Source organism: Chelmon rostratus, chromosome 10, assembly GCF_017976325.1.
Source record: "Chelmon rostratus isolate fCheRos1 chromosome 10, fCheRos1.pri, whole genome shotgun sequence".
Classification (NCBI taxonomy): domain Eukaryota; kingdom Metazoa; phylum Chordata; class Actinopteri; order Chaetodontiformes; family Chaetodontidae; genus Chelmon; species Chelmon rostratus.
Window position 1 is genome coordinate 9,583,155 of NC_055667.1, and position 249,576 is coordinate 9,832,730.

General features: G+C 43.1%; 19 protein-coding genes and 1 long non-coding RNA gene across 33 annotated transcripts; 9 read left to right on the top strand and 11 right to left on the bottom strand.

Annotated features, from left to right (window-relative positions):
• The first annotated feature begins 5,820 nt into the window (after positions 1-5,820).
• On the top strand, positions 5,821-10,212 carry mmp9 (matrix metallopeptidase 9). Its single transcript, XM_041945137.1, has 13 exons — positions 5,821-6,154; positions 6,402-6,640; positions 6,799-6,947; positions 7,071-7,199; positions 7,316-7,489; positions 7,621-7,794; positions 7,892-8,065; positions 8,167-8,322; positions 8,419-8,641; positions 8,732-8,871; positions 8,962-9,112; positions 9,267-9,370; positions 9,483-10,212. Exons 1-13 carry the CDS (start codon positions 6,017-6,019, stop codon positions 9,605-9,607), a joined length of 2,076 nt encoding a protein of 691 aa, XP_041801071.1. The 5' UTR covers positions 5,821-6,016; the 3' UTR covers positions 9,608-10,212.
• Positions 10,213-10,676: 464 nt separating this feature from the next.
• On the top strand, positions 10,677-22,683 carry znf335 (zinc finger protein 335). Of its 4 annotated transcripts, none has more exons than XM_041945133.1 (28): positions 10,677-10,780; positions 12,665-12,858; positions 13,009-13,285; positions 13,399-13,476; positions 13,781-14,905; positions 15,017-15,199; positions 15,298-15,462; positions 15,582-15,840; positions 15,923-16,100; positions 16,197-16,309; positions 16,411-16,432; positions 16,598-16,714; positions 17,140-17,216; positions 17,346-17,506; positions 17,616-17,836; positions 17,935-18,034; positions 18,133-18,221; positions 18,318-18,574; positions 18,710-18,824; positions 18,917-19,114; positions 19,902-20,044; positions 20,188-20,327; positions 20,452-20,549; positions 20,635-20,721; positions 20,857-20,940; positions 21,039-21,098; positions 21,223-21,328; positions 21,944-22,683. In XM_041945133.1, the coding sequence occupies exons 2-28, from the start codon at positions 12,667-12,669 to the stop codon at positions 22,063-22,065; spliced, it is 4,767 nt and encodes a 1,588-aa protein (XP_041801067.1). In that variant the 5' UTR covers positions 10,677-10,780; positions 12,665-12,666; the 3' UTR covers positions 22,066-22,683. The 4 variants fall into 4 exon arrangements, with proteins under 4 accessions (XP_041801067.1, XP_041801069.1, XP_041801070.1 ...); XM_041945135.1 differs by having other exon boundaries at positions 16,414-16,432; XM_041945136.1 differs by having other exon boundaries at positions 15,585-15,840.
• Positions 22,684-23,215: 532 nt separating this feature from the next.
• On the top strand, positions 23,216-24,850 carry LOC121613303. The gene is made up of 6 exons (XM_041946642.1): positions 23,216-23,344; positions 23,423-23,734; positions 23,972-24,098; positions 24,203-24,321; positions 24,392-24,438; positions 24,566-24,850. The coding sequence occupies exons 1-6, from the start codon at positions 23,293-23,295 to the stop codon at positions 24,734-24,736; spliced, it is 828 nt and encodes a 275-aa protein (XP_041802576.1). The 5' UTR covers positions 23,216-23,292; the 3' UTR covers positions 24,737-24,850.
• Positions 24,851-25,748: 898 nt separating this feature from the next.
• LOC121612294 (pepsin A-like) lies at positions 25,749-28,754 on the bottom strand. The gene is made up of 9 exons (XM_041945088.1): positions 28,635-28,754; positions 28,231-28,369; positions 27,851-27,968; positions 27,149-27,267; positions 26,848-27,044; positions 26,643-26,759; positions 26,406-26,550; positions 26,090-26,188; positions 25,749-25,992 (listed from the first exon to the last, which is right to left on the bottom strand). Exons 1-9 carry the CDS (start codon positions 28,688-28,690, stop codon positions 25,855-25,857), a joined length of 1,128 nt encoding a protein of 375 aa, XP_041801022.1. The 5' UTR covers positions 28,691-28,754; the 3' UTR covers positions 25,749-25,854.
• Positions 28,755-30,532: 1,778 nt separating this feature from the next.
• prok1 (prokineticin 1) lies at positions 30,533-32,875 on the bottom strand. Its single transcript, XM_041946613.1, is given in 4 exon segments — positions 30,533-30,652; positions 31,546-31,671; positions 32,701-32,788; positions 32,790-32,875. Coding segments are annotated over 4 exon segments (420 nt in total).
• Positions 32,876-35,429: 2,554 nt separating this feature from the next.
• Positions 35,430-38,165, top strand: lamtor5 (late endosomal/lysosomal adaptor, MAPK and MTOR activator 5). Its single transcript, XM_041945811.1, has 4 exons — positions 35,430-35,561; positions 35,656-35,717; positions 36,727-36,844; positions 37,740-38,165. Exons 1-4 carry the CDS (start codon positions 35,527-35,529, stop codon positions 37,798-37,800), a joined length of 276 nt encoding a protein of 91 aa, XP_041801745.1. The 5' UTR covers positions 35,430-35,526; the 3' UTR covers positions 37,801-38,165.
• On the bottom strand, positions 37,432-42,327 carry LOC121612741. Its single transcript, XR_006007162.1, has 3 exons — positions 42,213-42,327; positions 40,266-40,315; positions 37,432-39,463 (listed from the first exon to the last, which is right to left on the bottom strand). It is a non-coding gene; the product is annotated as an uncharacterized LOC121612741 (long non-coding RNA).
• Positions 42,328-47,963: 5,636 nt separating this feature from the next.
• slc16a4 (solute carrier family 16 member 4) lies at positions 47,964-61,477 on the top strand. Its single transcript, XM_041946535.1, has 8 exons — positions 47,964-48,091; positions 48,365-48,497; positions 48,720-48,863; positions 49,467-49,628; positions 49,750-50,403; positions 55,252-55,463; positions 59,501-59,594; positions 61,269-61,477. Exons 1-8 carry the CDS (start codon positions 47,975-47,977, stop codon positions 61,475-61,477), a joined length of 1,725 nt encoding a protein of 574 aa, XP_041802469.1. The 5' UTR covers positions 47,964-47,974.
• Positions 61,478-69,162: 7,685 nt separating this feature from the next.
• On the bottom strand, positions 69,163-72,952 carry rbm15 (RNA binding motif protein 15). The gene has a single exon (XM_041946428.1). The coding sequence runs from the start codon at positions 72,823-72,825 to the stop codon at positions 70,276-70,278; it is 2,550 nt and encodes an 849-aa protein (XP_041802362.1). The 5' UTR covers positions 72,826-72,952; the 3' UTR covers positions 69,163-70,275.
• Positions 72,953-76,308: 3,356 nt separating this feature from the next.
• alx3 (ALX homeobox 3) lies at positions 76,309-81,369 on the bottom strand. The gene is made up of 4 exons (XM_041946621.1): positions 81,204-81,369; positions 77,090-77,364; positions 76,832-76,954; positions 76,309-76,656 (listed from the first exon to the last, which is right to left on the bottom strand). Exons 1-4 carry the CDS (start codon positions 81,367-81,369, stop codon positions 76,309-76,311), a joined length of 912 nt encoding a protein of 303 aa, XP_041802555.1.
• A 25,536-nt stretch (positions 81,370-106,905) lies between these two features.
• Positions 106,906-120,641, top strand: slc6a17 (solute carrier family 6 member 17). Its single transcript, XM_041945709.1, has 11 exons — positions 106,906-107,206; positions 111,490-111,647; positions 113,111-113,237; positions 114,770-114,951; positions 115,736-115,846; positions 116,792-117,033; positions 117,142-117,334; positions 118,256-118,448; positions 118,556-118,715; positions 119,807-119,969; positions 120,144-120,641. Exons 1-11 carry the CDS (start codon positions 106,906-106,908, stop codon positions 120,504-120,506), a joined length of 2,193 nt encoding a protein of 730 aa, XP_041801643.1. The 3' UTR covers positions 120,507-120,641.
• Positions 120,642-143,211: 22,570 nt separating this feature from the next.
• kcnc4 (potassium voltage-gated channel, Shaw-related subfamily, member 4) lies at positions 143,212-171,000 on the bottom strand. The gene is made up of 4 exons (XM_041946110.1): positions 170,386-171,000; positions 150,783-151,719; positions 149,953-150,129; positions 143,212-146,286 (listed from the first exon to the last, which is right to left on the bottom strand). Exons 1-4 carry the CDS (start codon positions 170,998-171,000, stop codon positions 146,219-146,221), a joined length of 1,797 nt encoding a protein of 598 aa, XP_041802044.1. The 3' UTR covers positions 143,212-146,218.
• Positions 171,001-173,473: 2,473 nt separating this feature from the next.
• Positions 173,474-176,390, bottom strand: hspa1b (heat shock protein family A (Hsp70) member 1B). The gene is made up of 2 exons (XM_041945331.1): positions 176,247-176,390; positions 173,474-175,610 (listed from the first exon to the last, which is right to left on the bottom strand). The coding sequence occupies exon 2, from the start codon at positions 175,586-175,588 to the stop codon at positions 173,669-173,671; it is 1,920 nt and encodes a 639-aa protein (XP_041801265.1). The 5' UTR covers positions 175,589-175,610; positions 176,247-176,390; the 3' UTR covers positions 173,474-173,668.
• Positions 176,391-176,727: 337 nt separating this feature from the next.
• On the bottom strand, positions 176,728-192,831 carry ahcyl1 (adenosylhomocysteinase-like 1). Of its 3 annotated transcripts, none has more exons than XM_041945332.1 (17): positions 192,418-192,831; positions 184,907-185,021; positions 183,807-183,950; positions 182,903-183,003; positions 182,699-182,801; positions 182,079-182,173; positions 181,852-181,958; positions 180,795-180,911; positions 180,594-180,657; positions 180,399-180,487; positions 180,148-180,218; positions 179,786-179,880; positions 179,067-179,165; positions 178,703-178,771; positions 178,486-178,564; positions 178,153-178,273; positions 176,728-178,040 (listed from the first exon to the last, which is right to left on the bottom strand). In XM_041945332.1, exons 1-17 carry the CDS (start codon positions 192,607-192,609, stop codon positions 178,034-178,036), a joined length of 1,668 nt encoding a protein of 555 aa, XP_041801266.1. In that variant the 5' UTR covers positions 192,610-192,831; the 3' UTR covers positions 176,728-178,033. The 3 variants fall into 3 exon arrangements, with proteins under 3 accessions (XP_041801266.1, XP_041801268.1, XP_041801267.1); XM_041945334.1 differs by lacking the exon at positions 192,418-192,831 and adding an exon at positions 187,958-188,053; XM_041945333.1 differs by lacking the exon at positions 176,728-178,040 and having other exon boundaries at positions 178,149-178,273.
• A 904-nt stretch (positions 192,832-193,735) lies between these two features.
• Positions 193,736-200,746, bottom strand: nfyal (nuclear transcription factor Y, alpha, like). 8 transcript variants are annotated; one of them, XM_041945520.1, is made up of 10 exons: positions 200,620-200,746; positions 199,707-199,807; positions 199,424-199,510; positions 198,341-198,487; positions 197,807-197,938; positions 197,593-197,695; positions 197,307-197,476; positions 196,020-196,193; positions 194,983-195,093; positions 193,736-194,754 (listed from the first exon to the last, which is right to left on the bottom strand). In XM_041945520.1, the coding sequence occupies exons 2-10, from the start codon at positions 199,785-199,787 to the stop codon at positions 194,692-194,694; spliced, it is 1,068 nt and encodes a 355-aa protein (XP_041801454.1). In that variant the 5' UTR covers positions 199,788-199,807; positions 200,620-200,746; the 3' UTR covers positions 193,736-194,691. The 8 variants fall into 8 exon arrangements, with proteins under 8 accessions (XP_041801454.1, XP_041801456.1, XP_041801457.1 ...); XM_041945522.1 differs by having other exon boundaries at positions 199,427-199,510; positions 199,707-199,811; positions 200,620-200,716; XM_041945523.1 differs by having other exon boundaries at positions 197,325-197,476; positions 199,707-199,811; positions 200,620-200,716.
• Positions 200,747-201,073: 327 nt separating this feature from the next.
• ngrn (neugrin, neurite outgrowth associated) lies at positions 201,074-204,090 on the top strand. The gene is made up of 3 exons (XM_041945630.1): positions 201,074-201,504; positions 201,595-201,705; positions 201,809-204,090. Exons 1-3 carry the CDS (start codon positions 201,260-201,262, stop codon positions 202,407-202,409), a joined length of 957 nt encoding a protein of 318 aa, XP_041801564.1. The 5' UTR covers positions 201,074-201,259; the 3' UTR covers positions 202,410-204,090.
• On the bottom strand, positions 203,699-219,140 carry sort1b (sortilin 1b). Its single transcript, XM_041945629.1, has 20 exons — positions 218,532-219,140; positions 216,877-216,936; positions 216,564-216,637; positions 216,373-216,475; positions 216,059-216,220; positions 215,657-215,730; positions 214,299-214,348; positions 213,867-213,994; positions 212,682-212,826; positions 211,835-211,990; positions 211,263-211,369; positions 210,923-211,022; positions 210,650-210,821; positions 209,967-210,157; positions 209,690-209,879; positions 208,666-208,782; positions 207,575-207,683; positions 207,353-207,465; positions 207,057-207,186; positions 203,699-205,949 (listed from the first exon to the last, which is right to left on the bottom strand). The coding sequence occupies exons 1-20, from the start codon at positions 218,802-218,804 to the stop codon at positions 205,935-205,937; spliced, it is 2,469 nt and encodes an 822-aa protein (XP_041801563.1). The 5' UTR covers positions 218,805-219,140; the 3' UTR covers positions 203,699-205,934.
• Positions 219,141-223,088: 3,948 nt separating this feature from the next.
• On the top strand, positions 223,089-226,828 carry sypl2b (synaptophysin-like 2b). Its single transcript, XM_041945801.1, has 6 exons — positions 223,089-223,229; positions 223,372-223,449; positions 224,203-224,321; positions 224,437-224,641; positions 225,134-225,322; positions 225,411-226,828. The coding sequence occupies exons 1-6, from the start codon at positions 223,212-223,214 to the stop codon at positions 225,531-225,533; spliced, it is 732 nt and encodes a 243-aa protein (XP_041801735.1). The 5' UTR covers positions 223,089-223,211; the 3' UTR covers positions 225,534-226,828.
• Positions 226,829-228,128: 1,300 nt separating this feature from the next.
• Positions 228,129-233,584, top strand: atxn7l2b (ataxin 7-like 2b). Of its 2 annotated transcripts, XM_041946283.1 has the most exons (10): positions 228,136-228,249; positions 228,900-228,962; positions 229,062-229,377; positions 229,863-230,104; positions 230,356-230,438; positions 230,615-230,826; positions 231,389-231,566; positions 231,672-231,793; positions 232,404-233,094; positions 233,262-233,584. In XM_041946283.1, the coding sequence occupies exons 1-9, from the start codon at positions 228,153-228,155 to the stop codon at positions 233,089-233,091; spliced, it is 2,001 nt and encodes a 666-aa protein (XP_041802217.1). In that variant the 5' UTR covers positions 228,136-228,152; the 3' UTR covers positions 233,092-233,094; positions 233,262-233,584. The 2 variants fall into 2 exon arrangements, with proteins under 2 accessions (XP_041802218.1, XP_041802217.1); XM_041946284.1 differs by having other exon boundaries at positions 228,129-228,249; positions 232,404-233,584.
• A 5,392-nt stretch (positions 233,585-238,976) lies between these two features.
• On the bottom strand, positions 238,977-240,515 carry amigo1 (adhesion molecule with Ig-like domain 1). Its single transcript, XM_041946563.1, has one exon. The coding sequence runs from the start codon at positions 240,513-240,515 to the stop codon at positions 238,977-238,979; it is 1,539 nt and encodes a 512-aa protein (XP_041802497.1).
• Positions 240,516-249,576: the final 9,061 nt, after the last annotated feature.

The following is a 249,576-nucleotide window of genomic DNA, read 5'->3' on the forward strand; positions in this document are numbered from 1 at the left end:
GAGAGCTCAAACCCCAGCACACACACATCAAAAGCAGGGATAATTGCCTGCCTCGACAAGTCTGAACCAAAGTGCGCAGAGGCAGCTGGAGTGCTGAGACTGACTCACTTCCCGCCTGCTATCAGCTGCATGGCCTTTCTCAGGAAGGGGAAATTCCCATCCCTTTTCCCCATTTTATGAAACAGTGCTTTTAAAAACCTGTTGAATGGACTTTGCAATGCATGACCTCATTATACCAAATTTTGTGGGGGGGGGGGTGACAGCTCACACAATGCCGATCCGTAGCAGAGCGCTTTTTGTTTTGGTCAACAGGCTCTCCGTTCCTTCTGGCAGATTTTGAAAACAACTCTTTAAAAAGTTATGGAGGCGTTTCTCCATGTGCAGTTAAACAAGCAATAATAATATTCGGTGCAATCAGAGCTCCCATCGTGGCCCATGCTGTCACTCCCTGTGGCTGTTCTCTGGATGGCAGAGGATGGAACGCCCATAAAGGCCACTGCTTATGACTTGCAGTAATTAGCTTTTAACGGTGGTGGTGAAAGATGGCTGTCCATAAAGTCAACACAGCTCCGCCTGCCTGGCTATGCTCTGCAGTGGCAGCCCACGCCTCAGCAGACGCAGTCTACCCTCAGGCATGGCTCTCGGCCAGCCCTTTTTAGTGATATTATATAATTACATGAACTCATACAAATTGTCTACAGAATCTCCCTGGGGCGGCCTGGTGGCCTCGGGGTTAAGGCGCCAACCACGAACCACAATGTCCCTGGTTCATTTCCGGCAGGGAACCTCTGTTGAATGTCATCCCCCATCTCATACTCTTCTTCATTTCCTGTCATCTCTCTTCCATCACTATCTAATAAAGCAAAAAGTGCATGTATATACAGTATATATACACATATACATATATGCAACCCTGATTCCAAAAAAGTTGGGATGCCGTGTCAAGCATGAATTAAACAGAATGTTTGTTAATCCTTTTTGACATAAATTCAGTTGAAAACAGCACAAAGACAACATAATCGACCTTTTACCTCATCAGCTTCATTGATTTTTGTAAATATCTGCTTATTCTAAATCTGATACCGGCAACACATTTCAAAGGGGCATCCTCGAAAGGCGCAGTCGTTCACAAGCGAGGATGGAGCGAGGTTCACCACTTTGGATGATGATGAGGATGTTGCTACATGGGCTCGGGAACACTTTGTAAAACCATTGTCAATAAACACAGCTAATTATTGCATTCTGTTTTTATTTAGGTTTTACAGTGTCCCAACTTTGTGTATATATATATATGTATATCCCTCAATTACTTCTGTCGTAATAATTTCCCATTCTCACACAGGTGACCATGCACACAACGAAGATGATATGTTTGCTTCTCATGAGGCCACAAGTTTCTCAACAAAGTGCCGCAAATGTTATAATCACGTATGTATCCCAACGAAATCGTTACACATACATGTCTTTGGTTGGAGGACTCTCTGTCATATCCTGTTTCACTCATCACCATCAAAGTGTCCCAATCCTGTAGAGTACCTGAGTGGAAGCACAGGAAGCGTGCATTGCTGGTCTGCTGTTGCCGCTGCCAGAGCAGTGGGTAAGAAAACAGTGATAAGCAGAAATGGTTTATAAGACATGCATTTTTAACAGCTTTGATCAGCGTGACATGGCGCTGCGCTTTGATCTCCAGCAGTGTGGAACTTCATTTCCCCATATCAGATTGAGAAAAGCTGATAATTCAAGTGCATCGAAATTAAGACGACTATTATGTTTGGATCGTTTATTTAGCTTTGTCACAGTATCAGCAAGTCATCTTGAAATGACCTGCTACTACCTAACCTAGCATTTCACATGAGCTGGACATGGCAGGGATGACACATCACTATATGGATCATTACCATTACTGCCATTTCAGCGTCTGAAGGCACTATACATCTAAAAATGTTAAAAATATTTAGATTTGTATGACTCTTTCATTTTGGCTGCCTGTGAATCATATGCTCATAATCTTTACAGGGAATTATAAGAATGTTACACTCAAATCTTGTATGAGAAAGCAAGAAATATTCCCAAAGGTGACTAATGGTCTAGATTCTGATAAAGTGCTTGGTAAAGCAGAAGTAACACTCCTGTCTGCTGCTCCAGGGAGACATGAGTCAAAGCTGTGGCCTCTTGTGCTCCTACGGTCCCATTCATATGACTGTACACAGCTTTATGGCAACTGTTTAAAGTTTGTTCATGGAATTAGTTCTGTCAAACTTAGCATGCTGACTTATGACTCACTGCAGACAAGCTGCTATATGAGTGACACTTGAGGGATTAGAGGGCACAGCGTGGTTTCCGCCCTTGCGATTGCTTGTTTTGATCAGTATTTGTTTTGGTTGGGTCATTTGTTTTGCTTGTTGTGCTCTTGAGGATCTCTGTGTGCCAATTTCACCCACAAGCATGCATAGTATCTCGACAAATTAAAAAGGATTACAAATATTCAGAGACAATACATTAGACATGCTGCTCATTGCTGTTTTAGTTTCATTGTTGTCGTAATAATGAAGTGAACAAGACAGAATGATCAAAATAGGACGAAGGAAACGCAGAGGCAAACTTCTTGGAGAGCCAAAATAAACTGTTGTGAGAGTTTAGTGGGGTATAAAAACAAAACCATTCCCAGAAAAACTGCAAGGCGCAGCAGACTCAGCAGGGCTGGGTAAAGTACCTGGACGTGGTGATGGGGTAACACTCCCCCCACATCAAACACAGTGACGCTCCTGTGTGTTGCACAGTCGTTGTGTCCCGCCACAAAGTCAACAAACCAGCCATCATAAAACACAACGCAGCTGAACAAGGAAGCTGGCCAAGAAACCACATCAACCGTGGCAGACAGGAAGTGATTTTTGTATTTAGAACTGCCTGCTAGAAACATACCATAAGACATAAACAGTTTGCTTTAACAAGACAGTCGGAAACTAAACAGGGCCTGCGACAATTAAGCTCACAGTTGCAAAACTTGCCGTGAAGCTGAACTGTAAACACTGAAGAATCTGAAGGCGGCTGAAGAAAATCAGGGCATGAAACATGGGAAGTGAGAGCTTCATGTGTTATGAGAGTTTTCACCTTGAGCTGTTCTGATGATGACTGATCTGAAAACAGACCATTTTGTTGTTTTCTGCCTCGCTGTGTTTCAGCAGCCTCAGAGAAGAGAGAATAAGGGGTTACAAATGCTGACTTTTTGATATGACACGGCTCTGACGTTGCATGGTTAACCTAATCATAAAGATGCCGCCCACGTGAGCTGTGAGGGTCTTGCTGCTCTACTATGATATTATCCAGCTCTCTGATGACGCAGTTGGCCAACTCACACAGCTATACGGTGTGTGCCAACAGGCTGCGCTGTGATTGAGGGCAATTTTGGGAAGAATGCCACACAAAAATGTGTATTTTTCGAGGTCCTGTGCCAGACGTCTTTTTAGAAGCAAAGTGGCGAAACCAAATGAAATGTGGCATTTGTTAAAATGCATGGAGCCGTATTCATTAAGCCTTTGACGCCATGTAAAATCAGTGGCAGATGTGTTCAAAGCAGGCCTGAGGAGCCACATATAAACAGAAATAACCTTATGATTGTGTCTGAATGAGCATGAAAAGCTGCATCAAATGAAAGAGGGCTTGTACATTGGAAGCTGGATAGAGCTGCTTTAGTCTGAATGAAATTTAATCCATGTGACCAAAAATAGGTGTACAACATGAATGTGTGTAATGTAACCACTGTAGCTGTAAATGTCTGTTTTAAATGGGAAAACGAAGGACATTTTTCAGTTCATGCAGAGCTACATTTACTCCTCCAGCAATAACGTATTGCATATGCATATAAAGTCAGCAAAGGGCAACAAGCATCATAAAATAAAGGAAATTAACACTTTTGAATGCTCCTAATGAACAAATGTGTCAGTATCAGAGCTATGTGTATTATCAGGACAACAGAGTTCAACTTCATGGCATCTGTGTGCATGTACTGATCCAACTATGCAAACTATTATCATGGATTTTGCTTTTTGTGGTGGAAAATCACAACAAAAAAACAGAAGTAACATTCGAACAAAGAGGAAGTATGAGGTATGACATATACGACATTTCTTAGACAAGTCAATAATAAGTTAGAAGTCGGGGGATGAATAATGTAAAATATGAACATCAACCACATCAGGAAACCATAGATTCAGTCATTAGGAAGGATATCTTCCTCATCAAACCACAGGTCAGAAACTTCACACCTCCTCCTCATTACGACATTGGAAGGCACAAAATTTACCATAAAGGGCAAATTACAAGAGAATCTGTGAAAGCGGATGTGCACTTTATTCTTCCTGCGAATTAATAAAAGTCTGTCTCTGTTGCAGCAAATGTTTTCGTATCCATTATTCTACCAGGGCTTAGGCAGGAACTACCCCCTCTCCTTTACATGAAGTATTTACACTTGGCACATCAGTTAAAGAGAGTTGTTTATTTTCCTGCATCTGAAAATGCAGCAGAGCAACTAAGTAAACATGTTTGCACGGGAAGAAAGTATGTCAGCAGTGCACTCACTGCAAAAAGCCCCTCATCTGCAGCTTTGGCCATTCATGTGGGAAGGCAGTGAGTCATGATATGCTGGCTGAGACACATCCTTGCCCACAACACCTTGATATCCACATACCCAAAATATCAACACATACCCAGCACACACACACTCCTGCATATAGCCGGCGCTCTCAAGATCGCAGATTAGCCAAGGCACAATTGTTCTTTAGAATGCAAAATATTGTGTTTTTGATACATGGCTCAAACTGTTATGTAATAGAGGTGTATGGGAGATAGAGAAGTGGCATTGTTCTGAGGAAAAATACAGAGTCATTTGGTGCAACAATCATTGCCAAATGAGGCGTATAAATCATTGCTAATGAATTGGCTCATTTTGGGGATGTTGCATCAGCAACAGAGCAGAGTGATGATGATGAAGTAGTTAGTTCCCAAAACTCCGGCCATCAAAGAGAAACATTTAGGTACACACAGCTTTCCTAATCATCAAAATCTTTCGTCATAGAAAATTACATTTAATGCAAGAAATACAGACAATAAAAGGTTTGCCGTCTTGGGACATAACAGACAGCTGATTTTTTTCGATTTATCCTTAAGAAATCTCCTTTTAGCTTCACCTACTTTTATCCAACTATAGATTGAGAGGAAACAAATGTCTATTTATGAAAAAAAAGTGGAAGCAACTTTTTTTACATCATTACTTTAAGCACTGAAATAACAGAAGTGTCTGGCTGGATCCCATGATGAGGGTGTTGTGTCAGGTAAAAATAAAAGGATGACAATGTACAATGAGCATCTAAACATTGTGCCTGTGCTCTCTGAAGGTTTTGGGGGTTTTTTTAAACCAGTTTTTATGATGCAAGTTCTTAAGATAACAGCTACTTTAAGAGCTTTCAAAGTCATCTGTCTTTTGGTTAATAATCTGTGTGGGTTTTCAGGCAGCATTTATTACTTTATTAACAATAATATGAACACAATCATGATAATTTGGCACCATCATTTCTGCAACACTGCCATTGTTCAACGAATACCACGCACTTCCCGCCTGAAATATCTCCAAAAATGAACAATTAGTTAACCACTCATTAGCTGTTAGGTAAAGCTAAATGTGGATATTTTGGAAATTCCCTGTGTCCATTCAACCAGTACAGTCTGTCAAGATGTAAGTGGGAGGGTTGAGGTTAGTAGTAGGCGGGAGCGAGGTTAAGTGACTAAGACGTTACATTGCATAAAAACAAGGTCCGCAAGCCCAACCAAGAGCACAAGGCAGAGACGACAACAAGAACCACCAGTCAAAACAAAGAGGGCAGCCAACACTGACGGAGAAACACTGTTGATCTTCAGCAGAGAAGCCTTTTCATCTTTTTGTCACGCCGAGCACTTGTTCATTGCAAGGCTCTCTATTTTTTTTTGTCACTTCTTGCAGCAGTCTCCAGAAGATCTCATCATGAGATACTGCACTTTAGCCTTGTGTTTAGTTTTGGGGATAAGCCTGCAGGACGGATGGAGCCTTCCCCTCAAGTCCGTCTTTGTCACCTTCCCAGGAGACGTCATCAAAAACATGACTGATACGGAGCTGGCAGAAGTGAGTAGCAGATGGTTCATTTTGTCTTGATGGAGTGAAATTCCCAAAACCGAGTGCAATCAAGCTGTGCAGGGAAGTAATTACCTGAGCAGAAGTCCCAATCATAATGTTAATGAAAAGGAAAATGGTTTCTTTTAAATTCAAGAGGGACAAAAATGCTAGGACAGATTTTTTTTTGTTGTTGTGAGCTGAAGTTTACTTCATAAGGACCCAGTCATTAATGTTGTTTCTCGTGCTCCCCTGTCAGAGTTACCTGAAGAGGTTTGGCTACATAGACACACTGCACCGCAGTGGCTTCCAGTCTATGGTATCCACCTCCAAGGCTTTGAAGAGGATGCAGAGGCAGATGGGGCTGGAGGAGACCGGAGAGCTGGACAAGTCGACCCTGGAGGCCATGAAACAGCCTCGCTGCGGGGTTCCCGATGTGGCCAACTACAAAACATTTGACGGAGACCTCAAATGGGACCATAACGATGTCACTTACAGGTGAGTAGGGCGAAAGAGTCGATAACTAGAGCTGAGGACATTATAGTGCTTTGTAATACTATGCACCAGATACAAAGTCTGTGATGGAGCTATTTCACCGAGCATCTTCACTTACATTGTCGATTATAATGACAGTGTCATTCTGTTCTCATCCACAGGATCCTTAACTATTCTCCAGACATGGAGATCTCTCTGATTGATGACGCCTTTGCCAGAGCCTTCAAGGTGTGGAGTGACGTGACCCCTCTGACTTTTACCCGCCTCTTTGATGGCACAGCTGACATCATGATATCGTTTGGAAAAGCCAGTACGTGTTTGCACAGCGGTCATTTCGTCAGTGTTGTTTGTGTTGATGTCACAAAGCTGAATTGTAATTTTGTACTAAACACAAGTCTAAAATTAAAGACTGATGATTTAATTTTCTGTTCAGACCACGGAGACCCGTACCCCTTTGATGGTAAGGATGGCCTCCTGGCCCATGCTTATCCCCCTGGCGAGGGTATGCAGGGAGATGCCCACTTTGATGATGATGAGTACTGGACTTTGGGAGCAGGACCAGGTAATCACACACGCCAAGAGATATAGCTTCACCTTCAGCAATAATTGGGATGGTGTCTCCCCCTAGTGTTCACTTTAAGCATTGCATTAACTGTGTAAATTCCACCGTCACCTCAGCTGTGAAGACTAGCTATGGGAATGCAGATGGTGCCATGTGCCACTTCCCCTTCACTTTTGAGGGCAAAACCTACACCACCTGTACCACTGATGGCCGTTCGGACAACCTGCCATGGTGCGCCACCACAGCTGACTACAGCAGAGACAAGAAATACGGCTTCTGCCCAAGTGAACGTAAGCTTGACAGTTTATTCTACAAGGGAATTCACAGGCTAGAGGTCAGCCAGATGAGGGCATTTGTTTTTTTTTTGGAATGCTGACACGCTTCACCCGCTCATCCTTGCCCCCAACTCTCGTCCTGACAGTTCTCTACACATTTGGAGGAAACGCAGACGGAGCTCAGTGTGTCTTCCCCTTCATCTTTCTGGGGGAAGAATATGACAGCTGTACCACAGAGGGCCGCAGCGACGGCTACCGCTGGTGTGCCACCACAGACAACTTTGACAAGGACAAGAAATATGGATTCTGCCCCAGTCGTGGTGAGTAACAGGAACCACAATGCATAAATACTGTGGAGTGCTGCCACAATGTCTTGGGGTTGTTTTTTTTACTGTTGTTGTGACTTTGTTTGGCCAGACACCACTACAATCGGTGGAAATTCTGAGGGAGAGCCCTGCCACTTCCCCTTTGTGTTCCTGGGTAAAGAGTACAACTCCTGCACTAGTGAGGGACGAGGCGATGGCAAGTTGTGGTGCGGAACTACTGACAGCTATGATGAAGACAAGAAATGGGGATTCTGTCCTGACCAGGGTGAGCAACAAATATAAGAGAGGAAGTAGAGCCTGTAAAATAAATCAGTATTTACCCTTGTCACTCACTAATATTCCTAACCACATGTGTGTGTGTTCCAGGTTACAGTCTGTTCCTGGTAGCAGCCCATGAGTTTGGACACGCCCTTGGCCTGGATCACTCCAGCATAAGAGAGGCTCTCATGTACCCCATGTACAGCTATGTGGAAGACTTCTCCCTGCATGAAGACGACATTGAAGGCATTCAATATCTCTATGGTAAGGCCATGACAGACTGCTTTATCCTTCAAAATCTCATCAAATTGTTTACATTTCCAGCTTCTGCACAACCTCTCAACCGACTCTTTTTTTCAGGAAGCAAAACGGGCCCTAATCCCACACCCCCTCAGCCCGACACGCCCACCACTGACGCCTACCCAGACCCTGATGACACAGACGCTACAGAAGAACCCGAACCCACTGAACCCACCACCACCACCACCACACGACCTGTGGATCCAACCAAAGACGCCTGCAAGATCACCAAATTTGACACCATCACTGTGATTGAGGGAGAACTACATTTCTTCAAGGACGGGTGAGCAGATATATTCTTCTTTGTGAAAGAAGTAAAAGCAGCAACATCAACAAAAACAAAGTGTTGTTAACTTTGTGTCTTGATCAACAGAAATTACTGGAAGATGTCCAGCAGGAGCGATGCAGAGCCCAAGGGACCGTTTGCTCTTTCTGAGAAGTGGCCAGCTCTGCCAGCTGTCATTGACTCTGCCTTTGAGGACCTTCTGACCAGGAAATTGTACTTCTTCTCAGGTAATAAAGCTTCATACGATGTATAAGGGACCACTAACAATTGACCCAAAAGTGCAGACAATTTTCATCATGATCGTTTTATTTCCACAGGGACCAGATTCTGGGTGTACACAGGGCAGAGTGTTCTGGGTCCCCGCAGCATAGAGAAGCTCGGCCTCCCCAGCAGCGTTCAGAAGGTGGAGGGAGCCCTGCAGAGGGGAAAAGGCAAGGTGCTGCTCTTCAGTGGGGAGAACTTCTGGAGGTGAGTTAAAATTGTGCCTTCAGCATATTTAAATCTACAAATCACGTTGGTTTTTTTTTTTTTTTTTTTTTTTTTACAACGTAATCAAAGCCTGCTATTTAAGATGACTCTTTCTTGCCATTTTTAATGACATTCTCTGGTATGGTGAACACAGGCTTGATGTGAAGGCCCAGAAAATCGATAGAGGATACCCCAGATACACAGATGCCGTCTTTGGTGGTGTGCCCAATGATGCTCATGATGTATTCCAGTACAAAGGTAAATTAACCTGCTAATTTTACAAGAAAAATAGCAACTAAGAGTAGATAATTGCATGTTTAGAATCCTCATTTTGCATTCTAGTGATTTAATCTAAATATTTCTGCTTTAGGTCACTTCTACTTCTGCCGGGACCGCTTCTACTGGCGCATGAATTCCCGCAGGCAGGTGGATCGTGTTGGCTATGTGAAATATGACCTCCTCAGGTGCTCAGATTCTTCAGGCACTCGCTACTAAGATGAACACACAGGGATGAGCTGGAAATCGTCTGTAATGTGGTAGCACCTATTTATCTCCTCTGTGCAGGTGCCTGAGAGGATGAGATGCAGTATTTGTGTATAGCACCTGTTCTATGATGTGTGTGCTTTCTGGGATGTGAATAATTGGCCATCACTGATGTTGGCTAATTCTAAAACATACAGCATTGGCCTAAAATAAGCCAAAGGCCCAAAGGAAAGCAAGGCAAATTGCATTCTTTGGCACCCTGCCCCCAGTCCGATCATCTGTGAACTGATGGTGGTCTAAAGACCAATAAACATTTTAAATATTATCAAAAGCTATCTGGTTCAGATTCCGGATTTGCTAAATAATTGTATTGCGTCTGACAGGTTCAGACTCTTAACAGTATTGGATTATTTTGGTATTTATAGCAATATCTAATATTATTTTTGTGTCCTAAAGCTTGTCTGTTTTGTATAATTCTGTGTATTTCTAAAAATGGCTTCAAAGCCAATTACTTGCACTGGAAGACAAAGCATGTCTCCTTCACTGAAAGTATTTATGATTTGTTTTGTATTAAAAATTTTAACTTTCAATGCAATAAACATTCCGTGAGAACTACATACCACTGTCCTCTGACTCAAACTTTAAAGCACTTGATAAACTGACATCCACATAAATTGTCTGACAACACTATTGTGCCCACACCCTGTATTATACGATACTTGAATCCAGGTGCCCATAACAGCATATAGGTAAATGTATACAGCACAGTCTGGGCTATAAATGCCCTCTATTTACTTTCTGTTGTATCGATTACCAACAGTCTCTTGATACAACGGCCCTAAGTGGCTACATATTACTCCGCATCGAATTGCGTAGTGCGCCTTCCTCTAAAAACAATAGTCCAATAAGTGATTACAAACACACTGACCGAATCTGAAGCAACATATAACGGCCAGTCTAACAGAAACACAAATAATTTAAATTGGTAAATTAATCAATGCGTGATTAAACAACGAGCTGTTTTTAAACAAAAATAATAAATAAGATCCGGTTGCACGGACAGGAAGCAAGGAGAGTCTCATGGCGCCCGACTAGAATGAAGCAACAATTATCGGTTACTATTTTTGGTGGATTTTGCGCATCTAACGTTACACTACAGGATACCTTTCTACACGAAAATATACGGTAAGAAAAAAGCGTGGACATTCTAGTGCCGGAGAGGGTAAATATTTTAATTTTCTTCAGGGGGAGCATTTGGGCGGTCTGCCGCAGCTGAGGCCCTCGAGGTCCCTAGTAGAGCTTTTAGAATGCCTGAGTGTAAAAGCGGGCTGCCTGGTGTAAAATGGCGACGCGGAGCAGGCAGGATGAAGGGCAGCTAGGCCTGTTTTTAAACGGCTAACACACGTTGTGTTCGACGCTGTTACACCCGATCAGACGAGTTGGTTGGATCAGTGACATGTTCTTCATTCAATAGCATTGTCCCGTTCAACCATTCTAACGATAATTGTCAAAGTACGAGACACTTATTTGTGATTTGTGCCTTTGCCAAACAAGATACTGAGCAACAACGACAACAATGCTAGTTAGCCAACTAAAAGCTAACGTTAGCTGCTCTGGTTCCCCGTGAGCTAACATTACTTTCGACTGACTTCAAGTTCTTAAATAACTGCTCACTTGAGCCGACGTCTTTTTATAAGCATAGTCGTATTTGCCAACCTAAACATAGGCTTCATCCTCAGAGTAAGCACCATTCAGTCAAACCAATTTTGCTGTCCTTGGTGAAAACATTAGATGAAGCTAACGTAGACAGACATGACAGGAATTCGCTCGGGTCAATGCTATAATACCCAGAAACTCCAGAAGCAAAATTTTCGGTATTAAACACGGGTCTGTACAGATCACTCAGCACTACTTGATGCATTAACACCAGTAAACTCAACTTCCTTTGCTGAAATTAATGTAGGAAAATGGTCACGTATGGAATATTCTGGACAAGAAGACATTCAAGGACTTACGACATGTTAATAAATTGTTCATTGTATCACAAGTCAAGTCACTTTTGTTTGGACAGCCCATAATCGCAAAACAAGATTCCCCATTATAGAGCCCTAATGATTAATCAGTAAGCTGTCAATTATTCAGTTAATCACCAACTGTTATGATGATTGATTACATGATTTGAGGAATTTAAACAAAAGTCTAAATTCTCTGATTCCAGCATATTAAATTAGAATATTTTCTCGTTTCTTCGCTTCTCTGTGACGGGAAACTGAATATCTTTGGCCTGTGGACAAAACAAGACTTTTCAGGATGTCATCTTGTTCTATGGGGAACACCGATCAACATTTTTCACCATTTTCTGACATTTTATAGACTAAACAAGTAACCAATTAATCATGGAAATAACTATCAGATTATTCAGCAATGAAAATATGCAGCCCTAGAGCTGTAAATTCTGTCCTTAGACCCTCGATTCGGATAACAAAAAATTCCCCCCAAAATAAACTTACAGCCCTACAATGTAGTGCGGTAAAAATATAAAGTGTCAGGACATCACAACCATGTTCCTGATTGATGTACTTTGTTAAGTTGCACCTCTGGGTCGTGAGTTTGCTCTGTTTGCTTTTTCAAACTGTGTTTCCATGTGCACTGTTTCTTAAGTTACCTTTTCCAAAGTTACACATCCTTGCTTCCTCAGAGTTGAGAAAGTTTGACAAAGTGCTTCTGTTTTTCCATCCAGGATGTATAGAGAGATAGACAGATAGATATACTTTATTTATCCCAAGCTTGGAAATTGCAGTCATGTCTGCAGGTCTTCAAGCTCTTGCTATTTCCATACTGTACTCTTTATCTAGTGTCAAATCAGCTGGGACTATAGAATATCTTTATTAGTGCAAACACTCTTAACATTAATGACCTACAAAGCTGTCCTGTGAGAAGTAAACAAGCATCTATGAATGACTTGAATTGATCTTAACACAATGAGCTTGATGGTAACTTAGGGCATGCTTTAAAGATGACTCAAAATTCAAGTCTGATACTGAATTTATGTTCAATTATGTTGTGTAGTTATGGATTCGGAGGAGAATGAGGTGGAGAGCAGCAGTGATGCAGGTCCCTCAGGGATGGAGGAGCCGTCTGAAAGCGGCATGGGCATGGAGTCATCTGAGGCCATGTCTGCAGACAGCAGTGATGCAGCTGCCTCTCATGCACAAGCACCAGAGTCTGACTGCCATGTGGGACAGAGCTCAGAGGGACTTGTGGTAAGCTTTTTTAATTTAAAAAAATAAAGATTTTGTGTTCAAATGTGGGTGAAAAACCAGAGACGAAACCAGATTTAGCGATTAGGCTTTTTGACTTCATGAAAAGTTTCTTGATATGTTCTTGACATGTTCTTGTCCCTCCCTGTCAAGGTGTTTATCCCAGAAACCAGCTCCAGTACAGACGTCAGAGTGTCATCAGTCCACCTCCCTGACTCCTCCTCAGTGGCCCAGTCCACCAGCGTGTCCAGCGTCTCCACAGTGACTCAGTCCGTGTTGGTGTCTGAGTCAGCCCATATGCTGGTCCACTCCAGTGCTGTATCTGAAGGAGCCATGATGGTTTCTGACTCAACTGCTTCTACCTCATCAGATCTGGGGTCTGCCATTGACAAGATCATAGAGTCCACCATCGGCCCTGACATCATGAATGGTATCTCCACTGACACTCCACTTTAAATCATAGACTGAGCAGCTTTACTGCTGTGTCAGTTTGATTAGTTTACCATAAAGAAGCAGATATCTGATGCTGTCTTCTTTTCAAAGGATGCATAGCGGTGACCAGTGCAGAAGATGGAGGTGCAGAAACAACCCAGTATCTGATATTACAAGGACCAGATGACGGTGTGTATGCTATTGTTACTGCAAAGTCATTAATTCTTCAACCCATGTCAAAACTTTGTTAAACTGGATGGGAAAATTATCCCCATGTTTCTACACAGTTGAAACAACATTCTTAATATTCTAGTGAAAAGTTACTCATACAGTATTTATTTAGATAGTGGAGTAATTATTTCATCTTTCTATGTCAACTTGTGATAAACTTTATTTTAGTTCTCCAACAAGCAAATTTTAAATAACAATTAAAATTTACTTATATGACAATACACTATTGTACAATTAATCTATATCTATTTGTCTTCTATAGGTGCTCCTATGGTAGCCCACATGTCATCTTCAGCCCTCTCTGATCGTATAGCCATAGAAGCTCTTGTAGAAGGTCCTACGTCTACCTGTCTGGACCAGGGAGACCTGCAAGGCAACCTTGAACCTGACCAGCCTGACGATCAGCCCGGTCACTCGGGTTACCCAGAGGACAGTCAGCCTGACCAGCCCCAGCACTCCCACCCCTCCCAGTACATGGACTGTAGTGCAGATGCTCCAGACCAGACAGGGGAATCTTCATCTTCCTATGTGGAGTGTTCTGTCGAGGAACCAGATCAGACTCGCTCCCAGTCAGGTTTCCCTGACTATAGCGGAGATAACAGTGACCAGGACCTGCCTGGATATGTTGAATGCAGTGGGGCTGACTCAAACCCAACCAGCCAAGGTCACTATGTGGTGGAGTGCAGCGCTGGGTATCTGGAGTGTGCGGTGGATGATGGCGAGCGACCACACCATTCACGCAGTTACATTGACAGTAGCGCAGACCACCGAACCCAGACTAGTCGGCAGTATGGGGCTGAGTATGGAGGGGAGTGTGTTGCAGCTGCAGACTCGGAGCAACCAGGTTGTTCTAGGTACCAAGCCAGGGACGATGATGAAGATGATGAGCAGAACCAGGATCCAGATCAGCCGCAGCACTCCCAGCAGCAGCCCCAGCACTCCTGTTACATGGAAAGCAGCAATGGCACAGAGGCCTCTCTCTATGCCGATGACAGCTCCTCGTCAGACCACCCTCTGGCAGACACGGCAGGTTCAGGCGGGCTTCCTGAAGCATTGGAGTGCAGCGAGAGCCAGCCTGGGCCCTACATCAGCAGCAGTGGGACGTACACCTCCAATCCGGAGCCTGAGCTGGCTCAACAAAGCTCACCCAGCCAAGAGGAGCCCCAAGGCTCCCAGGGGCCCCAGGATGAAGCTAGCCTGGTCAGGGAGATGGAGACATCAACAGTGGCAGAAGGCTCTGGAGACAGACCACCAAACCTGGCTGAGCTGGAGGAGATGATGGAAGTAGTGATTGTACAGCAGTTCAAGTGTAAAATGTGTCCATACAAGAGTGCCTCCAAAGACACACTCATTAACCACATGAGAGACAAACACTTCAAACCCGCAGGTAAGCTACAGTAGTATGGTTCATTATGTATCAGAAAGACATGGACTTTAATTGGCAATTTGTGTTTTTTTTTTATTGAAATCTGTTTGTGGTAAAATTGCCGGATTTCAGGGGACATGCCAAAGAAGCGTAAACGTGGACGCCCTCCTAAAAGTGAGACGCTGGCCCGTCGCCAGGCAGAGAGGGAGGAAGCTGAAGAGAGGAAGGCAGCAAAGGTGAAGGCTGCTGAGCCCCAACAAGCAGAAGAAGAGGAGGATGATATTGTGGACGCTGGTGCTATTGATGATCCCGAAGGTCAGCGAGGAAGATTCATAATCATACATACTTTGCTGAGTTAGTGAATCAGTAAGAGGTTTCACGTATCCCCCTCCCACTCCTTTGTTTATCCCCAGAGGACAGTGACTACAACCCAGCAGATGAGGACTGCAATGGAAAACCACCTGCCATTGTCAGGAAGCCCGCTCCTCCCATCTCTTCCTCCTCTCAAGGGCGTCCTCGACGTAAAGTTGGCCGTCCGAGAAAGTACAGCTTTTTAGAAGAAGGCTACAGTGGCAAAGGTGGGTTTTCAGGCTTGACAGGGCAAAGCAAAAAAATAAAACAGCATATCACTGCGCAGGAGAGCCTACACCACAAAACTCACGCATGTCTTTATTCTTCTTTCTCACATTTGTTACAGAAGCAGAGAGCATTGCAAAGAAGCCCAGGGTTAGCGGGGATGCTAGTGCACCGGAAGAGGCTAGCTCTTCTGGGTTAAACAATGGTCCTGCTATGGTGAGCGATGGAGACACAGCTGAGGCAGCAATAAGCCAGTCAGACTCTGAGAACAAAGACCCTTCATCCAACACACAGCCAGAGGAGGAGTTCTTCCAGAGGAAGCGCGGCCGACCCTCCAAGCATTTTCTTCGCAAGAAATATAAGAAGTATATAAATCGAAAGTAAGCGTCAAATAATTGAAGTTGTGTTGCAAATAGCACTACATAACCTTCACAACAAGCTAATTCCTTCATTGTGTTCCAGTCGGTACTATAAATCCCTGAAACCGCTCCTGAGACCTCACAACTGCTGGATCTGTGGCTCACGCTTCCTCACTCAGGAAGATTTGCGCTTCCATGTAGACTCTCATGAAGGCAACGACCCAGAGCTCTTCAAGTGCCTCCAGTGCAACTATCGCTGCAAGCGCTGGTCCTCGCTCAAGGTCAGCTGCAGTAAAACGGGCCGCGACATTCAGGTTGACCTCCATTCACGGAGACGTTTGCACAGCATCATTAATGTCTTGCCGGCTGTTTTGCAGGAACACATGTTCAATCACGAGGGCACCAAGCCGTTCAAGTGCGAAGAGTGTGATTACACAAGTGTCTACAGGAAAGATGTCATTCGCCATTCAGCAGTCCACAACAAAGACAAGTCAGTAACTCACACAGTAACAATGTAGCACATACATAATAAGTGATTCCTAATGCAGAAGTTTCACAGGTTACTGTTAATGTTTTTGTTTTTCCATCCAGCAGGAAAAGAAAGACAGAGTTGGTGAGACATTTCTCATATTTAAATATTGTTAAATGCTGATCAGCATGCTATAATATTATAAATTCTTGATGTTGTAGCAAAATTAGTGCACTTTGTTTCTGTTTTGGCTGGTTGTTGACGTCTTTTGCGCCACTGAACTAGTCAACGTTGCGCTCGTCCTTGCAGGCGCCCAAGGTGTCCGAGTTTGTCTGCCCTGTGTGTCACAGGATCTACCCCATGCAAAAGAGACTGACCCAGCACATGAAGACCCACAGCTCAGAGAAACCACACATGTGTGACAAGGTAACAAAGATTGTACAAGTCAAGAACACTTTCCGAACACAAATGTCACAGAATATCTCAGACACAGTGATCTGTCACTGTGTCTGAGAAGTGACAACTAGAGGAGGGATGTTATCACCTGTTCTTCCCTGACAGTTTGATGACTTTCCTCTCTCTCTTAAGCTTTCAATATGTACTTATATTATTATTAGGCAGATTTGTTACTCCTGTGAGATGCTGGTTTTACCACCTTTCCCTCTTTGAATGCATGATTTACCTGCCCAATAGAAGACAGATATTTTATTAATCTCCAAAGAGAAATTTGCACAGATCAATGTTATTGCGCGACAATGTTGTGCATCACTTTGACAATCCAAGTGAGTGCGCACATTTTATGGACTTTTTTTATCTACTCTCCTGTTGAAGATGCCTTTTTGTCTTTGCAGTGTGGCAAATCCTTCAAGAAACGGTACACGTTCAAAATGCACCTGCTGACCCACATCCAGAGTCTTGGAGAAAACAAGTTAGTATTGAAAGCTTGTAAAAGAATTGAGCTAGACCCAGCCCTCGTGAATCAGCATTGCTCATTTTGTTTGATGTTGGTAATGGTGACATCATCACAGTGACTAACTCGTGGATGTGCATGTGCCAGGTTCAAGTGTGAGTTTTGCGATTACACCTGTGACAACAAGAAGCTGTTGCTCAACCATCAGCTGTCACACACCAATGACCGGCCCTTCAAGTGTGACTACTGTAAATACTCCACTTCTAAAGAGGAGTTCCTGGTGTCCCATCTGGCTATCAAACACACAGGTCAGTGTGGCAAACAGGCTTTCATAGCGTTTATTTAACCCTGAGCATGTTTCACCTCGTGAACGTAACACGGTAGAAACACTGTGTTATAAGAATGCGTTCTCTACAGGAGAGAAGCCTTTCTCCTGCGAAATGTGCCACTTCATGACCAAGCACAGGAAGAACTTGCGTCTACATGTGCAGTGTCGCCACCCTGAGGCGTTCGAGGAGTGGTCTGTGGCTCACCCCGAGGAGCCTGTGAGGAGGCGACGCAGACCCTTCTTCACCCTGCAGCAGATAGAGGAGCTCAAACAACAACATGACGACACCCAGGGCTTGCAGAACACTATTGTGAGTCTCTTAGAGGTGTTTTGGTGTTTATCTCAGGACCAATTTTTGATTTTACCACGTCATATTTTGTGACTGTTTTCTTCGCTCTCCTTCACTAGGTTGCAGTGGATTCTGCGACACTGCAAGCCATGCAGGGTATGGAAAATGCCTCAGTGTCCCAGGACGCGTTGGGAAACACTACTATCATCTACGAACAAGGTCAGCCCTCTTGTCATTCAAGAGACATTTTGAGTATTTATGGTGATGCATCTCACCTTAAAGACAAATGCTGAAGTTTTCCTCCATTTGCTCCTCAGCTGAATCCAGTGATCTATCCGCCCAGAATGCCCTTGACCTGCTGCTGAATATGAGCAATGCCCGGGAATTGGTTGGAAACGCCTTGCAGGTTGGTTCTGTGGCTCATCAAAAGAAGGCACTTTACATAAGTAACTTCACATTTATGTGGAAATGAGCAAAGTGGTGTAAAAAATCGACTCCTCAGGTGGCAGTGCTGAAGTCGGACGGCAAAGCTTTGGAAAAGGGCACGTGGAGTACGGTGACCGCAGGCCCGGGCCAGGCCCAGAAGGTCGTGACCTTCCATGTGTCTGAGAATGGTGAGACGGTCCTGCAAGAGGCCTACGAGGCAGCCACCTCTGAAACAGGAGAGCTCACCCAGATCGCCATTGAAGCCTACGAGGGCGGAGCAGACTTCAGCGTGGTGGAACAGGCCGCTGAAGAGACCCACAGCCCTGAATACAGGTAACACCACACACTGTCTGATTTTCTCTGATAAGGCGGAACAGGAACAGTTATTAGACTGGAAAGCACAGTCGTTTTGATGACCTTTATGTTGTCACAGCAGTCAAAAATAATATAAAACTGCTGTCTTTGCAGTAATGGTGAGAGCAGTCCTTCTCAGGCTGTAGAAGTCTCTGGGTCCGAGAGCCTGAAAAGTGACAAGTACTACCTCACTTCAGCGCTGCCTGATGGTGTTTTGCAGCAGGTGGAGGTAACTGCGAGAGATCGGTTGTTTTGGCATGTAAAGATCTGTGTACACTGAGTGTCTCCCCCTCTCTGACTGTGTTTTTTGTTTTCTGTCAGCTGAGCAGTGAAGCTCCAGCCTCTCCCTCCGCTGTGAGCTCTCCCAGCCTGAGCACCAAGAGGTTTTCCTGTCGAATATGCATGGAGTCTTTCCACGGACGTTCTGACATGGAGAACCACAAGAGGGCGCACTTGGATCCCAGCACCTTCAAGTGTCCTGATTGTGACTTTACCTCCACCTCCTGGCCCGAGGTCAAAGTGAGTCTCTCTGAATTGTGCAGCACTGTCTACCACTCACAGTGCACACAAACAAACAATAACCACCAGCTAAAGTCATGGGCTGCCACAAATGAACCCATTTTCCACAGGGGCCAGTAATCCCACTCATATGAATGTTCAACAGCTTTTAAGCTTTTAAGTTATAACAAAGTGAATGGAAACATGGAAACATTTTCAGCCTCATGTAATTTCACAGGCATTTGTATACATTTAAGGTCGGGGTTGGTGATGTGACCAAATATTTATATCACAGTATTATTTATTTATTTATTTACTGGCAACGGTAATATGGAATAAAAGGGATACGCCACTCAAAACATGTTTCTACCTCATTTCACTCTATTAGCAATGTAAGGAAACATGCCTTAAGACAGAAAAAAAAATATTAACAAGCAGATGTGTTGAATGGCTCCAAATAGAAATTAAATAGTATTAATGCTATTTATTATTATTAATATGAAGGCAGCATACATTTTTTTCCACAGTTATTGCAGCAATGCATATTTTTTATATATATTTTTTTCTACATATTTTTTTCTTTTATATAGCCAAAATTAATTTTGCTTGTATAATATGTGCATATATATAGTCAACTTTTTATTTTGTTTTGTTGACTTTTTCTGTTGTTGCTATTCTTCTTTCCAACTGCTATTACATGCTGCTATAATGCCCAAATTTCCCTGGCTGGGGATAATAAAGTTTTATCCTATCTTATCTTAAAACCCGGAAAACCTCTTTTCTGACCTTGGCCTGTTTTATTTTTTAGGCTCACATGGAGCAACATTCCTATCTACGCCCTCACAAGTGTCCAAACTGTAGCTTTGCCTCAAAGAACAAGAAAGACCTGCGTCGACACATGATGACACACACCAATGAGAAACCATTTTCTTGCAAACTCTGTGGCCAAAGGTGGGAGCATAAATCCTTTGAATCATCAGAAAACTTCTGTTTAGTTAACATTAAGAACACTTATGCAGCATATCTCTATGCGTTAGACTGCATTGTGGTAATGAACAGCTGTTGGTGTTGATGTTTTTTATCCAATATCTCAGGTTTAACCGCAACGGCCATCTGAAGTTTCACATGGAGCGTCTCCACAATCAGGATCATCCCACTCGCAAGAACCGTACTGCCACATCTCAGCAAACCATCATCGTCAACAATGATGAGGAGGCCCTTGCCACGCTTCAGTGTAAGAAACACAACACAATGCAAGGCTGAAAAAATAAAAATGAATGAATGATACCAGCTACTAAGTTCAAAACAGGTTTATAGGTTATAAATAGAGGCTAACTTTGTATGTGTGTGTCTAACAGCCCTGCAGGCACATCAGACTGTGATCACTCCAGAGCGGCTGCAGGCCCTGGGACAGGAGCACATCATTGTAGCACAAGAACAGGCACTATCAGACCAGGTATAGACCAGGACTGTTCTCTCATACAGGTTCTTTTTGTACACTCTATATAGCCACTCGTTTTCTAACTATATGCATTAATCAGGAGGAGGGCACATACATCCAGCAGATCACCACCATAGATGGACAGACAGTTCAACACCTGATGACAGGAGACAACCAGGTGACTGAGGTAATAGCTGTCTTCTAGATTCTACCACTTCCTGTTTTAATGTGCATGGCAATAAGGGAATATCAGAAATAAATATAGATTTATGACAAAGCCTGTATTATTCTCTGATCTGAACTAATTTGTCGCCTGTTTCAGGTTCAGTATATCATCTCACAGGATGGAGTGCAGCACTTGATCCCTCAGGAATATGTCGTAGTAGCTGATGGCAACCACATACAGGTCAGTGTTTTACCTCATGAGAATTCACCTTCACTGATGAATAAATGCAGTGTTTTAAGGTGATCGTGTCTTTCTCTTACTGCTCCTCTGTTCCTCAGATGCCAGACGGACAGATCATCCAGTATGAGCATGATGCAGCCTTTCTGCAGGAGCAACAGGTGAGATGGATATTGATAATCTACAACAATCTTACAGTTGGCAGATAACCTGAAATGCTCTCCAACGAGTCTTTTTTTTTTTTTTTGACGAAAGCTTATTGCTCCATGTTCTTTGTTCGTTCAGATCGCTGTGAGTCATGACGGTCAGATCCAGTACCTACCTGTGAGCTCGGAGCAACAGGTAGTGAATCCTGATGATCTGGAGGCTGCTGCCCACTCTGCTGTGACAGGTTGGCTCTTCACTTGTTTTATAGTCAGTCCTCCACTTCACTGTTAGGTTGTTTATATTTAACAAATTCATTAAAGACTGCCTGTAATTTTGCATCTAGAGTTTTAGGTTGATAAATCTTTACTATTAAAATCTATCAGATAAAAATAAGCTTGTGGAGAGTAATCCGCTGAACTGATAATTTGTGACACTTGCATTGTTATAGTGTGCTATTACGGGTAAGAACAGGGACCATTTTGAATGCTCCCTGTTGGTGTGATAATGCATATTTGAGAGTCAGTTAAAAAGCATTTAACTCATATCCAGTTTTACTGTGAATTTGGCTCATTCTTGGAATAAAAAAAGTTGCTCTTTGGCAGCTTGCTCTGAAAACACTGCTGACGGTGCACCCTTGAACGCACCGTCAAGGAGGCAACAGCAGCTAAGGTCTCAGCAGGTTGACTTTAATGAAATGAGTGGAAACGTATTGCTTCCTGAAATGTAGATGCTTTGGAAAATGTGAACACACATCATCTGTAGACTATATATCAAACCGCCTGTGTGGTCCATTGGCTGAGTAGTTCATGGTCTTATGACAGCAAATCACACTAAGTGTGCACAAACTTTGTTCTTGTAGCCGTAGCAGATGCAGCCATGGCGCAGACGCAGACAGTCTACACTGAAGCTACACCCGAACAGCTGGAGCAGCTGCAGCAGCAGGGCATCCACTATGATGTCATTACCTTCACAGACGAATAGACGGCTTTTTAAACCTATTGGGGTACAAACCTGCGCAGAGCAGGGCCAACACCAACCACTATGAGCTGACAAGTCCAGTGACCTCAACTTATTTATGCATTCAGCTGGCTGTGAGCTAAAGCCCCATCTCCTCCACAGAGTCATCTCCCCGGAGCGGTCGCACTGTTTGATAAGATGAAAAGCTTTTTGTATATTCAAATTATTGCACTCACTGCTTCTAACTTAATCATAGGGGCTGTGCATTCAAGAGTTAATTTAAGTAAGGTTGGTCTGTTCTGTAATTATTGAAAATGAGTCGTGTTTACGTGCCTCAACTGCTTCCATTTGCAAGACAATGTTGTCAGAGAAAATCAAATGACTTATATCATGTTTCAGAAAATATACCAAGCGTCCAAAATGAACATTTACATTTTTGAATGGAGTAGTGAGAAGGAAGTGTTTATTTTAAGATTTAAGATTCGTTGATTGTTAGAACGCCACAACATTGTGTTTACCGAATAATAATATGTACATACCTTTTGCATTTTTTGTTCTGTGATGGAAGATATGTGTTGATTTGGTGAATATGAAGTGTTTAATAAGCTGAAAGCTGACACCAAATAAATCACTTTGTGTACACTTTTGTATATTCTTTAATATGTCTGCATATGTCCACATTTTGGCCTTAAAGGTATTCATATCTGTTGTAAAGCATCATTATATTATAATACAGTGGGCACAATAAAAGCCATTGCAGAAGAATCTCTCTGTTTGCACACTTTGTCAGAGATGACTTGATGAGATTTGTTGTGAGGCTGTAATTTGTGGTGCTATATTGCATCATAATGTACTAATGGCAGTTCCATTATGTGTCAACGTATTTGCAACAGGGAAGGATGCGACAGGAACTCTTGAGCAATGCAATGCAATCCAATGCAAAACACACCGCAAACTACAGTTGTACAACCACAGAAATGACTTAAACACTGTTGTTGTTTTAGGTTGTGTCACACTGTGCAGGTGGTCCTGTTCTTCTGTCTGCTCCCTGTATAGCTGCATCATGGAAATGTAGAAGTTAAAAATGAAATATATTGGAAGTGTGCCACAACAATACAGAAAGAGCCAACAGCCTCTAGGGGACACATCTGTCTGCTCCCTCCAGCTGATGAACTTCCTCTTTTCTTTGGCGAGGAGGGGCGTAAGATCCTCTGAAAACAGTGGAAAACTGTCGGAAAGTGTGGAGTGCCAATGAGCATTACGCTGAAGATGAAGTTTTCATTTGTCCTGTTTCTTTTACTAGGTATGTTTTGGGGGAAAAATCTAATCATTTTCTGTTCTCCAGTGCCTCTAATGACATATTAACATGCTTGTTTTCCAGATGTCCCTTATCTAAAAGGGCAGCAGAAGATTGAGGAGTTTGAACAAATTCTGCTGAGGCTCACCTTTCCTTCATTTTACAATAGTTACAACAAGTCCTGCTGTAAACTCTATCCAGGAGGATGTTACAAGCTGCTGGACAGTACAGGATACACCTGTGACTTACTGAGAGGAAGAGTTGCGAAAACCGAAAAAGACGGCTGGATAGAATTTAAAATATCGAATGTGCGGTTTGATGATGGAGGCTATTACAGATGTTCTGTGCTGGGAACTCAAAACCGCATCTACAGTGATTACTATGTCGAGGTGTACGGTAAGCAGTCTTATAATCTTCATTAATGTGATGTTATAAATGTATATTATGCAATAGCCTCTAGTGTGTACAATAATTGTTTGGCCAAAACTGCATTTTTGCAGTTTCATAAGATAAATGTTTGCTTGCAAAATAATATGTTAGTGTAGTTTTGTTCTCCAGGGCAGTACGGAAACAATAAAGGCTCATTATAGCCTGAAACTGTGGAAGTTTATTGGATATTCCTGCATTATACAGAGGCTTCACATCACCACAGCCAGTCTCAGCCTTCACTGACAACAACCATCAAAGCCCCCAACTCCACCACAACACTCCCAGACTCCACTGGGGCTGTTCTGGCAGAGGACCACAGTGACTCTCCCAGGTATTCACTCTGCACATCATCCTCTGTTGCCCACTGGCCTAATCATGCTGTCTGATAGGAGACGAGCAAAGGTAAATCTGAATGCAGTGCGTTCTTCTTTCCAGAGTTCCCTGGAGTTTTGGCCTGCCTCTTGTTGTCATCGTGTCAATCACAGTGATGATATTGATCACTTCAGTTATTGGTGTGGTTTACTGCAGAGCCGTGGCAAGACGTACACAGTCGGGTAAGCAGTTTCCTTGAATTTATGATCACAAAGCCACTGTTTCTGAAGAAAATATTGCGTTTCTTTGCAGACAAATATGGAGAAACGCCACGTGAGTCACTGAAACAAGAGGCTCTAGTAAGTGCAAAACAGGGAACATGCAGCGTCTATGATTCATCATCACTTGTTTTTAAAAGCATGTTGAATGTTTGTGCTTCAGACTTCCTCTGCGACAGCGTCTCTTGACAAAGTTTGTCTCCCCCAGGAAACCAGTGGCATAGTCTACACAACAGTGGACTTCAGAGCTCACCAGAAGCCGACAGAGGTGTATGCAAACCTGAGGATGCACAAAACACAAGCGGGAGCTCTGGACTCCACCTGTGGCGCAGAGCATGATGGGATGGTGGAGTACTCCACGCTGGCAATCCACCAGTGAATTCAGAAGAAAGTTTAGGTTCTGGGACTGATTTTAATTGTTATTACACTGTGTTTTTAAGGGGAACACAGTCCCTTTACTAGTTGTGGTTGGTACTAATCAGCCTGTGTAGAGTTCAAGAGACATTTATCAGCAGGGGTGTAGGACCTGGGGGGGAAGGGGGACTGAGGATTCATGTGAGGGGGGCCACAAAATTACAAGAATGAAGAGCTGCAGTTGTTGAGAGGGGCCCATAGAGAAGGCCTTTGTTCAGGGTCCAGAATTTTATGCTACGCCCCTGTTTACCAGTCAGGGAGGATCTAACCAAAAGATACATTTGGTTGCATTGTGGGAAATGTAGGAGCCAGCATTTTTGGAGCTTGACCCATATTATGGACTAAAAATCATGATATCTTGGCCTCTGCTGGATTTAACCATTCTTTTGTCTGTCGTGGGTCACCCAACCTTATGGAAATATTAAATCACTGAATACCCCTTAAAGTGTCTATAGCATATGTTGTTTGTGAGAATGATAATTTACAGAAGTGAATTCAAGAAATTAACACTGCTGCGATAATGCACACGATCTGGTAGAATCTGGATAAAACAGGTTTCCATGTAGTTTTCTCTTAACACTGTGGACCTTTTCACAGGTTGAGATAGCAGCACAGTTGTCAGATCACGTCATCAGGTTATCTTTTGTAATATCAATGTTTATCCTTATCAATTTCCTCTCTATTACAGCCCCAGAGGAAACCTGGCCCTATTCTGAGAGCCGCTCGATACTCTATTCTTGGCCTATTGTTCCTCCGCACAAAAAAGCTGTTGGGGATCCTTTTTGTATCCTCGATAAAAGGTTGAGTTTCTCTTGAGAGCAGATGAATGAACAGACTGGAGACTCTTATTCCTGTGACATTTCAGTGCAGCGCTGTAACACAAAACTGAGGCGACATTTCCGAAGACGTTTGCGCTGTACTGATATATGATCTCCACCACTGTCAGACTGACACACGCACGAAAAATACACAGACGGTTTTTAGTTGCTGTAATTTATTGGATGTAAATGCAGCTACATCACTTTCACATGCATTCTTTCCACAATACACAGTTATATATTATCCATCAGGTGTCTTATTTGATTACACATTCTTGGCCAGGCCAATGTACTGAGTTGAGGCATCAAAGACAGTGTAGTACTCCCTGATGAAGACATCTCCCAGGATCCAGAGCTGCATAGAGCCACCCTGGCCAAAGCCAGTGCTGCAGCCATCAGAGCTCTGTGGAGAGACAAGACAAACCGATTTACTTCCTCTAAATCTTCGTTATACTGTTAAAAATGTTCCTGTTGCGGAGGTCGGCAGGGGTCTAACTGACCTCAGAGACGTAGGCAGATGAAGGGACGGTGAAGGCGTGTCCGTTGAGAGTGAAGGTGACCTCAGGCATACTCTGGATGTTCTGGCAGTTCACTATGGCCTGTGAGAAGAACATCACGCACACGGCTGAATAGCGTATAGCAGCAGAAGTTGTATTTATTGGGATTTTACAGGTTTCCAGCTGGTGCAAGTAACCAAGTCCTGCTTAATTATTTTCATTTGAGTTTTGACGTCAGAGCTTAAAAGGTCTGTTTACTCTAGGTTCAGAAAATGGGGAAAATTTACTTCAAATGGTACGGTGTGATGGTATGACTCACCTCTCCATACTGGTTGGTTGAGGCTCCAACCCAGGAATTGATGTTGTTGATGTCACTGGTTGGGCCAACGATCAGGGAGGTACCAGTGTCAATGATGGCCTGGCAGCCGCCAGAGCAGGCCACAGTCTGTCCATTGATGGTAACGCTGTGAAGAGGAGCAGCAGAAGGTGGATTACAGCCAAGCTGGGATGCTTTGTGCAACTTATGTTTTGTTGTTAATATGTGTCTTCTTTATACCTGTCCATGCTGATCTGCCAGTAGGTGGCGGAGGACAGAGGGATCCAGGTGATTTGTCCGGTGTAGTGGCTGCTGTCAGTACCACCGAAGACCACCTCGCTGCCCTGCTGACTGTTGCTGTAAGAGAGTGAAACAATACAAATTAAACATAAATGTAAAGTCAAATGAGATGCTCCCAAAAAACAGATTTCCATCCTGTCAGTACCCGCTCAGGTAGACAGAGAACAAGGGCTGGGACACCAAGTTCTGCTTGATCATGTTGTCGAAGACAGGCACAACATTGTCAGAGGCAATGGACTGGAAGGCCAGGCCCAGGATGCCATCAGCCGCCATGCTAGCCATGAAGGAAGCCTCAGACTGGCTAAGTCCAAAGACCTGGTTGGCCACAGAGATGCCGCCCACCTGGATACACAAGACAGCAGTCAGTCACAGTTCAACAGAGCACAGAGATATGCCTGTTTGAAGTCTAAACAGACTACGCATTTTTTTCCAGGGCTTTTGGTTACCTCAACAGTGTCACTGCCCAGATATCCAGTCATGCTGCCAGTGCCGTACTGGATGGACAGACTCTGGTCGCCCCATTTGAAGGTGGAGGACTGCTGTGGGTTGAATTTCTTGTGGTTTTCTGCAGAGGAATGGTACCTTTATCAAATGTGCATTTTAGGAATAAGCCAAAAAACCTGGAGTAACTGCACACACATAACAGTGTTATGCCACCGCCTATACTTAATAAACTAGATTTGTTTAGAACTTCTACTTGCAAAATTAGCATACAGCAAACTAAAAATGCTGCATTACAACTTATTTTCCTAAAATCAAAGTCTTACCTAGTAGAGGTGCAGACTTATTAGAAGCAAAACAATATAATCATACTGCTGAGTCATTATTACAGATGCGTCACTATGTATGAAGCCTCTGACTGCTTAGTTTATACATGATTTGGTATAACAGTCCATGCATTATATGTCATCTATGTAGCATATTTCATTTTATAATTGAATGTTTTGTATGTGAAATGATTCATCTGCAAAAAAGCAAGTAACAAGAGTTGTCAAATAACTGTTGCGGAGTAAAAAAATTATACTGATACACAGTATTTGTGTAAATATAGTTAGTTACTTCTTACGACTGTGTTAAACACTATCCAAATGTTTGAAGCTTTTTAACCCTGACAGGCTGTGGTAGTCTCAGCACTCCGTGGTACTCACGACAGGCCTGGTCATTGCAGTAGACTGAAGGGACCCACAGGTTGGAGGAGCCGGTGTCAAAGATGACGGTGAAAGACTGAGGTGGGTTACCGATGGAGATCACTCCATAGTAGGACAACTAGAGGGACACAAGAAGACAAATTAACAAGTGACAGATTAACAGCTTGATTCAAAGCATAAAATATGAGTCTCTTTGTGTTTTTAAGTGTTGCAGGAGCAGCAGAGGATGTGACTACATTTTTCCTCCTGCGTAGCTTTGTATACCTGCTCTTTGTGCATTCAGAGGCATACAGGTCTCTATACAATGTCCTTAAAGCCAAGGCTACACAGGTCAAACAATAAGATGAATTAAGTCTAAATCATCTCTGCTCTGGACTTACATCAGCATCATTGGTCATTGACTCACTACCAGCCTGGAACTTGGCCATTGGGTTGTATGGATACATCTTCCTGTACTTGTCCCATAATCCTTTCTCCTGCAGGGTTTGCCTGGCAGTCTTTCCCTTGATCAGGGGAATCCTGCGTAACGAAAGGTGGATAAAGAATCAGCAAAATGCAGAGGTGACCAACATATTATAGCTGGAGAAATGAGGGATTACGCTCCATACTTGGAGCTTTGTGCAAGTTCGAAAGCTGTGATAGCTCAGTGCAGGGTGGCCTTTAGATTCCCCCTCAGGAATATTAGATGAGGAGATTGTCTTTCAGCCAGTTCAGCCTACTGAGTTTTAAAATGTCAAAGAAATGAAGGCACAGGTTGCTTTTGAAGCAGCCAGGTCAGACTCACCTATGCAGGCATTCGGAGAAAGCCACGAGAGCAGTCAGGACAATGAGCCACTTCATCTTGTCGGTCACTTTACTGTTAGACTCAGACGAGTGAATTTCCAGTCGCAGAGCCCGGCCCTTATATACAACATATCAAGGTTGTGCCCTTCCACTTATCTAAATATCATACATACCAGCTGGAGATAAGAACTATGCAACATGGTGATAAATTGTCTTTTATCTAGGAGCAAATATTCCAATAAACATGTGAACAATGAAGACATGTGCCTGAATATGAAGATATTTTGTACCAACAGTTTACTGTAAAAAGTTTGCTTTATAATGTGGAACTGATGTTTTGTGCATTTTTTATGCATTATATTGTTAAAATAATCTTAAGAGAAAGTCATTCAAATGTGCAAAAGTCGAGGAAAACACTTCAGCAAAAATAAGTTTTATCATCCATCAGATCATTGAAGTCCACAGCTTCTGTGTAACGTTGATAAGAAAACTTTCCACGTGTTTTCAAGGGTGTGACCTGAGGGTACCTGGGCAGGGTTGTCTGATAAGTGACTGGAATGGTGAACAAAGAGTATCAAAATGAGCGGTGACTTTTAAGATGCTTACTCAAGACTCAGCACACATACAGCAGTCTGACTTTGCTTAGCAGAGCTGACTTCATGTCATACAGAGAAAGCTGTTGTTGCATATTTAATTTTTAAATCCAAATTAAAAATATGTGGTTCAGAATGACTTCCATCACATTCACTTGCATTTGGTTTCAAAACATGTTCTTGCAATTAATTTATCCAATGAAATATTGAAAGTGACCTTCATCAAAGTATTTCAAGTATTTACTTAACTCTTAAAAATACTCCATTACAGGGAAAAGCCCTGCATTCAAAATGTGACTGAGGTGTAGAGACTTATTAACAGCAGAATGTACATAAAATATCAAAAGTGAAAGTTATGCAGAGAAAAGTTCCTGTCAGTGTGACATGTATGTTATTGCATTATTTTTAATAGTTTTGCATTAATATGTTAGCAGCTTTTTGTGTTGCAACCTGTTGAAGTTGAGCAAATTTTGCCTATAGCATTAATTTATAACAAGCCATTTATTTCATAATATCATCACTTGATGTACCAAGCAACTACTGTCTACAGCTTTCACATAAACTACAAATAGCTACAACATGGTACTTGAGTAAATGCACTCCGGTACGTTCCACCACTGTCAGAGCAACTCTAATGAATCACAGCTCATGATGTCTCTGGTGATTTACTGTTTTATGTTTTAGCCCATTAAATCAATTTGTTTTTACTCTAGAATTGCTGGAGCTTGTTATAGTTCCCAATGTTTTTGGAATTGCCCTTAAACTGACATTTGCTGTGTTCAAGTACTCAGTCGTCAGTTTCTTATACAGCAAAGTCATGAGCTTTCCGTGACCTTCATCATAATCAGGCTGATTAAAGCCACTTAACACTTCATGTTTAATCAAGCAAAATAAACTGAACATGGAAAAAAGCTCCACGCGGCACGTACCCAACGACAGTGTTGTTATTATAGATTTTTATTGACAACAATATTTATACATTTCTCTTGATACATTAACATAAAATGAGCATGAAAACAAAACAGACAGAGTTTCTGTTGTTCGTATATGACTTTGTTTTATTAAATAAGAAGTGTCTGATGTCTACTGTGGCTCTTGTTAACAGGTTACACTGTCTTGACATGTCTTTTTTCTGTCCTTGATCAGTGGATTAGTAGAACCCAGCCTATGTATTACAGTGCATAGAGTACACAAATGAAGAACCCAGTCAGTGAAGATTAAATATGTGTTTCTCATCCACAGCCTGTTCTTCACTCTGAAAGGCTGTTCCTGTTGTGCTCTTCTTCGTCTGAATGTTTGGGTGCCTTTAAAAGTCCATGTTTTTGAAGTCGTCGGTACATCTATACTTGCTATCATCGTACCTGGTGCACACCAAATGGGGGAGACAGGGGCAGGTGTGATGCTGCCTTTTGCCTGGATAGGGCACCTGAAAGTGGGAAAAGGAGGGAGGGAGGGGGAGTAATCCGACAGTTTAAATCCTTCATCATCTGACAAGTGGAGCTGCAGGTCTTAAAAAGCTGCTCTTTAAAAGTCTAAATTCCAAGACGAATGTGGTGTTAGCAGAACTAATTGTTGCTATCTCCAGATGGTCAGAGTGATGTATGGCTCTGATCGCCTGCTTCACTGTGGAGAAGATCAATAACTTCTGCAGTTATCAGCAGCTTTTCTAAAGCTTCAGCCAACCTGCCAGCGCTTGATATAATCTGATTTCCACTAACGCAGAAAACAAGTGTGGGCGAGAGAGAATAAGAGAATGACTGTGTGTGTGTGTATGTGTGTGTGTGTGTGTGTGTGCGTGCGTGTCTGTGTGTATTACGTTGTGAGGACATAAACCTGTTTACACAGTCACATTGTGAGGACTTATCTTCCTTAAGGCGATAAAAAGTCCCCATAATATAAATCATTAAAACTTGGGGTGAGGACGTGGGTTAGGGTTCGATAAGTCTTCAGGAAATAAATGTATGTCAATCTAATGTCCTCTGAAGTGATGGAAACACGACATTGTCTTTGTAAAACTTGACCTTGCTACATATTGGAGACCGAAACAAGTTTTTAACGAACAGAATGAGGACGTTTTTGGAAGGGCTGTTTGAGAGTTAAGACTTGGTTTTAAGGGTCAAGTTAGAATTAGGTTTAAGTTGAGGTTTTGCAATAAAATGTGATGATTCAGGTTAGGGTAAGGGTCTAGGAAATGCAACACGTCAATGAGGGTCCTGACAGGCATAGAAGTGTGTGTGTGTGTGTGTGTGTGTGCGTGTGCGTGTGTGTGTAGCAGAGAGCGTGATGCAGGAAGATAAGTGACATCACATTTCAACCCACCTTGTGGCTAAAGGGGTGGCATTCATCCCCTTCCACACCTCTTGGGACGCACATCCTCAGACCCCTCAGCCACAGACTGACGGCGCAGCAAAGACCAAAACCACACTGCAGGTCTCTCTCACAGGCCTGCAGACAGACCGACAGAGAGCCGAGGTGGTGGAGGCACAGACGGGAGAGAATGAAAGAGGCGGAGGGTCAGATGAAGAAGATGAAAAGCTTGCTTAATGCCAGTGAATCAGTTTTTTTTTTTTTATAATAGAGAGTCTTCTCATGTTCGTACAATGAAAGCAGTGTTATCCATTGCCTGTCATTTCCCTAATCCATTTACAAATGAAGATCAATCAGAGATTTCCTCTCATTTTTCCAGTGGACTTGAAGCGGAGGAGGATGTGGTCTCCTGCCAGTCATGTGTAATCACATTTTACAAAATTACCCAGAAAAGTGAACGGTGCTGTTTGCATATATAAAGATTGTTGGACAGGTTTTTTAGTTTGTTTGTTTGTTGTTGTTGTTTTTTGCATATTTATAGTTTGGATATTAGAAAGGAAACCAGAAAGGGAATCCAAAAATCAAAAGCGAAGGACCAGTAGCATTCTAGACAAACTGTATGTGGAGGTTGGAGTGCAGGTGCAGCAGGATTCACAATGCACAGACAGAGTTAAAGACGAAACAAGCAGCCACTGAATTCATCAAAAGAAAATGAATTGCCATTTTTCTTCAACTAAATGAAGTGTTTAAGTCGCAAACATTCGCAGGCTCCTGCTTCTCGAGGTTTTGCTGCTTTTCTCTGTTTTATATGGCTGTAAATTCAGTATTCTTGTCAAACAAGAACAACCTATTTGGTCACCTAACGCTCAGGAAACGTATGACGGATAGTTGTCACAACATGATGCAGAAGTGATTTATTGAGTAATAAAAAAATTATAACTGATAGAATAAGTGATAACAAAAATAATTCCTAGTTGCAGCCACACAATGTAAAGTGCCTCAATATACAATCACAGAAAGAGTCGATAATATTACTGTTATTTTTAATTTGGCACTACTCAAACGAGTAATTCATAATGTAGAGTAACTAGAAACTCCTCTGAAAAACAGATTAAACATAAATCTAATCAACTGCTCCAATAACAGAGCCAGAAACCCCTCACTCACCCCTGTGATGACGGCTCCTCTGGACCAGCTCAGAGACACCAGGAGGAAGGACAGCAGCACCGCCCTGAAGCCCATGACGGCAACTGGACTCTCTCAACACCCTCGACTCTGGACACCAGCTGTTCACGGTCTCTCCGGCTCCTCGCACTGGATCCTCGGCTCTCCAGTCAGTCATGAAGGTTCCCAGAACTCCTCAGAGGGGGGAGCCACACTCCCTCGCTCTCTTTATCCCCCGCTGACCCCCACCCAACCCTCCCTCCCTCTCTCCCTCCCCCCCTCTCTCCCTCCCCATGCCTGAGAACTCCCTCTCTGCCTGTTTCCTCAGATGCGTCGTCATCTTACTCATCCGGATGGCAGCTGACGGAGGCTCGGAGTTGTCCCCTCTACCTGTACGTCTTTGGGGTTTGACCATTCATCTGCTCGAGGCAAAGGCTGACCGAGTTTCCATGACTCAACTGGTTCAAGCTCACACAAAAAATCGGAAAAAGTTAACTCAACAATTGATGTCATTCATATGAACTAAACTGAATCCAACAGCTCCATGAGAGAAAAAGGGCACAGGTGCCGGGAAGTCCAAGCAGCCAGGACAATACAAATCAACATTACGGCCATATAATGAGTTTACTGAAATTACCACAGGCCGACTCATGGACTGGGCTTCACGTAATGCATGTGTGCATGATACCATGTTCTGTGACAACTGTCATAAGATGTAGCAAAACACCAATTATTCCACACCGAGAGAATAAGGCCAATAAGGTTGAAAATGAACAACTCTGTAATCACCGTGATGTGTATTTGTTGTGTATTTAGATACATCCATTTTAACACTAGAATGTGTTCAGCATCTGTCAGCTGTGGTCTATTGCAGGGAATAACTTGATTCAGCTGGTTTCCAGGTCTAAACTGAAGACAGAAAAACTGAAGAGGTTCTTTGATTTGATTCTTTCATTTGTTATCTGCATTTACTTCACTTGAAATTTGAAAGTTGAATTTAACCCCAACGCTTAAAGCTTGCGCAAATTTGGAGAGACTCCTTCTCACTGACATTGCTTATTAAACTACAGTGTCACTTGATTGATTCTGATAACAGAATCTGAAAAAGGCTAACTTACTTTGTGCTATATCACATAAATAATAGTGAAATCCCTGAATTATATTAGCCATTATATGGCATATGGCAGGCTGATGATACACCGACTCTGAGTCAGATCTCTATTTCGGGTTCAGCTCATTTGGAGATTTACTGTGGTTGTAAAGTGGCCATATGTAGCAAATAATGGGATCTAGTTTGTCTGCCAACCTCCCCTCCTTCAAGATTAAAGAATCTTTGTGTGTGTGTGTGTGTGTGTGCGTGCGTGTGTGTGCATGTGTGAGACACAATCATGTGTGTGTGTGTGTGTGTGTGTGCGTGTGATAAGGCAAGAAGACATCACGTTTGTGTGTTATAAATGATTCTGCATTCATAAACTGGTTGGAGTGTTTGCCTACGTGCACGCTCTGGCAGTGATGGGCAGCAGGTTGTCAGCAGAAGCGTCCGGGATCTGATTTAAACTGCGAGGAGAGAAATATGAGTGAGCAAAGAGGAGAGGGAAAGATAGAATTAGAGGAGGAGAGAGGGAACGTACCCCATGGGTTAGTCAGCAGGACATTACCCTGCTGCCGCACAGGTGATGGATTCCTCCAATGCGGTGGCCACATAATTATGTTCACCCATTTCTGCCCTGTCAGCAGCAGCACTGAAGCCTCACTGTCTTGGAACAGGCAGCAGAAATCATACAGGGAGGTGAGCCCAGGCAGCGGCCTCCAGCTACCTTCTGAAGAAAACACATTAACAAAATCCATCAACAAAAAGCCTGCGAGAACAAGGTTCTTGCTTTATACTCTATAATATATATAAGATAATATTAACTCCATATTTTATATTCAACAAAGAGCAGGTGTTGGTAAAGTTCACACTATGTTGGTGAATGTTTTAAGTGTTTATCATGTTGAATAATGTTTGCACCATTTTTTTATGACTAATCTGATGGTAACTGGGACACTCGAGATGATCTTGTTTCTAGATCTGAGTGTCAAACCAAAACCTCATGTTTCTCCAAATATCTGTTGATGACTGACTGAGGAGCATGTGACACTGGAGCTGTTTTAGGCCACCTCAGAATATTTGTGGGAGTCATCTGATTGTGACAGCCTGTGCAATGCGTGAGAACAAACTGGAGACTGGATTCAATTACAGTATACGTTATGTATTCCAGAGGAAAAAAGATAACTCGAGTAATGCAATTTTGTATTTATGCAGCCCTGAAAAATGAATTTCTCACTAGAGCTGGGATAAAGAGAGTGCCATATGCATGATGAAATATAGAGAGGCACAGTTTCATTACATTACTGATCTAGTTTAGAAATGATTTTAGTGTATGAGGACACAGCCACATAGAAGAAGCCAGGAAAAATACTTGCATCTTCAAATGCTGATAGTAAAATATGAAGTCTCTATCTATAGCTAGCTATGCTCACGTAGCCCACTGTATATATGCATGCTATACAGATAAGTACACATCGTACGCTAAATAATATCAATTCACTACATATGTATATTTTTTAATTTTTTACACAGTACTCTTACAGACAGTACTCCGTCACGTGTTTTGGTTGTCATGTTTATTATTTTACCGCGCTTCGTGTAGTTTGTTCCTCACAGGGACCCATAGTGCACGTGACTGTCAGCTGACGCCATCCGGAAGTTTCGAGGAAGCAGACAACCATAACAACTAAACTTCACACTCACAACTTGAATTTTGCGGCTATTTACGTTTGTTAAAAATGGAGTCGACCCTCGAACAGCATCTTGACGACACGTAAGTGAACACCAGGCTGGGCCTTTGTTTGCACTTTAAATTCTGGGGCTTTACAGACGAGTGATGGCTCTTTACTTGTCTGTGTTGTTCGCAGCATGAAAAATCCAGCAGTCGTCGGTGTGCTCTGTACAGATCAACAAGGACACAACCTGGGCTGTAAGAAAACGCCGATTTACTTGTCCTATCAGAGGTTTCTTAGGAACAATGTTTCTCAGAATTAATCAAACATATTGGCCTTTTACTGAGGGCGGGGTTAGGGTATTGGTCAGTGAAGCGGACCTTTAAGTTAGCTGCCATAAAATCACGCTAAAAAACTACAAATGCCTCAGACAGAAAACGCACGTTTCCTCTTGTGAATAATACAAACTGATTACGCGGTCTATGTTTTAACAGATCATGAGCTGTAATTAGTCTAAAATCTAAAAACTTCAAGTTAGCTTGTTTGAACTCACAACTGTCAAAGCATGAACTTCAGTCTCCACATCATTGTTACACTGAGCAGCACAACGCTTCATTTGTCCAGCAGCAAAGGCCGCAACCTCTCCAAACTGGAGCTGAAAGGAAAGGCGATTAATGGATGAGGACAGAAAAATGCTTGGCAGCTATTTTGATAATCTGTTAATTGCTTAAGTAATTTTTCAGGAACATGGCACAAATTCACTTGATCCAGCTTCCCAAGTGTGAATGTTTTCTGGTGTTATTTGCCTTCTAAGACAGTAAACACAGTATCTTTGAGTTCTGGACTGTTGTCAAACAAACATTTCAACATGTCACTGCTGGCTCCAGGAACTTGTAATGAGCACTTTTCATTTTTTATTGACTGACTTTCTATTGACCAAGAGATTCATCGAGAAAATAATTGGTAGAATAATTGGTAGAATATTTGATAATTTGAAATTTATGAAACTTTTTGTTTTGAAAGGGTATGACTTTAGTAAAAAATACTACTTTCGCCTTGATCACTGTGATAAAACCAAAAAACATGTTGATTTCACTCAAATTTGAAATGGAGCTTTCTACTTTGCAGACACAGCCCTTGAAGTTGCAAATACCATAGATGGATGGATGCACTGCAGTTGCTCTCAGAAGCTGATTCATTAGCACTTGTTTTGACATTTTCTTCAATACTGTACTATAACACTCTTTCATATGTACCAATCACCAGGCCGGGGCTCCCTGTCTGATGAACACGGCGGTGTCGTGTCAGTTTTGGCCAAACAAGCTGCAGCTCTCACCAGAGACCCAACAGACTCTCCGACTGTGTGCCTGGAGTCTGAGTCGGGGTGAGCACTGACGCAACCTTTTCGTCTTATTTGCTTGACTGACCCGCATCTCCCCCTTTTTCTTCTCCATCTCAGTGGATTTAAGAGGTGTGACTGTGGTTTTGATCAATGCTTGGAGAGATCAATAGATCTTGCCAAAAAAAAAAAAAAAAAAAAAAAAAAAAACATTTGAAAGAGATCCTCAATCAAAGATTGCACACTGACTGTGCTCCAAGTCTTGGCAAAGGAGTTTGTTTTCATTTGTGTGGCTGTGCTGCCACCTTCTGGACAAAACACCTTCTGGTGCAAGGCTGTCAGTGACCTCAGCTCCCATCAGTAGTTATTATTAGAAAGAAGACATTTCAAATGCAACATCTCATAGTGATTGTATACTTGCTGCAGATGACCCCGCTGCTCGTAGGCTCCTTTCTAAGTTTACAGAATTTGTCAACAAGGTGTAAATCAATGACTTGATGGCTGGCAAGAATGTGCCCGGCCATTCATCCATCCAGTCCATAATCGACTGACAGAGCAAGTTGTTTCAGTTTGGGTTTGTAGATAGAGATTAAAGGCCGACATGTAGATATTTCTTTTTTTTAAAAGGCAATTTTTTGCAAAAAACAACTTTTATTTGTTGCAGGTTGAAAAAGCACAGTATAACCAGCGTCATAATAATGATGAAAAATAATTGTTTGAATCAGAACATCGCCAACAATAGTAATACTTAATACTGTAACATTGATCAGTCATGCACTAACTAGTCCAACTGCATCATGTGCATAAAACTGAATGTGAATGACAGAGAGGTTTATGTAATTATCAAACATGCCATCCAGAGATAACACCAAAGCAACCTACTTCTCAGTTTATATCAGCATTGACTAATATGTTGTTTTGTTGTTCCTTTGTTCTGTAGGAACATTCTAGTGAGGACTCATGGGACCATCACAGTAGCAGTTCACAAGATCGCATCTTGAAGAAAGCACACCTCACAGAGGAGTTTCATGATAAAGAAATGTAAACACACGTCGAACAGTCGAACTCTGAGGAAGATCTTCACTTTGCAAGAGAAATTTGGAGTGTCTACATGTGCCTGCTGTGTTTTCTGTATATTCAGTTCCCGTATTTAAACCAGACCAGGACTGCTAACTTTCTGATGCTTGTAGTGTGAGTCCTTTCTTTTCTATAAGATTTGTGTGTCACCAATCTGTCAGTAGTGCTATTTTATTGATGGCATGTACAAAGTGGGCACATTAATGTGTGCATGTCTCTTTTTGTTCCATATCCTTAAATCTGAGGCAGTCATGCGGACAATAACAACCTTTAATAAACTTTAACTTGACTTTGTGCCTTCTTCTGCATTAAGTATTCATTATTTTCTCCTTTGCTCAGTGTCTAGTGGTTAACCAATTAACTCTCTTTGGCAGCTGGATGAAAGTCATGCCAGAAATGAGGGGCAATCATTGATTTTAGCTGCTGTGAAGAGGTCATCTCACACATATACAGACTGTAGGAACATGAAAGATTTAAGCGTAGAGTGGACCAGGTGGATGCTGGTTCACTCATCTCTGGATAATCAGAGGAATTTTTGCAGGATTGTCAGAAATGCTGCGAAAATTGAGGTGGCGCGTCGTGGTGGCGCACTGCTTCTAACCGGGACCTGGGTAAAGTCTGCGGTGTGTCAGATGTCCTGACCGCAGAGCTTTTTTCCCCTCCCTCTGAGCCCACAGATGAGGTTCATTGCTACGTCTCAGTCACGTGGCACTCCTCAGCGAAGGCTTTGCTCTCTGCGGCTCCTCAGCACTGCCAGCCTGCGATGTTGGGGCTGAAATGTGAGATGCAGCTCGGAGGGACTCGCTCATAGAAGCAAAGTTATGGCACGCTCATCATCGGAGAAAAAGGTCCCGCAGCAATTCCTCTGTGCCAAAAAATCCCTGAGCGGTGACGCGCATGCCTTTCTAGGACGCACAACTCCAGAGCGACAAACGCCCAAATTACGCAAATTAAACTGAATGACAATTAGGACAGAAGCGCGTCGAGGACTGAGGGACATTTCAGGTATGGACTGCGTTTTTTTCTTTTTCCCTTCTTTTTTTTTTTTTTTTTTTTACCTTTACATAAATCAATAATCATTTTAAAAATGAGATGGCTGCAAAAAAGCGGGGTTTTTTTTAAGATTGGAATTCGTTTTCTTAATTGGTGAAATTTTTCTCACTGCAAACTTTTTCAAGTACAAGTTTTCCTCCAAAGTTAAAACTTTTCTTCCACATTGCAGTGCAGATTTGTGCCTCTTTTTGACAGTGGTTACCAGATGACATCTTGAAACGCGCCGCTGAAGTGTCGCCGCTCCTGCACTCTGCCTCTGCTTGAGCGACTGTTTGTCGCCCTCCCAGCAGCGCTGATCTGAGTGAGGGGCACGATGCAACAGGCCTGTGAAGCGAAGATAACAGCTCCTTCGCTGCTGCACACGGTAAGACCTCCCTGTTTTCTCCCCACGGGTAATACGGTTTCTCGCGTATGCCTCCGTGGACTAAGCCAAAAGCTCGCAGCTCAACACTCTGCATTTACTACATAATCCCACAATTCCTCAGGACCGATGACTGGCTCCCCTCATAACTCCAGGCTGTGAATTTGTGTTACCTGATGGATGAAACAATCAGAATTCAGAACGAACAGGAATACATACAAAGAATAGCACAAAAGAGAAAGTTGCTTGAAAAAAAAAATGTTCTAGTAACTGAAGTAACTACATTTCTCTGTCGCACTTCAATTGTTGAGTGTTGTAGAGCCACAGAGAAATGCACGTTCTTGCAAAAGAGTAGTTCAGCTAAGAAACTCAATGCATAATCTGCACAAAAGCAGGTTATTGGCCGTCTTGGAACGTGCCCAAAATCCTGCTAGTTTGACTTGGTGAGTATCTTTTCGGTGAGCCTTTCAGCTCTACCAAATGTGTCCTGGTAGGATTAAAATATACACCTGTTCACTCCTGCTGATCAACCGGAGGGTCCGAGCAGGACTTTTCTTCTCAAGCATGTTCAAAGGGTTTAAAAAACTTTCACAGGCTACATTAGAGGACAGTAATGCTGCAGAGGTATCATTTTACATTTATCATGCTATGTGCTATATATATATATATATATATATATATATATATATATATATATATATATATATATTGTGACGTCAGCAGATGTGATGTGTGTGTTTTCAAACTACCTACTTTTACACAATGCAGACCTGGATGTTTTTTGCAGTGTCAAAGTGAAATTTGTAACTATTCTGCAAGCGGAATCCTTGTTTGACCCAGTTTTTTGTACAATTTGCCTGCTCTACCTTGAGGCTGATTTGCGTTCTTAGCCCAAAGCCCTTGTGGGCGGCCCATTTTAAGTTCAAAGACGCGTGAAACTGTGAATTATCAGCCATTTGGGCTGCGGTTGTTTACCGGAGGACACGTCTGTGTAGATCGCCCAGGTGTCAGCGTTTGTCTGAAAACTGAAAAAAAAAAAAAAGATTTAATGAGCTGTCCATCGTATCTGTGCATCCACTCAGTGCTTTTGTCAATACACAAATTGTTGCTTGCAGGGGTCTCGGCCAAGCTAGACACAAAACTGAAACAGAATGCGTTCTAACGGGACAAAAATGTTGACCTTCTAAACCTGTGGGGGTTTCTCCTTTGCAGGTGTTGATGCATCCTCCTCAGTGAGGATGCGGGGAGAGCTTGGGGTCAGTGACAGGGGGACATCTGGCTAACTTGATTTGTGGAGGAAGCACAATGCAATATTCTTGTCAGGACTACACACGCTGTATGTTAAGCCAGCCTGCTGACTGAAGCACTATCGCTAAACATCTCATCAAATACATATTATGTTACATACACTGTAATGTACTTATATACACTGTTATAAAAAAAAAAAAAAAAAAGCAATGGGGAGCATAGGCATTTGTGATCCCCGGAGGATGAAACTCTACGACTTTTGTGGCCTCCTGCCTTCAGGGCCGTTTACAGTCATCCTGTGAAAAATCTCAGCACCTATGAGATGTATTGGCACAAGGTTTTGTGCAAACGCGAAAGGTTCCCAGGTGATGAGTCTTGATAACCCTGGATTTTCTGCTTGAACCACCATAAAGCTCAACTTTTAGGATAAGACTAAGATAAGACACAATTCCTGGATAGATTTAGAATATTGTCAATGCTGAATGTTCCCGTCTAACATCCACGCTGTCGTCTGCAGACTGCTCCTTATGTCTGCTTTCAGAGAGAGATTGTGCACCTGCATTGATTTTTGCCTTGTTTTTTTCTCTCGTGTGATTGTGTCCCTTGTTACTTCTCATTGTCCACTTCTTGTTGCAGGTGTAACGCTAACCTCGATGCAGCCATAGTTACAAGTGCCCTTCAACCAACCTGAGAATGACACTCAGAGAATAGGACTCCAGAGTTTATTCATCACCTCCAGAGCCTTCTGGCGTACTACCAAACCAGTGTAAGAGGTAACTCAACATGCTGGTTTAATCAGCATATCTCTTATAGTAAACTGCTGATGCTGTCCCTCCTCAGTCCTTGTCACACAGAGATTACCTGTCTGTTTCATTCCTCTCCTGCACCATTAGCTTTTCCAAAAAAGTTTATGTATGAAACATGAATAAAACAGTGATAAAACAATGAATAGTATCATGATTGGGTATGAAAGGAGCTTCCTGGAAAGGATCAGTCGTTCACAAGTGAGGATGGAGCGAGGTTCACTTTGTGAACACGTGATTGTATAAAGGATGTTACTACATGGAGTCAGGAACACTTTGTAAAACCGCTGTCAGTAAACACAGTTCATTCTGCTTTTATTCATGTTTTACACAGCATGCCAATGTTTTAGGATCAGGGTTGTAACTTATTCACCACATTCTATGGCATTATAGTAATCCTTTGTGAAATTGGTAAACTTTAGCGAATAGTTCACCTCAAACATACTTTGCATGCGGCGCTCACACCCAGAGCGTCTCCTTCAAGAAAACTGAATCCCTGCAGTCCAGAGCAGCTGAAGAATACGGTGTAACATAGCAGGACTCCTGGCCAATAAACAAGCCTGTCTGAGTTATGCTGAATAAGTAGTTAGGAGAGGTTTTATCGATGTTGCAGTTTTGCTGTTCTTAACTAAAAGCTGGTTTGTAATGGCCATTACAAACATTATCGTCTGACATTCTGGACTGCAGGGGTGACAAACACAAAGGTTTGCTTTCCTTAAAATATTCTTGAACAAGAGTAATAATGATAAAAATAAAATAATAATAATAATAATAATAATAATAATAATAGTAATAAAGGAAATGAGTGTGTGAAAAGTGAAAAGTACTCACACGAGAAGAAAAGCAATCACAGAGACCAAACAATACTCACTGGTATCGAAAATTATTGTCTTGTTAGTGTGGTATTCCTCTTTGTCCTTGTTTATCGCTCCTCTGACTCAGACTACTGAAACATTAAAAAACAAGTCTCGTTGAAACCAGTTCTCATTCAATCAGTTGGAAACCTGCCACTGCATGTCTTATAGCAGGTTGCGTGATTGGTTTTCGACTTGCTTCTCCAGATTTTCCAGAAATGAGGCAGTCGTCTGATTGCAGGTTACTTGTGTGCACCTGGCGGAGTATAAAGAGTGTAGAGTTTGTAAATCAGAAACATTGCTACCTGATACTTTATGGTGTGAAAGTTAATTCATCTGTGCTGATTTAACTGAACACGATTCAAAGGCAGTGAAATGAGCCGTTGCACTTGTGCCCAGGATGAACTGTAGCAGTAAGACTGTGTGTTCAGGCAGAATCAGAGTAATGGAGAAACATCCGCACCCGTTTTATTCCATTTATGTCGATTGTTTCAGTACTGGTGTCACAGACTGGAGGTGTTCAGTCGAGTGGCTTCTCTTTGACATCGTGTGTTTTTTGATAGTGAAGTTTGGCTGCTCTCTGACCTGCTTGCTGTCCTGTGGCTGTCCTCTGTCTCGCCTCTCCTTTTGTCCAGGTGAACAATGAAATTTCAGAGCAAAGATTAAAAACGGCCATCACTACTAAACTGATTCACTGGTCGAACAGTTACAGACTAACTCAGCACAAGTAGCTAGCCTGAACCTCTGCGCTCCTTGCATCAGGTGAAAGGACGCCACTGTTTCTGTTTTTTAACTCTTTACTGGGGCTGTGTCCCAAATCTGTCATCTCATTCACTGATTCAGTTCTCCCTCCATAGTGGACTGATAGAATAATACTGTAGTTTTCTCCACAGTGAGCAGAAAATTGATATTTTGGATACATATGAATGTTAATCATTTCTGCATCGTGACTGACCGGTGTGGGGTCACACAACTGTAACCTCTGTATCTATTCAGTATTCACATGTCACCGGTTTATGCTCAGACTTCAGATCAAAATGTCAAACAATAAATTTAGCACAGTGTACGGTAAAAGGGGATTTATCGTCCTGACAGCCTGAGTCGGTTCTTTTTCTGCAGACATTGTCTCCTCATAGACAAATTAAGTATCAAAAGATCATCCAAGTCTCCTCTCATTCAAATGTTACAAATCTGATTATTGGGAAAATTGCTTGTTGGGGTACGAACAATTGATTGATCCCGAATTTCCCCAACTGGGGATTAATTTGGCTGTTTTATTAGGCAGCGACAGAACTATACTGAAGACTTTTCTTAAAGGTTTGCTGTGGAGCTTTTGGCCTCTAGTGGTGCTATGGAGCTATTTTTCTATTAGTGAATCCTTGTTTTGTTTTGACACAAATGCACGCCGGTAATCCCATGCACACTCTCCTGCCAATGATTTCACACACTTTCACCGATCAGTGGTTGAGCAAAGGGAGGGAAGACTGCAAGCTAGAAAAACACTAATGTAAACAGTGCTTCATGCAAAATACTTAAATTATTGGCTTTGCAAATGTTTCATGAGGAAGGAACTGCGCTCAGCGCTTTTGTTAGAGCTCAGGGATACACACGATGCATTTTGGCGAGTAACACTGAATATAAACAGAAACTTTTGTTTGTTTACAAAAAAGCACCACAGGGCCCCTTTAAGACTTGTGTTCACTTTGCAACAGTGCAGACTCATAAATCAGGCTCTCACAAGGTGGAAGTGAAAATGTCTGTTAACAGTATCTCATTGACTGCTGTGAGACTTTCCCACAGGAAATACCTTCTAAATGTAGATGTAAAAGTTTGAGAGACAATCTCCCGGTGGAGCCGTGCAGTAACACTGAGTTAATACCACACTACGAAACGCTCAAAGCCCTCAGACCCCCAGCACATTCACAAACATGCACTCAAGCACACTCTGAGGACAACTTGTGAACAGCACATGGGGGGAAATACTTTCCTCGCAGTACACTGGCCCAATTCATTCCCCTTTTAATCCGCTCTGTGCGCTCTGCCTAATTTGGTCTCGGCTTCTTATACATGTCTACGTCAGGCTGAGTTAGTGATGGAGGCTACAAAAGACTGGTGATAAACACAGGTTTACATTACGGCCCTCTACTTTACATTAAGAGGGCCGGTTTTAAAAGACGCTCAGTCAAGATCATTTTGTTCTCCTCTTCTAGTCACTTTAATCACTTGATGACACACCCAGCGTCCTTGAGTACTAAAGCATGACTGGTATTGTTTTCATCTTACGTGTCTGTGTTGGCATGTCTGTGGGAAAACTTGCAGGTGTGTAGTTGACATCAGACTGAAGGCTAAGTTTGAAGGTGGAGGAACCTCAGGCCCACATTCCTTTTTAAATCATAAAAATGATTTATTCAGTTGTATGTCTCAGAGACACTTCATATTAATTATTATTCCCATCCATTCTAAGACATGAGTTACAACCAAGCTTTGAATCATCTTTGGTCAGTGCACCAAAGAAGCAACTCTCATTGATCACGTGTTGGACCTGAAATCCTTCAAAACCGACAGCACCGACTGCTGATCTCACAGCAGTGATAGTTCGTCAGGACACATGAACAGTTTTCAGCTGATGCTCAACAACTGATCATTTATCACTTGCCAATAATGACGCTTTCTACAGTCACCTCTATGTGCTTATGAAGATATTGATGCTGATTCAGCAATAAATGCGAGTTCACTGCTCAGCTCTGACCTGTGAGTCTGTCAGTCGACAGAAGCAATGATGCACCGAATGTGTGGAAATATAGTGTGTCATCACTTTATTTTGTAAAATATTACACAGCATTGCTGTCATGCATTGATTACACAGTTTAGTGGAGATAATATATAATGGAGTAGATAATGGATAATGGATTAATTAGTTTCTCCCCATGCAGGTTTTTTGCAAACTCCCGTTTGATGAAGCAGCTCATTTTCTTGCATGATGCCTCATCCTCATAGATGTACATGTTCCATCTGTGTCTGGAGATCTTAGTCAGTATTTGAGCTGATGGACTTTAATCGCATTGTTTTATCCTACAGCTGCAGCATAATGGTAATAATGACTGTTGAGTCCTTGCATGGAGACAGCACTGTCTGTTGACTTTACTTCACACAAAGATTATTTCAGTTAAATGATGTGTAATCATTGCTGAATTAGCATCAATGTCTTCATTAGCACATAAAGGTTGGTTCAGAGCTGAGCTTCACAGAAGGCAGAAGGCAAGTGTTCTTATAGCCGTGCAACAAAATGTGCCAGGGATTGTGTATTACAAGCAAGTGCTGTAATTAAGGATTCATTAATGTATAGTAATAACAGGTCTGTATTAGTAAAAGTAAAACAACATCAAATGGCAAAGCTCTACTAAGTCTACTGACATACAGTATGTCATACAGCACAAACTGTATGTATGTACAGTGAATAGCTGAGTTTGCTTATTACCATTACCAGTGTGGTTAAAGGCATTATACTCTGTTACTCAGTCTCTGCTGCTGTTTGCCCTACTGATTCACCTCTAACCCCGACACGGTCCTCGCATCCAGCTGTGGACGCTCTCAACAGCTCCCCATGGAGAGCTGCAAAGATTTTCTTTAACGTTGAACTCTAGTTAAAGTCTTAACACTGCGTCATGTTTGTCTGGACGTCGTGTTTCATCAGAAATTATTCCAAAGTGTCCACTCTGACACTGCCGTCGCTCACGATGAATACACAAAGTCTTGTTTCTTTTTACCAAGGCTCATTAGATACAGCATCTGCTGTTAAACGAGCATCCTTTTTGAAGCAAAAAGGGCTCAGCCAATTCACACGTTGCCTGTCGGGGTGCCAAGTCAAGCCGCAGTACAGTTGGCTCACAACAGGCGTGCTGAATCCCCTGACTGCAGGAGCACAGGTTCATTTCACAAAGCTGAGTTCTTACGGCTTAAGTCTTAACTTCATAAGTTACACATATACCGTATGGAATCAACGCACGTGTGGACACACATGCGCACCACAACGTGAAGCACGCCAAACATGACATTTACTTTAAAAAAACATTTAATTATCAATGCACTCAGTAATCCATTATCACCCTCTGTGACCCCCGTCTGCATGTGCCAGTACATGTGCGTTATCTTATATAAACCATTAGTGTGTTAACTTGCACTTAAAAAACCTGATCCTTCTGATTTCTACTGTAGCTTAACTTTGTAAGCAACAGGCTAAAAAATATTGATTTTCTTATTGGAACCCTGTCGAGTTTTTTTTCTTTTGTATTTATTATGCCTGCTCTGACTGTTTCTTACCTAAAGACGAGATGAGATCAAATGGACACATGGGATGTGTTTCCTTCCTCATAAAGCATTTGCAAACCAGACAAGTGGAAGAACTTGAAATCTACAATGTTTATACCCCTGTGTGCTCGCTAACAGTCTTCCTTTCTTGGTTTGCTATATTTCTTGACATGTGACAACCACCAGCTGTGGAACAGGGTGGAACCACCGGCAGGACTGTGTATGAGGTCAGCAACATGCACACCTGCGTGCACTTGCATCCTTGTGCGCTGGCAGGTGGTTCTAACAAAATGGGGATCCACTCTTAAAAACATTCATCTGTTGCACTACAAGGGGTCACAATCTTGACAGGGTACCTTTGCATGCTCACTGGGATTCTGAAGCAGGTTTTTACAAGATCGCATGTGCAAGACAGAGACTTAAGTGAGGGAAAGTGCTTCTGTGACAGCAAAGGATGAAAGGAAACGTTATTGTTGTGGCTTCCAGTCATTGCATCCAAATTAATTAAACTCCAAATTTGATCAAAACATCAGCTTGAGTAAGTCTGAGCAGGTCATGGACTGAATGGTTTCAGGTTGTTCGATAGTCAATTCCAAGAGGCAGGTTTACTGAGGTGTCCCAATAACTTTGCAAAGCCAGAGTCAGAGCTTTTCATGAAGGGCCTCCAGGTTTCACTCTGCAAAGTTAACCAGACAACTCAGCATAACTGCCTCCTGGCATTGGCCTCTGGTTTTGTTGGCTCACGAATTGAAATGTCACAAAGTTAAAAGATCATCATCATTACTACAAACTTTAGCCCATCATGCAGAGGACATGCTGTCACATGCTGACAGGGAGCTTCGAGGAACACATGACTGAATATTTGCACCTGCTGCGGCATAGAAACCCTGATTGTTAATGCTGTTGAGACATTCAGTCCTGTGCCGCAGTTGTAATAAGAGCAAAAGAGGTGGAAAAGTAACCAAGTTTAGTTGGCCTGTAACTGACGTGTTTCACAGCTCAGTGATTTCAGAAGTTCATGCAGCATTACTGTCTACTGTCAGTTATCCTTACAGGATCATTCTGTGCCCGACATAATGATACCGTTGCGCACCGTCTCGCCTGAATGGTTCAAAATGATTTGACGTTTTGATTGTTTTTTTTCTGTAAAGTTGCTTGAATGAAAGAAACTGTAAGAAAGAAGAAAATCACATCGCTGTTGGTTTTATTTAGAAAATAATCCAGCTCTTCTTTCTGAGAAAGAGCCTGTTTGTCTTCTTCCTCACAAACTCTAACATGCTACACACTGCTGTGCTGTTATTATTACATTGAAATAAGGAGACAGAGATTCACTCAGAATACAGATCAATTGAATGTCTTAAAATGCAAGAGAGAAAATTTAACTGTTTATATCCACATAACCTATATGAAAACATGTCGTGCATGCACGATTTTGATTTTTTTTTTCTCTCCAAGTGAAACCAAGGCAGCCATGAATCTGTTCAGGAAAGATGCCATGACCACGAAGAAGGAGAAGGAAAAAGAGATCCAGTATGAGGACCCTCCAGATGGAGGTTGGGGCTGGATGGTGGTGCTGCATTGTTTCCTGGTATGTCCACCTCAGTTGTTCATGATCCCTTATCTCTCAAACACACAGCGGTTCTTCAACTGTGATCAAATGCAGATGTATTGTTTGCAGTGATGTGGCTTCTGGTCTTTTTCAGTAAGTTCTCACTGGAAAGTGGTTAAAGGCAAACCTTTAACCAGCAGTTGCTCCTGAAACAAGGACCCTAATTTACCTGAAACAAGTTTACCTCACATGCAGTCTCTACTGGCGCTGATCTCTTTCCCATTATTTGCGCGTGTGTGTGTGCGCTCGCAGGTAAATGTCCTTGTGATGGGAACACTGAAGAGCTTTGGGATCTTCTTCGTGGCATTTCAAGATGAGTTCGGAGGCTCGGCAGAGAGTATCAGCTGGATCGGTTCCATCATGTCGAGTCTGCGTCTGTCTGGAGGTTTGTATCGTACCTACACAGCTCTGCACAGACCACAGACTGGATGATAATGTCTCAGAGGTTTTTCTTGTGTAGTTGTATCCTCTCTACTTCATGTCTCTGATCAATTTGTTAGAACAATAGTAAAGCTTTTGACCTTTTGGAGCCATGTTTCGTCTACGTGATGTTGATGTTGAACAGTAGGAAATGGAAATTTTTGAGATTCTGTGTCTGCGCCTGTAGCACCCATTGCCTCGGTGGCCTGTGCCAAGCTGGGTACCAGGGTGACCTCCATCGCTGGGGCAGTGCTGGTCAGTGGAGGCTTCCTCATGAGCATTTTCGCTAACAGTGTAGTGTTCCTCTACATCAGCATGGGAGTGATAGTCGGTGAGTAGAAATATGTGGAAAGCCAAAATATATGAATAAGACTCACACCTGCTGTTTCCCTGATGACTCCGAATCTATAACCAACCTAACCTAAACCAAGGTCTTTCTCTGCACGAGGACGTCTGTGTGAGCTGTGTGAGGGATTAATTCTTTGCAGACTCTTTTATGATCCTTTGTACCACAGTTGTTAAATTGTTAGGTGAGGGTCACTAAAGGCCAACTGACAGATAACACCTATAACAACAATAGGGCCATTTGGTTAACACTGAACAATGGTTGACTGAGGAAGTCTTCTAGGAACTGGTCATCTTATCATTTGTATGTTGTCAGTCTTGCAACTAGCCTTCATTTGATCTATCACTATACAAGGTGAATGCTCTGAAAGTCTGGCAGAGAACGCTGCGGACTAGTCTTCTCTCCATGCTGCATGAAGTAAAGAGATCTGATTCATCACACCGTGTTTGTAATTCTTCAGAAAATTAGCACTCTCAAATCTACAAGAAGAATTTCTTCAACAGCCGTGAATTCATTTTGGTTCTTGTCTGCCCACAATCCTCGAACGACACAGCGTTTGATCATGATAACCTTCTCTGATCCTCTTAGGAATGGGTTTTGCACTACTATACCAGTCATTCTCAGTGGTCACAGCCTTGTACTTCCGAAAGAGGCTGGCGACAGCGTATGCAATCGGGCGTTCTGGGATGGGTTTGACCTTTGCCCTCGCTCCCTTCACTCAGCTGCTCCTGGACCAGTATGCTTGGCAAGGTAGGCAGGACAGATCTGTTAATGAGCATGCACATTGCATAAAATATTAAATATAGAAGAAATATGGCGCACACGGTGCAAGGTGACTTTTCGGGTCCTGAGTTCTCTTTGTCCACTGCAGGGGCAATGCTGATTCTTGGTGGCTTCATGCTGAATCTGGTGGCCACGGGGATGCTTCTGCGACCCATCAATGTGAAGCCTCCTGACCCTACCTCTTGTCCCATCCAAAAGAGCCCTGCAGTTTCCCTGAAGAGCTCCTCAGAGAAGGAATACACCAAGAGCTGCTTGAATGGCTCCTCTCACCTATCCAATGGCATCTCCAAATCAGACTCATGCTCTTCCCCTCCCCTTCCTCCCGCCCTTCATGGGGACACTGAGAACCTGGGAGGCCAAGGTACTCAGGGACTCCAGGACCAGTCAGTGAACCCTGAACTGACTAGGCTGGTCCTGAATGGTGTGAATGGCCATGAACCCCACCATGACGTGGGTCAGTGTAAACCCACAACTCCAGACAGCTCCGCGGAGCTCAATGGCAGCATGAATGGGTCCACCATTGTTGGATTTCCCTCACATGCCAGCACTCCGAGTGAGGTGCCCGGCAGAAAAGCCAAAGTACTGGATTTCTCCCTTCTAAAGGACCCATTCTTTTGCATCTACACTTGGTCCTTGGTCTTCAGCCAGCTGGCCTACTTCATCCCCTATTTCCACCTGTCTGCCCGTGCCAGAACCCTGGGCATCGATGCCATGGATGCTTCCTTTATCATCTCTGTGGCAGGTGAGGTACACATTAGTTCCCAATAGTTCCCACTGTGTTTTTAATGATCCACTTTAAAGAAATAGTTTGACATATTGGGAAACACATTGTATTTCCTTTTATAACCAAATTAGATGAGGAGATTGCCACCAATCTTGATCGGACTGTGTCTGAAATTTGAATAAAGCAGCAAGTCAAATAATAAACCTGCCGCTCTTTAGAAATCCAACAGACTCCAGATTGAATACCCAGTCAACTGCTGCTGTTTGTCTTTGAATGTGGCTTCTAACAGGGGTTTCACAGTGACTGAGAGGAGGGAGGTCCTGGTTTCTTTAAGACAGAGTTTAAGAAGCAATGCAAAAAAGTCCCCAGTCAACTTCTAGGCATTAATTATTTGTGAGCTGCTCAGACTCTGCAGTCTTATGTAATGAATGTGCTTACATAAAAGCTGAACTTTGGTCCACTGGCCAGGCCGGGTGGGTTCAGCAGTATGCCACTGATGAGGCTGCTCCATATGAACAGAAAACAGCATTAACATTTTGACCACTGACCACATGTGCATGTGATTCTTTAAGAGTTCTTGCTCAGGCTTTTTGAATAATTAAAGTATTCCAGATGGGGTTGTGCATTTATGAGTTGCATGCTTCTGTTTTGTAATCACTCCCTTGCTAATCAGTCCTCCGCAGATAGATACTGTATCACCTTTGACGAAAGGTGTCTTTCAGATAAGACTAATGACAGTTAAATGGTCTGAAAGACTATTATCTATTATCACTTACACTAGGAGGTAATGAAGGGAGAGGATGTGAGAGAAGCTGCCACCACACGAAAGCGCCGACTTTAAACACATTTCTTACATCACATCTCTTCAATGTGAAATAATTGTTTGAATTATGCATCAGTTCCCTGGCTTTTGAGGAAATGGTTTTAGAAATCCCTAAGGACTATTTCAGTGATGCATTTTGGGAAAAAAATATGTAATTTTGAAATACGGGGTGTGGATAGCCTGGAAAAATTGTGTATTTCCTGTGTCAGCATTGGTGTGCAGCAGCAGCTGGACAGCACCACTGCTGGAGGAAATGGGGAAAGAGGAAAGGGGAAAGAGATTAAAGAAACAGGTCTCAAGAAAACACTATGCACACCTGCATAAGAAACACAACTGGGATGAAACATTTATAGATTGAGCCAAAACTGGGTTTCTTAAAGTCACAGAGGATGTAGTCAAATTAACTGACAAATATGCTTTATGTGTTCTTAAACTAACCTCTCCAATGTTTCTGTGGAGATACAAGTGGAGAACAAAAACCAGAGGATGTAGTGTAGGTGTCTGAATTTTTCCCGATGGTCTGTGAGGTTATTCATGAGCTTCGTGCCAGCGATCAGTGCCAGCAAGCTGCAAGACTGACAGATTCTTTCAACTCAGACACGTTTGCTCTGTCACATTCTGTGGTCATGTGCATGGCATTGAGGGAGAAAGAGACAGAGCTAGAGAGGCAGGGTGCCACCCACACCACAAAGCCACCATGCCAGTGTTCCGCTGTCCCTCTGTCCCCGACCCGGCGCTTGTCATAGAGGCCCATTGACTCGGCTGAGGGAGGGAGGCCACTATTGTCCGGGTCAGTCTGTTCGGCGGCCCTCAGCCACCAACACTGGAGCTAACTGAAGTCGCTAAGCAACAGCTAACGGAGTAAATTTGCTGGCCTGGTGACAAGAGGGGCTCCCAATTTTAGAGTCCAGCTCTAAAGTGGCTGATACTCTGCGGAGGAGCACTGAGGCGGCAATGCGTACAAAAGAGGAGCAAGACAAGCCAACTGCAACCTCAGAGAAGCTGGGAAAATCAACATGCTTTTTATAACCATTTGCTTTTGTGTAGTGACAAAATGTCCCTCTTTGAAGCAAAGGGAATGGCATCTCTATCCCCCCAATGGTCTGCTAATGCCCAGAGGCATGTACATGCACCGTTAATACCTGTCAGCACTGCAGAGAGCAATGGACAGAACTAATAATGTCCCTGATGCAGTTGGCTTAAGGTGCTACTTGGAGAGGCCAAATTTAAACTGCATTGTGCTGGGTTTGAACAGGAACAGCTGCAGGCCTGGACCAACCTGCTGAGGCTAAAACACACAAACAAACTTTCAACTCGTCTGTATGCAAGCAGGGGACACCCCAGGACACTGTCTTGGGTCACTAGAGGAGGACACACAAACACAGCACAGCTGCCTCATGTCATATCTCTAACCTTAGAGAGGAGAAACTAGATTCTGTTATGTAAGGAAAGCTGAGGTGTTCACTGACGAGGCGTTTCATTGTTTATTCATGTCAAGTTCATTCAGAGCCTTGAAGAGTGAAGCTGATCATCAGTTATTATGTGTTCATCAATGCATATTAATGTGAACTTCACTCACAATAAAAGTAAACATGCACACTTTACTTAGCAATACATACTGTGTGCAAACTCATCCATATTCAGCAGTTTTTCATCCGTTTGAGTTCAAGCTGAGTGTCTGAGTGGCTGCAGCCTGTGCTGTTGTGGTGCAGAGGCTGAGCAAAGGAGGGGTAACTCTGATCTGCATAGAACCAGTTTGTTTCATTGATCAATGGCTCAGCGCTGCCTGCTTGTAGCTATTCCTGCGACGGTCAATACACCACTGCAGTTTCCGCACCGCCTATCGCGTTCCAGTTGACCTCAGCAGAGAGTAGCACATATCTGCCCAGTCATCATACCCGACTGGAGCAAACGATCAATCAGATGGGATGGAGTGCATAATGAGTAGTTTGCTTATATGTTACCAGCGCGATACAGATGTTAACAAATGGATGTGTTGCACTGTTTCTGGGACTGTTCTCATTTCAGAGACGAGGACCAACAGGAGCAACTTGGAATAGACTCAAGCAGACTTCTTGGTTATGCTAATGCAGACTTGTGTAGTTTTGCTGCAGGGCGTCTTTTTTTTTCTTGCCCCACCCTTACTCACACTCTCTCTCTCTCTCACTACCACATACACACACACATAGATGCCATCACTCCCTCCAGACTTTGTTTTTATTAAGCATAAAGTTACTGCATAAAAGCCACAAGATGTGGTACACTCACAGGTCCCTGCACCTAACTTTGGGGATATGCCTTTATAGACTGTTTTAGTTGCACTTGAACTACACGATGCAGTGTTTTGGCTGACTTTGACATTTAACTAAGCATCACTTCAAAATGCATTCGGGTGGGGGACCGCTGTGGTCTGCTGTATCAGCGTTTGTACTAACGTCCCACCAGGATTATGCATGTAATTATCTTAGTGACTGGAGGGGAGTGGGTGGCGTGGCAGGTGAATGGAAATGAAGTGGAGTTTAAAGGGCCGGTTCACCCAAATTACAACAAGACTAAGGGTCTACAGCGATGCTAACGGCTCTGTGAGGCTTTGTTCTAGCCTGCTTCCGCATGGGGGTGCTTTGAGCTAGATGCTAAGGTCTGATGTTTAGCAGGTATACTGTTTGCCATCTTGGTTGAGTATTTAAGCATGCTAACATTTGCCGATTAGCGCTAAACACAGCAGATCTGAGGCCAATGGGAATGTCATGTGCAGGTATTCAGTCATCAACCAAAGTATTGGAAAGATTAGAATTTTGACATAATGATGATGGCGCAAGACGAAAAGTTAAGGAGTCGTGAAAGTTACTGCAATTCATCCTGACAGGGTCATGATTGTTTGTACCAATGTGATTCCATTTAATAGTTGTCAAGATATTCAACTAAAAACTTGAGATGTTAACCTCATGGTGGCTCTAGAGGAAAAGTCAGGGAATCACCAGAATTATTAGGATTCATCATCTGGGAACCCTGAACGTCTTCACAAAATTCACAAAATGCCAGTTGCGATTTTTCAGTCCGGATCAAAGTGTTGAACCTTCTATAGACCAAAAGCCACTAGCTACCATGGCTAAAAACATATTCTCTCACTTAGCGCTTGTGGTATCCAGATGTGCAAATGGATTGCTTTTCATTTATCCAGGATTTGAGACATTTTCCAAACAGTTCTACTTCCCAGTAGAATACAGTGGAGGTGAATGGGATTTGTTTGTGGTGCTGGCATCATTGAAAAATGTCTTTAAAAAAGTTAACGGCAATGTGCTTTTCTTTTCATGATGTCAACAATTTCATGGGATTATTTCTGAGGTAGAAGTTAGGCTAAGTGAGTAGCTAAAATGAAACAAGTTAATATTGAATAAATATCAGTTTTTAATGTTGAGATCACCACAAGGACATTTCAGAACCTGGGCCATTTAAGCTAAAACTGTCTGCATGGGTGGATACCACTGGGTTTTGTTTTTTATTGAACTGACCCTTAAACACGAAGCCAGCGGAAGCAACTTTCTGTGAAGCTTTTTGGTTACTGAAGACATTTTTATCCAAAGGTGCAGATAGCAGTGAGTGAGTCCTGTTTTCTTCTGGATTCCATCAAAAACTGCATTACCAAAGAGCAACTTCCTGTAACTACCTGAATATTTCATTGTACATGTTCTCCAGCCTGCCTCCCTTGTCTTATTCCTTCCTCTAAGAAACAGCCAGGAGCATCTTAAATACATTTAAAAACAAACAATAAGACAAGAGAGTATAAGAAAAAAAACTGTGCTATCACAAACATCAAACATCTTCTGATTGGGTATTTTAAACTGCATATCAAATCCCTGAACCGTGGAAGCTGAAGGTTTTTACTGAAGCCTCCTTCTTACAGGCTTCTCTTACAACACTGTCTCTCTCACCTGAGACTCGATCTTCATCTGAGAGTTTTGCTTTGCTTAAAAATATTTCAATGTCACGGTTGTCACCGTTGTTCCTCATTCATAAGCCTCACCCGTCCGCCTGTGTTGCAGGTATCACAGAGACCATCGCCCAGCTGGCCTCGGGCTGGGTGACAGACAGGAACCTGTTCCATAAATACCACTACCACAAGGCCTACCTGATCCTGTGCGGCCTCGTCAACCTGCTCTCCCCACTGGCAACCTCCTACATCCTGCTGATGGTTTACGCTATCTTCTTTGCCATCTTCTGTGGTGGATACATGGCTCTGCTGCTGCCTGTTCTAGTAAGGAGACCCCCCCCTAAAGTCACTGATGTGTAACGTTTATTTAGTTCATAGCAGGTAAGCTGAACATGCAGAAATTTGTCTACTGCCATACAGTTTAACATAATGAAGAATTAATTTCCAATAAGGAATAGCCAACACTAAGGGCTGTATTTTAAAGCATAGGTTTTGAGTGCATCTCCAACCGCACTTGCTATAAGGTTCACACAGGTGCAGCAGTGCAAAGTGCAGAAGGGCTGGCTTAAGTGGAATATAGACCAAAGGTTGTGATGATTAATAAATGTGCTGTCAGCAAGTCACATAACTGGTCTCATTGCTCTGAAACAGCTGTGCCAATCATAGCGGCGCATGACGACAACACCTAAACAAATGGAGAGAGGTTTCTCCAGGAACTTGTTGTCTGGTTGGTGCAGAGCATCCCGGCGTATTTCCTAGCATTTCCAAGCATTTCAAGAATGAAAGGCGACCAATAGAAGCACAGGACTAATGAGCTTTGGCTCCAGCGTCTCCCACAGAAACAGCAGAAAGCCATCGACCTGTCTGATGTATGTAGAGGTGTATGGGGTCATTTCGTAGCAGCCAGGTGTTATTTACACATGATTCAGTGAAAGTATGGTAAACATGGTGGACTGCTGTGTGTAATGTCACTGCGCTCTGCCGCCACACTTCTCAATGTGGACGCTGCAAATGTATCAACATGTCTGTCCTGCTGTTGCTTTGTGAAGGCAGGTAAATGTTGCAGAATCTGTGGGGCCCTTAGATAGTGCCACAGTGCGCTCTCTCACTATCATTTGACTTTTGACAGTCTCACTATATTATCAGTCTGTAGTTCATTTACCATGAAAGACCCCTGCGGTGACAGACTCTGTAAGCTGGTGGATTCATGCTAATTGCATGTGGGGACTTTTGCATCATATGAAGGTGCCTTAATTACGTAATTGTGTCATGCACTGAAAGGGAAACATATCCTTGAAGCAGATCATTAGTGATGTCTCCCAACTGCCTTTTGTGGGTGGAACAACGTGTTAAGTCAGCGAGTTTCCAGTATCATCAGGTCATATCACAACTGAAAACAAAGACCTGAGGATGTACAGAATGTGGTGTGATGTCACCTGGCAATGATGTGCTCTCAAAGGTCGGGACGTGCCTGTGGGCCTAAATGTTACGTGTGGTCATTTTGTTCATGTTCAAAAGATCAGATAAATTTCAGAAAGAGATTGAAAAGGAGGACACATACTGAGGTTATTGAAGTCACCTTTTCACTGGTATTGTGTTGTATATGCACTAAAAGTACAATAAAACAGCAGAGCATTAAAACCACAGGGCTGGAACTTGCTGTCACTCCCAAATTGATTGACAGGTCTTTCAGCACGGGAGCTTCCACTAACCAAATCTGAGTTATTGACGTTTTCTGACGCAGTGCTGGTTATGAATCAATACGAGAAAAAAAAATCATCTTTGTGTGTCTTAATGTGATTAAGCAAATTAAGTATTGATTAATTGTTGTTTGCATTTCTCATTTTTGAGATGTAATAAAAAATGAGGAGGGGAACAAAACTAATGAAGAGCAAAGCTATCAAAGAGGAAGAAAAGTCCCTTCCTGCATTTGTGAAATATCCATTGTTGTTACCAAACACAATTATGTATCCTTCAGGCTGGAACAGTCAGCCCAGCTTCACTTTAATGAGTATGACAGTTTCTTCATTATATATATTTGATTAACTACCTCTATCCACTCATCCATCAAGGGAGCCTCAGGTCTTAGCCATTTAACCAGAGTTGCCAGTAGAATTCCTTTCAGGATTCTGTCTTCAGAGTATAATACTTTGGACATATTACATAGGTATAAAAACGTTGAATCTAAATGGGATTGAGGTTCGGAATACCTCCTCTTAAGTCCGGTATATGGTCTTTCAAGAAGTGATCAAAACAAGGCAGGGTTAGAATATATGGTAAGGATTTACATGATTCGTCTGGCATCGCCTCCAGCAGTCAGAATAAGTAGTAGTTAGTAATTCTGTGTGGCTTCTGCAGAGGAGTGATGAAGAAATTCTTCTTAATAAAGTCTATCTTATCTTATCTCATCTTATCTTATCCTACAGCATGACAAACCCTACACCACTCCTCCACTCTCCTCTGCATCAGAGTACATTTAGCTCTAATACCTGTCTTTGCCCGTACAGTATATTGAGTCTTTCGTTCATCAGATTAAAGGAAAATTCACTATCAGAACAGTTTTGGTACTCTGTGTAAATTTCACAATTTTTCAGTCTTGCCAGATCTTAAGAGACAAATTAATAAATGGTTTTGTCCTGTCCAAGAAATGTTTGGCTAGTGTTTTATGAGAAACAGTGGTTTGAAGTTGCGTCCCGTTAGTCATTGCCAGTGTTGAGGTACGCGATGTTTTTGAGCTTTTCATGATCAGGGCATCAAATATTTCATAAGAATTCTGTAAGGATTGAAGCTCAGACTTTTATTCTGAAGGATTCATGTTTTCTGTGTTCTTAAGTGTTGCTGATATATCGTCAGCATGTCCTTTTAAAATTCTAATCAGTATATACATCAGTATATTGTGTTTTATATTAAGGTTACATATCTTTCTAAAAAGGGAGCTGTTCGAGATTATTGCTCAAAGTATCGTAAGCATTTTATTTTGTGAACCGTACCTGCCACACTTGTGCTGACTTCACTTCCTCTTCGTTGTGGACTTTCCTCAGGAAGTCGCTGAGAGCATGTACATGACAGAAACTGTGACTGTCCTGTTTCTCCATAATTGCCATTGCTGTTGCTCCTGGGTGGCAAATAAATTGCTCAGAGACATTTGCAGGAAGTGTGCCCTTTACATACGTAGCACAAGGCAGAGTTAGAGTCGCTACACCAGCTGTAACTCCCTCCACCTGGCAAAAAAAGCACCAGCATATAAGAGGCCTGACCTGGGCTGCATAAGGATACTCTAGTAAGCATGGGAGCTCCATCCCTCCATGTTCTTCTTCATGTTGTAAGGTTTAACATTTAGTTGTTACTGTTCTGTCGTTCCACATTTCACTATAGATTTAAGTTGCCGTCTGACCTGTCGGGTTGTCACTTCAGCAGGGTAGTGTGCGGAGGACATACAGTGGTTGCAGCTTCAGTTTATGGTCAGCTTAGTTGTATTCTCACGATTTTTCAAGTAGGTTTAGATTTCTTCCTCTAATTCTGTATATGCTCATTTTTATTAAAATTGCTCATCCCTCTTTTCTTACCAGATTCATTTGATGATGAGTGAACACGTTTAAAGCCCAGTCTTCCTAGTTTTGCACGTTCAGTTTCAGATGGAGAAAAACAATTATGTAATATATTTTCCCTATAAATTTGATAATGCACCCGTTTACATGAAACAAGGTCCTTGCCTATTCTGCATTCTTCTCCCTTTAGTCCTGCTCTCTCAGTTTTATGCATTAAAACGTTGAATCATCCCTTCAGTTTATAGACCTATTCTGACCATTAACAACAAAGTCACACCACTTTTGAAACAACATCAGGGATCATAGTGGATTTGGGTTTGGGTTACATGCTTTTTAAAGTCAAACTTTATGTTTCTTTACGTGCCAGTTTTCAACCTTATGTTGCAACAATGCTGCGATGAAGGTCTGGTTAGGTTTAAGCACAAAAACCGCTTGGTTAGAGTAAAGAAAAGATCATTTTTTGGCTTGAAATACCCAGTCAAGCATACAGCTCTACCATCCTCCAAAGCTTACTGTACATGTCTACAGCAGCTCAGCTTTCATTCCTTTCAGCTTTTAAATGACAGGTTGACAGCTGATCCATCAAGTTCAACTTGTTGAACTCTTTTTGCTTCTTTGTTTTGTTTTACACCATATATGAATAGCTGGATGTTTTCAGTTTGTCTGGCTTTGTATGTATTGAATATATTTCAAATCGTTGTATGGTGTGAAAAACATTTGTTGTAATATCTTAGTAGTGTGAAGCACATGTGATTTGCAAATAAGAAAAAAGATGGCGGCGCCTCGGGCTGAATGTGTTGTTCCGCTCTGCAGGTAGACCTCGTGGGGTCGGAGAAACTCAACAACTCCATGGGCTTCTCCATGTTCTTTGTCGGCCTGGGCTGCCTCACAGGGCCTCCTTTGGCAGGTGAGTGAATCACGTCATGGATTCAGACATGTGCTAACCCACTTTTCCACATACATACAATAACAAACGCTTACATGTGCGCTGCATATGCAATAGGATTGTAGCTGTGACGTTACTGATCGAAAGTGATTTGTTACACAGAGGCCAAGGTGAAGTTTGTACATGTGTTTCTGTGTGTGTGTGTGTGTGTGAGTTGGGGGACCAGTGAAGGGGTTGATAAACCATTCTTATGCACCTATATTTTTTGAGGGGTGTTCCGGCACATTTTTCCATGGGGCCCTAAATTCTTTGCGGGGCCTCCAAGTGTGCGTTTGCCCGTTTGTGTGCTTGCAGTCACTGTGGAGTGTGAAAACTGAAACACACGGGAGAAAAACAACCTATAGTTAGTGCCGCCCTCTGTGCAGACTGGGATTTTGAGGTTGCTTTGACGAAAATGCATACAGGGGTTACTGGGTCAAATTTCATCCTGCCAACAAGTGAGTCACGTCTAACCCTTAGAATAACACTGCTGTGTTCGTGGCTGGGTTTGACTCACTCTGTTTAAGTGATGGCAGATTGCCTTTGTTAGTCTTAGAGATCTGTTTCTAATCTGGGATACGTTTTTTATTACAGTGTTCTTTTGTTACATCAACTACACCTTTTCTAGGTCAGCTAAAAAAAAAACAAACAAAAAAAAAAAACAGAGACATCAATCATCTGCTTAACGCATCATCCAAACCACTTTTTATCTTTAATATATGGGAGACTGAAACTTGCACAGAACCTATACAGCCTCATGATGATTAATGCATATATGCACCCACACTTTTCTTTCTGAGAATATGTGAGGTATTTCCAGGAAAAATAACCCCATAGGTAACATTTGGCCCCTGTGAAAGCAGAGGGGGTTCCTATGAACCTATTGACATCGTCCCTGCACACTGTGTTGGGCAATCCCCTTAGAGGAGCTTATGGATTTCGGGGTTGAAATGTGACTAATGACCCCCTTTAGGGTGGTACGGAAATAGCTTGTGGCTCTGTTTACCATCCCTGCCTGCGGTTCAAGAGAGAAACGGACGTTAAGCAAACTATGGTCCCTCCTTCAGGCCACAGGTTGTGATAACATTCCTGTTGTTCAATCCATCTCTTCAAGATCGCCAGCTGTCTGTTAACTGTCCCAGCAGCATTTTAACACAGGTCATACCGCATTTTTATCTGGCTCGGGGGCTCTTGTCTCACACCAGTTCACTTGTCTGAAGTGAAATGTCAGCGTGGATCGTGCAAAGAGAACAAACACAGGAAGTTATGAGTCACCTGCAGTATAGTTTACAGTGAGGTCACGCATGAAAAAAATGCGATCCCTCACCATGCTGTAATGTGAATATGTCAAATGTGAAATATGAAGAGGTTATATTACATGTTAAATACCCATTATAAGTTAAAAATAAATACATAAAAAAGTGCAACTAATTAATTAATATAACTATAATTATGCAATATTTGACAAACATTAGTGTCCTCAAAAATATTATGATCTAATGTCCATGTAAAATTAAAAAAAAAACATCAACCGCAGGGATTTTTCTGATTTTTCTAAATCACCTCAGTACGACGATGGTGTAAAAGTAAATTGCAAGAAATGCAGATTCTTGCACAGCGTTGCTTTAAAGTGTTCCTGTTGTTTGTGTGTCGCAGGGTTCCTGTACGACTACACTCAGACTTACGACTGTTCTTTCTACCTGGCTGGGCTCTGCTATCTGCTCTCCTCGCTCTCCCTGTTCATGGAGCCGCTGGCTCAGCGCTGGAAGGCCAGGAACAAACTGACCCGGGACAAAAGAGCAGAAAGCAGCTGTAAGACCAACGGCTGCTTCGCCCCTGACCGCCTCCAGAACGGCGCTGTGTAGGAATGAAACCCAGGGAAGGCCTTCGATCTTGAACCAGCATGCTCATAACTTGCCATAGGCCTGCATACCTTGGACCTTGGACTCCAGCTTAAAGTCGGGACCCAAGTGACCCTTAATTTCAGCAGGAACGTACCACGGGCCGAGGAGAAGAGGGTTATGAACTGCCTAAGATGTCTAAGAACATACAGTACTCTGGGCGACGGTGAATACATGATTATGTTGAACTTTTCAAAAGCCAAAATTTTAGTGTACTACAAAATATTTTATCCCCAATTCTTGTTCTTATCAGAGGTACATGCATCCAAACCGAAGATAATCTCAAACATACTGCACATTTTAATATCAGCAGCTTTGCAACTATAACTTATTGAAACAGAATTTTTGTTTCCAATACAAGAACAGTACACTCCCTTTGCAGTAGTTTGTCATTGCACATGATTTTCTGAAACTAAGCTCTGCAATTGATCTCGAAATCCCGTCGTCAGCCGTTTCTTTCCGTGGTGGCATTAATGGAAGCACATATCCATGAAGAGATACTTTTCACCTGATTTCTGGATGCCTTTACCTGTATCTATAAACCTGTACTCACTGATATGCACTTTGGGCCGAGTTGTGATTAAGCTGCATGACATTTCCTCTGACCTTTAACTGCCAGACTGTTAAGATACTGAGCTACCACTTAATTGCTGCCTGCCTCTATGACACTATGTCTCTATGTGTAATCTGTTCCTCAAAGCCAAAAAGCAGCAACTGCTTCAGTAGTTAAACAGAAGAAATTGCATCTCCTGCCCCAACCAGATTATAGTAGATTGTATGGCATGTGCGAGCATTTCCAGGTAGGACAGTGATGCACTCATATTCTAATATTTAAACCTTATTTTTAATATTCTGGATGCTTTTTTTGTCCATCAGCGACTTTGGCTTACTTTCACATAAACTCCCCATTCAGACTTCAAATGTACAGCTCGTTGATGACATCTGTGCCTCCAGTCAGACTTTTGGACATCTGTCTTTCAGCATTTTTCTCCCATAGAAATTAATGGGCAGACTGTTCAAAATTTAGTTCCACTTTTCTCACATTTTTTCTTGAATCACAGTTTAAGCTTTAAACTTTTTTCTGAGCTTTTCAGGAGTGACACTGTGTGTACTGTCCCGGTGACACTGACTTCTAGCAATGGAGCATTCAAAGGCAGTGGGAAGTTGAAGTGTCAGCTGTGTTCAGCGCTGGCACGTAAACTGACCCTTCAGCTTCTTTCACTGATTTCACACAGAGTAACCCTTTTAAACTCTTTGCATGTCAACTTCACCTGCTTTCATCTCTCACCCTCAACTGCTTTCAGCATCAGTGCTTCTAGATAAACTGATACTTCAACTGCTTACAGTTTACACACTTCAACTGTCTGCAGCATTTCCACTTCAACGGAAATTTCAGCTGCTTTAATTTCAAATGACGTTTTACCTGCTTTTAGCAGTAAGGGCATCTTTTGACATTCCAACTGCTTTCATGTCTTACACTTCAACTGATTGTTCAACTACTTTCACTCACAGTTCCGCTGCTTGCATACCAACCAACACTCCTCACAAACTTAAACTATCTCAATTACTTGTAGGACTAGCACGTCTTTCCTTCATTCATTCACAGTGTAACTGACAGTTTAACTTTGATTTATAATGTTGCAAATGACAGTTCAACTGCTTTTGTCTCTTACGCTTCAGCTGATGGTTCAACCACCTTCAGCGCATAAATAGCTACTGAGCAGGGACAAATGTCACATCTTAAGGCATTTTATCCCGTTTACAGTGTTTGCACCTGCAGTTTTCAGTGCAAACAAGCGTGCTTAATTTTTCCTTCAAATCTTCATTTGTGACCTTTTAAATACTACAACAAAACTACAACTGCCTCTCTCCTTTTGTGGGTCAACAATGCTAATACACATTTTAAATAACTCCAATTACTTTGCAGCATCTGCAGATGAGAAACTGGTCATGCCTAGCTCATCGTTTGTGAGCTGTTCTATGCAAGTGCACACAGAGAGAGATTTTCCTGTCATTAACAGCTCACTTGCACATCATTCAAGCTGTAGCAAACGTACCAGCTCCTGAAAGTAGCAGCCTGTTTGCTCGACATTTACGTCTGTTTCCAAAATACTTTGATCACAGCTGAACTAATGGGCGATGGAGCTGATGAGCTCCGCTGAATTGCAGGGGTTTATGTGTAACTGTCACGTTGTCGACATTGTATGTCTGTAAATCATCTGACCAACTGTGTTACAAAGATGTTTTGGGGGTGTTGCCCATATAAATGTAGATGTACAGTGCCCCAACTGGACTGGTAGGAAACAGTTGCCCAGCCTTTACAGTGCCTGCAGGTGGCCAATTAATGGCAATGCAACTCATAATTATATTGTGTTTATATATGGAAGTCTGTTGGTTGTTGAATTTTCTTTTTTTTTAATGTAATGGAGGTTTTTGTGTTTTCACCAGTTTGCCTTACAAGGTACTGTATTGTATCTTTACTAACTTTCCTGTGATGTCAGCCAAAGACACATTAGAAACCTACCTACAACTTGAAGCTTATCATTAGTAAAGAAAGTTTAGTCAGTTTAAATGATTTTAACCACTACGACCAGCCGTTATTCAGTCACTTCCCCAAGTCTTGAGGACAGCCCAGAATCCAGTGATGGACATGTGTTTTGTTATGCTGCCCTCTTGTGGCAAAGGAACACTTCTACTCAAAGAATGCTGTCTCAATTAGTACCAAATTATTCCCCCTCAACTCACTTTCACAATACTAAGCAAGGCTCTTTGTATTGTTTCAATAACGACAGTCATGCACAAAAGCTCTTTTGACTCACGAGTTGCATTCACCACCAGTATGCTTTTGTGATTGAGGACCACTGAATATTTTGTACCATAATAAATATTTTATGAAAAGTATTTGATGCTTTAAAAGTAGATTTTGGTTGGGGATTATTTTACTTAGCTATCTGGGTACTGTGTGTTTGAGAAATATCTTGACATAATTTTGATGTCCTTTGGGTAATGTCTCAAACACCACTGATAAGGAACTGAGTTCTGTTTAATGACATTTGATGTTGTTTTTTTGTCGCAGCAGATGCATTTATGGGTAAAACACTGTTTTGTCACGACTCTGGCTCCTAGATTGTGAACTGATAGTTTAGAAAATATGCTTAACCAATCATAGATGTCCTGTTCTGAGCCTTTCGAGTTCATTTTTATGCCTTGTAACAGTGCACAGTCAGATGTAATAAACTGACATGTGCCTCCAGTCTGTTGTGTGATTCAGACAACTCAGCAATAAATGCACTCATACCAGAACAACGTCTATCTCTCTGCACAAAACACTCACAGCTTGCAACATCCTCAACATGTTTTATTCACACATGATTTAGACACAGTGACATGAATAAACAAAATGATTCCACTGTATATATTACATTCATTTTAATCTTAGGTTTAAAAGTAGACCCAACAAATGCTTGTGATTCTTTCACTTTGTCAAAAAGGGGTTCAACAATTTACATCACTTCTGATTGTTCATGTAGTGTTAATCAAAGCAAACAGGTTACTCACAATAGATGACACCTGGTGGTGTGTTTAAGGGCAGCGTGGAAACAAACTGATACGCCTGTCCAGCAGAACTCTGCAAAGGAAACAAAGAGTGTTTTAATCTTGACAGCAGTTTACAGTGTTCAATGTTCACTGACGACAGTGTAAACTATTTGAAAATGCTTGTTAGTTCAAGTTAGTGCGCAGCTTGTTATTAGAAATTCAAATGCTGTTTGACATAATGATATCAAAGTGAGTGCTTTATGCTGCTGCACTGAGCATGGATAATAAACCAAGAGTCAAACTGTAATTTGCGGCTTTTATAAAATACTGTTTGTTGACCAGTAAATCAGATAATCTTCCTAACAGCAAATATGATGTCGTGTTGAACTGAGGTGATTATACAATACCACACTTTGCACCAAATTTCAAACTGAAAAAAGTTGAGATGCTGCGTAAAACCTAAAGAAAAGCAGAATGCAATAATTTGCAAGCAAACTGGGTTTACCAACATCAGTTTTACGAAGAGTTTCTGAGCCTGTTACCAGTGAACCTGTTTACCTGTGGAATGTTCCCAACAGGTGTTTTCAACTTTCCCTGTCTTTTTGCTCCTGTCCCAACTTGTTTGAAATGTGTTGCTGCCATATAAGTAAGAAGAAGCAGATATTTACAAAAATCAATGATGCTGATGAGATCAAAAATTTAAAATATTGTTGTTGTACTATTTTCAATTAAGTGTATGTCAAAAAGGATCAGCAAATGATTGCATTCTGTTTTATCTATGATTTAGACAGCAACTCAACTTTTTATGGAATCAGGGCTGTACATTTGTAAAAAGTTCAGATGTCTTACCGTCACAGACACCAGAAGATAATATGGTACAGTTGCAAAGGACTATAGGTAAATACCCTTTTTTAAAAAGCAGGTGACACTTTGACCAGAGTCAGTATATTACAGTGATTAACCTCATTAATTTTTCCAGAACGTCATCTCTTACCTCCTTGTTTTAAACGGGTAAAAACAGTTCTATTTTCTTAACATTGTGTATCAAGACAAAAGCTATCCAAACTTCAGCCTGTAAATCAGACTAAATTAACTAATTGTTGAACAGTTTCTTTTTATGTACCTATTTCTTACCTTAAAATTTTGAATATCTCATTTTTGAACAAAACACTTCACCAAGCTTTATATTTCTGTTCATTTTGATGAGTCAGTGTTTAGTTGGTTGTGATTAACTGTGTGTTATTTGACGCTGTGACAGTATGACAAATAGCACATATAATATACTGGGAGCACAGTAAAAGACATACTGGTATCAGGGAATAGCTGGCAGCTAGTTTTAACAAATATTGATTTCACTTTCACAAGCTGTATTGGTGCCATGTGATCGAGGCATAGGATCCAGGGCTGGACCTCCTTTACACTCACCTTAATACTGTCTATTTCATTAACTGGAGGTTAGTATCGTCTGTGGCCTGTGATCATTAACATCTCCTAATGCAAAAGCCAATTCTGTGGCAGGAGTCATTTTCTTATGTCACTATAATTCTTTTAAATCACATTTGCCCAGCTGCTAACTGATAATAACGCTTGAGGCTTGAACAAGTAATCTAGTAAAGGTTTCTTTTAGCACGATCAATAACATCGTCTATTATCATTAGTAGCTTACTGACAACCGTGGGCGTGAACGTGAGTCTGAACAAAGGTTTGAAGCTGCTGTTTAGTCAAACAATTAAGCCAGTTTTCTCACAGACCACATCACATTAACTTTGCCTGTCGTTCTTTTTCATCAGAGACATGATCGATCTTTAAGTGAATGATAATAATTCTAAGGCTGCAAAAACAACTAAATGTGCAGGTTTTTTTTAATTCAATGCAGCCTAACTGTAAAAACTCACCAAATTATATTTCAGCCTTTTACATCAATTTTGCAGCAAATGCAAACAAAAGCCTATGCAGGTGTACATTATCCAAAAGGTAGAAATCTGGGTATTAAAATGTTCACTGTTTTAGACAATTTATCATCTTGGTCTGTTGATTCTGAAGCTGCAGATCAAAGCTGCACTACATATGCAAAGGACAACTGTGGGCAGTAAACGACCGCATTATCTTACACAACTGGACTGATGCCAATCACTGGAAATAACTTCAGGAATAACATCAGTAATGACTTTGGCTGTGGTTGAAAGCGACAGTGTTCCATTCTGCACGTATTGTAAAACATGTGGTGTTGACACTTATACTTACCACTGCTGCCTGAGCCACCGATACAGACTTGGCAGGCAGCACTTTTCTCTTTACTCACCCTCGTGCCGTTTCTACACAGCAGTCGTACAGTGATACCGGCTCTGTCCTCGCTGTCTGGTGTGCGTGAGTGTGATTTGTCAGGTAGACTGTGTAAGGGGAAAGCAGGAGCTTCGTGGTCCTCCAGATGGCAATGTTTCTCTTGTGAAGCAAGTGGTCCTTCTCAGCACAGAACACAGCATTTGTTTTCACACTAATCTGACTGAAATGGATGGCAGGAGGAAATGGAAAACTTTCTTTCCTGTGTAAACTTAAATAAAACAGGTCTCCTAGAAGAATTTGGGGGAGGAGTGACGTCCATAGTGTGGATTCCTTCCAGAGGCGTCAAAAACAGTAAACAATTTTCCCTGTTCGTATTTCATTTCCATGCTGCAGCAGACCTCAGATGACGGTGGAATACAGCTTCAGCACAGCAAACGCGTCTTCACTCGTCTCCTCTGGGAGGGTTCAATCAGAGGAGAACACAACGGCTGGAGCAAACAATATTCCTAGCTGAGGTTTGGGCCAATCCTCTGCCCTGAGCCAAATCAAATCATAACTGGGCAAAGCATAATAAAGACAAATCAGCCCAGTGGTTCAGGTTGGCCTCTGCAGCGAGACAGCCTGAACTGTAGATGCTATGGAAATTTCAGAGCAGTTTCACCCACAATCTCGAGTGGAGTGTGTGACGGGTGGTGGTGGGATTTCCTCAGCTCCTACTCAGAACCAGGAACAATGCACATGAAACCTTTGAGTACTGACCAGGAAAGACAACAGGATACTGGCACATGCTGCTGTTTGCTCCGGCCCTCGACTCCCGAACTGCACCGCCGTCTGCCTCTGCCAGTTTCACGCTGCAAACTGGATTTCTGGCTGGAAACAAGGGGCAGCGGCGGCTCCTCCATCCCGATCAGGTGTTCACATGCCAGCAGGAACAGTTGAGGGCATAACGGGGGATCAAGGGGGAGTAATTTAAGTTGGCCAACTCAGGAGCTCAGAACAGGCCTGTAAGCAAACAGTGATCCTCACACGATACAGGGGTCTCTCCTCACTGGTGCTAAACAAACTGCGAATTGTCTCCCCTTTTCGTGTGCAGAAACAAAATTTCAAGTGACAACTCCTTCGAAACACAATAAGGCATGGCAGCTTGTTTCTTCAATTCACTTCCATCGAAGAAACATGTTTCCCTTCAAATGAACAATTTATTGATAATCGGTCACATTAAGTGCCCAAATGCACTTGCAGGTATGTGAACAGCTTCGCACGGGCTCTACGGATTTTCCTTTCCCATGACATCAAAGTGTACATTGCTCAATTTTCCATTTAAAACAGAAGTCATCACAGGTGCAGATGGGACACAAAACTTAAAAGCTGCCTCATTAGCGAGGACCCACAAACACTAGGTTGCTTTCTGTGCAGAGCTGTTCAGCTCTGCACTCGTCTCCTCAGGAGTCCAGCGGTGAAGTGGGTGCGATGTTCACACATAACAATTTTCTGACATATTAATGTTTTCAATACATATTGGACCAAACTCAGCAAATTATGCTTCAAGGTGAGTTACTATTGCATGACAAACATACAATGGCAAAACAAAATACGGTAAGTAGGCCATGGGAACATGTTGGCAGGCATGAGTAAAATACTGTCCAATTTAGACCTCTTCACTTTAAACATTAACTGTTAAAATGATTCTAAAAGTTTCAAATGACACAAACCCTACCTACTGAACAAATAGCAGGTTTCTGTTGCTTTGTACCAACATTTTACTGATACTGAATGTCAATATTCTTGGAGGACCTACTGGTTTCAGAGAAAAAAATGAAACAACACAAAACTCTCTAAGCTTTTTATCCACTACGACTGTAGTTTTTCATAGATCACATTACACAACCATTTCTAAGGTAGGGATGCACAAAATAAAATGTGAAGTAAAAAATATGAAAAACATGTTAGTATTTGCTTTACTATGCTACTCCAATCATGAAACTTCTAAAGCCATTTCATTGTGATCAGGATGGTTACCTGAAGAAGGTAAGATAGCCAAAAAAAAAAAAAAACCACATCTGGTGAATGGAGTGTGGTGTGCTAAAGAGGAGTTGTGCAACATGTTTTGACCTTTCAAAATGTTCTTTCTCCAAAGAGATTAGCTTTGTAACTGCAGTACCAAATCATCACACCTTTAACGGAAACCTTCAATTCAAAAAATGTCATGCGCACCTTTGTCTCATCCATCAAAAAGTGATTATAGTAGAAATATTATTGCACTGCAATTCAAAGCTTTGAAAAAGTTTTCTGATTTTCCCCTCATGTAAATACCTGTGTAGCAGGTAGACACAATAACACCTGCACAACCTCTATATAGAGCTATTCAGTACATTAGCCCAGAAACAAACGAGACCTTTGTTAAGCTTGTATTTTCAGCTTTTGTTAACACTGCATCAGAGAGATGTTGCTTCCACCCTGTACTGGCTTGTGAGGCCCATTTTATTGTAGTGGAGGTGTTACTGTGTCTACTTGTTGCATTTCTACATTTGCTATTTCTTTTCTTGTGGCAGAGTTCGGAAGCTAAGATTTTAAACCTGTGATTGAACCAAATATTTGTTTTCTATAGGACTTATCTCTTCTTACGTGAAACTGAAATTTATTCAACAAATGCTCCTCATATTTTACTGTTTTACAGTATTCTGACTGAATTACTGCAGGTTTATGACCTGGAGAGCATGTCATTCACCCTGAAAAAATAATTTCAAAAACACACATCCTTTTAGTTTGTCTGTCCTTAAAGTGGATTACATGGCAACATACAAAGTACTCAAGAACCATACTAGTGTACCCCATAACGCAGAACACACAGCATGCAATAGTTACTGACATACAGCAGACATTTTTTTTTACACCACTTGAACTTAGTGTGTTCTGGGTTTTTTTTTTTTTTTTTTTTTTTTTCAAGATGCTCCACGAACGACAATCATGACCAGATAGTCCTCTTCACTTTTAGCCAGAGCTTTGGCAGAGGAATCCAGGAACTGCTGGGAGAAATCACAGGGAGGGAAAGCATGAAGAACCCCTGTGTTGTCTTTATCTCTGCCCCCCCCCACAGGCAGACTGATGACTCCAGCTGCTTGTTTTTGGTTGAGGTAGGACACCAGGTTGCGAAGCGGCCGCTGAGTTGAGGCTGCAGGGTCGGTCGAAGATGTATCCTCTGTGGTCCCAGGAACTGCCAGCAGGATGGCGTAGCCGCCGGGACCCGCCACCTTGATGCGCCGGGACACCTCGTCAAGCTTGGGCTGGTCCAGACGGAGACGCTGGGTGATCTTTAGCTCGCTCACCTGCCTCCCCGTTGTGCCGTCAACAAGCAGGTCGCTGGCTACGTTGTGGTCGCCCTCCAGCAGGTGCATGTTGGCTGGGAAGTTGCTGTTCTTGAGCAACAACATGCCGTGCCAGGCCAAACCAAGTTTGGTGCCGTCTGGTTTGGATGGCTGGCCTCCCTTGGCGTTGCTCTCAGAACGTTCTCTCTTGGCCGGCCCCTTACCACCATCGCCTGCTTTGCGCTTACGCTCTCCAACTGCCAAAACGCTACTACTCAAAGGTCCCTTGTCAGAGAGACTCTGGTTTTTAAGTCTCCGTTCAGCCCCACCTCTTTCCAGTCCGCTGTGATGTTCTCGTGTGGGGGAGGGTCTCTCGCTCCGCAGAGGGCGCTCTGAGTCACTGAAGCGCCCTCCATCTCTGCTGCTACCTCCAGGACTACCATCTGGAGAAGCGCGCCTACGTCTTACTGTCCTCTCAGTGCTGTCAGGAGAGTGGTCTATATGGCGTCCGTCCTCCATTACACGCCGCTTGCGTACGGCTTCTCGTCCTTGCAGCTCTCGTTCCAAAGACCAGGGCTCCCGTGCCCGCCGCTCACGTTCCAAGTGCTCCAGGGGCTCAAAGGGTGAGGCACGTACCCTATCACGAATAGCTGGATTGGGCCACTCAGTTCCAGGAAAGAGCTCTCGCTCCCTGAAGTGAAGCGGCGGTGGAGTCCGTTCCCTGACCCTCAGAGGTTCAGGAGTGGCACGGTGGACAAATGACTCAGCCACCATGTCAAAAGGTGGTATTGGGAGAGGCTGCAGGAACTGCTGCTGGTAACGATGCTCAGTGTCAGCAAAGTCCACCCTAAGTCTCCTCTCGGGACCCCCCAGCGGGAAGCCCCTCATGTGCGTGCATGCTGCTTGTGCAGCGTCCAAACTTTCATACTGAATGTAGGCCCAAGTGTCCCCCTTTCTGTAGTCTATGGTCCTGATAGTGCCAAAACGATCAAACTCTCTTGCCAGGGCGGCTAAAGGAACCCAGGGTCCAAGTCCACCCACCCACAGGCGTGTGGTGGGAGTTGCTTTCCCATAACCAATCTTTATGGGGTTGCGGCCCACTACTTTTCCAGACATACTAAGCTTAGCACGGTGAGCCATGTCAAGGTTCTCAAATTTTAGAAATCCATATGTGCTGATTTGTCCCCGTGTGGGTCTTTTAATGTCCACTTCTGATATGACCCCAAACCTGTCAAAAGCTCTCCTCAGGTCCGCTTCTGTAACCGTTATGTCCAGATTGCCTAAAAACAACGTCCTATTGGCTCTTTGGTCATCTTCTGGAGATATAAAATCCTCCTCACGAAAAGCTGCTCGCTCTGCAATGAAAGCTGGACGTGCCCTGGCTTCAAACAGGGCGAACTCTCTGTCCCGCTCCAGCTCTCTGGGCAAAGGGGGCGGCGGGGGAGGGGGGAGCCGCCCCAAAGCCAGCTGCTGCAGCCGGTAGTCTCTGTATCCAAGCCCAGTGGGCGAGAGGGGTCTCTGCAAATGTCTGTGGCTTTGAGCTGCACCATACAAGTCTCTCTCCACAGGGGAGCGGCTTCTCCTCCTGTTGATGTAAACCGCCTCAATTTTCAGCGGACGGTCGTACAGCACCAACCGTCCCCTCGCGTGCTTAGCAGCTCTGGCGTCCTCCGGCTTCCTGAAATTCACGAAGGCTATCCGTTCGTCGTTGCTACGGCTTATCTTAACGCTTACATCTCCGAATTTTTTAAATTCGTGAAAGAGTCCATCCTCTATGTCTTCGTCGCTCAACTGGGCGCCGAGGTCACTTATTTTGAGGGTCTTGTACTCACTCTCGGCGCCGGGCGGCTGAACCCGCTGCTCCCCCCGTGAAGTGGTCCTCGGTGAGGCTAAATCCAGCGTCAGGCTCAGGTTGTGGTTTTTGCCAACGGAGCTTGCGGCAGCAGACAAACTGTGATTGTTTCCCGTCCGGCTATGACCGTCAAAATCTCGGTCTCTTTTTTCGCCGAGCAGACTCCTTCTTGTCGAACCGCCGTCGCTTTTGGTCGAGCTATTCCCATTATTACTCCCACTGGAGACGGAGATAGCCCCCATTTTCTTGCTGGTCGGGTGGCATCCTCCTCTGTCTCGAATGTCGTCCAAGGCCCGGGAGCGTTTTTTGATGGGCGACCGCTCTTTACCTTTCATTTCAGTCCACACGGAGCCAACCCCTGGGACGCCTGCGCTTTTTTAGTGCTCTTTCTGCAATTCAGCGCAGAAAATTACTAATGTGAAAAACGGATTTATTCACTGCCCCTGCGGCTAAACAACAACAGTCGCCATTTTGTAAAGATTACTGCGAAGAGCCTCCCCTTCTAGCTGATTGGTTAAAAAAGTGGGTGGGAAACTTAAAAGCGCACGTCAATCATCCGCTGAGACATTTACGTGAAGATGTTCACTTAGGCGTTTTTCACATTTTGTAACCAAATGTAGGCTGTGGACAAAGTATTTCATGGTCCCACGACGTTAAACTGGTTGTAGGTAGTATTTATTTAGAGAGTTACAGCGCTACTTGAATGCATCATTTTGTGTGTTGTCTCATGTTTTTGTTTTTGTTTTTTTGCCGTCCCCGGTCAAATGACTTTACTATTATGGACAGTACACACACTAAACATTTCAAATGACCCGAATTTGTGACAGTAAAATAATTCTTCCTCCAGCCGGGAAGGATAGAGAAACATTTCACACAACTCGACCTAAAACCACAAGATGGCAGTATTTGAACAGAGGCTCAAAAGCTACTGTAGCCCATAAACCCTGAACTAATCCTTAAAAATCACTGGGTAGGCTCGCGGTGTTTCTCCGTGTGTGTGCCTTTTGTCAGAAGTATACAGAAGCCAAGCTTCAGTCATAATTGTTGGACTTTTGTCTTTTAAAAATGGAATTTATCAGCCTTTTAAGTTAATAAGTAATTAATGAACCTTGTTAAGTACTGGAGGTTAATCGGATAGATTTTAGGCCAGTATATCAATTGCTGTCTTTTAATAGGTTACTTATGAATACTGGTTACTTTTACATACAAGAGTTTCCTTTGTAGGATTATCAATTTAAAGCAAAATAAAAATAGACGTTATTTGGCTTCCACTTCCTTTATCAGATTTATTTTTTCCCTATAACTTGTTGCACATGTCGAAATGTAGAAACACACTGTACAATTAAAGCCAAATAATCAGCCAGTGAGCCATTTATTAGTATGAAAGGTTTCTTCCCCTGCTGATGATGAACTGCAAAATGAAGTTCTACTGATAAACGTCTGGAAGTGGCCAAATACTTCATGACAGACTGTGTTGAACTTGCCTCACTCCACTGTTTGACTGTGCTACCACATTGTTTAGGTTAGTGGGAATTGTTCGACTACTTCAAATACAAGGATCAGTTGTGTCACAATAGCTGCACTACAGGGCCAAGATAAATCTTGTCGAGATCAAAGCTTGGAACAGTGGCCAGCAGGCAGCTTTACAGATTTTAATGAGCATTAAATCATATATTTTTTTGTCCATTAATGAGGCTAAGGGTAGAGTAATTTCCAGTGACAGTCTTCACCCAATGACCCTGACACACAGAGTGATGCTTAGTTAATAACTGCCCCCAGCATTGTGCAGCCGCAGCTCAACATTTTTCATTTCTTTTCTGACAAATCACATGAGGCCTCTGGAGCCTGATATATTGAGTCGATACAGATCAAAGCTTATGCCACGCCACTGTAACTTTAATAACAGTCAAAACCTATACTGCCTACTGTAAAATAAGGTAATCAGTCCTTTTTTAAGTGCAATAAACTATGCATTTCTAATAAAGTGAGTCATTCTATTACAACTGTCCAGAAAGCACTAACATGTCATATCAAACTGCTGCGATTCCTCTTTTGTATATGGACAGATAAAATGTATCTGCGTGTAACCTGCTATCTAAAAATAAATATTAAAATTGAGCACCGATCCGCCATCTGCTATTTCTTCAGCTTTCCTAAAGATGGCCATCGCCTCAATCCCTTATCCCTACTGACAGGTCTTCTTATCTTCTCCACTTAATCTGGGATTTAATCAGGGGGGCTATGTAACTGCAGTAAGGGCTGCCGTCTCCCAGGGCCTGGCTGGAATTTGAGGCTGTGGGTGTGGAAAGTGTTTCTGATGGGTTTGTGCATTCCTCTATTGGAACCACATGTTAGTGGCTCACACAAAACCCCGGCACAGACCGAGGGAATGGCAGCTAATCCGCCCCAGCATGGCTGTCATGGTGAAGCAAGCAAAGGGGAAAGGAGAGCCAATATATTCCGCCGTAAGCCATGTACACTCCTGGGGAGTAAGTGGAGCTTGGGAGGGCTTCGTCCACCAGTGGAACTCTCTTTTTTTTCTCTTCGTTCAAGTTGCATTTTCAATCTCACACAGATTGAAATGTTTGCACATCTGACATGAATATGTTGGTATTTAGTAATTTACACCAGATGGGATGGTACCATGCAATTCAGTGTTTCCTTGACAATAAAGTAAATTGTTTGGGGTAGAGCACAACAAGGAGATTTCCTGAAAACAATTATTAGGAATGCATTCAGAATACACGTGAGAGCAAGTATGCCACAGCATTATACTTCTGTCATATTCTTCTTTTAAAAGACAATACATGAACACACACGTATTTCTAAATAAAACCAGAAAGCAGATGAACTGGCTTCAATGAATAAAATTACCAAACAAATACGCTGTGGGCCATGGTAACCCCGATTTCTTCAATTAAACTGAAACCCATTACCCAGTTGGTCAGGTTTAGCCCTGATGCCAGATGTGAATGAGAAACGTGAAGCCAGCCGTCTGTCGGAGGCTCTCTTTTTTATCATCAATAGTGAAGTGTGGTCACTCAGTTAGCTTTCCATTAATGAACCTGCCACTCGCTCCTGATACATGAGGTGTCACCTGAAAGCCTCTTGAAGCGAGGCCAAGCAGGCTGCACATGCACACTCTGTCTGTGCACTTCCTGAATACAAAGAAGCTCACTTCCCGCACTGCAGAAATCTTTTGTGTTTATGGCAACCACAGCCTGCGAAGCATTTCTGCCTCACGACCACATTCCCAGTTAAATTTGCGACACAGACTTTTGGTTAACTCTCATGGTTGTCTTTTCTTTTTTCTTTTTTTTTTTGAGTCATGTTAAGGATAAAATAATTCCGGCTGAGATTGTTTTTGCTCCATTTTCTTACTTTCTTTCCTCAAAAATAGTTTCCTACTGAATAAGACAGATGCTTTAGATGGAGGCCTTTATTACTGGTCACACTATGAAGCACAACAGATAAAAAAAAAAAAAAAAAAACAATGATTAATATGATAATTACAATTTTTACATGCTTAAATAATTTTTCCTCTTTGGTCTCAGCATTGTGACATCAAACTACAACTGAAAACAATAAAGTTCCTATTAATATGCTGGGTTTTCGTGCAAGAGCTCGAGTTGCCCTCCATGTTCATGAAATTCCAAGATCTTCTGAATCGTGAAACTTCTCCAAGTTGGCTTATATAAACGCTAAGAGGAAATATCTGAGTCATATGGTGGGTGTGCACACCAGGGACTGTCTATGGGTCAGGAATGTAATATGCTTTGGCTCAGTCAGTGCATAATGGGGAGCTGGCACTGTTGTGGTCATGTAGGCCAGGAGAGGATGCTGCCTGGCTCTTTGGCTTTCATCCGCAGCGCCACCAGGCCCGTTGGCTTGTATTCGGTGTCGGGCCCCTCAATGGAAGGGGACCCGAGGCCTCCCGGGAAGCTGTGGAGCGAGTAGAGGCCGTTGATGCCCGGATGGTGAGGCGGGTGGTGGTGATGGGGATGGCCGGAGGATGGGGGCATGCCCATGAAGCCCTGCAGATTGCCGTGGGGGTGAGGGTACGGACTCATGCAGGACGAGGGGATGGAGTCCGCTCCTAGGACACAACCGGCACCTGAACCTCCGCCTCCTCCTGAAGCCGCCCCCGGCCACAGGTTGCCCTGCATCTGGACCGGGAGAGATTTCGGACAGGACACATTTGGAATTTGATGTAACGAACTCGGAAATCCTTCATACTATGGAAACCAAAGCAAGATACAATATCAGCAAAAGTCGGTTTGATCTTGAAAAAAAAAAAAAAAGTAAAAAAAGATTATTAATTTAAGATCTGCAGCGGCCCACCTGGTATGTGTCATGGCGAGGGAGAAGAGAGATGTCATATGTAGCAAAGTGGTTGCGGACCTCCTGGATCTTCCCATAGCGTTCCCGTTTCCTCCACTTGGCTCTACGATTCTGGAACCAAACCTTTCAAATACAAAAATATAATTTAACAGGAAAGTTCCCGAAGACAACAGGTCTTCTTCAGGTCATAAACTCTCCTCTGCGTACAGTTCTAAAACGAAAAGGTTGAAAATACGAGGTAGCCGCCCTGACACACACCTGAACCCGCGCCTCGGTGAGCTCGGTCCTCAGGGCCAGCTGCTCCCGGGCATACACGTCAGGGTAGTGTGTCTTTTGAAACACCTTCTCCAGCTCCTCCAGCTGAAAGGTGCTGAAGGTGGTGCGATTGCGCCGCTTCTTGTTCTTGCCTGATAGGTCGATGGAGTCGGCGATAGAGTCTCCATGTAAACCGCCACCCGGCTCTTTCAGCTTGCCACAACAGTCCGTGCCAATGCCAGGATAGCCCATGTTCTTTGGAGCTCCTTTCTCTCTGACTGAGGTGTTGAGGGCACACAGAGAAAGGTAGACAGTTGCACAGATTTCAAAAAACCATATGTAAATTCATATGCAAATTCAAGCAATTTTTATTGTCAGTTCATCATGTAATTTATTGCTTGATGGTTTAGACTGTTTTTTTTTTGTTGGCTTTACTTAAGATTTTGCAATTATTAGCTATGAGATTAAGATTTTTCAACAACTAAGATTTTAACGCTGTTTAAAGTCTGATCTGTGAAATATTTTGTGGAACACACTCTTGAGAAAAAAAAATCTTAATAAAAATAATTTTGATGTCAATGAAGGTTTTGTGGTTAAAGATTTAATATGTTTTTAATTACACCTGGTTCATTTATTTTGTAGGGTTGCGGAAAGATTGGGCATGACCCCAAGAAACACCCAGAACAGATCAACAGCCTTTTACAGGATGACACAGATAATCAGTCATACCTATAACCAACGTAAATATCTTTTTGAATTGTGAGGAAATCGCAAACATGAGAATGCGAAACATGCAACACTTGGACAGAAAAGGCCAGTGCTTTTTAAACAACTGAATGATGAACCACTCCCTCCCACTCCTTGGATATGGTTCTGCCACACGGATTTGAAGAACAACACATTGTAATTCTACACACAGAATGAATTTAAACAGGATGTCACATCAAGCATTTTGTTTGTGAGGTATCACTGAAAGCCGTTCAGCTCTTATTTTTCTGTGCTTCTCAATTTGATTCCCAAACTCAAAGTTCCAGAAGATCCCGAGCAGTGAGACGCCTGAGAAAAGCAATACACAACACTAATCCGGCCAAACAGCGTTTTAATTCAATTATTTCAGGCAGCCCATATTTAGGCAGTGAATTCTATGTGTTTTGGCTTAAATTAAACCCACAAGGCAATAAGTGAAAAGATTTGATTTGTTTCATTTGGAAAAACAGAAAAGTTTAGCGTCACCTTCCAAACTGACATATCAACATATTTTACTGTCCATGTCAAAATACTCACGTTAAGAAAACAAGGACACAGCGCTGAATTATGTGACAAATTTCTATCTGATAAAGCACAAGACTGTTTGAATTAATAATATACATTGTGCCCTTTACATTCAGAGACATCTGAAAGCATTATTTCCCCTTCCTGTTAACAGACCATGGAAAGGGCTGTTCCCTCCTGCAGTGTTTTGATGTTGTTGTCCATGTTCATTATATGTAACCCAGAGCTCCAAAACAAAGCTCACTCTCCATCTATCTGCAGGAACTCACACACTAGGGACAACTGAGACACTACTTTGCTATTCTCCTAATTCAATATGGGACCCAACAGAGAGCACTTTTCATTGCAACATTAATTTCCTCGTGTCCATTAGATCCCACCTCACACCGCCGCTCATGCTGAAAATATTCTCCGGTAAGCCTGCGAACTGGGGCCGCAGGACATTGTATAGCTTTTACCCTGTCAAACACCCACATCCGCTCTGCCTCCACTCCAGTGTAACTGGAGATCTATGTGAAATACGGGAAAAGGCAAATAGAGGATAAATAAGAAATGTGCATGTAGGAGTATCATGCTGTGAGCGCACGGATCAATTCTAATACACTGAAAGTCATGGTAGAAACTTAAGCTGCGTCTTTTCCAGGCCTGTTGCTCTGTACGTTAAGATTAAATTTGAGCAAAACGGTACGCTATATGTTCATCTTGTTTCTTTAATAGATACAGAATATTCACAGGTGTTAAATTCATCTGTTATAATTAATAACGACAAACAATAAAAGTGAAGACAATTAAATATGAAGTGATCTCAGCCCCTGACCGCAAGGTTTGAGGTTGGGTTTATGTTGTTCACAAATAGAAGGGAGGATTTTCATTTTGACAGAGAAATAATATGTGTGTATCAGAAATACATCAGAAAATATGGATAAGGAATGAAATGTATTGTACGCATGGATGAATTTTGTCTGGGAGAAATATTGGCGGATGCATTTAGAGATAAAAAGCAAATGTCCCAAAAGATGTCCCCCTAGGAACATCGTTCACATAAACCAGAATTTGGTAATATATATAAAATGTCTTAATAATGACATTCAAGTGTGAAATCTCCCCAGTGAGTTAACACAAAAGGTGTGTTTTTCACATTCTGACCTCTTTTAATTTGTAAAAACAGTGAGAAACCTTTGGGTCCATTTTTTTGGAAAAATCGAAGTTTGCGTTACAAAAAGAAACAATTTTACATAGAAATCAACTCACCAACTGATTAAAATGTTCTAATTCTGTATTACAATTGCATACATGTATTGTAAAAACAAAACAAAATATTGCGAACTAAATGGCAAATTCAATAAAAACTTCAAAGCGTGCACAGATGAGCGAAGGGTTTTTAAACGCGTCGACCCGTCATACCGTCACTAAACTTTCCTCCCACTGTCGACAAAACAGGAAGACGTGTCTGCCTTTGAAGGTGTGCAAACCCAAACTCAAAAACACACAAATAGAGTCGAATGGGTGGACACATACACACACACACACACACACACCCACGGTATCCCTCTTGCACATGCATACATGCAAAGCCTTATACACTTACAGTAATAAAGCTAGTAATTTACAGAATACACACTGAAAAATTGTCAGTTCACAAGCATGCGTGCGTGTGTGTGTGTGTGTGTGTGTGTGTGTGTGCGTGCGACAGAGGAATGGGGAAACCACACAGGCCTTCCTTCGCTTCTTTAAACAAAATTTAAAAGAAAAGTAATGAAAGTCCACTTTCAGCCAGGAGAGCTGATATCATTATCATAACTAATTGTGGAAAAAAGTCTATCGGCTGTCTTTGGCAGTTACATGAATCAAGCTGTTGTATATTATTCTGGACACAGATATCTCAAAGACCTTATCAGCGCTCATATCCTCTGTTGCTTTGCAGAATCATCAACACCAATAAATAAAGTGGAAGGCCACATCATTTCCTCAGGCCTCGCTTCAGCCGTTACTTTTCTGAGATGGACATTTCCAGGCTAACATGTCTGACAGCCTTTGAGACATCGCCTGCTTGCAAAATTCAGCGTCAATTCTGATTTTCAGGCTTTACGTGACAAAAACTTGCATAAGAGGAGAATAAGGAACAACTGAGAGAGAGAAAGAGGTTATGGGCTAAAATTCAGACATATTAAGCTGAATGTTGGCCTGCAAAGCCGATGGCTGACTACTAGTCCAATGACACACCCAACTTGTTGCCAGGCTGACCTTTAACCTCTCTCACTTTCCATCAAGGACTGTCAGGTGAATGAAAACTTGCTGACATTTTTATCACAGCCGCGCTTTCATTTGCATAGCCAATAAAAATCACATAACATTTTTGTGTAGTTATAAGGCGAAACGACCCATTTACGAAGCCTGAAAACTGAAAAAAAAAAAAAAAAAAAAAAAACTGGCTTACTGATAATGATGTGGAAAAGTGTCATTTATCATTTGTGTCATTCACTTTCTGACATTCATTGAAAGTATTAAGATTATTGTCATACTTTATTCCGCCTTTTTTATTTCAGCCACTTATCCTGTGCAGGAAGACCATAATTTTAGTTTTGAAATGGCAAAATTAAAAACAAAAAAAAGCTTATGTAAGGATTGTCTTCAACACTAGAGAAATGTAGACATAAAATACTTTAATTTCAATGCCTCTTGACTATAAATGTCTTGCGTTTGCATGCATGTTTTCATACAGGGATAATTCAAATATAAAAACAAGCAAAAAGACCATCGTTATTATTGGCTGGAGCTTTGTTGCGCCCTCTTTTACTTCTTGGTTATTTTTTTATATTTTTGAAAAGTAGAACTTGGAACTTACCTTCCGAGTTGCTGTCATAAAACCCCGGCTTGTTGCTTATGGCCGCCCCCTTCTGATCCTGGTTTATACTGTCCAAGAACTTGCTGTGCTTGGAGGGCGAGGCGGGCGCGTTCGCCGGGGCAGCGCCGTGCGTGAAGTCCGCCGCAGCATCACCAAACCTCCCCATGGCGGCGGCGGAGTACAGATCCGCGCGCAGGCTGAGGCGGTGAGGAAGAGGAGGAGGAAGGTGCGAGGGCTTCTGCAGCTCATCGCAGGGGAGAAAGGAGCCGGAGCCGCCGTGCTCCAGCCTCGGAGAGTTTTCCGGCGTCCTCCTGCTGCTCTGCGAAGAGAAAGGCAAACAACTCTCCGTGTCCATCTTACGGGTCCAGCAGGCAGCAGAGACAACAGCGACTGGGCGCTGATAGTGTGGGCGCCGGAGTGAGAGGTTTTTTTTCCTCTCTTCTGTGTTCATGTCAAGTGGGTGGGATTTAACAGATCAGAAACAAAGACCCGTGAAACCGGGATTGGACCGTGTGTGTGTGTGTGTGTGTGTGTGTAAGTGAGAGTGATAAAGAGAGAGAGAGAGAGGCTGTGAGTGTGTGCGTATGTGTGTGTGTGAGTGTGGTGGGATGTCTGTTACAGCATCCAGCAGTCTGATATAATCCGCCAAAAATTCAATCACGTGTGGTTTCTGTCCCTCCAATTAACCATTTAATTCCTATTTCATATACTGTTATGGGTCTAATCAGCAAATGAAGCAGGACAGGGGAAACACGTGCACGCGCGCGCGCACGCGCGCGCGCGCGCACACACACACACACACACACACACACACACACACACCAGTTTACGCTCAGAAAACTGGCCGATAAAACCACACTTTTTTCTTCTTTTTTTTACTGGAGGCCATCATGACAACGTCTGTTGTTTTTGTTTGTTTGTTGGATTTTAACTCTTTTCATGTTGCTATTTCATTTCACATTATCAGATTTTCTCCCACACATCCGAACATAACGAATATACTGAAATCCTTTCCTTTCTTTCAGGTCTATATCAGACCGATTGTGATTCTTTCATTTACTAAACTTTTCTGCGCGCACAACAAAGTGTTCAACCTGTTAAACAACTCATACATTTGCTTTTCCCATTAGATTTCGATGCATTATTATACCGCCGACAAACATGCGTCCTTCTGCAGCTACAGCAGAAAAGGTTCAGCCTACATGTCACGTAAAAAAATACTAATTTCCCTGCTGGGTGAGAAATTAGAGATGATTAAAAAAAAGGCTCGTGGAAAAAATGAAAGATAAAAATAGTGCTGCAAACACAAAGACTGCCGAGGTCAAACGAATGTGGGTAATAAATTACGCTCAAATCGATACGCAAACCTCATCATTAAATCTGCTAATTAGTATAAACTAAACAGGAAAGCTTTCTTGAGATCATTTCACTGTCCACACTGCGATTTTCCCCCCGCTAATTTTCGCTGAAAATGCTGCGGCATTAAACAAAAAAGTACCTAAAATATATATCAAAATGCGTTTATATCGTATTTAATATATATTTAGATATACAGCTAACTTTATAATCTGGGGATTTTGGAAGCTGTTATATAAATTCTATTAATTTTAAATTCATAATCGCAGCGTCAATTTTTATTTTAAAAGGATTATTAGATCGACAACATTGAATATAATGCAACACCCCGGAACACCAATTGCAGGTCGAAACACATCTTATCATTAATACACTGATCGACAGGTTAAATGCTAACTCGTTTTGTTGCTTTACATGATCGATGCGTGTGACCGACAGTAATTCCGGTCGCCGTTTCCCTGTCGTTCATCTGCACACTGTGGTGCTGACTTCCTGTGGTTGCACTGAGTAACACTGAACGCCTTTTAGAAATGATGGAAAGGGCAAAACAATAGTTAGGAAGGTCATACCATGTCTCTGCCTGCAGTGAAATGCAGTTTTAATTAATACAATATTTCTTAAATCTTTGTGGAATTTTTACTTGACCTTACTTGACAAGTATTTTGATTAGCAGCAATACAAAAATAATAATATCTAAAGTAAAAGCAGAAAAATATGCTCTGTCCATAGAGCAGAGGACAAAATGTGTTCTGTCTTTTACCGCGCAGCTCAAAAACTGACTGAATGTCCTTCGAAAGAGTCGGACTCAGCAGTCAGATAGAAGGCTTTTGATTCTGACATGTTATCTCCGATCTAGACAAACCTCGTCTAAACACAGTGCACTTACCAGGTTCAGACACGGTACCGTTGGCTTTGGGGACATCTCACCATCTCTCTGGATACCTGAGGCTACATGCTGCTCAGCTGATGGACAAGTGTGTAAACATGAGGTCCATTTGGGCTGAGAGGCCTCATAAGCCCCATTGGATTCCATTTGGAGTGTCCACAGCATACGTTACAGATCCAGAGTTACAGAGTTGAGACTGATGGCTCCAAGTGAGCTCCAATCCTTGCTTCAATCGTTATCTGCAACCAAATTTATATAACAAACGGGGCAAAGGTGAGAAAACAACTGTTCCTGTCAAAAAACTGACATTATTTAAACATTTTACATTGTTTAATTCTAATTACAATCTTACTGGTACTCCAATGTGCAGATGAAGGCTCTGAAGCTACATTCCTCTCTTTACCAAGAGGCTCATAAAAGTATAGTCATGAACAAAATGAAAATTCCAGTCTTCATCTGCACACAAATTGCATGGCTGACAAGGCTGCCTGCATGGAAAAGAAGAGCTCCTTCAAGTTTAAAATGATTAGTGACCTTAGATATAAGAGCTAATGACATTTATGAGTAACATGACTTCGATTAACATGTTTGGGTCAGTCGAGCGTAGGGGCTAAAAAAGACCGCGCTGTCATGTTAATCACAACCACAGTGACCACCTTTTACCCTCACACACTCTTGAGCGTATTCATGCCCGTAAACTTCAGCCTAGGTGTAGCTGCCAGCATTTATCAAGCTGTCTGGCTGACCACCATTAAAAACCTTATAATTCTGTTAGAGGGAAGTGTACGTTTTAAGATGTGCACACAAGGGGGACACGGATATGTTTCTCAAATCTCGTGACAAGCATGTCCTCTGTAGCCTGAGGCTGCAGAGCACTCTTGAATTCGCAAACCCAGCTGAGTAAATGCATTCCAGAAATGTGGGCAAAGGAAGAACGTCCGCGCTATGATCTCCGAGCCGCCGCAGGTAACAGTGTTTATATGAATACTGCATCAAGAGAGCAGAAGATGTAGAGGATTATGGGTTATGTTTTTTGCTGAGGAATCAAAGTCTCCTATGTGAACATTTGTGTGCTGTGGCGGCTTTAATTACACTTTGGGGGGGGTGCATTCATGCACTGAAAAGTCTAACTTTCAGGGTAAAATAGACATTGACATCTCTGCCACATCAAACACAACAGAGCAGCGTCCTATAGAAAATAAGCACTTTATGTGAAATTCTGACTAAATCCTACCTCAGACAGAGAAGTGTGCGCTTTATCTTCATCCACTCGCAGGGAAAGAGGCAGTGGTAAAAAGGAGGGAAATGGCAGAAAATAACAACAACCCGCTGTCCATACCATGACCAGCTCCGCTCGCTGCTCCCCGTGGTCCTAAACCCTTGTCCCCCAAGCCTGTCCTGGGCATGACCCTGCAGAGGAAATCAGTTCAGTCTGTTGGGAGTCCCAGGTCTCCCCCTGCCGCCTCCTGGCTCTGGGCACAGACAGCGTGGATAAAGGTGACCCTGCACTCTCACCGCGCACCCTGCGGCCCTCAGGCTAGAGAGCCGCTTCCACCCCTCCCTCCACCACATCCTCTCAGCCTGGCTGTCAGCCTGCAGGACTTTGTCACACCTTGTTACACCTTACAACCTCTGTCTAGCACAGGTATACTTAATGGCACGTGTACATGCAGACACAACTGCAATCAAATGAATTAAGCAATGGGGCACTCATCTTCTTTAGAACATAGAATAGACTTTTAAGAGTTTATATAATACTTAAGTGATGTTTAAAAAGTGAATGATGTCTGTCATGGGTGTAGAGAGTAAACAAAGACCTTTTTCCAGTGACAATCTGTGTGATCATAGAACAACACAAAGATTGAGAAGTTATTAAGCTCGACCTGCAAGATGAGCGTAGACAGCCAGCTAGGATGAAGTACAACTCTGTGCTTCATACAAGCTGGCTGTCTTTGTCTGGCTATCACTGCCCGAGGCCTTTCCTCTCACGTACAGGGTGGCGATTCAACCTGAGGTTTGCATTAGAATAGGAGAAGGATAGCTAATTTAATTACCCGCCATGAATGCACAGAGATGATCCCATATGCAGAGCCAGGGCTCCTCTCAGAGGCCTCCCTCACATCCTCCAGTCTATGTCCAGAAGCTGCAGAGCCAGCTGAGGACGTGATTGACAGCTGCCGACCCCGGGGTCAGTCGGCTGGAAGAGGTGCATTCTGGGAAGCTTAAGCCGGTCCACTGTAGCGATGGGGGTTGAGGTTTCGAAGGGAAATGGGAAGTGGGGTTGCTGTCCTCTGTCTGACCTCGTTTGAGGCGTCATGGAGCACACTGGAGCCCAGTGAGTGTTAGCAGCGAGTCAGGATCCACAGCCACAACACACATGAGATGAGCTGGGTGCATATCTGTTGGGGAAAAGAAAGTTTCTCATAATAGATGGTAGATGGTATTGTTTTGCTTAGAACTTTACTGTATGAAAATATTATTTTCCGCACTGCTCTGCAAGAGCATAAACCATTGAAAAGGAAAAGTTTTTTCCATTCATTTCACTGCTGGAAAGATCGTGACATATTAAGCTACTCAATTAACCCCCTGGTGGTTCTTCAAACCAGAGGACCTTGATGTTTGACAGTGTAGACAAACTAACAATGACAAGTCGTGCACCCTTTGTTAATTTAAATTTGGACATAGCTCTCCTATGGTTGATTTATCATGAAAGATTTTCTGCTGCAACACATGCTGTGTGTTACTTTCTTACTGTAGTTCTAGAAATTGGGAGAACTTAGTTCAAATCCATGACAGGAGAACCACAAGGGCTGACAAGGCCATGACAGACAGTACAGTATATGAAAACTGCCAGTTTACTCAGTGTTTTCTACTTTGCACTAGAGCTGCAACAATTAATTGATTATCTGACAGCTATGAAATTAGACACCAACTATGTTGCTAATCGATTAATAATATTGAGTAATTTAAAAAAGTGAATATTTTCTGCTTTCTTTACTCTTAAACTGAATTTCCGGACGTCATTTTGTGCTTTGGGAAACACTGGCGGACATTTTTCACCATTTTCTGACATTCTGTAGAGCAAGCAACTAATCGATTCATCGAGAAAATAATCAACAGATTAACCCACAATGAAAATTAGCGTTAGTTGCAGCTCTTCTTCGCACATTTACTTTACAGAATGCTCTGCAACATTGCACTCACTGGGGTTGCCATGGCAGCAAGCTGACGGACCCGCACAGGTAGCTAGCTTAGCTGCTGACACTTTAGCAGTTTAATATGAGCATTTAACGTCTTTTACATTGGCCACAGAGAGCTGAATGAGCAGGCCTGCTCGGCACAGTAGCTCAGGGAGAGAAATGCTGCGTGTGTGCGGGAACACCGGGTTATGAAAGCTCAGTCTGTCGTGATAAATGCCTCTCTGCTCTGACTGGCTCTTAATGAAGGACAGACCGGTGCAGCCTCGCTCCTTACTCACAATCTCCAGGAATCCGTAAACACGCACCTTAGCAAAACCATCTGGATGTATCAGCTAGGCCCCCGATACGCAGACACACGCCAGAGCTAAAAATAAACAATCCCTAAATGTGTTTTAGAGCAGACGGAGAACCGTTGACGAAGAGGGCCTGATGCGCGGTGACGCATGCGTAACGGAGTAGACTACAAAATGGCCTGCAGTTTCCGTTAAAACAATTTTAGGCCATTGCTCTTGTTAACTGTTAGCATATGTGGCTAAATATCAAATTTAATTTCTATAGCTCCATAGGTCTATCGAAATCCCTCTCTTATCTTTGATCTCATCTAGTCTATTTTATGTAACCAAAGATATTGATGTCACATAAGCTAGCTAGTAATCATCCTCTGCATTGACGCAGGTTAAAATAAGGTAACATTAGATTAGAAATGGTCAATAAAGGCTATTCCTTCAGGTGGAAGTATAGCCTGGATATTTTGAGAACATTATAGCATCGCTTGTTTGTTTGTCTTGACCATTATTGGCCTGGGTTAAGGTTGAGGTAATGAATTAGCCTATTTCTGACTGATTTCCGCCAAGACATTGAGGGGAGAGCAGGCTAACGCCAAACGGTGAATTGTGGGATCATTTACTTTAATTGTCATCGCTGATGCTGTGTTTGTGCTTCGCCCGTGACCCGGGGTCTCAGATTGAATTAGAGGCGGTCGGGCAGTGATAAACAGCATGGAGGGAACATCATGGGACTTCGATTATCCAGAGGCAGAGGACAGGAGCCTCTTCAGGTCTGCCTGTCCTCCTGCAGCCACTGCGGCTTTCCGGTAAGTACATTGAAAGTGTCCGGAGCACCTGTGTTCATCCCGGAAGAAGGTGAGCGCTTAACGGAAACATCTCCACCTGTCAGGCAAGAGCAGTGGACGCTTAGGCTGTTCAAAAATACATTTTGACACAAATGGATTGAAAAACAGACAAGAAAAATAAATTCATCATTGTATAATGATGGAGAATTTTAATTAAGAATAGTTGTAGCATTTAGGCCGATTTATTTATATATTTATGATAGTCAGTATATCCAAATTGAATTAAACTAGGCTGTATCATTTAACCAATTTACTCCTAACAATTTTTCACTCACCAAAACTCGGGTGTTCTGTCTTACATTGTAGTTAAAATGCTTCACTTCAAATTAAGTACATACACAATGGACTAACTAATGAACGGATATTTATGGTGTGCATGAAACTCAAACAGTTCGCCTTCGTTATCAGTTTGGTTTAATGATGCTTTAACAAACATTACTGACCAGTTTCTCTCTTTTTTTCGTCGTTTCTGTCACAACAAATCAAAAGCAGGACATTGGGTGGAAACGTATTTTTTTCTGGCGTGTAAACTATCCTTTCGTTTCATCTCCGGTGTAGATCAATTTTGGCATTAATTTCTGGGGATGAGTAAAGACAGTTTTTCATTGTTAATTGAAGGAAAAGAGCTCCTTTACTGATTTTTGACTGCAGGATCGGAAATTCACATATCCCCTCAAAGCTCTCTGCCAAATAAGATGCATCTCAATTGCGTGATAATGGATTAAAGCAAGAAAACGAACAACGGATAAACATTCAATTTTGCATCGGCATATTTTAAAAAATGCATCATCTATACTGTGATTGTCACATCATAAAAAGTAAGGTTATTGTTGGCTAATTATTTCAAGACGAACAACTGAGAGGATTGTTTCACTCTGAAATGTTTAGTGTTTAGTGCCTACAGTGAAATAAATCAAAATTAAATAAAGTAGAAACCTATAACTAAACAAAATACAAAATAAGCGAAATTATTCTTAAATTCTGTGTTCACAAAAAGTTTGAAGTCGTTAAAGCCTACGCCATAATAATAATAATAATAAAAACTATAATAACCTGCTATCTGCTTAAAAATGTACGGGAATAACCTATTTTTTACCTCACTATTTTATTTTGCGGAATATTACAAACCAGGCAAAGACAACTTTAAAAAATAGAAACAACTGTTTGGCTAAATATACATTTACAGTTGACCATATAGCTGTAAAACTACAAAAGTGATCTATGACGGGGGAAACGTACTTTTCTGAAAGCACAAGTGATTTTTGTTGCGATATTGGTGATCAGCTGTCTTATTCCCAGTCAGGGTCGCAGCCTTTGCATTGGTGCGTGTGACAGTGTGTCTGATTGCTCTGGCATTGTGACAGACAGACATACTGACAGACAGACACTCACAGGTCTGTAATCCTGAGGCTCCAGACAGGACCTGCGGCTTTGGCAGCGGCCTCCGTCTCCAGCGCATCAAATGAGAAAACTCCTGACGCACAGGAGGTCTCCGGTAGCTTTCTCACATTTTTGGGAAGAAACCTGTCAGCTATATTCTGGATAAATACTTATGACCGTCCGCAGTAAGAACAACACAATTTTGTTTTGTTTTTTCGTTGTTTTTTTTTTTTTCGGAGCGCCTCACAATAAATCAGCCGGTTTTTGCGAGTTCAGCGGAAAGAAGGGATGACAGATGCAAAAATTATAACTAGCTTGCTCATATTTCTCTGTTGCTATCAGTGGTGTCAGTAGGATTTGTTGGACTATGATATTTAGTAGGTTTTGCTGCTAAATACTACTGAGTGATTCAAGATTTGACATCTCCAGAATATGTGAAATAAATAAGAATTTCACAATGTGAAAAGACCCAGATAGATAGATAGATGTTCCCCCACATTTAGACTCTCACTCACATATTCAGTTCTATTCTCAGGCAGCGTCAAATGTGGCCTGATAACAAAACTTAAATTAAACAATAAAACTTCTCTGCATTTAGAAGCATTTGTGCAGACTATGAGAAACAGGAATAAAAAGTTAAATGAGAGCAAAACCAAATTTCTTCCAGTGAGTTTTCATGTATGTATTTATTAATTTAAACAATACAGGGACTTGCATGTTGTCTTGCTATAATACAAACAACGATACTCAAAACGTGAGTCTGAAAATGTGCATTAACATTAGTACTGCTGGTAGAATATCAAGATCAGTTATATTGTTAACAGCCACCGTGTCCGCCTTGCAGAAGCAAAAGAAGTTCCTTTAAATATTTTCTCCATCATTCTCAGTGTAGGGAATACAGATCACCTCACTGGTTAAGTATTAGTGAAAATATAGGATGAGTCCTGTCTAAGAGGATCAGTTCTTCTATCTGCTGAATGCCAAACCCCCTGGTGCAGTGCAGCCCTTTGTTCCTGTCCAATCAGATACAGCTGTACAAGCCGAGCTCCGCAGGGATAGCCGGGGTCATCCCTTCAGCGGATGCTCGGGCCCATCCTGCTACTGGTGCCCCGAGGGCCTGGGCACAGAGCACGACCCCCCAAAACAGCCACCCAGACACTGGCCATAATGCCCTCCTTCACCCACAGCTCGCCGCAGCTAGCACAGTGGCTCGTGTTTTGTGTCTGTGCTGACTAATCCTCTGCTTTCAAATGTATTTTTATCATGCAGGACATAGCTGCAATTATAGTATTTCTATGCACCAACATTAAACCACGTACAGCACACTCAGAAGGTATTCCTTTACTGTTTGTGCAGTCTCTAAACTATTATAAAAGCCACAGAGAGCATATTTTTCAATCAATAGGCTGAAAGCTCAGCTGTGTAATCCGTGTGAAAGGCTCCGTGCAGCTGAGACTGGCCCTGTTATTTTGTTATCAGAAGATCTCAGGCAAGAGATGAGGTCTGTGAATTAAAGGAACTCTGACACATCTGAATGAGGCTGTCACAACTCTGCTGGGGAAGAACAGAGCAGCATAGCGAATTAGACTGAGTGGAGTTCCACCGAGAAAGGACATGTGAGAATTCTGCCTGTTTAGAAAGAGAAAAAGCAAATGACCTTGGGGGCTGAAGTGGCTGGATAGAAAATAAACTGTTTGGAATTACTCTGCACATTGAGGAATAGAAAGCAGCTGCAAAAATCTGAACTTACTCAGTTGATTTCTCTGTGATTTGGAAAAGCTTTCAGCAGGCACATCACACTAACCTCTAGGCTCAGAGAGCAAAAGCATGAGTTGTAATGTTTTCAACATGTCTCTGCTTTTTAAAAGAGATAAATGGCACTGCTGGAGGTTCAAGTTAAACTGAAACTAACTCCTTTTTTTTTTGCGTGGACTTGTAGGGACGCAGCCTTGCAGCAGACAAAATAGCTGATACACAACTGAGATCATTTGAGGTATGTGACAATTGATCAGCGAAGTTGAAGGGATTTGGGTAATGATAATGAAAGCTGCAGTGGGCGAGCGGGGAATGAGCGCTCCAGTAAACGACACACTGGAGACCCCGTCTGCACCAAGTTTCAGAAAATCTAATTTATGGCCACTTCGCAGCAGCTGGATTTGCACTTCCGACCAGGGGATACCATTACCAAACACCATGGAGAGGGCTGGTGAATATGCAGGAGTTAGGAGGACACTCTGGCTCTTGCTCCTTTGCCTCTTTGCAACACACACATATACTGTATATTTATGGAGGCATGCACACAAACGTGCACATGCTCACACAGCATTAAAAAACACACACTGGACTAAGAGATATGAAACTACAGCTCATTTTGTGAAACTTTACACAAGAATAATGACACAAAGATTTGTGCATTCCCACTATTTTGATCTCTGGTTTTTACTTTCCTTACTGCATGTGTAACTAAACTCTTAGGTCAGTGGACTGTACATGGGTGGCATTGAAAGGGAAATAGCACTCATTTTAAGTATTTATATATGTCATGGCTCAATGGGTATTTTGGAACTAAATAACCAAGTAAGTTGCAAAGCCAGACAGCTAAAACATTAATCTGTAATAGCACTTAGATCCACCGTCTGGAGCAACTCCACTGACCATAAATTGGAGACTGACTGACTTGAGGTTGGTAATGAACCAGAAAATACATCTACTTGATCAAAAAATTGACCGACCTGTTCATTCTTCATGGAGCTGAGATGTGACATCACAGATTACAGGAGTGCTGCTCTGTTTTTTTTTCTGTCCACAGGAAACAATAGTAAACGTCCCCACCCCGAAACAGAGCAGATTTGTCCCAGGACATAGGAAAATCATTTTTGACATCTGAAATTCAGTGGTGTATCCCAGTAAGGATTTTAAGCCCTGCCATGGAAAGTCTAGTCAGCTGCGACCACGATTCGTTCCCCAAGAGCCACAATTCACTGACTTGGCGAGGGAGTGCAATCTTACAACAACCTAGATGGAAAAAAAAAAAGAAAAGCCAAAGCCGAGCACTTACACGAGATCTGTCTCTGCCCGATGGTGTACTCTATCTTTCTCAATCATAAGCTTCAGCACTCTCGCTTTCTAAACTTCTTATCCAGCATGCCTAAGATTACAAAAATGTTTGGTAATCAGATAGCCTGGACTGAGACAGGACAGTTGACATTCCCAGCCTCGGATTTCAAATGCTTTTAGAACAACTGTACTAGGATCCCCATCAACACAAAACCAACAAAGCAGTGGTTGTTGTTCATCTAAATCGCCGTCAACAGATAAATCACCAATTTCACGGACGCTCATCTCTTCACAGGCACTCGATGTCAGATGATTTGTTGGTGTTGCGTGGAAAACAAACCAGCTACACCGCATATTTGTCGAATGTTGGGATGGTGGAAGTGACCACTGTCCCCTTGGTTTGGAGACCTGTCAGTGAACTCTGAAAGGCCAGCCACCTCCCAGACAGCTTCCCCTCCAGCCTCTAGTCTCCATTATCCAGCCATAGCCTGGGGACCAATCACCCCGGCTGCCCTCTCTGGCTCTCTTTTTCCCTTTCTCCTTCTCTTTCACTATCTGCTCCTCCTTTACTCTCTCCCTTCCTCTTTCTCTCATTTTCTCTCTCTCCAGGCTCTCTTTACCCGGTGCTTTCAAGAGCTCCCTGTGTCACCAGACTGATTAAAACAAACACTGACCCTATTTTGGTATCTAATCCAATTGTGCTCTTTTTCTTCTCACCGGCCCTGGAGCACGCAGAGTATTAGGTGTCCTGGGAGCCACAGCCCCCACCCCCAGTGACTGATCTTAGATTTCAAACACTCGGGAACATCACATATGGCGGGCAGAGAGTAAATAAAGCCTTATTAAACTCCCTTTTAGCACTCATGCATAAACAGGATTCAGCATACATTGTGAGCCTTGTATTCCTGCGGCCGGAGTATGAACAAAATCACACATGTGTGTGCGTGCATGCTCCCTTGCATGCCTGTATGCTAGCTGTATTTTGTGAGGGGATGAAAGTGTGTGTTTCAGAAAGCTAACCCTGCTGGTGAGGGTGCTGACTGGGGGGTTATTGAGAGAAGACTGCTGTTTATTGTTTTATTAACAAGGGCATGTTGGCCTGACCAGATCAGGGCTTTACCTTTGACCCCATAGGAAAAAGACCAGAGAGCTGTGGCCTTTATGTATCAAGCAGGCAACTGTGCTTACTGAAGTCTGTGTGTGTCCATGTGTTTTTGACAGAAGTGTTTTTTTTTTATTAACATAAAAGACACTAAATTTTTATTGCCTCACTTTTAAGACTCACAGCAAAGTTGTTACTTGCTTCGTGCAGTTTCTTGCTGTTTTATTAGGAAGCTAGGCTGTATCTCCTGCACACGCAAGTAATGTGACTTCTGTTGCTGAAATTAATTTTATGCTTTCTATAGTTACAGCCAGAAACCAGTGTTTGTTTTGACTGGCCTGCTAACTTCAGTGCTGGAATACCACTTGTAGATATCGGTGATATCAGATGTCAGTGTGTATGCCAGCTCAGTCTACTTGCTGCGTAATGAAACGCAAAACGTCTGTTTACAGCCAGCCAGGAAGCTGACACATGTATTATGCGTATGGACATGAAGGCAGCCCATCCCAGAGTGCAGCGTGCAGCTTGAAGAGAGCAGCCACACACTGACATTTGTAATGTGCATGGACATTTGAAGCCTGAAGCCAGCTACTCATCAACATTATGTCACTTCCTGAGGCAGAGTGACATTAATGATACCATCTAGTGGTGATTAACAGTTATGTCATCCAGAATTTAATCTCTTGCACGTGCATCCATTGTTTTTGATTTATCATCAGTGAGCGCAAATGTTTGCCATTGCTCTATGTCTTTAACTGTATATGGTTATGGCTTATATGATCATATATGAAGGGTGAAAATATTATTAGTAGGTTGATTTAGCAATGGAAACTTTAATTAGGTATTCTGCTTTGAACATTTCGCCAGTGGTGGGTTATAACTAAATACATTTAATCAAGTGCGGTGCTTAAGAGCAAATTTGAGGTAGTCATACTAAAGGATCTGAATGCTTCCTCCTGCAATGCATTTCACTTCTATATCCTGTAAATGTGTAGAACAAGGTCCTGTAATTGATAAATGTCCTGAAGCCTGAATATGCTTTAAGCTATTGTGGTGACTGGTGAAATAGTATCATCAAAATCATGCAACTTAAAATCATTTTCCTCTTAAGGCTGGCACATGCAGAGAGCTGGGAGTGTAATAGCTTCATGCAGCCAGACAAACGGCCTGTCAAACAGGCACCTTCAATGTATGGAAAGCAGCTTTGATTACGGCCAGAAACTCTTTTGTGGGCCTTGTGAATTATGGCCAATTACCTTTACCCTCTTATAATAATCATTTGTTTTCCCTACTGTCACGAGCAAGACCTTGGAGTTGCTATTACCTAGAACTTCAGTAGGCGACTACAGGTTGAAATATATGGCGATAATCATTCCCACTAATGGCCGTGGAGCTCAGAGCAAAGGCAGGTTTTATAGAGCCCAGAACTGTACATCAAACCCAGTGACTAGCCAGATTTTATGACCAGGTCATTTCACCCTTTACTCTGTTGTTTATGGTTTTAATGGCAGACTGTTGCCAGCTTTCATGGCTGCAGTGGCTGATTTTAACTCAGGCAACATGCTGCTGACCCCAAAGTTAAGCATCTTTACAGCAAGAATGACACTCTCCCTTAATCATTTGAACCATCCTGTCAAACCAACAGCCTGTGAAAAGGATGTTAATAAATAGGCGATGGCTCCTGCTTTTATCGTATTTGCTTTTAGGCTGCAGGAGCATTTTATTATTGTGGTGTCATTAAAAAAAAATGCAAAAAAGACATCAAGCTCTTGTCACCCTGCATTCGAATCAATAATGAAACAGGGTGTGAAGAGAACAAGAAATTAAATGAGAGCGAGGAAGGAGAGGGGTGAGGCGTGGAAAGAGTGAGATGGCGAGCAGTGATAATCGATGGCAGCCACGGAGCGATGGCAGAGATGAGGTCGTTTGTCTCCAGGAGAGGGAGAGAGAGAATGAAGAGGAGGTACACAGACAGAGCTGTCTGCTGATGGAGCTGGCAGCCGGCCAGACTCTGTATGAGGGCGTCTGAGCAACAGCAGAATTTATCACAGTGACTGCCGGCCTTGTTACTGATGAAGACATGAATCTGAACACGGAGAGGGAATCGGGCTGCAGAGCAGGCCGGTTACATCAGCCATGTTCTCGGCTGAAAACCCCAGACCTGGCATGCAGTGACCAACCAAATTTAAAAATCCACATTTATTGAGTCTTACTGTGCTCTATGGGTATGTTTGACTGCACACATGCTCTATATGCTCATTATGCTCCCTGTCACCCTGCTATTAGATTCATAACTCGTGATTTTAATGGCACAAACCACTGTACTCTCTTCTGTTTGAGACTCTGAAGAACAGCGTTTTTCTGGAGGTTCCTGAAGTAAGCACAGGCCTGTTTTTAGATCCAGTGTGCTGTCATCCCAGAATAATTCACAGCATACCTTGAAGCTAGGTGTTCTGCAAAGCAGCTTTGAAGAACGAATCAAGCATATTTTGTTGTAACTGTGGCTGTTTTCAGAGATGCTGCATTTGATTCACATTAAGACCACACATTGCATGCTGTCTTTGTTATCCCAGTGTTTTGTTTTTTTTTTGTCCTCTCTTGTTGTCCTGGATCGTGAGCTCTGCAGCCTTGAAAAAGAGGCTCTTATTCATCCATGTGCCTTGCTGATGGTAGATAAAGGCTGTGTCTGGTGCTGGAGTCTTGGTTGCCACTCCCTGCTGCAGCCCAGATGGCAGCGAAGCCCTCCCTCCGCAGCAGAGGTCTGAGCAGCCTGCCTCGACAGCCGGAGAGGAGATGGAGGGAGGAGAGAGGATTACCGTGCTAATCGTTCAGAGACATGGGACTGATTGTGCAAACTTGTGGAAGATGGCTAATCAATATTTGTCATTTACTGATCTTGTAGAACAACATTACAGAGTAAACATCTTTTTATAATATAGCAACAACATGGGCAGGCTTTCTCTGACCACAATGTCCCCATTCTCATGTCACACTGCAGGCAGACAGAGGATAGTATCCACTGTACTGAAGTAATCTCTGGCTTCTCTTTAAATTCATATTATATTGTGCTGCTATAATTCTAACCAGTAGAGGGCGCAATAATATCACAGGATCTTCCAGAATTATAACTTTCATCAGTCCCTTTCAGGTACAGCCTTAAATGCAATCCAATACAACAGCTCAGCCATAAATTCTGCTTTGATTGACACTGCCAGAAATGTGTTCATTCAGCTGTGTATTATTGAGGTTGCAGTGGTGTTGAACTGGACTGCATTGTATTGAGAGGTGGTTCATGCTACAACATGAGGGGGGGGGGGGGATATCAGAAACACATCTCAATATAAAGCAGTTCAGTGAAACACCACTTCTAACTACAGCCTCACACGCAGAGTTGAATTTAAGCCTCTTGGAAAGATTTGAATTTTTGTAAAAGGAGAATATGAGGCAAAGCTGTTGCATTAAATCACACATGTACACATGTAAGTGACATAGATAGGTCAGATACTTACATTCCTGTTATGTTACTTTAAAACTCTGTCAGCTCTGAATTAGTTTGTTGTGTGACAAATGGAAAAACTGCACAAGATTTTTAAATTCACAACCCAAAGACTGCAAAGAATTGAATTACAAGACAACTTTTACACCCCCCCAAATGCTACATACAAAAACATAAGATCCAATTTTTTGTGCAGACTTCTTGTCTTTTCCTCATCCAGGCCGGCTCATAGTTTTCGTGCTGAAGCCCCTACAGAGTGCTGGCTGAGCTATCAGAGGCAGGGAGCATGAGTCACCCTGTGGTTTGTTTGTGAGCGGTGGCCTTTAAATCGCATAGGTCCATTAGATGTTCATCCATGAATAAATAAGCCTCGCTGCTGTTTGTATAGCTCGGTGAAATAATGTTATCCAAGACTGGATTCTTAATATACATATGGTGTGCTGTGTCATTAAAATATTCAGTAAACATCCATAGTATCAGCGCAGTGAGGGTTGATTGTGGAGATGTGATTAACATGATGGGTTGGGTGTAACATGGATTCTGGAGAAATGTGACAAAGAAAGACCTCATTACAGTCTTGAGTGGCACTGCAGCATCTGCTGTGGTTGAGGTTGGTTAACCAAGAGACAGCGACAGTAAAAACACGAGGTGTTCGGTTAATACAGCTGTCCAAATGCACGTGAGCACATCCTGATCGTCCTGAGGGAGGGGAGGTTTATGACAGGAATGCAGCTGACTGGGTCACAACAGCCAGGGTGCAAGCATTTGGTTCACAGTCTTTTATGTTGTTGCATAAAAGACGGCGCCAGCTCTGTTTCTTTAAGCGCTCTAGTGCCCTCCTGGCACCAGTCACTGTGGATTAGTCATCATGAGGTGGCAGAGAAGTGTCCACGGTCTGAGGAGGACTCTTCACAGGCCGCTCACCGGGCCCGGTGAGGCTTTGGTGTATCATGTCACTGTGTTAAGAAACGCTCCTCTGGTCACAATGTTGCTGCACATGCTCTGCATTTAGCCGTACAAGCAAAAACTGATCACATGATGGAGTTAAAATTTACTCACAATTTAGTTATTTACAGGAACAACAATGTTCTGTTGTTTCTATCAGGACAGACTAGCTCATGCCCATTAAAACCAGCGAGGCCCAATAAGTATTCATTATGGATGATAGGGATGGATCCACATTGATTTGTACGGACTAGCGGGAAGTCTTTACTGTTTGCATATTTCTCTTACCGTATAGCCTCAAACAGCAGGGCTCTGAACAGCCATCTGGTACACTGGAGGGCAGGACAAGGAGGACCAGCGTTCACACTGTATCCCCGAAATCTACAGGGGTGACTTTAACCCTCCGTGAGCCTCACTTTACACAATGACCTTTACAGCTTGTTGCACTGCATCAAAAAGACCAATCAACACATAATTTGTGAAAGTGGCTGGTGGAAGCACTGCAGACCCAAAACAAGAATTGTGACGTTTGTTTAATTTCACAGTTGGTTGATTTTGCTTCCAGAAAATGAACACAAGCAAGAAAACAATCAGGCGGTATATGATGCTCTCATACTAATTGCTCCAAACACACTGCACAATACTTGCATTACATATTCTTAAGAGAACAGAACCATCAGTGATGTGCTAATGCTGCTGACATGATAAGTTGTCTGGTCTATTTCCAGCAGCCCCCTCTCCTTACTCACCCACACACACATGCTGTATAGAAAGCTACAGGGCGCTAATGGAGGAATTTGGCATCAGTGGTTTGCAGTGCAGTGTTTATTCTCCATTTGAACAAGCCCTCATAACGTGAGTAATTTTTTTTCAAAGAACTGAACCACTATGAAATAATCTGGATGAAAGAACAAAGGGCTATATGGAGCTGGGCTGTGAAGTTCGGTGAGAAGTGACAAAAGACATATTTCTCTGAGCAGCTGAAGTTTCTGCTGAGACATCTGAATGATGAAATGAAAAGTCTGCTTGCTGGATTCTATTTTTGCCTCCAGTGTTAACAGGCCAACTGTCACCTCTCTGAGCGCATGAAAGCTGCCTCTGTAGTAAATTCATAACAAAACAATTTTACTGTCGAATCCTCTGGAAGACGACCACACGGCTGTGTACTTTGGAAGTGTTCAGATTCTTTATTCAAGTAAAGTACTAATACCACATAAAAGTCCTGCACTGGAAGTAAAAGTATGTCGGTATAATCAGGAAAATGTACTTAAAGTATCAAAGTAAAAGTACTCAGTGCAGGAAAAATGTCCGCTATGACCGTTATACTAGCATATATTCTATTATTAGATTATTTTTACTTGCAGTCATGTTATAGCAGGATTTTACTGCAACTAATGATGGTTCATTATAGATAAATCTGCTCATTATTTTCTCCATTAACATTCATTTTTTGCCAACTGACTAATTGATTAATCAACTAATAGTTTGCGCTGTGTTTGCATAAAGTGTTAACTAGTTTAGTTTGTAACAAAACATCATATTTTAGAGGCTCTTTATGTACTCTGTGCAACGTTTGCAGTGAAGTATTGAATTGTACTGAACTGTAGTGGAGTAGAAATAAAAAAGGGCATGAAAAGACTCAAGTAAAGTACAAGTAGTTCAAATCTGTACTCAGTTACATTCCACCACAGCAGCCTTAAATCTTAAAGGTGCTATTCAACCAAACATGCGTGCTGCCTGTTGTCTGTATGGAGGCTCTTGATGGTGTCGAACATCACACCCATCACACGTCATCAGCTTAATTCTGTTTATCACACAGTCTCAAAGCCACATCTCCGCCATTGATTTTACCTTTGCACGTTCATCACAGGTGTCAATACTCCATCGTGTCCTCTCACGGTCATGACTTACGTTGTGTGTTTCTTTATCTAAGGAAGAGGAGAGACGCTTTCACAGAATGCTGATGAGCCTCTTGTCATTTGAACAGCAGGGGTGGGCGATTAAAGGGAAATAGGCAAAAGCCAGGGGAGGATTACTTAATGAGATATCAGTGCTGGAACATTATAGTATGTGTTGTACGTTTTAGTGAACAAATGTGGAAAAACACTACGTTTTCAGTGCTGTTACATCAGCAGCATTTCTGTGTAGAGGTCAGATGAGCCAGCATGTTGCCCTGCAGCTTTCTTTTTCTCTTTATTCATGGACAGAAGCAGCAGGTTGTCAGTCAGGGGACTAGCTGAAGTACCCCTTCCCTCCTCACATGTTCATCTCCTTCCTATGGCAGCCCTTTCAGGCCCCGAGGGGAGCAGGCAAAGGTGTCAGTGCATTGACAGAGTTGGGACTGCACCATTAATAGCAGGCAAAGGGGGAGGCAGAGGGAGGAAGTTGAATCACAAGTGGGAAAGAGGCTCAGCTGCACAGAAACACACACCCCTCGAGACACAGAGCAGATTTAGGCTGCCTGTGTTCGTCAGCATGTTTAATTTGTGACCTGGCAACCTGGCTCTCCTGAGGTCTGGAGATAAGGGCTGGTGCGCAGATGATGGTGAATGAGATTCTCACAATATTATCATATATATAAACATCACCACCATTCACAATTTGCTCTCAAGCTGAAGAACACCATTGAATTCTATTGAGCAATGTGGTGGGGAAACATGTTATCTCGCACCTGTTCCGATGCCAGGCATCACATCCAGAATCAATATTTGATGATGCACTCTTGGCTTATATTAATGCATATGACTGCAGTCAGTCTCAGTGTGCTGTCTGTCTCTTTACAAGGTCTTTAGCAGCCCGACTCCACAGAACTAAACCCTTATAGATGGTCTTAAAAGGCTCGGTAAATCACAGCCCAGTCTGATGGCTCATTACCTCTCCATTCTGTGCTCCAATTTAACAACATGTGAAATATTGAGGCTGAATCCAAAGGCCCCACTGCAGCCTCTTCCTTCACTGCCCTCTCTGCCGGGTGAGACGTATAAAAATAACATCACCCAGCTCAAGGTCAAGATGTTTCAGGTCAGAGCTGTAGTGATCTAGAGCCATGTTGATGTTGCACCTTGAGGGAAATGTCTCCTGCAGCGCTTTTCATCAGTTGGATTTTTTTCTTTTCATTATTCCATGTACAAAAGATCCGGTGCCATCGCTCTGAGAATTATGACCTGTGTTTGTGCATCAGGCTTTAAGGTGAGTAATACTGCAGCGGGAATCTGGCTGTGACCAGAGGACATGAAACACTGTGCTGCTGCATAATTTAAAGGTGTGATAAACTACGTGTTGACGAGTCAAGTCACACATCAGAAGCAATGAACCAGAGGCAGGAAAACAAACCCTGTGATAAGTTGTGTTTTGTCGGCCAGTGAAGGGAGGGTGTTGCACAATAATTCAGTAGCTCATTCACAACCGTACTGCAGAAAGCCAGTAGGTGCTAGAGGCGGGGGGGAGAGAGTAGAGTAGAAAGAAAAATGCTCACCATCATATGATCGGTGGTTACCATGGCAACTGATCCCAGCAGTCAGCCCTTGGAAAATGAGTCACATGAGTGAACTGAAGGAGACAGGAAGCATACTGTGCATACATGTTGTTGGTTGATGCAGTACTACTGTGTGTGTGTGTCTTGTGATGGAAGCACAGGTGTCCGAGGTTAGCACGCACAGCTGGATAAGGATGAGCTTTATGTGTGTTTTTTGAAAACATTAGCAGTCATAGAGTGAGAGTGATGCACAGGAGGAACAGGAGTAATCACTGAACACCTTCACTGTGAAAATCTGACAATGACACTGTGAAACTCACAAAGTTTGGGCTGACAGTCAACGCTTTGACAATAAGATGTTATCAGTGGCAAAGCAAACTGTCACTCCTGCGTGTCTGACACACTAGTAGCACATTCCATCCCTAAATACTCTGACAGTCTCCCGGTGCTTGTTTGACTCGCAGCGTCTGACAGCCTCACTGTCCCTGTCTAAGCTGGTCAGTGCTTGACTTGATCCACATCCTCGTTACCATCAGGGCAAACAATCCCACCCACGGCAGCTGAAACCAGGCCATGCAAACTTACCCGGTTGCCTATTTAGTGAAAATAAAAAGCCACCCAGAGAGTGAGGAGAAGATGCATGGAGCGTGGCAGGCAGAGCCAAGGGCAGAATAAATCACTGGTGTCAGGGAGAAAAATGACTGTGCCACAAATTATCTCCACTTGAAAAACGTCCATTAGGAAGCTCTGTCTTCACACCTGTTTTCGTCTGTACCACGGTGGGCACGAAGTCTGACGTGTCTATTAGGTATTAACGGCAAACCCTTCCTCTATTTACCTCCATTACACCAATGTAAAGCACATTTGATTAACTGACCTGTTCATTTGTTATACTAATCCTGCAGATATTACTACTACTACTACTGCTAATAATAATAATAATAATAATAATAATAATAATTGTTATTTTGTCATGTATCATATCAATGCAATCACCTTTTGCGTGAGCAGCATATTAAGTCAACTGGTCTGATGTACCTGACTGCAGCCGCTACCTGTGTGACGCTCTTATTACCGTCCTGTGAACACTGCAGATGTGTTTTTGTGTGTGTGTGTGTGTGTGTGTGTGTTTTTTTTTTTTTTTTTTTTTTTTTTTTTAAATCAACTGCTGACGTGCGCACGAGCGGGTGAGTCAAACCTGCGTCAGACTTCGTCGTGACTTTCCATAGTAATTTCTCCATCCTCCCGGGAGCCGATTTATCCCACAACACAGCCATAACCACGTGGAGAGAAGAGGTGCGAGCGCGTCTTCGGCAGAGCTGCGCGAGCATCGTTAAAAACGCCAGAGTGAGGCAAAGAGTGTCACCTGCACGCGTTAATGTTATTGTAGTAGCCCAACTTGTGGCAGGCGTTGAGCTCCTGCGTCAGGCTTTACGCACCATGCGCCCCGTGTGACTGGAAGCGGTGAGATTTCGCATCTCTTTGCGCGCAGAGATGCTGCACACGGAGACGGAGCCTGAATGAACACACGGAACGGCACTTTTGGATTCACTCGGACGTTATAAGCCGTCCTGCACTCTCCACAAGGTAAGAACGACGCTCCTGTGACCGTTTTCGCGATTTGATCCGTTTAGATATGTTTCGCTGTGACGAATTCATAGTTTGTCATGAATCGCTCGAATAACCAGTGACAGACCACCCCCGCTCGCCCCCGCAAAAAAAACCCCTCCTGACACGACTTGATAGAGACGATCGTCAGCTTTCACTCCATCACACAAATGCTGATTTCGCCGCAACATTGACGGCGAGCGTCGCTCGGTAATCCTCCGTTTTTGACGACGCCGCGCCATGTGAGTCCACATTTGGCTCGAACATGACACGTTCTGGGCCCGCTGATCACCTGCCGACTAACACCGCTGCTGTCTGCATCTTTTAGGTGATTCATTTGACCTTGACAAGGCATCAGAGGTTATACCCACGCACAGCCCTCAAGCTGGGGTGTATGGGCCTGTGCGTGACGTGTCCGGAGGACACCTTGCAAAGGCCGTGCAGGTGCTGTTTTGTACCTGTCAGAATCACCATGTTGTGCAGGATCAAATCCCAGGGGGAGGCAAAGATCAGTAATTCATCCTTGCTGAGTAGCATCTCCCCAAACCTCCTTTTTCACAATGACACCATTTTCTATGAATGAGTCTGGTTATGATGGCTGCCTGATTGACACTGCAACAGATCCCGCATCAGACCGTCGCCCCCACTTTTGCCACAGTCTGTCGCCCCCTCTCAGTCCGGCCACAGCAGCTCCATGTTATTTGTGGCAGACCCTCAGGGGATATCATGTCTGTCCTTTTGAGATGGAGAGAGGAGAGATAGGCGACCACTGATGCTGCAGGGATGGGGTTTCAATTTTGCAGGAAGAGCCATTGCTTAGCAACCGGAGTAGATAAAAGTGAGAGGGTATCTTTGTGGGAGAAACAGAGAACCTGTGCCGTTACATCATCAACACCAAAGTGCCTATGGAGGATCGGGAATAGATGTTTTCAGGAAGCCGCAGCACACTCACACATCTGGCGGTCTGTTGGCACCGCTCCTATTTTTTTGAAAAGTAAATCCACACTTCATACTTCCCTGCAGCACCTTTCCCTTTGCATCAATGCTCCTCAACACCCCTAAATTCATGCATTTTATTCTCTTCCTTACACTTTTTCAGAGTATCCTACACAAGAAAACACTTCTCAGCACTCACTATGTTTCGCTCACATGGAGACTGAATTCTGAGTCATAATCTGTGAGAGTGTCTTGCACTGTGTGTGAAGTCCTGCTGTCGCTAATGTGCCATCTGTGTCAGCACATACTGTGAAGCTGATTGAAAGTCGCTGGTGAATTTCTGCATCGACATGGAAAACTTTCACTGCACACGGTTACAATCCTGTCGTCCATTTTTGTTGAGCGGGCCGCCGTCATCCTATAAGTAGTAACTGGGACAGTTTGTTACTAACTATACCAACCTTTCCATTCATGGGAAAAGTAGAGCAGAACACTGTGTGAACAAGCTCTCAGAAATCCACTCTGCACCTCTCAAAATCCCCCAAACTCCGCAGCTTGGCCGCAAAATAATTTTGTTGTTTGCAAACACGCTCGCCATTGCCTCACACATCGTTCGGAGAGCGTTCGATGATGACTCAGTATTGTGTCGCTGTAGACTGCTGTGGGAAAGGTCGCTGCTGTTCCGGGATCTGTGTGGAAGTCTCAGCCTCGGAGCTGCTGCGAGTCGTGACTGCAGGGGCTTATCGCTGCTGTTGAGGAATGCGATGTGCGTGCTGCTGGCGCGGCCTCTGGACGGGCTTAGAGTCCCGCCGGCTGGCAACCGTTCTCGAGAAGTCACTGTGAATAAAAGCCCGCCTCTGATTTCACTCGGCTGCATCTGTTTTCAGATTAGAGGCCTTGTCTGCAGATCAAACACCTCCGGCTTCTGTTCCCTACCCTTGAACTGCCAGAGTGAAGAGTCAGATCTCGTCCGTCCCGCACAGCAAACCCCAAAATCTGTCTTCAAAGTCTGCTTTCTGTCGTTTTCTGCTCCTGTAGCTGATTTTTTTTGTCATATAATCAAGGTTGTCTACATCATTCATCATTAGGATGACCTTCAGTTTGTTAAGGTACAGTAAATGTTAACTGTGTCGCACTGCTTCCATGTCCTTTTCAAACACCAGCCTTTGAGGGTCAAGGGCCTTGTCATTTTCAGTGTTTCATGCTTGCGGCTCCAAATTTCCATTTCAATTTAAATGGCTCAAGTCTCCATCTTTGCATGGTTTCCCACAGTGTTTTATAGAGGATGTGGGCCGCCCGGCCTGAAATAGAAACCAACTCCACTGACATCATTAAAGAACAGAGGTGCTATTTCACTCAGCCAATATATTTAAATGGAAACCCCATCGCTTTTACACATCAGAGCTTGTTTACAGGTCTCTCGGGGGTACTACTGCATGTGTGAAAAAACCTGTGTAAAGCCTTTTGAGGCCGCCTTAGGAGTAAAATCTGATAAAGCGATGAAGTGATGTCACTTGAGTCAGCGCAGGTTAAAGCTGAAGACTTCATGATTAATAAAGGCTGAGGCCACTTAGGCTGCTACTAGCATAACACAGCTGAATAACCAAATGCTAGTTGCATTGTGGGTAATGTATGCGCCATGTTTTGACAAAGAAGAAAAACATGTGATATCTCTTGTTCAGGCTGCGCCTATTTTTGATTCTTGATGCTTGATACTATGCTGTCTATCATGAGTCTGAAGATGTTATAGGAGTAAAATGCTAAATTAGAGCTCTTTCAATCGGTGTGTCCGTTGTTTGGCCTGTTATATACTAACTAAGTTGAGCACAAGACAAGAGGTGTCAGGATCTGCTGAAGCAATAACTGTAAAATCCTCATTTATGCAGGAAGATCAGACCTTCTGTAATATCTGACACAGGAGCTCTCGTGCTGCGTGGTTTTCTACACCAGTCTCCCTTGGGGGAGGCTCAACACACCGGATTGTAGGATTACTACTGCGTTTTTGCAAAGGGCCTCTGTGAAGGTAACACATGGCAGAGAACTCGGAGAGACTAACTTTCCAGACGGGTTTTCTCTCCAGGAAAAAAAAAGACAGTTCGTTCAGGAGCACTGGACCGCCGTCTGAAACCTTCAAATAACCTGCAGTCAAGATGTGATGACAAACAAATACAGATGCTAATAACTGCTGAAGTCTGCGCTCGGAGGCTTTAGGTTTATTGCAGCGTGTTCTCCTGAGACCAGCAGCAGCACAGACAGACACGCTGCTGTTCACGCTGTTCACATGACTCAGTATTAGTATAATGGGCTCTGCTGTGAAATAAATTGTAATTCAATCTTAGGATCTCATTCTCCATAATGAAGTGGATTACTGAAATACCTCACTTATGGCCCTGAAGTGCTGCAGTTTTACTACCCTTTTAAAGTACTCTGTGTACTAACTAGCAATCAGGAAAAGCACGTTCTCTGAACTGATTAAAATGACTGTCTGGCTCCTGAGCCGTTTTCCTGTGATGTTGTGAAGGGCTGCAACTAATGATTATTTTCATTATCGCTTAATCTGATTATTTTCTCGATGAATGAATCAATGTCCAGCCAGCAGTTCAAATCCCCAGAATGTTTTTGTTAATGTCACAGAACAGTTCAAAACCAGCAAATGGTCACATCTGATAAGCGGCAAGCAGAGAATCTTTGGTTGAGTTACTAAAAAAGACTTAAAAAATCAAAGCTGCATGACTTGTTACAGCCAGTTCAATTAGCTTGTTGATGATTTTAAAATGGACTTCAGTGCTAAAACCAAAGCAACAGCTGACTTTTTACTCTTGTACTTTCTGTCATTCACTTAGTTTTCAGTGCTGTGTGGTACAAGCTCAGCAAATTCAGACCATGAGGGAGAAAAGCTTGGGTCTCTACGTGTGAAGTGTTGTTATAATAACGTTTATGGCTCAGGCAGAAAAAAGTACTTTATTTATTCCTACATTTCCTGTCTGTCTCTTTTCTTCACAGATTTAAGAAGGAAAAAAGCACAACTTTCTTTCCTGCTTCTTCCTGATCTCCCTCCTGACAGTCACCTCAGGCTCTCCCCTCCGCCCCCACCACCCTCCACCTGAAGGAGCCTCCTGCGTCGCAGCCATGCCAAAGAACACCAAGGTGACCCAGCGGGAGCACAGCAATGAGCCGGTCACCGAGTCGGTGGCTGACCTGCTGTCCCTGGAGCACCCCATGGACTATAAGAGCAGCCAGATGAGTATGGGCCTGAGTCCTGGCTCCACCGCTCCAGTGAAGGCCCTCCTGCCATCCCCCGACCCAGACGCAGAGGACGGCCGACCGGCCTGGAACAACAAGCTGGAGTACATCCTGGCCCAGGTGGGCTTCTCTGTGGGCCTGGGTAACGTCTGGAGGTTCCCCTACCTGTGCCAGAAGAACGGTGGAGGTAGGTGTTTGGATGTCTGTCTGTTATTTTGGTGCATTTTAACGGTTCAGTGTCTGAATCATAGAAACCTGGAGTTTTCTGACGTAGTAACACTTCCCAGGTTTGGAAGTGGATTCCTAAATGGGCCACCCATGGTGAACATGTGTCCCCTCGGGGTGTTGAGTAATTGTTAACAACAAGAAATGTTGTGCAGAGTCAATGATGTTAATGCAAATTTTTTTTTATTAGTTCTGTAAAATCCTCAATAAAAAAAGCTCCCAGATGGGAGTAGTTAGCTTAATCGCACATAACAATTTTGATTTGACCCTTTTGTTCGAGCATGCGTTTTGCATTTCCCTGTCTGCACTGTTGTCCAGGATACTGCTCTGTGCCTGGCAGACATGATTTGATTGAGAATGCCCACTGGTCCCTGTGATTGGCGTCTAATTTAATGCTGTATTTCTCTAGCTCATAAAACCTTCATTTGTATCACATTACAGAAAGAAATACTAAAGTGATTTCAACTAATTTAGCTCTTACCTCCCCAACCGGATATAATCAAAAAGTACTCTTATCAGTCGTTGTATTTGACTCACACACACGGCACGAACCCGATTACTCCTCCCAACGTGTAAACATTTCGCCCAGGGAGAAACCAGTGCGGTGACAGTTTCAACCACCTAAAAGGTTGCACTTGTCCAAACTGGCAAAAAAAATGTCTGCACTGTACGACATAATTCTGAAGTGTGATTTTTAGACCGTCAGAGGAGTCAGTGTAGTAACAAGACAATGCTTACACACTGCAAAATGGCTTTTCTAAAACGATCCAGGATCTGATAAAGAAGATAAAGTTTGCTCTCACATCACTGAGTGAGTTCATCGTTGGTGGATTTTGCCAGGCCACAATTTGACTTGAGATGAGATGATCCATACCACCCTCTTGTCTGTACTGTAAATGTGAAGCTACAACCAGCCGCCTGTTAGCTTAGCTTAGCACAGAAGAATGGAAACTGGGGGAAACAGCTAGCCTGACCACAGCTTGTCGTTTTCACGCTTTGTTTTCTGTGAACAAACGAGATGTATTCTGTTAATCGATGAGCTTTAGTGGAGCCAGTATAGCTTTTCCCCAGTTTCTCCTAGATTCTGGAGTGGTATGAATTTTCTCATCTGACTCCCTACAAGAAAGTTAATATACTTATTTGTTAAAATGTCAAATTATTCCTTTTATATAATATTTTTTTAACTTTTGGCGTAATTGTGTGGTGATTACATGGTCTAGTTATCATTTTACAGAATTCTGTTGTCCAAATTAGTGATTCCACGATTTGTGCCTAATTGAATACCTTACGAAGGAAAACAGTTAATCATGATAAGCATCAGTTTGATTATTTTCATGTCATTTTGCACACACATTTCACTATGCAGTATACCAATTTCCAGTGCATGCAGCCTGTGCTGCACCTTTCTAACCGTTCTCATGTTAAGGTCCTGCTCAGCGTGCCTGCTGACGGGGCTGCAGCCTCTTCCTCCTTGATAAATTGCATCCTGTCAGCCAATTAGCCAACTAATCGTGCAGGTCTCTTCAACACTCCTCGGACTCTCTGAACTCTGAACAGAGGCTGCAAGATGAGACACTTTATCCTCAGCATGATGAGCGGACTTTGAGGAGTCCGGTGTGATGCTGTGAGAATTACTCTTTGTTTGCTTTCCTTGCAGGTTTCTCAGCCTTATCTCTTTGCTATTATGATTTACTGGTATTGTGGTGAGATGAGAGGGTGGTGATGACTAAGATGGTGGAAGTAGAAGAGTAAACACTGATTTCCTGGCCTTTCAGACGTTGTCGGCTCTACCTTGTGTGGGAGGTGTGTGTAAAGAGGGTATTTGAAATGCATGATATAACAAAGCTGGATAATTTTAATCTGTGTGTGTGTGTGTGTGTTTGTGTGTGTGTGTGTGCGTGTGTGTGTGTACATTGTGTGCATATCCCCCACTGAATTTTGACTCAGTAGGCGGTGCTGCATTGTCTTGTCAGGGCTCGTCTCAGTGATGAGGACAAACTGTCCCCAGTCCATTTTTGCCCGTTTGCACCTTCTTCGTCTGTCTCTTTCTCGCCGTTTCTAGTCAAGCAAAGGTTTATGTTATTATATTCTTTCTTCACAGCGATTCATTTTAAAGGAAAATTAAACTCATTAAAAAGTAATGTTATATTGTCCACAACAAAATAAAACATATGGAAATAAAACACAAGCAAGCATGTTGGCAGGCTGACTTACCCCACAATTACAAATGACTCTAAATAATTATGTCTCCCAAAGAAACAATTGAAGTCATTTATTTGTATTATCTTGTTTGCATACTGATGTTAGTATTTGTCTTCACTGCAGGCCATAGTACTTCAGACAGGACGAAATTACCAAGTATAATGTAGAAACAACAGAACAACTAGAAGCACGAGTATCTTCTAGAGTCTTTGATGTTCTTTATGAAGCTGTGAGGGCACAGTGATAACAGGCGGCACAGGAGGAAAAGGTTCATCGCCTGAGGAGCCTGAATGTGCTCAGGAAAGATCGACCAAAGATGTGAAGATTCAGCTTCTGAGGAGCATTAAAGCACATTACATTGAAGTTAGTATTCATTGATCAGTAGATGGTATCGCCAGAGACTTTTTAGACTTTTCTTTAGTTTTCAATCTGTTTTGTTTAAAAATGCTTGGATTGTAATTCTTCCTGGACTGTGCACACACACACACACACACACACACATGCACATGCATAGAAATGACATCTATTTTTTTAACCTACAACTAAGACAAAGACAAATTCTGTTGAAGGGGCAGAGGTACTTTTAGCAGGTCAGAAATGTGTTAATGGAGAAACCATTAACCTTCGATGCAAAGTAACTAGTTGTTGTGTATCTGAATACTGAGAGATACTATAGGAGGCTATACTACCTTAGTCTACAAGTGCAGCTAATAACAACTGAGCAAGAGCCAAGGACTGCAACTCATCTTGGGTTCAGCACATCAACAGGAAAGAGGCACATGGTTTGTGGATTTATGGTGGCTACAACTGAAACCCTTTCAATAGCTTTCTTAAAATAATGTGTTTCTCTCATTAAAAAATACACTAATACAATGATACTTGTCTCCTTGGTCTCCTGTTCATTGTCTCAAATATCTGTTCTCAGAAGTGACAGATTATGACAACGACCGCAGCTACATTTACAGAGGCTGAGCAAAACAAAATGATGAGTCAGTCAATCAGTCAGACTCAAACACGACACTGCAGGGTATCATAGACCTCAATGTGCCAATCATGACGATCTAAACCCTCGAGTCTGAGGCTAATCTGAAACTTTCTGGATTTCTATGGTTAAACTGCAAATTTTAGGTTTAGAAATCCAGAAAACCACATGAAGGGTCATGGTGTCGAATCCTCTGATGTGCTGAGCGACATGCTGTGCTGGATTGAAGGTACTGATGGACTGACCGATCTCACCATCCTTTGCTGGTGGGGCACAAACCACGGGTGGGGTAATTCATATGTGGATTCCAGTGTGGCTGAAGTGCAATACATGGAGGGAGAAACAAAAAAGAAGGCAGTTACCTGGACAGCTTACCTGTCTCTGCTCTGTGGGCTCAGAATAGACATCAAAGGCAGCAACGCTGTCGTCACTGACAGATAATAATTCCACTGTGCAACATGACTCTGTGTCCCTGTCTTTGGTTCCTTTGTCTGCTGCTAGCTCTAATAGCCACTCGTGACGTGATCAGTGTTTTTGATTAAGCCACACGTCACAGCTGCTTGTTTCTAGTCTGGAAACGGGCTGCCCCCTCCAGCCGTCCATCGGCCTGAGTCCGCCCCGTCCTCTGTGGCCGTGGAGGGTTTTGTCACCATGGCGCCGCTTCATGTCTTGACGTAAGCAGGACTGAGTGTGACTTGTTGTCTCTGAGTGCCTGCTGCTCTCTCTCCATTGTCCCTTCTGCAAAAAAAAAGATGGTCCTATCTGATGAAGTGGTGAATGGAAGCTGACGATGACGAGGGAAAGAGGAAGAGAGCGAGAAAGTGTGAGAGGGAAAAGAGGAAGAGAAGGAAGTGAATTTACAGTGGCAGAGGATAGAAAGGATAGACTCCATACATAGAAGCTTTAACAGTGAATTTAGCAATGTCCCTTCTGATTTAAAATGAGCTTTTGTCCTTTACTACACATGGATTTCAAACATGGAGCAAAGAAACAGTCAGATAACCAAAGCAGCTGTACACTCTGCAGTGATGCCTCCCTCCTGTGTGTCGACTCTGTCTCAGGTGCATACCTGGTGCCCTACTTCATTCTGCTCCTCCTCATCGGCATCCCCTTGTTCTTCCTGGAGCTGGCGGTGGGTCAGAGGATCAGGCGTGGCAGCATCGGGGTGTGGAACTACGTCTACCCGCAGCTGGGCGGCATCGGGGTCTCCAGCCTGATGGTAAGTGCCTCATGACCTCATCAACCAGCGAAGTCATCGTGGTCGCACCTTACAGCATGGTGTAACAGAGCTGAGAAAGGAGAAACAGTTGCTCATCATTCTGTATTCCTGCTCCAGTTTATTTCATTTTAACAATAAGATGATGGGACGATCATATAGATTTACAGTAGGACCAGTTCCATTTATTCATTCATTCATTGAGAATTTATGTTTTATTTGTCATTTTGTTATGGGAGATGGCTCTAAATACTACAATACCCATGGCGCTAGAGAAAAAATCAGGGGACCACCAACGTTTTTAGGATTCTTCTTGTGGAGAACATGAATATCTGTACAAAATTACATGGAAAAGTTAGGATATTTCAGTCAGGACCAGAGTGGTGGTCCTATCTCTCGATCCATAAATGAGCCTGTCTCATTAAACTGTACGAGTGCCTACCTTCTGTAGGGAGGCTGATTTATTCATGACCTTGATGTCTTAGTATCAGTGGAAAAACCCATGACATATTCTTTCCACATCACAGCGAGCCATTGAGAATATAAAACAATCAACGAAGCTACAATTACAAAAGATACACAGCAACCAATATAAAAGGGCCTTTTGTAGCCTCACAAACCGATAACCACAAAGGTCTTTCCATTATTTTTTAAAGGCTTATCACTGAATGGTCAGGCATTAGTGAATGATTTATTTACCATCAATAATCCTGTTGGTGACAATTTATGATCCCTTTTGTAAAATGCAATACACAGTAACATAGTGCCATAATTATTTTACACATGGTTACAGTAGGTGGTGAAGAAATACAATGTGTGTTTGAGACCGAGATCATGAAACGCCATTTTTCTATCTAACATGGTAAAGTTCCACTTTCACTTCTCACCACACGTCATGTGCAGAGATGATAAACGTGCTGTAGAGCTCAGTCACTTGAGTCCCTCTGCCTGCTCATATTACCCCATCTTGATGTTTTACAGCAGGCAGCATGCAGCGACCACTGTCATAATCTGTCCCCATCATCAGTCACCCATCATGTCCCCATCGCATCAGCGTCATCGGCCTTAAATGTAATCAGCGAGCGGTTGAGACGGTCAGTCGGTGATCTGCTGCGTCAGCCTTTCTGTTTGTCAGTCCTTCTGATTGTGATTTCATCAATCTGGTGCAGAAGAGGGGAGTGCCTGGCTTTGGGCAGTGAGGCGTGTGGCAGGCCGGATGTGGCAGAGGGAGATTCAGCAGCTATAAATACCTTCTCATAGAGAACCCCAGCCTAGGCTGCTGAGAGCAAACAGCTCAATAATTCATACCCAAGCTGTATGCTCAGCGTCAGTGACCTGACTCAAGGAGAGGCGTTCACCCCAACAAACTGCATGCTGTTTGGCCCCCACGCTGTCTCTGCTTGTATATTTGTGTGATGGGACAGAGATTGTTTTAAGTTTTGCTGTTTTCTCTTACTCCCCCTCAGGTTTGCGGTTTTGTGGGCCTCTATTATAACGTGATTATCGGCTGGAGCATCTTCTATTTTTTCCAGTCTTTCCAGTATCCACTGCCTTGGGCTGAATGCCCCATCCAGAGAAATGGAACCCAAGCCAGTGAGTGCACGACACAACGCACCGCACAACACAGCTGAAACTGTAGCCGAGACAGCGAGAGACAAGCGCTCCTAAAAAATAGCTTTTTACTGCACAGCCCTCGACACTGCATCGAGGAAAAACGAACGCTGCAGAGTCCTGCAAGATAATTCCACATTCAGCAAAGAATCTCAGCAGATGCAGACACACACAGGCCGCCCAGTGCTGCGCAGGGCGGTGCTTAAAGCTGCAGAGCATGTCTTTGCATTGAAGCAGCTTGCTTCACTGTGGCACGGCAGTCAAGCAGCAGGGTCTCTGCGGGCTAACAGAAAAGTGCTTGTGCTGCCTCTATAGCTGAGATGGCTCTGCGCTCCGTCCTACAGAGCAGCTCTGTTGGCGAGGCCTGTCAGATGGCATGACCCGGCTGACTGTGTCAGCTGGTAGCCTGTGGTGGAGGCACATGCAGGTTCTGGCAGAGTAAAGGCCATCGGCCTTCATTAACATTCAAGGACAGGATGTCGACTCTGCTTATGATTATGAACGCAGCTGGGATGCAGTGCATGGTCCAATAGGATTTAGTTAAGCTATGTGCAGAGTTGGAATTATGCAATTATTAAGTAAATGTACTTTACTTGAGTGTTGTTGGGGTTTTTTTGCCTTAGTTTGAACCATATTTTCTACTCCACTAACATTATCTGACAGTTACTGGTACTTTTTACTTTTTTACTTTGTAGATTAAAGGAATTTTTGACTAGTATCACTATGGAGCAATGTTTCAATGCGCGACCCTGTTTTGCTTGTCGTGCACACACACAAAGACACACATGCACACGCACAATACACATTCCTGTCAATGGTTTCACACTGTTCCACTGAATGACAGGTGGCGGCTACGTGAAAGACAGCAATGCACCAGCAAAGGCAGTGAAAAACAAAACTGCAAACTATCAAATATGGTCCAAAAATCAGCTTTGCAAATGTTTGAGGGAGGAAACATACTCAGCACTGAATGCAAACAGAAACGTTCTGCTTTGGCAGATTGTTTCTCTTGTTTTAAGAAAACAAGGCTCAATAATAAGTAAAGATTACTTGTGAAGATGGAGCTTTTTGCAGTGTATGATGATGATGATGATGATGGTTTAAAAATATGAGTCATTGTTATAGCATTAAACATTAAAATACTGCCAACACATGAATGCACCAGTAACAATAAACCAATGAACACAACATTTTAAAAGGAATATTTCTGCGTAATGTGTACCTTACCTTTAATACTTATAAGCCCATTTTGCTGCTCATGCTTTTGGAATTTGAGTCAAATTTTGAAAGCCGGGTTATTACATTGTGTTTTTTTCTACTTAAGCAAAACATCAGAGTACTTCTTCCACCACTGGGTCTTTGCAAATACTTTTATAAAATGAAAGAAATATTTCAAGCTTCCTGTAAAACTTACAACCAAATTGGATGCCCATCACTACTTTTGAGGATGTGCAGAGTCCACTGTTGGAGAAGTGTTTATTCCATTTCCTTCCCTTTCCTCGTTGCTGTTGTAGTCGTAGTGCCGGAGTGTGAGAAGAGCTCGGCCACCACCTACTTCTGGTACCGCCAGACTCTCAACATCACCAGCTCCATCGATGACACGGGCGGCCTGAACTGGAAGATGACCCTGTCCCTGCTCGTGGCTTGGATCTTGGTCTGCCTGGCAGTCATCAAGGGCATCCAGTCCTCTGGGAAGGTACGGGGTCTGCATGGCTTCAGAGCAGGGGCAGAACCTGCAAACTATAGAGATTACCACTCTGTCAGACCACTGTACACCACCACCGTATAAAGATGCACGCAATAAATCATTGTAAGGAAAGCTTTAAAATTCTATTTTTAGTCGATGATTCATCCATATCAGCATTTTATTCACTTTGCTAATGCTTTCCAGTCAAAGGTAAGATGCTCAAGCCTCCATAAGCACTAACCTATTTTTGGATCTCATCTTTATTATGGAAGAGAGACACATGCAACATTAATAAGCTTAAACTGAACCAAGCAAAGACCAGTTCAGGATGCAGATGGGAAATTCTCCGTTTGGCAACAACTGCAACAACATCCTGTAATCTCGATCCAGAGAGTGAGTCACATACCACAGCGCAACATCCAGCCCACATTTTCAATAGGAAAATACACAGATCGCCAAGGTTTGACACGGTTTTTTAAACACTAAACTTAGTAATCCAATTATCATAGTCAGTACTGCAATGATTCCCCGAAATGCTGGAGGAAGGATTTTTGACTCATCTCTCCAAACCTCAAGGAGTCCTCTCCACATTTGGTAAAATTTCACAGATTCAGTGCCAAGCAAGCATAAAGCAGTTTTGAGATTGATTCATTGTGTGCGTTTGTGTGTGCACATTTGTGTGTGTGCGTGTCGTTGCAGTTTGGTCCTCCTCCAAGTGTGAGGCCTCAGAAGAGCGTGTCCATGGCAACACTGTGCTGTGATGTACTTGACACTATCTCCGTCTCTCTCATAGGTGATGTACTTCAGCTCTCTCTTCCCCTACGTGGTGCTCTTCTGTTTCCTGGTGCGAGGTTTGCTGCTGAAGGGAGCGGTGGACGGCATCGCTCACATGTTCACCCCAAAGGTGAGAGCAAAACTGGTGATTTTGAGGACAAAAAAAACAAGCAACTCTAAAACAGAATTACCTCTGCAGGATTTTTTACAATAAATATAATACATTGTGTAGTTTGCCGTTGTTGCTGTCTTGGGCCCGATCGCTCATTCATGGACTGTTGTAACAGATGTGTGACATAAGTGACACTTTGTCTATGCAAGCTGTTCAGCTCTGAGTAGTTGATGGTTTTTTCTGCTTTACCACCAAGGCCATTCAGATCCACTCAAACAAAAATGCCATTAATATCCATATTGTGTCATGTGTTGGGTTGATGTCTCCCTCTAGTGGTGAATATGTATAACTACGTAGAAAAATTTGCATCATTTCATACTGTGAAAACAATTTTAATTATTATTTGCTGATCATGCAACGTGTGGTCGATTGATTTACTGCTCGAGACTCACTCAGGTCACCATTGAGCTCTGATAAGGCTGAAGCTTCACCTCATGCTGCAGTATGTATTGCAACAGGACAAAATGCATTGATTTCTGTGACTAATGCATTATGAATGATCAAAACTGAAAGGATAGCTTGAATTGAAGATTTATTGTTTGTAATTACATGTTTTACTGAATATTTCTTTTTCCCAATTTCAGTTCCCACAAACTCACATGTGGGTCTGTTATCAAAAACACATGTTGTTGTTTGGCCAACTAGTGTTCAAACCCACAGAACTTTATTTTCAGTTCTGTTCCCAATCCAACCATCAAGGGGATGCTTTAGAAACTAATGTCCAAAGAGATTTTTCAATTAATTATATCGGACCAGCTGGGAAAACAGGGTGTCATCACTGTGATATAGACTATAAATATTGTCATGAAGCTACTTGAGGGGAGATTATCAGTGTTTTTAAGAGGCTAAATGACAATAAATCTGACCTAATCTGTTGACATTTCTTCCCTTTCTTCTCTCCAGCTGGAAAAGATGCTGGAGCCGCAGGTGTGGAGAGAAGCAGCCACGCAGGTCTTCTTCGCCCTCGGTCTGGGGTTCGGAGGCGTCATCGCTTTCTCCAGCTACAACAAGCGTGACAACAACTGCCACTTTGACGCAGCGCTGGTCTCCATCATCAACTTTGTCACCTCCATCCTGGCCACTTTAGTTGTGTTTGCCGTCCTGGGCTTCAAGGCGAACGTCATGAACGAGAAGTGTGTCGTCGAGTGAGTGTGCCGTGCCGTCACAAACGCTGCCTGAGTAGTCGCTCTTTGCTATAACCTTTGTGCACTAACACGTCCTGCTTCTCCTCATCTCCCATGTTCTGTGCGCAGCAATGCAGAAAAGATCCTGGGCTTCCTGAACACAGGTGTGCTGAGCAGAGAGCTCATCCCTCCTCACATCAACTTCTCCCACCTGTCCGCCGAGGACTACGCAGAGATGTACGGCGTCATTAAGACGGTGAAGGAGGACAGCTTCGGCCAGCTGGGCCTGGACGCCTGCGTGCTGGAGGACGAACTCAACAAGGTCAGAGCGGGAGAGTTCTTGAGCTGAAATGAGAATGTGATCACTGTAGTTTAGGTTTAAGTGATGATACACGATAAGTTGTACTATTATATCAAGAAATAACAGAATGGGAGGTTAAAATACCACGATGCTAAGCAAAGTAGTTTTTACTCTAGAGCTGCAACAAATAGTTGATTAATCAACTCATTGCTTCAGCCATCTTTCAAGAATACAAATTCCAAAAACAGTTCCAGTTTATTAAACATGAAGATTTGCTGGGTGTTGAACTGTTGGTCAGATAAAACGAGCAACAATCACTGTGGACTCTGATTTGATTCATTGAGGAAATAAAGAGACAAATCGATAATGAAAATAATTGATAGCTGCTGCCCCCAGTTGTACATCAGTGAGTAAAAAGCTAAAGCCTCTCTGCAGATGATGGGATCGGTCTATTCCCTGGCATTTACTCAGTCCCTGTTTTTCTTTTTGAAATCAGAGTGATGGTGTGGACCTGTCCAGCCATCAGTGGATGTTTCCAAACAAATATCTTGAACTGAAAAGTGACCTCGCCACATTTTTCTCATTGGATAATGATCCCGGTTTTGGGTCTTCATCTCCAGTTTGCATTTATTTTTAATCACACTTGAAATAAAACAGAGCTCGTACATTTGTGTTTCTGCTCTGCTTCCAGTGTTAATGCTTTTCAGAGAGCTTCTTACTGCAGAGAAACATTGTCCAGGCGCTGTGATCATCATTCATACTTCTCTTGTTTTTTGCCTGTTATTTTGGAATATTAGCAGCGTTAACCCACTCGCCCTCAATGGCTGCACTAAAATTCATGAACCTGCAAAAGGAATTCAGTTGTTAATTTATCCGACTTTATCAGTGTTTCCTTTGACCAGTGTAACCCTCCAACTCCTCCTCCTCCTCGCCATCCTGCAGGCGGTTCAGGGCACTGGCCTGGCATTCATCGCCTTCACAGAGGCCATGACACATTTCCCTGCCAGTCCCTTCTGGTCTGTCATGTTCTTCTTCATGCTCATCAATTTGGGTCTGGGCAGCATGATCGGCACCATGACCGGAATCACCACACCCATACTGGACGCTTTCAAGATCCGCAAAGAGATCCTGTGCGGTGAGCTGACTATCTTCACTCAGTTTTTATCAAGCTTCAGTCTCTTGTATTTGATGAAATTCAAGCATTTCTGGTTCTCACTGTATGCTTCTTCTTCTCTTCCTCAGTGGCTTGCTGTATCATAGCCTTCCTGTTAGGCCTGCTGTTTGTGCAGCGCTCGGGGAACTACTTCGTCACCATGTTTGATGACTACTCAGCCGGTTTGCCTCTCACTGTGGTGGTGATCCTGGAGAACGTATCTGTGGCCTGGATCTACGGCACTAAAAGGTAACTCAGCCACATTTGGAAATAATTCATTTTCAGGCAGCGTGTTTGGTTCCAGTAGACATTTGCAGAGCTTGATCACTTTGAGAAAAGAGCTGCAGCATGTGTTCAGTTACTCTCACTGTCCTTCATTCAGAAGGAAAGTTCATATAAGATCATTTTAATAACCACTTGGTTGTCTCTGTATCGGATGGATTGCCAGGAAGACATTAATGGACCCCAGTGATGAATCCTAATTACTCCTGATGATCCTCTGAGTTTCCATCTAGCACCACCTTGAGGTTAACAATTGTGCTTTTAAGCGAAATGTCCAAACAGCTGGATGGATTGGTATAAAATCTGATACAGACATTAAAGTTCGTGCAGGATCAATCGCAATAACTTCAGTGATTCAGTCACTTTTCTTCATCAGGTTGCAATTTCAGTGTGCACACTTCTTTATGAACAAACAGCTGCAAAACTCATTCCCATCAGCTATACTTTGTGTTTAGTGCTAATTAGCAAATGTTAGCATGGCTCAGCAATACAGAGCAGCTAATACTCCAAAGTAAGATTATGAGGAGAGTAAACACTTCCTGCTGAATATCTGACATGTGACATTAAGCTCAAAGGAAGTAAAGCCTCACAGAGCTGCTGGCTTGGCTGTAGGCACTTAGTCTGTGTTCAAAGTCGCACAATATTTACACAAAGCGAAAGTAGCATCCATGGCGTAACGCCACTGTCTGCTAACACTCCCACCATGCAATGCTAGATGTGAAAACTACACTCACCTGTCGCCTTGTGACACACTGTGATGATGCAAATTGATGATGATTCATAAGTGTCCTAACTCTCAGTGTACTGCTCTCTATGCAGTGTCTGTCATATAAGCAGGCATTGAGTGAACAGGGAGGACATTTTGGACACAGCCAGCACAGATAACAGCAAACAACAGAGCAGTTCACAGCAGACATTTTGACTTGTCCTATCATGAAAAGAACAGCTGTAATTTAAGGTTCCCAGGACTCTGTTGTTGTGCATGTTTGCACGTTGGCATGGCAACAGGACACTTACTGGAAATGGATCCCTTCCCCCTCTCTTTCACCTGCTCACAGGTTCATGCAGGACCTGGAGGACATGCTTGGTTTCAGGCCGTACTCCTTCTATTACTACATGTGGAGGTACGTGTCGCCAGCTGTCCTGGTGGTGCTCATCATCGCCACAGTCATCGAGATGGCCGTCAGTCCTGCAGGATACAACGCCTGGGTGGAGACAGAGGTTGGTGTTTCGTTTCACTTGTTTATGCTTGTTTACAGGAAGGAAGAAAGACAGTGAAACAAAGAGTGAAACCAAAACCAGACTTGCACGATTATTCCATAAGTGCCCTTCTCCTCTTTTTAAATCTCCTTGTCGTGTGTTCACCCTCTTCCCTCTGCGCTCTCTCTTTGCCAGGGTGCAGAACATTTCCAGAGCTATCCTCCCTGGGCTTTAGCCATGGCCTACGCCCTCATTGTGGTGGCCATGCTGCCTTTACCCATGGTCTACATCGCCCGCCACTTCAACCTGATCTCAGACGGCTCCAACAAGCTGTCCGTCTCCTACCGCAAAGGCATGATGAAGGACATGTCCAACCTCGAAGAGCAGGACGAGCAGCGCTTCATCCTCAGCAAGAACCCCAGCGAGGCTCCTTCCCCGATGCCCGCCCACCGCGCCTACCTGGGCCCCGGCGGCACCCAGGAGATGACCAACACCAACTACGGCACCAGCACCAAGACGGGCTACCAGAACATCGGCTCGCCCGAGTCTGAGCTATGATCCACTGAGCTCATAGATCCTCCCGTCCGTTAAACCCCGGCCCCGCTTGGAGACGGAGGAAGAAAGGGAGGAGCAGAGGACGTCAAGAGGGAGAGAATATCCACTGCCGCTTGTTGCAGCGTTCATCACACCTTAACCCCCAGAGCTGAATCCCTCTACCCCCCCTTTTTTCTGCTCCATCACTCCTTGCCTGTGGTTGTTCCTTTCTTCCCCGCCGTAGGATCTTTGCTGCTAACTTCCTGTCAATCCCAGCTGTAATGACGGGATCACGGGAGTGTGAGTCCCACCAGATATGATGACCTTTTTCCATCCGTCAACATAAAACAGGGGCAGAGAGAGAGAGGGGCAGAGCCAGGAACAGAGGGAAGAATGAGGCTTAGAAAGGCCCTCTGAGGGCTCAGATACAGGATTTGTTTTGTAATAAGCTCTGGCCAAGGTTAAGGTGTGCTTTACGTTCTACTGAGCGGTAATCTCATGTGTTCACCGGCGCGGGGAAGGTTATTTTTGTGGCAGCTGGATGTTGTTAGATCTCGGAGATCGTCATCTTATTCTGGTTCAGTTGAGGAGGATTGTGATTTGTGGGGAGAGGATGGAAGGAGACACCTTGTCCTGATCTGCATCACCATATGAGAGCATTTCTCATCCAAAAACAAAATGACGACAAACGCATCCGTAACAGTGTAAGTGATTCTGATAGTGTAAACAGTGTTACAAGCACATCTTTAAGTTTATTGTGCCTATCATGCATCAGCAATAACAGCCAGTCGAAGTAGGGTCCTCGTAAAACTGTGCATCTCCTTCTATCCCTGCTTTCCCCACTGATGTAGAATACTGTACATATGTGTTGTGCAATAGTCTGAGACGTCATCGTGAATCGTGTATATACGCTGAAGTAGTGCAAAACGAGGGAAAACTTTTCTCCTCTTCATCTCCTCTCCGCGAAAACATCGAAGCACAGGCGCCCGCTGCTGTTAGAGCATCTTCAAGCCTTTAACGCAGAGCGCTTCCCTTTCAAACAACCTTTCTCCCTGACAAACCAGGCTCCGGAGCTGTTGCCAACGGCGCTGCGCACGTCATCTCTGTGCTGTCGCAGTCGCAGCTGGCCTGGAAGAAGCTTTTCTATTTTAATCAATCATTTGAATTAAGCTTTTCCATTTTAATCAATGCCTTGGATGGGCAGAGGCGGCGGTGCACGAGCAGAGCGGAGCGGAGCGGCTTGTGTTTTGTGAGGCATTGGAAATGCGCGCGCACGTGCAGGTGTGCGTGTGCTGGTGCACGTGCGCCAGTGTGCTGTCTGGCGCTGAGCGAAGCTCCCGGTGACCCCGGCTCTTTTAAAAATAGCCGCGTTACCCAGGGAAAGCCGTGGCAACGCACCATAGATACAGATCCTCTTGTGATGTGGAGGAGGAAGAGGAGCGCGGACACCTTGCTTTGTCTGCTCCACCTGCACGGCTGTTTGTTCAGCAATACAGAGATGAGACATTTTCCTGTCCTACAAGAATATATCTCTAATGTTGTTAGTAAGGGGTTCACTGCCATGTGGATTTATCATACTTCATCCCTAAGAGGATGTTTGGGTTTAATTGTACATTCCTCAAATCGTGACCACTACGGACATCATTTCATAAGCACTACAATCTACTCTTTGATGTCTTTCTGTGAGGTGTGAAAACTAAAGGCTTTTTTTTATTTTTTTTTATGTGTTCTCTTGTATGACAATGTATGTTTAGGGGTATATTGTGGAAAATGTGCTGTGATATAAATGTTTGGAACAACTGGTAATACACCCATCTGACCACTGGGTGTCTCTGCTGGCCAGCGGAGGAGCCAGTAACGCTCTCTCTTACTGGCGGCCCCTCCCTGAGACAACACCAATACTTGAGACTGAACAGATGTAGTGTGAAGCACAGTCAGTCACATTGTTTGGTGCCTGAGCAGCATCTCTGTTGTCTGTTTGCCTTATGCTTTTGTCGCTTCGTTTTCCTGATTATGTGCGTTTGTGTAGCGTTTCGACCTCTCGTCTCATTCACTTGAGCACTTTAATTAGGTGGAGACCCTGGAGTTGTTTGTTAAGTAGAGATTCGACAAAAGCTTTGTGGAGTTTACACATCAATCACAACATATTGTATTGGTTAGCAATATTTAGAGAGAGAGATAGAGGGCTGAATGTCCATGAAAGGCATCTAGCTTCTTGTGTGTTCGAGCGCTGGATCTTTATGTCTTTACACATTAAATTTGAGCAAGTTACAATGTGCCATGTTAGGACGTTTAAAGTGTGTTGATATGTTGATCAGGCCAATGTTGATTGATGCTTCCATGCCATAGGCTGGAGCTGCTAGATCCCCCATTTTACATAATGTAAGTATCTCGCATCTGCTCAGATTTCAGGCTGCAGTACTTAGTAGTGCCTACATTAGCTGTGTATATACTTTTGTATATACTGGAGTGATGAACAGTATCAATAGTAAATTTCGACCATCTCCACAGGGCGTGAAGAGCAGTAATACAGTGCTGTGTGACACTGGTCTCCCCTAAATCACAGGAAAAGTGGTGGCTGTCCATCTTGAACGCGTTCGAAATGAACATGTAAACACACCTTTAGCGTCTTTATACACCAGATTATAACTCAAATGGCTTAAATATATATATACATATATATATATATATATATATATATATATATATATATATATATATATCTCAAATTTAGCATGCAAAAACATATACACACAAGAAACCAGATGTTTTTGGCCAACACAACTGGCCCTCAACCTCACGTGACGGCACTCACCTGCAGCTTTGGCTTAGAGTTCAAGCACATTCAGGAAAGCACAGGAAAGTGAGCACAAAGGAGTCTCATGTCTTAGTGAGCAATCAATCTCACCAGTCAGTGTGTCTGTGTGGGTGAACGGGATGATGAAACTTGTACATTATGCTGGTCATGCTCTGTTTCCTGCATCCTCCAAGGGGTCACTAAGGCTGCACACTGAGATGCACCGCCATCTTCACAACAAGCTAAAGTGCACCATCCATTTGCTCTGCGCCTGTACTGCGGCTCCAGACTGATCTGCACAATAAATGTCAGCGGTGACACACCTGAACTGATGAGGAGGACCCTGCACACAGAGAGCACAATAAAAACAGATGAGAAGCACCAACCTTGTGTTTAAACTCAATACACGATGCACAGTTTGCCACATTTTGCCACGGAGTTCTTCACACCAGGCACAGCAGGTCTTGCCTCGAACGTTTAAAAAAACACTTCCAAACACTTGAAATTCTCTGCACAGTGGGAAAATGGCTGCTAGTATTGCTTCAAATTTGCTCAATAATTAAGGTATTGGCACGTCGTGTTGATATTTGACATTTATGACTGAAAAAGACTCAACTCCAGGGTCTCTTTGTCTTGTCCGTGTGTCGGCTGCGTTGCATTATGTATACAAAGCATACAGAGGTCAACTCAGTGAGATTACTGAGATTAATTCAACGAAAGTAGAGAAATAGTGTATTTATTTAACTGTGCAAATAGTCTTTATGTGACCAAACCCATAGTTATATTTATAGTATTTAAGACAATTTAATCTGTACATATTGATGTACATTCTGATAAAATCACACTGAGTATCTATAGTAAGAGTGTATACTTGAGCTGTAAATAATAATTGTATATTTTGAGATATTTTTTTGATTTTTGTACTGTAGGTAATGTTACTTTGGTGTCTGTTGGTTTCTGGTGTTAGTGTGTGGTTGTTCTCATCAAAATAGCTGAGCGACTGTGATTTAGTGTGTGTGTGTGTGCGCGCCTGTGTGTGTGTGTGTAAAGTAAAGTATATGTAGGTTTTTGGTGTTTAAATGTGTGTTTATTTCTCCTCTCTCAGTGTTGTGTGCTGCTGATCTAATCCAGTAGATTAAATCCTGTTGTTACAGTGAACTGGGACCACTAACGTAAACAATCACTTCTCTCTGTTTCTCACTGGAACTGCAAGCGGTTTCCAGCACAAAACTGGCAACACGACCAAAAGGAAACGTTTGACTGCAACAATGAGCAGAAGTTTTGGGTTGAAGAGAGTGATGGACTGTACAAACATGACAGAGCGAACAGGAAATTAAAATAACCACTTTTATCAAACAGACCATGTTGTGTGTCTCATTTATTCCGATTTATATGAAAGTTTAAATGCAAGGTGGTGTTGATGACTTTACTGATGCAGTAAGTTTGCAATCTATAGATTTCAGTCACAGGAAATATTGAGGGAAGCATCAACACTTTTGCACATTGTTGCATCATGTGTGACAAAAAAAAGATGGAAGGATCCTAGAATTGTGATGCTATTTTGTCTGACTGCAGTACAAAAAGAGGCTGGAGGTAATATCATATCTGACCATGAAATACTAATTTTGGCTAATCCAAATCTCACTGTTATTTAATTGGGAATATAACAAATTGATATAATGATACATTTTGTTCTAGTGCCTCTAAACAAGTCGTTTGTTCCTCAAATATGTTCTGGAGCAATAGCATTCCTGAATTTGGTTTAGTTATTATAATGACTGACTGAATGTGACTCAGGCCTGCCAGTTACTCCCAGTACAGAGGAGGAATGTGGCAATATGATGTCTCTGTGTTTGTGTGACAGAGACATAAACAGGAAAAATGATGTCTGCAACACATTTTCAAAAGCATTTGTGTGTTGGTGAATGTGATAAATGCTGGAGGAAGAATTGTTTTTTTTTATTTCTATTTCTATGAAATTAATCAAACCACAATTTAAAACACTATTACAAGTTCTGCATTCAGAAACTGTACCCAAGTGAAAGTGCACAAGGATTAGCAGTAGAATATGCTGATGATCAGATTCAGATTTTGAATGAAGGTGCCTGTCAGAGTGTTAGGAAATTAAAAGTCTTATGATTTCAAGTTAAGTTTCAGGTTAAGTAAAAAAAAATCTTCAATACTTTGTCCTTTACTTTACATTTAATTATTGATTTTCAACATCTTACTGTTTTATTGATGTAATTGTAGTCTGATGAAATTGCATTTATTGTTTGGGCTGCATGTTTGTATAAAAAGTGCCTGGTGCATAAACTTGAGTTGAGTTCAATCTTCAAACTAGTAATGTGAGATGACATCATTCTTACGTGTTTATTAGCCAGCTCTTATTGATGAAGCGATAATCAGTTGCTGTATTGAAATTCAATAACCAAAGAAGAAATTTTGTTAAGTGCACTCTCAGCTCACCACAACTCCTTTGGACTCTCTGGAGTATTTTACTCCTGCGGCTTCCTTTTAACATCTTCCCACAACTAACTTGACGAAATTGCCCGTCTCATGTCCCGCTGAGACAGACAGTTGGTCGGAAATGGACAGTTTGCTCTGGTAGCCCACAGTGGTTTGCACCATGTGCAGTTTAGCCGACCAAACCACCATGAGCGAAACTACAGCGTGTGCAGAGCCATGCGGCTCAGATCCAGGCTTACCCAGCTCTAATAAGGCAGCACTGACACAAATTGGGCCTTCTGCCAGAGTAAAGGCTGCACATACAGCCATCGCAACAGACTGATTATAGACTGTTGACAGGAATTCATCGTCTGTCTTATAAGCTGCAAGGTCCATCACCTGCTGGCTCTTTACAGCTGCTCAGAGTTTATACAAGCGCAGTCAGATGGTACAGATTTACATCAGGGTCACACAAGAGACACATGTGCAGGACACCAGTGGTCATAATGGTGTGAACATGCCCTTGCTCCTGCTTCTAAACATGTGGCTCCTGTTGTTGTTTTCATGCACTTGAAATGAAACGATTGAGATGAGTATTCCAGTCTAATTCTGCTGAATGGTGGATTTAATAATATGCTGCTTCACTCCCACAGGCCATCTTGAAGTCTACAGAGCGATGATGCTTTAATTGATATTGGCTTGCAAGCACTCAGAGTCCCAATAAAGCGGGGACTGGTGCTGCTGCTGCCGCTGTGTTGGTTTTGGCCACACAGATTGTGTGCGTAAATGTCAAGCTATTTGTCTCCCAGGCTGCGTCACACTTCCTCTTGGCTGTCCGGTGCACTTTGAAGAACATCCCACTATTCTGCATCCTGTAAACAAATCATTTCCCACCCACAGTGTAACACATGAGAGACACAAATAGGCTGAGGTGACTTGATAATGCACACACAGAGTGTATATGCACACACGCATTAATGGGAATCCCACCTGCAGGTTCCCTTACAGATGTTTATCTAAGAACAGTGCACGCAGCCAACAGGCCGCTTCCCATTTTCCCACTGTCCTGCCGCCTGCTCCAGGAAAACAGTGTGTCAGTGGACATTTTTCACACTTTGAGCGGCATTTTTCTGGCAGATTGGGATTGCGTGGGCAGAGATCCATCAGTCATATTCTCACTTGGCTCTTTCAGCTGCTTCCACAGCAGAGGCCAGCTGGTCCTGTGTGAGGCCTGCTCAGACGAGTAACCCGACAGCCACGACAGCTCATTAGTGTTTGACCAGCTAGTCTCACTGCAAACAACGGTGAGCTTTAACAGCATTTTCAGTGAAGGAGGCCTCATGTTGCTCAGTAGAAAGGATGTGATTTCCTGCTCTGGAAATGATATTTTCTCTCTCGTTTACTTTCAGCCTGAACCATTTTAAAGATCAAAACACAGATCTCTGTCGCTTTTCTAGCGTCGCATGGTGACGAGGCAGCAGGTTGAAGAGATGTGCACAGAAAAAAATGCTAGTTTGAATCCTTGGACTGTCTACTCAAACTGCAAAATGTGAATGTGTAGACATGTGGGATGGCAGTGGTCGGTCTGTCTGTCCACCACTAGACTGAAATGCCTCAACAACTGTTTGACTGGATTGATATGAAATTTTGTAGACATTCATTCATGAATTGTAATGACTTTGGTGATTTGCAGACATTTCCCTGGCACCAATCATCACCTCAAAATTTGAATTTGTCCAGTAATTTGATTTATGACCAAATACCTGCAGAGACGAATGACTTTCCCATCAGCCCGGCTCTACTTTGTGCTGAGTGCTAATTGGAGCTGAAACAATCAATTGACTCATTTTTAACAATTTTTTTATCAAGAAAAATAGAACTCTCTTGTTTGATCCTGTGATATGTTATGATTGGCTGATTTCCTGTGTTTTCTATCATATTAAAGTGATTATCTTTGTCTTTTAGACTGTCAGGCTGTTGCTGGTTAGCTGTTAACTGCTAATGCAGCCCTCATGCTAAGTAGCAAATGCTAGCATGGACCAGGCCTTTTTGATTAGAGGTGTATCGGCTGAGTACTTACTTTTGACTTAGAACTTCTGGATGACTGCAAACCTTCAGGGACATTAGCATGCTAACATGCTACACAAACACTGTGAACATGGAGACATTGCACATAGCATGTTAGTACTGCCGTTGTGAGCGTGTTAGCATGCTGACGGTAGCATTTCTGTCTACAGCCTCTAACCGCTGCTAGCATGACGAGCTAGCAGAAACGATTGATTTTTATTCTTCAACCTGGAACATGATCTGTTCAAGCTGTATCTTTGCTTGTCCGGCAGGATATCCTTTAACTTGTAAATGCACTTCCATTGCGTTTACCTAACAGGCACAGCTTTGGGCCAAAAAAACACTGTGCACATTTGGAAATTTCTGCCACCAGACACATAATGTTCCTGATTGTACCCCTGCAGGGTCAGAAAGTTCATTTGAGTAACAGGACTAAAACAAGTTAGAATATTGTTGAACTTGGATGGAGGTTTTACTGAGGGGCTGGAAACTGATGATTAAATGCACCGTATAAACGTGGCCAGCGTTTTCATAATGTTGTTATGTAGAATTGTAAGTAGGTGAGGTACTGATGGATATAGATAGCAGTCACAATCAGCTGGAGGACTATTCGAACACAGAGAAACAGGCAGAGCAGGTCACGAGAGGCGGCTGTTTCCACTCCATTTGTTTTTTCCTGTTGGATGAGCAACAAGTTGTGTGCGAGGCTTCATGCACTGCTGTGAGAGCTGCAGAGGTCAATTATCTGACGTGTGTGAAGGGAAGCAGGAAGCAATGAGACTCTTTTAAGAAACACCCAACAATGTCCAACAAAATTTATCTGGGAACATTTGGTTTTCTTAACTATGATCATACGTGCAGGATGTAAGGATATGGCTGCTTAAAAACCAGTGGTCTTCACATTAGGATATACAGTCGTGTTAAATATAAAGGTCGAATCGTTGAGAAAAATCCTTCGCCTTCTCACAGGAGAACTTCAGGGCAGACCAACATGGCAATTATCTCCACATTCAGGCCCTGCTGGACCACAATGCACCTTGTCTTGCTGGATCCCAATTAGATGGTTGAAGCGACTGTGGTCCCAGACACCCACTGAAAACCAGCTACCTTTAATAACTGCAGCGGCGCTATGAACTGCAAAGAGGAGAAGCTTTCATGTTTCACTTGTGGTGTATTAAAGAGAGCCAGAAATATCTCTGGATGGACAATAAAGACGAAGGACTGTGCTTCTGACAAGAGCATCTTACCAAAGCAGGTCTCTTCAAGTAGATATTAATGCATCGAAACCTACTTACAACACTCCATTACAGAGAAAATGATGTTTTTATTTTAGCAATAATGTTCATATACACATACAGAGTAGTTCCATTCATCTTCACTTAAAAGCCTGTATCTGTGAGGCTGAGAGGTCACAGGTAAACAGGAAGACGTTTAAAATGCACCAGGAAGAGAGAGGGGGGAGGGCAGAGGTCATGGATCCATCAGAGTAATACAGTTTAAACAAACAAGGCCACAGACAAACACTGCCATCTGACTCCATCGATCATTTCTGTAAGTCAGCCTGGAAAACGTTTGTTTTCAAACTGAGGCAAAAAGCAAAAGAAGAAGATCATTTTTCACCATGCAGCCAAACTGTTTAGACTCAGTGCATGTGATTTTCTTTAATGATAGATGCAGTCTGTCCTGAGAGTAGAGTCTTTAGGTCCTATTTTGTCTGTTTGGTGGCTCTCAGTTTGGACAGTAACTAGTTACATGTAACAGTATTATTTAATTAAATTACACATAAACATAATCTGTTACACTTACTGAGAATAAATATCTAATTAAATTACAGTTACTAATCAAAATGTTGGTGATTAGAAAGGAGACTTCACAACTGGGACTACTGGGACATCCCAATGTGTTCTTTTCAGAAAAAGCTAATATGTAGAATATGACATTCATTCATTCTGTTGCTTTTCATTTTTTTTGGCTGTGCAGAAACGCGTGGCGCATCCCGGGCAATGCTGATGACAGGAACTTTACCACTTACTGTACAACAGGGACTGACTGAGGTAGCCAGCGTAGCAGCCAGCATACAGCACAAACCCCAAATCTACAGCTTCCATCTCGAACACAGAGAGGCTAAATGGGAGCTGACGTAACCTGGGACAGTATAAAGGTCGAAAACCACCAGTACCCAGTCTATCTGGAACTAACTTTAGATCACACTCTCACTAACAAGGCACACATCTAAAACACGAGAGCCAAGGTGTCCACCAGGAACTGCCTCCTGCGACAACGAACAAACTCAAAGTGGGGGGCTCACCCAAGTACACTGTGTGCATCGGCACCAGCCTTGTGCCACTCCACCGCTGAGTATGCCTGCCCAGCATGGAGCAGATCATGCCATGCACGTAAATAGACCCTATCCTCAACGGGACCTGCAGAATAGTGACGGGGTGCATCAAAACAACCGCTGTACACTGCCTTTATGCCCTCTCTGGCATCGCTCCCCCCGACAGAGCAGTCATCACAAAAGCTGAGCACACAAAGGAGGCCATTGACAACCGGCACTCACTCCATGAGCACGGCTCCAGGAGCAGTTTCCTGGACACCTCTGAAGCACTGGAGACCACCCAACTGATGCCAAGATTACTGAATGGCAGACCCAGTGGAACAGCCTTGGCAGCCAGACAACCCAAAGGATGGAGAGAGGCATCACACCAGATGAACGGCTCGCCACTGGCCACGATCACCCTTCTGCTGTCTGGAAAAAACGGAACTGCCTGCGGGTCGGCAAAGGATGCCGCGAGAGGGGTCCATGAAGAAATGGAAAATAACACCATCAGATGCATGTGTGTGGCTACTTAGAAATCTACAGGTGACGTTACTGAGACCATGTCCATGACTGATACAGGTTCTGACAGTATGGTGCAGAGCAAAGCTTGTTCACCATTCTGTCAAAATCAAAATGCTCAATGTCAAACCTGAGGAGGAATCTGTAGGTAAGTTAATGTAACCTCACTTTGGTTTAAATTTATAGTTGTTTTTGGACTTTTCTGCTTTACTGCCCACTTTAAAAGCAAGTAATAAGTGACTTTACTTTGATAAAGTAGTCATTACAGTTACATTACTTAATTACATTACTTTAAGAGGGTAACTACTGACCTGTAACCTATTACATTTCAAACGTAACCTTCCTGTCACTGGTTGCTCTAAACTGAACCTTTTTAGTTCTATATCTGAGTACACATGGTGCCCCTAAATGGTTCAATACGGAACAATTTGACAGGGTTCTTCACAGTGGTGTCAGCAGATGGAGAGCATTCCTCTGGTAATCTGAGAAACACTGACAGCTGACAAGCCAACAAATCCCTTGAACACAAAAAGCTCGAGTTTCTGTAAAAATTGGATATTGAACCTTTTTTGTAGCAGAGTTCTTTGAATCAGGGTATAAACCCCCGCCATTCCTCATTGAACCCTTTCGTGAGGGGATCTTTTTTCTGGGTGTTCTGCGCTTTATAATCGCTTCATTGCTTCAGGCTACATCATGTTTACACTGAGTGAAATATTAACACCCAAGACTCTTGGGATTCTAGAAATACTTTTGATGTGTTGTGCATATTTTACACGTTTTTCCCCAGAATTTAGCCCGACATATTCACCACGTATCAGGACTCTTTGAGACCTCCTCTAGAATCCACAAAAAAGGCGAGCAATGTTTGGCTGCCCAACACGAATTAATATTGTGTAATTTACGGTTAACCTCTATTACAGCAAAACAATGACACACCTTCTGGTTTCATAATTAAAAACTACTGCTGGTGAAATCTCAAAATTAAGAGTGAAGATTTGTAAGACAAAGTGGAGAAGAAAAAAATCCACCAAAAACAAAACATGACTCATCAGAAGTAAAGACCATACCCACGAGCAGCTGGAAGTGACAAGCGTCGGGAGATATCTGGCAGCATGATCACTGAAAATATTTGGAGTCTGTTCATTCCTTCAGATTCGTCTTCAGCAAGGCTTGGCAGGAATCGTGTAAGTCAATATTGTGATATTGATCTCACTTAATCAGGGGTCTTAAATGAAAATGCAACATCCTCTCACATAGTGATGGCTCACACCAATTTCAAAGGCACACATACTGAATTTCCAACTCATGTGTCCAACTACCTCTAATTTCCTGGAGGGCACCATGTCAAATATTTGAGAAATTACATTCCACTGCAAGAAATGGTGTCGTGCTTGCATTGTAAAACACTGATATACACACACGAGACATGGATCAATACAGAATATCCCCTTTCTCAGCTGGAAGACTATTGTCCCACAGCGGGAGGGTGGGAGATGTGGGGTCTGGCGGTTTCCCTTTTGTGAGTCTTCTGGTGGTTGATGAGTCTGATTTGTTGCATTGATCACTGCATTGATTGAAGCTGCTCCTATAGAGATCCTCTTTGGTTGCTATGGTTTCAGGTCTACACTAAATCTGTCAGTTGATGCTGCCTCACAGGAGCTTTGGCTCACACCAGCAGGTTGCTGTGAATGAAGGGAGGGAAATCACCACCAGTGAATAACTGATGCAGATGGTGATGCCAAATGTACAGTGCAGACATTATGCTGCAGGCAGTGGCAGCTGGTGGGGAAGTTTGGTGGGTGGGCTATCAAATGCATAATACCAATTAAATATCAAGTATCACCTATGATACACACACTTACATCAATTACAGGTACACTATACTTTTTTGTGCTCTCAGTCAACACTCCCCCTCGCCCTCTCTCTCTCTCTCTCACACACACACAGTCCTTTAACAGGTCTACATGGGCCTACCTTAATTGAAAATAAGCGCAGGACTTTCTGGGATGCAAACAGGTTAATCATGTCATTGAAATCGAACGATTTAATCCTCTTGAGCGTACTGAAACACCTCTCTGACTCTGCCGATGTCATCGGAGTTGTGATTTGCGCTAATTTCAGTGTCTCCGAATAAGTGCTCTGAAGGTTGTTCAAAAGTGCCCGCCATAGCTGAACTTTTTCTCCCTCCTTCCCAAATCTAGCACAAATAGCATCACTGCGTTAACTTGCTGCTATTGGTCAAAAGTCAGCGGCCTGTGGGCTGACTGAAGTGCCTTTTGGAGATAAGTTCAACTCAAGTCTCAGATCCTTTTATTACAGACTAGATTTAGAGGTTTTGCTGCTGCAGCTTTGCTTGGTCTGGTATGACTATTAGCTCATGGTGGCTAATGTTTCATTTATTTCATTCATTACATGCAAGAAGAGCATTTCAGTTCCATTCACATGCTTTGTTTTCGGGTTACAGCCGATTCTTCTTAGATGACTACTTTGAAATCTGTGCAAATTGGCTAGATACCGCTTGGTAATTAAGGAATGAAGATTTTTAAACCGAGTAGCTTCAGGGAAGGCATGTTGGTCGGTCAGTACACCACCTTGGTCCAACTGTGATGACTTGACAGCATTTGGATGGATACCTATGGAATTCTGTACTATTCATGCTTCCCAAACAATGCATCGTCGTCATCTCCAGAGAATGAATTGGAACTGGATCACTTTGCTTGAATGACATTCCCATCGGCCTCGGCGGCACTGTACCAAATCCTCCAGCAGTCTCCTGACACCCGGCTTGAAATCAGACAGCCCACCCACATGCAATCAAAGCTTACCTGACAAAGCTGCAATCAGTAAACAGACATCAAATATTTAGCAGCTTTGCATTGTATACTGAGGAGCTGAAGATAGTACAATAAGTCTTTGATGAACAACGGTGGCGCCTTAATGATTCCCCACCTACCTGCGTATGGCCTCATCACTAATGCATTAGCCATTTAGTGTGTGCTGCCCAGTCAGAAGGGATGATTGCACCCATTCAACCTTTCTGCTGGAGTGCAGCTCTGACACGCCCCGTCTGTAATGACGGCTGAAGAGCAGTGGGCGCTGATTAGACCACGGCTGACGAAGAACGCGCGCTCCTCTTCTCTATCTCTTCACCGGTTTCACGATGATGTAAAGACTCCATTATGCATAAGTAATGACGTGCTGTAGGTTTGGAAGTTTGTAATGTGGTGTTACTGTAAGGAGAAGATGAAGTCTGGCGTGTTTAAGCAGAAGCCTTCACAGGATGTGAAGAGGTGTAAATATTCATGAGCTCCTACTTTTCACTTCTATTATATATTTTTTAATTATTCCCTTTCAAGAGTGACTGCATGGGAATGCATCTAAATGGGCCCAGTATTTCAGAGACCTGAGAGGGCGTACGGAAGTGGGAAATGCACATACTAATGGCTGTGTTATTTCCCGCCTGTCTTCAGGCATAATGGCCAAGCTCTTACTGTACACAAACACCCCTCCCGTCTGAGGGGAATATCATCCCAGAGTAACATGAATTTAATAAATGGTAGAAGAGTTTTAAGAGAGGCGGCATTTAAAACAAACACACTGGAAACATCATCCAAAAATGGTCGGTCGGTTAGTTACTTGTCACTCTGATTGATGGTGTTGTTTGTAAGTTTGTTCAGGACATATAAATGTTTCTTGGAAAATCACCCCGTGATTGTCCAGCTGTTTGCATGCACAATCCACCTGGGAGATATCCGTGTATGAGGGGCTGACTTCTCAGAAAAGCAGAAAGAAGCAGTAGATGTTTTTTTTTTTTTTTTTTTTTTTTTTTTTCACCAGCTGGCACAGATCCAGTCAGCCGGGTCACTTGGTGAAGGTTGATTGTTGAGACTTCCAGAGCGGGAACACAACTAAAATGTTCGACAGTCAGGAAACTTGAGAGGTAAAAGGTGGAGCAAGCACAGGTCAAACTGTAGCTCAATGTATGTTATTCTTCTTATATGTAGATACTAATACGCAAAATATTTCATCTAGTACTGAATCCATGTTCTTACATAAGATGTGTAAATGTCAGGCAATTATATATGACATTTTCAGTTATTTCAGATCTATTGTGATTTTATAAAGTTAGTATTTATATTAGGTTATTTTGATTTTTTCTTTTTTACAGATTTTTTCAGGAAATAAAAAATGTAAAGGCTCAATAAACTAAATGGCCGAAAATGCTTACGTCTGTACAGTCATTATGAAGCAATAGCTAGCTTAGCTTAGCACAAATACTGGAAACAGAGGGACACAGCTAGCCTGCTCTTTCCAAAGATAACTCAATTCACCTACCAGCACCTCTAAAGCTCATTAATTAACATGCTGTATCTCATTTATTGAATCTGTACATAAACTGAAGAGTAAAAGTGGCCTGTTGTGGTTTTATTAGGGTTGTCCGTGGCACTACCTGTCTTGACCGGGTGCAGTCACTTGCTCTGGTTGCCGGTCAAATTCACGGGCTTGACGAGGCTCCAGCTACGCTAACTGCTTGTCGTCTGTAGCCTCATATTGAACGGACAAACATGACAGTGCTGTTGATCTTCTCGTCCGACGAGCCAAAAATTGTCAAATTATTCGGCCAGTATGTGGATAGTTTCAAAAATCCATTCAAAAATGCTTTGGAAACACATCTGTATGAACCAGATTCCTCATCACAAATCCAGACACCACTTCCTCATATCTTCCCCCCTCAGCCGTGGCCAAATGAGCTTATAATAAAGCAGCTCTGCAGCCCGACCTTTCCATTGGCTTGCAACACTCATTAAGATGTGGCTGCAAAACATCTGAGTCTTCTGGACAACTGATGGGAGCACACAACCAATTAAACAATTCCCAAATGCAGGCATTTATACTGAGTCCTAAAAACAAAAACAACAAATTAAATTATTTCCTGGGCTTCATGCATGTTTTCTTATTTCCATGATATCTATGTGGGAGAACAGTCATCAGTTTTGATATATCACTGATCAAACCTTTCTTGTATTATTTTAGTCACAAGCTGTTTGTGAATGACTCAGCTGTTTCCCATATATTCTGATGACTGTTCTTGGCCTCCTCTTGGCACTGCATTCAGTGAACTTCATCAGTATTTCTCAGTGGCCGGGCATCATACATTACATCTAGTTTATCCTTAACCAGCCAGGATTAAAAAACTAATTCAAATAAAATGCAATGTTGTTTCTGATTGGAGTGTTTGTGCGTTCAGCTGGTGGCCAGAGTGAAGAACTGGTGTCATTTATAGTCCACCAGGGTCAGTGCTGATGGAGCTCCCACTTTTTACTGCTCTCTCTCTCTCTACCACCCCCCGACACACACACACACACACGCTGGGACACGGGAGAACAGGGAGTGCTGTCCATTAGTGGCCCACATGAGACTGGGCTGCTAAACACATAATGCTTCTGCGGCAGAAGGAAACTCCCTTTAGGATTGTTGACTGACAAATAATTCTCCTGCTCTTCACAGATCATTACATCTCCATCCATGCTTGCTGGGTTGGATTGGCTCTACTTATTGTTTTGGGTTTTGTTGTCATGGTCAGTGGATTTCACTTGAGGACAGTCATGATCATGAAGCGCTCCAGCAGAACCGTTGTGAAAAACGTTGATATTTGGTGACCTGATGACAATAGAGCTACAAACCATTTGGTTCTGGTTGAAAGGACTCTGATTTATTACAGCTTGACACTTTTTCAGAATTTTGACCATCAAGTTAAATGCAGAAATTAAGGAAGACAGTGCAACAAGCACGAATAGTAATGTGATGATCAGACAGGTTGTAAACAAACCAAGACATTTGTTAGGAATGAGCTTGTTCTGGACCCAATGAGGCAGGTGGACACCAGTAGAGAGTTCAAGGGTTTTTAATGAAAGAAAGGTTGGCAAAAAAAGCACAGGTGGTGGTGGCAGAAGACTGGCTGGCTTTAGGAGCTGGAACAGCTGAACGCAGGGGAAAACACTGGAGCACCAGCAGCAAAACACACACCGGAAAATACGCAAGAAGACAGGAGAAAGGACACTCAGCAAAAACTTAACTGGTAGCGCCTGATACAAAATGGGAACATGTGATTCTACCAAACATGATGGAATCAGGAGTGGAGTCATGATCGGGCTTATATGGAGTGATTGATTGGTGGAAACTGCAGCCAGGTGTGCCTCATCTGCCGAAATCTCAGGGAGAGAGTGATCACCAAACCAGCCACGCCTTCTGCCACACACAGAGAACAGGGAGGGGAAAGAGAGAAACAGAAGAACCAAACCAAACACAAAACCCAGACCACAAGATTAGCCAGATCATCTACATTAACTCTATTTGGATGTAAAACTGAAAGTAAGCACACCCGAGATGTCGGTAATAATCCCCCCACAGCACAGAAAACTGCATGCACGTTAAGTCAAAGTTGTTGTTATGGGTTGTTTTTAGCCTGTTGCTACGCTACCACATTTCAGCCCTAAAAATGTTAGGAAGCCCAGTTCAAACTAGTGAACTGACGGACTTGTGTGCGTCAGTTGTAACTACCGGAACACGCCAGGAATTGAACCATCTGTCCAGCAGCTATAAGAGTCACAAATATCACAGATTTAGAGCTCAGGGAGACTGAAGGATGTCACAGAAAGTCATTCTGACTGCTTCTAAGAGCCTGACAGGAGAGTGTGTTAGTATGTGACTGTGATTTAATGGAGCTGCACAAATGTGGGTTTTACAATATGGAAACATTTCATGTTTTCACAGAGATTTCTCTCTGTTTGATTACTCGTTTTGGAATGCACTCGAGTTTATTGCATCACTATTCAATCTGTGACAAACGTGAGACTCGGCATCCCTAATAATGAGTTGTGAGCTCAGTCCAGAAGCAACGTGACACAAGATCCTCTGCTCCCCGTGATGACGGCGCTGAAGAGCTCCTGTGGCTCCACATCCCCTCAAGTTCTGAAGGCTAATCGAGGTTAGCTCTCCATATCAGGATGACCCCTGAGCTCAGATAGTGGAGAGCCCCAGAGCTCCATCTGCATAGCAACCACATCGTGCGCCTGTTTCCTCCCTCCTCTCATCTGTCCCTAAGAGGCTCGTGGAGCTGGACACAATGCCTGACAGTACTGTGAGGCAACGTGGCATCATTGTGGCTGCACAGCGGCTGGATTGTGATTTTTAGTGCTGCTGAATCCTGCTTCAAAAGCTGCTTTTCTGTCTGTTGTATGGACTTCATTTGCTTGTCAAAAGTATTCAACAATAATTACAAGTTTCTTGCAATCTTACATTAAAGAGAGAAGTAAAAGCCTGTCTAATCTTCTGATTCAAAATAGAAAAACGACCATGTGTTCCAACAGATTAATGGACAGTCTCTTATTCTAAAATGAACGACTTGCACAAAGTGAGCTCAATACATTGATCTGAACCTCGCTTTGCACCAATCTTCATTGTCCGAGCACTCTTACAATTTGCAGGCCGCAACAATGCAATAATGATACATAATTTATATATTACATGGGTGCTCCTTATCTCTTATGTATGGTGGAAAGTCTGTATTGCCTGTTATAGGCCACCTCTAAATAACATCCTCATAAAGCCATAAATAAGTGGATGTTTGTTATTCCACCTGGCATGATGGGAAGTCAAGATGGTCCCTTTTCCACAGCGTCTCGCCAATGAATGGAATGGTGAAATGGCTCGGGCTCAGCCTTTCTCCATGGAAACTGTGTTCAATATTGTCATGACAACCTCCAACGGAGGGGAAAAAATAAAACAAGGAATTGGGGGGGGGGGGGCAATGAAAGGGGAGTAATCAAGGATGACAGGACAAGCCCTGACAGATTCTCTCTCTCAACTTCCAGCTCCGACTCTTTCTCCTCTGCCCGAGCTCATCTCATTTCATGAATCACAGCCTCGCGGATCTGTCAATCACTTCTCCTCCGGGCCGCCTGAGCAGGAGATGCTGCTCCGCTGATGGAGTTATTCAGGTGTGGGAAAACTATCAGCTACTAGCATGATGACTGCTTTGTGTTGATAGAGTCATCAGAATGTGTCATTCAACCTATTCAGTGGATCCAGCCGGGCAATTATCACCTCTGAGCACAGAGACATGCACAAGTTTAAAGAGGACTCCGATATTTCCTTCTGAGGTTAGAGATCATTCGTGCTGTGTGGCTGCTGCTGTGGTGAGGAGGCCTCAGGTGTTCAAACCAGGCGATTACAATGATATCTGTGATGTATGACCATGATATTCAAATAGCTGAAGCATAAATGACACGCAGTTTATCCAATCAAATGATTGGTTGGCCTGTCTGTCTACCTGCGTACCTGCCTACCTGTGTGCACTCTGCCCGTGAACTCATTGCACATGACCGCAGTCTACACGACAAAGCAGATATATCACTAAAGCTATCGCCAGTGAGTCGCATACGAATGGCAGAGAAAGTGCAGCTAAAATGTCCAGTTCCAGCTCCACCTCCACCAGCTCACACTGCTGAACAAAGCAAGAAAAGCAGGACGGAAGTAGAAGAGGGAACGTGCCATGTTCTTCCTGTCAGTCATTATAATTATGTTAAGTCATTTCTTACATGTGAATGAAACATGGGGTCGCTGGATACGATTAGTGAAGGCAACGACGTGCTGCGCTCCTCTCTCCAGCGCTCTCTCATGGACTCGTCCTCGGAGGGGATAGGATTTTTTTCTGTCAAATACTTACAAAATCTATCTTACTGATGCTGTCTCTAATATTGGTGGAGGAAGCAGAAATCTTAGAGATGCATTTCAAAACCTGGAGAAACAAATTAAAACTTAACATGACTAGGTTCCTTCAGAGGTGAGTGAGACAGTGATCACAAACACCAATGCTGCTGGATAAAGATGGACATCAGCACGATGTGTTCACGAGGCCCATGGTTGAAGTATGTGGACCAGATGACCAGCCCATTTTGGTTATTCCGACTCCAGACCAGAGGACATGGTAGGGGACGCAGAAGAGGGCGTGGTGGAGGAGGACGAGGTCTTGAACAATCTGATGTATGCTTCATCTGTGGCAGATTAGGACATTGGGCAGATGACTGTATGACTGCATAACTGTTATGTCAAGTGAGTTTTCCCCACCTCCAAAGATGAGAGGAAGATATGTGAACTCACTGAGGGTCAGAGGGGACGTGGCTGTGGAAAATTATACAACCCCACTGATAAGTAATGATCCAGATACATCATTTATACATTCATTTTTATTATCGTCATAATATCATGTGCAGACCGGGGATTTGCTTGTTGTCCGCACCAGAGGCCATTCAAGTCACTAAATCCAAAGATTTGACCCCTGCTCACACTTTTGTGAAATGCGGCCCTGAGCTGTTGTTATGTGCATATCAATAGGAGCTGAGCAGAACAGCTCAAAGGCTGAGCTTGACAAACATTTTTTTGCACAAAAGACAGATGTGCTGCTTCAGTTTGTTTGACAGAACAATAACTGAGGGGTTTTGATGTATGGTATTCGTGTCCACATGTGTCATTTACTGAGGGGATAAATGATACCTGGCAAACAATCGGCCCTCGGGTAAAGCACTGCAGTAATTCCACAGATTGGCAATCAACACAAGATGCAAGTGTTCAATATGATCCTCATTTAAAGGTGCACCGAAAACTATTCAGCTGTATGGTGCACACAGAACGCAGGCATCGACGTGATGAAGCCGTGTGACGATCGAGCAACTGATTTCACAGATGACTGACAGCCAGCCTTGCTTTGCATTCTCATTCAATGGCAAAATGTACAAATTTACCAGATTATGTCAAGGCTATTGTGAGTCACCTGCCATTTACAACAAAGCTCTGCAAGACTATCAAAACTAACGCTAACACCCGGGAGTGCTCTTTTGCAATATGTGGATGATTTAGTGATCTGTGCTCACACCAAGGAACCATGTGAAAAAGATCAACACTCAAATTCTTCAAGTATTTAGCTGCTGAGGGGCACAGGGCCAGCTTGAGCAAACTAAAGTTTGTGAAGGAAGAAATTTCATTCTTAGGTCATATTATAGCAGCTAAAGGCAGATCCCTAGTGCCAAAACACATTGAGGCCATCCAGAACATTCCAAAGCCAGTCACAAAGAAACAGGTGAAGTCATTTTATAGGGATGTTTACTTATTGTCACACTAGCCTTACAGACAACACCTACATTCAGGTTGCCTGACCCGACAAGATGTTTTACACGACTGTTGACGAAAGAAATGGTTGTATGACATCTGTTTTGATACAGGACCATGGGGGCAGACACAGAGCTGTTGCATATTTTTCAGCCAAGCTGGATCCTGTTGCAGCTAGAGAGAAACCTAGTGGGCTACAGCCAACTGACACGTCTCATCCTTCATTCTGTTTCAGTCATTCTCCTGGAGCTGGAAACATTTCGCCTCTCCACTGTTCAATGGCCAAATTACAACACTGTTTTTCTTGAAATGTCCATCACAGTGAAACATTGCAATGTTCTCAATCCTGCTACTCTCCTCCCTGTCCCAGGTGATGGTGAGGAACACAATTGTGTTGCTGCAGTAACTGAAGTTTGTTCCCCCAGACCAGATCTTCAAGAGACATTAATCCCAAGTGCCGACCTGGAGCTGTTTATGGACGATCAGACACAGGGAAGAATCAAGTTGGGTTTTTCTGTTGTCACCTTGTATGATAAACAAATTGCACAACCATTACCATCAGGTCTCTCCAGTCCAGGGAGCTGAACTGCACTTATCCATGCATGCAAACTGGCAAAAGGCAAGACTCTTACCATTCATACAGACAGCAGATCTGCCTTTGGAGTTGTGCATGATTTCGGCACCTTGTGGGAACACAGAAAATTCTTGACATCCTCTGGCAAAACAATTGTGCATCATCAACTTGTGTCTGCACTGCTGACAGCTATCGTTCTCCCTAATCAGGTCGCAGTGTGCAAATGTACCTCTCACACAACAAGTCTGACCTGGTTTTACATGGGGACTGCCAAAGCGGATGCAGCTGCAAAGGCCGCGGGCAACCTGAAACGCTGCACTTGTTGCACATGACTCTGACTGTCTCACCCCAATCGGAACTACAAAAACAAGAACTTCAACAGGGGTTGTAAGGTTACTGATGCCGTTTGGTATGGTCCAAATGCTTTTGCCATGCCTTCCCCATGCGAAATTGACACATGGCTTTGACCACGCCCTGATAAAAGATATAATTCCCAGATGTGGAATTCCAACAAAAATCAGCAGTGACAATGGCACAGCATTCATCAGCTCGGCATTAAAGCTAATTGGAGAGCGCTTTGGCATTAACATCATTGTGCATATCAACCAGCCAGGTGTGGAGCAGTTGAGAGAGAAAACACCACATTAAAAAAATAAGCTGACCAAATGTTGTGATGAAACAGACCTCACATGGAGAGAAAAATGTAAAAATGAAATTGTATTTGGTAGGTCTGCAACACTGGCATTGGTCAAATTTAAAGACACCTGCCATTCACAAGCAGGTGAAAGAAGCCCTGCCTAAGCCAGCACAACGACAACTGCACAACCTCGAGCCTGGTGACTGGGTGGTGGTCAAGGAGCTGAGGAGAAAGAACTGGCTTTCCAAACGATGGACAGGTCTGTTCCAGGTGCTCCTGACGGCACAGACAGCTGTTAAAGTCGCAGAGAGCGCCACCTGGATCCACGCAAGTCACTGCAAGCGATGATTTTGCTCCAGGACAACATTAATGTCACCACAGGAATCTGCCGGGGTGTGGGAGGATCCCTGCCCCAAAGGGGACCAACAAGGGTGAAAGAGTTGCACTGGCGAATCAGAGTGCACACAACCACCAATCATCATGACTCATCACTGACAGCCGACTTTGGCATCCCTGACAGCATGTTTGGAAAATGTGGAGCTATTTTAGCCCAACTAGATATGCTTCTTATCATTTGTCTTATTACATTTGCAGCTGTTGGTTGCTGGATCAGTCCCTCACCAGAAGAATTGAAAGGGCTACGTCCACCTGAGTAGCACCACAAAATCTGTTACTTCCCACTTGAGATGTTCTCACTGACACACCTGACTGGATTCCTCCTTATTTATTATTCTAGTATCATTTAGTATTTTCTCACCCTCCTGTTTGTGATAAATACAATTAAATCTTTCAGTGTTTGTATTTTGATGTTTAGGTGGGTTTTTGTCAATATTCTCACATTTTATGGCAATTGTTTGTTGAAAATTGATATGACAAAAGGGGGGAAATGTAACAGAAAACTCCTCATATGATGATCTTGTACGACCCTCACATGACCCCAGGTGTGTGCTACACAGTGGAAAACTACACGACTTTGCTTTCCAACACTCTCATCTCATCCAGCCCACTGATTTCATGACATTCAATTTGATTCTGAAGACTTTTTTTTTCTCTGTATTCTTTTTCTTGTGTGACTGAACCCCGTGCAAGGCCATAATAAAACTCTCATGGACGAGCTTGTTTCAACGATCTTTTATTCCAGATTTCCACCACACTTCAGTTTGTGGAGATGAGCTGGATTTTTCTCTGTATGTGTTTACATCCAACAGTTACTATCAGTGCAGCCGAGTATTGTGAGAGACTGAATAAGACCATTTGTCACATCTCCGCCCTGCTTCTACCTGACCAATCAGTCTTTCAGTCCACATTTTGCTTTGGTAAAAGACCGTTTCTGCTTTTTGTGTGAACACATGACGTCTGCTTTCATATTCATGCAGCCTTGATGGTTTAGACACCCATGACATCTTGAGCCCCCTCCCCTTTTTACCACAGTGCACTGCACAATACGTCTCTAAACATCAAAACGTTCCTCATGGGCAACAACGGTAATGATGATCACGCAGAGCTGAAGTGAGTGTGTGTGTGTGTGTGTGAGGACAAAGAGAGAGAGAGTGGTGTTCCTTTGCATGTGAAAGGCACAGGCAGGGGAAGATGGAGGCAGCCGAGCAGTAATTAGTGTTGCCTGTCATCCCAAATCTCCATGGAGATGTATTCTGTATGCCATCTACACCTTCGGTACATAATCATGGAGGCACAGGAGAGCAGGAGGCATGGCTGTGACTGCTGTTACACCACTTTGAGCAAGTACAAGCTCAACCACCAGACTCCACTTGTGTCACCACTATAAATAGCCGTACAGTAGATGACACAGCAGCAGCACTATGCAGCCACAAACTGTGCAGTTCATAGGAAAAACGCAGATTCCTAATAAACGCAATTACATAAACAACAAGATTTCATCTTCAACACCGGTGAGGGGGTGTGGATTTTATTTCTATTCTGCATAGACACACATGCCTACATAAAACAACATCACACACACGCACACACACAACACCTTACAGCTGGAGTTTTAATCCATCAAAGTCACCTATATAATCCATAACATGTGCTGTATGCTTCTCCGTCACATTCGAGTATATACACGACAGGGAAAACAGGAAATGAGGCTAAAAAGGTGAATTATCAAAATAATAATCTTTCATTATTGGTTAACAGCTATTTCATGATGCATACTCATGTCATATACAGAAAAGAAAATGGTTTAAGGAACAATCCAGAATATTGTACTGTGCTACATATGTACAACTGTGCTTATATATAATTACAGACCTCTGGGTCAGCATAGGGAGACTGGAGTCTAATGAAGATGACACGAACCTTTGCTTTGTTTATTTAAACTTAAGGCCACTATGGTAGACCATGAGGAATATATTTTAAGTCACAAGTGAAAGAAACCTCACTCCTCTTCCTCCTCCTCCATCTGTGGAAACATGTAACAGGGTTTCAACAGATCTGACACAACCAGACGTGTTAAGGAACAAATCTAATTACATTACTGCACATTTAAGCTCCATTACTTAACATGAGGCACAAGTGGAACTGATGGCATTGCACTGGCTGCACTTTTTACTAAGGATGGTACGGAAAATCTACCATGTAATCTAAGAGTCTACATTTGGTCCAGAGTCAACCAGTAGTGATGTATCAATTGTATACGGCTAATGCAAAAGACAATACTGCTCCATTGATTTTTTTTTCTTTTGTTAAACTCTCTTATTGTACAAGGATTTACAAACAATGTGTTGCCTGAGCAGCATTCATACCACGCTGTGTCTCGACAAAATATCTGCATGTTGTCCCTGTGGTCAGTGTTAAAGAGCAGTGGCACGACAGAAGGCAGAGACCGGATGATCAACAAAGAACTCTGGGTCCGTTTTGAAGAGGACCGAACAACGATTTCAAGTTTTCATCTAATCCTAGTTCACAGTTCACAGTTTTGCTGTACAAACCCATATTCACAGGTGTTTGGGTGTTCTTACTCGACAGTTAACATCATTTATGGATAGAATACGTTAACGATTGCAAAGATATTGACAGATGGTTAAAACAGGCTCACTTCACATTAAAGCCCCTGAAAACGTTGTATCTTAAATCTTCCTCTAAACAAGCAACAGTCAAAGCTGACCAATAACTAATAAGTTAGTCATTATTTACGACCCAAAAACACAACTAATCTGATTCATCAGGACTGTGTGGGTGCGGTTTGATCAGATCTGATTGACAGTGACAGTAACGACCCACCGACTGTCGCCAGAGTCTGACTCAGGAGTGGCTAAATCCTGATTGGAGCACGGAAACACATGACATCACCTCTTTCCAATGGATTCCCGCCCACTTCAAGTCAGTGAGAAGAGTGGAAAAAAACAAACAGCATATTGTTGAAGAATTGCATTCGCAAAGGTTCAAACAGCAAAGTTTGAAAAAAGTTCCTCAATTTGCAAAAAGTTTTTACGCTCGCTTGAGATTTTTTGAAAAAAGAGAAAAGAAGAAGAAGCTGTTCACGCAGAATAAAACTTCTCCTCATTACTCCACACAGGTCTGATGTAACCATCCTCACATTAATACATGAAACAAACAGATATGTCGTATTTCCACTGTTTACATTTTGTTTCATTGTATGAAATGACATCATCTTGTTGCGCCCTCTTCTTCTGCAATGGTATAACAGTTTTACTGACTGAATTGGCGCCACCTACTGCTCATCTCGAAGAACCAACCCCTAATAATCATATAACGGTAGTGGACGGAAACAGCATTCATTCACATTTTCTTTAGCAGATTTCCTCAAAATTCAATTAAAATTTGCGATACATTTTGGATCGAAACCATCATATCAACCATAACAAGAAGCTAATTGAGAAAATACATTTTCAGGGCCTTTAAGTCAAGCGATGACCACTAGATGATAAGCATATAAATAGAAGTCACTTATGTACAACATACAATGCTAGATCATGCAACACATGCAAAATGCTTTGTAACATGTAAATGAGTGTAAATATGATAAATGTGCTTTGTAACTGATTTTGTACCACAGGGATTTGGATGTCTGACAAAGACAAAAACAAAACTCTTGTCTGGAATAAAAAGAATCCGGTCTGCAGTTCACTCAGGAAGGAAAAGAAAGCAGTGACAAGAGCTGAAGCTCTGCACAGCACGTACTCCACCGCCAATTCATGCTCTCTCTCCTTTTCATAGCCAATCAGCATCAGGTCAGAGTGGTGACCTCCGGCTGAGCGTAGTTTCCAGTGGCAGCGAGGATGTCCTTACAGCTCTCTGTTAGGAAACACGAAAGACAGAAACCCAATCAAACATGGTGACTTATGAGTATGATATGAGCATGAAAGAGCAGGAAAACAGGCCTGCTGCATAACTTTTCACAGTGTCATGAAATATCTCTGTCGAATAAAAATCGCAGTACGGCTACAACTAATGAGTACTTTTACTAATTGTCAAAAAAAATGCAAATCAATTAATTGTTTGATCTATAAAATGACATTTAGAATCATGTGAAAAACCCTAAATCCAAATCGTTGCTTATAACTGTCTGTTAACAGAGAGCTGATTGGCTAATATTTCAACTCTCCTCCACAGACGGAGAAATCCAGCAGACTTGAACTTAAGAGGCCAGCAGGAGACTTCAGCTTTGACCACTCGTGTTGTTAATGGAAACCTATTAGTAGAGGATCCAGAGGAGTCACTTGGGAATATGGAGGCTCGGCCGAGCTCAGAAGCCTTTTCTCTGCTGCTCTGTACATCCGCCTGCTGCTTCCTCTTACCAGCACTTGAACGGTTTGCCACAACCATTATGCACTCATCGTACGGAAGCGTGCTGCTGATTGTGAGACAATGCGCCTTCGACCAGCGGCTTCTTTTCTACGTAGAAATTGTGATAGCGAGCGCGAGCGCTGTGGCGGGCTCCCCGTGACGACCTCAATCACTTCAAATCCGCAAGCGTTTCGCTCCCACTGCAGAGAGGGTGGTCGTTTCCTGTCACTGACAACATCTGAGCATCTTCAGACCTGCTGCATCCATCTGTCCTTTTCTGTTTCCTGCCATGCTGCTCTGGTGAAATACTATCCGTACCTTATATTCTGTAACCATGAAATTAACCTACCACCATCCCCTATGGGCATAGCTCTGAAAAGCAGAGCCACTGCCACATCATTTCTCTCCATCTAACCAACTCAAAATGGCTGCAATCACAAGGATTTTCTTTTCTGCCACAACAGTTTTTAACACTGTTAGGAAACAGAGCAAGTCCACTTGAATCCTGCAGGTAATGTGGACTAAAATGTGTTGTGTATGTGTGATATTCCCCTGTAATAGACTGGGATGTCATTATCCACATACTCACCAGACACAGGGCTCAGGATTGAATTACTCCCCTCTGTCTCTCTCCCTCTCCCTCTCCCTCTCTCCCTCTCTCGAGGTCTTCTGGCTTTACTCAGCTTTCCACTGTTTTTGTCTCTGTCATCAGAATTGGCAATTTCACAAGCTGACCACACAATTAAGCATTTTATTAAAGAAATCAGGCTGGAGTCAATTTGTGTTTTCTCTCCGAGGCTGTAAATTTTAGATTAACAGATGATTTCCTATCCTGGAGCATCACCATGCGCCCACTAACATCCCTTCTTCTCATTTATCTGACAGATTCAACTGAAGTTGTCTGGTTTTTTTTCCATCTGCATATGACAACAAGACTTTAACCTTTAACCTACACCAAACTACAGCACTTGACGCATTTAGGGACTGACGAGGCTTTCAGGAAACACGTCCAAATACAATTTCTTGTAATGGGCTATCGAAAAAAGCGGGGGTATATACTCTCATAGGAGCCAAGCTGCAGTAAGTGCCCCATTTATGCGTTGTTTTTTCCTCCACAGTGACGTGCTAATGAGCTTCAGTAGAAAAATGCATCTCTGGAAAGTGCAGTTCTGCAGGAAAGCACCTTGGGTTTTGGGCTGTTTGTGGACCGGAATCAGGATGTTGACTTGGGTGGGATGTGTGCTCAGGATGTCAGGAATGAATCCACGAATGCCAAATATAGAGCCTCTTCTCACAAGGGGCTTTCGGGTACACTGGGAAGCTCGGATGCGAGATCCAGCAGCCATTCAAGCAGAGAGAGGCGGCAGGCTGACGGCGGATGTCAATTGAGAGAATTAAAGGGGCTTCGCCTTCTTCTTTATACCCATGTTACCTGTTTCAGACAGCTCTTAAAAGAATATTGGAGGTACATGCTAAAAACTGTGTGGTAATCACTGGGACAGTCAAAGGTGTATCAAAGCATTCTGGATGTCTACAACTAATGCTAATGTAGCTCTGTGAAGATGAGTATTCAAGAAAAGCTCCTTCACTGAGAGTACACAAACAGATAAATGATGCAATTAGTGCTACAAAGCTCCTCCATTGATTTCCTTTTGATCTTCCCTGTGAATAATGACTAAAATCTGCCCTTAGTCAGATGGAGGTTTCAAGACAGTGTATAATAGACAGGGGCACATATGGTGGAGTTTTTCTCACCTTTTAATGAGAGAACTCAAGCCTGCTTGTATTGGTTCTACAGACATCCACACATCTCAGACTGACATGTGCTGGGTTTGTTTTAGCCGTACTGGTAGCATGGCTCCAGGGATGTCAATCAATCACAACTGTTTTGCCTTGAAATGCCTGGAACACATTCATGCTAGCAAAAAATTTAATTTGTGCGATACCTGCAAAAATATTAACATTCCCATCAGCCTTATATGTACTTTCACTTTGGTGCTTATTCGCAAACATTAGCTTGCTGCCACACTAAACTAGCAAGGTGAGCGTGGTAAACATAATAACATCCGCATGTTAACATTGCAAGCTGTTAGCATGCTGACTTGAGCATTTAGCTCAAAGCGCTCCTGAAGTACAGCCTCACAGAGCTGCTGGCTCTTGGTCCTCTTTAAAGTTTGTTGCTGAAGCTGAACAGACATGTTGTGAAATTAAATATTTTATGTCACCCTCACCATTTATATTAACACTGTGACACCTAACAATGATAATATATCACATAAAATAACAAAATTGCTTATAATAGCCTGACAGCAATTGGATGAACTATCATAAAATTTGGTCCCCAGGGGAAGCAAGTTTTTACTTTGATGATCCCGTCTTCACATTTATTCCATCAATGTTTGCACCTGTCCAACTTTTGTTCAAGGTGGGATTCAGTACCTGTAAAACTTGCACATCATACTGAGGATGAAGCTCTTTATTAAGCTAACAACATCCTCGAGCAATATCCAGCTAACAACATTCCTCTGTCACAACCCTGAGGCCAAACTTCAAATTATTTGCAAAACTACCGGTCTAAGAATAGTGAAAACTTCCCTCAGTTTTTCATCCATCAACTGTGTTTTCTGGAGTGTAATTACAGCTTGGGCCGCAAGCCTGGCTGTGGGCTTTTACTCTAGTTAAACCTTTTGATAGCTGAAAAGAGAACAAAATCATAAATACTGTATGAAGCCCATAGTTCATGTGAGGTTAGTTTGAGTGGGTCATTTGGTCTAAGAGACCAAAATCTTCAGTATGATGTCTCTACTTTACACTATAGCTACAAAAAAAAGATTTTTCACTAATTCAGTCTGTTAACAAATCCCATTAAGTTCTACTTTTTGAATCTTTGACGCCCGTCTACATTGTGTGTGAGACACTATTTAGCTAAACCAGCAAAAAATCAAATGTATAAACAGGTTTCCCAAAATGTCAAACTGCCAGGAACTAGTTTAGATTTCTTCAGCCTTAAACATTCATTCCCAGAGAGCACCAGTGGAAGAAACACAAATTACCTGATCTCTAAAGAACCATGTGAACTGAAACCACAGAACAGCTAAAATGCAACACTACAAACAGTAAATATAACGGCAGATATATGCATCTTCAATTATGTACTATATGTATGTAACTTACCAGTATGGACGTTGGGGTCTCCAGAGGTTAAGAGGAAGCAGGTGGCCTCTTTCTTAGTCTTGTCTCGCCCTCTGGGGCACCGCAGGGACCACTTTTCACTGGGGGACAGCGGCTGGGTCAGGCTGCAGCCTTCCTCCTCTGAAAGGGCCACATTTGCATCCCCGTTCTGTTTGGAGTCTGACAGGAAGACAAAAACACATGGCGACGTAAATGCCAAAGCTTTTACTGAAACAACCCTGAGGGCCCAGACAAGGGCAGATGTATACTGCAGAAAATCTGTATTTTTCTGTGATGAAATTCAATTTGAGTGAGACGCTATAAAAAGTAATTTGATCCCGGTGTGTTACTGTCTCTATGACTATGTATAGCTCATCTGTCAGACACACATGAAGACTATAAGGCTAGAAACACACTGGCTGTTTGTAACTTTTAGGCTCAGGACCACTAGAATAAAAATTACCATCAATCATTATCATCGATTAAATGAACAGGTTAAACAAAACAATCTTTCTAAATTAGAAACCTAGTGAGTAAACACAATAGACAGTAACACTGGCATGAAGGGTCAGTTCACCCAAATTCTAAAGAAAGCATCACCTTACCTCTAGTGGTATTCAGCCATGCACATAGTTTTGATTTGTTACACTGAAGAGAATTTTGAAAGAAAAAAAAAAAATCAGAGAACGTGATTGGATTGGTATCAGAGAACCTGAGTTAAAACTTGAGCAAATATAACTACCTGCATGGCTAGTACCAAAAAAGATAAGAGAGGAAGTGTTTTTTTCTGTATTTGGGTGGACTGACCCTTTAATGCTGCATTGCGGCCTGACCTGAGCGGTTCCTGCAGACACTCTCCTCTACAGCCAGCGGACAGGTGTCGCTCTGAGTGCTGTCTCTGTGGGAGTTCGTTTCCGACTTCCCAAACGAGGCAGAGTCAGTCGGAGCGTCTGGGTTCGGGTTGTGCTTCTTCTTCTTTTTCGGCAGCTTCTGTTTGGCCATAGCCAGCGAGTAGTACATCCCAAAGTTATTGACGATGACGGGGACCGGCATGGCGATGGTCAACACCCCGGCCAGCGCGCACAGCGCCCCCACCATCATGCCCAGCCACGTCTGTGGGTACATGTCTCCGTAGCCCAGCGTCGTCATGGTGACCACCGCCCACCAGAAGCTGATGGGGATGTTCTTGAAGTGTGTGTGGTTGGAGCCCGTGGGGTCATCGGGCTTGGCTCCGATGCGCTCAGCGTAGTATATCATGGTGGCGAAGATGAGTACACCCAGCGCCAAGAAGATGATGAGGAGGAGGAATTCATTGACGCTGGCCCTCAGCGTGTGGCCCAGCACGCGCAGGCCTACAAAGTGCCGCGTCAGCTTGAAGATCCGGAGGATCCGAACAAACCGCACCACGCGGAGGAAGCCCAGCACGTCACTGGCAGCTTTGGATGACAGACCGCTCAGGCCCATCTCCAGGTAGAATGGCAGAATGGCCACAAAGTCAATGATGTTGAGTGTGTTCTTGATGAAGACCACCTTGTCTGGGCAGCAGACGATACGCACCAAGAATTCAAATGTGAACCACACCACGCAGATGCCCTCCACCAGGGTGAGAATGGGCTTGGTCACCATCTCCCTTCTCTCCACTTCGCGTGTGACGTTGCCCACGACAACCAGCTCCGTCCGGTTCTGCAGTTCATTGAAGGCTTCATGGGTCTCCAGACAGAAGGTGGTGATGGACACCAGGATGAAGAAGAGAGAGGCAAAAGCAACCCCCTGGATGAGACAGATTAAACAATTAATCAACGCGTTTTCATGCCTTCCCACAAATTATTAAGAAATCAATACTGTCTCTATTACATCAAATATTGTTTTGTGCAAGCTCTTTCATTAAATCCTTCGCCTGCATGACTTGCAGAAGACTATTTTTCAATCTATGCCATATGTAATTATATCATAATACTTCTTTCTATCCACAAACTCTACAGCAGAAGACATGAATGTGCCAATCATGGCTGTAAAACAGCATGTTTTGAGGGATTATTTCCTGGTGGAGGCAGCGAGTGTCAGCTGATTGACAGTAAGCAAATACTAAAACAATGAACACACTGATATGAAAACACTGAAGTCAGGCACAAAGAAAGACGATAAGACAAAGTCTGACAACATCAAAGTAAGGATGTAAGTTTACTGTGATGGATCATAGTCTGTGAAGTTAATTTAGCATGAACAAGAATGAATGGCTGCAAAAAGCTTCATCTGAAGGGGAGTAAATGAGGCCTGATATCTCCAACAATGCTGACTGTGTGCAGAAACCAGCAGGCAAACAACACGATATACCAAATAATACAAAGGAGAGGGGCTACCCAGACCACTGTGGCAAACCCTCATCCACCTACTCATGACAAATATAAGTATTTTATTTCTAAAACAGAGCAGCAGGTCACCCAAGTGAGAAGAAAACATAGAGCTTAATTTGAATAACATTATATAAATAAGGCAACAAGCAGAGTGGGAAGAACTGATTGGCTCCGTGTTTAGGAGAAAATATTTAAGTATAAGCTGAATGATATTTAAGTAGAGAATCTTCTAACATAACAAACAACAAAGACAGTATGATTTTTTTTTAGCAGCCAATAAAAAAAAAAAAAACTCAACAAACATAATCTACTTTTTCTTTTCATGGCATCCCATTACCTGCCAGGAAATACTTCATTGTCATGATCATCCTTTGCCACTCTAGTTTGAAGAATAGTAAGCGAAGCTTTTTTTAATCATTTGAAAAAGCATTTGGTCCACAGGAGAGTCAGGACAATGTTCTCAGAGAAAACAGACCAATTTCAAAGCAATTACTCCCATGAACACAGAGACTGAATCATGCTGAGAGAAAACGTGATTCTATTAACATGAGACCCGCCAGTCACAGACAGCAGGGGGCGCTCACATAGTGCCAACACTGACAGACTGACTGAAAGAGCCACGGGGCGAGTGTGTGTCTTGTGTTTCAAACACGTCATGAGGGGGAAACTGTCTCATGGTTTTTGGTTGATTTGCGAACGGGTGAAAAAGCGAGCAGAGCCTGCTGCCATGCAACAAGAAGGAGGAGAGCTGCGTCATGAAAGATTTACAGTCACCTGTCCTGTTGTCAGGTCGATCAGACGTGTTTCAGTGCTCTAATGCAAGAACAATATAACACAAACAATGCATCTTAAAAACACAAACCCAAGCAAAATGGCGAGTGAGTCAAACCACTTTTACAATTCATGGGAGGTAAATTGAACGAAGTGGCTGCACGGTATTCACCTGGCCCTGCACAATGGCCCTGCCTGTCTGTGTTTGTGTTAACACTGTGTGCTAACTCATACCCGATCTGTCTTAATGTTTACTAAAGCCTGGATTAATTGTAATGACTCTCCAACCTTTCTAATCTTCCAGCTGGATAAATATGTACCTGTGCCTTGCATGCACTTAGCTTTTGGTTTGGCTTTATAGTGTTTGGGTCTGTGATTAGAAACAACAAATAAAGCATGTCATGTCTAATGGGGGGCACTTATTCATTGTGAGGGGCAAACAAAAGGAATAAGAACTGGACAGTTTATGGAGTCTAGAAGAAAAGCAGCTCATATTCAAAACAGCAAAAACTGAGACACTGCACTACAGTATAAAGCATGTCTGTTCATGTATCTATTGTGCACCCATATAATGTGCAGCTTTCTACCGTGACAACCTCCTTCTGCTGCGTCCCCGCAGAGCTCCGAGGCGCTCGCAGCTCAGATCCCCTGAGAGGATGAGCCGCGGGACAAGGAGCCTCGACTGCACCCCAGGAGGAGCTCAGAGTTCCCCCTGTTGGACACGGTTTCCCTGAACAACACCAGGGCTAACTGTGTGCAGTGTGTGTGCGTTACAGTGCTGAGTCATGGGGTGTATCACAAAAAGCCCCACAGCATAGAAACAGAAACATAAGCACACGGATGGATTTGCAACTAATTGGGCCAATTACAGTGTCTGAGGTTGAGGATTGTTACATGTAAAAAGGCTTTTTCTACATTTTCCTACCAGTTTAGAACCAGTAGTGAAAGAAATGCTCAGATAATTAAGTAAAAAATGCATTTTAAGCAAGTAAAAGTACAGAAGTGTTATTTCTGTTAAGAATTAAGTCAAAGCAGTGTGGAGTAGAAGTATCAGCTATAGTAGCAAAAAATGGAAATACTCTGTTACTTTGTACACTGTATTTCAATAGATATACTAGTTATCACTGCTCAGTGGTTGACATACACACTTTGTGTACATTTGAAAATACGTTATTGTTTTGAATGTATTTATTATTAAGTCTTATTGCATTAAATCCTGCATTAAGGAAACAGATTTTTTCTTACATTCATCTGAAAATTGAATGTGTCTCAGTAACACTGAATTTACTAGAAATTATTAAGTACTTACTAACATGCTGTTAAAGTTTCTCTGAATAATATGGTTTCACTGTGTCCTCTCATCCATGACTTCCGATTGGAAAGCCATCCAGACAGAAGAGCCAGATATAGTCAGCGCCAGATAATCACGGTCTCCATCAAACAAGAGGGTTCGGCCTCTGTTGAAGCACCTCAGCGAGACAATTTCCAAAGTCGATTAATAAAAGATGACCCCGGCTTTTCATCAACCCTCTGTGGACTCCTGAGTCCCACTTCGTCACTTGACAGACCTGAACAATACCCTGAATAGTGGAGCCCAGTGTAAACATCAGAAGAAGAGCTGCTACAGAAGGAGCCTGCAGGAATACGTCACTGATCAGACACATATAGATCAGCCATCGACATGTAGGACCATGACGATTTCCCACCAGTTCCACCTGCACTAAATTGAACTTTGACCCCAAATTCTTTACACTGACCTCTACGACACAGGTCCAATGTGATTCTGGTGTCTGGAAGCACAAGTGAGAATTGAGCAATTCAGAGTAATTCGGCTGTCCCATCCGTCAGATGTCAAGTTTGGCAGAATATCAGAAAGGACATAACTTTTTTGTATTTTTCTGTCATAGTTTATGATCAGTTGTACAAACACAATTGGACTGGTTTTCAAATAGGATTAAGGCTCAGTAGCCAGGCCTAATGACAGCTGGTGATGGACTTGGGAAAACAAAATGTGATTAGGCACTTCAAAATAGCAAGCAGTACCATGTCTTCATCTTAACAGCCCTTAATAAATGCAGACAAAGACTGAAGCAACAGAAGCACCTTCTATGTCCAGAATAGCTGATCAAATTAATGTCCTCGCACAGGCTGTACTGACCACAGCATGTGACACACCTGGGATTTCAAGAAAGGTGATGCATTTGATCGCGTACGTCATCTCATCCGCTTAATGGTGAATATCACTTTGGCGCAACATAATAGACACACCCTGAAATGTAAACAGTGTAATATTTTGCCATGCTAATGATGACTGCGAGCATGCTCCACTTTAGCAGTGCACAAAAAACAAAACACTCATTGAAGAATACACTCGGAATGAAAGACTGAATTATTTATTGCAGCACTAAAAGCAAATGAATTTACAAGCTTGATACTAACAAAACCCTGCAAACAATCTTAATGTAGCATTTTAATGTGTTAAATCATTTGCTGCCCTGCAGACTCCATGCTGGTCAGTCCCCAGGTGATCTGGCAGCTACGCATCTCCTGCTTGACTAAATACTGAAATGTGTATTAGGTGGTTATCATGTTTGACTATGAAAAGGAAAGCAGTAATCTGTCTGCTTACATTTTTGAGAGTTCATTTATATACTCGAATCAAAAGGCAACCTGGAAGTACCACGTGTGTGTTGCTGTGTGTGAATATGTACTTTTATAAGCAAATTGCTTCACCATTAGAGCAAAAAGTAGGTAGTTTACGCAGAGGCCGTGACACGTAAATGCATGTGTCATCATCAGATCTCTGTACTGGTTTCCTACATCTAGTGACATTACTCATTTTGGGGAGTCTAAACAAACACCTACTTGCAGCCGGAGACATTATCGCACTTTTCGGGCTCTGACAGAAGCGCATCACACACACAAATGGCTGCGGCACTGAGCGTCTGTTTGATAACAAACCAGCAGCTACTGAATAAAAACTGTGAGTCCCGCTGCTGTTCAGATGCTTGTGATGAGCCCGACAGGCTCTGACACAGCTCAGTTTACTCAAGTGCCAAACGGTTTATCCCAGAACTAAACAGAGCTGGGTATCTGCAGCCAGGGGCAGCTCTGCAGGAGAGGTCCTGGCACACACGAGGACAATTTGCTCCGCTCGCAAAAGGTTCAAAGTCTAACAATAACATGACACAGCTTAACCTCACATCTGTGTGTGTTCACATCTGTAGGTGGCTGCGTGAGCCTCTCAAAGCACTTTTGGGTTTGTAGTGAAGTGTTTGTCTCTCTGGCTGTTTGTGTATTATTTGCGTGTCTCCATATCTGCAAGTCTTTGTCCTGTTCAATACATCTTGCAGCGTTTAAATGTGTCCGTATGGTTTATTTGAGGCCGGACACAAAAGGAGACTACGATATCATGTTTACAGCGCAGTAGTGGAAACTTTAAACACAGCCACAGTGTCTGAGCAATGGCCGTAATGTCTCTTCGCCACCACAGCGTGTTTCCATGTTAGTCTGCTGTTATACAAGCCAGAATCATTATGAGGCCAGATTAATGTTAACACACAGCATTTTGATTTTCATTCCTCAGAATGTAAATGTAGCTTCTACAATCTTGCTCTGGGCAAAAGCTGATACAAACACTATAACTTTTTCTATATAGCATATTTGTTAATTGTATACTGTATATCTGTTCTGCTTATTGCTGCCCAGCTACTTCCTACCACTCAGTGTCTGTTTGTGCAGCTGTAATGGTAAATACTCCCAACAGTTATTTCAATATTGAGGTAAAACTGTGATTCCAAAAGAGTTGTGATGCTGTGCAAAACACAAATAAAAAAGAAGGTGATAATTTGCTGATCCTTTTTGACATACGGTATGCTCTATCAAAAACTGTACAAAGACAATATATTTAATGTTTGACCTCATCAACTTCATTGATTTTTTTAAATATCTGCTAATTCTGAATGTGATGCAGCAACATGTTTCAAACAAGTTGGGACAGGAGCTCAAAAGACTGGCAAAGATGTGGAATGCTCCAAAAACACCTGTTTGGATCATTCCACAGGTAAACAGGTTGCTTGGTAACAGGAGATAGTATCATGATTGGGTATGAAAGGAGCATCCTGGAAAGGGTCAGTTGTTCACAAGCAAGACAGAAAAATTGCAGAACTGGTATTATCTGTGAGTTCATCACTATGACTGACACTTTTCACATTACAGACCTGTGATCCATTTTTAATACAAAAACAGTGATTACAGCTGCTTTACGTAAAGGATCTGAACACTTCTTCTACCACCTTCAACAAAAGGGTCAAACAAATCTTACCACTGAAATTATGATTTATATGAATGACGATTCAGATGATATTAAAGTCTGAGTCCCATAGCTACAGGAATAAAGTACAGTGAAGCCTTTGAGGATACATAACACCAAACACTGGTGCCAAAAAGACATCAATCCAAGGTCATCAGGTGTCAGTGTCGAGACAGAGCGCAGGTCGCTCAAGGGGACAGTCGCCCGGCCCCAGCTGGGAAACTGGAGGGGAGGGGGGAGCGAGGGTAGGACGCACGACAGGCAGCAGGCTGTGCATCAGTGTGCAGCAGCTGGGGAGTCCCATCACAGCCATCACCTCCAGCTGTTCAGCATCACGCTCTGTTACTAACACGGACACGCTATACGCAAGAAGCACAGCAACGAGCCCTCCGAGCAAAGCCAATGAGAGCAGCCTCTTCTGATGTTTTCTCAGAATTCACGTCACACTGATTTACGTCTGAGAGGCGGTACACCTGAGGAGAATTGCTGTCGACCAACAAGGCTGTCAGCTGTGCCTCTCCCGGGTATCTGCGGAGAAGCCATTCATTAACCGGAAATGTCACACAGGGAAGTGGTGGGGATGATCTGTAATGCGATATAAAACAAGATCAGTGGTGCAGCCCCTCCTACACAGAGCAGAGCATCTTATGAATGAGGAGGAGGATGGACAGAGACGGGAACTCCAGACCAACAGGTACAAGATGATGATGATGAGAATCCTTAAGACCAGGACGGAGGATCAGGCCATCCACATCCGACACCTGAGACCATTTTGGAACAGAGACGGGGGTTATAATCTCCCTCCATAAACATACGCCCATCTGGTGTGTGATCAAAGTTCCAGACTTGAGATGCCATCTGCATGACAACTGAGCATACTCTACCCTGATGAAGGCCACAAGATGCACTGTCGTTCAAGTTGTGGATGTGTGTCTACTGTAGAAATTCCAAGTGCAGAGTTGAGCCAGAAATCTCAACATGTAGAACAATAATCAGCAAATATTCAGACCTGATCATCAGTCAAAGCCTCTCAAAGCTCTTCAAACAGTCGGCCAGTAAAAACACTGCCTGCACGCATTTGACAAAGATCTCAAATGTGCAAAAGTATTAAAGTGAAAAGAGAAGAACTTTTTGTTTTTCTTTCCCTCTGGAATGTAAATATACTTTCAGCAATCCTGCTGAGGTCTCCAGCTGATTACAGCTGCTGCCTCGGCCAGTCTTCTTCAATGATGAATAAGCTGTTATTTCATAGTTATTAATTCAGTTGAATGCTCTGTATCAAATTATGTCAAACATTTTCCTTTTTTTAAAAACCAAATGGATTTTTAAAAAGGGAAAATCACACAGATAATTGCCAGTTAAAATGCAGCTAAAATACCAACAGTCAACATCACTGATAATTGCTCTTTGGTTTATGTTGAAGTAAGATGATATTTTCAGTAATGAATATTTATTGATTTTTTTTTTTTTGAGTCTGCAACTGTGTGCAGACTTGCATTCGCTGATCTCACAGCAACACAACCGATCTGTTTTCAGCAAACAGCTTCGAACCGAGCAGAACAAACAACCAACATAATCACAAAGGATTACATCCCTCTTTCGCTGAGAATTCAGCGTTATGAAAGTCTCCTTAACGAGGCTGTGCAGCTTTGATGATGTGTGAAATATCAAACCCTGTGTTCCATTCACAGAGCGGCAGAGGAAGGTGTCAGCGCCGTGAACACCGGGCCCAGAGGAATAAGAGGTTCTGCTCAGAACACGCCTTTATTATATATCAGCTGGGTGTCACACTGAGACAAAATTTGATGTGTGACAATAAGCTTCATAATCAGCAACGAGCAAAGTGACTTATTAAAGGATACTGACCAATATTTTCTTTTTTTTTTTAATCAACTGTTTTCACCTCAGCACTAAAAGCAGAAACAAGGTCTTGATACGATATGGTGACACTATTTCTGCAAAACTTCATAAGTAAATACACTAACATGAGTCCCTGAAGACAAAGGTGAGATGATTTAGTTGTTATTAGAGTTAGACTTTCTACCCAATGTTAATATGCATCAATATCAGTAACATCTTGGCTCATGTGACATCGTAATCCACGTAGTATGGTTGAATGTAAATGGCAATCAGTAAAAATAAACTGATTATTGGAAATCTAGACTCTGGATAGTACGCACAAAACCTCAAGAATCTCACATCAGTTTATCCCTTTGTCTCACAACAAAGACCAATTGATTTCTTTCTCTGTGTGGGATACAATGTGCTGCTTTTCTGTGGGAAAGGCAGTTTCAATTCCTCACCACTGATAACAAGCTGCAGCCCATTACCACAGCATGATTAATTACAGGCAGCCGGGCTGAGGAATTAATGAAATATTGCATGAGGGAAGATTGAACAAAGTTATCAGGTCAGAGCTTAACGTTAATGTCAAGTCTAATTGCCACATGTAACAAAGCTGAGATTGCAAAGCCAGGTACAATATTCAGTGATATGTTTTTATTGCTCACAAACAGCAGTTAAGTGATCCTAAACATGCAGAGGAGGCAGCCAAGGAGGTTTAGAGGCCAGGACAGGAATGCTGTTGACTGGGGGTAAAAAGCCCCTGAACCAGAGAGATATGAAAAATATCTGTAGCACATGGCTGGCAAGGCATATATCAGCCTGTTGTTGACAACGAACTTAGAAACAAAATGTAAATTATGATGACTTAATATTTTCATGTTAATTCTTCTGAATTCTGTGCTGTAGGATTTAAGTTTTTTCATCAGAAGGGTGTCTAATCATGTTGTGCATGAATAAAATTTCAACAACTCAATAAGAAAAATAATCATATATCATATATCATATATAGCAATATATGAATATCAAATATATTTGATGTAACACATTTGTGGTGTGTGTGTAGGTGAGGCTGGGGGTTGGGTTTTGTGTGTGCTCTCTCTGACAGTATCGGTGTGGCTTGCGGGCTGGAGGAGGAGCTGGCTGCACACACCTGTGCCTGATCTTCATCAGGAGCTTACTTAAGGCGGGCCTGCCTGTGTTCTCGCTGCCAGATTGTCACCGCTTTGTGGTAGATCGTATGCTAGTGCTCAAAAGAATTTTCGATTGCGATTTCCCATACTTACCTGTGTTTTCTATGTTCAGGATCCAGCTCGTTACCCTCAAGCCACCCAGCACCTGTACCAGTCTGCTCGAGCCACCGCTGTGCCACACGGCCTACCTCCCTCGCCGCCTGCTTGCTTGCCTCCCCAGTCTTCCCTGTGTCTGGAGACACCACCTCTACCTACGCTTCCCTCCTCACCGCAGCCTCAATAAACCTTCACCTAGTCACCTTTCCAACGTCTGTTTGTTTGCATTTGGGTCCAGCCCCCTAGCCTCGTCACAGAACAATCTGGCCAACTATGGACCCAGCAGACCAAGACGCTCTTCAGCAAGCCCTCACCACCCAAGGAATATTGCTTGGAAGGCATGACCGATTACTTGCTGATGTCATGAGCTCCCTGCAGGATTTGAATTCCAGCGTGGCCTCAATTGCCTCTCAGCTGTCCACTCGGACTCCCCCGGTAGCAGTGAGTAACCCTGCCCTCACTCCAGCCGAAACACACCCGTCCTCAGCCGTTAAGGAACCTTTTGTTCCTCCCCCAGAGCATTATTCAGGCGATGTAGGCTCATGTGGCCGCTTTCTTTTACAGTGCTCTTTGGTTTTCAATCAGCAACCTTCTAGTTATCCTTCTGATAAATCTCGCATAGCGTATATAATTAATTTACTTAGAGGGAAAGCGGGTCAGTGGGCAACTGCATTGTGGGAGGGCAGATCCAGTGTCCTAGAGTCTTATGGTTCTTTTATCTCCGAGCTACGCAGAGTGTTTGACCATCCTGTCCAGGGCCGGGAAGCAGAAAAACGTCTGCTGTCCCTACATCAGGGGTCCTCATCTGTTGCTAGCTACTCCATAGATTTCCGTATCTTAGCCGCAGAGTGTGGGTGGGACACCAGGGCATTACAAGCAGTTTTTGTTAAAGGACTCTCCGATGATGTAAAGGACGAATTAGCTACTCGGGATGAGCCTAACTCATTAGACGAGCTTATCTCCTTGGCTATCAGGGTAGACAACCGGCTGAGGGAAAGAAGCAGAGAGAGAACCAGCAAGGCCCGAGTGAGTGCCTGCCCCTCCCCCCCACCTCCCCAATCTCTGGCTCTTACAAGTTCCCCAGTCAGTCCCTCCAGTCCTGGCAGAGTCCCCTCTCTCTCTGTTGAGGAACCCATGCAGGTTGGACGAGCTCGTCTAACCCCGGATGAACGTAAACGGCGGATGCAAGCCAGACTTTGCCTCTACTGTGGCCTGGCGGGACATTTTATCGCGTCTTGCCCCCAGACACCAAAAGGCCGGGCTCACCAGTGATCGAGAGCGCCCTGGTGAGCCAGACGATGTCCCAGCACAGCTCTCCTCCTCGAGTAAGTGTGCCTGCCTCTCTTGCCTGTGTAGGTGTGACCCTCCCATTCCAAGCCTTGGTGGATTCTGGAGCGGATGAAAATTTCATTGACTGTGAATTAGCTACTCAGTTGCAAATCCCTCTCGAGCCTCTGGTCAAGCCCCTAATTGCAAATGCACTAGATGGCAAGCTGTTAGCCACGGTGACTCACCGCACAGAGCCAGTGTCGCTAACTATTTCTGGCAACCACCATGAGAAAATTCAGCTGCATGTTCTGCCCTCTCCCATCACGCCAGTGGTTCTAGGTCTCCCATGGTTAAAACTTCATAACCCCCATATAGATTGGCAGACCTCTTCCATCATCAGTTGGAGTGTACACTGTCACTCCTACTGTCTCCACGCTGCCGTCCCTACCTCCAGCTCCCCCCAGTCACCCCCACCAGCTTCTCCTGATCTATCTAATGTTCCACCTGAGTATCATGACCTGGCAGCTGTTTTCAGTAAAGATCTGGCTCTGTCTCTCCCTCCCCACCGACCCTACGATTGTGCTATAGACCTCCCCCCCGGTGCCAAATACCCCGTTAGCCGTCTCTACAACCTGTCCCGTCCTGAGAAAGAGGTCATGGAGCAATATATTAACTCCTCTCTGGCAGCTGGTCTAATCCGTCCCTCTTCCTCCCCACTTGGAGCTGGTTTTTTCTTTGTGGAGAAAAAGGACAAAACTCTACGCCCATGCATTGACTTCCGAGGGTTAAATGACATAACTGTAAAAAACAAATATCCTCTTCCCCTTATTGATCCCTCTTTTGAACCGTTATGTCATGCCCGAGTTTTCTCCAAGCTCGACCTCCGCAATGCTTACCATTTGGTCCGGATTCGTGAAGGAGATGAATGGAAGACGGCATTTAACACCCCATTAGGCCACTTTGAATACCTGGTGATGCCCTTCGGCCTCACCAATGCGCCTGCTGTCTTCCAAGCCCTAATCAATGATGTCCTCCGTGACATGCTAAACCGTTTTGTCTTTGTTTATCTGGATGATATTCTCATCTTTTCTCGCACACAGGAAGATCACATCCAGCATGTCCGCCTCGTTCTGCAGCGCCTCCTGGAGAACAGGTTATATGTAAAGCCAGAGAAATGTGAATTTCATCAGTCGGCAGTCACTTTCCTGGGTTACATTGTGGCACAAGGTCAGCTCAAACCAGATCCAGCCAAGATAAGAGCAGTGGCAGAGTGGCCAACCCCCACCTCTCGCAAACAACTTCAGCGCTTCCTTGGTTTTGCCAATTTCTATCGCAGATTCATTAGAAACTACAGTAAAGTAGCAGTCCCTCTGACCCAACTCACTTCCTCCAATGTCACATTCACATGGCCTGCTGAAGCTGAACGGGCTTTTCTTCAACTCAAGAGATTATTTACCAGTGCTCCGGTGCTCCTCCACCCTGATCCTTCCAGACAGTTTGTGCTGGAAGTGGATGCCTCAGAATTAGGAGTGGGGGCTGTCCTCTCTCAGCGAGATCCAGAGACTAACAAACTTCATCCCTGTGCTTTTTTCTCCAGGCGACTCTCTGCGGCAGAACAAAATTATGATGTTGGTAATCGGGAACTGTTGGCTATTGTGTTGGCATTACAGGAGTGGAGACACTGGCTGGAAGGAGCTGAACACCCTTTTCTCATCTGGACAGACCATAAGAATCTGGCTTACCTTCATTCTGCCAAACGTCTCAATTCCCGTCAAGCTCGCTGGTCCCTGTTCCTTAGCCGCTTTAATTTCATGCTCTCATATCGTCCAGGTTCCCGTAATCTCAAACCTGATGCTCTCTCTCGCCAGTTCTCCCCAGATTCATCTTCACAAGAGTCGGTACCCATCCTTCCCTCCTCTTGTTTTGCGGGAGCAGTGCAGTGGGAGATTGAGTCCGTGGTCAGAGCAGCCCAACAGACCCACCCTGATCCGGGTGGTGGCCCGGCTAATCGTCTATTTGTTCCCGAGGCAGTTCGCTCCCGAGTGTTGCAATGGGGACATGCGTCTACACTCACCTGCCATCCAGGGTTTCAGCGAACCCTTCAATTCCTCCAGCAGCGCTTCTGGTGGCCGGGCATGACACGGGACACTAGGGAATTTGTGGCTGCCTGCTCTGTCTGTGCCCGAGGTAAAGCCTCTCATCGTCCTCCAGCTGGTCTGCTACATCCTCTACCCATCCCGAGCCGTCCTTGGTCACATATTGCCATGGACTTCATCACTGGTCTACCACCATCTGGAGGTAACACTGTCATCCTCACTATAGTAGACCGTTTCTCTAAATCTGTTCATTTTGTTCCCCTCCCTAAGTTACCCACTGCTCTCGAGACTGCTGACCTCCTTGTGTCACAAGTTTTCAGGATTCACGGTATCCCAGTGGACATGGTTTCTGACAGAGGCCCCCAATTTACCTCTCAAGTGTGGCAGGCTTTCTGCAGAGCTATCGGAGCGACCTCCAGTCTAACTTCTGGTTACCACCCTCAATCTAACGGCCAGACAGAGCGGGCCAACCAGGATTTGGAAGCAGCCCTCCGGTGTGTCTCTGCCAGACATCCCGCTTCATGGAGTTTCCAGCTGCCATGGATTGAATATGCCCACAACTCTCTCGTCAGCTCGGCCACAGGTATGTCACCATTCATGGCAGCTAATGGTTTTCAGCCACCTCTGTTCCCCACCCAGGAGCGTGAGGTAGCAGTGCCCTCGGTCCGTGCTCACCTCCGCCGAGTTCAAGAGGTGTGGAAAGCCACCCGAGCAGCACTTACTCGCTCTATCCGGCGCAACCAGTTGCTGGCAGACAAACATCGCTCCCCAGCTCCTCAGTATCAGCCTGGGCAAAAGGTATGGTTATCCACACGGGACCTCCCCCTGCAGGTGGAGTCACGGAAGCTCGCACCCCGCTATGTTGGTCCGTTTGAAGTTCAGAGGGTTATTAACCCATCTGCGGTGAGACTGAAGTTACCTGAGTCTATGAACATTCACCCGACATTCCATGTGTCTCTGCTTAAGCCTGTATCCTCCAGCTCCCTTAGCCCTCCGGCCGAACCCCCTCCCCCCGCCCTGACCATTGATGGCCATCCTGCCTTCGTGGTGCACAAGATCTTGGATGTGAGACGTCGGGGGCGCGGTTTTCAGTACCTCGTGGACTGGGAGGGGTATGGTCCGGAGGAGCGATCCTGGATTTCTCGGCGACTCATTCTGAGCCCACAGTTATTGAAGGACTTCTATCGTGAGTTTCCCCATAAGCCTGGGAAGACGCCTGGAGGCGTCATTTAGAGGGGGGGTACTGTGGTGTGTGTGTAGGTGAGGCTGGGGGTTGGGTTTTGTGTGTGCTCTCTCTGACAGTATCGGTGTGGCTTGCGGGCTGGAGGAGGAGCTGGCTGCACACACCTGTGCCTGATCTTCATCAGGAGCTTACTTAAGGCGGGCCTGCCTGTGTTCTCGCTGCCAGATTGTCACCGCTTTGTGGTAGATCGTATGCTAGTGCTCAAAAGAATTTTCGATTGCGATTTCCCATACTTACCTGTGTTTTCTATGTTCAGGATCCAGCTCGTTACCCTCAAGCCACCCAGCACCTGTACCAGTCTGCTCGAGCCACCGCTGTGCCACACGGCCTACCTCCCTCGCCGCCTGCTTGCTTGCCTCCCCAGTCTTCCCTGTGTCTGGAGACACCACCTCTACCTACGCTTCCCTCCTCACCGCAGCCTCAATAAACCTTCACCTAGTCACCTTTCCAACGTCTGTTTGTTTGCATTTGGGTCCAGCCCCCTAGCCTCGTCACAACATTATTTTCATAACAGATCTTCTGCAGTACATCCTCCATATACAGCTGAAAGAGGGTTCAGAGGGTCTGACTGAGGCTACTCTCACATTCGGGCAACACTCCTCCTTGTTTAAAATTCTCGACCAGAGACGGACATAGATTTTTCATTTTTTACAGCAGAAAATCTGACCGCGCTTATTGCTTAATACTTGTTTTCTGCATCTCGGAAATCACAGACACGGAAACACTTTGAGCTAAATGCTAACATCAGTGTGCTCAAATGCACACAGTGACAGTGCTAACATGTTTAGCAAGTATAACACTTGTCATTGTAAGCCGCTTAGTTTAACGTGTTAGCATGCTAACACAAAATGCAGTTGGGATTCATGGGAAAGTTGGTAGTTTTGCAGACATTTGGTCATAAAAAAAAGGGCTGGAAAAATTATGAATTTTAGCCTGATGCTGGCACTCGATGAAAAATCAGACAATCGCCAAAGTAAGCAGGCTACATCATCTGTGAACCATGAGTAACTGTACAAAGTTTCATAGCAAGCCATCTCATAGCTGTTGAGATATATCAGTCTGGGCCAAAGTGGTGGACCAGCAAGGCCAACGAGGACAAACAGTCACTCATGTTAGTATTTAGCTCAAAGCAGCTCTGTGTCTATGAACCCGATGAAATTAAAGCTGGGAGTCAGCACTTTTATCTCGCAGTCATTGTTTCATATTGGATCTAATGCGCTGGAGTAAAGAGCCATTACTGTTATACTACCTTCTGACTGCACTGTGCTGCTGCTGTATGTGATCCTCTCATGACTTTGATTTGAGAGTGGTGCCTTGGATGATGGTGGGGAGGATGTGGCTAAAATGCTGGACAGATGAACTTCCCTCCGGCTTTCAGGAATCACATTACCTGAGATGAGCTCGGAGGCGCTTTGAAACAAAAAGGCCATAAAGGCAATGTGAGTCCCTGAAAATTCACTCCGCATCCTTTCACAATGCACACACAGCAAACATACGTGAATTGGCTGCGGAGGAAATGGACCGGGAACATTATGACTGGGTCAATATGTACCCGCCCTCGCTCGTTCTTTTACATACTTCCAGAAAGATTGGAATCGGATTCATTTACAAATATTTGGTGGTGAGAGACGTGACAAACTGGCAGGCATCGCGGCCATCCTCAGATGGCACCGACGCGGCGGCAGCTGTGACTCAGAGACGTTGGTTGTTCCACGGTGACAGCCGGCAAATGCCACCTGGACGAGAAGCTAAAATAAACACTATCTGTAGTGAGACTGGCATGCAATAAGAACACTATACTTCTGCAACAGTGCAAGAGTCTCTGAATAGACCATTCAGCTGCACAATCAGGCCAACTGAAATGAGGGTGAGCATCAGCTTCCCTCTTTCTGGACTAAATGTATTTTTCTTTTTGATGAAACCTGCTGGCCCTTTGCCTGACAACTGCTATAATGACACTCGATACTCGCTTTCACGTTTACTTCACTAAGCACTCTGCCGCTTTTGTTGCTAAGCCATTAGGCGTAGCTTACTTTCAAATGCTTACAGCTGGCTCATATCCCCTGTGGAAGGAATGAGAGCAGATTGATTTTAATTTACGACCCAGCAACATTTCTTATATCGATAAACCAAACAGAAGTGTATCTTGTTCATCGTGAGAAAGCGAGGTAACTTTTTCGCGGGGTTGTATAATCACAGATACATGTCAGTCATTTAAGCTGTGACATAACGATCTTTCAATAACGGTCACAAATGAAATGCAGAAATCTGCTAAAAACGGGGCAGTGGTCCTTCACGCAACATTGTACTGAGATTCCTAATGCTTGAATGATTTAAATGGATGATTAGTTTTCCTCTTTCCTGTTCTCTGTTCTACTGTATATGGATGTACACTCCAGCCTTTCAAACACTCATGTTTTGAGGACCTGTGAGTGCAAACCTTGAACAGGATGTGTGGGAACACTTCAGCAGCACTGTATTTTTGCCATGAAACAGCATTTTCTCTATTTTCAGCATTTTAGTGCAATTTCATAACATAGACTGAGGTGAGAGCTGAAAAAATGCTTATTCACATGACTGACAGAATCATTAAGTTGTCTGGAGAAAGCCTTGAAACGCATTTAATGAAAAATGTAATTAAAGGACCAGTGTGTCGGATTTATGGGAATTTGTTGACAGAAATTGAATACAATGTTTATAATTATGCTTTCGATCATCAATAATCACCTGAAAATAAGAATCGTTTTGTTACCTTGGAATGATTTCTTTACATCTAAAGAGGGAGCGGGTCCTCTTCCACAAATCTGCCATGTTGCACCGCCATGTTTCTACAGTAGCCCAGAATGGACAAACCAAACAGTGATGCTACAGAGGGCCTATCGCATTTTTCATGAGATTTGCAGCCACCGTAGGTTCTCTTACACGGAGATGGAGGGTTGAGATGAGGGGTTTTCAGTTGGTTGCAATCTTACTTTCTTTGCTTTTTTTTCTTTGCTTACTTGATAATGCATTGCTGTGCATTTGATTTGTTCAAGTTTTTCTAAACATTGAAGTTGCAATACAAATCTGCCGTCCTACACCTGTTTGTATGTGAATCCAACTTAACCTACAGTTCAAACAAATTGTTTTGGAATACATTTAAACTGAATGTATTTTTGTATATTTCTTGCTCTTTTAACAAGAAGTGCTGTGTAGTTTACTACAGTCTCATGTAACAATACACATAATACTGTACCACCACAACCAACAATAATAATGAAAACGATAATAATAATATTCAAGAAAAAAGAGCTCTGTTATCTGTTAGATATCCAAATTGAGGTGTCACAATCGGAATTGAGAGGTTGAGGTCAGCACTCTGCAGACAGTCAAATTCTTCCACAACAAACTCTGAAAACAAATTCTTTACAGACCTGCTGCATGCACAAGGACACTGACTACGTTTACATGCACATGAGTTTTCCACTTTTATTCTGAATATGACCATATTCCATATTTGATATAGGTCACGTACACAGTAAATTCCATTTAGATATTACAAACTAGGCCTTATTCCAAATCTAGCATTTTATTATTGGGTTTTAGGAGCTTTCTTTGGACGTGTATACAGCTCATTCAGAATATGAGCCTCAATTGTGGCTCTTAGTTCGCGACAGACGGCCTCTTGTCAGCTCTGTGCGCTGCCCTGACAAAAGTTTGCAAAGCTTGGGCAGAGATGCATGCACAAAAGAAAAGTCCATATTTCTGGTCAGAAGCACTTTTAAACATTATGAAGAACTTGGACATCAACAGGTTGTTGGATATGTGCAAATACTGTAACGCTGACCTTTTCAAGAAGGTCGTTGAACAAATGAAAGAGGGAGGTTGTGTTTGTTAATCGGAGTATGCACAGCTGCATGTAAATGGGAATATTAGCAGAATATTAATTTTCATTAACCATGCAAACAGCTTAGCAGGAATGTGCATGAAAACGGAATATTTTGTGCATGAAAATGTAGTCGCTGCCATGTGGAAACAGGAAAAGGCTTTCCCCAAATGGCTCCCACAAAGATGGATGTGTGTGCTGTGGCATTAATACTTATAAATATCTGAGAATGATGTTCTAACTTGCAAAAGTGGACTCACAGTTTGGTAAAAGTATCATCTTGTTTTTATTTCTGTTTTCTTTCACAACACATATTCATCGGTCATATGTGTTTATACTGCTGTGTTACATTCACAAACAGAAAGCTACTGACTATCTGCTTTTATCTTTATCTCAAACAAACAATCAACTGTTTGGTGTAAGGTTTTCCTCTAAACTGTAGTTTAAAACATAAGTAAAGTAGCAACGAGGACGTTCATTAATCTTCTCTTTTAAGGATGTTCAATCTCTAGCTGATGTGTGGGCGAGTCTACGTCTGTTCCTGGAAACGCAGTCAATGGAACTGAACTGTGGCCAGAGAGCAGAAGTGTCCCAGAAGAAAAACACCGTCCTGACAGAGAACCTCATCCAGCCTCAACTCAACCCGCCAAAAACTTCCCAGAATTGTTTCATATTCAAGGAAATCCAGCGTGTACTTGAACTTTAACAGTCAGTCATGTGCACGTTGCTGATGCCAGGATGAAAAACTGCAGATATTAATCTGAAATACATGAGAAGTGTCATTACTGGCAACGCTTGTTCAGAGGAGTTTTATCCCAGTTAGTGGATTTTAAACAAAAACACAACATTTCGGCCCCCTGAGGAGTAAAGTGAAATGTGAATACCAGCACACTTGACTGGCAGACTGTTGCTCTTAATCTATGTTTTGTTTTATTGTTTTATTGTGTCCTGTGTTGATGTAAGGTACCCAGGAGGACTCAGTAGGCAGCATTGATATTGAGTAAATGATCCTGGTGAAATAGAGCAAATTGAAATTGACCCTTCAGACGACAGTGAGATACAGGCTAGTTAGACTGAAACATCTGGTACAGAGAAATCCCAGCTGTGAGGTGGAAACAATAAAAGCCTCCATGTGAGACGCGTATACAAACCCAGACCGTTCATACACACATACACACACACACACACACACACACACACACACACACACACACTCAGCTGTACCTGTAGCTGCTGCAGCCTGATTGGCTGAACCCCGTGGGGACACCTGTTGATTAAGACATGTGCGCATTTTTTCCCCAAACGGAAAATCACTTGCAAGGCTTTATGGTCTCACACTTACACATGACAGCCCATTACAGCGCTCAGAGGAGAGAAAACACCTGGTGAACTCACCCTGGCTGCTCTGGACGAGTACGGGTCGTCAAACAAGGCCCACACCTTCGGCTGCCAAACTTCGCAGCAGCCCCTCGACCTGTCGGGACAGTCCTCAATGCCGAAGCGCCTCGGTATCTCTCGATCGTCGTCGGTGTCGTCCGGGTCAGGCGGTTCAAATATATCCAGGGCCTCCTCCGCGTCCCGGTGCTGACGGTAAGTCATCCAGCAGCACGGCTCCACGTCGGTCTCGTCAATCCCCCAAAACGCCAGCTCCTCCTCGAAGAGCGGCCCGCAGACGTCCGCCGGGCAGTGCAGCTTGCCGGTTCGGTAGTAGTTCAGCACGTAGGCGAAGATGCCGGGGTGTCTGTCGAAGAAGAACTCGGTGGCACTCGGGGGCGCCGCGTCCGAGTCCGAGCTGACCTGCGTGTCCGGGTCTGCCAGCCATGCCAGGCGTGTCCCCGGCAGGGTCCTGAGGGTGCTCTTGTAGGTTTCATGTCGAGTGCCGCCCACGTTGATGATAATTTTGTCCGAGTCTTCCCCTCTGGCCATCTCCTCCTTCAGACATGATTTAGACGGAGGTTTGTTGCCCGACTTGCGCCCTCGGTAAGACGAAACACACACCGAGCTGATCATTGAGAAGCAGGGATCTTCTGGCTGCTCGCCCCTCCGTCACAAACACTCGCAAAAATAAAATGAAATTAAATAAAAATTCAGAAAATTAACGCAAAGTGCGCCCTCATTTTAGAGCCCAAGTCTTACAATGACCTGTGTGTCTCATTTAACCAGAAATAACAGCGTAATGGTCCACACAGCGCCGGAGTGAGACGCTCAATAAAAACCACCTGTTACCAAACTCAGTCTGGTTCCGCAACAGAACACAGGCGGTCAGGCTCACTGTGTGTTTTTAAGGGATTGCAAAATGTGACTTAAATTGATGCATCCAGATGTTGCACTTATTTCCCGCCCGTGAACGCAAGGTTGTTTCCAGTACTAATTAAAAAAGGCTAACTACGCATGGTAGTACGGACCTGCAGGGTGAACCACTTAACCTGAAGTAATGTGTCACTCCTCATCCCCTCTTCTCAAATCTTAACCAAATTCTGCAACGCCAAAATCCACAACTATTCCTGACAACTTTTCTCTCCTCCACACATGACGAGGAAGCCTGATCTTGATCCGGTCGCGCATGTAATCACGCGCTGAGATTATTGCTCCAGGTCTTCCTGCTGGAAAAAAAAAACGCTCGGCTCGCGTGCCAGATGTGGGGTTGTTTTCCAGCTGGGGATCTGTTGCTTCTCCACAAGTAGCCTTTCTTCCCTTAGCGACACAGCTCGGTTGGATGGTACGTTCACAACAACAGGCTCGACGGATTAACTCTTTGGCTGCTGGCGGAGGCTGGCGCATTATTGAACCACTCCCTCTCATCAGACTGAGAGGATGGGCTGATGAAGTGTGCGTGTAGGAGAGATGGAGATGAGGACAATATCTCAGGTGTTTCGTCAACCCTCGATTTACTTTTTTCTAAAAAGCGTACATATTTTGCATATTGAAGTCTGGGTCATCATGGGAACATGCTGGCCTGCCCAACATTTACACAGACAAAAAGGAGACCTGTAGTAAAAGGTATAAACAGCACTGAGCACAACATGTGAACTGAATATGGTATTATTTACACACGATGACTGATGGAGAAGTACTACAGAAGAAGTGGACAAAAACAGCGACAGGACGTGCAAAGACAGCCACCGAGACTGACCTCTTCAATTTGGCCATTTCATCACTCTTCATATAAGGATTAATGTTAACGAGGACCTTCAGCAGTCAGCTGAAAGATCCAGAAAGATGGGATTTCACTGTCTTTTCCAGGAGTACACCGAGATTATCGTTTTTATTAAGCGACTACTAAGTGTGGTCCAACAGGTAGCTTTGAGTCCTCCAGTGTGTTTACCAAACTCATGTGTTGCTGACACCAACTAAGATTGCCACCTAGTGGATCCTTCAGTGAACTACAGGTTCAACGAGCCACTGAGGATGATCGTTTGATGATTATCAGTGGTGGAAGGAGTGCTCACTTGCTTAAGGAAAAGTAGTAGTTCCACAATGTAAATTACTTTGTCACAAGTCAAAGTACTGTATTTAAAATATTACTTAAAGAGGAACTTTTTACACACCAAAGTCTGTTTACAGGTTAGTATTAACACTAATAGTCACTGCTTATTTGAAAAACAAGTTGTATTAAATTCTTTTCAGGTTCCAGAACGAGCTGTGCGAACTCTGATAAATGTTTTGAAGACTCAGCTTGGGAAAATGAAATAAATGTGGGCGTGTGGACATAGAAAGGAGTTATCTTACCAGACCTCTGTGGTCCGCTCCACATCTCTGCTTGAGGCCAGAGGCTACATTAGCTAGCCGCTACTAGCATAACAAACCCGAAACCCCGCTGAACTGTCGGCGGTCGAGTTGCATTGTGGGTAATGTACACGCCAGGTTTTAACAAGGAAGTAGAGTGCGTGGAATAAAAGAAATCTCTGGTTTGCTGCTTCGATTTTTGTACGTTTTTTTTCTTAAACCATCTATCGTCAGTCCGAAAAAAGTATAATACTGAATCGATGAAGAACTGAAGAACGTAAATTATTATTATTATTATTATTGTTGTTGTTGTTGTTGTTGTTGTTGTTGTTGCATGCATGTAATAATGTATAAAGTGTTGACAGAAAAAACTCATTATGTAGTGTGGACCCTGTCAGTTTATATTTATGTATATGTATAATATACAATAATATAATAATAATACAATAATAATATGTATATATCATCGATTTGTTACCACTGAGGATATGTAAAATGTAAGCCCCTGTACACCTATAGTACACCCACACAGGTTTTTTTCACTAATGTTATATAATTAGGCCTCTTCTTAGCACTCTGTGGCCCACTGCTCTTGATAGACCTCACCATACAGAGCATGGTGACATCACATAATCCCCAGTATGCCTCCACCCAACCTACACTTGACAAGAGAGCTAATCAGTCAGAATAATTGAAAACACTTGTATGCTGATGTGCAGAGCCTTTAATTAACAAAGTTAATAATAGGCCTGATAAATGTAGTGGAGTATAAGTATAATTTATTTTGAACATTGTTTTCTCTTGAAATTAAAGCATAGCGATAGAGTTGTACTTTTTAAAGTGTTTTAATTATGACATTTCAAGAAAAAATCAGTGAAATTACATTTTTGTTATCAAGCAACAGTGATACGGACAAAGTATTCCTGTAAACAAAATAGTGACTCCCATGTTTTTAGTCCACTTCTTCAATAGTGGGGCCTGTAGAGCTGCCCCCTGCCTGGCTGCCGCAGCTTCCTGACTGTGCTGCTCCCTGATACAACTTGGTCACAATTGGCTTGCACACCTTCTCTAGTTCATTCTGCTGATGCTCATACTCGTCTTTCTCTGCTAGCTGGTTGTTCTCCAGCCAGGAGATCACCTGGTTGCACTTGTCAATGACCATCTTTCTTTCCTCCTCGCTAATCTTTCCTTTCATATTCTCATCCTCGACACTGCTCTTCATGTGGTAGGAGTATGACTCCAATGAGTTCTTTGCTGCTATCTTATCCCTCTGCATGTCGTCCTCAGCCTTGTACTTTTCAGAGTCCTGCACCATCCGTTCAATCTCCTCTTTGCTGAGGCGGCCTTTGTCATTAGTAATGGTGATTTTGTTTTCTTTGCCAGTGCTTTTGTCGACAGCAGACACATTCAGGATGCCATTGGCATCGATGTCGAAAGTTACCTCCACCTGCGGTACACCTCGGGGAGCAGGAGGGATACCTGTGAGCTCAAATTTACCCAGGAGGTTGTTGTCCTTGGTCATGGCTCTCTCACCCTCATACACCTGAATCAGCACACCTGGCTGGTTGTCTGAATATGTGGAGAAGATCTGGGTCTGCTTTGCCGGGATGGTGGTGTTTCGTTTGATTAGAGGCGTCATAACTCCACCTGCAGTCTCAATGCCCAGAGACAGGGGAGCCACGTCCAGCAGCAGCAGATCTTGGACGTTCTCAGAGGTGTCACCCATGAGGATAGCAGCCTGGACTGCTGCACCGTAGGCCACAGCTTCATCTGGGTTGATGCTCTTGTTCAGTTCTCTGCCATTAAAGAAGTCCTGCAAGAGCTTCTGGATTTTGGGAATTCTTGTGGAGCCACCAACCAGGACGATTTCCTGGATCTTGGACTTATCCAGCTTGGCATCTTGCAGGGCTTTCTCAACTGGCTCCAGTGTTCCCCTGAAGAGCTCAGAGTTTAGCTCCTCAAAGCGTGCCCTTGTGATGGAGGTGTAGAAGTCGATGCCCTCAAACAGAGAGTCGATCTCAATGCTGGCCTGGGTGCTGGAGGACAGGGTCCTCTTCGCTCTCTCACAAGCTGTACGCAGCCTCCTCACTGCTCTCTTATTTTGGCTGATGTCCTTCTTGTGTTTTCTTTTAAATTCCTCTACAAAGTGGTTGACCATCCGGTTGTCAAAGTCCTCCCCACCAAGGTGTGTGTCTCCCGCGGTGGCCTTCACCTCAAAGATGCCGTCCTCAATGGTTAGAATGGAAACGTCAAAGGTGCCTCCACCAAGATCAAAGATGAGCACGTTGCGCTCTCCTCTTCTACCTTTATCCAGGCCGTAGGCAATGGCTGCTGCTGTTGGCTCGTTGATGATCCTCAGAACATTCAGTCCAGAGATCACCCCGGCGTCCTTGGTGGCTTGCCTCTGGGAGTCATTAAAATAAGCTGGGACTGTGATTACTGCATTTGACACCCTCTGTCCCAGGTAGGCCTCTGCAATCTCTTTCATTTTAACCAGGACCATGGAGGAGATTTCCTCAGGGTAGAAGGCCTTAGTCTCCCCTTTATACTCCACCTGGACTTTCGGCTTTCCGCTATCACTGATCACCTTGAAAGGCCAGAGCTTCATGTCGGACTGGACAATGTAGTCGTTAAACTTTCTCCCAATGAGCCGTTTGGCATCAAAGATTGTATTGGTGGGGTTCATGGCAACCTGATTCTTGGCAGCATCTCCAATGAGCCGCTCTGTGTCAGTAAAGGCCACATAGCTGGGAGTGGTCCTGTTGCCCTGATCGTTGGCAATGATCTCCACTTTACCATGCTGGAAAACCCCGACACAAGAATAGGTGGTGCCCAGATCAATGCCAATAGATATTCCCTTAGCTGAGGACATCTTGCTTGTTGCTTTAGAGGTCCTATAAAAAATAGGGGAACATCATGACATTATTTCTATGCTACATATAAAACTGCATCAATCACTGAAACTGAAATCACTCCAAATTACTTGACTATTGAAGTCAGTAATACTGATAAAACGTTTGCTGTGCCATCTCTCATTTTTATATCAAACACGTATGTTAGAGGTTCAGCTTCAACTGACTGCAAAACCCCATCATTATTAGTTATGCTCTGCTGAGCAGACTGTTTCATGGCACAAGTTTAATCTAATGAAATTGCTCCACTATGGAAATATAAATAAATAATTATGGTAATAAATGGTTACACTTATCAATTTGATTTATGTAGTCCCCAAATTATTTTTTTTCTATTTTCAAGTAATTTTAACACATTTTCTATAATTAGATACTCAAATTCAACAGTTTCGGTAATGTGCTGTGGAATTAACTTCTTACCATCATTAATAAAGACATAATATAAGAGAGGACTGATGCATTAGTAGTTGTAAATTTTAATGACATCTTTGAGTGGATTGAAATGATGCCCCAGGATGCATCCTACACCACACAGATATGTTGTAGCAGAAAGAAGTCTGCACTGATGTTTCCATTCAGATTAATTTAACCACAATCGGATAATGAATCGCTACTTACTTTCAGTGATAATCTCTGTTGCTCAAAGCTGTCAAATGATCTCAGCAAAGTCTCTTAGACTAGTTTCCTTGGTGTCTTGAGCTTTTTCCTCTCTGTGGTTCTTCTTGAACTAATGCCCGGACTGACTCAGGCCCATTGCTTATATAGTTATAACCAAGTTTCCAGAACACTCCCCCCCTCCCACCCCCCACCAAGCTCAGTGACTCAACTGTTAATATTAGCAACTAATGCAGCTGGCCTGGTGCGAGAGAGCCGGTGAATATTCCAGAGCGGGACAGCAGCCTGACGCTCGGCCAGCAGGGCTGATTTCGAGGGATCACAATGCAGTGAATGTAGCTGTAAGGCTCATGTGGATGGTTGGTATGTGGAAGAGTTAGCAGCAAGTTTATCCCCAAAAACCACTGACCTAAAGAATCTTCACGCTTTCATTCTCTGGTTTCATTTTACTTGATACGAACACATCATATTAAAGTTACTTTTCTCTGTTAAAAGAACTAGCTTTATTGCTGATTTAATGCATTCTGTTACATACATAAAATACACCTATGCATTTTGATCACATGAAATATTACTTTAGGTGACCCCGTTGGATCAAATTAAGACAACGACAATCATATGGCAAACATTATGTCTAATATTCTTTTCTCAACACATAGCTCATACATTAGAATTACAATTAATACCAGAAGCAGTGGAAGGAAGACATTAAATGTACCACTAATAGATGTGGTTTTACAAAAGAGGAATGTTCATTTAATTAAGGTCAGTGCTGATATCCACGTGTAAATGATTTAGAAGGCACATTCATACCATGGCCTGAAAGGTATTATCCAGTCAGAACACTTGACAGCCGACCACGCTGCTCTTCAGTCTGACAGATCTCAGCCAGAATGTGTGTGAGCAAATGGAAACTCGGTTTTAAATGAGGGAAGTCATAGTTTCATAGTTTGAAAATGTCTCACTGGCTCCTTCAGCCCAACATTTTCAATAGTTCCTTTTTTAAGAATATAGCCTGTTATCTTGGACATACAACATCTTAATGTGTTGTTGGCACATTAAACATCCCTTTTGGTTTGGTATGGTGAGTGTTTCATGCCAACAGCATGAGGATGGAATGTAAAATGCACTCAGCCTTTCGCAGGCTATTATAAAGTCTTAAAATAAACAACATTGGGTCATAGTGTTTATGTAACAAGTGCTATATTTCATCACTGTACTTGTAATGAAGAGCATGACTGGATGTTACCTTTTAGGGCGTGTATGCAGATACCATTCATTAGTATTCAACGCATGTACAACAGACGTTTCTAAAATCATGTACATTGTAATTCAGAGTTTGCTTCGGCTTAGCCCAAACCCTGGCGCATGGAATGTACTAATAAAATCTTTAATGTCACTGTCAGACAAAACATAACTGTCCCATTCTTCTGGCCATCGTTTGGCACTGTGCGTAGGGTAAACAAACAAATCAACAAGTTTGTGATCCAGTAACAGAAGCATTAGCAACTAAACAAGTACATACACTTGAAAGCATGCAAGCAGGCCTTTCTTTTAAACACGTGACAAGACATATAAAATGTTAGTTGGTTATACATCGTATGTTTCCTACAAGTCTTACTCTTATGTTTCATATGGAACGCCATGTTTGAAGTGCTATTAATAAGTTACATTCAGCATAAGTAAAATAATTCCTCCATTTTGTAGCAATTTAGAAAATAAAATAGATATCTCTGTTTATCCCAGGGCAACTGTGTGTTGAGGATAACACCATCAGTCAGACAGTCTTGTTAATACCTGTGAACAAATTGCAGTGTTATTGTCCACATGTGACTTTGATCAGTTGATTACACCACACTAAATATGGGAAAATATAGGAAATGCTAAACAACCAAAGATTGAAACCTACCTGTAATAATTCGGTTTGAAGGGGCCATTCTTGTTGAGGCCCATGTACTTGGCCTGTTCATCAGAAAGTTCTGTCAGGTGGGCATCAAAGTTTGGTAGGTGCAAACTGGCCACATACTCATCTGGAGGAGAGAGATTGAAATCTAGAGCACACTGACTGGAGAGATGTTCATTGGATGGTGTCATTTTTAGGTCTAGTCACAAGGTGGCAACAATGAGCAACACAAATAAAGTAGGCCTTCGAAATTGGCTTATATTATAACGTTATATGATCCTTCTCATACTAAATCTATAGTCAAAGCAAAGCAGATTTGTCAGTGTGCTTTTTTCTTACCCATCTTCTTGGGCAGGAGATACACATCCTGTTTGTAACGCCCTTCTGGAGCATTGAACAACTCGATCAGGGCCAGGGCCTACAGACAACACAGACCACACAATGGTTGTAAGGCACATGAGGACTACCAGAAAACTGCATCTTAACTACAGAAGACGGGGTGGTGTGAGGAAAAAGTGTCTGTGAAGGGCTCGTCACAATGGGCCAAACTACTGACCTGAGTTGTAGCAGTGATGGACAACACAAACGTAGGCACTGTGGAGCAGCTCAGATTTAAGAGGCGACCCTGAGAAATTACAGAGAAAAGGTATGAGCTGCACTGTAGAAACGAGTTATACACAGACACAACTGAAGCAATAGCAGGAACAACACGAAAAGCCTTTTTATATTTGGGTGGCCGTAAGTTCTCCTATATGCTTGGAAAGAGAGTGGGGGAGGCGAGGGGTATTAAGTTGGCTGTAACCTCATGGCTGGATGCCACTCAATCCTTCACACTGTTTCTTTATTTGTGGTGTTAAAAGACATTAAGTGTGGTAAAAGTCATCTCAAGCTTCACAGTTTAGAGTGCAGAGGGACGTTACCTCTGCAAGCAGAACAACCCTCTTTCCGTCGGGCCAGATGATGTGGTCAACCTGAGAGCGCACCCTCTCCCAGGTCAGCTCAGGGCTGCGCAGACTGGCCTGAGGGCATAAAAGACGGGTCAGTCCTACAACTGCATGACAAACTGAAATAGATTGCAGGTAAAAGAACAAAGCTGAGAGGATTTAGTGCAACAAAAAGGGTATCATTTATTTTTCATATCATGTCCATGAAGAAAAGCACATCAAGAGAAATCAAAGTAAGATTAGAACATAAAAGCACAAGATGTACTGGATATAACTGGAAATGTACATAAGTGTTAGATGTGTAAAGATCAACCACAGACTGACTTGACTAAATATAAACAGATGGAAGCAATTTTAAGATACTGTGTTTTGAAATATTTTGCCTGAAAAAATTAGGCTGAAAGAATACAGAAGTAAATCTATCCGCTAAGTGTGAATATGGTATTTTACAAAGAGTTTTCATTTAAGGACAATGATAATGTTTTGCATACTTTAGTACAGATGGTTATCTATAGATCACATGGCCAATACTGTATGCAAGGAAACCGGAAACAACCACAGGCACAATCAATGAAGGCAAGAAAGCCAAAAGTGTCTGGTGTGATGTGTTTGAATTTTGTTGGACTTGCGTTGAAGCTCGCAGCGGTGACACACACATCTACAGAACAATCACACAATACAAATGCACACATTACCACATCGATCTCAGTATTGGAGTGTCCCATGTTGCAAACGATGCAGCCATTCTTCATTCGGTCGAGCTGTTCTCTGGTAACGACATTCTTGTTGCCTATATTAAAAAATACAATTAATTAGAGAACAGTAATTGTTTTGTGTAAAAATTATCATTGTAGAAGGTCACAAAAATAGAAACAACTGTTTCTGTAATCTGGGACTACTGCTATCTGACTAGCACACTAACTCAGCATTCAGATGAAACATCTATTTTTGACCCGGAGACATAAACTGGGATTTTTAAATGAGGCGTGCATTTGTTTGCTGGAATCACTGATTATCAAAGCAGAAGTAATGGATGTCGCTGCATGGGGCACAGTACCAGTGCAAGTTATCACCACGTCCATCTGGCGGATGACCTCGCTCAGCTTGACCACGCGGAAGCCGTCCATGCTGTGTGGATGCACGCGGGGAGATATTTCCATCAGATTAAGCAGCACAAACACAGCAAACACGACTTGAAACAAATGGTGATAATAAATTGACTTTCTGGTATTATCACCATCAGCATGGAGACAAGAGCACAACATTAACTGACGGATCAGCGCTGGCTGGCGATGGTTAGCGACTCACCATGCCTGCAGGGCGCAGATGGGGTCAATCTCTGTGATGCACACAATGGCTCCGAGGGCCTTTAGAGCAGTGCAGCAGCCTTTGCCCACCTACACACCGCAGGAATTATAAAATACATGTAAACAGACCTGCTGCACCTGCGAACATTCGCCCATCAAAAGTGAGATTTTTTTTTTAAATCAGAGAATGATTCACCTCTCCGTAACCACACACGACAACTTGTTTGCCTCCAAACATTATATCTGTGGTCCTCTTCAAGCTGGCAGAGACAAGCACAAGGACACACACTTTAATCCATCTGCACGACTCCAATATAGAGACTCTTCACGCTATGAAAGAAAGAAAAGCTGCCGTGACACGTTCGCCATGGCGAGCTGGATGATTAGCTCTCCTCACCCATCCAAGATAGATTCGCGGCAGCAGTAAAGGTTGTCAAATTTCTGCTTGGTGACGGAGTCGTTCACATTCATGGCAGGGACGCACAGCTTGCCAGCCTTCGATAACTGGTACAATCTGAGGGGATGCGGGGGGGACATGTTCAGGCAGATACGCACACACACAAACTGAGCTGCACTACTGTGTGACCTTCTACTTTCCAGAGCGTCTGGGTAATTGATTCCATTGAGAGTTGCACATGCACAGCTGCTGTGACCTGCGGTGGAGCTCTGTCATGTTTCTCAAATAGGCTCCAGCCAAATTAGGCCAGTGACCTTTTCAATCTACAGCGCAAGTGTGTATTGATACTACTGTGACTTATGTAACTGCTTTTGATACTGCATGTACTGACACAGTATGCACATCATTCAACTGGAAGCTTAGTTTCAGTTCAGTTCAGCTCCATCTAGAGGACAGAGTAATAGTAATAACAAGTGGTACAACAGTGGGTCTCACTGGGTTGAATATCTTAGTTTAATATCTATAAATGCAGTCTGGTAATCAGCAGTCACATGTTCAAGCTTTCTGACAGTAATTGGGATATATACATTAAGAACGGGGGTTGAAAAAATACTACTAAATGTCATAAAGCCTAACATGATCCACCTATGTTTTGCAAATCCTAAATCCTACATTATTTAAGTGTTAACATTGTCGTCTCGTTCTGTTCAGTTCAGGTTATCTCAGCATGACCATAAAATCAGTGCCCGGGCTTTAATCGATAGTAATAACTCCAAAATACTGTCAGTCTTTATTATTCTTCATTAGCCTTTTATTATTGATAGTCCATTACAGGCCATCATAAGCTGTGCAACACAGAAGTCAATGCTGTAATTCATTGGGGGCTAAAAGAGAAATTTTATTCTTATATTTCTGGTCATCATTGGCAACAGTCATGACCAAAGCCACCACCCATCTCTACTTCACTGTCTCCAAAATGGTGGCCAAAATTACAAAAACAGGGACAAGGTGTACATAAAACTCCGCCCAAACTGATCAAACCTAAGCCCCATCTCACCTGTGCACTCCAGTGACACTCTCCTCCACGATGCCCCGGACCTTCTTGAAGACGCTGGGATACTTCTTGTACACCCAGTGGGTTAAGTCTCCACCATCGTCCAATATCTGAAAAAAAAAAAAAAAACACAGCAGAGTTGACAGCATGAAAGATAACCTCCATCCCATGATCTATGTTAGCACAGTAGAGCCCAGATTAAATTTATCACAGGATTGTCAGGTTGATACCATATTGGCCTGCCAGCCCTCCGTGTTGACACAGCGATCGATGCACCACCAGAAGTCGTCCTCTGACTCACCCTTCCATGCAAACACAGGTACCCCTGCAGGACACAAAACACACACACTTAATGGTGAAGACAGACAGCAGAGGAGAAGAGGACTGGCCAGCTGCATGAGCAACAGGTCCATTAGAGCTGCATTACACAGTGAAAGGACATGCACGGACTGGTGGCTTTTAAAACGGGGGCTAATCCAACTTTACTTTAACACAATATGTTTCAAAACAAAATAGAAAATACATGCAACAACATTATTTAATGCATTGCAGACACCAATGAAGGTTAATATATAGGCCTATAATTATCTAATTTTTAGCCAACATAAACCTTGGTTGATAGCCATCATGTTATTAATATGGAAGGTAATGCAGTTAAGTTACTTTTAAAGGTTATTCAATTGTCAGAAATACATGCTTTATATCTAATGCTGATCCACAAATCATGACAAATCTTAGTAATTCAGTGATGTGCACTATGTCACAAGTCCTTCATGAGCTGACTCTCTGATGAGATTTAGTTGGATGACAGCATTTCACATGTAACGCCTTAGAGAGGAAAGCATCTTACCCATTTCAGCAAGAGCAGCAGCCACCTCATTCTGAGTGGAGTAGATGTTACAGGCGGTCCAGCGACACTGGGCCCCGAGGGCCACCAAAGTCTCAATCAGGACCTGAGAGGGAACGATGGAACATACAGATAGGTAAACAGCTAGCAGAGGTGGAGAAGAGAACAATCAGAGTGATCTGCAGCGAACAGGATGAGAGGACGTACCGCTGTCTGAGCAGTGATGTGGGTGCAGCCCACTATCTTCGCCCCAGCCAGCGGTTTCTCCCCCTGGGCTCTCTTCCTCAAGGAGATCAGGGCGGACATGTCTGCAGAGGAACAGATTGAGCAAAAGTCAGTGGAAGCTGAAAGGACATAAAGGTCAGGCTTTGTTTTGGGGGGGAGAAGAATGGTGGAGCATTGTGAGAACAAAAATCAGCCCCTTCTACATGGTGGATATGCAGTAAATGGCTGTAAAACGGAGACTGATTAAACAACAATGTCCACAACAGCTGTTGCTGCCCAGGCTCTGAGCCTGAAGAAGACCTGTCCGCCACTCACGCCTATGTACCACTCACATGGGCAATGTAAACAGCCAGAGAGACCGAAGAGAGCGGAGGTGATTTGTACAAACACACACACACACACAAAACAAAAACGTCTGAGTTGGGAGAAGAGGAATCAAAAGGAGAAAATAAGTAACAAGCAGTGAATAGACCTGAGAGAAAGAAGTGCGATCATGTTTCCAGAATCATACTGAACCAGCCCCAGCCTCGGGTCACAAACGATTTTGAAATCAGGAGACGACCTTTATCAAATAGTGTCTGAGGAGCAAAACCGATGCCACACGATACGAGTCTGGGAACAAAGTCACAGCAGGTAGCACAAAGCTCTCTTTGTATCGATGGTAATGATCAGTCTCTCATCTGACTGGATCACAATGAAATTAGAGAAAAAACAGCCTTTAAGATTGATGATACATGAGTGCCTCTCATGACAGTATTTACTGCTAAAAACATAGTGTGCTTGACTGAATAATCCAGAAAGGATCCATCATTATGTGATAAAAAAAAAATGTATGTATCGAACTGGGGAAAATAAATGAACAATGTTTCCTCGAGGTCAGAAATACCTTGTTCTGCAATTTCAATTTCACGGCGGCCAAATTCGGCCTGCTTGATGTTCTTCACACAGAAGTCACTGCTGCCGTGAGTGTTGACCTGGGCTTTGTCCCGGGGGGAGGTCTCATCATCGGAGCTGTCGGTGTAGGACGCAGCTGGGAAATGGAGAACACAAAAGGTCGCTATTGTGGGAAAGCATGCAAAAGAGCCAATTATGAAATATACACTTCAAATCCATTGTGCATAGGGTGAAGCTTGTGTGTGTGTTTCCTGTGCGTGTGTATACTCTGCATACATGTGTTTATTACAAACAAGTGTACTTGTGTGTACAGTCAGACTGACAATGGGTGGATTGTTGACATTTAGAAGTTGGCGAAAAGTTTTTTTTTTTTAACATAATCACATAATATGAACAACTTTTTTTTTTATTCAGACTAAGATTGAAACTAGGCAGTGTATTTTACAAAATAAACAATGTTCGGGTTACAGCTGTTCATATTAACTTTGACTGCATGTTTTTATTATTTAATGTTGGCTAATTTCAACACCAGGGGACAAGCGAATATGATGACAGGACCGTTTCATTTCATGTATCATTTTTGGTTTACATGAGTAATTGTGTAGCTAAAACACCAGATTATGTTGAAAATCAAGCATTTTTCAAGGAGCATATTGAAATTCAAGCATATTCCTAACCTTGAAAACATAACAGTTAAAATCAAACCTTTTCCAGACTTTCAAGAGTTCGTATGAAGTCTGAATGTTCCTAAATTATTTCTTCATTTCTGTGGTAAAATTTCTTATTAGTTATAAGGGTTTATCAGCTCACCTGCACTTATGTCTGTTTATGTGCTTCTATGCAATGATGTAAGCTTATACGTGCTGCTCTTGTTGATGGGTGTACATACTTCATTCCAAAAGATGATATAAGGACTTTAAATATTAAATTCATCAGTCAGATTTTCAGATGAAAAAAACAAACCATTACTATGAACATTTGAGAGTCGAGGTCTCACAACGACCTTGAATCTCAACAGCAGCCACTTTTAATTACTGTCAGCGGGTAAAAATACAGTTCCAGCTTCATCATCTCATGGAAACTTTGAGGTACCTGAGCTGTAGCTGTCTGTGGAGGACTGCGAGATGGACCGAGACAGGGAGCGGCGGCCCGCCTTGGTGGGGTACTTGCTGAATTCTTGTTTGTCCTCTGTGTTAGCGAACTGGATCTGGAGAGGACCAGAACAAAACGGCACACAATGTAAACATAAAAGCTGCTGAAGTGTCAACAGTGACACCAGCGGAGGGACAAAGCGTACCATCATCTTCACGCATTCACAGCGATGACACTTGTTATTTGTTTAGGTAATTTTTTCTCGCTCTTTTGGTTTATATTTGGACTCATTTCACTGTTTCAGCAACTAAAGCTGTCCTTTCAAAGGTAAATCAGTAAATCGCAGGTGGATCAGGAAGAAGGGAGCTGAAGACTATTTTTAGATGCTCCCTCCTGCTCTGTGATTTATGCTTTGTTCAAATACACAGGCTTCGGTTGTTGCTGTGGTTCATCGTGTCAACCCGACCCTTCAAAGGGCCCAAGATCAAAGACCTGGAAACACATAAAGTGGATCAGCACAGCTAGCTTGGCTATTTTCTAGACTAGCCTTTAACAGAAGATTAAAGTCTCAACTGTCCAGTCTTTAGAGTCACTGTACAGCACCACAGTTGATGCAATATTTTAATATCATCTCATTCACATAGTAAATAAAAGCCAGTGTGTGGTGTGAATCTGGCTCTATTTAGGGACTGGCAAGCTACAGTAAGACTTAGGATCTGACAAATCCACTAAGTGTCATTTTAACACCCTGAAACTGTAACAGTCAGGCTGCGCCAGCACACAGTCAATTATCAGCGTTAGAAACACCAGAGACTGAGCTCTGAGGTCCTTTAGTAAACTGGGTTACTCAGGTCTGTGAGGAGTTACTGGTTCGAGTCCAGCAGATCATACTAAATACAATAATTACAAATGTAGAGCAGCCAAGACACAATCCCAGCCTAAATGCAGAATACTGCACTTTCACATACGTAGAAGTCCAGGTGGGCTGCAGGCTGTGGCTGTAGCTCCTGTTTTGCTTACAAGAGACTGTTTCTTAACAGGAAGATGAGTTGCTCAGCACTTTACTTAAATAGGAAGTCTGCAGGTGGGTTTCAGGTCTAAACCTCATGATGTCATGGCTGTGACTTTCACTGATCTGTTCCCATTTAAGACTCAGTATCACATCTGGACAATGATGTGCACTTGCTTTCTGATGCAAGATGGTTAAGTATAAACATTATGGTGCAAAAAGGAAAACCATCGCCTTTCCAAGAAACTCCACTGCGGTCTCAGTGGCGAGTGGGACGGCTCAAATCCAACCTCATACTGATGTTGTGCCTCTTGTCGTTCTCACAACTCTGTATCATGTCACAACATTGTATAATGTCATGCAATCGAGGGGCAGACTTTTGACATTCACACAATTTTTTTTATTATTTATGTTCCTTCCTTAGTGTTTCCTTTTCATGGCTGTTGAGTGAAACTGTTTTAGAGCAAGCTTTCATAATATCAATTTTGATATACTCATGGTTTGCATGTGCTTTTATGGATTGAGCATGTTCAAAGCTCATGAAACCCATTCAAAGAGCTTCTTGTCGTGTGGACTTTCTAATTCCTGACCATCTGACTTACACAAAGCATTTTCTTTAATGGCAGTGTTGGGATGCAAGCTTATATTTCATGAGAGGCGAAACGTCTTCTAAGACAAACTGACGAGGTCCAGTTGCGAACGACTGAATGCCCTAAAGCTTACAATGACCTGGATGAATGAGAATATTCACAGGCATCTTGTAGTTCACCCTCAACACTAAACATCTTCACCTTTGATTTCTACGCTCCTTTGTTCTCGTCTTATTTTAGATGTCCATAGGATGTGTTTGGACTGAAAACTAACGTGCAGGCTGGCAAAGTTGACACAACACACAGATAATAAATCCGGGAGCACATGAAAGCCGGACTACCAGCGAGCAGGGTAACATTTGAGTGTGATGGGCACCGCAAACACGGACATCAGCCTGCGACACGTCTTACAGGTAAAGCTTAGTGTTAATGATTATCACATTGAAGAGCAATCACCCGACATTAAAGCAATACGAAATGCAAATCTAACGTAGCGATGAGACGAGTGTAAGACCACCACTGAATGAACCTGGCAAGCATGACTCAGTCGCGTGGTCGTCACCACACAAACGCCAAACCAAAGCTGATTGAATGGGCTTCATATGGACACAACCAGGATAATGGGAAATACCTTAAGACAACAGTACTGCTTCTCCCTTTTATGAGACCCCATGGGTACGTTTTCACCTAAAATTTTCACCTATGACTTCCATTCTTTTAAAACTACAGAAATGGCTAAAACTGCAGTGACCGCATTCACCAAGCGTTGCTATCTCACAATCCCCTTTTCCATGTGCAGTGACACCTGGGCTTCAACAATCCACTGTGTCAGTATAAAGAAACTCAAGAAGCTTGTGAGACAGTGTGAACTCAGGAGCTCTCTGCGTGTCTCTGTTTTCACAATTGAGAGTGTGCTCCGTCTCATACACTTGCAAAATACTTCTTTTATGTTTGCTTTGCATCAGTTTGGACTCTGGAGGATTCAGCCGAGGTTCTGCACAGTCTCTTTCGTTGTTCTTCCCCCAATTCATGGGCATCTTAAAAATCAGATACTCCTCCTCTCGTGGTTACAGCATCAAGGAAAACAAGAGGTTAATCTGCTAAAGATGAATTACTCACTGTTACTTAAGACACTGTTCTGTTTCTGATACTGTTACACAGTAAACTCTCCCAGAGGTGAGCTCTGTGAATAAACCTTGGCCTTTTGAGGAGAACGCTCTACATCTCCCTGCTTTCCAGCTGAACATTTTTGTTGCAAATGAAAGAAAAACATTTCTGTGTGGGCCACATGGTTGCAAAATATGTACAATCATTCTACATAACAGTGAAAAGAAGACAGAAAACTTTAAACATGCCAAAAGTAACTCGGGCACATCTCTGTGTGGGATATGCAGTATCTTTAGGAATAAGTGTGCTGGACGAGTTCCCGGTGATGCATTAGTGGCAACTCACCCTTTCTCTCCCGTGCCCATGTTTGTGTGCCATGGCTGCCAGTCACTGCCTGCTCTCTCCAGTTTTCCAGCTTACTTCCCTGTGCCTGTGTGTCCTCTGTGTGATGGTACTAGGTGTCCCTGATGCTATTATCCCAGAACACTCCCAGGCAGAGCTGGGGGGAGGTTCCCACCTATTATCGTGATTTCTAATGGCCAACCTGGAGAGGGAGAGAGCAGTCTAGAGAGAAAGGGGAGGTTGATTCCAACTGAGCCTCTCTGTCTCTCTCGCTCTCCGGTTCTGCCCTTGACAACCAGCTGCTAAAGTCAGGTAGTTGTGTTTTATGCTTGATTTTTTTAAAGTGCTGAGAGGGCAAATGCACAAACAGATATGTACATACGCACAAACGAGAAAAAAAAAAACATGTACACACAGATTTGCTGCAGCGTTTACTTTCAGGTTCCTGATTTGGACTGCTAAATAAAAGGGGATTGACAGCAGGAATTAAACCCTGTTTCCATTAGCCTTCTGCTGCATCAATAAGCGGCCCGTCCAGTCCCATCCTACAGCTAAAAATACCCTTTCTCTCTTAGATAGCAGGCCAGGTCACAGACTTAAGCTGTGGTGTGACTGTTAAGGGTTCAGTGGAAGCCTGGCATAAGGCAAGGTTAACTACTTAGCCAGACACCACCAGCGCTCTACAGTGCCATCTAACTGAGAAGACACACAGTCTAATCCACACAGATCTTTGCATGCTGACGACTCACAGTGCTTACGTTCAACAAGTCAAAAGCAGAGGGCCTCGTCTATTTGATCTGAAGATTTAACTGAGCACAAAGAGAAAGTAAAGCAATGTTCAAGTCAAAGAAATTCCCCAGACGAATAATCAATGTATACCCTCACTGTTTTCCCTTTGGTCTGCAAAGGCGCCTGTTTAGATCAACGCATGCATGACAGATTACACAGTGTTGTTAAAAAAACATACAGTGTGCTAATCCTTCCTCCAGAACTATGTGACCTTTAGCAGAAACTATCACTGCACTTATACCATATACCTCAGTCTTCAGTAAGTATGCGTATCAAAGTAAGCCACAAGATCTTTTCTAAACAAACACAGGGGGATGCAACCCTACCATCTACAACATCTATATCACTTTGCCCCCAAAACTGCAAAACAACAAGGCAAATATTAAGAAAGCCACAACGCTTGGTGCAAATACTGTGGTTAAACTGGAGAGATCCTCTTCAAAAAAAAAGGTGGAAAATGATGAAACTAGTCAGTATGGATGTGTTATATTTCTCAGCTTATGGAGACTTTCCCCTCAATGTTAATATTGGTCACACTGTGGTACAAAAACAGCACTTTACTTGTGTGGACTAAGCTATGGCAGACTGAGTTTCAATAAACGCTAGAAAAGAAACTGTTTTTATAATAGCTAGATGGACAAAATAATGTGGATAAAACCCACGATTCAACTATCAATGAATGACTCCGACAAAAAATACATTCTGTGGGCGGGACGTGGCCCGCAGGCCGCCAGTTGACGATCACTGCCGGGGCTTTACGTTTGCATATAATTCATTGTGCTGTATGTTTTCATTCCGTCACGTAAACTTGCCAGGGCGGTGGGGGGTGGGGGGGATCTGCATATGACCTTCATGAAACTGCTGCAATAATGTTGACAGATAAACAAGATGAGATGGTGAAAAAAGGTATGAACACTTTAGAGAATCTCTGTACAACAGCCCACAGGGATGAGACAGAAATGATGATGCATGAACAAATTCACAGTGAGTGAGTCCCATTCCCAGGGGGGCGTATTGTGTAACTGCTGGATGGATTCACAGAGAGGAGGCAGAGTAGTGGTGTTCTTTGACTCACCCACCCACACACTTTCTCTCTCTCACACAGACACACTCATTTCATTTTTAATTTGTAACACTCTCTTTGTTCAATGCCACCTTTCTGTTGATCATGTGACAGCGCACCAGCCTCAGTTCAACAGTCACCCAACGCTACTTTTCCTTGCTGTGATCTGGAATTTTAATTAGTTTTATGTTGCTTCTCATTTGCGTTATTTGTTTTACTCATTCATTTGCTTCCATGCAGACAGGTGGCTCGGTTTGACACGGGGCTCTCACATTTATTCATAACACACTGCTTTGTTTTCACGAGCGGAGTGAACATTCCTACCATCCAATATGTTTTCAATCAGGCTCCCTGAGGCGACTCACGGTCCACACATTATTGCCTCGTCAGACAGGGGGTCTGAGCGAACGCTCTGAAGTCTGTGAGCCCTGCTGCTGGGAAAAAAGAAACTTGTTATTCTGATTATTTTGTCTACCTCTTGTGGACTTTCAAATCCAAAGATTCATGCAATCAAATTGCAAAGGCCGCAACATAGGCAGGACATCATTTAGAATGAACATTATTGTCTAGTATTAGTTGACAGAACTCTTATTACAGTATTAGCCCTCTAGATCACATGTTGTAGTTTTTGTTCAGGCTGTCATTGCCATTTTTAAGGCTGTTTTTTATGTGTTTGTTAGTTTATTTAACATGGACCATGCAGAAAAATATTGTTTCAAGCAATGGAAATGATGCAACATGTACAGGGGTATAATATATATGATTCTGCAGCAAACATTCATTGAGCTGTCTTTCAGTCATTGGTGGTGCTGGTCTGCATATGACTAGTTGTCTGCATCTGCAGTTTTCCTGTATACGCAAATTCAGACAACTATTACAACTTATCATGCAAATGAGTCATGTTTGTCTGAACACCAACAGTTTTTAAGGCAACATTCAGAAGTACATAAAGCCACAAACGTCCCAAATTATGCAATGAGGGAAGGGAACCATGACCATCAGAAATCACACCGCATTAAGAGGTGTGGCAACCACTCTTGCATGAGATTTAAAAATTCCATTAAGCTCAGCAGCTGTCAGTCACAAGCACTGCATATTTATTTAATGTGTCATGTAGAACCAGACAGACACTGAATTTGTGAGGCTGGTATCACAGAAGAATTCAAAATATCTGTAACTAAAAAACACAAGTACAATACATTCAAATGTATAAAAAATGAGGATATCAGGGGGACATCTGCTGCAGCTGTTGGTGTATTTACCAATACTTTTATATATCAGGCCATATTATTGACACACACTGCTGGATCATGCTCCAGCTCTTAAAATTATGACAACGTGTGCATCAATAAGGAGGCCAGCGGCTACATGTTAAAGGTCACCTTGAGGCACAGAAAAATGTTACACAATCGAGTTTGCAAACATGACAATACTGTTGTAGCAGAAAGGCCCAGAGAATTTCATCATCACCTCTGTGACACAGTCTTGACTAAAAGTGCTCAGCATAAGTGTAAAAAAAAACAAACAGTAAAATGTGAAGAGTTTTCTTTTCAACACCTGAGCATGTTAGTTCTGAGAAGCACAAAAAGAAGCCATTCACTGTGTGCTGTTAGACACGGTGCCGGGCCTGTAACCATATGAGCGGCCACCTCCGGGGACTCTTTCACTCTGATGGTCGTTATGTGTCGTTGTGTAACAGCCAAGGCATTCAAGGCCTTTTCTCACAGGTGCATCATGTGCCGCTGATTCATTTTCGCCATGTTCTTATCATGTTCCTATTACTAATTCAAGAGTGATACCACCAACACAAGGGTGGGTTTACTCGGTACACATTGATTTTCACAAATTAAATTTACACCTTCATAGAATTCAAAGCTGCGTGACAGCAATTCACAATGGATTGAAATTCTCTATAAGGCAAAGCCTGCACCTTATTAAATACCTCATACTTAGTGTGCAGGCCCCCTGTCTAAGCTCAGGTATGTCAGGGCCATGTATTTCTCTACTCTGCAGAGGCCATGAATCAGAGGTTTAAAAGCTCAACTCGGCTTTTAGTTGTTTCCTGCCTGCAGAACACTGGCATGATGCAGACATTGTGATTTAAATAAACAGGAAGGCTCCGTGAGGGCAGATTTGAACAATAATCCAGCCTTGATGAAAGCTCCATTGAAATTATATGTTGTTACCTCAGTAATAACACAGCAGACGCTGTGATTAGACATGTGAGAAAGTGAAGCAAAGCTTTTCTTTGGGGCCCAACTTCCCCCAGATTCTTTAGCTGACTGTGTCTATTTTAAGCAGTAAATAATATTTCTCATGGGGTGATGCCTCGGTGGGATGGCTCTGCATACAGTAGCTGCTACGCGTGACGCCGCATCACCACATCCACCAATGCATCACCATCATTAACCTCTCTGCTGTCAACTTGTAGGGCCGAAAATGCGGATGGTGCCCTGTGAATAGTAACAGTGCCCTGTGAATAGTAATAGTGCACCGGCTGCCCTTGCTGTGCAGCAGCGCTTCACTGCAGCACAGCGCGGATGCCTGCCTGCAGCGCGCCGGGTCTCTGTGCCCGGTGGCGTTGACTGATGGCGAGCATCACGCTTCTTACCTTCTTGACGGATTTCAGAGTGGGGACTGCGGTGAACGCTGCGGAGGGCATCTCCCCGACGTTCATGTTCACATCGCTGCTGTTCTTGCTGACAGTCATCGCCGAGTATTTCTCCGCGACGTTTTCGGTCTCTTTGACATATTTCGTGGCTTGTTTGACCTCCGCCTTGCTGTCCACAACCGAGTCGCTCATCGCATCCAGGTGGTGGTGATCCTGTTACTGGCGGGGAGGGGGGCCGGGGAATGCCGGTTCTGAGTTCGGACTAACGTTAGCTCTCTGTCTCTGGCCTTATTGCTCTCTTCGTGGCTTAAAATGAGCGAGCCGACGCTGGTAAGCCTAAGTAGCCAGCTTCAAGAGAGATTAACCCGTTTTCTAGCTTGAGTACTTTCTAAAAGAGCGGGTCGTCCGGGTGTGCTGTCATCCGCAGACAGCAACATCACTGGCAGGAGGGGGCGGTTTGTTGAGGGTGTCACCTGAGCAAGTGGGCAGTGTGTAGGCGGTGATTATCCAGTCAGAGTCGGTGCAGAGAGGGACGGAGAAATAGCCTCCACAACTCGATACTCGTAATCAAAATGGTGTTAGCCTGGGTTATTAGCTTCTACAATAATGATAATCGTTGCTACTTGTCAGACGCTTCTGTTCGCGTTGCATTTGCGTGACCGTGAGTTGAGCCTCCGAGGAGGCTGAGTGCAAGTCCCGCCTCCTTCGCTATATGATTGGCTGGCAGTGGTACTAACGTACACAATGTGCGGCGTTTGATTGGCAGAGCTTGTTTGGGACAGTAATTAACCTGGGAGGTCTGGCTCAGGGCATAACACCAAATTACTTCGTCCTGTATCTTGGAAGACTTTAATTAAACTCTGCTCCGTTGTTATCTTACTTTATAAAGCATTATTAAAATGTTACGTAACTAATTTAAATGGTCTTAAATAATTTGTTGAGAAATACTAAATTGGGTACCAGAGGACAAATGGTAACTTTCTTCTGTACTGTTGTAGAGAACAATTTTGAAGTACTTGTACTTGACCATTTCCATTTTATGCCATTTCATACTTGTATTCCACCATATTTCAATTGTAATTATTGTAATTCTGATTTGTTAATCTAACTATTTAGTAACTACAGCTTTGTAGTTAAAAGATTTTAGATACAAAATATATCAGCAATTTCTAAAATAAGATGCATTACTGATTAAACTACCCCAAAACATATAGAGTCCTCAACAACTACAGTTCCCATTAAGTTTTGACATCATACCAATGCATACAACTCATGGATATACTGAATGATGGGTAAAAAGATGATGCATAGAATAACATTTAGTCACTTAAAATTTAATTGACATAGATGTCGTGAACTCAATGTCCAACCTTTTTTCCATTATAAAAAAAATAACATTGCAGAACTGCATCTGATGGGTAAAAAAAATCTGTTATCAACAATGAAAAAAACAAAACACTTAGGTGGACTCACCAATGAGAAAGTAACTACATGGATTGAATATGAAATATGATGCAACACAAGGTCATTTTTTTTCTACAAACACTATGTCTAACCACAAAACTGTATAAAATTCATCCAGAGAATTGGGAAAATTAGCAAGCACATCCGATACACACTGGGGAGGAAAAGAATTTCTGTACAATATCTTCACATTTGTATCACATCTCAGTTTTTGCTCAGTGGACACAGGTTGGACGTATGATGCTGAGTCCATTCTCCAAAGTACATGGGCTGAAAAAATGAAACGTCAAAATACACGGCATCACATAAAAGATAAAGGACACAAGTGTAGCATCAACGCTTAATGCATGTCTCTGAAGAAAAATTCTGTACCATTTACAAAAAATATTTAAGCAAAAAGTATCCACTAGTGACAAATTGTCATCTTTTTAACAGACCAGGCTCTGGCACAGTATGGCTTCGCAGCTGTCATTTCCTCTGTGCGACTAGCCCTGGTTACCCATAACTTCATGTTTCATTATTGTCCAAATTATTATGAAAATAAAAAGCTGGTCCTAAGTGCTTGACCAGTTGAGCTGAACGTGGAAGCATCCTCCATTTTAAGAGAAGTAGACCAGAGCGGTCCACAGGCTCAGCAGCCACATGGTCAGTTCCCTGGAAGACCAGAAGATAACAGAAGAAACCCAGCGGCAGTGCTGTGGTCTGGTATATGATGATGGTGGGGCAGGAGGGTGCGAGAGGAGAAGATGTGGACGATGGGTTAGATGTGATGAAGAGTCTCAGGTAAAAGTGATGATGTCGGCGATAGTGCTACGAGACTCTAATCATCTGAGCCACCGTCTCATCTGCTGCCTGGGCTGCATCCTGCTGTTGCTGTGAGAGAGGGGGAGAAAGGATCTTTATAATAATTGATGAGGAGTTTCGTGCAATCCCAAACTATCACCTAATACCACATCAATTAAATCTTTCAGAGGAAGTCAGGCAGTTTTAAGTGCTTAGTTGACAATTTAGAACAGATGTATAGGTTGGAGTAGGTATATATTTTTGGATTAGAGTGGTGACCTACATGTAGGTGATGTTTTTCCACACAGAGTTTCTTACCTGTGCCAGGGCCAAAGCCATTTCCTCCTTGTCTTTAGGTGAAAAGAAGCGTCCTCCATCTCCTCGCTTACGCTGCATAGCGTGACGGTGGCGAGACTCGTGCAGGTATTTCTGCCAGAGAGAAAGTGGATGTATTGGATACAGGGTTTTGCATTATCTGATAATTACAGTTATTTTTACCAGGAAAAAACTGTTGAAGTCCGACATATTTAAATCCCTCTGGTCATAATATCAGGTGAAAATAATTGAGTTAGATGTGAAAATATTCTGGCTCTGCACGCTGGTTTCCCTGCTGCCTCTCTGTTGCCGGCTTGCCTGCCGCCCCCCCACTCCTCTCTCAATATTTTCACATGTATCTCAGTGAATTAAGGGTTTATATTTGAACCAAGCCAGAGTTGGTGATTGTTGGTGGACCACTGGAAAAATGAACCAAGACAGTTCTGGTGAGTTTTGTTTTGTTTCTGTCGAGTTTGAATGAAGTGTGTTTTACAATGATAAAATCACTTTTTCTATAAATGGAGTCTGGAAATAACAATACAGTGGCTATTTATAGTTTCACAAAAAGGATCCTAATCTTAAACAAAAAGGTGTATCTCTTCACAGATCCTTTCCATAATGCTGTCAGAAATCACAGAAACAAGCACTTTTAATGAATGTATGTTGGCAGTGCGCAGACGCATATCAGGATAATGATACAGCCCATTTCGCGGCTGCAGTGCTCTACATTAGTCACTAAGACACCAAAACAGGGATAAGAGTATCTGATTGGAACTTCTATTTGTCCAGGATATTAAAATCGACATCATTGGAAACCTTAATTGGATCACGGCCAGTTTAACATTGTGAATAAGTGTTGGGCCACCACCGTACCAGTGCTGATTGGAAGGTCACTTCATCATCACAAATAACAAAGCACATTTTCTTACTTGTCTCTCGTTGTATTTAACCATGCAGGCCCTTGACCAGGTTTTCAGACATCCTATTCTAAAATTTTCAATATGACCCTTAATGTGAAAGGGTTGGAAAAAAAGGCTTACCCTCCTTTCTTTGGGGATCTTGCCCTCAGCCTCCAGCTTGGCTCGGGCCTGTCTTCGCTTAAGGATGCGGTGATACTGTTTGGCATTGACATACAGAGGTTCTTCCTCGAGCATCTCAGCCCCTGGCAGGGGGATACGCTGCATCGTGGGAACTGCACCACCCCCAGGGACCATCTGAAAGAGAGAGAGAAAGACACAAACAGGGACGCAGTGCTTAGAACCTCAGGCAAGGAAAGTATACATGTGCTGTACATCAACATACTGTCACAAACAAGCAGTTACTGTGCAAATACTTCAATCAGTATCACACCCTTCTTTAGGCGGTTATCCAGTACTGATATATGTTATATATCACAGTGCAGCGGTAGAGGCTCTGCACACGCCCACAGGTGTTCTCAGTCATTCTAGATGAATAGCCTTCTCTACAGGCTCACACTGGGTAGAGTTAAACTGGTAACTGCTTGACATCACCAAATAGCCTGAAGTAATAAGAATCGAAGGTTCAAGTTGTCCCAAACTAAGAAGCTCAGAGTTGAGGTAAAGGAAAATCAAATCAAACACAGTTTGTAAACATGAATACAGCCCTGAGAAGAGGTCTGTTCTGGCAAAATAAGTGAAAACACCGGTGTGGGTGGACAATAGGTGTTAGGGGCTGTAAATAAACACAGTTATATTAACTGTGATTAACAGGATGGTTCAATGCACCGAACTAAGCCCAGACCAAAACTAATAAACAAGAAACAAGAAGCTGTTTCCAATTAAGTTGTTCAGGAAGTTCCATGGCTAATTTTAGCAGCTTTTTAATACAATGTACTTATGCAGACAACACAATTAAATATAACCAAATCACTTATTCTTCATAGCATCACAATATGAGTCCACTAGAAGAAAATAAATACATTATTACACAATTTTTGACCTCCACTACACACCCTTGTGTGAGTGTAGATCAGGGGTGCCCAAACATTTTCTCCTAATGGTGGGCCACGGACCAAAGGCAAACACCTAGTGTATAATATTGTATAGTATTTTAAGATGTAAAATCACAAGTTCCCTAAATTGACCCCTACTGCAAAGTGTCACTCTGCCCACCATGCTCAACTTATGAGAAATAATTAATTAGGGATCCAATATATCTAAAAAAGCATTTTACCTGAAAAAATTGCTTTTTAGATATATTTACAAATCAAACCTTAGCGGGTCAACTTTGGCCCACAGACCCTATTTTGGGCAGCCCTGGTCTAGATTTAAAACAAAAAAAAGGGGTGGTAATAAGATGTTGGGTACCTCTGCACAGGGTCTTACCATGACCATTCCACCTGCATTGACCATGTTACCAGAGACGGGCAGGGTGACGGTCACAGTGCCTTGGCCGCTGTTCGTAGTGTTGGTGTTGGCACCACCGGCCTGTACAATCTGGGCGCCTGCCAAGCTGGCAGCTGGAATTGTGATCATTCCTGCAAAAAGATTATCATCACCATTCTTATTCAAAAAGACAACTCAATAGTGCCCCTGTTTGTAAAGTCCACAAAGCAGAAGAAAAACACAAGATGTTGGAGAAATTTGAGTTTACCCTGCTGCAGGACGGTACCATCTGCATTGACAGGCTGGTAGACAATGGTCTGTCCGTCAGCTGTCTGTGCCACCTGTTGGCCCTGCACGCTGATCTGCTGGCCCTGTGTGGGCAACCACAAGTAAGGAGAGAAGACAGTAATCGAATCAGTATTCGAATATCCATAATAATGCGATTAAATGGATTTGCCATTAAACTGCTCAGAATTTAACACCTGGTTCTGTCCAGCGGTGATGGCTGCCTGGGGCTGCTGGATGATGATCTGCTGGGGCTGACCCTGCTGGCCTTGGAGCTGGAGAGTCTGACCGCCCTGCAGCTGGATCTGACCTGGCTGCACCAGCTGGATCTGCACATGGACAAAGTGCCACAGTACACAGATTAGCCTCAGTTTGCTTTTGAATTGGATGGTAAATTCCCACACATCCCCCCCAAGGCTTCGTTTACATTCATCTGCAGTTACCTCAAACATCTACACAAACATACCGGAGGGAAAACACTTTAAATGAGAAAAACGCACAAAAAATGCCAAATCTAAATCAACTTATCGTTACATAAATACACAAGTAAGATATATTTGTCAACAGCAACATGTCCAGGACCTGATAATGAAAGCCCAGTCACACTGTGCTTTTCATACCCAAGTATTACCACAAGCCTTAATGCCCACCAATACTATTCCACAGAGAACACTAATACAGCATAACGCAGTATAATTTGAATGCAGATCTTAAAGAGCCTCATCCCTTACCTGCTGTAGCCCCTGGGCTCCAGATACAGGGACCTGCATTATGGTTTGACCCTGACCTCCCGACATGGCCTGAACCATTATGGGTTGCCCTGATGATGTGATGAGCTGCCCGCCACTCACCTGGACCATCAGAGGCTGTCCCTGGACCTACAGAGAAATACAGAAAGCTGTTGTAGGAGCACTACCAGTGTTTGTTACCTCAGTGCCACTTATATGTGACTCAGAGGACCACAAGCAGTTTATGTCAAATCAGGAGCGTCTGGGATACCACATGATGGATAAAAGTATTTGATGCCTAGCTGTCATTCTTTCTGTTTTGGGGTGTGAAAGCATGAAACCTTCCCATCCCATAGTATGGGAAGGTTTATAATAAACTACTTTTGTCCTATGCTAAAATAGCAAAACACAAAACCTCTATATTCATTTGTTTTGTACTTACTGGAGTACTGCTGCTGAAGCACGAGGCTGCACAACGCTCATTTCAACTTGATTTTCTTAAGAGCACATGATTAGATAAGATCCTAACATCAAATTGATTTGCTTTCATATCAGCAACTTGACAAGTACCGATGGTCCAACTTGCATCCATAAATGAATAGATGAAAGCTTGTGTCAGCAGCTGTACCATGGGGACAAATTGAACCCACTGACACTGTGCAACAAGACGCTAAGAAAAACATAGCTAGATGATGGGAAGTGACAGCCAGTAATGACTATGGATCCATGCTGTTTAACGCTGGTTCTTCTGCCCACTGCAACACACAACCATATGACTCACATTTCAAATGGCTTTCATGGTCATCAGGAAGAACACTGTCGGACTTGCTTTTAATAGCAAGAGAAGAACAAAGCCCAAACAGCAGTCTTTTGACAGTCATGAGAGCATAAGCGGAAACCCGCGGTCGACACACAACACACTGTGCTGAGAAACATGCAGTTCAGGCAGCTGCAAGACATGCCAGGGGAGAGAGGATGAACCAAACAGCACAAAGATGGGTCATGAAAATCAGCCCTGGTTGTTGCATGCAAGCTCATAGGCTGTAACACTGTCATGGCACTGACACAGGGCGGCGGTGACACCACTACCTGGAGTGTCTGCACCTGCTGGCCTGAGGCCGTCACCACTGGCGCCTCTGTTTGCAGCTGCACAGCCGTCACTGTGCCCTGTGTCTGCAGGCAAGGCAGGACAATACAGTCTCAGACAAGTAATTGTCAGGAAAATAGACCTGATCTGGATTCCGCTGGAAAGCTTTAATTCAGGGTACCAGTTACTGGTGATACAGTAGAGGGTTGTTGTAATTGTTGATGATGTGAAAAACTTTCCTTTATCCAAAACCAAATTTACCTGAGTAAATTCTGAGCTCACCTGCTGCTGGATCTGCCCATTAGTGGTCTGCACAACGATCTGCTCCCCAGTAGTAGTGGTGGCAGTGGTGTACTGCTCCATAGCTTGTTCTTGTCAGGGTCCTATCTTGAGACAAAAGAAAGACAAATACAGTATTAGCTAACGTTAGATTTATAACTCGTTACTTCAGATGACGCACACAACCTTTTTGGCCATCCAGAACAAGAAAACACACAAGGTTGTTGATCTTTCCGATCGCTATTTAAAATAACGCTAGTTGCCAACTCAGTGTTTACGTTAGACATTAAAAATATGGACAGAGTAACGGCCTTTTTCCATTTCAACACATCACGCTATTGTGTGTCATTATACCAAATGCAATGTCTGAAATAAAGAGGTGACATGTGTACCCCACAGTGCGTGATATAGGTTAGCTGCTGCCTTGTTTTATCACGGTGTTTTGTTAACAGGATATCTTGGTGAGCGCTAACAAGGCTAGCGTCAGTTATAGCTAGCTAGCTAAAAAGCGTGGCAAATACCAGAAAGTACAGAAGGGAGGCAAGTTAACCAGTAAAAAAAATGCTAGCGTGAGTCTTTAGATGGGCTGTTGTTTAGTAACGATATAGATGATAGTTTGTCGGGCAACGCTTCGTGGACGTCGGCAATATCGACCATCCCTTTGTTTGAGATTCGATATTTTAGCTAACCAGCTAACGTTAGCTGGGGCTTGTCGACCACAAGAGATCATGTTTCTTCATAGGAGCCAACATTGCGAACAAGAAGCTGTTTGCACCCTAACCAGCCTAGGACGCAGCGGTCGAAATCAAACTGCCATTCGATTTTTTTGCATTTAGCAGGGTTAGTAATTTGGTTGGTCCATAGCAAACCAATCCGTGCTGACAACTACCAATGCCTTCAATCGGGTCTCCCTTACCGTATCTTCGCTGTCCGGTTCCCCTCTGATTGGCTCTAGTACAGCTCGCTAAAGCCCAATCAACAAAGTGAGCGGACAAAATGGCGCAAATGAAACAACGGCGCCTGGGAGGAGGTGCGCAGCTGCGTGACACATGAATATGGGGACCGAGCAGGATACAGAGTCCGTAGCGCCCGGCAGATGTCGCCATTTAGGTGACTATATTTTCTGTCTCCTCTGACATTTCCCACTGGATATATTCTTTCCTCTGTTAATCTATTTACCGCGTTGTTTGGGCTTAAAATACCGCACGAAGCCGTTTAATCATGGGATGGACGATACTATCGCGCCTAGTGGTACAAGTGAGGCTCCTGCTTCGGGCAACTGAATAACTGCACCTCCACTGCGGTAGGTGGCAGTACCGCACCGTCTTTATGTTTTGAAAGTGATGGTTGCGGAAGTACATCTACGAGTTTCAGGGCATTTCAGCATGTAAATACAGGTAACCAGGCATGGTGAAGGAAACACGTCCATTGTAAAATAACGGACAGTTTGCGTAGTATCAACGTAGTATCAATTATATCAATTAACTTGCGCATTCTCTTTGGCAAAACAAGTAAATAAAACCGGCTCAAAAAGGGAGGACACGCCGTCTGTGAGCATGGCCCGACCTCTCCGGCTTCTCTCCCTCCTGTACAAGTCCGGTGCTCAATTTGTGACTCCCTCCGCTTCCATTAACAGCTGGCGATTTGCAAGTAGAGGTGCTAGCAATGCATGGACTGGGCAGAGCAAAGTACACAGAGACCGGGTGTCAAACAAAGCATCAAGATACTGTGATGATGAAGATGAAGAGCTTGGACTGCAGAATGTAGAGGATGTGGAGGGCAAGCTCCAGGCATTGGTTGAGTAAGTGTCAACAGGCAAAAATAGCCTTATGTGCAATGCTTTGTGTGTGCTGTCTATGGAGAATGAAGCCACCTCTCCCTTGTTTTTCAGTGAGGGGAGAAAGAGGCAGAGAACTGTGAAATACCACATATTGAGAAGGCAGATGACTCTATCAGGAGCTCCACAGAGACAGTTAAGCTGGGATGCTATTGAGCAAATCAGGTGAGATCTTTGTTATCTCAGTCCAACCACTCACCCAAGACACAGCTTTTCTGTCTTCAGTGTGACTGCATAAATGAGGCTTAAAATGTCTCTCAATTTTCAGATATCTGAAGCAAGAGCAGCCGGAGGAGTGGACGGTCGAGCGTCTGGCTGAGGGCTTCTCTGTCACCCCCGATGTTATCCTGAGGATCCTCAGGAGCAAGTTTGTACCCGCTCCTGAGAGAAAAGCCAAGCAGGACGCTAAAATAACGGCCGGACTCAGCAGTCAGCAGGTGCTGCCTTCAGGTGTTGGGACAGGGTCGGACAGGCTGAAGCTGCCTGGAAGCCGCACACCAGCTGTGCTCCCACCTGGCAGCAGAGGAGGTGCAGAGGTGGCTGTGGCTGACCAGACTTTGATGCTGCGAGACGAAGCCTCAGGATCCCTGGCTAAGACTCCTGCCCCTGTTACCGTTCTGCCCACCCAGCTCATAGGTGCTATTAGTAAAGATGCTGCAGTGACAAGATCAACAGAAGAGGATAGAACTACTAACACAGATCCTACAGAGGAGGAGGAGGAGGAGGAGGAAGAGGAGGAGAGCTGGGATGGACGAGTGTTCACAGAAGAAGAACTGGAGGAGTTTTTGGAAATGAAAAAGCCCTCCCCGGTGGTGCAAGTAGGAAAAGGCTTCTTTGATGCAGAGGGCAATTTTCTGTATAGAATCTGAGGACTGTGTTGAACTGTTGAACATGTGCAGTGTTCAGACTGGTATTGTGACACTTCAGTCATAATCTGCTCAGTGACTTTCTGAACAGATAATTATTTTTCAGGCTAAACAGGCAAAATAAAAAAAATTCTGTCTTCATTTATCTCTGTGGTAGAATGTAACTTAGTACATTTACTCAAGTATTGTACCTAAGTGCTAATGAGAGTTTAGTTAGTATTATTTTTTCATGCCACTTTCTGCTTCTACTCCACTACATTTCAGAGGGAAATATTTTACTTCACTTAAACTGCTCGTTATTTTACAGATAAAGATGTTTGCGCACAAAACATATAAAGAACTAACTAAAATCTGATTTCTATTTTGTTATAAACTACCCAACAGTCTTTGTGAGTACAGCTGAAACAATTTGTCGATTTATCAATTAACATATTGGCAGAAATTTAATTGGCAACTATTTTGATAATTGTTTATCCTTTTTCTTACAAAAACATTTCAATTAAGAAGATTTGCTGCTTTTCCTTAAAATGACTTTTATCTGTTTTTAATAATTTTGAGGTTTGTTCTATTGGTTGGACAAAATAATCATTGTGAAGGTGCCACTGTGGGCTCTGGGTCACTATGAAGACACTGACTATTTTCTGAATTTTTACAAACAAAACAATCGATTAATGGAGAAAATAATCAGCAGATTAATCCATGATGAAAATAATCATTAGTTGCAGTCCAGTACACAATAGTTCAAAATGAGTTTGACCTCAACAACAGTAAAATCTTGCTTTTAGATGAATGGATGAGTAAGAATTATCTGATGATAGAATAACAGTCACTGGAGACATTTTCCTGTGCTGTACTTTTAACATTTAAGGTCTTTTCATTGAAGGGCTTTTACTTGTAACAGAGTGTTTTTACAGTTTGGTGCAATATTAGTACATTTACTAACGAGCCCCCCCATGTATTTATTTGCTGATTTCTGCCTTCATTCACATTTTCATATATGTACATTCAGGAATAAATAGATTTTTGTCAAATTAGCCAGAGGACACAGATGGAACTTTAGTTGTACTCTCACCCTGCTCGCAGCAGCCATCCTATCACCAGGATGCGTTTTGATAACTGATCCCTTTGTAAACTGATGACCGACAGGCTGCGACAGAAACCACTATGTAAACTGTCAGTCAGCCACAGCGAGCTGTTTTGCATGCATGACTTTATTTTTGCTCAGAGCTCCAGTTTCTTGGCTCGTACTTTTCCATTGCTGTTAGTGAGAAATAAGAATCAGGTGACAAAAATAGAGGAACATATGAATTTATTGGCAAACCCAAAGAAAATTGCCTCAAATATACAGAAGAGAAAAACATAGCAGATACAAAGATGTAACCTTGTATATTTACAAAACCATCACAATGACTTAATTTATACAGTAGATTTAAACTGTAAGAAAAATGTGTTACCTTCACTTAATGCAATGAACCATCATTAAATAAGATCTCACCATGTGTCTCCCAGTGTAAAGCAGCTACAAAATAACCCTGTATTCAACCTGTGTTTTTTTATTTGAGTTGACTCTCTTGTCGAAGTATCACAGCCAGATTTTAGTCTCATGCTAAGACATGAAGGAGCAAATAACCAGATGTGGCTATTCACAAAGCTCTGTGGATTTACACATTATTTAAAAAAAACATGCAGTTCAGTGGGAGCCTGTATGAAACAAATTTACTGCTCAAGGATTCATCTTAGGCGACAAGTGCAACTTAGGAGTGACACACGCTGGATGAAACTGGTTGCACATGATATAAATAATTATCAGTAAATAGACGCTGGCCACACACTGGGAGGGCCTGACTTAATATCCTCACACCAGGCACTTGTATAACCACATCCCATTTACTGCACTCTGAACCTGTGAGTCACCAATAAATAAAACCGCACTTAACACAAGACGGACAAATAAATGTGCAACAAATATTCAAAAGAAAAAAAACTATAAGACGTGACGTGATGGGTGAGACAGATCTGTTGAGAGGCGCTGGTCAAACCAGTCTAGCTTCAAAATGTCAGCAGTATCAGGATGATTATGAAACAAACAGTTCACTGTAAAACACACCGATGAGAAAGATTTTGCTTCACCTCAGAGGCAAATACCAATTTAAAAAAAAGTCTCACACAGTGTTGCAGCTTATGCAACCATGTGTTAACTCTTCTGAATGGCTACAGTGTTAATTATGCTATACAACATTTACATAATTGCTTTTACGCATTGCTCCTGTCACCAGATTACATTGATGCATTCATCTGATTCGGATGTAAAAAATATCTGTAGATATTTACTATCAAACTATAATTATTTCTGTCAATTCTAAACGTCTTCGAACGGCAATTTGTTACATGAGTTCAAAAGTTTGTTAGTACAAAAACTGCTCAAGTGATTATAAACACGACTTGAATATGACTACAGTGATTATTACAGCCTTGCCACGTTAATCATTAGGTCACATTGAGGAAAAAGGTTTAAAAGGTCAAACTCTTAAGCAGTCAAGGGACCTTGTGCTTTAGACAAAACAGCAGACATTAATTTCTGATAAATCCTGTCCTGAAACAGACACACTTTACCATCCTCCACATTGATGCTAATGAGTTTCACATCATGACATCTCCATTCATCAAACGCAGCAACCGGAGACAGCAGAGATATCGTGCCAATAGGATTATTTAATGTACGCGGGCAAGATACTAAACATATCTAAACACGTTACTGCTATGAACCTAATGCAAATGGACATTTGCACTTGTGTCTCATTTCTTCTCTGTGCCACGCAGAACTGAAAGTATGCAGACTTGTACTCAAAATACAGACTACAACAGGGGATTTCTGGAGAAGAGGAGGCTAAAAATCTAACATTTACATATTCTTGGCCATCTGTGGGCACATTGTCTGACCAACAAATACTTTGTTAATAATAGGGATTAAGACTCAAGTGGTTTGGGAGAATTATTAACCAGCGATCAACAGGAACCTTTTTTAACACCTACCAAATTGATACCACATCGAAAATGGCAAAGAAAAACTGGTTTATGTACAAGTGCGCGGGAAAAAGGACACAGATCTTCAACAGAAGTGAGATGTTTTTCCAGGAGCACCCCCAGGTGTAGGGAGTGGCAGAACCCGTAATGTATTCGAGACGGATTTATACAATTAACTTTGCTTTAAAGCCCATTACTACGGCTCTGTCAGCAGTTCAGAGGACTGCATCAGTTCTTCATTGCCTAAAATAAATTAGATTCAAACTCAATCAAAAGAATCAGTGACGGAAGCGCAACACTACAAGACCTCCTTCATAGTTCTCAAGTGTGTCATTAGTCCCAGGAAGCCTCCATTCATTCATTATACTTCATAGATGACAGCAGATTGACACAGACTCTGTCTGGTAGCTGAGGCCAAACTTCATACTAGAAAGGAAGAAGCAGCTGGAGACAATAGTGTGGCAGGAAGCAGCCAGCAGGTGAACTGGAAACCTGTTGCGCCTGCTATTCAAGCATGTCCTGTGTAAAGACAAGAATAGAAGATGCCAGTGAAGCCAAAACCATACAAGTGAAAAAACAAAGACACCATTATAACCATAATGGTTTGGTTTTTTTTTTTTACAAAAAATACTTTGTAGCAATTATGTAAAATCACACTCTGATAGAAATTAGACAGCTACAACACCTGATGTACTCAAATTGGGCCAGTTACTGTTTAAACATTGTTTTACTTTAGAGAAAATTATATGTGACAAACAGCAAGCAGGCAAAAATTTGGAGTTCAAAGCTGCAAAGCATGAGTGAGTCTTGATTCTGAAGCAATAAACTGTATAGAAACAACAAAGGTTTGGGTAAGACAAACTGACAAGGTCCAGTTGCGAACGATTGAATGCCCTAAAGCTTAGCAAAAGCGTCGTTACATAGTTTGTCCACCAGGGAGCACTGAAAGGTCCTCTTTTCAGATGTAACCACTGGTCACGATTCTCTAAAAAGCACTTTTAAGAGACCCATATGAGTTGTTTGTGCACTGTGTGGCAGCCTGGCTTCATCTCTGTAGGGTTCTCAATGTTGAACAGGTTGATAAATGAGGCCCATGACACACAAATTCTTTCCTTCCACATTAATAATTAATAAAGTAAGTAAAACCACATTTCCCTCAGTCTTAACTCCCAACTCTTCTGGACAAAAACGACAATATAGTGTTCGCTGCTGAAAGTTTCTTTGGGTGATCTAACATTTGTAATATTGTCTGGTGTTCCTAACAAGCATTACTCAATGATTTAATAAGTTATTTTTAGCATTAAGGTGGGTTCCAGATGATTTCTACTCCATCCTTTCTTTGTCATGTATGAAAACTTCACCTAAGTTAACCCACATTAGCCTTCGATAAAGGTGGAGCCTGCTGTCCTAAAGTCAGAGCTGCTGAAAAACAGCTTCCTTAGCTTTTGTTTTCTATGTTGACTTCCTTTTGTTCTCACACACACACACACACACACACACACACACACACACACACACACACACACACACACACACCTGATTCCACTGCTTAACAATGACCCAGTCCTGCTACCCAATGCTTTTGTCTTAGCGTGTGTACGAGGGAGGAAAAGATATCCACCGTACCTCATCTGAGTCGTCATGAAACTCGATCTTGCCATTTTGAGTGTGGTTGGTCTCCAGTGGGTCGTCCATCCCGTCAGCAGCGTTGTCCTCAACATGCTGCTGCAGCACAGAGTACCGGTGAACCAAGAACCTGCAGGGCACGTAGAGAATACTGTCAGCTCAATCGAGGTCATGAGAAAAACACAGACACATTCAACACGTAAAACACACATGGACAGAAAAAAAAGCACATCTCTCTCTTAGACAGGCTTTGGCTATGGATTGGACTGTACGTGTGTGAGGAAAGATGCACCAACCTGCCACCACAGACGTATTTCTTGACGAAGACGATTCCTGCTGCGACGCTGAGCAGCACGATGACGATGACTGTGATCACGATGGGCACAGACCTGGAGGAGTGACTGTCTGTCTGTAAAAATACCGGCCGACCAGAACTTTAGGAAACACAGGCACGGGAACAGATACACTGCAGGTAATCATGCAGCATGAATTCGGTCTCAGTCTGCAGAGGTACTGACCAGAAGTTCTGGGCCCACCAGGTCGCTCACACACTTCTTACTGAGGTCGATCTCTTTGCGCTCAGGCATCTGTCCTCCCTCACATTTATCTCCAGGGATTTTCCTGTAGCTGCGGACCAAAGACACAATCCACAGTGTGTGATTGTTAGCTGGAGATATGCACACATTGTTCACTGATAAGCAAATTCTAATTAATTTTCTTTAAACAGGTGATTTATAATGTATATTTATATACAAATTATTACACCAAGTGTCAGTTACCTAGATATACATGAGGCTGCCTTACCTACGGATTATAAAAAATTGAATTTTCATGACATTTTACGTGACAATTATTAATTTTCTGTTCAGTCAGCATGTGTGCAGTGAGGCAAACATGACAAACCTTCGCATTTTTGGTCAGCTTCACTCTTCCTCACTGAAAACATGAGACTCACTCTGACCCTCATCTGCTTCCTCCAACTGGCCTCTGCATGACAATTACTTCCTCATTCGCATCACTTGTCTCCTCCGACTCCGACAAACACTGAGGACAGTCCTCCATCGCACTCTCAGGCCTTGTACTAAATATGTTTTCAATTTTATATAAGTAGTTCAAAGCTTTGTGCATAACTAACTTAAAATCACAAAATTGAGGATATGGTTCAAGGATGTCTTTTTTAGGGTGATGACATCATAAAAGATGAAAACAGTTTCTTTCAAAAACCTCAATAGAAGCTCTGAATGAAAAAAAAAGACATTCGGTACAGCCCTAGTACATAGTATCTGTTTTAATATCTGTTTTAATATTGTAAATATATATATATATATATATATATATATATATATATATATATATATACAACTATTAAATACTATAACTGCAAAATAAACATTTTATTCCTCTATCTACTTTGGTAAGACTGATCAAAACACAATAAATAGAGATGATTATCAAGCAGGCTGGACAAGTTAAAGCAAAGGAGAGCATCACACATTCGTCACTCCCTCCTGCATCTTGTCTAAAAAACATTGCCTGTCTATGGGATAATATTATTATCATTAATTTGTTGATGTTAAATAATGTGCTGGACTTCCGGGCTGAGACTTACCCACTGGTCTGCAGTTGCTCCTCTTTGCCGTGCAGACAGAACTCGAGCACTTTGCCTTTCAGGTCCGGCTGCTCCACACACTCCGAGCTGTTCTCCTGACGGTAGTACCCAAAGTCACTGCAAACATGGCGGGATGGTAAGAAAGGGAAGGGGGTCACCTATATTTACTGTCTTTACTTTACTCTTGCCTCTTTTTTTGTTTTGTTCATTTCTACTTACAGGAAAAATCCACTCCAGGATACATTTACACTGCAATTCAAACCAGTTTGGCATGTTTGATGTGGACTCTTCCTCAAGTTACTGTTTTTCATGTATTTGCATCCATTACAAAGTAAGCATTTATACCTTTATACCTCTACTTAGGTAGATCTTAACACCAGTAATTTACTGTCAGTAACAGCAATGACAGCAAGTGAGCAGTGCTTCTACTTCAGCAGGATATTTTGGTCGTCATCACCCAGGACGAGTACAGACAACTACATAATCACCAAAAGTACGCTTAAATCTTACATTATGACAGCTACTCTAATGAGTGAACTGAGTTGTTGTGTTTGACATTTAGTGCAGAAAGTCAAAACGTTTGTCTCAAACCCAAAATATATACTTATCTTAGCAGGTTATTTGTATATAGTGTGGTCACACTGGGACAAAAAATGAGTATACTCAACCCAGACAGAATGCAAACTAATCACAGTGGATTTCTGAGTGTGCTGGGAGCCAGAAAATAAATAAATAAAATGTTGACGGGGATGAAACAGCTCCAGAAAGATATAAAAAGTATTTCATCTTAAAAAAGACATTTTACTTTCTATTTGTGAAGTTTACCCTGCAGCGACTTTCCAAAGTTGCAGTTTGTCTGACATCAATTGAATTGCATCACTTCCTGTTAGTTAATAGGAGTTAAGTTTGTTCTTTTTTTGTCGACTAACTGCAGACAGCATTGTATGACCATTAGTATGTACTGTAGTATTTACTGTGTAGAACTCATATGTGGTATGTATTTAAGACACAGTGAACATCTTACCACAGGAAGTCATCCAGGGTGCACGGACACGGGGTTGGCTGGGTGTTGACCTGGTAATCTCGTCCGTTCCAGCAAACTGAGTCTTTCCTGAGGCGGAGGAACTTTTCTTTGTATCCCAGCATGCACCCATCGTTGGGGTCACTGATGTCATCAGAGTGGGCTAGCCACTGTACATAGTCCTGGTCGTTGCCTGCAAAACATCAATATTTTGGACTCCATTTAGGTATGACCTCAAATAAATCTCAGAATTTATCAAAAATATTATCCTGTCACTCACAGTCTCTGGTGAGAAGGTCCCTGAAGTCGATGGTGATGGAGATCCAGTACTGGCTGAGGAGGGAGTTTCTGTAGCCCCAGACACTGACATTCATGGAGCGAGCTCCCGGCTCTGATGCCAGCCCGGTAAAGTAGATGGGGTCGTCGGTGAAGGTGTAAACACCCCAGCACTGTCCTTCATCTGTAGAAAATCTGTCAGGACATAAAACAATGTACAAACATTAGTCCAACCCCAAGGAAGCAAAGCAACAAGAATGAGTTGTAAAGCATGAGAAATTATCACTGGCCTGATGTTAAGAAGGCACAAGGCTGATCTCAAGTTATTGTTTTAATGTGATGTTCATTTTAACATTTTATATTAAGCCTTTGTCCTCATGGAGTGGATTATTTCACTTCCACCACAGACATCTTTTAATGGTGCTTAAGAACATCAGCTGGTAGCTGGTTAAATAATAGTAACACCTGTGACTTACCTGTTGAGAAAAAGGCCAATTACAGTTAGAGGATATATATAAAACAAACTTCTCCAAGCCTGTGAATATTCTCATTCATCCAGGTCAATGTAAGCTTTAGGGCATTCAATCTTTCGCAACTGGACCTTGTCAGTTTGTCTTAGAACTTCTCCGAGCATCAGCAAATACAGGTCCAAACTGAACTCCTCCATTCCCGCTAACTGTAACTCACTTGATCTTGTTGATAGGTTGAGTGGGGCTGTGCTCCACAGCAACCAGCAGGCCTCCAGAGTCCAGAATAGCATAGTGATGGGGCCCATCGAGGGCCTTTATCCAGGTGTAGCCACCATCATCAGACACATACACGTCAGGCCTCATTGCTGAGATGGCATCACCGACACTCCCTGATGAGATACACAGAAACTGATCAGATGGCAAAAATCATCAATCAATAATTATCCAATTAAATAACTTCCAGCTTATCTTAAAAAAATTGGAGAATTACCATGAGCTAAGATGAGGCCCACAGCGTTTGGTTCAGACAGAGGCAGCATGGGGACGTTCAGCACTGTCGTACTGTAGGCTGCATGGATGTGGAGACTGCACTATAGACACAAACACACGCAGCGTGTGGCACGGTTGACTCTTTATAGTTACATGACAAACAGCAAATACAGTCACAATAGATGGACTGCTAGTTCAAAAGTTATTTTATTAAAACTCAAATCATCATACATCTTACAAAGGAATACAATCTATAATCTACAAAAGTACAGAGTTTTCATCAAGACCGATCAACTTTCTATCTTTGTTGTTCTGCAGACACACCACTCTCCTCTCTTTACCTTGTCTGGGTCTTTGGCTGTAGCGTCACACTTGCTGTCGGCAGGTTTCTGCAGGGGAACCCACTCCCCTCCCTGATCAAAGGACTCCACACTCTGCACTGAGTTATCTGGAACAACAAGGCAACACAACGTTTACAGGCAGTCTTAAGTGTTTTGCTGATGCTCCAATCCTAAAACAGTGTGTGCAAATAAAGCTTAAATTCAATTACCCCAGAATTATAGGTAAGCAATGCAACTGTCAGACCCCATAGTGCCCTGGCAATAACTATGTAGTCCAAGTGTGAAGGTAAGAAAAGGAGAAGGTTAAAACACGAGGAGGTCAACAGAAAACGCAGCGAGCAGCAGACATTATGGAGTTAAGTTGTAGCTGGTGGTATTTCTGGTAAGAGTCAGCCAGCTGCTTCAGGCAGACAGCACATCTAACACTGAACCACTAATTAAATATTTACCTAACGCCCTGCCTCCAGTGTGTAATGGAGAAGTCATACATGTGTGTGTTTTATGAGGGGAATTTGAGTACAGGCGTGTGCTGCTGTTCTTTTATCTAACCAAAGGCATATGAATCCTGTTACCTTCAGCCAGGACACTGGTGATGAAAACTCCTCGCAGGGAGGTGACGTTAGTGAAGTCTGTCTCGCCCCCCGTGGTGGTGTAAAGGTGGCGCTCCAATGACTTCGAGTACACAGTGCCTCGGTCATCTGATACATAAATGGTACCAAATCCTGTGTCTGTTGAAAAAAAACTGAAATTAGTTCACACATACCACCTAGACTTCCAACCAAATGTTTTGCACATTTTTGCAACTTTGCAGTCATAAAAGCATCATAACACTGCAGAAGAAGATGGCGCAACAAGACAACGTAATTAAAAGAGCACCAGACGAACATCAGATGGTGACAAAAATGAAACCCAACGGAAATATGACATTTCTGTTTCATTAATCTGAGGAGGGTTACATGAGATCTGTGTAGAGCAACGAGATGTTTGAATCTGCAGAAACAACTTCTTTTTCTTCTCTCTGAGCTGAAACAGCAGTCATGAGTCAAGTGTTCCTAATGTAAAACCTTATGAGAAAAAAAAAAAAACTCCCATTAAGTGCATGAACTCTTCAAAAAAGGTCAAAACCACCACAAGCGAGCATAAACATTATTTTTGCACAAATTCGCATTTTTTCCCAATTTTGCTGTTTCCACCAACTTTTGCTAGTGCGACACTTCAAACTGTGCCATGAAAATATGTTGATGGAAACACGTATACTGTAGAGAAAATTCAGATGCAGCACTGATAATAGCTAAAAAATTGCCCAGATACCAAGACGCTTCTGGACTATATGTGGTCCAAATCCACGACCATTAACTAACTTATTGCTCTGCTACACAATATGGAGCTTGAACAGCTGAGGTTTCTGTGTGGACTGACCTCCGGGCTCGTCCACATGCATGAAGACCATTTCATCGTTCGCTGCCAGGATGGAGTAGAACTGCTCGTGACCAACAGGGGGCAGCTGGGCCATGTTCCACGTCTCACCCTGGTCCACTGACACATGGATCACCCTCAGGGTGCCCTGCAGAGAAAGAGGCGGGAAAGGCACAAAAAGACGGAGGAGGACAGAGAGAGGGAAAAATGACAGAAAAAATGGTTTGGAGAGTAATTAGAGAACCGACGTGACAGACGTCCACGCTAATATGTTTTTACTTTAAATCTGAGTTTTACAATGAAACCCATCTCCATCCAGACGAGCACTGTAGCGCCGTATCAGAAAAGATCATCGTGCAGGCTAACACACCTAAAAATGCATGTGACATGACCATTCACTTACACTGGGCATGCGCGTGCCGGTGTTTGGTGTTTGCGCCTGTTCATGAAGGCTGTGGTAGCATGATGAAATGCAGAATTTAACTGCACAAGCTGCTAGCATATCCAACAAGGTCAGCAACACCTGTGATTAATTATCCATGCTAAATTAACTGCTGGCACTAAAGGCTCACTTATACATACAGGCTGATCAAACAAATTAGCGAGGGGCATGTTGTGACTGATAATAGCAAATCAGGAAGCGAATGTGGGTGTCTGCGTCATTATTTCCTAAAGTCACCCCTTTGGACTATGATGCAGTCCTGGAGTCTCCAAACAAAAACGGTGTCAGCAGCGTTTCCAAAAGATTCTGTTTTAGGGGTTTGAAAATGTCGGAGCAGTGTGGACGCTTGGCGTGAACAACAGTTGAAGTTTTAAATCGAAAATGCATTAGTGCGGATGTAACCACAGACTTCGACGTGTTAAAACGGTTAAAAGTTCCCCTTTAAAATACCTTAGTTCCCCATATTTACTCATGGTGATACTTACCCAATGAATTATCTTCTAAACCACACACAGAGATAAGCAAGAATGCCCATTTCAAATATACAAATCCTACAAAAAAAATATGTTCCCAATACAACAATGTGACATATTGTATCTCACCTCACAACAGCATACTGGGTTTCAAACTGAGGCGACTGAAGCTATTTCTCATAAACACAAATGTCTAAATAATCAATATTACGCCTCTGGACGCCTGATCATGTTTCTGTATCTGCTGGTGGTTTGGGCCTACTGTGAACTGACCTTGCCTGTCATTACAGAGGCGAAGAGGAAGCGTCCACCCAGGCCGAAGGAGTAGATCTTGCTGGCAACTGTCTTGGTGTTTTTGCCGTAGTCTGTCGTTCTCCTTAGATCCAGCATTCCTCGATCACCTGAAAATAAAAAAACAAACATAGGAAAACTTAGAAAGTGCAACAAAATATGCAAATTTACATGTGTCACTGATAATACACATAGTACTTAAGAGGAATATGAGGCTAAATCATGAAATAAGGACATAGTATAAAGACTTTGCTTCATTTTGCCACAATCATGTTATCTTGATACCATTTGTAATTCCAATGTTCATAATCCAAAATCCAAATTTAGGGTTAATCAATGGAAAACAGGGGTCTCAATAAAAACATGATAAAGAAGCTTATCCTTTAAACAGTATTGAGTGACTGGATCACTTACTGCATGATCCGTTGAGGCTGGCTGTAAAGAAGATGGTGTTTTTGCTCCCCCTAGAATCAGCGTGGAAAGACACAAGAGTGTCAAATAAGCAGACGCGCACATTTCAGTCAACAGTGTCGAGAATATGTAGGCAAAAAAGATCCAGACTGCTTTTCTGATAAGAATGTGACAGTTCTCAGTGATCTTAAATGACAAGAAAGAAATCAGGTCTCATGCTGGAGTCTGTGTGCATTCTCAATCTATTCCCATAAGAGGTTTGCTTGTTGTGAAAGTAAGCATCACATGCCCTTCTTAAATATGTACTTTCTTTGGAGTGTAGTGTTTTGACTTCAGAAAGCTGCTGCCAGAGTTGAAAATGACCCATTTTCCTGGAGCCTGTTCCGATCTCTGGGACAATAATAAAAGGTTATCTTTCAGACAGACTGTTTTGTATATAGAGTTCTCTCACACACAGCGACCTCGAAAACACAGCCTCAAATCGAAACTAAAAAGACATTCAGAGCTGCCAAGGTTACTAAGTGATGCATACCAGGAAGTACCTCTAAAACAACAGTGCAGCCAGGGCTTGGCCACAATAGAACTTGCTGAACAGTCACTGACTGCAATGCAGTTTTACTGCCTATTCTGCAAAGGTGCAGCACCAATAAAAGTCTTTGGAGAAAAATTATTAACATCTTAAAACTACCAGCAAGAGAGAGAATGTTCTCTGAAGAAGTCAAAACATGATACTTTGATCACTAATAATTAATAAAGCTGAGTAAACAGAGGTGGTCTTCTAACACCTGGAATAATAAACTAATTGGAGGACTTCACAACTGACTAACAGATAACATATCACTGAACAGAAATATTTCCCTGAGACTCAGGGTGTGGTCGAATTTAAAAAAAAAAAAAAAAAGACGTTCTTTGTCTTTTCCGAGACACTTTTCCTTGATCTCGATGGAAAACGTTATGAGGTTGAAGAAATACGTAAAGGAGAATTCATAAGGAAAAGACAACCGCGGTGCTCAGAGACTGCACTCCCACTAGACCACGTAATCATGTGACGGTGGAGGTTATTGACATGGGTCTGCCACGTTGCTGCTGCAGGGAGCTGCAGGACAGCATCATCTCCTTTCCTTCCATAAAGGTTGGTTCAGTGTATTCTATGCTAAAGGAGATGAAACAGGAAGCACTGAGGCACCTTCTCTTTATCAGTAAGAGGGTTCGACCAGCTCTGATCATGCCTGCCACTTGGACACCACTCAGTTAGGAACCTTCTGAAGGCAAAAAAGACGATTCAACTGCATCCGCAGCCACTTATTGAAGAACACTACTGACAGCGAGTGCTAATGTCAGCAGTACGTCTCGTCTCTTACCATTTCACCAGGCACACCATGTCATGAAGCTTTTTCCATGTGCTGCCAAAATCTTCAGACAGCCACAGTTCATTCTGAGGAGAGCAAAACACATTATGAACAGCAATGACAGCACTGGTCACACAGTTCACTCAGAGGAGAGCAGCCCATAAACAGCTATGTTAATAAATGTACTATGTAAACACATAGAAAATGACTGACTAAATGGTGTCTACCTGCCATGAGGAAGTGAGATGATGGCCTTTGCTTAAGGGTTTTACAACAGGCCATAAGAACAGTCGCTTATCCAAATGAATGATACTTTCAAAATATCTACCCACACCCACCCACATGTTTATACAGACTAACTTACATCCAACCTGGTCTCTTTCCAAACACAGCACCTCAACATTAACTACTTACGTTGTTGCTGAGGACCAGCAGCACATTGGAATTGTCAGGGTTGTATGTAATCTGCATCAGGGGGATGAAGGGCAGGTCCTGGTGGCTGAAACTCCTTCCAAAGTCATCGGAGACAAAGATCCGAGACCCCTGACCTCCGGACACTTCAGCTGTCAGGATCACCTACAAGCCAGAGTCCAAACTTCAGACCGATGAAACCACACAACATGGTAACATGCTAAAGGTTCTTCACAGCAGGCACACATGACTGCTGTGCTACATTTCTAGAAACTACACGACTAGATGAGGTAAGGCTCGCTGAGGACGGGACTTACTTTCCCAGAGTTCTCGGGGCCGATGGCGATGCCAAACTCGGATCTGATGAAGGTGTTGTTGATGAGGCTGGTCACATCCTCAAATGACTTCCCGTAGTTCTCGCTGGAAGACAAATGGTTTCATCAAAAGATGAATGCAAATCAAATACAAATCATGCGCTTTTTCTGGCAGGTGAGATCACTAGACGCACCTTCGGTAGAGTTTGGACTGCCCAAGTCTGATCATGAAGAAGGGCACCTGAAAAGTTGTCAAAGCCAGGATGACCTGCCAAGAAACAAGGTTCAGCTTGAGGAAAGTGGGGCACGGATCATTTATTAATGTGCCTGAGACCCTGATGTGAAGAACTCATTATGTAATCCATGAGTTTCCTTGCAGCAGAGTACTCTGTCACTCTCATACAGTTCACTGAATAATCCACCCAAGTTCGTCCTACTCGTGTCACAAAGGAGCAACACTGTGTGAGAGACATGTGAGGTGCAAACAGAGAAGAGCGTAACACTCACCCCCGTGCCATCGCCAACCCAGGCCAGCGACACTGACCCACTCAGGTCATTGAAGGTATACTGAGAAAAAAACAATGAAAAAACAAACATATTAATGACCACAGCACCAGTTGAGTAGTACATCTAATAAATCTGTGTGAAGGATACTGAATCATGAGAGGAACAGCTGCTTGAGCCTGGCTTTTAAAAAGGGATGAACTGACCACACGATTAGAAACTGCAATCAAAACCTATTTGAGCTTTTTTGCCTTCAGACTGTATTTTTGCTTTGACTGGTTTTCCCGTGTCATCCGTGCGTGCAAAACGTGAAGCACCACTTATCAGACCAGACAAGCATTTCAGCAAGCACAAGGAGTACAAGCCAAATGCTCTCCTCTGGATTCCACTGCTGAATGCCACATTAAAACCGAGGTCAAGAATCAGGTTTTCACTTTGGAGATAATTTGGTGCAAATCAAATCAATTTAGCAGCATGACTCTAACAAAAATACTTAGAGCTTACAGTTGCCTTGTATAAATGTCTTGATTCCTGAAACCCATTCAGGGGCCCATTATTTGTCAACTATGTGAGCACTGACAAACTGTCTGAGGCAGATCTCCTTTGGCATCTCATGCTTTAAGCAGCTCCAGCACCGGTGGGACCTGTAGCAGCGACCTCGAGGGGAGTGACGAAGCTAAGCCTCCAGAAATTCTGTCGACTTCAGATTACTGGGGCCAAGCACACAAAGACCGCAATGCAAAGTTGATCACATGGCAAAGAGGAGCTAGGCAAATAAGCAGCACAGGCCTCTGCTGAGGTCAGCCTCCTGTTTGTTTGGAGGAGAGCACTGCATGGATAATTTGGGTGCTTTATCTTCCTCTGTGCTACAAATGTGAAATCCATGACACATCTGGTGAGAAATTTAGTCCACTCTCCTATGCAGGATTTAATGCTGTAGCCTCAGACTCCCTGCTTCCTAGCTCACCACCACACAGACACAGTTTTTAATTACAAAATAACTACCACACAGCCGGTCACATGGATTCCCCTGGGCCAATTTCCCTGTTAACATTCAGGCAGCTTCACTGTCAGTGAGGCAGAGAAAAGTGGGATCCTCAAGCACAGAACGCAGCTGCATCCTTGAGAAGAATCAGATATAGGTCACGTCCATTTGTGGAGCATTTGAGAGGTGAAGCGCTCTGGTTCAGTTGAGCCTACGTAGATCTTAAAGCATGAGGGAAAGAGGCGTTGTTGCTGTTTCACAACACTGCCTTTCACTGCACCAAATATAAAAGACAAAAAAAAAATCATGGCAGTCCAAAGCTGGCTGCCAACAGACAGGCAAGAAGGTGCCTTTAAAGGCTGTTTGAGCTTGAGGGTAGGTGTAGGAAAAGCCAGAGCTTAGACCCTGCCAGGCATTTTGATGATGATACATGATGCTTGAATTGCGTGTTTTTGCTTTACAATAGGAAAAATAAATGCACAGAGCAACATCCTCTATCTAACCGGGTTACCCTGGGCTCCAGTGCCTACAGCTGAATGGAAAACGAGCCCAGCAGCGGCTAGCTTTCTGAGCACACTGAAGAGCTGATTAGGCCTGTGCGTGCACCTGCGCATCACCTTCATTTAATTGCCAGACGTGCGAAGAGTAACAGGACCTCCGCTGGTTCACTTACACGGTGGGTGTTGTCTGTTAACTTGGTGTCATATCCTTGAAGGGCTTCGCAGGAGTCGCCCTGTTGGGCGCTTCTTCGTTTTATCTTGTGCTCTGGTGATGCAGACAGCCATGCAGGCAGAGACCTCTTGACGATTTTCGCAGCTTTTTCCTCAGTGTGTGAACGCCTCACAAAAAGCGACTGTCCGAAGGGCTGCGATCCCTGCTGGAAATCTACACCGGCTGCGAAAGTCGAGACAGACAGCAGCAGGATACAGGGCAGCAAAAGTCCCATTCTCGCTGCTAGTGTCGCTGGCAGAGAAAACTCAGCAAAGAAGGAGAAAGCACCCCAAAACGAGTCTTTGTTTATGCCGGTCTTGCCTGGAAATTGAAGGTCGCTACAGCTCTGCCGCGGATGACATCAACAAAACAGTAGTCCTGACAGCGACTATTTCTGGCTTTGAAAACACGGAGCGTCCTCAAAGCTCCCACTGTTCCCCCGCGCAGCCGCGGGAAAAATATTATGAAAGCAGGGGTGGGAAAATCGCAATTTTCCAAATCAACCGCAGGATTTAACACCAATTAATCGTGCTGCACCTCCTTAGCTGACAAGATTCACTGTAACGATGGGGCAAACTGTGTCTGCGGATCGTAATGCACTATGCAGAGAGGAGCCGCTGCGATTGGCTGCTCGTCTATTCTGGTCCACCTATCCGCTGTTTTGATTGGTTCGGAAAGGCGGTGTCAAAAATAGGAGCAGCATAATTAGATGTCAGAGCCTGTCTAGATAGGTTGAGCAATACTACCGTCTAACTCCATCCAGCCTGAACTTAGCTTAAAGCTGAAAAATTGCACTTTTCGCTCCCTATTGTGTGTATTTCAGGAGGGGCTTTAAGTAAACACAGGTAACAACATTCAAGGTTGAAGATGACAGCACACACACAGTAATAACAGTGGAGTTGCACCCTTATCGCTGCTTTATAGTTAACTGGCTCAGTCTAATTACTCCACCCACCAGGTAAACAAATAAGCCCCAACAGGTTTGTTAAATAAATAGGAATAAGATAAAATGTGGATTGAAGCACATGTATACAGTTTGCCATACAGTCTCAGTTGATGATAGGCATATTCGCCCTGGTGTTTAAAGTTTCCACCTGCCATATGATAATATTAGTTCATTTGTAATTTATGGTTCATTTTGTATGCAAACAAACAATTCACAAGTGACAACGGCACTGGGAAATACTCCACGTGTCCACATATGAAAACCAACACATGTCCAAAAGTAATATAACATATATAATATAATGTAATATAATCTTTGATTCCATGACATTTCAGTTTAATTCCTTGAATGCATACACACTAAATACAATGTGTAACATGTGGGCTTGTGTAACATGTTCCATGTACCAAATGCATTTCTTCACACTTGTGCCTCAGTTTACGTTATCAGGGATTAAATATCTGGGTCTGGCGATGTTGGGAGGCTCAAATGAGAGATTAAATCACGCTGAATCTGAGTAATCTGTCCGCTAGTGGAACAGTCTTACCATCAATGAATTGAAATCCTGAGCTCAGAGAATATTTGAAATACTGTTTATGCAAGTATACTTGAACACTAGAAAGAAAACAGAGTATATAAGGAAATGTGTTGTAACTTACAACAGTCTTGTAACAAGTGACTAGCAGCCCCAATCTAATGCCATATATTTAGCAATAAATCACTTTACAATTTCTACTTTTTACATAGAAATTAACACAGATTATTGAATGTAGTATCTGATTTATGTCTGCATTTGAGTCAGTCTCAGTTCTCAGTCTCAACAAGTTTGAGACAGCTGGGGGAGGGAGTTTATGATTGTACTCATCATAGTCAAGAAAAACAGGAAAGAGGAAAACTAATGTTTTGATCATATGACCTGTAAATTAGAGTGGATTTTTTTTTATAACCTGCTGCATTCTTGAGACATATTTATTAATTATATCAGTTGCAAAGACTGAAATTGTGCTCTTGATTAAATGTGTGCATGTGATTGGTCAGTGGGTCATAACAAACTCATGACTACAGGTCATGCATTGCAGAAAAAAAATCCCTTTACACATAGCTGCCATAGCTCTAAACTATAGAACATACACTGTTACCGAAATATAACAATATGCAGTTTTAGGTTTCCCTTGTGGTGCATCAGGTCATCTCTTCTCTAAGCCTTCAGTTGACATGGGACATTGTTGCTTAGTCATACCAGCAGGATAACTGAAACTCTGTTGGTATAAGATTGGAGGAACCAGGTCACACAGTCACGCTGAGTACTTGATTATCCTCATGTTTAGCCTTTGGTGTGGCACAACCTGTCTAACAAGTTTGCATGCCTGCAACAACTACAAAAAAAGGTGTCATCTCACCACAGCCAACATTAAAAAGCTGTTGAACGAGTTTTAGTGGTTTCCCTGAAAGCCTGAACTTGAACCCACAACTTCACTAAAATGTCCCTTGTAGCATCAGGAATACTCTTTGTATGTATAGTCCTTCTTGCACATTTCTTGATTCCCAGATTCACCCAGAAAGCCAAACAATCTGATCTGTAGAGCAGCATTCCTCCACAAAGGGACTGTACAATGGACTTGCAGCCCCTCCCCCATGGCAGCCCGGTCAACTAATAGAAGGTGGGGAACAAAGCCACTCTTATTCCTTCGAGATGTACTCTGTTAGCATGAAAACAGTACCTTTTAACAAGGACCCTGGTTTTACTTTTTTGGCAGCACGGTGTGGTGAGAGAAGGCAGGCAAATTAAGGGATGGAACTGAGTGTGCCTACCTTTCCCTGCTTACCAAACCGAAAGAACAAACATTTCCATTGACTCAAACTGAAGGAATTACATGGACAGCCTGTGTGTGACAGAGTTCAGCCTGCACTGATGGGAGTCATGGGAGACTCATGGCTTGCTTTGGATAAGGGGGTTAGTTTAATGATACTCATGTCATGTCTGTGGAAATGGTGACCTCTAGTGAAAAGTAATTACCATTACCGTGCTTTCACTCCCAGAGCATTTCTGGACATTTTACACTCTGCAGTCTCTAATTTCAAGCATTTGCACTTTGCAAAATGGTTGAACTTCACCTTTTTAGAAGCAACATAAAGTATTCTGTTTCTTTTCAGCTGTAACCTTCGCCATTATGGAAGACATCATATCTTGAGCAAATATACGTATGAGCAGTACCGTGGCTAAATTAACCTGTCAAGGGGCAATATGGTAAAAAATTGTTGTTGGGCCCCGAGAGCTCCCCTCACATCTCCTCTCCCTCTGTGCACTGTGTATATACCCTGTCAACTCCAAGTTCCATATAATCACGGTGCACACAGACCCAGAAACCCAGAAATAATGGAGTATTGGCTTGTGAAGTGTGAACAAAATATAAAGTAAAAATAAACAAAAATAACAAAATAAAATAACAAAGCCTTCCTCTAAAAGGCTTGGCAACAAGATGAGAATCATCCTGAAACCACTTAGCTGATACTGACCTTGGTGTTGCAAATTCTTAGAAAAATGTAGCAATTAATCAAATTATGGGCAACTAACTAGCATGGAGTGAACCTGTGGTTTGGGGGCAATGAGACAGTTGGCAATCCATGCTTGTGTGGTTCCCACCACATATTGCAGATTTGAACATTAAAATAAGGCATTACGTGAGATGAACACACTGCACAGTAACATCAGCTTCTAGAAACATACCTAGAATCAGAATCATCTTTACTTGCCAAGTATGTTGGCACATGCAGGAATTTCACTTAAGTTCTAAGAACTGTAGCCTTCAATACACAGTGCAGAGGACCAGTTCATAGGGTGACACAGATACAGACACACAGCCATAAAAAGATACCAAGATAAGTAAATAAATACAAGCAAACTTAAATATATAGCTGTTATATACAGGCAAGATCTGTCTATATATAGGTCAAGTTATTACTACTGTATATAAGGCTGTTGCAAAGAACACTGGAATGAATACTGTATGGATAAAAAGTTTTATGTATATACAGAAGTGGGTTAGTGTGTATATTTTGAGATTATATAAGCATGTGTCCTATAAAGTGCAAATTATGTGAGAAGGCAGTCTTATGTTCAAATGTAAATTATATAAGGTAAGACCTGTACAGTGTTAAATTAGTTCCACTTTGAATATGTACATTACTTGCTGCTTACATATTGATTTATTAATAATGCAATAATATTCCAATAATGTATTTACTTCTTTATTCACTGATTTGGACTCTGAGAGAAGCCAATTTGCATAATGGGTACTAACTTTTGATACTTAAGTCAAATTTCAATGTAGAACTTTTACTCGCGTTTACACCGCAGTCTATTGCTGTTCTTACAAAAGGATCTGAACGCTTCTACCGTCATTATCAAACTATTACATGTGGTGAAGAGTTTACATCGCGTGCAGTACGGTCTTCCTCAACACAGACTCAAACTTACAAGCTAAACTACAATTCAAACCGCTTTCCGGCCCTCCGGTCGCTCTGGTCCCAGCAGCGCCCCTGTCGACGCCATAACGTCACTGATCACGTGCTCTTACTACGATCCGCTGAAGTTGGAGAAAAGTTTGACAAGCCCGAAGAGCCCCGAAAGAGCTGATCAATACTCGGGAAAACATCCACGTTATCGATACTAACGCGCTTTCCTCTGGACAAACGATGGAATCCGTCGCCCAGGTAACGGCGCTGACAGGAAGTGTGAAAACGGTTTATGGCGCAAAATGATTGGACGCGTTTTGTCAGCTAACACATATGTTTGTGTGTCTTCTTTCGCAATATAACGGCTCGTTTCTCACACCGTATCTTTGTTTCTCCACAGAAAGTGCTGACTTCGGGGTTCAGTCTTGACTTGGGTCCTCTGAAAGAGCCGTTGGCATTCATCCGTTTGCTAGAATGGGTAAGTTTTTTTTTTTTTAAATCTTTCTCACTTTTTTGCCATATGGCCGATGGCGGTGTATCTTCAGCAGCAGCCCTCCATCCACTGGTAGCAAAAATAGCTTCCAAATTGATTATGCTGTTTGTCTTGTGACCCACTGCACGTCTGGAGAAGCTATGCAACTCACCGTGTGAGCTGTAGCACCGTTTAAAACGTGGTATGCACTCGGGCCTTCGATGTGTTTGAGAACAGCACATCAAGATGTCAGGCTATGAGCTGTTCACCTGTATGAGCTGATAGCTTGCGTTCATGTGTGCTAGCATGTTCAGTGTAGCACCTGTGGCCAATGATGCGCTTTAAAATGTAGAAAAAGGCTGTTTGATATTAAACTTTTGATATGAGACGACATTTCTAACCAAATGATAGAATGTGTTAGCTTTTATTTGCAGGTAGTTGTTGTTACGTGTGCTGCCACTTTCGGATAAAATATTGTATTGTCAATATGTTAGCTACTAGTTTTAGCTACTTCTTCATGCTTTTAAGTTTGAAGACTTAATTCTGCTGTGCACTCTGCACACAATGCACAGAGATGACCTTGTGTGATTAAGCTGATGATTTCCTGTCAAAAAATGTGTTTCATAAAATAAAGGGAAGTGTGTGTGGGTGGGTGTGTGTGTCTATGCGCGCGCGCCTGTGTGACAGTTTGATCAACGCTCTGTCCTGAACATCCTCATTGTGCCAGCGTCTCCTCTTATCTGGTGTCTGTGGTTGCAGGTGTTCTCCATATTTGCCTTTGCTACGACTGGAGGTTACAGCGGCACCACCAGCTTCAACGTCCTGTGCCAGGGGAGTAGCAGCCAAGAAGTACAGGCACACTTCAGCTACCCATTCAGGTGTGTGCACAATCACAAGCGGTCCCACACCCATTTACAGGGAGGAATCACTTTACTGGAAAGTTTGTGTTTACTTTTAGCATTGCCATTTTTAAAACATTCTGTGTTTGCACAGGTTGATGCAGAATCCCTATAATGTTCCTGACTGCAAAGTCAATCAAACCACGACCACAACTCTCTACCTGAGAGGAGACCACTCATCCTCGGCAGAGTTTTACGTCTGTATCGGAGTGTTGGCCTTTCTCTACTGCACCGCCACACTAGTGCTCTACTTGGGCTACCAGCACATATACAGAGAATCTAGTCGCGGTCCCATTGTGGTATGTTTGTCTGGTTTCTTTGTCCTTTTTTCTTCCAGTTGTTCTGGTGAAATGCTTGCACGTATCCAGGTCCTCCTCGCCATCTATAAATAGCATTGGAGCGAGATGAAATTACACGGTGTGGACTTCAAGAGATTGTATTTAAAGCAGAAATGTGTTTCATCTGAGCAGCTGTGTAAATTCAGCGTGACACCACTGATCTGAGTGGATTAATGTAGGTATGTCTATGCAGGCACTGTTTGTATCTAAGTGTTGTGTGTAAAATGTTGTATCTGATGTCAGCTGCTGGATTTCAAGGAGTCTACCTCATCCTGGAATCTAAGTGGAGGTCAGAGAAAGTGCATGTAACAGAGTTGTGTAAATGAAACCATGGGGAGGGTGTGGTTCCCAAGCAACTAAGGAACGTGCACTGGGCAGTCTCTCTCCAAGAAAGCTCCTTGAGTAAAGTGGCGGATTTAATGGTTTTATACTGATCATTGTTTCTTCTCTAAGGACCTGTTGGTGACTGCAGCCTTTGCTTTCTTGTGGTTGGCGTCATCTTCTGCTTGGGCTAAGGGCTTGGACGATGTGAAGTGGGCCACCAGTCCTTTAACCATTGTAGGCCAGCTTGATGTTTGCAAGAATGTCAACAAGTGCACCCCAGGTGCTGTGCCTCACATGGGCCGGCTAAACGCCTCCGTGGTAAGTTGTGTGCAAGTTAGTCTTTTCCAGACATGCTTAAGTCTATGTATACAAATGCTTATTTAACTTATGTCTTATTCTTTGGTAGATATTTGGTTTTCTTAATCTCATCCTGTGGGGCGGCAACTGCTGGTTCATTTACAAGGAAACACCTTTCCACAAATCGGCCAATCCGCCTGCAGATGTGGAGGGAGGAGCTGGGCCAAAGTAACTGAGCAGCTTCCTTGCTTCAAAAATGTCTTTACATGTAGTGTTATTGAATGAATAAGTTTGGTACTAATTGTTTAAAGACAATCTATAGATTACAAGGCACACATTTCAAAACTGTTCCTTTTTTTGCTTTCTATTCATTTTATATTTAGCGTTGTATATTCTCAAATACATTTTGGACACCAAAATGACTTTTGTTCTTTGTGAAATCAATACAATCAATACATCACAGCAGTCCAAAACATTATTCTCATAGATGCTCAGTTTGTATGTTTTAACTTATTTATACCCAGGTACCCAAAAGTGTCCTTATCTCAAATGGTACTGCAGATGTGGACTGTACAGGTAAATCTGTTGGTCTAACTCTGGTGATAAATCAGAATGAAGCATCACTTTGTCAACCTGTTACCATCCAGCAGTATTTCTGTACCATACAGTGCATCATTTCTTCCATCAGCATTTTCTTAAAAACTCAGGGCTATTAAGTGTACAAATTATTAAAGACCTAATAAATATTAAATACTTGAAGTGCATTTATTATTAACACAAGTCTTAATTGTGGACAAAACAAATTTTAGTCGAATCCTAGAACATACAGTAGGCATCGGAAAGTGTTTCCGCAATGAATAGATGTTAAATAGTCTTTCATTGGGAAAAAATAATTCAGTTGCCAATGTGAGATTATCTATAATGGGTGAAAGCAATTTTATCAGGTCCTTTTTTTTTGTCTTAACTTGCACCTCATCTCACTATGTGTGGCTAAATTCACCATTTTAGCCAAGCACCTGAATATTATGTTGAATGTATTGGATATGTCTGTTTAGATCACTTAAAACAGTTAGACCTATTTGTAGAATTTGTGATCTTGTCTCTAAAAGGACATGATTTTTTCCTCTTTGTCCTCCTTGTTTATAATGTTTAAATTAAGAAATTCCTGAGAAAACACCCCAGAGAGGTCATATGGAATTTCAGTGCCAATGTACTTGGGTAGTATGGCCTTAGCTAGCTGCTGCTTGTTTTTCATAAACAATGGACTGATCTCTAACCTGTTAACAATTAACTGCATATGTTTTTTTTTATTGCTTTTGCCTGGCTTCTATCTCCACTTTATTCAAAGGTTACCGGCACCATTATGATCTCCTACTTTTATACTGCCTTGCTTGAATCACAGTGTTTAGCTCGATCCGCCACTATGTTGATGAAAGTGTCACATACTGTAGATGAGATTGGATTTAGAATTATAGTCCAGGAAGATACTGTGTATACATGAAATGCTGTGCATCATTAAAAGGAAGAACTGGCTTTGCTGTTGTGTGTCTGATTGTTTCACTGGTGTTAGCACACATGCTGATAATGTTTGATAATGAGACTGGTGAACAAGATCTGAACATTCACAAAGCAGACTGTATTCAGCAAGCAAGGCTGGGTGAAATGCAATATAGATGGAAACTCACTAGGTGGCAGACATGCTGTTTCTACCAGACATCATCATCTGACAGCAAAAACATACAGACACACTTAAGCCTTCAAATGAACATCCTGACCCTCATCAGTCCTGTCAAGTTTTGGCTTACACAATGTTTTGGTCTGTCAGTGAATCAGATTTGAACACATTAGTGCCTGATCCATGAGTGTCAGTACTGACCAAAACTAACCAAACACCTTCAGGCTTTGGTCAGGCTGTAACCTACAATCTATACACACATTTGCCATATTGTTGAGCTCACTTTACATAATAAACATTTACAAAAATAAAAGAGTACAAAAATGCAGTATGTTATTAAGCTGAGAAAACATACAGCAGGGTACCTAGAGCATAGCTGTGTTAGGGCCCTTTGTGTTATTGGCTCCGTATCTGCACAGGAAAGTGCTCATGTGTGCCATCTCTATCCACATTAAATTTTAATCAAAAGTGTTTTTAGCATTAATGGTTGGTGATGCATGAACGCCCTAAAAATCCTGTAAGGAAGCTACAGCTGACTTTGGATATGCTGCAAGAACAAGGGGAGATGTAACATGAATTCATGGCCCCTGGCATCTCACAGTGTCTATATTTAAGATGCTAGTTATGAAACAGAGTTTAATGGACAATTAGCTGGTAATATTTTTAGATCTTCACTTTTTTTTTGACATTTTTAGTATCAAATTTGGAGTTAATGAAGAGTTTATCATCTTTGAAAAAATTCTCAAAATAATGCAATAAAACTGATTACCCCCGCCTCAGTGGAAACCTGATAGCATTACTTTTACGTGGATGACCTTTTGCCCAGATTATGATGATTTTTTTAAAATCTTATTATTATTTAGATTAGTATAGGATTTTCAAAAATGTCTATATCTATTAGGCCTATATCTTTATTATTTTTTCTTTAGACAGTCATATGTATAGATTTTTCGCTTTTCCATTTCAGACAGATGAACAGACTGTGCTCTTATACTGCTGCAGCCAGACGCCACGTTAGGTTCAGATGTGTACAGGATAACTTTAAATATCTATTCTCTCGGTCGGTAACATGGTGCTAGATGTGCACGGCCACAGTTTAGCGCGGCCGCGAGCACCGTGACGCGATGTGATGCGCGTGAACAGACGGTGTCACCTCGTGAACGCGCTAGAGCAGCAATGGCCGCTTTGGATCGGCGAAATCCTAATCTCGACGATTTTGTCGGATTAAGCTGGAGTTGTTGGGTAGATAGGGTGAATATTTTACCGGCTGACGGTGAGTCGCACTCCCTGTCCCAGACCTGGTTTTCACCAGGTCACAGTGTCAATATCCTGTGATTTATTTTCGTTACATACACATAGAAGCGGCATAAAGGGCGACCCAAACAAAAGACCCGCTGGGTCCTAGCGCAGGGTGAGTTTGCTAAGGATGTTAACTCGCAACAAACAAGAAAAAAAAAACATTTAAATAACTGTTTGTTAGGCATTTAGTAATGTAGTGGTAAAACACTAGCTAGTAAATACAGCACGAACGGTTTACCTGAGGACAGGTAGATGCACCGTTAGCGTTAGCCTGTCAGCTACTGTCACACCAAACACAAACGTTAACGTACTTAAGAAGGATTTGTCCAGTTTGCTAACAGCAGAATTGACGAGCTAACAGCTTCGCAGAACAGGGAGCGAGGGCGTTGCTGGCACTGGAAATGTGATTAGGAGGAGTTTCAAGAAGCAAGTTTTATCTGGATAACTTTGAAATTTATAGGGAGTAAGCCCCCCCGGGCGAAATCCCCTCCAATCTGGAGCACGGACTGTTCCGGGTTTTTTTCGGCAAAGCTTTTCAGATATCTCAGTACACCTGCTTCTTGGAAGAGGCTACAACAATGTCCACCCAGTAACTCATGCTGACTGTTTTTTCCTTTCATGCAGCTAATTGTGAAGACAGCAAGTATGTGAGGAACCGCTTTGAGGCCATGACTCTCAGGAAAGAAGGTGAAGGCGCTGACTCATGAAACCCAATAGCTCTGAGTGCATTCAGTACCACCAAGAAATGCATTTCACTTTAACTCTGTTTTGTAATCTTCTCTACAGATATGCACATATATGGCCACTGCCCAGCACATGATGAGATCTACATGGTGGTGTGCAACCACTGTGGCCAGGTGGTGAAGCCTCAAGCCTTTGAGAAGCACTGTGAGAGACGGCATGGTGCTCTCACTAAGATGTGTGGCCAGTCATCCGCTTTGGCTCCACAGCAGCGACCTCGCCCTGGCCGCCCTCCTTCAAACCTTTCCTCGTCTAGAGAGAGGCAGAAGGATGGCAGATGTCATGAAGCCAGTGCCTCCTCCTCGGCTGTGTTACCTGCCCACCCGCACAGGCCAACCAAAGCCCAGAAGGAGACAGTGAGGTACTATTTAAGACTGTTTATGTCATGAAACCACAGGAAAAGTGAACTACACTGATATAGGAGATGCTCGACTTGATGAATGGTTTGTCTTGATGGACATGACCCTGTTTGCATCCTTTTATTTATTGCTTTCTTTGAAACTAACTAGAGCTGTAAGAAGACAGAGGTCAGTGAGACACCATAATATTTGTTAGTATCGTGGAGGAAAAAAAAATAAGTAAATGTGTTTTAAGTTTACAGTTGACATTAAATGCAGCAACTATCTTTCTTTATATGCAAGTTCAATATGTCACTGACCCAGCTGGCAGAGCATAAGAACCCACATACTCAAAGAATGTACAAAAAACTGAACTATCTGATCCCAGTTACAAACTGTCTTAGGCTTTATGTCATTTAGGACTTGCACAAACCTGAATTCTCTCACTTATTAAATCCAAATTGCAAACTGTTAATTCTGAGGTTTACCTCCTTGACTTCCTCTGCAGTTTTGCTTCAGCGGAGAAGCTCCCTCAGGACAATCCTGCCCTACCACAGCACTCCTCCTCCACGCCTCGCCCCAGGGTTCATCTGTGGCACTCAGGACCCCTGCCCCCTGGCCACTGTTCTTCCTCCACTTCTCCGTCAGAGACACCCTCTGTGCAGAAGCACACAGCTGGGCAGTCCAGTGAGTCTCACAGTCCTCTGCGGGGAACAAGGACCTACAGCCGGATCCACAAAATCACCGACAGTAAGCCTGCTACTTTTCTGCCACAATTTCTCTAAACTGTCGAGGACCCTTAAACATTTGGTGTATTAGCCTTTGTTGTATGTAATATTTGCATTATAGTATAATTAGAGTGCAGAAGCATTGCCCATTATTTTGTTTTGGGATAATGACCATATGGTGGTCTGTAATCTCTCCACCAGCATGGATCATGTTGACCCTGTCTGTGTCCTGCTGTTGCTCACTGACTTCTGTGTTTGCTTTCTTTCCCATAGAGAAAGAATGTGACCTGAATAAACACTGCAGAGTTCTGGATCCAGAAAGGAAGAAGCTGTGCAGCCGGGAGCTTATAAGCAATGTAAACTCTCTGTGCTACCAGTATTGTTATTATTGGTCATTATTAACAGAGATACAAGTCTTTTGTCGGAGTGGTTGCATTTGTTAATTGATACAGAAACATGGATGATTTTCTCTTTTTGGAAGGATGGGATGTAATGCCTCTTTTTTCTCCCCCCCGCTGTTCTTTCCACACAGACTGATTCCATCCACCAGCAGCAGAAAGTGATGGGAAGGACTAAGACCTTTGATCAGTTGGTAGTGGAGCAGAGAACAGCCTCAGCAGGTCGAGATATGGAGCAGCTTCTTGTCAAATCAAAAGACAAAGAGCAACATCTGGAAGCTGTTGAAGAGAAAACAACAACTCAGGGCAGTAAATATAACTTCAACAGCAACTGTCACATTCTCAGGTTTGACTTGAAGTTTTTTTTTTCATATTATCGAAGTTAAATTGCTTCACCAAAATACCTCTAGAGTAGCCATTACAAATTGTTAATTAAGTTCTAATTTTCTGAACTGTTAGCTTAGATAAACAAGACATGAAAGCTAAATGACATGATTATATACTTACAGTGTTGTTCAGTGATGCAGAGGATAGTGTTGTGGAACTGCAGATCTCCAAATGTAACTGTACCTGGCCACCTGTAAGGTACAGCTAATCTGGTAGCATTGCATCTCTACCTATTCTTCTTTTCATTATTTTGTTTTGTATCACCATGAGTTGACACAACAGATAGTTAAAGTGGCAAACATGAAAAGCATACAAAATAAAGTATGTTTATGCCGATTAGAGAAAACATTCAATTAGAAAAATACATTTTCTGAATGGTTGGAGATGATCGTCCGGATGGTGCCATCTTTTTATTAATGTGTTTCTATTTAAGTATTTTTTTCCACATGCAACTTCCTGCTCTTGTGTTCGTCTTGCATAAATCATTGTTTTAATTTTTTGTATTCTTTTGCCTTTTGTAGGTCCAGGGATCCATTGACCAGCTTTCCAGAGGAGGAGGGTGACAACACTGTGGACGTGGATGTACAGCCTCCCTATCCCTTCAACCAGAGCCTGCTGTCAAGTGAGGAGAGTGAAGACGATGAGCAGGGGGAGGCCACAAACCTGCCTGCCACACCCTGGCACCCCAAACCTCTTGGGGTGAGCTCACAAACGTTTGTTCAGCCATAGTTTTGTACGAAGGTGAGTGTAGAAGGTCAAAATTAAAAGGGGGTCCGTCCGTACTTAACTTTTTCTGTTCTGTAGCTGTGCACTTTTGGATGCCGCACCTTGGGCTGCAGCATCTTCACCTTCGACCGGCGTTGGCACCACCTGCGGTTTGCCCTCAGCGCCATGTTGGAGCACCATGTCAGCACACACTTGTGGAAGTGAGTGTCAGGACTCTGTACTTAGCAGAAATGTCACCTATTTGAACACTGCAAGGTGAGGAAAGAGCTGCTCTGTGAGTTGGGAGACACTCAGCCAGGAGTGTCTGTACACACTACAGGGCACTAATCTTCAGATCAGTGTGGTTTCTTTTCTGCAAGTTATTACATATCAAGGTTTATTTTAAGTATAGGGTATTTCCAATTAAAAAGTTATTAATTATCTGCTAAGAAAAGGTCAGACAATGATCTGATAATGATAATGATAGTAAAAGTTTCCCAGAAATAAACATCTGAAGAGGATGGTTGGATTGATTGCATTGCTAAGTAACATGACCAGACAGACTTGAGAAAAACTTCAGTGTATTTACCTGCTTCAACTGTAGTAATGGAGTCAGATTTCAGATGTAAGCAGGCAGTTCATCAGACTCGATCGCAGGGATGTTGGCTGATATTTGGGAGAATGAGCCACTGGATAAGCTGTCTCATAACAAAAATGAGCCTGTAGCTGATCCACAAGAACCACATTAGTGTACATGAAAATATCTTGGATGTTTTGCTTTCACTTCATTTGAATCCTAATCAGTGTCATGTTTTTCCTCCTAACGTACAGAAAAATGCCTCAAGTATCATCAGGTCTCAGGTCACATCACGCCACACCTCTGACTGTAGGATCACCTGTCAAGACTGGGGCCAGACCCTCCAAATCCACTGGCTGCCGCAGCCTTGAGTCTACCTCACTGGGACAACTGGAAACCAAAAGTAGTCTGCACAATGCTCACAGTACCAAACCACCTTCTTCCGCCACTTGTGCGAGTCTTGGGCCTGGTCGACGGCGCAACCCTGTTGGGCGACCTAGCAAGGCTCAGCTAACAGAGGTGGAAGTTATGCATGATGCAGCACAGAAAGCTGCCAAGCTGTCACACAGTGGTGCTGACAAATCCTCCAAATGCATCAGGGACCCCCCCCTCTATGAGAAGGGCCAGTCACACTTGCCCTCCTCTCGAGGGCCTGTAAATGGTACCCCACCTGGAAAGAAGCCATGTCCTCCTCTCCACCGCTCCCCCAACAACAGAGGGAGGCCCCCAGGGATTCAGCAGAAGGGGGTGGGCTATGACCACAGCAGTCTTGCCCAAAAGCGCAAAGGCAGCAATGAGTTGCTGCCCCTCAGCTCCTCACTATCCAGGACCTCAAAGTGTCAGCGCTTGTCCTCCCCTTCCTGTTCCAGCCTCCCTGCCTGGAAAGGAGAGAATATTGGGGACATGCTTGCTTGGGGCCTGGAGAGAAGATCCGACTCTTAAAGAGTGAGTAGTCTAGCTAGCTATGGCTTGCTATAGGCTGCATACATCAATGTTTTTCAATGATGTTGTGGTTCTTTCCCTTTAAGCCTAAAAGTGGGACTGTGTTTTTGTTCTTTTAATAACAATGATTGCATTTGTGGGTGACAGTTGTTTACTGCTCATCTTCGCAGCCAATAAAGAGGCCACCTGCCTTAAAAAGACCACTTGGAGAAGAGGCCTGCTGCAGGCTGCAGTGGCTGTGCCAGCATAGTGTGAGTGCATGAATGTGTTTTGCGTGTGTGTATGTTTCTGCCTGTGATTGTTTAAGTCTTCACATTTTTATGCACAGACATCAGGAATAATATTTGTCTGCATATACCATATGTGTGTATTTTTGCAAAATGCCTATTTTTCTACGTGATCAAATCTCTCAGTTAATACCTTTTGTAATGTAAAAATACCTCAATCTACTCGTCATGCTGCTAAACTGAAAAGTAATTTCATGTCAAAGCAATTAAAAGCAATTCTTGAATCTTATCACCCTGTCTTCTGTTATTTCTGTTGCTTTTGTTATTTCACTGTGGTTCTGTATTAATAGAGCATTATAGATAGTAAAACTGCGAGGTTGGTCAGTTTACTCAAACCTTTAAGACTGACAGATGTATCTAAATGTTTTTCTCCAATTTTGCCTATTGCCTCTGTGATTATATTTGATTTTGTAACACCAGATCGGTCTATCTAGTATTTGGAAAAGTCTGTCAAGTAGTTTGGCAGAAAGCATAGTTCTGTGCCTGTTTCAGCAGGTAGGCACTATTAAACTTAGATTACTTTAAGTGAAAAAACTGCTGCACTCCTCACTTTTATATGGCCACAACAGTTCCGGCTATATGGAAATATACTGATGCTGATAAACGATCAAATCACAAGACCACAGGAATGACATGAATTTGTGAACGATGTAATGATTGCTGGTGAATGTCATGTAGACTGAAACACATAAATATACCAGCTGTCATGGAGACAGTTTCACAGTTAAGCTGCCCTCCAACGCACCAGTCGTACTTTAAGGTTATTTCAGTTATTTAAAAACTGTTTGTACATATGTTTATTACGCTCATGCATGTTAAGATTCTTACCTCAAAAGTAGTTTCATATGGATATTTTGAAAAACAGCTTTTTTTTTTTTAGTTTTAAAATTTCCTCTGTTTATTTCGTTAAAACAGGAAAAATCTCCTCTACTGATCAGTAATTCTGTAATGGTTTATAGTAGAAGTGGCCAGTCAATGTTTACATGCAGCAGAACGCTTCCTCTTTTTACCACTAGATGGCGTTAAGCCATCGATGTTGCCCCTCAGAAAAAGGGGCATGGTGAGCGTTTAACCATTTCCACAGCTTCCAAGTTATATAAGCACAAATTGTATATAAAGCTACTTAGTCTGTTATATTGTGGTCATGTGACAGTCAATAAAAATCAGTGGAGGTATTTAAATCTGTTCGACGTGATAAACAGTTATAACTTGCTTGTTTTATACGTCACGCCCTCCATCTTTGTAGACAGCAGCTCAGCTCTATATTTACTGTTGGCACCTCTGAACATTAGTCATAGTAATTTTGGCAAAATGTCACAGCTTTGTCCTTAAACACTCCATGAGATATCAGCCACGAAGATTTAGAAGCAGGACCATGTTCCTGCTGAAGGCGGTTTCTGTAAACAGCAAGAGACAGCAGTAAAAAGGGAGGCATCAAAAGGTGTAAATGTTGATCTTTTATTCAGTCAAATTATATATCAGTAGTCTTTATCTTTAATGCCTACTAGGTTGCACCTATCCTGCAGTCAGAAGCTCCTAAGTATACCATGCAAAGCCATTCCAATTTAGTTGCAAGACCTTTCAGATTTTATGGCAGTGACCACGCAGCTCATTTTTGAAGCCGTGGTCAATAAACTCAGTGCTTGTAATGCTGTTAACAGCTCCATTCTTGTAGTAGCAAATTCTCAAAGTGGTGAGCTTTTAGCTACACCACCTCAAAGATGCTTTTCCGTAATGGCTACTACATAGATGAATGGAGGCGGATGTATGCCGGGCAGTGAGAGACCACTCTCTTCCCTAATCTGTGAGATGTGTTCATTAAGGGAACAGTTACTGTGCCATTACTGCAAAGGGCCTGTGAACTGCACAGACCTCAAAGATTTAGTCTTATTGATGCTGCAAATGTGAAAACCTTCAATATGCAGTTATTATGTCTTCACATCGCATTACATTAGAACTTAAAACTGACATAGTCCTGAGAAGATTTATTCACCCTCTGTCTTCGAATCCATTCAAAACCCGCCGTGTTTCAGGAATTCACTGGTGTGGGTGGAGAGATCTCTTGATTTTCCTACATCTCTGGCTTTTATAAAAAATACTCATAGAGAAAAGTTGTTGCTTTAATTGTCATCAGGTGTCTGTTGGTGAGCTCACCTACCTGCCTACACCTCCCTTCATCACCTGACACAGCCACCAGTCTGACAAAGCACCGTCCTGTCTCCTTGAATTCTTTATGGCTTTATGAGCAAAGTCAAATACTGACTGAAAATAACTGGCGGCTACATATTCACAGCCCATTCGGATGTTCAGTAATTTCAAAACTTGCCCTCTCCCTATGCGCTTTTTGACACACGTTCAATATATATTTTTTCTTTAAGCAATATTCTTCAGCAGAATCAAGTGTAAAATACAGCCTATTTCAATAAAAAACTAAACCCCACCCCGCTTAAAAAATAAACATTTATGTCAAGACTTGAATGTTGAAACAACTAACAGTAGCACAGCGGCGGACGAAATGCAAAATGATCAACAACTTCAGATTATACAAGAATACAATCAGTACACTGGTAGAACATAGTAGTACACAACTAATCAATACTGAACACAGAGAAGTGAGTCTTAATACATATATATACTGTATATATAGATATATATAGGAAGGCAGATTTGCTTTGGAGAGAACAAAGCCACTCTTCTCCTCTATGTCAGGACCTTCGCAATAGCACTTTGTTTTTCTCTGTACAACTTGTATTTTGAGTGACAACCCAGAGGAGACGACCACCCATTAGCCACGGCAGATTTAACTCGGTCGGCAGTGGGTAACTGCAGGGCAGACGCGTGCTAAACCTTGATGAACTGGCAGTTCAGTGTGTGCTATTCAGCAGCCATAATATCTGGGAATGATTTTCATTTTTAGCCATTTCAGATTCTGGCATTCTGCAGCTTCTCGCTCTGCCTCGAGCGAGGGCTTTCAGGAAGCAGGGAACAGCGCATTTATTTCATTTGTAGGGGGTCTGGATCCCTAAAAATGGGACAGATTCTTCGCCAACTGCAGCCAGTCCGCAGCAGCGCTAAATGTGGCTTTATTTAAGGGAGTCTTGTGGTATTTTTGCTGCTCTATTTCTCCACCTGGTATTCCTATGTGTGAGGAATGGAATGATTCACGCACCACCTCTCTGATAAGTGTGACTTCCTTTTCACACCCACACAAGAGATGCTGTGGTGCACACTGCAACTGTGAATATAACATCAATTTTGCGTAAAAAAAAAAAACGACTGCACCCAGAAATGTGTACATCTTAACATTTAAGAGCTATATTGGCATTTAATTGCAAGATGTATGTGATCTTGCAAAACTGTCTGTTATATATATATATATATATATATATATATATATATATATATATATATATATATGATGTGGTATTTGGCAAGATGAAAAACTGAAAAGCAATCAGGACTAAAGTTATAGTTTCCAAATTCTTATCTTTTACTTTCCAACCCCAGAGAAAACGGTTCAATGACCGCTTCAGGCGTTTCCCTCATAAACAAATTACCGACTACTTAAAGGGCATCACATTCATTGCCTGGCTGAATGGCTGCTTTTGAACTAGCAAGGGCAACCTCGTAATGCAGGTACACAAACAAAGCAAACGGATCGGGGCTGACAGCATACAGGGAGCCAGAGAGAATGGCTTTGTGTTGCTGTGACTCATGATAACACACCTATCCCCTCTGGCTCAGAGGGACAAAGACATGGAAAGCAGAGGGAAGCTGCAGCCCATCAAAAGATGCAATTAGCATTTACGCCGGGCGAGCCTTGTTGTGTTATGACACAAACAGTTTAATGAAATCAGTCGTTCTTGTTTGACACAGTCTCCTGTTTTGAAGCTTGTTAATGACATTTGCATGTGAGGTGCCTTGTGTGGTGAGTTCAGCCAATGGTAGATTGAGTTATAACTACAGGAAACCAAGGGATCTTCTGAGGGTTACGAGAGGTTTTCTGTCTGTGGCTACTTACGCGAAAACCAGCTCTCTCCTGTCAAATAACGTAGAGCTTCATCAGTATAATTCATAAGCATCACATTGCGGAGGAATCCTGCAGGTTTAATTATGTGGCAGACTCCAATGTTTACCTGCTAGTACGACGTACAGCTGTTTCTGCCTACCACAGGGCTAAAACAGCTACAATATTCATCAGTGTGACACTGCTTATTGTCCACCTAAGCAAATTGCAAGATCAACCTATGACATAATTTGTAACATATGAACACACTGAGGTTTATGAGTTTTTTTTTTTTTTTTTTGATAAACACACATTAAAATACCTCAGGGTTTTGTGTAAGCTGCAAATATTACAAACAGGAAAGACTAAAATTCACTCAAGCTGGCAGCTTTTTAGCATTGGCTTGGTGTTTAACTTCCTGCTAGTGTGACTGAGGAAAACAAATGCTAGAACTTGGCCAAGAGGAGGAGTAAAAACTCTGCAGTAAGTGGCACCTCAGTGGACAACAAACACAAGCCTGTGCGTGGCTGTATGAACCACAGATCCTGTCTACACACAGAACTGAGACAGTAGGTTGATGATCGGTCACTAATATAGTAATGTGTATGTGTTGGAGGCATTCCTTGATTTTAATGGAGTAAGGCCAGTTTCTTTTGGGTTATACTACTTCAGCTATTTTGACTCCTTTATAAACAGGGATGTGCTTTGAGCTGTTTAACTATTACCTCTATGTAAACTGATCCCTTAACGAAGGAAAATATATATATCGTTACACACTTGACTATGAATACGATTAACAATCTGTCTGATGAACTACATCTGAGTGCAACTAAGTACCTGCTATGAAGTAGGATGGAAATGACCTGCGATGGCCTTTTAATAAAATGCGTGTGCGCTTTCTCAATATAAATGACTAACTGTCTCATGAATCTCCTGTCTAATTTCCGTTGGATCCAACAGGTCAGTCCGGGGCCTCATATACTGTGAGTTTATGGCATGCTGTTTCTCTGCAGATGACTCGAGGCTAATGACAGATGTGTTCACAGCTTGGTGACAGCAGCCTGTCTATTTCAGCCTGTGTCCCAGTGCTGATAGAAGAGGGGTAAATGGATCTATTGTTTAGATAAGATGCAATCTATTCTAGTCATGGTAATAAATATAATTCTGAGCCAGCCGTGGTGTCAGTATTCTGTATACTATGCTTCTTTCCAATCTAATCTCAACCTGTGCATTTTACCATATGTATTCCCCGCACTTAAGCAGTTTAGCTGATCACTTCCTGAGTGCTGATATCAACAATATATCATCTTTTTACTCTCGCTTCAGTAGTTTCCACTGTTCATGTACACTGCCATTCCTTCACAGTATGAATATTTAGTGCTACAGATTAAAATGCTGGAAAAGTCCTGCTCGTTGTCCGTGTTGACAACAAGACAGTTTGTATTTTTTACTCTCTTTCCTTATTTCCACTTGCCAGCAACTACAGATGAACACCCTTCCTCCGTTTCACAGTCCACATGAATTAAAACATGGCTCACTCTGTACCATATACATCCAGTCGTGTTGCATCCTTCGCCTTCGCCAGTCTCGTCTCAGACCACCATGGGAGTGTCTGAGAAGACGGAGCTGATGGACTCTGCTACTGACTTCTTCCTCTTCCCCTTCATAAGAGAACCAGCCTCTGCGTCCAGATCATCATCATCCTCATCCCCAGTGGGGTTCAGCTTGCCATTCTGGCCCTGCAAGTCCTTGGAGTCTATGAACGCCACGTGCCTGTTCAGCTCCGCCTTGAGCGCTGGGTCCTCGTGGGTGGGTGTCACACTGAGCATGGATGAGTGGATGCTGTCCTCACCCCGAGCCTTACCCTTACTGGGGCAGCAGAAGCAGCGACACGGCGTCAGGTAAAGGTACATGAGAACTAGCACCACACTGGCCAGACAGCCCACCAAGGTGGTGTACCCTGTGTTCAGGGTCTCCCCGCCCCCATGCATGGTGAAGTTGTGAACCTTTAGCACCACATAGATGGTCTCATTGAAGACCTCGCTCATCGCAAAGCAAGTGTAGGTCCCAGAGTCCTCAGACTTCACTGGACTAATCTGCAGACTTCCATCTGGCAGCACTTTGGCTGTCTGGTTGCTTCCGGGTGTCACCATCACATTACCAGGCATCATCCAGGTCTTTAACATGTTCCTGTGTTTGGTGTCACAGCCTAGGATCAGTGTTTGCTCCAGAAAGGCCTCTTCATCTGCCTCCTTGAAGGTGCTGCAGTTCATATTGTCACCACTGAGATCAAAAGCACCTACTTGGGTTTTTGGTGGACCAGGAAGAATGCATGTGTAGTCATCTTTGAAGTCCATAGCGGAGTTGAGCTTTCGAATGTACCAGTGGGCTAGGAGTGTGTAGAGATCACAGTGGCACAGCAGGGGGTTGTTGTGGAAGTAGAGGCCATTTTTAATCCAGGCAGGCAGCACCTGGAGCTCATCAATGGGTAGCATCTTGATCTTGTTTGAGGACACATCCAGGAGGCTAAGTTTCTCCAGGCGGGACTTTTCCTTGACCAGCTCCAAGGGGAAGCGGGAGATCTGGTTCTGGCTAAGGTAGAGCTTCTGAAGGTTAATCATGCCGACAAAGGCCAAGCGGTCAATCTGGGAAATTTGGTTATTGTAAAGCAACAGGACCTCCAGGTTGACCAAAGGCTCAAAGATGAACTCATCCAGCTGCCGCAAGTTGTTGGAGGACAAATCCAAGTAGCGCAGGTGCTTCACATATATGAATGCCTCTGAAGACAGGAAGTGGAGACCATTATGGTTGAGGAGGAGGTTATGGAGCTTCAGGAGCTTGACCGGGGTCCACTCGGATCGCAGCCGCGCTATCTCATTATAGCTGAGATCCAGCACAGCAGTGTAGAGCGGTAGACCTGTCGGGACGGTGGTCAGGTTCATCTTGGAGCAGCTCACTATGTTTGAAGCACAGATGCATGTCTTGTGGCAGTTTAGGGTAGATCCTGCTGCCCCTGGAAGCCAGAGGAGAGCCATGCAGAGGGCGAGGGAAAGAGCCCATCGTGGACGCTTGCTCCGCTGAGGTAATGATTCCGACAGGCTGTCACCTGTTCTGGTGGAGGGCTGCAACATGCTAGCGGGTGATCTAAATCCCACAGAGGTTTACTACGATCCCATTCTCAGAGAACAGCATGGGAGAGCAGCTGGAGGGTTCCCAGGCATTGCTGACTGAAGGCTGAAAAAAAGCAGAAACAAGGGTGGTAAACAGATATCATTATTAGACATATTGTGTTATAGATTGATAGATAGATAGAAGTGAATGTGAAGCTTTGTGAAAGACAAACATAGACACACGTTCATGGTTTAAAAATGCACTTTACAGACACAACCTCTGACACAAATGTAAACAAAAGGGCTGCCCCACCTCCACAACTCAAAACACATGAAGTTGCCTTCACCCCCATATTGAACTAGTATCCTAATACAGGCACAAACACTAAATAACTGATGCTGATGCTGCTGTTTCAGATGCTGTCTCATGTCTGTTTCATAGATGTCTATATCATCTATAGATAACATTCTTCTAAATACACCTGCACGCAACAAACAAAATGTGAGAAATAATAGCTGTCGTTATTAAAAGTCGAGTTGTTAAACCTCTAGATTGGATGAGCTTATCCTTTGTTCTGGATGTAAAAGCGTGATACGCAAATAAAGGAGCGTGCAGTCTGGACCGACTGCAGCATCTCCCTCCAAAATACCAAGTCGCCCACTATGAAAATATTTAAATAAAGTGTCTGTGCGGTGCACACTGTACAGTACCTGAGCGCACGTCCTCAGTTACTTCCCACCTCTGCACCATGTGAACATGCACTATGAAATGCACACAGCCACCGTCTCTCTGCCCTCCTTATAGCCCTCTCACGCATTCATCTCATACAGCACAAACTTTCCCCTGCTGCTTTGCACAACGCGCGTCTTCCGTTAAAACAAACACACGCGCGCACACTCGGCGCTCACGCGAACCCATGTGCATTCACACTCCTGGAAGACATGCATTGATTTTCCTCCTCTTCCCGTTCCCCTCTCTCCCTCGTTCTCTGTATCCCTCTGAGATACAGGAAAAAAACTGTTGTGCACTATCTCACAAAGGACGCACAAATACCTAATAAACAAAACAAAACGTGACATTATACGAACGCTCACGTTCCGTATCATTCTGAAATGTCCTTGTCCGTGTTGTGGAGGGAGCTGTGCAAACGTTGCATTGCACCATTCCGTCCGAAAACAAACGCGCACAACGCGGAAATGTGTGCCAAGGGATGGAGGACGAAACCGCGAGGGCCACCTACCTTCAACCGGGACGCAGCGATGGTGGATCTCATTAAAACAGCTCCTCGTCTGTTTACAATGCAGCTCCGCACAGACAGTCCCCGTCCTGAATGAGTGTGTGTCTGCTGCTGAGGACAACAGCGGATGCAGGGAGGAGGGAGAGCGCTGGAGATATCCTCGCCAAAATAATTACGGTGCACGCTGCATCCAATACCCGGCGCAAAATTACGCAAAATCGATTACGTAAAGAGCAGACAACACACGTCCTATCAACTACACTGACAAGCGGCTCTGATTTTCTTTGCTTTCAGCGGAACATACTGCTTTGCAGACACACGCACGCACGTCCGCTCCTCGCAGATAATTGGCGCAGAGATCCTGTCGAGTCTCATCAGCAGCGACGGAGATCATTAAGAAAGAGCAGCCAGGAGCTCCCCGTGGCTCCTCGTGGGCCTTCTGCTGTCGACGTGCGGTACTGCTGCTGCAGTGGGTGGCGTGTTTTTCGGCAGAGGTAGTGCGCTCAAACCCAGAAGGCGATGTTCATCCTAAGTGGCCGCGCCGAACATTGCTGAGGAGACGCGCAGCTGAAAGCCGCGGTACGCAAGAAACGAGACGAAATCAAACGTCGAATCGGACAAGAAAAAGGCACTAGGGCCATTCAGAGGCGTTTTGAAGGTTTATAATAGCTGTATGGCTGTAGGATCATAGGTAGCCGTGTGGTCATTTTACATCATCATCGCTACTATCATCTTCATTAGTCTATTATGATCTACTCCGCCAAGGAGTCATCACGGTTCAATCCAACAACCTAGTGGTCAGACTGAAACCAGCTTTGCTGTGCACATTTATGCTCCGAGGAGAAAAAAAACACCATAATTACCTAAAACCATGATTACTATAGTCAAACACGTCTGTATATTCCTATCCTCTACTCACATGCTCTGTTAACCTTCCCCATCTGGCCTGATGTGGAGACGTCAGTCTGTCATCAAAAGGTGACACAGCTGAAAGGATTTTTCCTGAATTCCTGCCAGTGTATAATGTCTAATTTTTGGCATGACCTGCATGTTCTTGGTCGCTCGTCTGCTAAAAGAAGACTTTCACTTACACGTGGCTGAATGTGGCTACTAAGCCGTGACACATTTTTGTCCTCACAGTACCATCGTACAGCTGAATATGTTAACAGCCACGGCATGTTCTGACAACTGCCACTATTTTTATTGTGTCATCTCACACAGACAGGTTTCTGTTCGTAAACTGGGCTTTCCTGGGTTGATTAATTGTCCTCATGGTGCACCAAGAAGTGTTACACAGGGGTGGCCGCTGCAAATCACCAAAATCAAACGCCATAGCTGGATTTCAGGAATTCTGTTATGATGCTGAAGTATATAGACTTGTTGAAAACTATGTCGGGAGTTAAGGAATCCAACACTGATCAGAGTTACTAATTATCTGACGTGCATAGACTAATACCAGTATAGTCAACATTTCGAGTTCCACAACAATTCTGTTCATATTAAGCAAACTTGCAAGGCGGGGTCAGTGGTTATATCCGGATGGCCTGACCCCCCCTTGGCAGCACCATCCTGGTGCCTGGAATGAGTTGTGCAGGTTGTATTTGTTGTCAGTTTATCTGTGATTGATAAATTGGAGATTCAACTGCTGTTAAACTGTTCTGTATTTAGGCCTTGTAACTGGAACATGCACAAGGAGCAGCCAACTTCCTGAAAATAACTCAATAACTCATTTCTGTGGGTATTTAGTCGTTGATTATCCAAGGTAACATATACTGGTTTCAATATTTGCATTTTATGGATGAATGCTTCAGGTAGGTGGGCGGCCACCAGCCTGTCCAGTTTCCAACAATGGTTTCCTCACGCAGCTCATGCCATTCTTGCTCTGTGTGCAGACTCTGTTTATGTATTTGATTCGGTCTGTTTATGAGCGCCGACTGAGCGGGGAAAACCTTGTCATTTTTTACTCAAGTGAATCCACCCACATGCTGCTTTTTGAGATTTTTTCGGGTTTTCCTCAATTCACAGATCTGCTGCAGCGAGCCTGCTTTGGCAAAGCTGTGAGAGCCTGTGTATTGCCAATAAGCTGCTACACCAGTGTAGCCTCCTACTCAGAATGCCACCAGAAATCATTTAATAAATGAAGATTATAGCAACAGGGGATACAGGATACATTTAATGTCATATAAATTATCTCATTATATTACATATTATATATTACCTCATTATAAAATGATGTATGAGTGAGCGCCACCCTTTTCTGCAGTTATCCATGGCAGAAACTTGTGCTTCGGATGTTTTTTTTTTTTTTTTTTTTTTTTTTTTTTAAACCAGATTAGCAGATTTTAGGTTCAAGCTTTTTGTTGTCTGGGGTCCCATCTGTGTGAGACAGACAAGCCTGGGGGAACAGATATAATTGCAGAAACTCTGTTGGAGCTGGAGTTGCCTTGAAAAGATGTGCTTTGGCAGGTGAACCAAACAGATTTGAAGCAGGCTGAACTGCAGACAGACGTCCCTCATGATTCGCTTTAAGGAAATTCAGTGCCAAATAAATTCTCTGGGCACAAAATAAATCCTTTGGAACAAGTTTCCCTCTGAAGGCAAATCGTGTTTAGACAGTACACTTCCTCATATGTTGGACTCAGACTTGAGTTGAGAAATAAAGTGGGACAAAAATGGACTAATATGATATTAATTCTCAGAAATGTATTCCATTAATAATGTAAACATAAGTGCTGGAGACATCTCTTTCTCACTGGTGCCGGGAAACACAGGTATGAACCAGAGTGAGTGCACATAGTGAAACCTCTGTCTGACCGGAGCACTGTAGCACTGTGACTCTTGTGAGATGGAGCCGAAAGTGATTAATGTTCTTGTTCGACTCCACTTCCTGCTGTGATAGGGATAGTGTTGCCTGGCAACTGCCTGCGGCCTTTGGTTGACTGTTTTGGCTCCATGGCAAATCTGAGGTGGCCTTGTCTTCTCTTGCTTATCTCCATGAACCTGCTCAGATGGGGTTTCTGGCACAGATTGATGTCTTAATCTAAAAAACAAAACAAAACAAAACAAAAAATCATCCTCTCCATGAGCACAGGGGCTGACAGACAAACATCAGTAACCAGATGTACTTTCCTGTTCCTTGATTCATCACCATATATTAAAATATTTAAAGGAAAATGTGACAGAGCTTCTTTCTTTCTCTGCAAAGCTGTCAGCCAGTTCAGGCATGCAATCCCTGACTCCACCACTTATCAATCATGAAACGTTGGTGGTGTAGTTAAGGCTCTTATACCCAGCATGTTAGCAGCCAGAAAGCTATTTCTTTGCCTTGGGTGATCATATTTCCCAAATGATAACACATGGAGTTACAGCAGCCCCTGTGTTCTGTAAACTATTAACCTCATTCTATGCTGCACCATCTCCTCCACCTCTTCTCACTCTGCTGTGGATGTGTGAACTCTTGTAAGGTAGCAGGTAGCCTAACATGGAAAAAAAAAAAAAAAAAAAAAGCAACCTGCACCATTTTTCAACAATGTATGTTAAATTTGTGTCAAGCTCCACTTTGATTTTCTTTGTGTATGTAATCTTGGATGTAATGGACAGACAGACAGAGACATTTATTAACAGCAAGCAAAGACTTAACATCCTGTCTCACCATTTTTCTTTGCTGGATTTTTGACAAATCACCACTGAGTTTCCAGGCAAATTTGCAAAGTTACTTTTTTTTCCACACAAGTTTTTGGTCAGTGGTTGTGGGAGAAGTTTGCCTTCAGGGCTTTCTGCCAGAAAGCCTTTAGGAAGTCCGGTCCGGTGACGTAGCATAAACAGTGAAAAAGTCCATGTATGGTGGAGGTCATGGTGAATGAGTGGGTCAAATACAGGACTTTGACAGGCCCGGAGGCACCAGATAAGGAGGACTCAAAAATGCAGACCACAGACAGCTCAGCGGAGTATTCAAAATAAAAAGGTTTATTAACTCAAAGCGCTCAGGATAAACAATGAATGGCAAACTGAAGGAGATACAAAGTACAACAGAAAACGCTAAGGATAACTGGAAAACTAGAAAATGAATAATCAAGCTCGAAGGCTGAGGCGATAACAAAGTAACAAACAAAGATACCAAACTAGACGAGATGCAAAGTATCAAACAAAAGACCTTACAGGCAATACTGATAACTAGACTTACAAGGATCAAGGACGCTAGAGAGCAAGGCGAGTACGAGACAAGGCACATGACAATCTGGCACAGGACAAAGGGAGACGCGGACTATATATACACGAGGTAACAATGAACAGGTGGAGACAATTAGGGCGGGGTAGACAATCAGACAGGCGGGAAACACACCGGGAAGTCAAGGGCCTGAAACGAGAGGAGAGTTAGGTTTCACAATAAGACAGGAAGTGTATGACAAGACATGACGCTAGTGAACAAAAACACTTAACAGATTTGACGAGACATGACAGTACCCCCCCCTCTAGGGCCGGCACCTGACGGCCCAGGAGCATCAGGATGCTGTCCGTTAAAGTCATCTATGAGCGTTTTATCCATAATAAAGCTTGTGGGAACCCAGGATCTCTCCTCAGGACCATACCCCTCCCAGTCCACTAGGTACTGGAATCCCCGTCCCCGACGGCGCACAGCGAGCAACTTTTTCACCGTGTAGACGGGACCTCCATCTACAAGGCGAGGTGGTGGGGGTGGTTCGGTGGGGGGTACCAGGTTGCTTTCACGGACAGGTTTGAGTTTTGACACATGGAAAGTGGGGTGAACTTTCATGGACCTGGGGAGTTTCAATCGGACAGACACAGGATTAATGACTCTGGATATTGCAAAGGGTCCCACAAACCTGGGTGCCAGCTTTCGGGAATGAACATGGAGGGGGAGATCCCTGGTAGATAGCCAAACCTTCTGGCCCTGAACATACTGCGGTGCCACTTTCCGGTGTCGATCAGCCGCTGCCTTCACCCGTGCCTGGTTACGGCACAGCATGCTCCGTGCTGCTGCCCAAATGCGTCGGCATCTTCTTACCAGGGCGTGGGCTGAAGGGACGGTCACTTCCTGTTCGTTTACCTCAAACAGAGGGGGCTGATATCCATACACTACGTGAAATGGTGACATTCCAGTGGCTGCTGTGGGGAGAGTGTTATGAGCATATTCCACCCACGTAAGGTGGTCACTCCAGGAAGTTTGGTTCTGGGACACAAGACAACGGAGGCAAGTTTCTAGGTCCTGATTCATTCGTTCGCTCTGGCCATTGGATTGTGGGTGGTACCCGGATGTCAGGCTTACAGTCGCACCCAGCATCTGACAGAATTCTTTCCAGAAATTGGAGATGAATTGTGGCCCTCGGTCTGAAACAATGTCTTTGGGTAATCCGTGTATGCGAAATATTTCCCTAATCATGACAGTAGCTGTGTCTTTGGCTGACGGCAGTTTGGGTAATGCGATAAAGTGGGCCATTTTGGAGAATCTATCCACCACAGTGAGTATGGTTGTGTTACCTCTTGACGTGGGTAGTCCGGTGACAAAGTCCAGAGCGAGGTGTGTCCATGGTCTCTGAGGGATAGGCAGGGGTTGAAGGAGTCCAGACGGGTTTTGACGGAGAGTCTTGTTCCTGGAACAGATTTCACAAGCCTGCACATATTCCAAAATGTCTTTATTCATGGTGGCCCACCAGAACCTTTGCCTGATCACATAGCCTGTCCTTTTCACCCCCGGATGGCATGTAAGCAAGGATGTGTGTGCCCAGTGGATCACCTGTGACCTCAGACGAGCCGGTACAAACAACCGGTCGCTGGGACAGCCTGCCGGGGTTTCATCCCCCTCAGTAGCTTGTTGCACATCCTTTTCTATCTGCCAGGAGACCCCTCCGACCACACAGTTCAGTGGTAGGATGGTTTCGGGCTCCTTGGCGACCGGCTCCGGCTCATACAGTCGTGACAAGGCATCCGGTTTAGTATTCTGAGACCCGGGCCTGTACGACAACGTAAACCGGAACCGGCTGAAAAACAGCGCCCAACGGGCCTGTCTGGCGTTAAGTCTTTTAGCAGTTTTGATGTATTCCAAATTTTTGTGGTCAGTCCACACTAGGAACGGTTGTTCTGCTCCCTCTAGCCAGTGCCGCCACTCTTCGAGCGCGGTCTTAACTGCTAAGAGTTCCCTGTTGCCCACATCATATTTTCTCTCTGCCTGGTTAAGTTTGCGTGACAAGTAAGCACATGGGTGAATCTTATTATCCTTAGCAGATCGTTGTGACAAAACTGCTCCTACCCCTTCGTTGGATGCATCAACCTCGACCACGAACTGCCTTTGCGGGTCCGGTACCGTGAGGACAGGAGCGGAGGTGAAGGCAGTCTTCAGACGCTGGAAGGCTGTCTCAGCACCGGAAGACCACTGAAATACTGCTTTGGAAGATGTGAGAGCATGGAGAGGAGCGGCAACAGAGCTAAAGTTCCTGATGAATTTCCTATAGAAATTGGCAAAGCCCAAAAACTGTTGCAATTTCTTGCGGTTGGTAGGAACTGGCCAGTTAGCCACCGCGCTTACTTTCTCGGGGTCCATCTCAATCTGGTTCTTGGTTATCACGTAGCCTAAAAATGAAACCTGGTTAGTGTGAAAGTCACATTTTTCAGCTTTTACATACAGCTGGTGTTCAAGGAGGCGAGAGAGTATCAGACGTACATGACGCTGATGAGAGTGCAGGTCAGGCGAGAATATCAGGATATCATCCAAATATACGAAAACAAAGTCATTTAAATATTCTCTCAACACGTCATTCACATACCCTTGAAACACAGCTGGGGCATTTGTCAGTCCAAACGGCATCACCAAATATTCATAGTGTCCGCTAGGGGTATTAAACCCGGTTTTCCATTCGTCCCCTTCCCTGATGCGGATCAGGTGATAGGCGTTGCGAAGATCCAGCTTAGTGAACCACTGGGCCTGTTGAAGGAGCTCAAAAGCAGAGGACATTAATGGCAATGGGTAGCGGTTCTTGACAGTGATATCATTAAGCGGACTATAGTCTATGCATGGCCTGAGGGACCCGTCTTTTTTGCCAACAAAAAAGAATCCTGCCCCCGCGGGGGAGGATGAGGGTCGGATTATCCCGGACCTAAGAGAGGCTTGGATGTAATCATCCATTGCTTTGCGCTCAGGCACCGAGAGTGAGTAGAGCCTCCCCTTGGGGATGGGAGCTCCGGAGAGCAGCTCGATGGCGCAGTCTGAGGATCTGTGAGGAGGTAACGAGGTTGCTTTATTTTTGTTAAAGACCTCCTTGAGATCCCAGTAACACCGCGGAACCCGGGCCAAGTCCGGATACTGCTCACTCTCCTCCGTCGAAATGTCGAGGGCTGCAGTGCTCTGGGTTTCTGTGCTGTGGACAGATAAGCATGGAGAGTTTGTCATGCATTCCCTTCCCCACCCCAGGATTTTCCCAGTTTCCCAGTCTAAGTGGGGGTTATTCTTGCGGAGCCACGGCAAACCCAGAATGAGGGAGTGTTGAGCTGAATCAAATAAGTGGAAGCTGACAGTTTCTCGGTGTGCATTGTCTATGGTCAGCTCACATGGTTCGGTGCAGTGTGTGATCTGAAACAGGAAGCGTCCGTTCAAGGCGCTGGCATTTATGGGCTGCGATAATTTGTTAACGGCTACCTGGAAATCCCTGGCTAATTGCCAGTCCAAGAAATTATCGTCAGCCCCAGAGTCAATCAGTGCCTCTAAGTCACAAAGTTTCTGATTCAGTTTCAACGTTACCTTAGTCAACGCGCGAGGAGGGTTCAGTCCAGGCATACGGCTCACCAGCGACCTCCTTTCAGTTGGTGAGCCTGCTCTTTTACCTGGCAGG

What these genes read in the sequence shown, in the direction of transcription:
- mmp9 (XM_041945137.1), top strand. Translation starts at nt 6,017, where the DNA reads ATGAGATACTGCACTTTAGCCTTGTGTTTAGTTTTGGGGATAAGCCTG. An exon ending in GATATCGTTTGGAAAAGCCA is followed by an intron (nt 6,948 to 7,070) that starts GTACGTGTTTGC and finishes TTTTCTGTTCAG; the next exon opens with ACCACGGAGACCCGTACCCC. An exon ending in CTACATTTCTTCAAGGACGG is followed by an intron (nt 8,642 to 8,731) that starts GTGAGCAGATAT and finishes CTTGATCAACAG; the next exon opens with AAATTACTGGAAGATGTCCA.
- znf335 (XM_041945133.1), top strand. Translation starts at nt 12,667, where the DNA reads ATGGATTCGGAGGAGAATGAGGTGGAGAGCAGCAGTGATGCAGGTCCC. An exon ending in AGAAGGCTACAGTGGCAAAG is followed by an intron (nt 15,463 to 15,581) that starts GTGGGTTTTCAG and finishes CATTTGTTACAG; the next exon opens with AAGCAGAGAGCATTGCAAAG. An exon ending in GAGACAACCAGGTGACTGAG is followed by an intron (nt 20,722 to 20,856) that starts GTAATAGCTGTC and finishes CGCCTGTTTCAG; the next exon opens with GTTCAGTATATCATCTCACA.
- LOC121613303 (XM_041946642.1), top strand. Translation starts at nt 23,293, where the DNA reads ATGAGCATTACGCTGAAGATGAAGTTTTCATTTGTCCTGTTTCTTTTA. An exon ending in GACCACAGTGACTCTCCCAG is followed by an intron (nt 24,099 to 24,202) that starts GTATTCACTCTG and finishes TCTTCTTTCCAG; the next exon opens with AGTTCCCTGGAGTTTTGGCC. An exon ending in CACTGAAACAAGAGGCTCTA is followed by an intron (nt 24,439 to 24,565) that starts GTAAGTGCAAAA and finishes TGTCTCCCCCAG; the next exon opens with GAAACCAGTGGCATAGTCTA.
- LOC121612294 (XM_041945088.1), bottom strand. Translation starts at nt 28,690, where the DNA reads ATGAAGTGGCTCATTGTCCTGACTGCTCTCGTGGCTTTCTCCGAATGC. An exon ending in TTCTCCGAATGCCTGCATAG is followed by an intron (nt 28,370 to 28,634) that starts GTGAGTCTGACC and finishes TTCGTTACGCAG; the next exon opens with GATTCCCCTGATCAAGGGAA. An exon ending in CAACCAACCAGTATGGAGAG is followed by an intron (nt 26,189 to 26,405) that starts GTGAGTCATACC and finishes TTCTTCTCACAG; the next exon opens with GCCATAGTGAACTGCCAGAA.
- lamtor5 (XM_041945811.1), top strand. Translation starts at nt 35,527, where the DNA reads ATGGAGTCGACCCTCGAACAGCATCTTGACGACAC. An exon ending in GAACAGCATCTTGACGACAC is followed by an intron (nt 35,562 to 35,655) that starts GTAAGTGAACAC and finishes TGTTGTTCGCAG; the next exon opens with CATGAAAAATCCAGCAGTCG. An exon ending in ACAAGGACACAACCTGGGCT is followed by an intron (nt 35,718 to 36,726) that starts GTAAGAAAACGC and finishes ACCAATCACCAG; the next exon opens with GCCGGGGCTCCCTGTCTGAT.
- slc16a4 (XM_041946535.1), top strand. Translation starts at nt 47,975, where the DNA reads ATGAATCTGTTCAGGAAAGATGCCATGACCACGAAGAAGGAGAAGGAA. An exon ending in CAGCATGGGAGTGATAGTCG is followed by an intron (nt 48,864 to 49,466) that starts GTGAGTAGAAAT and finishes TGATCCTCTTAG; the next exon opens with GAATGGGTTTTGCACTACTA. An exon ending in CACAGGGCCTCCTTTGGCAG is followed by an intron (nt 59,595 to 61,268) that starts GTGAGTGAATCA and finishes TGTGTGTCGCAG; the next exon opens with GGTTCCTGTACGACTACACT.
- rbm15 (XM_041946428.1), bottom strand. Translation starts at nt 72,825, where the DNA reads ATGAAAGGTAAAGAGCGGTCGCCCATCAAAAAACGCTCCCGGGCCTTG.
- alx3 (XM_041946621.1), bottom strand. Translation starts at nt 81,369, where the DNA reads ATGGGGAGGTTTGGTGATGCTGCGGCGGACTTCACGCACGGCGCTGCC. An exon ending in TTATGACAGCAACTCGGAAG is followed by an intron (nt 77,365 to 81,203) that starts GTAAGTTCCAAG and finishes TCAACACCTCAG; the next exon opens with TCAGAGAGAAAGGAGCTCCA. An exon ending in TCACCGAGGCGCGGGTTCAG is followed by an intron (nt 76,955 to 77,089) that starts GTGTGTGTCAGG and finishes TGTATTTGAAAG; the next exon opens with GTTTGGTTCCAGAATCGTAG.
- slc6a17 (XM_041945709.1), top strand. Translation starts at nt 106,906, where the DNA reads ATGCCAAAGAACACCAAGGTGACCCAGCGGGAGCACAGCAATGAGCCG. An exon ending in GCATCCAGTCCTCTGGGAAG is followed by an intron (nt 114,952 to 115,735) that starts GTACGGGGTCTG and finishes TCTCTCTCATAG; the next exon opens with GTGATGTACTTCAGCTCTCT. An exon ending in AACGAGAAGTGTGTCGTCGA is followed by an intron (nt 117,034 to 117,141) that starts GTGAGTGTGCCG and finishes TTCTGTGCGCAG; the next exon opens with CAATGCAGAAAAGATCCTGG.
- kcnc4 (XM_041946110.1), bottom strand. Translation starts at nt 171,000, where the DNA reads ATGATCAGCTCGGTGTGTGTTTCGTCTTACCGAGGGCGCAAGTCGGGC. An exon ending in ACTCGTCCAGAGCAGCCAGG is followed by an intron (nt 151,720 to 170,385) that starts GTGAGTTCACCA and finishes TGTCTCATCCAG; the next exon opens with GGGGTTGCTTTTGCCTCTCT. An exon ending in AGACCCCAACGTCCATACTG is followed by an intron (nt 146,287 to 149,952) that starts GTAAGTTACATA and finishes GTTTCCTAACAG; the next exon opens with AGAGCTGTAAGGACATCCTC.
- hspa1b (XM_041945331.1), bottom strand. Translation starts at nt 175,588, where the DNA reads ATGTCCTCAGCTAAGGGAATATCTATTGGCATTGATCTGGGCACCACC.
- ahcyl1 (XM_041945332.1), bottom strand. Translation starts at nt 192,609, where the DNA reads ATGAGCGACTCGGTTGTGGACAGCAAGGCGGAGGTCAAACAAGCCACG. An exon ending in CTCTGAAATCCGTCAAGAAG is followed by an intron (nt 185,022 to 192,417) that starts GTAAGAAGCGTG and finishes GGTCCTCTCCAG; the next exon opens with ATCCAGTTCGCTAACACAGA. An exon ending in TCTCCTGCCCAAGAAGATGG is followed by an intron (nt 178,274 to 178,485) that starts GTAAGAAAAAAG and finishes TCTCTCCTCCAG; the next exon opens with ATGAGTATGTGGCCAGTTTG.
- nfyal (XM_041945520.1), bottom strand. Translation starts at nt 199,787, where the DNA reads ATGGAGCAGTACACCACTGCCACCACTACTACTGGGGAGCAGATCGTT. An exon ending in AGGTGCAGACACTCCAGGTA is followed by an intron (nt 198,488 to 199,423) that starts GTGGTGTCACCG and finishes ATTTCTCTGTAG; the next exon opens with GTCCAGGGACAGCCTCTGAT. An exon ending in TGGTAAGACCCTGTGCAGAG is followed by an intron (nt 196,194 to 197,306) that starts GTACCCAACATC and finishes TCTCTCTTTCAG; the next exon opens with ATGGTCCCTGGGGGTGGTGC.
- ngrn (XM_041945630.1), top strand. Translation starts at nt 201,260, where the DNA reads ATGGCCCGACCTCTCCGGCTTCTCTCCCTCCTGTACAAGTCCGGTGCT. An exon ending in AAGCTCCAGGCATTGGTTGA is followed by an intron (nt 201,505 to 201,594) that starts GTAAGTGTCAAC and finishes CTTGTTTTTCAG; the next exon opens with TGAGGGGAGAAAGAGGCAGA. An exon ending in GATGCTATTGAGCAAATCAG is followed by an intron (nt 201,706 to 201,808) that starts GTGAGATCTTTG and finishes CTCAATTTTCAG; the next exon opens with ATATCTGAAGCAAGAGCAGC.
- sort1b (XM_041945629.1), bottom strand. Translation starts at nt 218,804, where the DNA reads ATGGGACTTTTGCTGCCCTGTATCCTGCTGCTGTCTGTCTCGACTTTC. An exon ending in CAGCCTCAACGGATCATGCA is followed by an intron (nt 213,995 to 214,298) that starts GTAAGTGATCCA and finishes TTTTATTTTCAG; the next exon opens with GTGATCGAGGAATGCTGGAT. An exon ending in CACCAGTGTCCTGGCTGAAG is followed by an intron (nt 211,370 to 211,834) that starts GTAACAGGATTC and finishes TTGTTGTTCCAG; the next exon opens with ATAACTCAGTGCAGAGTGTG.
- sypl2b (XM_041945801.1), top strand. An exon ending in CACTTCAGCTACCCATTCAG is followed by an intron (nt 224,322 to 224,436) that starts GTGTGTGCACAA and finishes GTGTTTGCACAG; the next exon opens with GTTGATGCAGAATCCCTATA. An exon ending in GCCGGCTAAACGCCTCCGTG is followed by an intron (nt 225,323 to 225,410) that starts GTAAGTTGTGTG and finishes ATTCTTTGGTAG; the next exon opens with ATATTTGGTTTTCTTAATCT.
- atxn7l2b (XM_041946284.1), top strand. Translation starts at nt 228,153, where the DNA reads ATGGCCGCTTTGGATCGGCGAAATCCTAATCTCGACGATTTTGTCGGA. An exon ending in GCCGGGAGCTTATAAGCAAT is followed by an intron (nt 230,439 to 230,614) that starts GTAAACTCTCTG and finishes CTTTCCACACAG; the next exon opens with ACTGATTCCATCCACCAGCA. An exon ending in AGCAACTGTCACATTCTCAG is followed by an intron (nt 230,827 to 231,388) that starts GTTTGACTTGAA and finishes TGCCTTTTGTAG; the next exon opens with GTCCAGGGATCCATTGACCA.
- amigo1 (XM_041946563.1), bottom strand. Translation starts at nt 240,515, where the DNA reads ATGTTGCAGCCCTCCACCAGAACAGGTGACAGCCTGTCGGAATCATTA.